The 256,513-nt window shown below is 38.5% G+C and overlaps 4 protein-coding genes and 1 long non-coding RNA gene across 18 annotated transcripts; 2 read left to right on the top strand and 3 right to left on the bottom strand.

Moving 5' to 3' along the window:
* Nucleotides 1–12,965: 12,965 nt before the first annotated feature.
* Nucleotides 12,966–16,185, bottom strand: RWDD2A (RWD domain containing 2A). Its single transcript, XM_036896958.2, is given in 3 exon segments — nucleotides 12,966–13,877; nucleotides 13,879–13,907; nucleotides 14,882–16,185. Coding segments are annotated over 3 exon segments (861 nt in total). The 5' UTR covers nucleotides 15,083–16,185; the 3' UTR covers nucleotides 12,966–13,246.
* A 72-nt stretch (nucleotides 16,186–16,257) lies between these two features.
* PGM3 (phosphoglucomutase 3) lies at nucleotides 16,258–47,553 on the top strand. Its single transcript, XM_036896957.2, has 13 exons — nucleotides 16,258–16,336; nucleotides 17,839–18,044; nucleotides 21,162–21,346; nucleotides 23,333–23,400; nucleotides 34,855–34,988; nucleotides 35,862–36,057; nucleotides 37,186–37,343; nucleotides 39,246–39,329; nucleotides 41,715–41,813; nucleotides 43,234–43,347; nucleotides 44,125–44,247; nucleotides 45,279–45,452; nucleotides 46,479–47,553. The coding sequence occupies exons 2-13, from the start codon at nucleotides 17,841–17,843 to the stop codon at nucleotides 46,566–46,568; spliced, it is 1,629 nt and encodes a 542-aa protein (XP_036752852.1). The 5' UTR covers nucleotides 16,258–16,336; nucleotides 17,839–17,840; the 3' UTR covers nucleotides 46,569–47,553.
* LOC118918296 (uncharacterized) lies at nucleotides 41,768–45,331 on the bottom strand. The gene is made up of 2 exons (XR_005027088.2): nucleotides 44,582–45,331; nucleotides 41,768–44,278 (listed from the first exon to the last, which is right to left on the bottom strand). It is a non-coding gene; the product is annotated as an uncharacterized LOC118918296 (long non-coding RNA).
* Nucleotides 47,554–47,566: 13 nt separating the features above from the next.
* On the bottom strand, nucleotides 47,567–182,426 carry DOP1A (DOP1 leucine zipper like protein A). Of its 9 annotated transcripts, none has more exons than XM_036896946.2 (39): nucleotides 182,296–182,425; nucleotides 144,118–144,308; nucleotides 141,237–141,418; nucleotides 130,279–130,449; nucleotides 128,068–128,257; nucleotides 124,524–124,622; nucleotides 119,624–119,723; nucleotides 118,729–118,838; nucleotides 117,811–117,919; nucleotides 116,511–116,631; nucleotides 114,218–114,337; nucleotides 112,387–112,501; nucleotides 111,968–111,997; nucleotides 111,426–111,659; nucleotides 106,490–107,111; nucleotides 105,555–105,829; nucleotides 98,362–98,514; nucleotides 96,462–96,562; nucleotides 94,794–95,053; nucleotides 91,179–93,168; nucleotides 90,253–90,364; nucleotides 89,964–90,146; nucleotides 88,338–88,463; nucleotides 72,957–73,091; nucleotides 71,261–71,316; nucleotides 69,829–69,933; nucleotides 60,015–60,081; nucleotides 59,721–59,865; nucleotides 59,473–59,552; nucleotides 58,524–58,633; nucleotides 58,134–58,283; nucleotides 57,924–57,985; nucleotides 56,464–56,616; nucleotides 55,561–55,697; nucleotides 54,671–54,726; nucleotides 53,419–53,583; nucleotides 50,547–50,676; nucleotides 49,669–49,728; nucleotides 47,567–47,872 (listed from the first exon to the last, which is right to left on the bottom strand). In XM_036896946.2, the coding sequence occupies exons 2-39, from the start codon at nucleotides 144,253–144,255 to the stop codon at nucleotides 47,567–47,569; spliced, it is 7,458 nt and encodes a 2,485-aa protein (XP_036752841.2). In that variant the 5' UTR covers nucleotides 144,256–144,308; nucleotides 182,296–182,425. The 9 variants fall into 9 exon arrangements, with proteins under 9 accessions (XP_036752841.2, XP_036752845.2, XP_036752842.2 ...); XM_036896950.2 differs by having other exon boundaries at nucleotides 94,794–95,002; XM_036896947.2 differs by having other exon boundaries at nucleotides 116,520–116,631.
* Nucleotides 182,427–183,636: 1,210 nt separating this feature from the next.
* On the top strand, nucleotides 183,637–230,566 carry LOC118918299 (E3 ubiquitin-protein ligase E3D-like). 6 transcript variants are annotated; one of them, XM_057489326.1, is made up of 4 exons: nucleotides 183,637–184,249; nucleotides 209,894–210,090; nucleotides 213,577–213,671; nucleotides 214,288–214,941. In XM_057489326.1, exons 1-4 carry the CDS (start codon nucleotides 184,173–184,175, stop codon nucleotides 214,624–214,626), a joined length of 708 nt encoding a protein of 235 aa, XP_057345309.1. In that variant the 5' UTR covers nucleotides 183,637–184,172; the 3' UTR covers nucleotides 214,627–214,941. The 6 variants fall into 6 exon arrangements, with proteins under 6 accessions (XP_057345309.1, XP_057345314.1, XP_057345315.1 ...); XM_057489327.1 differs by lacking the exon at nucleotides 214,288–214,941 and adding an exon at nucleotides 230,340–230,566 and having other exon boundaries at nucleotides 183,734–184,249; XM_057489330.1 differs by lacking the exon at nucleotides 214,288–214,941 and adding an exon at nucleotides 230,318–230,566 and having other exon boundaries at nucleotides 183,738–184,249.
* The last annotated feature ends 25,947 nt before the right edge of the window (nucleotides 230,567–256,513 follow it).

Genomic DNA, 256,513 nt, shown 5'->3' with positions numbered 1-256,513 from the left:
AAAGAAGGACACTACATAATGATAAAGGGCTCAGTCCAACAAGAGGATATGACCATTCTAAATATATATACACCTAACACAGGAGCACCAGCATATGTGAAACGAATACTAACAGAACTAAAGGGGGAAATAGACTGCAATGCACTCATTCTAGGAGACTTCAACACACCACTCACCCCAAAGGATAGACCCACTGGGCAGAAAATCAGTAAGGACACGGAAGCACTGAACAACACAGTAGAGCAGATGGACCTAATAGACATCTATAGAACTCTACATCCAAAAGCAACAGGATATACATTCTTCTCAAGTGCACATGGAACATTCACCAGAATAGACCACATACTAGGCCACAAAAAACAGCCTCAGAAAATTCCAAAAGATTGAAATCCTACCAACCAACTTTTCAGACCACAAAGGCATTAAACTAGAAATAAACTGTACAAAGAAAGCAAAGAGGCTCACAAACACATGGAGGCTTAACAACATGCTCCTAAATAATCAATGGATCAATGACCAAATCAAAATGGAGATCCAGCAATATATGGAAACAAATGACAACAACAACAGTAAGCCCCAACTTCTGTGGAACACAGCAAAAGCAGTCTTAAGAGGAAAGTATATAGCAATCCAAGCATATTTAAAAAAGGAAGAACAATCCCAAATGAATGATCTAATGTCACAATTACCGAAATTGGAAAAAGAAGAACAAATGAGGCCTAAAGTCAGCAGAAGGAGGGACATAATAAAGATCAGAGAAGAAATAAATAAAATTGAGAAGAATAAAACAATAGAAAAAATCAATGAAACCAAGAGCTGGCTCTTCGAGAAAATAAATAAAATAGATAAGCCTCTAGCCAGACTTATTAAGATGAAAAGAGAGTCAACACAAATCAACAGTATCAGAAACGAGAAAGGAAAAATCATGACGGACCCCACAGAAATACAAAGAATTATTAGAGAATACTATGAAAACCTATATGCTAACAAGCTGGGAAACCTAGGAGAAATGGACAACTTCCTAGAAAATACAACCTTCCATGATTGACCCAAAAAGAAACAGAAAATCTAAACAGACCAATTACCAGCAACGAAATTGAAGCAGTAATCAAAAAACTACCAAAGAACAAAACCCCCGGGCCAGATGGATTTACCTCGGAATTTTATCAGACATACAGGGAAGACATAATACCCATTCTCCTTAGAGTTTTCCAAAATATAGAGGAGGAGGGGATACTCCCAAACTCATTCTATGAAGCTAACATCACCCTAATACCAAAACCAGGCAAAGACCCCACCAAAAAAGAAAACTACAGACCAATATCCCTGATGAACGTAGATGCAAAAATACAAAACAAAATATTAGCAAACCGAATTCAAAAAGACATCAAAAGGATCGTACACCATGACCAAGTGGGATTCATCCCAGGGATGCAAGGATGGCACAACATTCGAAAGTCCATCAACATCATCCACCATATCAACAAAAAAAAGACAAAAACCACATGATCATCTCCATAGATGCTGAAAAAGCATTTGACAAAGTTGAACATCCATTCATGATAAAAACTCTCAGCAAAATGGGAATAGAGGGCAAGTACCTCAACATAATAAAGGCCATCTATGAAATCCCACAGCCAACATTATATTGAACAGCAAGAAGCTGAAAGCATTTCCTCTGAGATCGGGAACTAGACAGGGATGCCCACTCTCCCCACTGTTATTTAACATAGTACTGGAGGTCCTAGCCACGGCAATCAGACAAAACAAAGAAATACAAGGAATCCAGATTGGTAAAGAAGAAGTTAAACTGTCACTATTTTCAGATGACATGATACTGTACATAAAAAACCCTAAAGACTCCACCCCAAAACTACTAGAACTGATATTGGAATACAGCAAAGTTGCAGGATACAAAATCTACACACAGAAATCTGTGGCTTTCCTATGCACTAGCAATGAACCAACAGAAAGAGAAAACAGGAAAACAACTCCATTCACAATTGCATCAAAAAAAATAAAATACCTAGGAATAAACCTAACCAAGGAAGTGAAAGACTTATACTCTGAAAACTACAAGTCACTCTTAAGAGAAATTAAAGGGGACACTAACAGATGGAAACTCATCCCATGCTCGTGGCTAGGAAGAATTAATATTGTCAAAATGGCCATCCTGCCCAAAGCAATATACAGATTTGATGCAATCCCCATGAAACTACCAGCAACATTCTTCAATGAACTGGAACAAATAATTCAAAAATTCATATGGAAGCACCAAAGACCCCGAATAGCCAAAGCAATCCTGAGAATGAAGAATAAAGTAGGGGGGATCTCACTCCCCAACTTCAAGCTCTACTATAAAGCCATAGTAATCAAGACAATTTGGTACTGGTACAAGAGCAGAGCCACAGACCAATGGAACAGACTAGAGAATCCAGACATTAACCCAGACATATATGGTCAATTAATATTTGATAAAGGAGCCATGGACATACAATGGCGAAATGACAGTCCCTTCAACAGATGGTGCTGGCAAAACTGGACAGCTACATGTAGGAGAATGAAACTGGACCATTGTCTAACCCCATGTACAAAAGTAAACTCAAAATGGATCAAAGACCTGAACATAAGTCATGCAACCATTAAAATCTTGGAAGAAAACATAGGCAAAAACCTCTTAGACATAAACATGAGTGACCTCTTCTTGAACATATCTCCCCGGGCAAGGAAAACAACAGCAAAAATGAATAAGTGGGACTATATTAAGCTGAAAAGCTTCTGTACAGCAAAAGAAACCATCAATAGAACAAAAAGGAACCCCACAGTATGGGAGAATATATTTGAAAATGACACATCCGATAAAGGCTTGACGTCCAGAATATATAAAGAGCTCACATGCCTCAACAAACAAAAAACAAATAACCCAATTAAAAAATGGGCAGAGGAACTGAACAGACAGTTCTCCAAAAAAGAAATACAGGTGGCCAACAGACACATGAAAAGATGCTCCACATCGCTAATTATCAGAGAAATGCAAATTAAAACTACAATGAGGTATCACCTCACACCAGTAAGGATGGCTGCCATCCAAAAGACAGAGAACAACAAATGTTGGCGAGGCTGTGGAGAAAGGGGAACCCTCCTACACTGCTGGTGGGAATGTAAGTTAGTTCAACCATTGTGGAAAGCAGTATGGAGGTACATCCAAATGCTCAAAACAGACCTACCATTTGACCCAGGAATTGCACTCCTAGGAATTTACCCTAAGAATGCAGCAATCAAGTATGAGAAAGATCAGTGCACCCCTATGTTTATCGCAGCACTATTTACAATAGCCAAGATTTGGAAGCAACCTAAATGTCCACCGATAGATGAATGGATAAAGAAATGTGGTACATTTACACAATGGAATACTACTCAGCCATCAGAAAAGGGTAAATCCAACCATTTGCAGCAACATGGATGGAGCTGGAGGGTATTATGCTCAGTGAAACAAGCCAAGTGGAGAAAGAGAAATACCAAATGATTTCACTTATCTGTGGAATATAAGAACAAAGGAAAAACTGAAGGAACAAAACAGCGGCAGAATCACAGAACTCAAGAATGGACTAACAGGTACCAAAGGGAAAGGGACTGGGGAGGATGGGTGGGTAGGGAGGGATAAGGGGGGGGAGAAGTAGGGAGGTATTAAGATTAGCATGCATGGGGGGGTAGGAGAAAAGGGAGGGCTGTACAACACAGAGAAGGCAAGTAGGGATTCTACAACATTTTGCTATGCTGATGGACAGTGACTGTAAAGGGGTTTATAGGGGGGACCTGGTATAGGGGAGAGCCTAGTAAACATAATATTCATCATGTAAGTGTAGATTAGTGATACCAAAAAAAAAAAAAAAGGGCAGTTCCTGTGTGGTAACCTCCAATGAGTTCTACACAAGAGTATAAAGGGCATATAAAAGTGTAGGCAAAGGGTCTGTTTGTGTTTATACAGAGGATCAAAGCCTAATTGGGCTACCCCGAAAATGAACTGAGATACGGTATGAAAAAGAACTTCCAACATCAGCACTCTCTGGAAGACTCATGCCAGAAGATGATCATCAAAAAACCCCAACAAAGATCCACGCACTGCTACAGCTGTAGATGCACTCATCCCACCAGTTCCTGGACTTGCCATGGGAATGAGGAAGGAGATATCTAAGCTGGCCTGTGCATACAGTAAAACAACAAATTTTACTGGATCTATACTGTTGGAACTCAATCAAGAATTAGGAGAAGTGCAAATTGTAGCGCTCCAAAATCTTACAACTACAGACTATTTACTGTTAAAAGAACATAAGGGATGTGAACATTCCCCAGGAATGGGTTGTTTTAATTTGTCTGATTTCTCTCAGACTGTTCAAGTTCAGTTGGACAATATCCACCATATCATAGGTAAGTTTTCACAAATGCCTAAGGTGCCTAACTGGTTTTCTTGGTTTCACTGGAGATGGCTGGTAATTACAGGTATGCTTTGGTTATGTAACTATACTCCTATTATGTTAATGTGTGTGTGCAATTTAAGTAGTAGCTTAAAACCTATACATGCTGAAGTTACTCTACAAGAAGATATGTCAAAGAAATAATCAATCTTCCCAGGTTTTCTTCCGCCTGCTACTTCTATAGCTTTTCTTCTTCCTTCCTAATTACAACCCTTAAATAGAATTCGTGCCTCATATCAAATTTACCAAGTATCATAATTCTTCCAAGTGCTAAAGATACCTCAAGACAAATGCTGGGCATAGAAGCTACAGGGCATAAATATGCAAAGAAATGAAAAGCTAACCATTTCAAACAATAAGGCTTCTCTCTCACTTACCAACTTTACATTTCCCTGTATGGCCCTGGAAGATGACTGGTTAGCCAGAGACGGGTAAGATTCCTCAAGGGAGGAACAACCTAAGACAGGCACAGTCACAGGGGGGTCATCAGGTGAGAAATTGGGGATCAAGAGAGGTGAGGCTTAGAACCTCACCCCCCAGTTCTGAGAGAAATCTTCTGCATACGTGGATGTTTTATTGCCCTTGTCTAGCTTGGATTAACACTTAGTCTACAGGCACACACTTGATCATCTACATTTGCTCTCTTACAACACTAAACTATGTTTTCTACCTTTGTCTTGTATCTACCTACCACTTCAGCATTTTATTAAAAATAATAATAATAAAGAGAGAAATGTGGTATCCACATATAAATCAAGTATAAAAATCAAATGAGTATTCATATTTGAACTGACTGTTTATAGTTCATAATGCATGAGCAAAACCGAAGGTTTCTGTGATGGCTGCCCTTGCACTGTTCACCATATAAGAACTTATTCACTATGTAAGAATTTGTTCTCCATGTAAGAACTTGTTTGTTATGCCTCAGAAGATTGGAGACTGACGAAAATTAGGCTTGGGGTGGATTAATGATTGTGCATTGAGGATTGACTCCCCTATACAGAATTTTATTGTTGTTAACAACCATTTGATCAATAAATATGAGAGATGCCCTCACCAAAAAAAAAAAGTATACACTTCCAATGGTAAAATAATAAGTAACCGGGATGTAATGAATATAGTCAAGATATTGTAACAGCTTGGTATGGTGATAGCTGGTACCTAGAATTGTCATGTATATAAATGTTGAATCACTATGTTGTACACCTGAAACTAATGTAATGTAATACTCTATGTCAACTACCCTTCAATAAAAAAATAATTATCTACAAAAAAAAAAAAATGTTAGTGCTTGGTCTTGGCAGTCAGATGACTTTGTTCATTTATATTTGCAAAACCTGAGGACAAATGCATGGGATTCTGAAAATATTGCACTGAGGAAGCAGAAGTATAATTTTGGATTGGGCAGAACTGATTGATAGGGGTGCACTTGGCCGCAGATTCTGCATTCACGTGTTGCCTGGAGCAGCTGGAAGTGTCCTACTTGTTGGTTCAGTTAACTGAAATGTAGACTTCATGATGGCCCACTTTAAATGAAATTAATGTAAACACTCCTTGGAATAATATAAGGGAATTCAAAGATTTTCAAAGATAGGAGAGTGGAAATGGATTTGTTGTCAATCAGATGTTGGAGTGGATGTGATGGTGTCAGACCATCCTAATCCCAATGACCCCCTAAGCCTCCCAAGAGGATCTGTCAGTGTCCCTCCTTTTACTAAGGCTTTGAGAAGGTAACAGCATCATCCATGAACACCATTTCTTAAAAATTGAGTTATAATTAACATATATTAGTTTCAGGGTACAACAGATTTGATATTTGATATTTGTCTATATTGAAAAATGATCATCACAATAAGTCTAGTTAATATCTGTCCCCATACAGAGATATATGCAGTTCTTTTTCTTGTGATAAGAACTTTTAAGATTTACTCTCTAGGCAACTTTCAAATATACAGTACAGTATTATTAACTTTAGTCTCCATGCAGTTCATTATATCCCCATTGTTTATTTTATAACTGGAAATTTGTACCATTTGCCCCTTCACCTATTTTGCCCATCCCCGACCCCCAACCTCTGGCAACCACCAATCTATCTGTTCTCTGTTATCAACATGAGCTGACTCTGATATATACATAAATATAAATATAAATATATATATATTTTAGATTCTACATATAAGAGAAATCATACAGTATTTGTCTTTCTCTGTCTGACTTATTTCACTTAGCATAATGCCTCCAACACAAGGTCCATCCATGTTGCCACAAATGGCAAGATTTTTATTCCTTTTTTATGACTGAGTAGCATTGCATTTGGTGTACACCTTATCTGTTGTTACCATGTCTTGGCTGTGTAAATAATGCTGCAGTGAACATGGGGGTGCATATCTCTTTTCCAATTAAGTGTTTTCATTTTCTTCAGATAAATACCCAGAAAGGAAATTGCTGGATCATATGATAGTTTTATTTTTAATTTAATTTTTATTTTGAATTCTATTTTGAGGAACCTCTGTACCATTTTCCATTGTAGTTGTACCAATTTAATTCCCACCAACAGTTCCCTTTTCTCCACATCCCTGCCAAAGCTTTTTTTTTGTCTTCTTGATAATAGCCTTTCTAATAGGTGTGAGGTGATCTCTCACGTGGTTCTGATTTGCATTTCCCTGGTGATTAGGGACATGGAGCATCTTCATGTACTTGCTGGCTATCTGTTTGTCAAAATATCTGTTCATGTCCTTGGCCTATTATTTAATCAGATTTTTTTTTGCTATTGTGTTGTATGAGTTCTTTATATATTTTGGATATTAGCTCCTTATCAGATATATGATTTACAAATAATTTTTTCCATTTGTAAAATAGGTTGCCTTTTCATTTTGCTGATTGTTTCCTTAGCTGTGCACATGCTTTGTACTTTAACTTACTTGTTTAGTTTTACTTTTGTTGCCTTTGCTTTTGGTGTCAAATCCAGAAAATCATCATCGAGACTAGCCTCAAAGAGCTTATTACTGCCTATGTTTTCTTCTAGGAGTTTTACTGTTTCAGGTCTTTTGTTTAAGTCTTTAGTCCATTTTGAGTTAGTTTTATGTATGGTGTAAGATAATGGTCCAGTTTCATCATTTTGTATGTGGCAGTCCAGTTTTCCAAGCATCATTTATTGAAGAGACTGTCCTTTCCCCATTGTATGTTTTTGTCTCCTTCATCATAAATTAATTGATGATATATGCATGAGTTAATTTCTGGGCTCTATTCTGTTCCATTGATATATTTGTCTGTTTTTATATCAATGTGATACTGCTTTGATTACTCTAGCTTTGTGATATAGTTTGAAATCAGGGAGCTGATGTGTCCAGCTTTGTTCTTCTTTCTCAAGATTGCTTTGGCTATTTGGCATCTTTTGTGGTTCCATACAATTTTAGGTTGGTTTGTTCTATTGCTGTGAAAAAATGCGATTGGAATTTTGATAGGGATTGCACTGAATCTGTAGATTGCTGTAGATAGTATGGGCATTTTAACAATATCAATTCTTCCAATCCATGAGCATGAAATATCTTTCCATTTACTTGTATCCTCTTAAATTCTTTCACCAATGTCTTATAGTTTCCAGAGTACAGGTCTTTCACCTCCTTCCTTGGTTAAACTTATTCCTAGGTAGTTTGTTCTTTTAGATGCAACTGTAAATGAGTTTTTTTCTTAATTTCTCTGATAGTTCATTAGTGTATAGCAATGCAACATATTTCTCTATATTGATTTTGTATCCTACAACTTTACTGAATTCATTTATTTTAACAGTTTTTTTGTGGAGTCCTTAAGATGTTATATAAATAATGTCATGCCATTTGCAATTAAAGACAGTTTTAAATCTTCCTTACCAATTAAGGTGCCTTTTATTTCCTTTCCTTATCTGATTGTTGTGGCTGGGACTCCCTGCACTGTGTTGAATAAAAGTTGTAGGAGTGAGCGTCCTTGTCCTGTTTCTGATCTTAGAGGAAAAGCTTTTTAGTTTTCACCACTGAGTATGATATTAGCTGTGGGCTTGTCATATATGCCCTTTATTACATTGAGGTATGTTCTCTCTATATATATGTTGAAGTATGTTCCACACTTTATTGAGAGTTTTCATCATAAATGTATGGTGAATTCTGTCAAATGCTTTTTCTGCATTTATTGATATAATCATATGATTTTTGTCCTTCATTTTATTAATGTGCTATATCACATTTATTTGTTAATGTTGAACCACCCCTGCATTCCTGGAATAAATCTTACTTGATCATGGTGTATGATCCTTTTAATGTATTGTTGGATTCGGTTTGCTAATATATTGTTGAGGAAATGAAAAACATTTTAATGACTTTTCTGTAAGCTGGAGAAGTTGTGGGAAATGCTGTGTTTAAAATGGGCACCCTGTTTCAATGGAGACCTCAGAATTTTGGGGTTAATAGAGGCTCAGTAGCACTTTGCAGTGATTAACATCTGGATACAAGGGGTAAACATTTATGGTAATAGTAAGCAGGTCTAGTGTGATTGGAATCATTGGCCTACAGAAATCTTTGGCGGTGTTCAGTAAACCACAGGGCCCTATTGCTGAAATGATGTTGAAAAATTTAATAACTAGGATAAAAAATATTTAACAACAGGTACTGACCAAGGAAAATAAGTGCCAGTGTATACAGCTGTTACAGCTATACTGGTGTGTATCAGTTGAATATTAGCTTGGCTTAGAACCAAATATGTGGGCAGCCCATGTAGGTCCTACTTGATATGTGTAACAGTATCAACAGGAAACCTTGAGCAGAGCCGCAAAGATAGTGCCAAGGCCCTCATCAGCTTGCCGTGCACAGTGGGAATGAAAGACCCCTAAGGTGAAGAACTCTAATAAAACTGTTTCCAAAGTCTTCCTTTCAGGCTCTAATTACTAGGATAACAATGCACTGCAGAAAGGAAGCCACTATGTCTTTTGGAAATCATCTGGCGTCAACTCTGATCAAAGACACATTTCTGGGATCTCAGAAACCATTGTGATCTATGGGATTAAGTGTATGCTACAGAAATAATCCATTCTCTAGTTATTTTCCAAAGGGAGAGCTAGAACTGATTTGTTCATCATCTATGGAAATATCTCTACATTGGTTCCCTGATGCTTTAAAAAGGTCATTCTGGAAGTACCAAATGCCAAGATTAAGACCCACCATCAAAAGTTTTAAAAGAAGCAGGGGTTTGAGTCTTACCACATCCTGAATTAAGGTGTTCTTTGGCATGTGCAGGAGACCTGTGCAGAAGACTGCACTTAAGAAGTGAAGCATATTATTCACTAAATTAATGAGAAGTGATGCCATCAGTAGCTACTGTGAGACAAGTTCTATTGGAGCAAATCTGTAGGTGGCTTTTGATTTGGCCAATGCTTTTTTGCTAATTTTTCTTTTATTCTAGTAAGTAGAGGGTCCCTGATGCAGTTTGTGCTATCAGTAAGGAACATTACAGATTGTCTTTTTTCAATGTTTCATTAACTTTCTGAGTCTGTTACAGAATATAGCTCTTGATACAAGACCTTAATCATCTCACCATTGTTCAGGGTACTGCACTGGTCTCACACAGTGATAATGATATGCTCAGAGGCCCTGGAGTACACACAGGTGTCATTAGGTTCCCTGAATACCTGCTAAGATCCCATGAAAATATAAAAGTCTGCCACCTCAGCAAATCTGTGGAGGTGCAGTCTGATGCATGCTGGGATGTGCCCTCCATTGCAGTGAACAAATCGTGTGCTTTGTTTTACCTGTGGCTCAGGAGGGCCCTCAGGGATTGATTGGTAGTCTTTGAATTTTGTGTCTCCTGCTCAAACCAATTTATGAGTTGATCCAAATGCTTTTTTAGCTGGGCTCAAAAAAGAAAGGCCTTTCCAGCTGGTCCATGCCACAGTGAGAGCAGTTTACCATGTGGGCCTTATAAGGGAGATTTAATGGGCTCAGAGTTTTGAGGCAAACAGGATTCTCTGTAAAACAAGGATTTTTGAGCAAACCATGCCTTTTTTGGAAAATAGCTATTCTTTTCAACTTATTACTGGGCTACTTGAGATAAAAGCAAATGGAAGAAAATTGTCCTGTTCAAAAGGGTTCCTTGGAGACCACAGACAGGCTCCTTCAGGGCCTTCTCACGTTCTCAGAAGAGATAGATGGTGTATAAACAGCCATATATAGCAAAATACGATTTGATGTAGGGATTTTTTAGAAGTTACAGTGTTATGGTCCATAAACTCATCTGGCTCACTGCTCAATCCATTAGGCAAGTAACCTCAGCCCTTAGCCTGACACATAATAGACCAATAAGGAGTGAAAAGCAAAAAACATACTTGAAGAAATGCTGATTTAATTCAGTAAACTTTAAAAAGACACTGCAACATTTATAATGAGCATTCTTTCAAAATAACCACTTAAAAAATAACTGTGTACAGTAACAGGACTCTTAAGTTACAAGCAATAGAGACTGATTCTGGTTGTCTAGACAAAAAAGCAGATGTTGAGTAGCTCAAAAGAGGTGTTGAAAACTGAGTATTTAATAGGCCAGAAATGCCAAACCACAGGGAAAGGACAGGTGGTTGTAGTGCTGTGTGTGGGGGGGTGTTGTGGGCTGTGGGGGGGCTGGGAGGGAGGAGGGTGGGATGTGTTCCTATTCGGCCGAGCAAACAAATCCCAGCAGTCTACCGTACTTACAAAGCTGAGCTTTGATGGTCATACAGAGTTTCTACAAAACCTATACTTTTCCCATAATTAATGTGTATTATTAGTGCTCCTGATAGGAAAAAAAAGTATTGCCACATGTTAATATTAAATTACTGTGGGCTTGTAAAAAGAAATTCTGAAAATTTTTCATCAGAAATAGCTCCCGAAGCAGTAACGAGCCCATAAACTGTAATTTATTCATTTATTATGTAAATAATCTATTTTTTGTTCCATATTGTTGTTCTTTATCTGTCAACTCCTTTTGCTAATTTAATCATAGAAAAACCCCATAAGAGTGGTTTAGGCACATAATAGGTGGATGGCACTTAACACAGAAAAAAATTCTAATGGAGTTAATCTCTTTAGGGCCTAAAAACTTGTTGCTATTAAACTTACTGATGGTCTTACAGAGATTCACTCCTATACTGTGTTAAGTCCTGGTAAAGATCAAGAAATGAATCTCTGGCAATGTTAGTCCTATTTCTTCCCTTGGTATATTGGTTATGGTTAAAGTGCGAGGCCCTCGCTTGACTCCCAGCCACAATCGAGGCTAGCATTAAAACACAGATGGGCAAACTGGATGATCTCGCAAGGCAGGCCAACAAGGTCTTGGCTTCAAGGTCTGAGTTGTGCCCTGAAGGGAAAATGCTTCTGAGCTATATTAAAGCATAGGCAGGACAGAGTGGACCTGATTTCAGGGCCTTAAGGTCAGGAGAGTCAGCTTAGTGCAGGGTCTGCTGTTACATTACATATTCACCCTAGCCCGAGGATGCATGTCTGCATCCTAGACACAGAGAGCAAGACCAGAATGTGCTTGCATCAAAAATTCTTTGAGCTCCCGCAGCATGTGCAGCAGTGTTCGCACCTGACAGAAAGTACGACAAAATGGAGCAAGGCATTCACCGTCAGGTCACCAATCTCAGCATCCAGCTCTGGCATCCTGTGGGGACCAGGACATAGTTGGGTGCCAGGGACTCCGCTGGGTCAGGGACTAACTACCAGGGCAGCAGTAGTTAACCAGAGACTGTGAAACCAGAGGAAGCTGCAGAGAGGCAGCTCAGGACATCTCTCAACACAGGTGAGCCTCCCAGGGTCTGGGGAAGAGTAGATACTTTGAAATGAAAAGGTTTGTCAAGTGCTACTTAAATAGGGCTTATATACTCATTTTGTAAAAAAACTGCTGAAGTGCGTGGAGCTTGGGCTTTTCCAATGAGATGGCAGTGACTTAACTAACACCAAAATGCAGCACTTGATAAGGAGATAGTGCAGAGCCACCTGCCCTGGTCCTCCCAACGTTCTTGCCTTCAGAGCAACGTGCCTGGGCACACAGGCGAAGGAGGCCGGAATGCATTACACCTGGGGCACTTTGTAGATGAGAAACCATATCTTTTTTTGTGCATAAGAATTCAACTAAGAATGTTGGCATGATTATTCTTAGTATCATTAATCAACTGATGTAAACAGTCAGACAAAACACATAACATTATATGTCATCTTCATTGCACTAGGGACTTCATGACTCTGATAACTCTGCTGTTACAGTTCGGATCTGGTTTTACTAAAAGAAAAAACTTAAAAATGGGGGTTTAACTTAAAGAAATGTAGTAAACCTGTTTTTGTCATGCTTCCTTTGTTCTTAGTTTAAACTTAGAATTCACCTCCAATAAAGAAAGAAAGAAAATGTGTGTCTTCTGTATGCTTGCATCATGAAAGGGAAAAATGTTATTCATATTTGAGTTCAGAGCTACAACTTGAGTACTAATATTAACTATAGGCTATGGACTCCTCTTTAATTAAATCAACATCAGTAATTACATTGACTGTATTTTATTACTTTACAATTAAGTAGTCTTCAGTTAACATAAGAACAGAGATAACATCACAGTTGCACCATTATGAAGTTAAAAGGCCTATGTGCTTCATTACCAGGTAAAAATTCTGAAGCTAGGTTTCTCACAGAGGACACCAAATAGCCACTGGTCCTATATTTTGGTCTTATTAACAGGAATACTGACTTGGTGAAATTATAAGCAGAGGGCTCTTAATAGCTTCCTAAGAGTCTGAACTTTTGCTCTCAATACCAAATAATACCTGGAAAACATGCTCACTTCTGTGTTTTTTTAGAAATTCTAAGAACTGGCCCAGATTCATGTGATAGTCATTCCTTAATCCATAGTCACCGTGGGCCTCAAGGAGTAATTCTTCAAAAGAATGGAAAAGGTGCAGATCCTCCCCATCTCCTTCAGTTTCAATACTTTCAGCATGCTTACAGGAAATGTGTTTCCAATTGGGGTACTTGATCGTGTGCCAGAATTCCTCACAGTGCTCTTTAAAGCCCTCCACACAGATTATACCGGGCTTTCCTGTTATGCAAAATCCAGTCACATCTAACCTTTTCCCAATATCCAAAATCTTTTCCCTTAGGTCCTGCTGATATATATGGTGACTGTAGAACCACATTCGGAGGAATGTATTCTTAACTGGCTTTGCTTGTGTAGATGGTTCATAAACGATCTTTCTGTTCAGGAAATAGGAGGCACTATTGTCCTGTAACCACTGGATTGCTGCGCACACACAGAGCTCACCTGGATCAAAAGTCAGACCTTTATTGAGAAGTAGCTGCTGTTGTCTGTCAAGTTCAGATGACCGTCCAAACAGCTGCAATTCTGCATAGGGGTAACTGAGGCATGGTTACTTGCAAACCAATTTTCACCTTAAAAAGAAAATCAATTAAATTTAAGCACCATAAAATCACCTAAGCTAGTTTGTCAATGACAACTACATGATTTTGATAAGTGCAATAGTTACTGCTACTATTCTCAGCTATGTGCCAGACACTGTAATTAAGCACTTTACATACACTATTCATCCATTCCAGGATTTATTGAACACCTACCATGTGCCAGGTACTATTATGCTAGGATAATGTGAAGAAGCTAGACACTGTTTTTTGCTCTTCATGAAGTCTAGAGCCTAGTGAAGAGACAGACATAATTACACATAGCAAGTATTTAATTTCAATGGTGAGAAGCATTACCAGGGAAAAGTACAGGCATCCACTGAAATGTGTAAGCAAGGAGACTGAATCCAGCCCAGGGAACCAGGAAGTCCCCTGTGAGGGAATGTCAGTTGAAGGGATGAGCAGGAAATAGCTAGAAAAGTAGTTCTCAAATGCCTAGTCAGTCCACTTACCACCTAGGCTAATGTTGCTGGAGACAAATGGATCAGAAGATGACAGTGAATTCATTTTTAGTATTTAGCTTTTCTATCTGTATTTGCTTTCTGTTATAGTGCCCCCAAAGAAACATTCATTTACTCCTTAAAAGCCAGTTTTGCTAAAGGCAATATATAGATTTGTGAAAATCATGATATATGTACAAGATAGTCCATTCACAATAGTTGGATTGGTAAAAAAACTGGATAATTGAACAGAATAATGTTAGTATAAAATTGCAAGATATTTTTAATAAAAACACTAGGCATATTTGTTAAATAGGTGTGCATATTTAAGTAAAATTCAGGTATTTATTGAAGGCAGTTTACAGAGCATCCCATGTTTCAATATATTTTGTTTTCAAACAAACATGCATTTGGAGTATTTATTTGTTTCATGGACAGAAAGCTTATGTTCCAAGTATTTCCAATAAAAACTGGGTACCTGGCAACAAAACAACTCAGGGCACTTACCTTGGGTCCCTCAATATGGAGTGTAATCACAAATTCGATTTTTGGTGGCAGTGCCTCCCTGGTGCCTTCCAAATATCTCTTTATATTCGTCAAGGCATTTACATCTTTAAGTTTTATTTCTCCTTGGTTAGGAAACATAGAAAAGAGCATTCCCATTTCCAGCAGCTGAAGCTGCAGACATACTTCCAGTGAAGTGGACATGTTGCCTCAAAATCAACCTGCCAGGAAAACTGCGAAGGCCCGCGGACACTGGGTTCGTCAGTGTCAATGGTGTCCCGCGGTATTTCCCGAAGGCCCCTTTCCGAGGAAGCAGTTCTGCAGGAACTCCATGCACTGAGTGCTAGGGACACAGACCGGGATATTTACACTCGCCTGTTTTATGTGCTGACCCCAAAATCTAGTAGTATGCACATCCCCAAGATACTTGGTTATAATTAAGATTCCCAGTCCTTTCCAACCTCCCCACGCCCTGATACCCCCGCTTGCGATCTAGATCCGGGAATCTGTATTTTCAACAAGTGATCCCAGCTATTCCGTTGCAGGTGGTTGTCAGACAGCACCTGCCGATGCTCTGCAAGCCTCAATTCTGGGAAAGGCAAGGGGGCCTAGCCTCCGAAACCCAGCCACGTCTCAGGTTTGGGCGGAGCTGAACGTTGCGGCACGAGTGCCCCCTGCAGCGCGTGCGCGGCGGGGCGCAGATTTCCTGGCACCGGGGTCTCGAGGGCCCCGCAGCCCCAAACGCAAACTGCCGCCCTTCAGTCCCGGAGCAAGGACTCCTTCCGGGTGGGACTTTGCCCCTCTCCCGGGAGTCACACCGGTCCGGGGAGGCATACTGGGAGCTCCCGCCTGTTTGGATCCGCTTGGCCTCTGCTCCCAAGGGCTAGGCTTAGGGGTTATTACAGGAACATAAATAAATGTTTAGTGCGAGCCTGGTGCCAGGAGATGGGGAGCGGGCAGTGGCCGGAGAAGGCTTCCCGGAGTCTAAAGTTTGGGAGATGAACCTCGATAATCAAGAAGGGGATGCAGGAAAAGGGGATGTGGCCGAGACTACTGTGTCAGAGGCCCCAAATCAGGGCTTGTTTCCCCATCCGTGACCGATGGGAACCCCGCTTCCGGGAACGCGGGGCCCACCACGCGCTAAGACAGAGGCGGGGGCTGCGTACCTGCGGTCGCAGCGCCCCAACGGCCTATTACCCTCGGCCCCACCCTTCGGGCCACCGCGGGGGCCCCGCCCTTCCCAGTCACGCAGTGGGCGGAGCCCCGAGTCCGCGCAGAGCCCGGAGCTGTAGTTCCGCAGACGTGAGCCGCGCACGGCTCGCGAGGGGCGGGGCCCAGGACCACTGCCCTCCGCGATTGGCCGGGGGCGTGGCCGCGAGCGGAAGTCACGCCGGGCCACGTCCGCGGGTTCTGAGGGCGCCGGGGCGCTGACAGCGGGGGGTTTTCCGCGCGGCGCAGGTGAGGGCGGTCTCCGACTCGGGGAACGGGGTCTCGAGCGCCTGGCCCGAGGAGGAGACGCCCCGGTCTGCAGGGGCTCGGCCGACTGACGGCTGGCCGGCAGGCTGGCGGGCTGTTCCCGGACGTGCGACCTGGGGCCGGGCTGGCCTCTCCCACCGGGGGTCTCGTCCGCCCGTCTGCGGTGGCGCTCCGGGGGTTCGGTTCCGGGAAACGGGCCGCGGGTCCGGGACCGGGAGGAGGGGAGGGGAGCAAACGACGTGTCGGCATTTGAATGGACGGAATACTTTATTAGAGTGCAAGCTGTTGGGATTGGAAATACTTCTGATAAAAGCATTGGCATACTCACTGAAAGTAGTTTTAGGACCTAAACTGCATTAAAAAATGGCAGCATTTTATCATAACTTTTTATTTTTTTAAAGGACTTTTGGAATTGAAACTGGTTTACGCCCTTATGAACCGTCATGATACATAACCGACTGGTCACTTTTTAACAGAATGTGTTCATGTTTGTTAAAGAGATTTGATCACTTTGGCCTGAACTAAAATCAGCCTGCTCTTGCCAGCTAGTTCCAGCTGGATAAAAACAGATATTTTTCACTGTTTTCTTTAACTTTTTGTTCACTGAAGCAATGAAGGACAATAAAACAAGGGAGTGAGAGGTGGCAGTTGTAGGACTGCTGCTAACCTCCAGGTTAACTGGGAATGGGCCTGACCCCTGAAGTGAACAGTGCATACAGCTGAGGTTGGACACCCACCGTCTGGCTTGAAATTTGAGTATTCTAGAGAAGGAAGTATTCGTGGGCTAACGGTTGATGTTTGGTTTTTAAAATTAAAGGTACAAGTAAGATGTCGCTAATTAGCTTGAATTAAAAGAATGTTCTGATCCTCCCTTATGAAAGTAGGAAAATCCTCTCAAGGGAAATTAGGAGACCTGGGCAGTCTTGCAGAGGCTACTGACCTTTGTTTTTCTTTTGAGAATATGTCTCTGTAGCCTGGGAGGAATAGCAGAACTACACAGATTTCCCAGATACTTGGAATGTGTAGTCCCAATCCTCTTGAGTATGACCTTTGGCATCAGTCTGTCACCAGATGCCCCCGTAAATTTGGGTTATTGAACTGAGGCCCAGACTTAAATTTTCCCATTTGTGAAATGAGGTGGTCTTTGATCTCGTAGGATTCTCTGAATCTATGTGTAGAATCCTCATTTTAGTTGAGAGTGCACCATTTTAAATTTGCCCTGGGCCCAGGAATAGCCTTAGACCCCACATGGGGGGCAATCTGATTTCTGCCCAGAATCTGCCCTGGAGTGGATAAGTTGTACAGGATCTTCTATGTAACGCTTACCCTCAGGGCTTATCCTGCCATTCTTTTCTCTCTCAAACATCATTTTTTGGGGAGGTTCACAATGAGGCAGACCTATTAGTTTGGGGTAGAAGTTTTTGAAGTAAATGGTCTGTGAAAGATTTCTTATTATGCCTGAAAAATACTCCTTAATTTTGTAGACATGGATTTGGATGCTGTTATAGAACACTCAGCATTGCATGCCAAGCCCAGTGGACTCATTCTTCAATATGGGACTGCTGGCTTCCGAACAAAAGCACAACATCTTGATCACGTCATGTTTCGCATGGGGTTATTAGCTGTCCTGAGGTCAAAACATACAAAATCTACAATAGGAGTCATGGTAACAGCATCACACAACCCTGAGGTAATAATTTAGTGCTCTAATAAAGAAAAACTTTATTTTCAAAAATTCATCCTAGAGTCTGGGCAGTTGGACCCAAAGTACAAATTCCGATTCTAGGAACGTACTTTCTCCTTGTTATGTGTCTTTGGATTTGAAAGCTTGTTCTGAATGAATGGTCATTTAGCTCATGACTCTTGGGAGGGTGTGGGGAGAATGAAATGAGACTGTCATTTTTTGGAACGTGTCCATATTAGAGAAATAACAAGTCCTTCTAAGTTAGTTGCATTGGAACAGAATCAGTAGTAAAAAGTGTTATCTTATTAACTTAGAAGAGATTAAAGAGACTGGAGTCAAGGTGCGGGAAAGGGAAAACATTTGTGAAGACATCACATTTTGAAAATTTCCACACAAGTTTTCTATAGTTTGGGAATAGTTTCCTGTTCTGAATGAAGAGACAAACAGGTGGCCCTAGGAACCTAAAAATGAGCTTTGGACAGACTATTGATGCAGCCAATAGTTCTAGTATTTATTACAGTTAAGTTTTTTATCAAAGTATTCCTTTGACACAATTTAACTCTTTTTTTTTTTTTTTTGAGAGGGCATCTCTCATATTTATTGATCAAATGGTTGTTAACAACAATAAAATTCTGTATAGGGGACTCAATGCACAATCATTAATCAACCCCAAGCCTAATTTTCAACAGCCTCCAATCTTCTGAAGCATAACAAGTTCTTACATGGTGAACAAGTTCTTACATAGTGAATAAGTTCTTACATGGTGAACAGTGCAAGGGCAGTCATATCACAGAAACTTTCGGTTTTGATCACGCTTCATGAACTAAAAACAATCAAGTCAGATATGATTATTCATTTGATTTTTATACTTGATTTATATGTGAATCCCACGTTTCTCCCTTATTTATTTTTTTTAATAAAATGCTGAAGTGGTAGGTAGATGCAAGATAAAGGTAGAAAACATAATTTAGTGCTGTAAGAGGGCAAATGTAGATGATCAGGTCTGTGCCTATAGACTAAGTATTAATCCAAGGTAGACAAGGGCAACAAAACATCCACGGATGCAGAAGATTTCTGTCAAAACGGGGGGTGAGGTTCTAAGCCTCACCTCTGTTGATCCCCAATTTCTCACCTGATGGTCCCCCTGCGACTGTGCCTGTCTTAGGTTGTTCCTCCCTTGAGGAATCTTACCCATCTCTGGCTAACCAGGGCCATACAGGGAAATGTAAAGTTGGTAAGTGAGAGAGAAGCAATATTCTTTGAAAAGGTTAGCTTTTTACTTCTTTGCAGATTTATGCCCTGTGGCTTCTATGCCCAGCATTTGTCTTGAGGTATCTTTACCACTTGGAAGAATTATGATACTCTGTAATTTTCTATATGAGGCACGAATTTTACTAAAGGGCTGTAATTAGGAAGGAAGAAGAAAAGCTATAGAAGTAGCAGATGGAAGAAAACATTGGAAGATTGATTATTTCTTTGACATATCTTCTTGTAGAGTAACATAAGCATGTATAGGTTTTAACAAACTACTAATTAAATTGCATACACACATTAACAGAATAGGAATACAGGTACATGACAAAAGCAGACCTACACTTACCAGCCATATCCAGTGAAACCAAGAAAACCAGTTAGGTACCCTAGGCATTTGAAACTTATCAATAATATGATGGATATTGTCTAACTGAATTTGAATAGTTTGAGAAAAATCAGACAAATTAAAACAACACATTCCTGGGAACTGTTCACATCCCATATGTTCCTTTAACAATAGATAGTCTATAGTCACACGATTTTGGAGCACTGCAACTTGCACTTCTCCTAATTCTTGGTTGAGTTCCAACAGTATAGATCCAGTCAAATTTGTTGTTTTACTGTATGCACAGGCCAGCTTAGATATCTCCTTCTTCATTCCAATGGCAAGTCCAGGAACTGGTGGGATGAATGCAGCTACAACTGCAACAGTGCCAGGATCTTTGTTGAAGTTTTTGATGATCATCTTCTGGAATGACTCTTCCAGAGGATGTTGATGTTGGAAGTTCTTCATATCGTATCTTATTTCATTTTCTGGGTAGCCAAATTAGGCTTTGATCCTCTATAAACACAAACAAACCCTTTGCCCACACTTTGATATGACCTTTATACCATTGTGAAGAACCTATTGGAGACCACCACACAGGAACTGCTTTTTTTTTTTAAGAGAAACAAATATCAGAAAAATGTACTTCCATAGCTGATCATCCGACAATTTAACTCTTTTATATCCGGTACTGTTTACAGCTCACTAGAACATGGTTTGCATAATATGCTTCTGTTTGATTACTTGAGAGATTTTTGCCCTTGTAGCAAATTCAGGAGCAATTTAAAGCTGTGTAAGTTAGTGAAGGATTGTGACCACCTCTTTCCCTTCAAATAAGAAGTCATTGCTTATCCATCTTCTAAATGTGGATCGCTATAAATGTGTATCTAAATCACAATAATCCATCAATGACTTATAGGCATAAAACCACATTTATTGCTAGTTCCATAAATACTTCTTGAAATAATTCTGAGCTGTTTCCTTCTGTTGACATTCACACTGAACTACATTATTTTTTTTCCAGAAATTTGAGCAGAATAGAATTGGGAGGCAGTTTTCAGCCTCTCTGCCACCCACTGGTTGGCACACTGGCTGGTATGTTCTTGGAGTCCAGGGCCACTGTGAGAAGGATCTCCAGGAGCTTCGTGCTGCCCCGTTTGGGCCCTGGCCAGCTAACTGATGGTGGATGCATCGGCGGCAGCCTTTTTAAAAAGCTAGGGTAGTAGAGTGGCCATTGTGTTTAACTAAGAGTCATATAGACTTGATGTTTTAATATCAGCACTAACATTTATTGGCTGTATGACCATAAACAAATTACTTCTCAGAATCTGAATAGGATTATTAGCTAGGCTGATATGTGCGTCGTAAGGATTTACTGATGTAATGTGTCTAAGCCACCTGCCCAGTACCTGGGAGTCTCTGGTGGTCCCAGTGAAGCCACCTGCCCATCGCCGTCTCCCTCTAGGGGGGAACAGGTTGGGTCTCCTGCCTCAGCTCACCCTGTGAATATGCACACATGGCTTATGGTTTGTTTTTCTTTTAAGGAAGACAATGGTGTAAAATTGGTTGATCCTTCGGGTGAAATGTTGGCACCATCCTGGGAGGAACATGCTACCTGTTTAGCAAATGCTGAGCAGCAAGATCTGCAGAGAGTGCTGGTGGCCATCATGGAGAAAGCAGCCGTGGACCTGCAGTGTGATGCCTTCATAGTGATGGGGAGAGATACCAGGTGATGGTCACAGTTTCTGATGGCAGCAGCTGTGGGGGCCCAGTAGAAGTGCTCGCCTCCACTTTAGTAGCTGTGACAAGTGAAAGGCAGTAAAGCAGAGCTGTCCTGCTTGGCTCCTCCGCCTACCAGGCCTTTTTAGTTGGATGTGGGAGCAAAGTCACTACTGCCACTTGGGTTTTAGATTCTGAATTCTATCTCTAGCACTTACTGTGTGATCTGAGCAGGTTACTTTGCTTGTCAGTACCAGGCATTCCTGCTGGCCAATCGCATGTGCAATGCCTGTGTAACCGATACCTAAGCTCTTACCTATCGAATAGTCGTGGGAGACAGTTACGACAAATCGTGTAGTCAAAAGAAAAATTTAATTTGGCAAAACAGAGGCTTCTCTGGCAAAATAGAATCCTCTTCTTGTATCGGTTATACCCTTTGTGACTGCAGTCACTCCACTGTGCTTCCATTATGGTCATCTATAAAATATTGCTAAGCTTAGCACAGGGATTTTGTGAGGTTTTTACATTCATGAAATCATTTATGTAAAATGCCTATTTCTTGGCATGAGAGAAACACTTAACAAATGTCTGCCATCCCTTTACTTCTGTAGGTTTAGTATTTTCCCCTATACAGTAACAACACATGATTTTAAATCATTATTTTAAGAGATTTTCTTTGTAATATGTGTTACTGTTGCTTCATATATTTATATCATTTTCCCATGTTCCAGTGCACTGGAAAACATTATCTACCTTATTTCAACACACAGTAGTCCCCTCTTATCTGTAGGGGACACAGTCCATGAACCCAGTGGGTGCCTGAGACTGCATAGTACCAAACCCTATATATTCCATTTTTTTTGCTATAAATACATACCTATGATAAAGTTTAACTTATAAATAAGGCACATTAAGAGATTTAACAACAATAATTAATAAGATAGAACCATTTATACTGTAGTACAAGTTATGTGAATGTGGTCTCTGTATCAAAATATCTTACTGTGCTGTACCCACCCTTGATAATGTGAGGTGATAAGATGTTTACACGGCGAGCTGAAGTGAGGTGAATGATGTAGGCACTGTGATGTAGAGTTTGGTTACTGCTGATCTTCTGAGGATATGTCAGGAGGATCTGCTTCCAGAGTTGTTGACTGTGGATAACTGACTGAAAAGTGAAACCATGGATAAAGGCGGCTACTTTGTCATTTTTCGGTTTTTGCCTTCCTTTACAGAAAGATATTTTCGTGAAATGTTAGATTAAAAGTTTACTTTGAAATAGAATCAGTCTTTTTTGTTTAAGATCTGATTTTAGCCAGAAATTCTTTGTAAATGAAATTTCTACTCAATCTACTGGTGTTTTACCCTCAGGGTGTTACCAGAGGGACTTCCAGACACCACTGATTGTGGATTTATAGGTAGCAGAAATAGCCAAGTGACTTAAATTCTGAAGCAAATTACTGTCCCACAATAAAGCCATCCCACATGTTTTTTAGTCTTACTTTAACTAGTTTAAAGGATATACAGCATCTTTTTCTACAAGGCAGTTACATAATGATTTGCTTTATTTCTAAATAGATGAATACTTTTTCTGACTTTTTACAATGAAATATAAGTTCTGTAACCTTAGAGGTTTAATAGCCAGTACTGAATTAAGCACCCTGTGTACATTAAATACTATTACCATTCTTAGGCAATGTGTATGTTGTTATAGTCAAACTTGAAAAGGTATTTGGGTATGGTATAATTATATCCTTTATATCTATTTGCTAAATTCATTTAAAAGCCAAAGTCTTCCCAAGAAATGTGTTGTGAAAGACTACTAGAAAATGCATAATTTTACTCATATTATGTTTTCAGAGTTGACAGGTTTCAGTGCAAATAGAATGAACTTACTCTGAAATTTGTAGCATGTAGTTTCTGCATTTGCTTTCAGAACTAGCAACTCTGTTAATTTCAGGATGCAGTGTAGTATTTTCTTTCTTTTCTTTCCTAGGTCCAGCAGTGAGAAACTTTCACAGTCCGTGATAGATGGCGTGACTGTTTTAGGAGCTCAGTTCTATGGTATGTAGTTATCCGAGTTGTCAATTACATTTATCTTTTTAAAAATTACAAAAGTAATACATATTTATTCCAGAAGAGTTTGAAAATACAGGTAAACAAAAAAGGTTTTTAAAAACTGAACTCCTAGATATATAATACTAGCTTTTAACATTTGAAAAAATTAAAAAAAATTTTGTTCAGGGCACACGTATTTTCTTTTACCTATGAGAGATTGTGTATAAGCAACACTGATCTTAAACAACTCCCTTTACTGTAGTAAGGCTGAATTTCCTGATAGGAGACCCCTTGAAGTTACTGGAAGATGTTCGTTCTGGGGGGCTGCTGTCAGTACCAGGCATTCCCGCTGGCCGATCGCATGTGCAATGCCTGTGTAACCGATACCTAAGCTCTTACCTATCGAATAGTCGTGGGAGACAGTTACGACAAATCGTGTAGTCAAAAGAAAAATTTAATTTGGCAAAACAGAGGCTTCTCTGGCAAAACAGAATCCTCTTCTTGTATCGGTTATACCCTTTGTGACTGCAGTCACTCCACTATGCTTGGAAGTGAACTTTCTTAGTGTCGGATTTTAAGAATACCTTCTCCGGACACCTTCTCAGGTTCCCCGCTCCTGTGTGTTCCTTTCCTTCCAAGAGCTCACCCGGCTCACCTCTCCATTTGCTCTTCTTGTGGCTACTCAGCCTAGTGTGAGGGGCGCCCTCCTCCTCGCCCCTCCGTTGAAATCTCTCTCCTGACACTCATCTGAATTCTAATTCCAAATCCTGTGGCTGTTGTAAAGCGGGGACGCTTAGCCTGTGGCCTCAGGCCCTCCAGCGAGTGTTTGGGTCAGGACAGGGACCCAGAGAGCCCCCTGACACAGCGCAGGGTCACGGCACAGGTGCCTCTCCAGGCGGGGTCTGTGGGCTTGGTCAGATACTCAGAGGGGCCTGTGACCCAGAAATCACTGAGGCTTGGTATTTTGGAGTTTTTATTTCAGTGGCATCTTGGTAGCTTTTCATACTGTATCCTCCCCATTTCTCTGTCTCTTCTTCTGTGGGCTCCTCTCTTAATACAGACATTGCTCACTTCCCTCTTCTGCGTGATCTCTGAGGGATCGTCATCACTGCTGTAGCTCCAGCTACATATATTCTTTTATTCATTCATTAGCTCATCAAACATTTTTCTGACTACGTGCCATGTACAGCCCTCCAGTAGTCTCTTTTCACTGAGTGTCACACACATAGCAAGAAACCATTTTGTATTATGATGTGTATATATAATTGAAACAAAAGTTTCATTAAATAATACTAAACCATACTACATGACATGCATTCCTCTTTTCTGTTAAAGAAAAGATGCAGAAATGCTAGTTTTGTGTTACTCAGTAGATTCTCTGACCCACTTACAGGCTTGGGCCTATGACCTGTGAGGCACCAATCTGAGTGATGTCTCCCCTTGGGTGGTGTGCATGCCCCTACCCCAGATTCTCCCTGCCCCAAACTACTCTTTCTAACATCCCCTGTGTGATTGGTCTTTTCAGCACTGTCATTCTGTCTCTAGAGCCATTATTTTTCTAGTGTTTTAGTTTAGAAAACTGATTTTTTTTTTAAACCTTTCCCTCATTTCTCTCTTCAGCTTAGTGTACTTCAGGAAATGAAAGATGGTTAATGCAGCATTGGGGCAAGGTAGGAGGAAGACAGGGTTAGGGAGGTAGGCAGGGCTCAGATCATTTTACAGGGTGTGGCAAGGATTGGGGTTGTATTTCACCTGCACGTGACTCCATTGAAGGATTTCATGCATGGGAATATGATAAGTTCTCATTTTAAGCCATCTGGTCTCAGTGTTGTGTAGAGAGACAGGAAGGTTGTAAGAAGGAAAAGAGACCAGCCAGGAGACTGTGCAGTACTTCATGTAAAAGTGATAATAGCAAAAGAAATTGAAAAATCTGAAATTAGTGTTGAATTCAAAGGATTTTGTGATACGTGCTGAGGATAGAGCTGTGAAGAATTGTTCCAGGTGTCTGAGTTGAGCAGTGGAATAGATGGGTGGTGCTTTTTTGTTAACTGTATATGACAGTTATTTAGTAAATTTTTTTGGGAAACTTGATATTGGTCACAAAATCCTTTTGTTTTATTCTTTAGTATGTCTTCTGGAATATTGTTTTACCCTCCTTGTATACTTCCGTTCATCTAGTCCGAGCATTCATCTGCTTTTTTGAGCTCTGCCATCTCCTGCCGTCTGATTCTTACACTGGAGTCGAAGTTGCCTTCATAAAACACCATTTCCACTGCGTCACTGCAGGGCTCGCAAACATAAAGCAATTTCTTGCCTCCAGTCCAAACCCTTGTGCTTGCCTTCAAAGACCGTTGACCATTTTAGTCACTGAATATTTATTGGAGGCTGGTCCATCTCTGTTATCTGTTTCTCCTGTTTCTTGCTCATGGTGCTTTTCTGTGTGTTTAACTATTTTTGACTGTATGCTCCTAGTTTTTCTTAGAAAATTACTTGTGGGACATTTTTGAGGTTTATGATGAAGGTGTATTTCTCTGGCAGAGTTTAGTGTTTGCTTCTGCTGGGTGCCTGGGGGCGCTGCCTGGCAGGTGGGCAACAGAGTTTTGCGATGACGAGGTCTATCCTATGGGCCCCTGCAGCTCCGGGAGTCTGGGCTGGAGACCCATGGGGGGCTGTGCCTGTGGCAACGGCCCCTCGGCGGTCAGGTCCCCCCATCCGCTGCGCCCCACGCCGAGGCGGCTTCCCCTGGCAGGGGCGCTCGGGGCGGACTTGCTCCCGGCCCACCCTCACCCTGAGGCGTGGCCTCCTGGGTCCTAGCTCCCCGAGGGCCTGGTCTGCAGGACCTCCAGTCTCCCAGCAGCCTGGGATTGTTGGCAGTGAAAACCACAGCTCGATTTCTAGCTTGGAGGATGCCTTTGGAGCAAAACTGGCTTCACTCAGTTCAGACCTTGGAGTTCCACTCCTCACATGTATTTTGGCTTAATTCCTCCAGTGTTTTGGCATGGCATTTCTTTTTAAAAAAGAGCGATAGACAAAAGCACTAACACTGAGTTGTGTTTCCAGTAACATTGTAAACTACTTAATTCAGACGAACCTTCCTCCTGAAAATAACCAAAAATGCTAGATAAAAGAGAAAAATCTTTTATTTTTACACCTGTCTATGCTGAATTATTGTTTCTTGCTGTCAAGTAGTTCGTACTTTTAAGACTGAGTATGCGTTCAAGGTGTGTTTTTTTCCATTACCACCAACTGGTTAACTCAGTTCTGACTCTGTCTCCCTGTAGGTAGGGTCAGATTCTGCAGGTTAAGGGATCAGTGCCCACATGACTTGCCCTCACCGCCTCAGGTGCCAGCCCCTGGGCTTCAGACGACCCCCTCCACGCTCTCCTGGCACACTGAAGTCCACACGTTCACTGACCCAGAGCCCTGTCCTTCTAAAGGGTATTTATGGAGGCCTCATTACATAGGCGTGATTGATGAAATCATTGGCCATTGGTCTGTAAGCTCAGTGTCTAGGCTCTCTTCTCCCCATGCCCTGGCTTCAGGGAGGACAGGAGAAGGTAGGAGAGGACCGAAAGCTTGACGGTCTCATCGTGTGGTTGGTTCCCCTGGCGAAGGACTTCATCCTAAGGCTTCCCTGCGAGCTTTTCAAAAGTTACCTTGTTAACAACAGAAGACACTTTCCTTGCTTGTATCACTTAGGAAAGTCCAAGAATGCAGAGGCTCTGGCAGAAACAGGGACAAAGACAGAGTGTATGTCTGAATCCATTTGAACTTTTTGAGATCTGGTAAATTGCTTTAAAAATTTTTTTAAATTTTTAATTGAAGAAGAGTTAACAAAATATTAGTTTCTGTTGTACAACAGTGATTGGATATTTATATATGTTACAAGATGCTCACTGAAAAGTGTAGTCACCATCTGTCACCATAAAAGTTATCACAGTATTATTGACTATATTTCCTATGCTGTACTTTCATTCCCCATGACTTACTCATTTTACAACTGTAACTTTGTGCCCCTTGATCTGAGTGCCTTGTTTTGCCTATTGTTCCATTTCTTTCTCCTCTGGCAAACACCAGTTTGTTCTCTGTATTTATGAGTGCTGCTTTTATTTGTTGTGCTTTTGGATTCCACATACAAGTGAAACCATGTGGTGTTTGTCTTCTCTAACTCATTTCAGTCAGCATAAATATCTTCATGGCCCGCCCATGTCATTGCAAAATGACAGGTTTGTCCTTTCTTATATCTGAGTGATATTCTATTGTATGTACATTCCCCCACATCTTTACCCATTCAGCTATCAGTGGATACTTAAGTTGCTTCCATAGCTGTTTATTATAAATAATGTTGCAGTAAGTATAGGGGTGCATGTATCTTTTCAAATTAGTGGTTTCATTTTCTTCAGGTAAATACCCAGAAGTGGAAATCAGGAGGTATTTCTATTTTGAATTTTTTGAGGAACCTCCATAATGTTGTCCATAGTGGCTGTACCAATTTGTATTCCTACCAATAGTGTATGAGGGTTCCCTTTTCTCCACATCCTCACCAACACTTAACTATTTCTTGTTGCTTTTGATACTAGCCATTCTGACTGGTGTGAGGTGGTATCTCATTATGATTTTGATTTGCATTTCCCTGATTAGTGATGTTGATCACCTTTTCATGTGTCTGTTGGCTTGCTGTGTGTCTTTGGAAAAATATCTATTCAGGTTCTCTGCCCATTTTTTTAATTAGATTGTTTTTTTGATGCTGAGTTGTATGAGTTCTTTGAGTTGTTTTGAATATTAGCCTCTTGTTGAATATATCATTTGCAAATATATTCTCCCATATAGTAGGCTACCTTTTGTTTTGTTGATGGTTTCCTTTGCTGTGCAGAAGCCTTTTTTTTAGTTTGATATAGTCCCACTTGTTTATTTTTGCTTTTGCCCTTTCCTAAGGGGACAGTTCCAAAAAAATACTGCTAAGACTATTTCTAAGAGTTTCTTGCTTATCTTTTCTTTTAGGAATTTTATGGTTTCAGTTCTTACATTTAGGTCTTTAATACATTTTGAGTTTAGTTTTGTATCTGGTGTAAGAAAGTGGTCCAGTTTCATTCTTTCATGTGCAGCTGTCCAGTTTTTCCAGCACCATTTACTGAAGAGATTCTCTTTTCCCCACTGTATATTCTTGCCTCCTTAGTTGTAGATTGATTGACTTCATAAGTGTGGATTTATTTCTGGGCTCTCTGTTCTGTTCCATCAGTCTTTGTGTCTGTTTTTATGCCAGTATCATACTGTTTTGATTACTATAACTTTGTAGTATAGTTGGAAATAAGGGAGTGTGATACCTTCAGCTTTGTTCTTGGGAGTGTCATACCTTCAGCTTTATTCTTTCTTTTTTTTTTTAAATTTTATTTTGGTATCATTAATCTACAATTACATGAAGGACATTATGTTTACTAGGCTCCCCCCTTCACCAAGTCCCCCCCACATCCCCGTTCACAGTCACTGTCCATCAACATAGTAAGATGCTGTAAAATCACTACTTGTCTTCTCCGTGTTGCACAGCCCTCCTTGTGCCCCCCCCCACTATACATGCTAATCGTAATGCCCCCTTTCTTTTTTTCCCACCCTTATCCCTCCCTTCCCACCCGTCCTCCCCAGTCCCTTTCCCTTTGGTAACTATTAGTCCATTCTTGGGTTCTGTGCTTCTGCTGCTGTTTTGTTCCTTCAGTTTTCTTTTGTTCTTATACTCCACATATGAATGAAATCAATTGGTACTTGTCTTTCTCCGCCTGGCTTATTTCACTGAGCATAATACCCTCTAGCTCCATCCAGCTTTATTCTTTCTTAAGATTGCTTTGGGATATTTGGATTCTTTTGTGGTTCCATCCAAATTTTAGGATTTTTTGCTCTAGTTCTATGGAAAATATTATTGATATTTTGATAGGGATTGCCTTGAATCTGTAGATTGCTTTGGGTGGTAGGCACAATTTAACAATACTGATTCTTCCTGTCCATGAGCATAAATCTTTCCATTTATTTGTGTTGTCTTCAGTTTCTTTCATCAGTGCTTTACCGCTTTCAGAGCGCAGATCTTTCATGTCCTTGGTTAAATTTGTTCCTGAGTATTTTACTCTTTTTGATGCAATTGTAAAGGGGATTGTTTTCTTAATTTCTGTTTCTTCTAGTCATTATTAGTGTATATAACTCAACAGATTTATGCAATTGATTTCTTATCCAGCAACTGTACTGATTTCATTTTTTAGTTCTAATAGTATTTTGGTGGAGTCTTTAGGATTTCCTGTATGTAGTGTCATGTTATCTGCAAATAGCTACAGCTTTATGACTTCCTAACCAGTTTGGATGCCTTTTATTTCTTTTTCTTGTCTGATTGCTGTGGCCAGGCCTTCCAGGGCTGTGTTGAATAAGAGTGGTGAGAATGGGTATCCTTGTGCTGTTCTGATCTTAGAAGGAAAACTTTCAGCTTTTCACCACACAGTATGATGTTAACTGTGGGTTTGTCATACATGGTCTGTATTATGTTGTGTTCCCTCCATACCTACTTTGTTGAGAGTGTTTATCATGAATGATGTTAAATTTTATAAAATGCTTCTTAAGCATCTATTGAGATGATCATATGATTTTTATCCTTTTGATAATGTGGTATGTATTGATCGATTTGCAGATACTAAACAATTCTTGCATCCCTGGAATAAATCCCACTTGATTTTGAGGAATGAATTTATTTGGTTTGATAACATTTTGTTCAGGGTTTCTAAATCTATTTTCATCAGGGATATTAGTCAGTATTTTTTTTTTTTTTCCTGTACTGTCTTTCTCTGGTTTTGGTATCAGAATGCTGTTGGATTCATAGAAGGAATTTGGGAGGATTCCTTTCTCTTGAACTTTTTGGAATAGTTTGAGGATAGATGTCTCTTTAAGTGTTTGATAGAATTCAACTGTGTAATCTGGTCCTGGACTTCCGTTTGTTAGGGGTTTTTTGATTACTGATTCAATTTCATTACTACTAATTGGTGTGCTCAAACAGATTATCTGTTTCTTCCTGATTCAGTCTTGGAAGATAGTATTTTTAGAGGAATTTGAACATTTCTTCTAGGTTGTCCAATTTGTTGGTGTATAACTTTTCATAGTAGTTTCTTATAATCTTTTGTGTTTCTGTAATTTCAGTTGTAACTTCTCTTTCAATTCTGATTTTATTTTTTGAGGCTTTCTTTTTTCTCTTGATGAATGTGGCTAAAGGTTTATCTATTTTGTTTAGGTTTTCAAAAACCTAGTTTAGTTTCATTGTTGTTTTCTATTGTTTTTAAAGTTTCTATTTTGTTTATTTCTGCTCTGTTCTTTATTATTTTCTTTCTTATACTAACTTTGGGCTTTGTTCTTCTTTTTCTAGTTCCTTTAGGTGTAAAGTTAAGTTGTTTATTTGAGATTATTCTTGTTTCTTGAGGTAGGCCTGTATTGCCATAAAGTACCCTCTTAAAACTGCTTTTGCTATGTAGCAAAGATTTTAAACTGTTGTGTTTCCATTTTCAATTGTCTCCAGGTATTTTTAAATTTCCTCTTTGATTTCTTTGTTGATCCATTTGGTATTTAGTAGCATATTGTTTAGCTTCCATGTGTTTTTTTTCCTTTTTTTTCTAGTAATTAATTTCTAGCTTCATACATTCTGCTATAATTATTGCTTTCCCCACTTTCTTTTTTCACTTCCATCTGCATGGAATATATTCTTCCATCTCTTCATTTTCTGTGTCTTTAGGTCTGAAGTGAGTCTCTTGTTGGCAGCATATAGATGGATCTTGTTTTTTTATCCATTCAGTCTCCCTTTGTCTTTTGATTGGAGCATTTAGTCCATTTATACTTAAAGTACTTATTGATAGGTATGTACCTATTACTTTTTTATTGTTTTCTGGTTGTTTTTGTTAGTATTCTCCGGTCCTTCCCTCTTCTCTTGCTCTCTTCCCTTAGGGTTTGATGACTCTCTTTAGTGTTATGCTTGGAATTTCTTTCTTCTTATTTTTTGTGTATTGATTATAGGTTTTGGTTTGTGGTCATCATGAGGTTCACATACAATGTCCTATGTATATAAAAGTCTATTTTAAGTTAATGATAAGTTTGAATACATTCTAAAAGTGCTACATTTTTATGCTCCCCTCCATGTTTTATGTATGTGCTGTCGTAGGTTTCTTTTTATTTTGTGTATCCGCTAATTATTGTAGATAGAATTGATTTTACTACTCTTTTCTTAAACTTCATACTAGCTTTATAAGTGAATGATCTACTACCTTTACTATGATTTTGCTTTTCCACTGAAATCTTTTCCTTTCATAATTTTCTTATTTCTAAATGTGGCCTTTTCTCTTCCACTTAAAGAAGTCTCTTTAACCTTTCTTGTAAAGCTTCTTCAGTGGTGATGAACTTTTGTTTTGGTTGGCCTTGGAAACCCCTCACTGAATTCCAAGTGATAATCTTACAAGGTGGAGTAGTCTTGGTTGTAGGTTTTTTTTTCCTTTCCACACTTCGACTATATCATGCCTCTGTCTTCTGGCCTGCAAAGTTTCTGCTGAAAAATCAGTGGGCAGCCTTATGGAGTCTCCATTGTACATAAATCATTGCTTTTCTCTTGCTTCTTTTAAGGTTGTCTCTTTATCTTTAATCATTGACATTTTAACTATCATGTGTCTTGATGTGGACCTCCTTGGTCTCATCTTGTTTGGGGCTCTCTGTGTGTTCCTTGGACCTGGATGTCTCTATCCTTCCCCAGGTTAGAGAAATTTTCAGGTGTTATTTATTTCTTCAAATAAGTTTTTTTCAACTCTCTTCCCTCTATAATGCAAATGTTAGTGCACTTGATATTGTCCTGGAGGTCCCTTAACCTGTCCTCTTTTTTTAAAATTCTTTTGTCTTTCTGCTGTTCAGCATAGGTGATTTCCACTACCCTGTCTTCCAGATCACTGATCCATTCTACATCTTGTAATCTGCTGTTGATTTTTCTCTAGCGTATTTTTCATTTCAGTTATTGTGATCTTCAACTCTGATTGAACTCTGATTGATTCTTTTGTGTTTTTTCTATTTCTTTTTGAAGTTATCACTGAGTTCACCCACTCTTCTCTCAAGTCCAGTGAGCACCTTTATGACCAGCATTTTGAACTTTTTATTAGGGAAATTGCTTATTTCTGTTTTCTTTAGTTCTTTTTCTGAAGTTTATTTTGTTCTTTCATTTGGAACATATTTCTCCATTTCCTCATTTTGTTTGACTCTGGATTTCTACCTACTACAAGGTAGAAAGATATCTCTGGGTCTTTTAAGCAATGGTCTTGTGTAGCCGGTGTTCTGTGGGCCTAGTAGTGCGCCCCCACTGGTGACTGGAGCCAGGCCCTCCACGGGGGTCCCCTGTGTGGGCTGTGTGTGCCCTCTTATTGTGGCTGGGCTGCAGGCATGTCAGGCGCACTATGGGGAGAGGGCTAGCCTCTGGTGTGGTCAGTGAGGGGCCTGGCTGCAGCTCTTACAGGCAGGTGACCCTTCCTCTAGTTATTTTTCATTTCAGATATTGAATTATTCAGCTCTGGTTGATTATTCTGTGTATTTTCTTTTTCTTTTTTCATTCAGTCACCTGGGGTTTTTTGTTTTTTTTTGTTTTTGGTATCATTAATATACAATTACATGAGCAACATTGTAGTTACTAGACTCCCCCCATTATCAAGTCCCCACCACATACCCCATTACAGTCACTGTCCATCAGCGTAAGATGCCATAGAATCACTACTTGTCTTCTGTGTTATACTGCCTTTCCCATGCCCCCCTCCCCTACATTATACATGCTAATCTTAATGCCCCTATTCCCCTTCTCCCTCCCTTCCCACCCATCCTCCCCAGTCCCTTTCCCTTTGGTAACTGTTAGTCCATTCTTGGGTTCTGTGAGTCTGCTGCTGTTTTGTTCCTTCAGTTTTTCTTTGTTCTTATACTCCACAGATGAGTGAAATCATTTGGCACTTGTCTTTCTCCACCTGGCTTATTTCACTGAGCATAATACCCTCTAGCTCCATCCATGTTGTTGCAAATGGTAGGATTTGTTTTCTTCTTATGACTGAATAATATGCCATTGTGCATATGTACCACATCTTCTTTATCCATTCATTTACCAATGGACACTTAGGTTGCTTCTATATCTTGGCTATTGTAAATAGTGCTGCGATAAACATAGGGGTGCATATGTCTTTTTCAAACTGGGCTGCTGCATTCTTGGGTAAATTCCTAGGAGTGGAATTCCTGGGTCAAATGGTATTTCTATTTTTAGTTTTCTGAGGAACCTCCATATTGCAAAGAATGGTTGAACTAGTTTACATTTCCACCAGCAGTGTGGGAAGATTCCCCTTTCTCCACATCCTCTCCAGCATTTGTTGTTCCTAGTCTTTTCTATGTTGGCCATCTTAACTGGAGTGAGGTGATATCTCATTGTGGTTTTAATTTGCATTTCCCTGATAATTAGTGATGTGGAGCATCTTTTCATGTGCCTGTTGGTCATCTGAATTTCTTCTTTGGAGAATTGTCTGTACATATCCTCCACCCATTTTTTAATAGGGTTATTTGCTTTTTGGGTGTTGAGGCATATGATTTCTCTATATATTCTGGATGTTAGCTCCTTGTCAGATATGTCATTTACAAATATATTCTCCCATATTGCTGATAGTGTCCTTTGTCTTCTGTGTATTTTCTATCCCTTTGTTGACATAGACACACTGAGTAGGGGTTGCTTTGGGTGGAGGCCCCTGTTGGGGCATGTGGATTGGGTGTGGCCAGGCAGTCATTGCTGGCAAGGTAGATGGGAGTTTGTCAGAACTGGCACCTGCCAGTGTCAGGCCAGCTGGGTTGAAGGAGAACAAGAAAAGTGGTGTCCATGGCTTTCCATTCCCAGAGAAAGTTTCTACAGATCCTTGCCCCTCCAGCCCATGCCCTAAAATTAGTCAGTAAATCTTCCTGTATAACCCAGGCTCTTTTCAAAGTGCACCTCTGTGCTGAGTTGCAGTGAGTGATATAGTGTGCTGGCCCTTTAAGAGCTGAGTCTCAGTTCCCTATAGCCCTGTGGCTCCTGGAGGTAAGTCCTACTGATTTTCAAAGCCAGATGTAGTGTGGGCTGGTTTTCCTGACTTAGATCCCAGGGCAGGGTTCCCACTTAGGGTTCAGTTCAGTTGCTTCTCGGGGGCACCGCTGTGGCTGGGATGCCCTCCTGTGCATCGCCATCCGGGTTGGGGAGGGTATGTTTGGTACTCAGCCGCAGCTCTGCCCTTCCTGCCTTTCTCACTGTGGCATTTTCTTTATGTTGTTAGCGGTCCAGCTGTTTTCACAGTAAGGCACTGTATGTAGGTGTAGCCTAGATGTGTCTGTGAGAGGTAGTGAGGTCGGGAGCCTCCTACTCTGCCGTCTGCACACGTAAGTTGGTAAATTGTTTTCGTACTTCTGTGACAGATTATGGCCTATTAACCACGCCCCAGCTGCACTACATGGTGTACTGCCGGAATACCAGCGGCCAGTATGGAGAGGCAACCATAGACGGTTACTACCAGAAACTCTCCAGGGCCTTTGTGGAACTTACCAAACAGGTAAAGAATCTCTTGAACATGGTTAAAGTTTAAGCAAATGAATAAAATGACATCATTTGAACAATTTATCTTAATTAGGTCATTTGTCACTCCTTTTTCCAAAAGTACAGCACATCTCCTTTCCCTTTCTCGGGCTCCACGAGGTCTGGGCCGTGTGTCTTGCTGCCTGTGTGTCGGTGGCTCCTGGGCAGGGGCGTCACCAGGGGAAAAGCCGTGGGATTCATGAGGCTGTCATGACTATTTGTTTGGATGAGTTTGCTCTTAATGTGAGTGCTGCCAGTGTGCTTGGGGCAGCTGCTGTTGAAGGACTTCGTTTAGTCTCGGTGTATTAGCTTCTTGATCCTGGAGATTTGAGGAGTATGATTCATTTGATCAGTAGGTACTGACAGTAGGTTTTTGTCAGGCATGGTTAACCAAAGCAAAGCCCTTGCTCTCATAGAACTTAGTCTGAAGTGAGGATGAATGGGAGACTGACAACTAGGGAAAAACACCAAACACGGGGGTGTTATATCCCATGAAGAGAATGGCAGATGCTATTACTGCTCATTCACGCTTATACACATCCTCACATTTGAATGACTGTCAGGTAATATAAATTGTGTTAAGGGGCCCGTTTGAAGCTAACTTATAATTAGGATCCATTTCCCTAACTTAGTCAGTGAAACTGTTCTAGTGTCAAACAGTATGTAAAAAGGTGTTTTAAAATTTTACTTTTGTGTTTTTCAATTTTCATCTGAATCTGTGTACCCTTTTGTTTTCTGGGTTAAAAATAGTTAACTTAAGTAATGGAAGATAATACACATATATATGCTTTATGCTTCACTTTTACTTTGATAACTTAAATTTTTCTTTAATTTGTTTTTTATATTTAAGGCTTTCTACAGTGGAAATGAATATAGATCCCTTAAGGTCGACTGTGCAAATGGCATAGGGGCCCTGAAGCTAAGAGAAATGGAACACTACTTCTCCCAGGGGCTGTCAGTCCACCTGTTCAATGATGGAACCAAAGGGAAACTCAATCATTTATGTGGAGCTGACTTCGTAAAAAGTCATCAAAAACCTCCACAGGGTATGTGAACATTTGGTGTTAGAGCTTTCTGAAGCCAACCTCATTTACACTCTGCGTTGCCCGGGTAGGTTGAGAGCCGTTACTCCTCCTGGCTCTGCCACTCACAGACTCTGGCAGTTTCCCACCCGTCAGCGCCGCTTGAAACATGACTGGCTCCTTTTGCCTGTAAGTTATAGGACTCTTCACAACGTGTAGGAAATCTGGCAGGGAAGGCAAAATCAGAAAGTGGTATTCTACAGCAGTGGTTCTCAAACTGTAGCAGGTCTCAGAGTACCTAGGTGAACCGCCTGTCGGTCCCACACCCACCCACTCCCCGGATGCTGAGCTCCTCCTGCTCTGACGCCGGGACTGCAGCGCGGATGAAACCACACGCCTTTGTCCTGAAGCTCTTGCTATGCCCTGTAGGCGACCTTATATTCATATTCCAGACAAAAACTATACTTCTTAGCTGCCTTTTGTTGGCTTTGTCAGTCTGCTGCTGTCATGGCTAAGGAATACCAAAATCTCAAATAAATTTCACGTGATAGTTGCAGAGGTTTCAGTAACTTTCTGCAAGTTACATAAGCCATTTCTCTCTCACAGGTAATTCTTAGCTCTTAATTACCAGTGTTTCTTCTTGTTGATGGTGTGAACAAATAAAAATCACTTCTTTGAGAATTAAATCAAAGCACATACCTTATCTATTGCTGCTATTTCTTATGTGTAAGGAACCTTCTAGTACTAGGTGTATTGCACTCAGAAATACTGTAACTGACAGCAAACTAGATGGGAACTTGTCTTACCAAACTGACTGGCTTATAAAATAGAATTTTATTTTAGTATTTTATCAAGTTTCAGCAGAGATGGATTTTAAATTCTCCTTTTTCGGTTAGCTATGAAGGAATTTACCCTAGAAAATCTACCAGTAAACCTGTATATTTAAAGATTAAGACATTGGTTTTATTTGAAAGAATAATTTAAATACCTCTTGAAAAATTATAGTGGGTACACTTACATGTAACCTATGATGCCAATTATATTTTGGTGAAAAAAATTTCCCTAGTATAAGAGAAAACCCTAAATTTTTTAATATTGTTTTATTCCCATATCTCATAGACTAAAATGCATTTTGACTATTCTGTGTGCTAGGAATGGAAATGAAGCCCTGTGAAAGATGCTGTTCCTTTGACGGCGATGCAGACAGAATAGTGTATCACTACCGTGACACGGACGGCCGCTTCTGCCTCGTGGACGGAGACAAGGTGGCGGCGCTCATCAGCGGCTTCCTCAAGGAGCTCCTGCTGGAGGTCTGCGCTGGGGGGCTGATCACCCTTTGAGATAAGACTTACCGATGAAATGATTGTGTGTCAGACAGTCATTTGAATGTCTCAAAGCAACAGTTTATGGGAAATTCCTTACATTGTGGCCAGAAAATACAAAAAGGTGATGATTTCAATAATTTCAACATTGGGGCACTTGGACCCTAAAATATTATTTTCTTCCTTATACTGGCAGACTGTTAGGAGTTGAAGCTTTATGAAGCTTTGGTTTCTTCATAATGTTGGGGAGGAATTCAGTTCAGAGATGCAGGGAAGTCAGAGTATAAAGTGAGGAAGGAATTGATTAAAGTGAGAGTAGCAGGGAGTGGCAGCCGCCAGCAGGCAGCAGAGAGCAAGGGAGAGAAGAGGCAGGAAAGAGAAGCTTGTTGAACTCCTGCTCGGCACAGGGCACATCCCCTGCCAGCTCCTGAAGCCAGGTCACCTGGTGTCTGGTGTCTGCTGGAATCTGCGTGGCATGGGAACTGAGTCCCTACCACCCCAGGATTTGAGGGAGCTGCAGCGCACTGGATGAGGGAGATTATGTTCTGGTAGCTTCCCAAGGCAAACGGAGGGGAGTTCCAGGCAGGCTACCGAGGAGCATGGTGGTGCAGCTGCAGTCCCGTCCGGGTCCCCCTGGCTGCCGGAACGTGCAAGCCCAAAGCAGAGGTCCCAGAAGCCCCTCCCTGTTTGTCTGAAGTAGGACAGAGACAGAGCAAAGATCTGTGCTTACGTCTGGAGAACAGAATGAAATAGCAAAGTAACAAAGACAATCACTGGAAGAGCACAGAGACAAAATGTAGTAAGTTGAGCAGTGGGAAGTTTTTATTTAAGGCAAAGTACACACTTGAAGAAAGGGGAGTGCAGACAACCTTAGAGAAGAGGTGCCCCTAAGGGTTTGGGTAGGAGTCAGCATAAAGCATGGTGTATACAGGTGATTCATAATTCCTTTGAAGTTTTGTCTTAAGAATAGGGTTATTTAGGTGACTGTTGATTCAGATCTCAGCATTCTTTATCCACATAAGTTTATTTACACTTTGGAGTTCGGTATCCTGTCCTGGTTACAGAGTTACTTAATTAAGGGGCTGAAAGAATTGGAAAAAACACCATATAGGTTAAGTTAAAGAATAAGCTGGGCCTTTTTGCTGGCTAAGTAGATTTTACAATGGCATGATCTAGTTGGTACAATGAAGACGGGCTGTGCTTGGATACTTTTCATTAATCTGAGGAATATCCGGACGTTCCAAGTTGCTCTTGACCCTTGAAACTTTAACTAATTAACTAATTAACTGTGAGTCCCTTCTGGCCCTCTGGTTTTATCTGGTTAAGTCTTTGAGTCCCGTTTAGTGGCTCTACTAGCATTATTCTCCCTCCACCTGCTCATATCTTGTCTTGCTGTCTAACAATAACTGATACTTTAATGAGTTACATCATCACTCCCCAAAGTCTCAAAGTTTACACAGAAAAAACCTCATCCTCTGAGAGATTTATTTACTGTGATTATGATAGACTTGAGAGAGATCAGATTCGCTCTTTTGGAAATCTCAGGCTAGCCTTAAGTACAGGATGTGAAGGGAGGTAATCATTATTACATGGAAAAGGTATGCTTTAAGAATTCAGTAAATACTTTTGTTAAAAAAGTAGAGAGATAGAGATGAAGAATCCTCAGGCTTGCTTTATAGAAGAATCCTTGTAGAATTGATTTAAATAATACTCAAAAATATTTTAGCTTTTTTTCTGGCACACATGTAAATTTCCAGTCATTTGTTGCATGAACCAAGGCACAGCCGACCCGGTTGGTCACGTTGTCATCCTTTAGTGCTCTCGGTGTGTGCTTGCTTTTGTGGCATCTTCACCTGGGCTAGCAAGGTAATTACCACTGTTTTTGTCTAGATCGGAGAAAGTTTGAATATTGGTGTTGTACAAACTGCATATGCAAATGGAAGTTCAACAAGGTATCTTGAAGACGTTATTAAGGTACTGAACCACTTCTGTTTTCTGGTTACTTCTTAGTAATTATATTCTATCATTAGGGTATTCCTGTGAGGAAAATAATGCCCTCGTAAAAGTGAGTAGGCTGCAGTGCCAGAGGCTGAGCTAGTGTCCATTTAATAGAAATCAAAAGTAAGAAAAATTAAATTCTCCCTGATACAAAAAGGAAAAGAGACTTTTCTCTCCCCCTTTTCATAAACATTTTTTAGAAAACTAGTAAATTCTTTCTCTGTCCCATTGTAATGAATGTAAATCTTTTTAAAGGCTAAAAAAGCCAGATTTACAGCTCCAGAACGCTTCACTGTAGGGCTGGAAGTCACCTCTGTAATGTAAACGTCAAGGAGGACAGCACCCTATCTCCCTGTCTGCTGAGAGCTTAATGTAGTTACGGCTCAGAGCCAGCCAGCACATCAGTTTGTTGTAGAGAGAGAAGAATTCTATTATTCCTTTGGATAAATAAGGACTATTAGCTAACAGGATGGTGCCACCCCAATTATTTAAGGTAAATTTAAGTTAAACTGTATGTGTGACAAATGGTGCTGTGAAGTCTTCTGGAGAGGCAGGCCTATGTAATAGATACAGGGACACTTCCCAGGGAGGTTTCAGTGGGGGAGAGACTGGGCTGGACTCTTAAGACAACAAGAAAAGTGGGGATTTTATGACCTCAGAGCAAGGCTGTCTGCAGAGAGGATGGTGGTTGGTGTCTGGAAAATTGCTAAGAGGAAACACCAGGGGTCAGGAAGGATTCTAGCTGAATCGAACAGGATTTTTGCTGTAGGCAGGCCTGGGTGATCATATATTTATTATCTGGGGGATGGTTTAAGATAAGGACTGTGATCAGATATTGAGGGTAAGAGATTCTAGCTAAACTGATCTAGCAAGATTCTTGCTGAAATTGGGCTCAGTCTGGTTTTTAGTATGCTAGTTAGCTTTTTAGTATGGAATTGTTTTCTCACTCTTAGTCTAAAGTTTACTGGGTTGGTAGATTTTGTTTCTAATTATTTCCTCAACATCCACCAGATAACCATCCTCTCTATACCATACTGCCTGCTCTAAGAGTTTGAGGGTTTACGGCCAAAATTAGGTTAGTTTGCCTTTACTCTTTTTCTCATTAGCTAGTGTATTATTCTCCAACTTTTGAGTATCCCTTTTCAAATTCTTGCATCTTACTAGTTTTTGTTGCTGTTCTGTTCTTTTTAAAGCAGGAATGGCAAAGTCAGATTCCTGTAGGATCTCCAGAGATGAAGTGGGTGCATACGGCAGGTGGATAAAGACTAGGAAGAGTGTGTGCAGGCCAGCTGCTGTTACCTTTAGTCAGATTGTTCAAGAGCAGCTAAAAATCTGAATTTTCATATGAATTACTTACTTTGTAAGTCTTGGCAACTGATTCAAAATTCAAAAGGAATACTGGGTAGGCAAAATAAAACAGATCTAGAGGGTACTAGTCTATGACCTGACAATAATACACTCAAGGGACTTCATCTGGGGTCCAGGTGCCTGTGTTTCACAGGGATTCTCAGTCTTTGGGTTATTTTTTAAATATTTTCTGTGTTAAGATTTTCTTATGGGTAAAATATTCTGTTTAACAAACTAAATACATCAGCAACTGTCACTCACAACCCATTATCTTATGGATTAAAATTTTCAGTTGTAGCACTTCTTGAGGACTAAAGTCAGTCAAATGCCAATTTTTTTTATCTTGATCTCTTTCACAGCTTTGCCACTATCAGTCTTTCTTGAGCCATTCTTACCTCTCAGATCCACCCAAGATTTTCACTACCCACTTGTTGCTAGTCCAACCATCATAATTTCTTAACTGGGAGTAGTTCTAAAAACCGATTCCCTGTATTTTAACCTTCTAAGACAGGGTTTAGCAACAAGAGGCCCATGGGCCAAATCTAGCCTGGTACCCCTTTGTGAGTAAAGGTTTACTGGAATACAGCCATGCTTGTCTGTTTTTGTATTGTCTGTGGCCGCTTTTGCACTACAGTAACAATTGAACAATCATGACAGAGAACATGTGGCCTGCAACATCTAAAATATTTATTATCTGGGACTTTATAGAGCCATTCTCCGCACTGCAGTTAAACTGAGCTTTTAAACAATCCGGTCCTGCCACCGCAGCGTGTGACCTTTCATCCTCTGCGGGGGCCCATCCCCCGCCCGTCCCTCCCCTTGGCTGCGGCTCCCGCCTTCCGGACGCCCTTTGCGCCGCCCTGGTGATAAGCTCCCCTTTTATGTTTTGCTCGATTGTCTTCCTCACTAGACTGACCTCCAGATTTTGCTCCCTGTTGAATCTAGGATAGTAGGTTCACAATAAGTGTTTGCTGATTGAATAACTGCTCTTGTATGTACTTAAATATGTTATAGGTGCCTGTCTATTGCACTAAAACTGGAGTAAAACATCTGCACCACAAGGCGCAGGAATTTGACATTGGAGTTTATTTTGAAGCAAACGGACATGGCACAGTAAGTTCTTGTTAACAATTACAACTGGCTTTAGTTGGCACTTAATTTTTTTATGAGAATTTGATATATAGGAAGTAATATTGCAGTTTGTTGAAATGCCTGGGATGGTGATAGAATAAGACTATTTGGTTAACTTAATATATTCTGTGTGTTGAAACTATGGTTGTCTTTTAGATTGTTAATCTTTGTGAAGTGATAATATTGTCAGTTTCTTAAAAAATACGCACTTCTTAACCTTCTCATAAGCAGATTATACATCATTTAAAATGTTTTCCTTCAAGTGGCTACACAGGTGGTAAGAGGTGATCAACAAGTGTTAGAAAGCTTGAGAATTAAGACATGAACAACTGGAAATGAGTTTAAATCTTTGAACATAGAATGTCTAAAAATTTTTGAGATAAAATTCACATACCATGAAATTCTAAATTTTAAAGTATATTAAATGGTTTTAGGGTATTCATAGGTTTTGGAATTTTTTAGATGTTTCTATACTTCACCTGGCCTTGTGGTGGACAAAAAAAAGTACGTTATCTAGGTCATTTTCCTCATTAATTCAAAATTGGCTTCTAGAAGGGGACATGAATATAAGAAAAATAATACTCTTAGGAAATGTAATTAAAATATAACTTCAGTGATCTAATTAATGCAGGGCTTGATAAATGATTTTAAAGGGCAGATAGTAACTATTTTAGGCCATGGGCCATGAAGTCTCTTTTGAGGCCCCTCCACTCTGCTGGTGTAGGTAGATGAGTGGGTACGGCTGTGCTCTAGAGAAACAAGGGGCCAGCCTGCACCTCAGTTTACCAGCAAACCTGTATTTCATCAAGTGGCTGAGTGTAGTACGCTATTCCTCTTTAGTACAGGGCCCCTGAAGGTACTGAAATCATGGGCAAGGCATTTCAAAGTGATAATCTTGAAGAACATAATGTACAGAATAAATATCCACAGCACTCTTTATCACAATGTGATAAATATGACGAACCCTCTTTCTGCTTTTGCAGAGCTTATATCCTTAAAAATTTTAGGACAAGAAAATTGTACTGGTTGCAGTGAATTATATTTTGCAAAGTAAAAAGCTTAAGGAACCTGTTTGGCCCAGAGCTGAGGTAGGTGGCCGTAGGTCAAACACAATGAAGACCAGTGATCACGCGCATTTGCTTTTGCGGGGGTGGGGGGGGTGGGAGGGAGGCATTGTCTTTGTACTGTTGATAACCACTTTTATAATCCACAAAGGACCTATTTTTCTCTAGAGTATCTTTACGGTTCTGATGTGATCTTACTAATTTCATACATTCTAAGGCCATTATTTTCCCCCTCAGTATCTTCAGATTCGCTGAGTTTGAGAAGTGGTTCAGCGAGATGATAGTACTTATGACTGGGCACCGAGAGTACCTTGTGATTTTGTGCACTCTCTTTGCAGGTGCTGTTTAGTAAAGCTGCTGAAATGAAGATAAAACAACTAGCAAAAGAATTAGAAGATAAGAAACAGAAAGCTGCTAAGATGCTTGAAAATATTATGGACTTGTTTAACCAGGTCAGAACTGATGGGGTGGCAGGCTTCGGGTCACTTTTACATTACCAGAAGGTGGCTAGGGCAGTGTGCTGTGTAAAAAAGTGAAAGTGATGAGTCCTGGCAGCTTCCTTCTAGCAGTGGCGTGTAAACGCTCAGGTCTAACAAATGCTGTGAGAGCATTCGTATGCTTCCCTCCCACTGCAGTTTGTGATGAAAATTTTCAAGTACAATGAGTAGCTAACACACAGAGTCAAAAGATTCAGCTACTGAGTATATCTATGTGGGTCAAATCCTTGAGATTGGGGTGTAGAATGTGGCAGTGGAAAAGCAAGCGAAGTACAGGACACAGGGAATAGCAAAGCAACAATTGTTTGAGCAGTTTGCAGGTATTGGTCACTTTACACACCGCATCGGTGATCCAGTAGCACAGGGCAAGGAGTTATTATAATTCCCATTTCATAAATGAAGAAACAAAAGGCTTCAACTACTAAGTGGCAGAGTATGGGTCCAATTTTAGGTTTGTCTTATACCAAACCTTGTGTTTGTTCCCTTTACCATGCACGATGCCTTCCATCACGGTACGGTATCTCTAAAGGGATGCAGTTAGAAAGAAAAATTTGAGTCACAGAATTTTGATGCTAGAACCTTAACACTTACCCAGTCTAATCTCATTTTATAGATGAGGAAGATTAGGGCAGGAGGAAGCACGGGACCAGGATTGGTTTTCGAAGCCCACTTTAATTGCTGAGGTTTGCTTGTGTGGGAGTGGTTTCTTCCGTTGTGTCTCCCATCTTGCAGGCAGCTGGTGACGCTATTTCCGACATGCTGGTGGTTGAGGCGATCCTGACTCTGAAGGGCTTCACTGTAGAACAATGGGATGCTCTCTATACAGATCTTCCAAACAGACAGCTCAAAGTTAAGGTCTGAGCAAGATTTTAAAATTACTTCTTTTCTGAAAATTAAAGTAAAACCAATGATCTCTAATCTCTGTATGAAAATGTTTTCCCATATGCATTGTCATTCTGTATGTACATAATGCACACAAATAATGCCTTCTATCATGTTTTCTTACATCTTTAAAAATTATGGATGCCCTCAGCCTTTCTATTGTTTGAGAAGTATTTAGTTGCTAACTTTATTATAAATAATGATACTGTGTATCACTTTAAAAAATATTTTATTAAGGAAAATTTAAAACAGCCATAAAGAGAACAAATTAACAAACTGCTGTGTATGCTGCTTCAGCAGGTCTCACCTGCTGCTCTGTGCAGTCTCCACATCTCCCATGTTGTTCTGAAGCAGTTCTGGATCATTCGCATGAAAACATCCTCTGTATTCTTCGTGGTTCACAGAGTACTTCCTGCGGCTAGATGCTGAGAAGTTGAATCTGTGGGCTCAAAGGGAGGGAGGTTTTTAAAGGCATTTCAGATAAATGCTGATTTCTGTACAGATTTATACTAGTTTTCATGTTCAATAACAGAATTTATGAAAAACTGATAGTAAAGCTGAGTTAACAGATTGTTGAGATTAGTGTTTGGCATATTTAGTAGATTCTTACCATGACTCTCTTAATATAATAGGTTGGCATGTATCCTCTTTTTTTAAATGCCTAAGATTATTTGATCAATGACTAAGTCATATAGTACTTAGTGGTCATTATTTTTGTGGAAACTGTAAAACAATCTGGAAATAAATGTTCTCTTTTTTTGCTAATGGTCATTCTTTGAAGAAACAGAGAAGCTGTACATATGAAGTTAGTAACCCTGATTTTGGAAGAAATAAAAATTGTAAAATCTTAGTGTACTTTCATCCTATGCTTAGTCTAGTACCTCCTGTTTCAGTGTTCTTTTGGTATAATAAGCTGAAATTTAGGTCTGTTACTGTTAAAATGAAATGGCCATAATCTTTGGTTGGAATGATGTTGATAAGGTTACGCTTTTGCTTGTGCATAGGTTGCAGACAGGCAAGTGATCAGTACCACCGATGCTGAAAGACGAGCAGTTACTCCTCCAGGACTACAGGAGGCAATCGATGAGCTGGTGAAGAAGTACAAGCTTTCCCGAGCTTTTGTCCGGCCCTCTGGTACAGAAGATATAGTTCGAGTATATGCAGAAGCAGACTCGCAAGTAAGCTGGGGCAGTTTTATTGAAAAAATATGAAGTGAGAGTCTGATAAAACATGGGTAAATGGGGAGTGGTGATAGGAGTGAAAACTATTTCAGTAGTGTGCAGCCTTACTATGTAAGGATTTAAAGTGTTAGAGATTTGTTTATAGAGTCATATTAAGACTACAAAACTATTTTCATCAATTAGGTAGTTGAACAAAATTAGAACCACTTGATTTATTTCCCCAAATACGTTTCTCTTGATTTATCCCAGAATTTCTAAAACTGTCTTATTTCTTATTCTGACATAAGTGACTGATAGATACCTAGTCTGACACATGTTGAAGATAACCCACTTGAGGTTGCATAAGCTTTTTTTTCCTCCTTTAAATAAACAACCAGCTTTGAGGCCCATTCCTAAATCATCTGGTACCATCATCCATTGAAATTAGTCGTCGTCTCTAGATTCTAAATTTGTTTTTCAAAATTCTCCTTTTCACCGCCAGCAGTGGGCCTCTGCTGCTTTCCCATTGGGTCAGGGGCGACCTGGGGCACTGTGCTTTTCCCTCTTCATGTGCTCATCTGTCACCATGAACCTTTGAAAAAACTGCTTGCGCGCTGAGGCCGAACAGAGTGGGCTGCGTAGGGACTCCGAAGGCCTTTACCATTCACCCAGTAGCTGGCAGCCTTTTTTCACAGAAGTGTCGGCCACCCCAGAATATAGTGAGTGAATATCTCTGGTGAACAAGGACAGGACGATCTGTGGCCTTAAGATCTAAGTTACCTTCTCCTAGGCTGATTGTGGCCTTTTGCCTTCAAGGACGAGGTTTTACTGAATTCATTCAGAATTAATCTGATTTTAAGAACTTACCTGACTTCTTTTCCATTTATTTAAGAGTCTTGAAACTTGTTACTGAAAGATGAAAAATGAAGTTTGCACTTGAATATGGTAGTGAAACACCATCAGGACACTTTCTCGTTCCCTGAGTTCAAGTAGCTGGTAGACGCTGAGTCTTTCTCATCTGACCCCCTTTACTGTGATTGGCAGGACAGCGCGGATGCCCTTGCATATGAAGTGAGTTTGGCAGTATTTCAGCTGGCTGGAGGAGTGGGAGAAACACCCCGACCAGGTTTCTGAAGACAGTTTTTATATTTTTGAGAAGCTGGGTCTTAAAAGTTTTTACAAAATGTTGGTATTGCCATTATTGTGACAGGTCCAAACACATTTATGATTATGTTCACAGTGCACCTTATCAGATTGTTACCATTTTTCTTACACACTACCAGAATAATTCTTTTGGATTAGGGAACGCTTGCTATACTTGTTAAATTCAGTTTTTAAAAAATGAAGCTTGTGTAAAACATTGGGGCTTAAGCATATGATTGAATCATTAACTTTATAATATATACAGGGAAAAATTCATGAGGGGTCCTGGGAAATTAAACCTCACTACCAACTCCTTGGGATGTCTTTCCCATTGCCAATCCCTAACCAAGATGTCATTTTGCAGTATTCAACACAGTTGATACAGATGGAGAGGGTGGGAAAGTATATAACCAATTTTTCCACAGCAAAGTGTTCAGAATGATTTTTAAATGACTTACCTCTTTGATTAACATCACCAGGAAATCAGAGGTGTACTAAGGAGACTGTACATCCCTACTCTGTACTGAAGTTGAGAGGGCTAGGTTTCAGTTCTTTAATCCTCTTAGTTAAAGTATGTGGCAGAAAACTAATTCTAATACATTACCAAGCCTCTGACAGAGAACTGACACCATTGTGATAGTTCAGATGTTGTTAATAATGGAAAGAAAAAACCCCAATTTTTAAAACTGGAAACTAAGAGAAAAAAATGTGCAGTGTGTATTTTGCATGTTAAAGACAACTCAGGACAATAAAACAACGGACCATGTATATGTATAGAGATCTCTCTTAGGCACCATAATTGATATGAGCCAACAATATTTTAACTTGACTCAGGCCACATTTTGACATTTGCTCTTATTTACAAGTATGTAAATTAAATACATCTTGACATGTGTTTTGTTACATACAAAAGAAAACCCCAAAAACTGTACAATTCAGAGCATGTTTGTTTTAAATACATTTAAACTAAACGGGACCACTTGTGGTACTCAAGTTTTTATCACCCCGTCCAGAAAATCTTTTTCTACCATCTCTTCTATTTTTTGCCTGGCTTTGCTAGAAAATGGTTTGTGGTTTCCCAGCTCCATGTCCTTGTTAGGGAAGGTGTTTGCGCAGAGCGTGGGGCTCCCTGAGTGCCCTGCACGCCGGCTGGTGACTTTGCTGTTGAAGACCTGGCTGAGGACGCTGAAGAACGGCAGCAGCTGCTCCATGTTGCGCACGGTACCAACGGTGAGCAGCAAGTGCCCCGGCTCCCAACCCAGCATTCTCCCTGAGTTGTCTTCCTCTGGATTCTTCTGCAGAAAACAAAAAGGGAATTGTTATTAACAGATGATGTAGTACATGAGAAAACTTAAAAGGGTATAAACATCAGCAAACATAGTTATGAATGCAAATGATGGCATTAGGTTTCCATTCCAGACTTGATTAAAATCTTTGCTTCTAAGCATATGTAGAGGAGTCTAACACTGGAGTGACGTTTTCCAACTCGACTGCATGAAGTAAGCTTGCTTAGTAGCAGAATTGGTTTTGAATAGGGAGAGTCAAATATTGTAAGTTTATTTTGTGCTTTGCATATACTCAAAAAGCTTCCAGATTTCTGGATGCCCACAAATATCCAAAGGACTAAGTCACAAAATGAGACTATAGCAGTTTGGAAGGGACAGAGTCTTTATACATTTCACCATTAGTAAATCAGTTAATTCCCCTTCCACCCAAATGGCTTCAACTTGCCAAAAAAGGTGGTAGGGTCCAAAGTGAGTAATTACTTTAAGAACAGAGAAAGGGAAAGGAATGCTTAGGAGAGACACATATACTTCCATGTTGTGCTAAGCAACGTGAGGAGTCAAAATAATGGTTAGTATCCTGGCTCTGCTGTTTCCTTACTGTGCGGCATTCCCAGGCAAAACGCAGAAAGGTCTCTCACAAATGCAGTAATATGAGCTACCTTGCAACAGACAAGTCAGATGAGAATGTATGTGAAAACACTGGCAAATATAAGCATAGAAGTGAAATAATTTATATTGAGGCTAGTTTGAGAAGCCAACTAAAATATACAAACAGTTGTAGCCACCATTCTATCTAGGGAAAGTTATATGAGAATTGAAGGTGTTTGAACTTGAGCAAATCATGAATATGAAAACACATTGAAGAGATAATGAAAACAATAAGCTGGGTAAAAAAAGGAAAAAAATCAAGTGGGATGTAGAAAGCAGAATTAAATCTGTCATATTTGTAAACATATGTAGTTAGCCTTCTTAAATCAGATGTACACAAGAGTTTCCCTATATTCTAATATCACTACTTTCCTAAGTGGAGAGAAGTAGATGTAAAGTCCAGCTTGTTTTCTTGTGTGTGTGCACCACAAGGTTTGTCTACTTAAACATGAAATCCTGAGAAAGGAAAATAGATTTAAGTCAAAATATGAGCAAACAAGAAAAGTGTCCTGTTCGTCATGGCCAGAAAAAAAGAAAAAAATAGCCATCACTTTTTTTCTTAGCACTTAACCTCAAACCTAAATTAAAGGATGTAGAAAACCATTTGCCTTTAACTGTAACACTGGCTTTACCAAGAGTCTAGGGACTAACTCTCACATTCCTGACGACCATTAACCAACCCCCTGACCGGGCTCCCTGCAGTCCCTCCAAGTCACACTGTAACTCAGCCGTATTTAAAATGTGTCCAGAGAGATGAGTTTAACCTGAAGGCAAATGAATAATGTGCTTGAATTCTCTACACAGCGAGTTTCCAAATGGAAGAGAACTTATTTGAGTTATAGTTATAGTGAAAGAGGTATATATTCCTGTCAAAATGCACCTTAAGACAGGGACTCCTGGTAAGCTCTTGACCAAGAGGAGGGCACCTGCTCTAGGGGGCTGCTCCTCATGATCAGAGTCACACCCCCTCCTCAGAAATAAATAGGCGAACATGTATGCATAGGATTTCTCCCTTCACTTCACCAGTCTAACTTGAAAACTTCCTTCCTATTGACCTCTCTCTTGTTGAGAACCAGACCTGGATTTGTGTCCCCATGTTTGATCCAGATGTGGCAATTTCTGCTGCTATACCACAAGCATGAAAAAGCCACCCTCACCTGATGCTTGGCCATCTCCAATCCCTCCAAAATCACTGTCTTAAAGTCCTCCTCCTTGTCCTGTGGAAGGAAAGAGGAGAACTCACAGCCTTTGTTTTAGTGAAAAGTATGTTTGGCCATGAAGACCTTGTTTAAAATGTTCTGAATGAGAAAATGCTTTCTAATCAAAACTGTCTTCTCACTCTGTGGGAAAAGTTGGGCAAAAGACTGTCATGTTTATTCCTTAGTTAAGGGAGGGGATCTTATGGAAACCTCTGTTATTAAGGAGATGCAGGGATGACAGAAAGTTCATGTTCCTGGGGTCGTGGGTAATTACGTTACTTCTGGATTTGTTGTTGGGATTATTTTTTCAAACCCTGTGATCTTAAAGTAGAAAGCACCCATGTCCTATCCTACTCTCTGGACCCAACTTTCATCTTCATCTTTGTCCTTTGCTTAGTCCCTAAAGACACAACTTGATTTTAAATAGAGTTCCTCTATCCTTCAAGTACAGCCTCATTTTTAATCACTTTCCTCTATTACATTTCTGTAGCTTGTGGAATGCAGTTTAGGAGCTCCTGTCTGAATAGGTGACCCCAGAAGACTGGAAAATTTCTGAACACTCAAAGCACATACTACAAACTAAGACTCACAGAACAACCCAGATATCCCAAACTGTACATTTTATTTTTGAAATTTTCTGAATGCAAAAGAAAAAAGAGCAAAAAGATTTGCAGCAAAGGCCCACTGATGAGCTTGCCAAATTCCTTTCTATTTTCTTGAGCAGAGACCTCTAATTAGCCTGAAAGATACAAAGTATATAAAACAATATAAATATATTTTACAAATTCATCTTCTTATACTCAACAAAAATGAAACAGAAAAAGAAGATGCAATACCTTTGCCCTTTTCCGAAGAAGTTTTGCTAGTCGTACAACATAAGGTTTAAATTCTCGTTGGTGTATGCCCTGCCTTCTGACTTCCAAACCTGAATCATCTGAGGCTTCTGGAATAAAGGCCCATCGGTACCTATGAACAGAAGGATCATACAACATTAGTGAGACAGACTTTGCACCACCTACGCAAGGCCATGTAACTACAGTAGAAAGAGCCTGGCCCCACCACTTACACAGATTGAAATGCTAGCTGGGTTGCTCACAGCCCTGCCACCTGGGCATGCTTCTTAACTGGGGCCTTTTCTTCATTACTATTAACTGCCTCACAGGGTTGCAATGAATAAATGAATATGTAAACTATGAAGTGCTCATTGCTATTTTTTTTTCATGCATACAAAGCAAGTAACTCCACAGATATTTCTGTCATTATTAATAGGCAAAATCTCCACTGTATACTTGCCAAGATGGTCTCTAACTGTACAGGTAAGGGGGCAAAGAAATAAAAGAATTTAAGAGAAGTTTAAGTAGGACTTCTTTCATAGTTCCCTTGTATTTTTGTATCTTATCAGTAAAATTAATATTTGTGACAAAATTTAAGCAGTATAGATTTATATAGAAAAAATTTCAGCAGAATCTCCCTCCTACTATAGGACCCATCAATATCTACAGTTTCTTGTATATCCATCCACAGTGTTTATGTATGAAAGAGCATATATTCATACATCCAACCCCTTTCTCTCAAAATAAATTTTTAAAAACATAATTGCTGCTTGTTTCTATTTACATAATTTGGAGTGAGATAATAGACCTCCATCCTTCTTTAACAGCTACATACTCCAGTGTTGGAAGGTACTGATTTAATGAGTTTCCTTAGATTGCCCAGTTTCTTGCTAGTGCAGATAGTGCCATGACAGATACTCTTATATGGTGCTGCTTTTTGCACATATCTAAGAATATAGTGGTAGGATAAATCTTTTGGGTGTAGAATTACTGGCTTAAAGAGGAAATGTAGTTTGGTAAATATAACCTCTCTGGAAAACAACTGGTCAGTATCAATCTGCACTTCCAACAAGCATAAGAATGCTGCTTTCTGTTGGTAAGAGGAAAGGGAAATACGCTTTCAGATCTTTACCATTGTGATGATTATAACTTAAATGGGGATTCCTCTTAATATTGCTGGGCACCTTTTTGTATGTTTATAAGCCATTCCTTCTGCATGAACTATTTAGTAGCTCTGTCACTGGTCCATTTTCCTATTGGGATTTTTACATATTAAGTCAGACTTCTGTGACACACTGCAAATACCTTTCCCAACTCACTGCTGCTTTTTAAACTTTATGGTCCTTTTTAGTCACCCACAAACTTGAAAATTTTATTATCAAGTATTTTGAACTTTAGAAAAAAATCATGCTTAGAAAGATTACTCTTTCAAGATTAAAGTCTCCATGTTGTCTTCTACTATTTTTTAGATTTGTTTAAAAAAACAAATTTCTTTGAAACTGTAGTCAGTATTACAGCATATTTCATCCCTTTTCTATTAACTATATCTTGACAAGTAAAGAGGATAAGCTCACTTTGGTTCTCATCATGGAAGTGACCACGCCAGTCCCAAGAGCGCACTACTTAGTGTTCTTCCTAGAGCACCGAAGACTACAGTGACCACCTTTTTGAAGATTAGTTAATTTTGGCCACTTCCTACAATTCTGCTTAGTATCCTTTTTTGAGGTTTTTCAGGAGTAGTATCAGTGATACAGATACCCAACCACTGATCATCAAGAAGAACATGTTTATGCTTTCCAAATGGAAAAAATAATGTAAAGGATGTAGAATTAATCTAAAACAACTTCTAGTTCTTATCATTAAAGAAAAGTAAGCTTGTGGAACAGAAGTTTTTGGAGTTTTAAGCATGTCCAAATATAAAAAGAAAGATTGTAGTATCTTACTCTTTATTAATATTCCATTCTAAAAGAATAACGTGATATAATACATTATGTAAATACATATTTGATCATGTGGACAAATTCTTAAATTATCTTTGCTACATTTTGATAAAACAACCCTATTTGGTTCATCCATTAAAAAATTTAAATATGGAAAACCATAATTCAATATTCTGAGCATTTGTGAACAAAGTACTTAAGAGAATTTACTTATATTTTTTCCCTAATCCCCTCTGCCATCTCTTTAGTTCAATTCACTGTCATCTGAAAAGCCTCCATTATTCCAGTCTTGCCCATCTCCAGTCTTTTCTCCAAACCATACAAAATAAAATTTCTAAAACAAACTTTCACTTCATTTCTTAGAGTGATAAACATCATTCCTTAAAGTGCCTCAGTGGCTTCCCACCGTCATTAGGTTAAAGTTCAGATTCTCTACGATAGGTCTAAAAAACCTTGCACGAATCAGTCCCTTTCCAGCCGCATCTTCCAACCTTCTTACTCCACAATATTGATCTTTCAATACATCAGACACCAGGACCATTCCCACCTCTTGAGTCCCACCTCAGTATAAAAGCCCTCAGGGTCTGCTCTGACCCTCAAAGCTAAAGCTTTGTGGCCTCACAGTGTCCTGCATACGAGCCATGCGAACATTCATCACCTGTTTGACTGTGTGTCTCCTACACTGGAACTGAAGCTGGTGAGTCACTGCCTCACATCAGTGGGCACTCAGACTGAATGGTCTGTTAATCTTAATACAACCCCAGCAACCATTTACTTCCAGTAACTCTGTCACCGCCCCCCCAAAGAATTACATTTTAATAAAAATTATGAATATTTTAATTTACATAAAAAACTTTTAAATTAGTCTTAGATTTCATTAGCTAAAGCAAATGCATTTTCAAAAATACCCATTTAACATCCTTGGTTTTACTTACATCTGAAACTGAGGAAGACTTTCAGAGGGCAATGCCAGAGCCAAATCCAAAAATTTGCAAGCAGAGAGATACAGGTTTAACCACCGCTGGCTGTTATATGAAGTGGAAAAGCCATTGCCTCCTGTGTAGGTTGTCTCCAGACCAGCCACAGAGGGGCCTGAAGTCCTGTACGCAGGAGACATTTGAAACTGTAGTCAGTATTACAGCATATTTCTGTAAGAGTTGTACCAGTTGCTAATGCTAATAGGTAGTTTCTGGAAAATCTCAAAGTGCCAGGTATTAGTTTCATAATTATCCTGATAGGTGGGCCAGTAATTGCTAGACAAGGTAATGATTAATTTTGCTGTTCTCAAATCAAATACTTTTTTTTTGTTTGTTTTTTTTTTGTTTTTGAGAGGGCATCTCTCATATTTATTGATCATATGGTTGTTAACAACAATAAAATTCTGTATAGGGGACTCAATGCACAATCATTAATCAATCCCAAGCCGAATTCTCAACAGTCTCCAATCTTCTGAAGCATAACGAACATCAAATCAAATACTTTTGTTCTTTAAATTTTAAGAATGGAAAAATATTACAGAATTACTTGTGTTATACTCAAGAAATACAAAAATAGAAGTTGTAAAACCAAGAAACCTGCCTACTATTTAACGTGCTGCAACAATGGGGCAGGGAGAACTTTCTATAGTAATAAACAGTACTAGGGACTCTTATAAACCAAGCACTGAAGAATAAAATATTCAGTACAGGTGGTTTTAAAAGAACTTCAATTTATGAACATATTTGTATAAAAATTTCCACATAAATGAAACATTATATTTAACTGCATATTAATAAACTGCCTCTAGTAAAAATAATAAATTATAGTACATTAAATTGAGATTATTATGGAAGATTCGTACATGATGGATACCTACGGACAGGCAAACTCTTAAAAGACTTTGCTACATGTTTCAGGGGCAAGATCTGACCTACTGCAACCCACACGACTCTCGAGGCTGAAGCAATACTGCTGTGAGCTAAATGTGCCTAGAGGCCAAAGGTCATGAATGCTTCAGTTTAATCCAGCCTAAGATCCTTAAGGAATATATGAAACTATATTATGGCCAAATATGATCAGATAACAATAAACCATATAAAATACTCGGATAAAACAATATCTATACTCTCCTACTTGTAAAGTAACACTATGGATGACTTTAAGGTACTAAATGCTGACAAGAATATACTGAAATAAATTATGTATTACCGTGAAATATCTTCATCAGCAGTGAGTTCCTGCTCCATCAGTAAAAATACCTGCACCTAAAGACCGTGAAATAAGTGTTTATTTAAATTTGATACTTATCTTTTTCAAGTTGTCTTCAGGCTATATTTTCATTAATCCAAACAACTTCAGGATCTTTAAGTCATACTTAATTCCCAAAAGTAAAACAGAATTTAGTACAGAACCTTGCCAATAATTTGGCAAAGCTGAGAGGAAAGCATGCTTTTATTTGATTATGGAATAGCTTTATAGTTATTTAAAAAAGGAAAAATATTAAAGCCAATTTCTTTGTGGGGAAGTTCTAAATGTTTGTATCTTCAGAATCATTAGATTCCTTTCCTTTTCTTCACTCACCTCCCTTTCCCCAACTCCACAAATCATTCAGATGAAGGTGATGGTATAATTCAGGGAGGGAAAAGGGATTATTGGCATAATGGGACTCAGGAAGGTTTTATCATTGTTGGGAGTTTATAAAATCTTTGTGAAAGTCTCTCTGAAGCAGGCCTCACTGGGGTAGGTGCTGCGTGTCAGGAGGGAGTCCATGCATTATGCCAGCCCACGGAATCCAGCTAACCCCTCTGTAGTCATCTATAAGTACTGCTGCACACGTGGGAACCAGGCCTGATAAAGTTAAAAATCTGGTGTAGAAGAGACAAGCTAATATTGGGAATGTTGCATATTTGGAAATCCAAGCCAACTGGAGATGGAGTCTGACTTGTTTTACTATTTCAAATGTAAAAACTTGTTAATGACAGGCTTAACTAAAGATCAGTTCTCTTCCAGAATTAGTTTTTATCCAGTCAGCATGTTGACGCTAATCACATTACTGTATAATATAGATTTCTAACTTGATTGAATTAAAATTAACTCACAAGTTCTGTAATCATGGTGGGCCAGAGTGAGGTAAGGTGTTGTGGAGACATTCTCAAAAGTAACACTCTGAAAAACAGGAACACCTGGGAGTGAAGAGTCGGCACTTGGGGCAGACGGAGACTCTCGACCAGTCTCTCTGGAAGAAATGCAGTGTATCTGAATAATCAGCATCATTTTCATATAACTTCTATATAATCTAGTCTAGTACTCCTCAAACTATTTGTGAAGGAACAACTTTTAAAAAGATTTCTCATCTGTTGTTGCAGATTGATATTTTAATATAATACAAGTGAATTACTAGAAAAAAATTAAAGATGTAAAATACAAATGCCATTTTCTTATTACTAGCTTCAACAGTTTCTGTCAAATTGCTATAAAAAATTTAAACGCTTAGTCTAAATTTCTGTATTTATATGCTCATGGATGGTACTGGTCCATGATCTAGTCAACTCTAAAACGATAATCACAGGACAAATGATGTACATGTAGTGTATCTGACATTAGGTATAAAAGGTTAGGAGAGGAGGAGTCACTTATCTTCTGAGACAGAGTAATAATCTCACTAAAGAGACACAACAGTCATTCCCAGCCCAGTCCTTCATGGCTGTTGAGGCTGGTGGCTGACTCAGCAGTGAAGAGTACACCCCTCCTGGTGGCACAGGGTGATGGTGAGTTCTCTGACATCCTTCAGGACACAGAGCCACCAAACACAGCTGATGACGGTTATCAAAAACCTTATACAACACCCAACCCCAGCCCCAGGATGCTCTGATTCTATACCATTCTCCATCTATCTACACTTGGTACAGTTCACCCCTAGCTTACAATTTAGGGAAAGTATTTTTTAAGGAAAAAAACCCCTATAGTTTAGAAAACAGAGAAAATAGTTTTTCACTATTTACCTTGTATATCAGGAAGATATTTCTGGTACTGGTCAATTTCACTGCTAAAAATAGCAAATGCTAATCTCTTGAGAAGCATGGCTCTCTGCTCTAGCTCAGCATCTCGGTTTGCAAAGAGATTAAGTGAACTGCTTTGAGCCACAGCTACACGAGCTGAAAAAAGAAGTGAGAGTACTTGTGATATTATCATTCAGTCATTTAAAAAAGAATTATTCTGCTATTTGTTTAAAAAATGCTAGATACCCTATCATGTCCAAGAGTGAGAGGAGGCTTCGGGCAGAGGACTCAGGGCTCCTCTCCAGGACAGAAGGGCTGGCAGACAGACCCAGAACACACGAGCCAGAAGCTAAAGCATGAGGGTGGTGATGTGGGGAGAGCAAACTTCAGAAAACTAGTTTTCAGAAGGTGAAATTGCCAACAATGCCATTTTATAAAACCCCTTAATATTTTATGCCATCTGCCTAAATCCTTCTCATGGCTTTAAAAATGATCTCTGGCCTTATCTGGCCGACCTGGCTCTCCTCTCGCCTTGTCACTAGGCCCAGCTCACTCTTCTGTAGCCACAGGGTCTGGCTTGCTGTCCCTTGAATGGAGCCAGCTTGTTCCTACCCCAAGACCTGCTTGATTTTTGTTTCCTATGTCTGGAATACTTTGTCCCAAGGCCTTCTCATGGTTGGCTTCTTTAGTTTCATCTCAAATATGAGCTCTTCAGTTGTTATTTAAAATCTATTGCATTGCCCTATTTCCTTCACGACTGCTTCCTGAAATAATCTTACTCGTTTGGTTAAGGTTAGCATAATGGCCTGGCCCACTACTGCCTTTTAATAAATATTTGTTGAATGGGTAAATCTGAACCTTTAAAGCAACTCTGAGAAGATAAGAGAGAATATGCTGCCCCTTTTCCAGATGGGGAAGCTGCAGCTTGTTCTGAAGACTTTATATGAAATCATACAGACTCATTCAACTTTACTGCTATTTAAGGGTATTAGTTTAATAACTTCCAACCTTAAGTAAAAATCAAGAAAACCTTTTTTAAAAATGAAATACTAGCATATAAAGCCAATCAAGATAGAATAGAAGGGAGTTAAAGAGTGATTCTGACCTTTGACCCCTCCCTTCCTTCAGAGGAGATAAACAGAGCCCTAGGATTTAGAGTGACTTATCTAATAGATTGGATTCAATTGCCTGCCTTTCCCTGCCCCCCACCACCTATCAGTCTTTCATTCTTCAATAATTACTTCTTGAGTGCTTATGTGTGCTGGGAAACAATTAGACATGGCCGAATAGTTCTACTTATTATTTATCACTATGTTGTTCTCTTTAAGTTTTAACATTTTTCTATAAGGTACTAAATATAACTTGACAAAGAGTTCAGTAGTTTCTAGAAAAAAGCAAAATAAGAAGAAGAATGGGCAATGTACAGGAGAGATACTGCCTCTGTTGTAATCCCATGTACTCACTCATCAAATCTCTAAATGTTGTTTTGTCATGTGTCATCAGATTGTCCATAATTGCTCTCCAACTGCAAGAGACAAAGATTATGATATGTAATTAAGATTTTGTTATTGTTAGTATTAAAAAACAGTGTTCTACTCTGCAGGATAGCATTTGATTTAAACAGATTTTGTAAGATACATTACATGTCGAATAAAAGCAAGACAGTGACTTACTGACTGACACAAGAGGCATCCATCTGAAAGAAGCTGGGATCCATAAAGAGGTCAAAGGCTTCTTTTTTCCAGGCTCTCCGTGTGTACTGATACCCACTCAGACTGCTAAGCAGCTGGACACAGGCTCGGTAACTAGGGGCATTATGTGCACTAGGAGGAAGGAGAACCACCTTAATCTGTATGTTGTAACTATAAATAAATTATTCATAAGTGCTCAATTTACCTGAAACGATGTGAAACAGCACATAAGAGAAATAATGTTTTTTTAATCATTCAATTCAAGGTAAAAATAATGCCATTTTGTCATAATTCCATAAATAGCAATACAGGAACACAATTTTTTTCTAGCAGGCTATGAATTAATTAAGAGATCCACTTTAATAACAGTACCTGTGATTTCGGAGGTAGGGCACAACATAATGCATAATATTCACAAGTAAAGGAATAACCCGTTCCTTTTCATCACTGTAGAAAACCATATCTAAAAGATGTGCCAAAACCTAAAAAACATAAGAAATGTATGGAGTTAATCTAAGAACTGAAACTGACAGTATTCAGAGGTGGCTTTCAGTCTAAGAAAACCTAGAATACCTTAATATTAGAGAAATCTAAAATCAGATCCCCTTAAGCCATTTTTATATTTATGGTTCCTGCCCTTATTTGCTTTATTGTCCATTATAATTATACAACATAAGTATGGGCATATATTACTATTTCCAACTGAGATAGGGAAGTATAGAAGAAGAGGGGTCAAGAACCATCTAATGTGACAGTGAGTAGATGGCAAATTTAAGATTAGAAACTCAGAATTCTCTTTCCCTGACCTGATTAAAAGAAGGTTTGGGGGAAAAAAAGCCAAACGAACTGAACTGCTCAAATTCCAACTCTTGTCAATTAATAGCTATTAGTGGCTTTAATTAATTAATGGCTTTAGTCTTACTATAAAAATGACCTATAAGGTGATATATATTTAAAAAGCACATTTCAGAGGATGTAGATACGTAAATGTTAGGTGAACTGTAAGATCCTTTACAGTGGCAAGCATCATTATACCACCTTCACACCCCTCCCAATCTTAATGTGAAACAAGTACTTTTCTTTTTAAAAAGTACCCTTTTACAAAGTAGTGCATGGGAAGGGGAGCAATAACTGAAGTTATAATCACTAATATTTAACAAACTAAATAATCCAAATACAAAGTCAAAACTGTTTATTCTATACAGCAATTTCTAAAAGTACAAAATGGTTTTTCCAAATTCAAAACTCGTCTGTAAGAATTACTTGCTAATATTTAATTGTGACACCGAAAGTTCATGTGAAAAAACTTGGTAGTATTTACCTCAGAGAGTAATGTCAATGCATGGACACTATAAACTGAAGGAGTTATGTTTGAGGTTTCCGTTGCAGGTGATAACATATCTAAATAAGAGAAAAGACAGATAAACAGTTAGGTCTTTTCTCACTGAGAAAAGCTACCCAGTAACCATGAGAAAAGGGATGATTTTATAGTACTATCCCCACTACCTGAAATGATTTCTTAGTGAATATATGCCTACAAATATGAACCTAAATGTTTGGGATCAATACCTTCAACATCAGATTCCAAATTGGTTCCATCCACCATTATTTTGGGAGAAGGCTTAACTTCAAGATTTCGTCGCAGCCATGTTGTCTGTTCCAAAGAAGAACCAGCAATTGCACCAATTGCATCCACTATTTTATGAGTTACATCCTAAAGAAAAAGGAAAAGCCATTAACACACCCAGATACATCCATCCATACATAAAACTTCACAGATGATCTTGTTTCACCTCCCCACTGGAGAGCTGAGGGCACTGAGAAACACAGTCTGAGCAACTACCCACAACCAGAATGCCTTACCTGAAGGTCTCTCTGATCTTTCTTGTTTTCCAAACTAGGGTTTTTCATAATAAACTCATTCAAAACCCTAAAAGGGCCAAAGAGAAAAACGAACAGGAAATATCAGTGTAAAGAATATGATGCAATCTAATTTCTCACAGTGAGCTACTGGTTTTGTGGCCTCTATTTACATGTTTAGTGACTATACATGTGGTATCCTATGACTCATCTGAAATGCATGCACATATGCATGAAAACACATGTACAAGGGTGGGCTTCATAAAAGCACTATTTGTAAAAGCCAAAAGCTGGAAAGAACAACAACAGAAGAGAGAAATTGTACCATACTCATAACATGAAATACTAAACAGTGATGGAAATAAATTACAGCTTTGTGAAATTACATGGATGAATTAACATGTTGCATGAAAAAAGCAGAAATGAAATAAAAAGATATATATATATATAGTTCAAAAAAGGGCAACATTTATATGTGGTGTTAGACATCAGAACAGTGGTTATCTTTGGGGCAGCAATTGGGAAGGGACCTGAGCAGACATACAATGATTTATTTCTTAATTAGATTTGTGATCATACATTTGGTATGTTCACTTTGTAGTAACTGGAGTTGTGTAATTATTTGTATGTTTTTCTGTATGTGTTTTATATACCAACAAGAAAGTAAAAACAAAAACAAAACCTGAACCCCACTAATTTTAATTTGTAACAGAAATGGTATCTTACCCTTTGTGCATGTGTGTGTGTGTGAATATGTAGATTGAAAATACTTCATGAAAAAATTTTTCCCGTTTCCATTGTTTGCTAAAATTCCACTTACTTTGACTTAAGATAAATTATATGCATGATTATTTTTAAGCTAATATTAGAGTGATATTAAAGAGCAATCTTCATATCAATTTGTTTTGTAATTAGGAATTTTTAGAGGATCAGTAAAATGGTTGGGGAGAAAAAATAAGCTGCCAGAAAATTTAAAAGGGAATTAAAAATGTAAGTTTCCAGTATAACTGAAAATATCCAACTTTTTGTTTAAATACTGAACCGGAGTACACACACTTGAAGAAGGAGGTAGGATCTTTCTTTTTCTGAGAAATGAGAAAAGAAAAAGGTGAGAAAACAGCAAAATCCTATGGGGGTGAAGTTTTACAAGTCACATTAGATAGCCTTAATTTTTAATGAAATTAGCTATACGGGTTCTTTGGTGGCAATTCAAAGAGCTGCACATACATTCCCTCTTTAGTCTTTAATCAGAGGTATAGGTAGGGCACATACTGTGTTTCTTGCTTGACATGACAAAACAGTCTTAGAGAAGTTTATTGAAGTATCCAGAGTATCAGAGATTAGTATCAGAGAGTATCAAAGATTAGAAGAACCAGAAATCTTCATGAGAATGTTGTTTGATTTCCAGTATTTACATTTATCTCTCAAAAATCATATACCAGTTACCTTAATCTTTGATCAAGAAATTATAGACATTGAGTAAGTACACTGCTTTCATTTTTTATACCTTCAATGTCTAAAACTCCTTCAGCTTTTATTTTATTTTTATTAAGGTATCATTGATATACATGCTTATGAAGGTTTCACATGAAAAACAATATGGTGATTACATTAACTCATATTATCAAGTTCCCCCCATACCCCGTGACCCCCAGACACCATGTGTACTAATCATAATACCCCTTCATCCCCTTCTCCCTCCCTCCCTCCCCACTAGCCATCCCCCATCCCTCCCCTTTGGTAACTGCTAGTCCCTTCCTGGAGTCTGAGTCTGCTGCTGTTTCGTTCCTTCAGTTCTGTTGCTATACTCCACAAATAAGGGAAATCATTTGGCACTTCTCTTTCTCGGCCTGGCTTATTTCACTGAGCATGGTACCCTCTAGCTCCATCCATGTTGTTGCAAATGGTAGGATTTGTTTATTTCTTATGGCTGAATAATATTCCATTGTGTATATATACCACCTCTTCTTTATCCATTCATCTACTAATGGACACTTAGGTTGCTTCCGTATCTTGGCTATTGTACATAGTGCTGTGATAGACATAGGGGTGCATATGTCTTTTTGAATCTGAGAACTTGTTTTCTTTGGGTAAATTCCTAGGAGTGGAATTCCTGGGTCAAATGGTATTTCTATTTTGAGTTTTTTGAGGAACCTCCATACTGCTTTCCACAATGGTTGAACCAGCAGTGTAGGAGGGTTCCCCTTACTCCACATTGTCGCCAGCATTTGGGTTCTTAGTCTTTTCGATACTGGCCATCCTGACTGGTGTGAGGTGATATTTCACTGTGGTTTTTATTTGCATTTCCCTGATCATTAGTGATGTAGAGCATCTTTTCATGTGCCTGTTTGCCATCTGAATTTCTTCTTTGGAGAAGTGTCTGTTCATATCCTCTGCCCATTTTTTAATCAGATTATTTGCTTTTGGGTGTTGAGGCATGTGAGTTCTTTATATATTTTGGATGTTAACCACTTCTCAGGTATGTCATTTACAAATATATTCTCCCATACTACAGGATGCCTTTTTGTTCTGCTGATGGTGTCCTTTGCTGTACAGAAACTTTTTAGCTTGATGTAGTCCCATTTGTTCATTTTTGCTTTTGTTTCCCTTGCCCTAGGAGATGCTTTCAGGAAAAAGTTGCTCATGTTTATATTCTAGAGATTTTTGCCTATGTTTTCTTCTGAAAGTTTTATGGTTGCATGACTTATACTCTGGTCTTTGACCCATTTCGAGTTTACTTTTGTGTATGGGATTAGACAGTAATCCAATTTCATTCTCTTACATGAAGCTGTCCAGTTTTGCCAACACCATTTGTTGAAGAGGCTGTCATTTCTCCATGGTATGTCCATGGTTCCTTTATTGTATTATTAAGTGACACTATATGCTTGGGTTTGTAGCTGGGCTCTCTATTCTATTCCATTGATCTATGGGTCTGTTTTTTCTGCCAGCACCAAATTATCTTGATTACTATGGCTTTGTAGTAAAGCTTGAAATTGGGGAGCATAATTCCCCCAGCTTTACTCTTCCTTCTTAGGATTGCTTTGGCTATTTGGGGTCTTTTGTGATTCCATATGAATTTTAGAACTATTAGCTCTAGTTCATTGAAGAATGCTGTTGGTATTTTGATAGGGATTGCACTGAATCTGTAGATTGCTTTAGGCAGGATGCCATTTTGATGATATTAATTCTTCCTATCCATGAGCATGGGATGTATTTCCATTTTTTGGTGTTTTCTTTAATTTCTCTCATGAGTGTCCTGTAGTTTTCAGAATATAGGTCTTTCACTTCTTCCATTAGGTTTATTCCTAGGTGTTCTATTTTTTTTATGCAATTGTAAAAGGAACTGCTTTCCTGAGTTATCTGTTAGTTCATCGTTAGTGGTATAGGATGCAACAGATTTCTGCATATTAATTTTGTACCCTGCAAATTTGCTGAATTCAGGAATTAGTTTTAGTAGTTTTGGAGTGAATTCTTTAGGGTTTTTTATGGAAAATCTCATGTCATCTGCAAACAGTGACATTTAACTTGCTCCTTATCAATCTTGATGCCCTTTATTTCTTTGTGTTGTCTGATTGCCATGGCTATGACCTCCAGAACTATGTTGAATAAAAGTGGGGAGAATGGGCATCCTTGTCTTGTTCCTGATTTAAAGGAAAAGCTTTCAGCTTCTTGCTATTAAGTATGATGTTGGCTGTGGGTTTGTCATATATGGCCTTTATTATGTTGAAGTATTTGCCTTCTATACCCATTTTGTTTAGAGTTTTTATCATTAATGGATGTTAAATTTTTTCAAACGTTTTTTCAGCATGCATGGGGAAGATCATGTGGTTTTTGTCCTCCTTTTGTTGATGTGGTGGATGATGTTGATGGATTTTTGAGTATTTTACCTTGCATCCCTGGAATAAATCCTACTTGATCATGATGGATGATCTTTTTGATGTATTTTTTAATTCGATTTGCTAATATTTTGTTGTCTATTTTGTTGAGTATTTTTGCATCTATGTTCATCAGGTATATTGGTCTATAATTTTCTTTTTTTGTGGTGTCTTTGCCTGGTTTTGGTTTGAGTGATGCTGGCCTCATAAAATGAGTTTGGAAGTATTCCCTCCTTTTCTACTTTTTGGAAAACCTTACAGAAGATGGATATTATGTCTTCACAAAATGTTTGATAAAATTCAGTGGTGAAGCCATCCGGTCCAGGAGTTTTGTTCTTAGGTAGTTTTTTGATTACCAGTTCAATTTTGTTGCTGGTAATTGGTCTGTTCAGATTTCGTTTCTTCCTGGGTCTGCCTTGGAAGGTTGTATTTTTCTAGAAAGTTATCCTTTTTTTCTAGGTTATCCAGTTTGTTATCATAAAATTTTTTATAGTATTCTCTCACAATTCCTTGTATTTATGTGATGTCCATACTGATTATTCATTTCTCACTTCTGATTCTAATTATGCGTGTAGATTCTCTTTTTTCTTGATAAGTCTTGCTAGGGGTTTATCTATTTAGTTTATTTTCACAACGACCTCCTGCTTTCATTGATTCTATTGTTTTATTCTTCTCAAGTTTATTTATTTCTTCTCTGGTCTTAATTATGTCCCTTCTTCTACTGACTTTGGGCCTCATCTGTTCTTCTTTTTTTAGTTTAATTAATTGTGAACTTAGACTGTTCATATGGTATTGTTCTTCTTTTATGAAGTAAGCCTGTATTGCAATACACTTCCCTCTTAGTACGGCCTTCGCTGTGTCCCACAGATTTTGCGATGTTGAATTCTTTGGCTTATTTGTCTCCATATATTCCTTGATCTCTTTTTTCTTTGGTCTTTGATCCATTGATTATTTAGGAGCATTCTGTTAAGCCTCCATGTGTTTGTGGGCTTCTTTTCTTTTCTTTGTGTAATTTATTTCTAGTTTCATACTTTTGTGGTCTGAGAAGCTGGTTGGTACAATTTTAATCTTTGTGAATTTACTGAGGCTCTTTTTGTGGCCTAGTATATGATCTATTCTTGAAAATGTTTGATGTGCACTTGAGAAGAATATGTATCCTGCTGCTTTTGGGTGGAGTGTTCTGTAGCTGTCTGTCAGGTCCAACAGTTCTAATGTGTTGTTCAGTGCCTCTGCCTCCTTATTTTTTGTCTGGTTGATCTGTTCTTTGGAGTGAGTGGTGTGTTAAAGTCTCCTAAATGACTGCATTGCACTCCATTTCCCCTTTTAATTTTGTTAGTATTTGTTTCACATATGTAGGTGCTTCTGTGTTGGGTGCATAGGTATTTATTATGGTTATGTCCTCTTGTTGGACTGACCCCTTTATCACTATGTAATGTCGTTCTTTGTCTCTTGTTACTTTCTTTCTTTGAAGTCTATTTTGTCTGATACAAGTACTGTGACTCCTGCTTTTTCTCCCTATGAGTTGGATGTAATATCTTTTTCCATTCCGTCACTTTAGTCTGGTAATGTCTTTGGGTTTGAAGTTAATCTCTTGCAGGCAGCATATAGACAGGTCTTGTTTTTTTATCCATTCAGTGACTCTATGTCTTTTGATTCATGCATTCAGACCATTTGCATTTAGGGTGATTATCAATAGATATATACTTATTGCCATTTCATGCTTCAGATTTGTGGTTACCAAAGGTTCAAGGATAACTCCTTACTATCTAACAGTCTAATTTAACTCACTTAGTATGCTTTTACAAAGACAATCTAAAAGTTCTTTTCTTTTCCTCCTCCATTTTCATATATTAGGTATCATATGCTGTACTCTTTGTCTATCCACTGACTGACTTTGGGGGCAGTTGATTTGCTTTTGCATCTGCTTAGTAATTAGTTGTTCTACTTAGTTTACTGTGGTTTTATTACCTCTGGTGACAGCTATTTAGTCTTAGAAACACTTCCATCTATAGCAGTCCCTCCAAAATATACTGTAGAGATGGTAGTGGGAGGTAAATTCTGTTAGCTTTTGCTTATCCAGAAAATTTTTAACCCCTCCTTCAACTTTAAATAATAATCTTGCTGGTTAGAGTATTCCTGTTTCGAGGCCCTTCTGCTTCATTTTATAAAATACATCATGCCACTCCCTTCTGGCCTGTAAGGTTTCTGCTGAGAAGTCTGATGTTAGCCTGATGGGCTTTCCTTTGTTTGTGATCTTATTTCTCTCTCTGGCTGCTTTTAATAGTTTGTCCTTATCCTTGATCTTTGCCATTTTAATTATTATATGTCTAGGTGTTGTATTCTTTGGGTCCTTGTGTTGGGAGATCTGTGTACCTCTATGGCCTGGGAGGCTCTGTCCTTCCCCAGACTGGGGAAGTTTTCAGCAATTACCTCCTCAAAGACACTTTCTATCCCTTTTTCTCTCTTCTTCTTCTTCTGGTACCCGTATAATGAGAATATTGTTCTCTTTGGATTAGTCACACAGTTCTCTCAATATTCTTTAATTCCTAGAGATCTTTTTTCTCTCTGTGCCTCAGCTTCTTTGTATGCCTCTTCTCTAATCTGTATTACATTTGCAGTCTCCTCTACTTCATCTAATCTGCTTTTCAATCCCTCCATTGTATGTTTCATTTCAGATACTGTATTCTTCGATGTTTGTATCTCATTCTTGAATTCCTCACTGGTTTCTTGGATATATATTTGTAGCTCTGTGAGCACATTTATGATTTTTATTTTGAAATCTCTTTCAGGAAGATTGATGAGTTCAGTTTCACTTGGCCCTTTTTCTGATGGTTGTGGGATTTTGGTTTGAACCATGTTCCTTTGACATTTCATATTTGTACGTGGTGCCCTCTAGCGCCCAGAAGCTCCACTCTCTGGAGCTGCTCAGCCCCTGGAGTGATGTTGGGGGTTGCAGGGGAGCAGCCTGGGAGGAGAAAGAGCTTTTTCCTGCTGCTCGGCTGCTTTGCCTGTCTCCACTGTCAGAACCAGTGGGTTGAGCCACAAGTGTAAGCTCCTATTCTTTGCATTTGAGGCTGCTTTAAGTGGGGCCTCCCTCTGGCTGGCCTGATGCCAGGGCAGGGGCTACCGGTTTGCAAACTGGTGCCGGCCAGCTGGTAGGAAGGCGCAGAACGCTGCATATCAAGGTGGGGGGCCTTGGAGCTGCGTAGCCAGCCAGGCGGATGGAGTGTCTGAAGCTCCTGAAACTTCCCAATCTGCTGCGCAGCGTGTCCCCAATTTTGTCCACCTGTCCTTTCTCCGGAGCAGTAAGCTCCATGCAATCTTTGCCCCTTTAGCAGCTCTCTTGCTGTTAAAAAGTCTCTCAGAGTGCCCACCTTTCTTGTTTCCTAGAGCAGCTGGATGTGTATCCCTGTTTTCCACAAGCGGCTGAATGCTCAGTCTCTCCATTTTTCTGCCTGTCTTAGCTTTCCAACACCATTAATCTCCAGATCACCATGCAATGTAGGTTTGTACTCCCAGAGCAGATCTTCAGAGCGCGTGTTCAGCAGTCCTAGGCCTCCACTCCCTCCCGGCTCCATTTCTCTTTCTCTTGCCAGTGAGTTGGGGTGGGGGAAGAGCTTGGGTCCCGTCAGATCACAGCCTTGGTACATTACCCTGTTTCATGAGGTTTTTCTCTTTTCTCAGGTGTATGCAGTCTGGCACAGCCTCCTTTCTTGTTGCTCTTTTAGGATTAGTTGTATTAATTATATTTTCATATTATATGGTTTTGGGAGGAGGTCTGTGTCTCTCCTCTCACGTCGCCATCTTTAATCTCATCTCGATCTCTATAATTCTTGAGCAGGATCTCTAGCTCACTTTGGTTGACTGGGTCTTCAGTGTTACTACAGCTGATCTGCTTTCCTCAAGTTCTTACCACTGCCCCTTCCTGCCAGGAGACTAAACTCCCACATTTATCAGAAAGCTTTGAGGCCATCTTACTGAACAGTCCTCAACTTCTCTCTTCTTTATTTCAGAATTTTCTAGACTACTGATTGCCAAACCAGAATTGCTTGTTCCCTTAAGGACAGTAGGGTAGCAGCTAAGTCTGTATATATAGAATCACATCTCTACTTATGTAAAACCATCACTGGAGCTATAGAAGTTGACTACAAGTTCGAAGTTCTTTGCACTTAGTTGAATTTATATCCATTCAACATGAGAACATGTTACTGTCACTGGCTTTAATGACATCACTGAACTTTCTTAGATAATGTAAAAATTTTTGGGAAAAGTTTCTACCCTTTCCTTCCCCACTGAAGTCTTAAGAAGTCCTTCTCAAACTTTAGTGTGTACTTAAATCACTTTGGACTCTTGTTAATAAGCAGGTTCTGATTTGGGTGGCCCGGGGTGGGGCCTGAGATGCTCCCATTCTAACAAGCTCCCCAGGGATTCCTGTGCCACTGACTGAAGGATCAGCCTTCACGTGGCCAAGCCTTAGAGAAAATGCATACTTTTTCTCTCTTAAACCTGCCATTGTGTTCTCCATCTCCTCCTAGCTGTTTCTGGAATCTCTTGCTATCAACGAGCCCTCTTCTCTCTAGAATCGTGTAGCAGTCTCCATTTACATAAAACCTATTATTTTCCAGGCACTGTTTTAAGAGTTCAACAAATATCAACTCATTTAATCCTTATAACAACTATTATGAGGTAGACACTATTCTCCCCATTTTATGGATGGAAAGATTAAATAACCTGCCCAAGGCCAAACAGCTGAGAAATAAAGGACCTGAGATTTGAACTTGGGCAGTATACAACTTTAAAGTCTTTGTTGTTAACTACTCAACATCATCAGGTCTTCCTTACCATTAATGATAACTTCCAAATCTTATTTCCTCCTGCTACCTTGTAACTTCTTTTCATGATCAAACATCTTCAAAGAGGAATTTCTCCTGAAATCTCTCCTAAATCAGTCTTCTCCAAATCATCAATAAATACAGACACCCTGTTGTTATTCCTCATTTTCCTTAACCTCTCTGAAGGTACTATCTATGCCCCCTTAACTTCACTTTACTTCTAGAACACTGAATATAAATGGTTTTCTTCCTTCTGATATTTCCTTTTCTAACTTATTTGCTGGCTCCGTTTTCTTCTTCTTTGTCCTGTTTTTTCAATCTCATCAACAGATCACACACTTCCTATCTTCCACTTGCAAAAGAATTCCTAGCCTACCTCTTTCCCCTTAGAACTATCCAACCACTAACTTGCCAGTCATGTCCCCCCTCAAAACCTGCAATCACTCTCACTTCCTGTCCAAGACCAAATTTAAACTAAAATGCAAAGTCCTTCCCTATATAGCTCCCATCTCCTTTTCATCTACCCATTGTCCCACTGTGCCCTTCCCCTTTCTGTCTCCACAAAGGCTTTCTGCTTCTGCCGCCTCCATTTACTGAGCAAGTATATTTTGGAGACCTATTATAAGCCTAGAATACTGGCAAGCCAAAAAAAACAGACTGTCTGTGATATCATGGTGCTTGCAGTTAAGGGTAACTGGAATTCATCAAATCATCAGATATATTATTAACATAGATCAGGAAACTCCAAAACAGAGAGAAAATGACTTTTCCAAGACTGTCTGTGTTCAAGGCCCTAATTTCAAATGACCATCCTCTATGAAGTTCCCCATCAGCCATCCTGCATGCCCCCAAACTAACTACTATTTTAACAGTTTTATGTCAGTGCATTTACATTTTGTATACATATAAATACACATTCCCTTCCCAAACCCCTCTTTTTTCTTTTTTTACATGCCTAGCCTCATATCATATATCTGGTTAAAATACCTTGAGAATTCTATGAGAAGGTGAAGAGATCACATCATCACCCAAAACATCTGTTATTCAGCCATTAGAACAATGAACATTATTATTTTATTCAAAATAATATTTTTAAGTGAAACTGCTTACCCAAGTATAAGAAACTGCCCTGGGGCTGGAAGACTCAGTTGTATAGAATCTTTCAAAAGTATCAACAATGATGCCCAGCTATCCACCAAATTGGGCACTGGAATTCTGCAAGATAAAGATAATACATATATACATATAGAAAGCTACAGCAAATTTTTCTTTATATTTTCCCACAGTCTTTAATATATTTTCCTACTAGATTCTTTGAGAAATTTCCCCCAACTTTTTTCAGTTATCTATATTATTAAATGCTCACACCAGTAAGTGTAGTTGCTATATGTCAACTAGAAAGATACAGTATTACTGACTATATTCTGTATGCAGAACTTTCATCCCTGTGAATAATGTATAATTAAAATTTTGTGCCTCTATTGCCTTCCCTAAAATTTTATAGACTGTACAGAACAAAATTCCTACAAGCTTTGTTTCCTACTACTATTACATAAAAAGAAGACCAAACACATTTAAAATACCAGTCTGATTTATTAGTCTAGAAATCCCAATATTTAATCAGATGGACTCCCAAAAGTAAACTACAATCACAACAAATCTCAGTTTATAAATGACATCACAGTCACCAGTTCCCTATCTTGATCTCTCCAATTTTCTTGTATATTAGCTCATTTTCCTTCACCTGAGTCTCTATGTCATCTACAGGAGAGCTGTCAATCTTTTCTGAACATCAGTCTCTCATTGCTAGAGAAATTAAGGTTATCTTTGTTTCAGTCTGACCTTAACCCTAACACCTCTGTGTATCTAAGTTCAGATTGTAGGCAGTCCTTGCTCTGAGTCACAACCAATTTAAATACACTACATAATATAACTATAAATTTCAGTCATAGGTCTCAAATTGATACCAAGTTTGGCAGTTAACAACAGTATTACCAGGGGAGGGTTAAGATTCAGGTTCTTCAGCCAAAAGTTAATCAAAACTCAAATCAACTAATTTCTGTTCAGGGGTCAGCAAAACATAAAACTGGAATACCATAACAAGAAGATATTTCCATATCATTATTCCTAATGTATTTTCATATCATTCCTGGCATTAAAAACAAAAAATCAGATTACCACACGTTCACCAGTATCAAAATAATAATGGATTCAGTGGCAATAGGCATAGTTTCAGGAACAGGATTCAGCTTTTCACTTACATTTAAGTGACTTTCTTACAGTTCAGTGTTTTAATGTCCATTTTATCTTTAATACACTGAGGTCTTTAGGTTTATAGGATTTGCATGGCTGGGTCATTACAATACCCAGTGACTTGTATTAATATATCCATAAACAGTGTTTCTATGTTTCTTGCATTTGTTCTTTCAGTTTTAGGGGGGAAAATAGCAATGTCTTGAAAGAATTCAGGTGCTTTTCTCCTATATTTGGTAACATTTTTACAGTGCTAATGCAGTAAGGAGAGCCACATCAGGTATCTTACCTTTGAATGTAAGCATAGAAAAACTGAAGCATGCAGACTTCCAAAGAAAGATGTTTCTATAAACAAAAGAAATCAATTTTGCAGTGAAGAAAAATGCTGTTTTTACTTTTTCATTGTTAAAACTACTCTGTATTTTACTGCCAAGTTTTAATATAAAATATTAAAACAAAATCAAACACTTGTCATAAAAAAAACATGTGACTCTCTTCCACTTAGTAGCGAAAGCTCAACACAAGAGCTATTTAAAAAGTTGAAAATGGATGGAAGGAATGGAAAGATTTTTAGTTCTTGTCTCCCAATATATCAAAAATTGATACTCTGGCTATTACTTTGAAATTATCCATTTATTCTATAAGCAACAAAACTAGTTTTTTTCATCATCTTATACGTGGTGTTATCAGAATTAGGTTGAGATCTTTTACGAGATGTCAATTTAAATATTTTACCACACATTTCTGTTAAATTAGTGTACTTTGTTCAAATTTGGGTCCAACTCCTAATGACCTAAAATGCAGTCTTCAAAGATAGTGCTGAGTGTAACACAATAAACAGAAAATACCTGCCCTTAGAAATTAGTAATGAGCAAGAAAATGATACCGATGTCCATTGACATTTATCAATTTGTTCCTGTTTAGTATCAACTATTCCCTTGAAAGTTTCCCCTTTTGCCACACATTGAAAAATCATAGATTATCTAACAGACTCAGTACTTAGTAGACTGAGAGCAGGGCCAGCGGTTGGTGGTGGTCATGGTGGGATTTGCTCTTACTGTTTTTATAGCCTTCATGCTTAGCCCAATGTCTGGAACAATAGATGGTTAAAACATCGTGCTGAATTGAATTTTCACATGCAATTAAAAATTCTATCACAAATGCCCCAGGGGTGACTTGAGAATAGTAAAGAAATTATTAAAAAGCTAGTAAGGACACTGGTTATTCACACACACACGTATACTCTTCTCATTGGCAATTCAAGAAAAAGATAAATATTTTCATATACATGTGTAATAATTCTTTTAAGGATGTGATCCTGTCTTTTGGCTTAGCTTAAAGTCTAATATTTGCAGTTGGTAAATATTTTCTAAGAAAATACAACCCCAGCACCGCTAGAACAAAGAGCAGAAAAAGCAAAGAAGTCCATAATTTACTGATCTGTAGACTTTTATGTGTACCCAGAGGCAATGCACTGTGAGTACAGAGACCACATTCTCATCTTCTGTAGCCCTTGCAAAGCACAGTTTTCTGTGTGGTCTAGAAATGACACTGACTAGAACTAAGGTTATACAGCAAGACATGGGGAATTTATAGGCATTCATTCTGAAGGGAAAGCAACAAAGAAGCTGTGAAAAAGGCAACCCCTGAGGTAGGAGAACCTGGGCTCTGGCTTCCATGTTCTTCCTTTAAATGATCAGAAAAACCTCCTTAAGAATCTGGTCACACAGCTCCTGCCTGCCTGGGATGTACCTACAGAGATCTGAGCAGTTCAGTGCTCTTCCCTGGCTACAGGAATGACCACAACAGCAAGTCACTGCATATACGGGTGATTTTTATACTTTGTGTATGTGTGAGGGCCACAGGACTCATTTCTGCAATCTATGCTATAGTTAAAAGGACATTATTGTACAAAAAATATCTTGCTTACTAGCATCATTTCTGAAACAGAATTGTAAACAAAAACAAAGAAAATCTCTTCTTACCTTGTCCTTGGCTATTGCTGGGGGCTGCTTTAAAACTTCTTTCACAGTCTGTATAACAGTTTCTGCTCTCATGACACTGATTGAGCGAACCAGTTCTACTAGTAAAAGCTGTTCTTCACTGGCTGCAGGAATGACCTGGACAAATATCATTGTACTTATGTATGTATGTGTGCACTTACGTCTTTAAAGAGAAATCACAGAAAGGAAATTTTTTTTGAGAATTTTTTATGGCCTCTTCTTAATATAAAGTCCTTTTCAAGTCCCCTTCCAGTCCCTTTTCTTTTCAAGACTACTTTAGGTAAAATTCATTTATTTATTTTTAACAATATGTGTATATTATTTTAAAATGTCAAACAGGACAATAAGCCTTATAAGAAAAAATAGCAGTGCCCTATCCGTTCTGAGGCACCAAAGTGACTATGTTCACCTCTTCGTTCTTTTATATTATTTCTGAAAAATACACACTGCTTTTTTTTTAAATAAAATATTGAGTCTCCAGTATCACTCCCCTAATTTTACCTTCTTTCCCCTATTTCATGATTTTTTTTTCAATTTTGGACATTACTTACTGACTTTCTACTTTTAGAAGACAAAGATTTAGCTCTCTTACACTTTTTTCTATTTTCCCAACAGTTACAATTTTATTTAAATCAACATCCAGAATTCACATGACTCTTATGGTTATGTTATGTATTATACTATCATTGCATTTATTTTCTTGTACAACTTTTTATTTCTCCTGGAGTTAACAGACTGGCTTTATTTTTGTGTGCTTTCCTCAATCACAAATTCATCCCCAAATGCTATAACTGTACATCTTTTCTAATTACATATTCAAATACATCAGGTAATTAATATTCTATTTTTCCTCCTCTTTTTCTCTTTCTTTCTTTTCCTTGAGACCTCTCTGGTAGATGCCTTTCTTTTCCACCCCAGGTTGGTACATGCTAGGATTGCCTACACAATGTCATCTCCACCTCTCTTCTGCGACCATCAGCCTAGAGGTTCCCTTTCCCCTCCATGCTGGAATGCCTATTTCTTGGATATGATGTCTTCTTCCTTCTTGGTTTATTCCTCCACTGGTGAAGATGCATCTTCCAGTAGCTCAGGAAGGGTGAATTGATGGCATATATTTTTTTGAGACATTGCATGATTCAAAATGCCTTGAGTGACAGCTTAAGTGGATATAGAATTACAGGTTGAAATGAATTTTCCCATCACAATTTCCAGTGCTGCTACTGCCAAGTCTTATTATTCCATTGACTAGAACTAGTATTTTCTCTTAACAAGATTTTCTTTCATTTCTGGGGAACTTTCTTTTATTATTTCTTTGACTTTTTTTCCACTGTGTTTTTTTCTGTTCTTTCTGCAAAAAAAAAAATTCAATCTCTGGTATCACTCTCCTCATTTTCTTACCTCCTTTCCCCTATTTTCTATATTTCTAAGTTTATATTCTATTTCTGGTATTTATCTACTTTCTCTTCCAATGCTTATTCTGATTTTGTTTTGCTTCTGCTGCAAAAATTTTAATGTCCAAGAAAAACTTCAACTTTTGTAGGGGTCTTTCTTATAATCTCATTTTATTTCATGCATGCAATATGGTTTCACTCTTGAACAACTGTTGTTATTTATATTTTCTTCTGTTACTTGCACTGTTTCTTTTGACTTAATCTAGTTATTTTGGTCTTTGACTATATTAGAGGCTTTCTTCATATGACTGGTGATCCTTGGCTCTCTATTCATATTGAAATGTGATGAATGACAATAATATGAGTAACAATAATATTTAGAGTGCTTATTAAGCCCCAAGCTTTGCTCTAAGTGCCTATCTATATCTTCTTCTAATTCTCACTATTTCTTGAAGTAGTATTTCCAACCTGGGGTCATATAGTTAGTAAACAAAATTGGGATTTGAACCCCAGGGACCTAGTTTTAAAGCCTGTGCTCTTAACAACTATGTTATTATTACTGCTTTTCAAAAAGAAATTGAAAAGTGATGGGAAGTCAAGCATTTGTGTGCAAGACTAATAGGTGGGTCTCCCTGTGTGGTGACTGCAGCCTAGCTTTTTGTTAGCAGTCTCAAAAACTTCAAGAGATACATCTTTTTTCTTGGTTAGGTCATTTTCCTAGAGCAGAATCGTCAAAACTCCTATGGAGGGACATTCCTGTCATCTCACTAGGGTGAGGTTGATTTCCATTTTTCAGTATGTACTTTTCCAGAATGCTCCTGTTTTCAGCATTAAGTTTAACTTCTACCTGTGTGAACCTTGTGCCCTTGGGTCCAGAGCCTTTCTTGAGAAACTCTTCACAGAGGAAACTGGACTCCAGTCTCCTGCTGAGGTAGGGTAAGAGAAGTGGGTGGTTGCTTGAGTTGGGGAGAAGGGATCTAGAAGAGGTCTAACTGCTCCATATATAAACTGTCACTCAATCCTCCAATTTCAGCCCCACCTTAAACCTCTGACTTTAGAAGTACTGGCTACTCTTACTTACAGAGATCATCTGTGATTTTACAGTGGGATTTGGTTCCCCTCTTGTAGCAACTTAGATATCAGCTTTCTCTACGCTACTTAGTTACAACTTAGAGATGTTTTCCTATTGGAAAATTTTGATACTTATTTTTCTATGGTTATCTCTCCCAGCTTTTTGTCACTGTGGGTTTAAACCTAAAATCCTTTTTTAAAAAGTATCATTGATATACAATCTTATGATGGTTTCACATACACAACACAGTGGTTCAACATTCACCCATATTACCAAGACCTCACCCCCTTCCACTGCGATCACCGTCTATCAACATAGCTGTTATAGTCATTAGTTGTACTAATTGTATCTCTGAGCTTTACTACCATCCCAGTAACCTACATATATTGTGATTATGAATTGTAGTGCCCCTTAATCCCCTTCTCCCTCACACCCACCCTCCCTCCCCAACCCCTTCCCTTAGTAATCACAAGTCTACTGCTTTTTTGTTCCTTCTGTTTTGCTTTGCTTTTATTCTTCACAAATGAGTGAAATTATTTGGTATCTGACTTTTTCCACCTGACTTATTTCACTGAGCATACTACCCTCTAGATCCATCCATGTTGTTGCAAATGGCAGGATTTCTTTTCTTTTTACAGCTTAATAATATTTCACTGTGCATATGAACCACATCTTCTTTATCCATTCATCTATTGATGGATATTTAGGTTGCTTACATATCTCAGTTATTGTAAATAGTGCAGCAATAAACATGGGGGTGCATATGTCATTACAAATCAGGGATATTGTTTTCTTTGGGTAAATTCCTAGGAATGGAATTACTAAATCAAATGGTATTTCTATTTTTATTTTTTGAGGAACCTCCATATTGCTTTCCACAGCGGTTGAACCAATCGTGTAAGGAGGGTACCTCTTGCTCAGCATTCTTGCCAGCATTTGTTGTTCCTTGTCTTTTGGATGTTGGCCATCTTAACTGGTGTGAGGTGACACCTCATTGTGATTTTAATTTGCATTTCCCTGATGATTAGTGATGTGGAGCATCTTTTCAGGTGCCTGTTGGCCATGCATATTTCTTCTTGGGAGAAGTGACTATTCAAGTCCTCCACCCATTTCTTAATAGGGTTATTCGTTTTTTGGGTGTTGAGGCATATGAGTTCTTTGCAATTTTGGATGTTAGCCCCTTATTGGATAAATCATTGATGAATATATTCTCGCATATTGTAGGATGCCTTTTTGCTCTGCCGATAGTGTCCTTTGCTGTACAGAAGCTTTTTAGTTTGATGTAGTCTGACTTGTTTATTTTTTTATTTTGTTGCCATTGCCTGAGGAGATGTGGTCAGGAAAAAGTCACTCATGTTTATATTCAAGAGATTTTTGCCTATGTATTCTTCTAAGAGTTTTTATGGTTTCAAGACTCACATTCAGGTCTTTGATCTATTTCAAGTTTACTTTTGTTTATGGAGTTAGACAGTAATAGTTTCATTCTCTTTCATGTAGCTGTCCAGTTTTGCAAACACCAGTTGTTGAAGAAGTTGTCTTTTCCCCTCTGTATATTCATGGCTCCTTTACCATATACTAATTGACCATATATGCTTGGGTTTATATCTGGGCTCTTTATTCTGTTCCACTGATCTATGAGACAGTTCTTGTGCCAGTACCAAATTGTCTTGATTTCTGTGGCTTTATAGTAGAGCTTGAAGTCAGGGAGCATAATTCCCCCCTGCTTTATTCCTCCTTCTCAGGATTGCTTTGGATATTTGGGGTCTTTCGTGCTTCCATATGAATTTTAGAACTGTCTGCTCCAGTTCATTGAATTTTGTATTTTGATAGGGATTGCACTGAATCTGTAGATTGCTTTAGGCAGGATGGCCATTTTGACAATATTAATTCTTCCTATCCATGAGCATGGGATGTGTTTCCATTCATTGGTGTCTTCTTTAATTTCTCTCATGAGTGTCTTGTGGTTTTCAGAGTATAGGTCTTCCACCTCCTTGGTTAGGCATTTTATTCTTTTGGATGCAATTGTAAATGGAGTTTTCCCGATTTCTCTTTCTGCTAATTTGTTGTTATTATATAGGAATGCAACAGATTTCTATGTATTAATTTGTATCCTGAGCCCTTGCTGAATTCAGTTATTAGTTCTAATAGTTTTGGGATGGTGTCTTCTGGATTTTTTATTTATAACATCATGTCATCAGCAGTGACAGTTTAACTTCTTCCTTACCAATGTGGATGTCTTTTATCTCTTTGTGTTATCTGATTGCCGTAGCTGGGACCTCCAGTACTACGTTGAATAAAAGTGGTGAGAGTGGGCATCCTTGTCTTATTCCTGATCTTAGAGAAAAAGCTTTCAGCTCTTTGTTGTTAAGTATGTTGTTGGCTGTGAGTTTGTCACATAGGGCCTTTATTATGTTGAGGTATGTACCCTCTATACACATTTTGTTAAGAGCTTTTATCATGAATGGAAGTTCAATTTTATCAAATGCTTTTTCAGCATCTATGGAGATGATCATGTGGTTTTTGTTCTTCTGTTGATGTTATGTATGATATTGATTGATTTACAAATATTGTACCATCTTTGCATCCCTGGAATAAATCCCACTTGGTCATGATAATCTTTTTTTTTATGTACTTTTTAACTCAGTTTGCTAGTATTTTGTTGAGGATTCCTGCTCCTATGCTCATCAGGAATATTGATCTATAATTTTTTTTTGTGGTGTCTTTGTCTGGTTTTGGTATTAGAGTAATGCTGGCCTCATGGAATGAGTTTGGAAGTATTCCCTCCTCTTCTACTTTTTGGAATACTTTAAGGATGGCCATTAGGTCTTCTTTAAATGTTTGATAAAATTCAACTGTTAAATCATCTGGTCCAGGCTCTTCTTCTTTAGACTTTTGACTGCCAATTCAACTTCATTGCTGGTAATTGGTCTGTTCAGATTTTCTCTTTTCCTGGGTCAGTTTTGGAAGGTTGTATTTTTCTAGAAAGTTGTCCATTTCTTCTAGGTTGTCCAATTTATTAGCTTATAATTTTTCTTTGTATTTCTGTGGTGTCCATTGTGATTACTCCTTTTTCATTTCTGATTCTGTTTATGTGTGTAGACTCTCTTTTTTTCTTGTTAAGTCTGGCTAGGAGTTTATCTATTTTGTTAATTATCTCAAAGAACCAGCTTCTGCTTTCATTGATTCTTTTTATTGTTTTATTCTCAATTATATTTATTTCTGCTCTGATCTTTACGATGTCTCTCATAAAGTCAGTTCTACTGACTTTGGGCCTCATTTGTTCTTTTTCGAGTTTCAGGAATTGTGAGTTTAGACTGTTCATTTGGGATTGCTTTTCTTTCTTGAGGTAGGCCTGTATTGCAATATACTTTACTCTTAGAACTTCCTTCACTGCATCCCATAGGTTTTGGGCTGCTGAGTTGTTTTCATTTGTCTCCATATATTGCTTGATCTCTGTTTTAATTTGGTCATTAACCCACTGATTACTTAGGAACATTTTGTTAATCCTCCATGTGTTTGTAGGCTTTTTTGTTTTCTTTGTGCAATTTATTTCTAGTTTCATCTCTCTGTGGTCTGAAAAGGTGCTTGATACAATTTCAATCTTTGTGAATTTATTGAGGCTCTTTTGTGGCCTAGTATGGATCTATTCTTGAAAATGTTCCTTGTACACTTGAAAAGAATGTGTATCCTGCTGCTTTTAGTGGTTGGAAGCCCTTCTGTTTCATTACATTAAATATATCATGCAATTTCCTTCAGGCCTGTAAGGTTTCTGCTGAGAAGTCTGCTGGTAGCCTGATGAGATTTCCTTTATAAGTAATCTTTTTTCTCTGCTTTCAGTATTCTCTTCTTGTCCTTGATCTTTGCCATTTTAATTATTATATGTATTGTTGTCTTCCTAGGGTTCCTTTTGTTAGGAGATCTCTGCACTTCCATGACCTGAGTGTCTGTTTCCTTCCCCTGATTGGGGAAGTTTTCAACGACTACTTCCTCAAAGAGGCTTTCTATCCCTTTGTGTCTTCTTCTTCTGGTACCCCTATCATGCAAAGATTGTTCCATTTGGGTTGGTCACACAGCTCTCTTACTATTCTTTCATTGCTAGAGATGTTTTTTTTCTGTTTTTTGGCTTCATTGTTTTCTTGCTCCCTAATTTCCAGATCACATATAATTTCTTCAACTTGTGTAAGCCTGCTATTAATTCCCTCCATTATATTTTTCATTTCAGATACTGTATTCTTCATCTCTGAGTTACTTTTTTTGGAGGTCTTCTATTTTTTTGTTGAGGTCCGTCCTGAGATCTTGAATATTTTGCTGTAGATCTGTGAGCATATTTATGACTTTCATTTTGAAATCTTTATCAAGAAGATGGGTGATTTCAGTTTCACTCAGCCCTCTTACTGGTGGTTTGTCTTGTAGTGTTTTGTTTTTGTTTTTTTTTGCTCTCATTAATGGACAATTACATGAATGACATTATGGTTACTAGACTCCCTCTATTATCAAGTCCCACCACATACCCCATTACAGTTACCGTGTCTTGTAGTTTTGTTTCGAACAGATTCCTCTGCTCTTTTTTTTTTCCCTAGTGTTTCCTATGGAAAATTCCTATGTGTAGGAGACACCCTCTAGTACCTAGAAGCTCAATTTCCTGTGTTGAAGCCCCAGATGTGGGTGTGCAGTGGGCAGGGGACTTTTCTGTCTGGCCTGTAGTGATCTGATTTCAGGTGGGCTGTGTGGGCCATCAACTGATGACGTGAGCAGGGAGGTACTCAGTGTTGTGCCACCGCAGTTGTGGGTGGAGACAATCCCACCTAGCCAGTAGCGATGACAGGGGCCACTGACGAATGAGACAAGCCTCTGCTGGGAGGAAGGAACTCCTGGGACTGGCTCCCACAGTACTTATGTGGCTGAGAGAAAACAGGGCCGAGAAATCTCCCTCTGCCTCCTGGCTGTAGTGCCTGCCTCCACTGTCGTCGCATAAGTGGGCTCATGAGCAGGGAGGAGCCTTGGAGCCACACTGCTGCAGCTGCTATGGGCAGTGCTGCCCTTTGTCAGGCCTCTGCGATGGTGGCAGCAGTGCGACGGTGGCAGCAGCTGGTGAGCAGGACCTGTACCTGATGGGAGGAAAGAGCCCCCAGCGCGGGCTTCCACACATAGGTCCCTGGTTGGCCTGACATAGGGCTAAAAAAGCTTGGAGGGTCTCTCTTTGCCTACATGGGAACAAAGTTTCATTTCACTGCTGGCCGACAGGCCACACGCCACAGGGAGGAGCCTCGGGGCTGTGTTGCCAGCTAGGGGGATGGAGCATCTGGGCCTCCTGAGAGTTAATGACATGTTGGGATGAGGGGAGGGCGAGGAGGTATTGTCCACCTAACCTTTCTCCTAAGCAAAGAGCACTGTGTACTGCTTGCCCCTCTGGTGCCCCTCTTGCAGCTGAGAAGTCTTTCAAATTGCCCATGGGGGCCAGTAGAGAGTGCCTGTCCTCCACAAGCAGCTAGGATCCCAGCCTCCCCAAGTGTTCCACCTGTCTTTTGTCCAACCCAACCTATCACCAGAGCACCATGTAATGTGGGTTCATGTTTCTGAAGCAGATCTCCAGGGCCAGGTGTTCAGTGGCCCTGGGCTCCTACTGCCTTCCTGTTCAGTTCCTCTTCCTCCTGCCTGGAGGCTGGGGTGGAGGGAAGGCTTGGGTCCCACCAGATCATGGCTTTTCCACTTCACCTTTTTCTGTAGGGTCTTCTCTTTTTCCCCAGATGTAGGTAGTCAGTTCTGCAGTCTTCAGGTAATTTTCAGGTTTAGTTGTATTTGCTATATTTTCGTGTTCTATTTGATTTGGGTAGGAGGTTTCCGCCTTGCCTTCTTTTTTTAAATTTTATTTTCACATGACATTTATTAATGTCTCTTCAAACACTCACAGTTTGTGGAACAAATCTAAATACATCCATCATTGCAGGAGGCTTCAGCTTACTTTTTTTTTTTTTTGGTATCTTTAATCTACAATTACATGAGGAACATTATGTTTACTAGACTCCCCCGTTCACCAAGTCGCACACACAAACCCCATTACAGTCACTGTCCATCAGTGTAGTAAGATGCTGAAGAATCACTACTTGTCTTCTCTGTGTTGTGCAGCAGTCCCCGTGGCCCCCCAAGCTATCATAATGCACCCTTTCTTTTTACCCCCCTTACCCCACCCTTCCCACCCATCCTCCCCAGTCCCTTTCCCTTTGGTAACTGTTAGACCATTCTTCGGTTCTGTGATTCTGCAGCTGTTTTGTTCCTTCAGTTTTTCTTGGATCTTATATTCCACATATGACTGAAATCATTTGATACTTGTCTTTCTCTGCCTGGCTTATTTCACTGAGCATAATATCCTCTAGCTCCATCCATCTTCTTGCAAATGGTAGGATTTGTTTTCTTCTTATGGCTGAATAATATTCCATTGTGTATATGTACCACATCTTCTGTATCCATTCATCTACTGATGGACACTTAGATTGCTTCCATTTCTTGGCTATTGTAAATAGTGCTGTGATAAACATAGGCGTGCATCTGTCTTTTTCAAACTGGGCTGCTGCATTCTTAGGGTAAATTCCTAGAAGTGGAATTCCTGGGTCAAATGGTATTTCTGTTTTGAGCTTTTTGATGAACCTCCATACTGCTTTCCACAATGGTTGAACTAATTTATATTTCCACTAGCATTGTAGGAGGGCTCCCCTTTCTCAACAACCTCACCAACATTTGTTGTTGTTTGTCTTTTGGATGGTGGCGATCCTTACTGGTGTGAGGTAATATCTCATTGTGGTTTTAATTTGCATTTATCTGATGACTAGCGATGTGGAGCATCTTTTCATGTGCCTGTTGGCTATCTGAATTTTTTCTTTGGAGAACTGTCTGTTCAGCTCCTCTGCCCATTTTTTAATTGGATTATTTCCTTTTTGTTTGTTGAGGTGCATGAGCTCTTTATATATTTTGGATGTCAACCCTTTATTGGATCTGTCATTTATGAACACATTCTCCCATACTCTATGATACCTTTTTGTTCTATTGGTGGTGTCCTTTGCTGTACAGAAGCATTTCAGCTTGATATAGTCCCACTTGTTCATTTTTGATTTTGTTTCCCTTGCCCAGGGAGATATGTTCATGAAGAAGTCACTCGTGTTTATGTCCAAGAGATTTTTGCCGATGTTTTTCTCTAAGAGTTATATGGTTTCATGACTTACATTCAGGTCTTTGATCCATTTCCAGTTTACTTTGTGTATGGGGTTAGACAATCATCCAGATTCATTCTCTTACATGTAGCTGTCCAGTTTTGCCAACACTAGCTGTTGAAGAGGCTGTCATTTCCCTATTGTATGTCCATGGCTCCTTTATTGTATGTTAATTGACAATATATGTTTGGGTTAATGTCTGGAGTCTCTATTCTGTTCCACTGGTCTGTGGGTCTGTTCTTGTGTGAGTACCATATTGCCTTGATTACTGTGGCTTTGTAGTAGAGTTTGAAGTTGGGGAGTGAAATCCCCCCGACTTTATTCTTCCTTCTCCAGATTGCTTTGGCTATTCGGGATCTTTGGTGTTTCCATATGAATTTTAGAACTACTCATTCCAGTTCGTTGAAGAATGCTGTTGGTATTTTGATAGGGACTGCATTGAATCTGTTGATTGCTTTAGGCAGGATGGCCATTTTGACAACATTAATTCTTCCTAGCCAAGAGCATGAGATGAGTTTCCATTTGTTAGTGTCCTCTTTAATTTCTCTCATGAGTGTCTTGTAGTTTTCAGGGTATAGGTCTTTCACTTCCTTGGTTAGGTTTATTCCTAGGTATTTTATTCATTTTGACGCCATTGTGAATGGAATTGTTTTCCTGATATCTCTTTCTATTAGTTCATTGTTAAAGTATAGGAAAGTCACAGATTTCTATGTGTTAATTTTGTATCCTACAACTTTGCTGAATTCCAATATTAGTTCTAGTAGTTTTGGAGTGGAGTCTTTAGGGTTTTTATGTACAATATCATGTCATCTGCAAATAGTGACAGTTTCATTTCTTCTTTACTGATCTGGATTCCTTGTATTTCTTTGTTTGGTCTGATTGCCATGGCTAGGACCTCCAGTACTATGTTAAATAACAGTGGGGAGAGTGGGCATCCTTGTCTTGTTCCCGATCTCAGAGGAAAAGCTTTCAGCTTCTCACTGTTCAGTATGATGTTAGCTGTGGGTTTGTCATATACGGCCTTTATTAAGTTGAGGTACTTGCCCTCTGTACCCATTTTGTTGAGAGTTTTTGTCATGAATGGATGTTAAATTTTGTCAAATGCTTTTTCGGCATCTATGGAGATGATCATGTGGTTTTTGTCCTTCTTTTTGTTTATGTGGTGGATGATGTTGATGGATTTTTGAATGTTGTACCATCCTTGCATCCCTGGGAGGACTCCCAGTTGGTCATGGTGTATGATCCTCTTGATGTATTTTTGAATTCAGTTTGCTAACATTTTGCTGAATATTTTTGCATTATGTTCATCAGGGATACTGGTCTCTAATTTGCTTTTTTTGTGTGATCTTTGCCTGGTTTTGGTATTAGAGTGATGCTGGCTTTATATAATGAGTCTGGAAGTATTCCCTCCTCTTCTATTGTTTGGAAAATTTTAAGGAGAATGGGTATTATGTCTACTCTGTACGTCTGATAAAATTCCACGGTAAATCCGTCTGGCCCGGGGGGTTTTGCTCTTGGTTAGTTTTTTGATTACTGACTCAATTTTGTTGCTGGTAATTGGTCTGTTTAGATTTTGTTTCTTCATTGGTCAGTCTTGGGAAGGTTGTATTTTTCTAGGAAGTTGTCCATTTCTTGTAGGTTTTCCAGCTTATTAGCCTATAGATTCCCATAGTATTCTATAATAATTCTTTGTATTTCTGTGGGGTCTGTCGTGATTTTTCCTTTCTCGTTTCTGATTTTGTTGATGTGTGTAGATTCTCTTTTTCTCTTAATAAGTCTGGCTAGGGGTTTATCTATTTTGTTTATATTCTCAAAGAACCAGGTCTTGGTTTCACTGATTTTTTCTATTGTTCTATTCTTCTCAATTTTATTTATTTCTTCTCTGATCTTTATTATGTCCTTCCTTCTGCTGACTTTAGGCCTCATTTGTTCTTCTTTCTCCAATTTTAATAATTATGACTTTGGACTATTCATTTGGGATTATTCCTCCTTCTTTAAATAGGCGTGGATTGGTATATACTTTCCTCTTAGACGTGCCTTCATTGCATCCCACAGAAGTTGGGGCTTTGTGCTGTTGTTGTCATTTGTCTCCATATATTGCTTGATCTCTATTTTAATTTTGTCATTGATCCACTGATGATTTAAGAGCATGTTGTTAAGCCTCCATGTGTTTGTGAGCCTTTTTGTTTTCTTTGTACAATTTATTTCTAGTTTTATACCTTTGTGGTCTGAAAAGTTGGTTGGTAGGATTTCAATCTGTTGGAATTTACCGAGGCTTTTTTTGTGGCCTAGTATGTGGTCTATTCTGGAGAATGTTCCATGTGCACTTGAGAAGACTGTGTATCCTGCTCCTTTTGGGTGTTGGGTTCTGTAGATGTCTGTTAAGTCCATCTGTTCTACTGTGTTGTTCAGTGCCTCTGTGTCCTTACTTATTTTCTGTCTGGTGGATCTGTCCTTTGGAGTGAGTGGTGTGTTGAAGTCTCCTAGAACAAATGCATTGCATTCTGTTTCCTCCTTTAATTCTGTATTTGTTTCACATGTTGGTGCTCCTGTATTGGTTGCATATTTATTTATAATGGTTATATCCTCTTGTTGGACTGAGCCTTTTATCATTATGTAATGTCCTTCTTTATCTCTTGTTACTTTCTTTGTTTTGAAGTCTATTTTGTCTGATACCAGTACTGCTACACCTGATTTTTTCTCCCTATTGTTTGTATGAAATATCTTTTTCAATCCCTTAACTTTTAGTTTGTGTATGTCTTTGGGTTTGAGGTGGGTCTCTTGTAACAGTTTATAGAGGGATCTTGCTTTTTTATCCATTATATTACTCTGTGTCTTTTGATTAGTGCATTCAGTCCATTTACATTTAGGGTGATTATTGAAAGATACGTACTTATTGCCATTGCAGGCTTTAGATTCGTGGTTACCAAAGGTTCAAGGGTAGCTTCTTTACACTCTAACCGTCTAACTTAAGTAGCCTATTAAGCTATTATAAACACAGTCTTATGATTCTTTATTTCTCTCCCTTCTTATTCTTCCTCCTCCATTCTTTATGTTAGGTGCTTTATTCTGTGCTCTATTGTGTTTCCTTTGACTGCTTTTGTGAGTAGTTGATTTTATTTTTTGCCTTTAGTTAGTATTTGGTTCATCTGCCCTCTTCGCTGTGATTTTATTTTCTCTGGTGACATCTATTTAGCCTTAGGAGTGCTTCCATCTAGAGCAGTCCCTTTAAAATGTCCTGGTTTGTGGGAGGCAAATTCCCTCAACTTTTGCTTGTCTGGGAATTGTTTAATCCGTCCTTCATATTTAAATGATAATCATGCTGGATACAGTATTCTTGGTTCAAGGCCCTTCTGTTTCATTGCATTAAATATGTCATGCCATTCTCTTCTGGCCTGTGAGATTTCTGTTGAGAAGTCTGATGATAGCCTGATGGGTTTTCCTTTGTAGGTGACCTTTTTTCTCTCTCTGGATGCCTTTAATACTCTATCCTTGTCCTTGATCTTTGCCATTTTAATTATTATGTGTCTTGGTTTTGTCCTCCTTGGGTCCCTTGTGTTGGGAGATCTGTGGACTTCCATGGTCTGAGAGACTATTTCCTTCCCCAGCTTGGGGAAGTTTTCAGCAATTATTTTTTCAAAGACACTTTCTATCCCTTTTTCTCTCTCTTCTTCTTCTGGTACCCCTATAATGCAAATACTGTTGTATTTGAATTAGTCACACTGTTCTCTTAATATTCTTTCATTCCTGGAGATCCTTTTATCTCTCTCTGCCTCATCATCTCTGTACTCCTGTTCTCTGATTTCTAGTCCATTAAAGGCCACTTGCACCTCATCCACTCTGTTCTTAAGTCCTTCCAGAGATTGTTTTATTTCTGTATTCTCCCTCCCAACTTCACCTTTTAGCTCTTGCATATTTCTCTGCAGGTGCATGAGTATGGTTATGACCTTTATTTTGAATTCTTTTTCAGGAAGATTGGTTAAATCTATCTCCCCAGGATCCCTCTCGGGGGTTGTCTGGGTTATTCTTGACTGGATCAAATTCTTCTGCCTTTTCATGGCAATTGAGGTAGCTGTAGGCAGTTGGCGCATGTGTCAGGTGGGAGAACAAAGTATCTTCCTGCTTGCTGGTCGCCTTCCTCCCCTGTGAGAACAGTGACCCCTAGCACCTTGTCTCAGGCAGCTGCATGCCAAAGGGGCTTCGAGCCTGGCCCAGGCGGCTGCAGAGGAGGCTCTGGGTGGTTGCTGGGGGTGCGGCTGTTCTCACGCAGCTCCCCTGCTATGGCAGGGCAGGGCTGCACCGGAGGGGTAATGGACTCGGAGGGTGTTTATCTCCATGAGGGGCTTCAGAGCTGCGCTGCCGCCCAGGGGGTTTGGGCGCCCAGAGTTCCCTGGGATTCCCAGCTGCTGAGCTGAGTGTGCTGGGACGCTTCCATCCAGCTGTGAGGGCCCTGTCCCTTTAAGACTTTCAAAAAGCACTCACTTTTCTTTTGTCCCAGGGGCGCCGGCTGCAGTGACCCACTTGCAGGTTTTACTGTCCCGTTTCCCTAGTATCCAGCACAACACGCACTGTGTGTCTGCGCCCCCAGTGCAGATCACTAGGGCTGGGTATTTAGCAGTCCTGGGCTTCCACTCCCTCCCACCTCCAACTCCTCTCCTCCCGCTGGTGGGGTGGGATGGGGGCTGCAGTCAGGTCCCACCAGGCCCGGCTTGTATCTTAACCCCTTTGTGAGGCGCTGGGTTCTCGCAGGTGTAGATGTAGCCTGGCTGTTGTCCTGTATCTTCTCTTCTCTCTTTTAGGAATAGTTGTATTTGTTGTATTTTCAAAAATATATATGGTTTGGGGAGGAGATTTCCTCTGCTCTACTCATGCTGCCATCTTGGCTCCTCTCTCCTGCCTTGCCTTCTTACAACGCCATTTTTTTTTTTCTAAAATTCTTTTACTTTCATTTATGGTCAAAGAGCATGGAAAAATGGCTATGTTCAATATGTCATGTTAAACCACATATCCTTGACTGATTTTAAATAGTTCAAGATTTCAGTTCTGTCTAATGTAATATCTGTTACTGAATCCTCACATGTGAAACAGTGTCATAAGTGGGAATACATATTTTTATTGATTTTGAAATGTCACCATTTAAATAATGTGAAACCAGCACAATAATAACAGATGAGAAACCTTTAACTAGAAAAAAATATCTTATGTGAATGTAATTTAATAGCCTTAAAATTTAATGAGTCAGTATTATTTCCAATATAGAACTTGAGTTTGAGCTTTCAAATTCACAAAGCAACATTTTTACATCTATAATCCAGTAAAACCTATATATGAATTACCTTTAGAAACAGACTATTTAGGCTATCATGTCATAATAAAAACTAGCTAAGATGAAAACCTCTCCACATTCTTGCTTTGTACTCTAAAATATGTGCTTATAAAATATGCTGTAGTATATTACCATTTCTATTTAAAATACAGCTACAGTTTTAATATCATAGTCATTTCTTGTTTCACATAATGTCTTTTATACTTATTTAAGAATTTAGGCAGCATGTTATTATCTAAACCTGTAGACAAACTGTTGCTTTTCCACCACCCACCTAATCCCAACTCCACTGCAACTAATAGAGTTGAAAGTTAACATGTAGTCACTTTTCAAAAAAAAAAAAAAAGTACCAAAGAGTTAAATACATACCTTGGTCCTGGCAGTGATTTTGTTCTGTCTTCTTTCATTCCATACAAATGCAATTGCAGCCATAAAGTGAACACCATGGTTCATTGAAATGGGGCCCAATAATTCAAGGATCTGCTGTCTCAAGTTCTAAAACAATTAAGCAAATGACAAAATTAAAAATTATGAAAGTATTAAAAATGACTGCCCTTTTCATATTTTTTGAAATAATATATAGTACTTAGGTATTTTGCCACCTACGTAACAGTAAAGGAAGCTTTAATAGTGTTAAGAGATGAACCACAGTCATTTTAACTTGAAAGGGATTAAAAAACATTTAAAAAATGACAACTACCAGTCTGCCAAATGCAAGTCTATTCACTGTGATGAGATAATATAAAAATATATGAAATTCAATTATGTTTGATGTGGAATCTTTAAAAAATTCGGGTATTTTATATCTAAATGAAATTAAACAAACAAAAAGCATAGTTTGATCCAAACATTAGCACTTAAGACAACATTCTCTAATGGTTCCCTCCCCTTTCCTTCCCCCCAGTTCAGGTGTGTTTCCATGACCCCAGGATCGGGAAGTCAGGTCTACAAGGAAGATTAGGTAATTACAGGATGTCAGTTTGACAACTTGACACAACCATAACATGCTTTTAAATTCATGTAATTTCCTTCTAACTATAAACTAGAAAATTTGAAAAATGCCTTATAAGAAAGAAAAACATTTTAAACCATTAATTCCATCATCCTGAGATAATCACTATTTACACATGAACTTTCTTTACTCCTTTTTCTGTGGATAAGTCTTTTAACAGTAATCAGAAATACAGTATTTATTCAAGTATGTATCACCCCTGTTTTACTAAACTTTTAAGCTCTTTTCCATTCACTAAGAATTCTTTAAAATCACAATTATCAGTGGCTACATAATGTAACCCTAAAAGGATAATTTATTTAACCATTTCTTTATTTATTATTATCTCTGTCATTGAATAAGGCTATGATGAGTATATATATGACTTATATATTTATGTATATCTGCATAATTTTGCTTACTAAAGTAGATTACTAAGTTAAAGACTATGAAACTTTCAAAACTCTATGTACATATTGCTAAACTGTTTTCCAGGAGAGCTTTGCATATTAAAATGTCAACTTAAAATATCCAAAAACAAGATTATAACACATATGAATGAATCTCAAAAACACTGTCACATGAAAGAAGCTAAATGCAGAAGACTAAATAATGTATGATTCCATTTATAAGAAATGACCAGAAAAAGCAAATTTCTATATACAGAAAAAAGAAGATTAGTAGTTGATTGGGGTTAGGGATGGAACCAGGGAGATTCCATATGGGCAGGAGGAATCTTTTTGTGGTGACGGACATGCTCAAAAACAGACTGAAGTGATAGTTTCACTCTGTAAATTTACTTAAAAAAAAAACTATTTTATATACTTAAGGTGGGTGAATTTTGTTATGTCTTATCTTATAATAAAATGGTTAAAAATTGATTAATTACTCAGACCATGAAGAGTGCCATAAATACCACTTAAATTATTCACAAATTCTGAATATAATCTTTGGGAAAGTCCTCATAGACTCTTGAGCTCAAGATGAAGTGTGAAGTGTCTGACCTTTATGGCTCCAAGGTTAATGGTGGTCACACATGCAGATGCAGCAAGAGCCATCTTTTCGGAAGAATCGGCCTGATGCAGTATACTCCAAAGCAGGGTCACGGAAGACAGGATCATATGAAGGATTGAGAGGATTCCACTGCGGGCTTCAAATAAGTGTTTTTGGTCTACACTAACCAAAAGCTATTAAAGTTGGGAAGAAAAACATATCACTTACTGAAGTTTACAAATGGAGACTTATTAGGACTCATAGTCTTTAAAAAGTAGTCAAATATTTGTGCTGTCTTACTTGGTGATATTGTGTGGTAGGATCCAACAAACAGTAATGGATAATGGCTGTGATTCCCTCCAAAAGAGTAAGAATCATATCTGGTGGAATAATTGATGCCATCCATAGAGGCCTGAAATAAAATGCATTCATTTGAACACAAGTTCTGTGAAAGAAAAGTTCATGTTTTGTCAACAGTAATGTCCAGCATATGTTAGGCACGCAGTAGGTGCTCAATATAATTAAATGAATAAGTGACTAAAAGAATAAATTAGGAGCTTTTGTATACTAATTTCTGAAACAAGTGAGTTGAATTAAATGTTCTAAAGTTCTTTCTGGCTAAAAAATTCTACACAAACTAGACAAATATAGCCAGTAAATCTCACAACTACATAATGGCAGGCATATCAATATTAAATGATACAGGCAGTTTTCTTATATTACACATGTAGCAACTGAGGTTATAAAGAGATAAACCAGATACTAGTATATTAAACATCTGGCTAGTTTCTGACAGACTTAATTTTGAACATGGCATAGGGATACAGATGGAATTTGCCACAAACCATGGAGATCCAAAATAAGAAATAAAATCAGATGGGAAAAGAATTACTTGTAATTTAGTGTGAAATTCATTTGCACTTAGATAACTCATCAGATAAAACTAGGGAAACCCTTGGCTGCACTTTCTATTACCTTTGGCAGCTCAGTCAGCTAAGAAAAGCACCAAAATTAATTTCAGCTTTTAGGAGAGCAAAGGCTTGTTTATGTATTTCTTCTCCTTTCCATTCCTGATTCTTGTATTGATACTCTACCTCAACCTGAATATTCTTCTTTGTAACCTTCTGATCACCACTAGTTTATTTACTCAAATTGTGACTTTCTGGACATTTAAGCAGTCATATATGTGAAAAATGTCAATAACACAGTTAAAAATCAGTCCTTACCTACTATCAGATAATCCTGTTTCATATTTGTACTGCTGAATTAGATTATCTAAATTTCTGCAAAGTTGTAGTGTCACAGAAACAACCACTCTCTGTAGAACTTTTCCCATGTAAGGCAGAGTAGATGTGATTAAATCAATCCATTGTGGGTGCATCTTACAAGCACAGTGTTGATTTAAAGCTCGTATCACTGCACAGAGGAACATGCCTTGACATGTGATTGGTTGAGCATGCAAATACTGAAGAGAAGTCATGGGCTGATGGGGACTAATGTGTTCTAGATCAGATACAACAAAATCAAAACTTGTTTCATTCTCTTCGGGGATAGTCATTACCCGGTGCTCTAGAACAATGAGCCTCTGAAGCACTTTAAGAAGTTGTGACTGAAGTGTACTGCCATTGTCAAATTCATCCTCTGAGAAATTGATAAGGCTGTCCTCTGAGAAACCTTCTTCCACGGCAACCATATTCTTACCTGCCATTTTTTCACTATGCCATTTCTGTGCACTAAAGATAGATGACAGTAAACAGTGAAGAATCACTTTCTGAACTTTGCACTTAGATAACATATCAGAGATAAAACTAGGGAAACCCTTTGCTGAGCTTTCTATTACTTTTGCCAGCTCAGTAAAGAGGAGTGTCAAAATTTCTATGCTCATCATTTGCATATTTCGATTTCCTAATAAATCTTGTGCAGTGACCTTAACATGAGTTGGGTAATGGCTACGCATGTAATACAAGCAGAGGGATATAAGAATTTCTATGTACATAGAACTCCGGAAGTTATGATTTGAGTCCACTGGAATGTGACTATAAAAGTCTTTGCCCATAACTGATATCCGATGTCTGGCCAGTAGATTCTGAAGCAGAGACAATTGAGGGGTATATGCATTATTTACACTGGTGGTTGAAATGGCATTTACAAAAGTAGCAGGGTTAGTTTTTAAGACGGCTTTGATGGCAGAAAAAGCATACAAAGTCCTAGATGAATCATACACTTGGAGATACAGAAGCACATGTTGATAGAGAGGATGGATGTTGAAACTGGGAGATTTCCGTGATCCTGGAGAACCCACGTCACTCTCAATTTCAGAAATTTCTCCCTCTCCACAGCTATACCAGTTTTCTAAATCCAGACCATCACTAAAGAATACACTGGTTTGTTTGAGTTTTTCACTTGAAAGTTTTTTCTTTTCATCATCCTTTTTTCTTGCAAGTTTTACTTTAGGTTTTGCTCCTGGTTGTTTACCTGACTCCTTAACAATTGTTTCCTTCTCTGAGACTTTTTCTGATAATTTTTCTTTGAAGCTGAACTGAATACTACTGTGACTCCTCTGTCTAGACTTGGTTTCTGTAGAAGTAACAGCAGAGTCTTGGACAGTCTGTGCAGTTCCTGAAATACACGGCGAGGAGCTATTTCTGGAGATTCCATTTGGCACATACTCACAGTCTCCCTCCACAGATACAGACAGAAACTGAGAACTTTCGTTATTCGACAAAGCACTCTGACTCTGCTGGGCTGACTGATCTTCAGCTTTAATTATTTCCTTGCCTGGATCTACATCACTGTGCATCACAGGCATAGCTTCAGTTTCTAACTGAGATGTAACTGATGCAGATTCTGCTTCGAGACCACTTACAACTTTACATATCAGGTCAAACACTACCTGCTGAACATCATCATCTGGAGAGCTTGCATTTGGCATTTGAGAATCCTCTTGAGCATTCACATTTTCAGGGTCAACTTCATAACTCAAGTTGTCCCCAGCAGAGGACTGTGAACACCCAGAGTCAGAACTCTGAAGTATTTCTATCTGCTGGTCTGGGAGATCAAAATCAGATACAACGATTGGAATTGTCTCACTGCTGGTACTTAGAAGGGAAAGTCTGTCACTTAATGGATTAACAGTGAGGCTAAAGTTCTCTATTTCATCCATGGTAAGTGGCTTTTCACCATTTCCTTTAGATGCAATGACTTGTATTTGGCTTACTGGCATGTGAGAAAAATAGTAAAGAAGGAAAAATATATTAAAATGACTGAAATGTAGACTGAACTCAAGATTTTTAATAATCAGTTTCATCACTTTATATTTTCCTATTAAAATTATATTTCTATATTTTTACTATATCAGATCTTTTAGAAAATTATGTAGATGACTATTAACTAGAATTTATAAAAACAATTCAACAACAGAAAGCCTACTTAATTGAATTAAACAGAACAGCACATTTAACACAAATAAAATGTAAAACTTTGCCCTTATCTCCAAATAAGACATCCTTTTAACACTGTACAAACTTTTAGCTTTTTTTCCTTTGTGGTATTTCCCTTTAGTTATAATATTTCTTAAGAATTCAAGTAGTTTAGTAGAGAGTTGATGTAGAAATACATAACCTCCTTAATTTTAATAAAATTCAACAAACATAGTTATGAATTACCTTATACAAGTAAGGCCTTTGACCAGGAGACACAGGGTGAAAGAAGGAAAAGACATCATTTTTCTCTCTAATAAGTTTAAAATCAGTAGGGGATCATACATTCATCCACTTATATATACTTTTTGGAGGGCATATTATTCTGGTGGTGATCTTTTAAAAAGGGCAGGACCAGAGGTGAGGTCTGAGATTGATCTCAGAGGGAAGGTGAGAATTCAGCCGACAGAAAGGAACTAGAGCAGGGGAAGTGCTGACACAAAGGAGTTCTGGCTGGAAGCAGGGCAGGGCGCGTTCTTAGAAGATTCGGGGGGAGCAGTGGAAGGAAGCTAGAGAAAGGAACCACGCCTCTGAGGAAACACATTAAAGATAAAGTAGGAGTGTGACATCTGGTTCCTGCTGCATCACTGACCAGCCATAGGACTTTGAGAAAGCCACAGCCTTCTAAGCATCAGCTCCCTGCTTGACCTTCTCATTACTAACCTCACAGGGTTATTTGTCAAGGGATAGAAATAAGATATGTGAGAGTCTTTTGTCCATAAATTACAATAAATTAATCTAAGGGCCATTATTACTGTATTATATAGGGTATCACTCAGCTTATGAAATGTGGATCTCACAGTAGTGATAGTATAAATATATAATGTAAATATGAATAAATAGCAGAAATATAAGTAATAGTGAATATTTATCAAACATTAGCCAGTCACTGTACTAAACATATCATAAACATGACTATATCTAAGGTTCACAACAAAGCCTTGAGATATGGGTAACATTCCTATTTTATAGATGAGGAAAATGACTGATTAAATATAAATGTGCATTGTAAGCTTACTATACATTTTTAGTAAGGTGTCTACAGAGCATTACAGGACCAGGATTGCTCAATAAACTCTTAAAATTTCCATCAAAACTGAAGAATGTCTCTGACCAGAGCTGCTGATTCCACCCCTGAATAAGTCAACTGACCGGAGACAGTCAAGTTCTCCAAGATGGTATCTGATGAAGTACCTGCTGACCTAGCCCACATGCGAGTACATGCATAAGGGAGAAAGTAAGCCCATTGAGAAAAGAAAGTCTCACATACAATTCTCTTGCCAGTCACTACTGTGTTCACCTCTCATTTGATTTTAATAACTTAATAATTCTAAATCTGTTCTACTTCCATGTGATATTCACCATTGCTGCAGGCAAAATTTTGCATGAAATGCTTGTCACTCTCTTCTCCGGGATAACAGGGAGTCTTATTCCAATAACGTTCTGCTTGTACACGCTGTACAGAAACTCTCTGAGTTTTGGGATGAAGCAGGAGCAATAGTAATGGTTCCAAAACTCTCGCAATATCATGTCTTTGTAGGACTTGGTTCAGCCAGGCTTGTCCCATAGAGCTAGTAGAACCATCGAGACTGTTAAGGCTATCTAACATGATGAACAGTGACCTACAGTAAACACCAATAATCAAGACAAAGAAAAAAAACCTGCTTTAGTTGTAACACTCCAGATTTTCTAAAATTAACTATTATAAAGTGTGTTTCTTATTTTGAATTAACTATTTTAAATTAATCACACTGTCAGGGTAAACATTTGATCACAGCATTTTAATAATCTTAATCCTTACTCAGTAGATTCGATGAGAAAGGAGAAAATAGTATTTTCCCTTTTCTTATTAAACTTATGTTGTTTGAAATTTCACAAGCATACATTACTTTTATATGATGAATACTAAATAGAAAAAAACTTAGATTACTAGTCTTGTTTTAGCAACATACTCCCATTCATATCACCAACTACTGAGCCTCCTGCTTGTCAACACTACTTCCTGCCAGCCTGTCCTGCTCCGCTCCCATTCTCTTTAAGAAGTCAAGCTATGTGCTTAATTCAAGGGAAGACCTTTTGTGAAAGGCATGGAGGTGTGTTTTGGAATCAAATAATCCAAGATGCAAATCTGGGCCATCATCTACTTTATTTGTGGTTTTGGGCAGGTCACTTCATTTCTCTAGGCCTTCATTGTCTCACTTGTATGATGAGGAAAGTGATGATCAAATAAGAGATGGTATTTGTAAAGAACCTAAGGCCAAGGCTAGTTCATTGTAGGGGCACAACAGGGGTACAATAGTTCATTGTAGTGGTTCAGTCTCCTATTAAACCATTTAAAAATGGTGATGCCATTGAAAAGGACCCTTGAAATAATGTCCAGGAGAGCACACATCTCAGCCTGAGCTAGGTTTTAAGTATAATTAGATTTGTGGCCACCTCTATGAGACCTGCTGGTGAGACTGCTGTTATGCTAATATATGAAACTACCTATAAATGGCATCTTCTTGGAAGTTAATGCAAATCTCATTTGGGGTCTGAATCATCTAAGTAGTCTAGACAAACAGCAAAACCACTCTCAGACAGCTATAGGTTCTTTGAATCCAACAAAGGGATTTGTTAGTATCTGAGCTGTATATTTTGTAAGTCTAGTTAAGGAAGAAGATTGAGAAAAAATTGCTAGAGAACAGTTATACAATCTATTGCTCATATGAAATTTCACTGAATGTGAATATAACTCAAGAAAGTTGTATCTACTGCTGTATCCCTGACATCCAGAATGGTGGCTGGCACACAGGTGGTACTTGATGAATAGTCTCATCCAATGGAAGGAAGGGGTATTCACTGGGTACTCCAGAGCTAGAAAGGAAAAATCTGGCAGACAAATGAAATGGTATGCATTGCTTTAAAAAAATTTGTAAATTCTCTTTATAAAATCCATAAATCGCTGTCTCCTTCCCCTGCCAAACTAGCCAGATGATTCAAGAGACATTAAAATCTCTGACTGAAATCTGAATACAAAATGTAACCAACCTGTCAAAAGAACGTGCAAGAGATGATGACTTATTTATATGAAGGTCCCTTGTTAGATGCCAAAGAACTGCAAACATGGTATGAGCTTCCATCCTTATTTTCTGAGGAGGAATATGAGAGATTAAATTATTTTATTCCTTGATGATATTAAGTGATTTTAGTAAAATCAAAGTAGTCATTTAAGAGAGTATTATGTTCAATGTCTACAATATTCCAATATACAATGCAATAAACTTTGTATTTTTCATAGAAATAGAAATGTAGGAAATACTTAAATATATACAGGAATAGTAAACCTAAAGATCATTTAATGCTACCTTATAATAGAATTACTATTTAGACTAGTTAATTTACCAGTAAATCTGTTTACTAGTTATATAACAGGGCGGAGACAGCTAATGTACATGTTGTGATATCTTGAGTAGAGGAAGCACTTTCCTCCTCATTTTAATATAAATACTTAGTAATCAAAATTGATTTGATTGTACTATATAATTATCTTTTGCTCCCAGAAATTAAATATTAATCCAGAGGAATTTATCATTACTTATAAAGCTGGTTTATAAGATTAAATTTAAAAAACTTAAACACCTAAAAAAGATATTTCTGTAAGAAAAATATATCACTTTGGGGATTATTTGGAAAAGATTAAGTATTAAGATAACAATGGGTAGAACAATGTAAAAATTAGTTATTTAGAAAGATGAGCATTTCATATAGATAATGAACATATATTATTAACCTAATGGAAATTATCAAAATTTTTATAGTCTTCCTCTAGTATTTGTGGAATCCTTCAAGTAAAAGCCTCCATATATCAGGGATTGCAACTATCTAAATTGCTTGTGATAGGTTAGAGGAGTGCTTGTTTTTTCTATGGGCCTAATAAATGTTTTTCCTCTGAAACCTGTGTTTGTATGTCAACCAATACAAAAATGTAAAGAAAAAAAAAAGGAAGCATTAAAGGTATTTTAATTTTTTTCTTGGATGTATACCTTTATTCAGAATTTAGTATTTCTTTAAAAATGAAATGTTATGCAAGTAAATAGGTATATAATTTGTCCTAGATTTATACTTAAAGTAAAACAAATTGTTAAATTAAATGGCTTCATTTAAAATTTTACTTCTGAAGTATTTTGAATGAATGTGTTGAAGGAGAAACAGAATTTTAACATTTTTCTAAGAATAAAATTTTCATTCTTCTCATTTACTCCTTTATTTGCTGCTTCCTTACACCCCCACACTTCATTTACTCAAAGCCTTTTTAAGTGACCAATTCAAACTCAGTATTTAGAGTTTTTTAGAATTAGGGAAATCCATTTCTAAAAGCTGTTTAATAAAATCTTGTTTATATTACAAAACAGCCACAGGAGACTGCAAATTTCATTAAGTTGCCCCCAAGAGGTCAATCAGAATGATTGTTCCAGCTTCTCCTCATGCCCATTTGTAACTCAGCTATCTTTACTCTGACTGACTTGTATATCCCTTCATATACATTAAGATAAAAAATCCTTATTTTAGATATTTATTTCACATACAGAATCTATCAGTTCCAAAACTGAGGCCACTGACACCTCTTCCCATGAACTAAGAACCTGGACCAGCAACCATCTTAATCATCACTACCCACAGCTGATGACCTAAACCAAGAAATAAACCCAGTATTTGATTTTGGGTTACATCATTTTCATATTACTAACACTTTTGTAAAGAACTTTCCTCTAAAAAATGAGAACATCTTTATCTTAAAGAGACCAAGATTCCTCTGAATGAAGTTACATTACCTCATATTCATATGTTAACTGCAATAATTTCCCTAGAGTTTCCTTAATTTACCCTTTAGTATAATGAGAGTGGGAAGTGGGGAGGGTAGACACAGAATGAGAAGAGAAAAGGTTACCTTATCTTTATGGGTCAGCTGCTGACTTATAACATCCTCACAGATGCTAGAAGAAGGGACCAAGTTATGTAATTGATAAAACAATTCCACACTCTTCTGGTGGTGCTGAGGTGTTCCATCTCCCAGCTGGTCCCACAGTGTTAAAGCCACATGCTACAGAAAAAGATGTAAAAGTGACAAGGTTATAAAACATAAATAAAAACAAACATTTCCTATTAGGTACAAGCAAGCCTCTGACTGCTAGACCTGAAGGTCTTTAATACTCATTATGCCACTGGGATGAGATTTAAACAGGTAGCTCTCCATCTGCCCACTTACAGGTCATCCAGGCCTTTATAACCTCTTATGATGGTCCTCTGATATTTTAGACATCAGACATGTATGTACTTTCTGCAGGGCTCAGATAAGATCCCTTTTCACTATTTTAGTGACATTCAATAAAGTAATGCTAAAATACATTATTCTTAAGAGGATACAAATCCCACATTGAATGCAATTTAATATTTACGGTTATAGGTTGCAAAACGAAATATAATTCATAGTCCAAATATCCAAACTAAAGACATATAAAATAGGTCATATGTATTTCAGAGCTACATGTGTTAACACAGCAGTTGATGATGTATGAGAGCATCAGTAAAAATTCAACAGTCTTCAGGGTACCACCATAACATCATAGAAAACAACTAAAAACTAGCAGAAGGAACTATCTAGAGGGGCACAATGACTTGAAATCAGATTTTAAAATTTTAATTTTTTATATATGAAGAATCAACCTGCTTAAGATGCAACACGGGGGACGGAGCCAAGATGGCAGCGTGAGAAGGACAGTGGGAATCTCCTCCCAAAAACATACATATTTTTGAAAATACAACAAATATAACTATCCCTAAAAGAGAGACCAGAGGACACAGGACAACATCCAGACCACATCCACACCCACGAGAACCCAGTGCCTCGCGAAGGGGGTAAGATACAAGCTATGGCCCGGCTGCCCCTCAGCCCAGCTCCCAGTGGGAGGAGAGGAGTCGGAGCGGGGAGGGAGAGGGAGCCCAGGACTGCTAAATAGCCAACCTTAGTGATCTGCACCAGAGCACAGACACAGTGCATGGGGTGCTGGATACTAGGGAAACAGGACAGTAAGACCAGTGAGTGGGTCCCCGCAGCCAGTGCTCCTGGACACAGAAAAGCAAGTGCTTTTTGAAAGTCTTAAAGGGACAGGGACCCCCTCAGCTGGATGGAAGCATCCTGGGACACTAAGCCCAGCGGCTGGGAAGCCTGGGGAACTCCAGGAGCCCGAACCCCCTGGGCAGCAGCTCTGAGACCCCACACGGCAATAAACAGACCCCCCCGTCCGTTCCCCCTCAGGCTTGGCCCCGCCATAGCAGAGCAGCAGCCTGAGGCTGGCCACGCTCACAGCAAGGGAGCTTCCTCCCTAGCAGCCAGACAAGAAACAGAGACCCAGTCTATGCGCAACTGCCCAACACAAGGTGCTAGGGATCACCATTGTCCTAGTAAAGAAAGGCCAGAAGCAAGTGGAAAGGGTCTTAGATCTCCCAGCTGATAGACGAGTCAACAGCATACCACTGTATCTATCAACATGAAAAGGCAAAAAAATTTGATCCAGACCAGGCAAACCCAGACAACTTGCACATACTCTCCTGAGAAGGAATCTGGGGAGATAGGTTTAACCAATCTTTCTGAAAAGGGATTCAAAACAAAAGCCATAACCATACTGATGGACTTGCAGAGAAATATGCAAGAACTAAGGAGGGAGAATACAGAAATAAAACAATCTCTGGAAGGACTTCAAAGCAGAATGGACGAGATGCAAGAGACCATTAATGGACTAGAAATCAGAGAACAGGAATGCAGAGGAGCTGACACAGAGAGAGATAAAAGGATCTCCAGGAATGAAAGAATATTAAAAGAATAGTGTGACTAATGAAATGGAACAATATTCACATCATAGGAGTACCAGAAGAAGAAGAGAGAGAAAAAGGGATAGAAAGTGTCTTTGAAGAAATAATTGCTGAAAACTTCCCCAAACTAGGCGAGGAAATGGCCTCTCAGACCACAGAAGCACACAGAACTCCCATGACAAGGGACCCAAGGAGGGCAACACCAAGACACATAATAATTAAAATGGCAAAGATCAAGGACAAGGACAGAGTAGTAAAGGCAGCCAGAGAGAGAAAAAAGGTCACCTACAAATGAAAACCCATCAGGCTATCATCAGACTTCTCAACAGAAACCTTTCAGGCCAGAAGAGAATGGCATGATATATTTAATGCAAGGAAACAGAAGGGCCTTGAACCAAGAATACTGTATCCAGCACGATTATCATTTAAATATAAAGGAGGGATTAAACAATTCCCAGACAAGCAAAAGTTGAGGGAATTTGCCTCCCACAAACCACCTCTACAGGGTATCTTAGAGGGACTGCTCTAGATGGGAACACTTCTAAACAGAGCACAGAACAAAACACCCAACATATGAAGAATGGAGGAGGAGGAATAAGAAGGGAGAGAAATAAAGAATCATCAGACAGTATTTATAGTAGCTCAATAAGCGAGTTAAGTTAGACAGTAAGATAGTAAAGAAGCTAACCTTGAACCTTTGGTAACCACAAACTTAAAGCCTGCAATGGCAATGAGTACATATCTTTGAATAATCATCCTAAATGTAAATGGACTGAATGCACCAATCAAAAGACACAGAGTAATAGAATGGATAAAAAAGCAAGACCCATCTATATGCTGCTTACAAGAGACTCACCTCAAACCCAAACACATGCACAGATTAAAGTCAAGGGATGGAAAAAGATATTTCATGCAAACAACAGCAAGAAAAAAGCAGGTGTTGTAATACTAGTATCAGACAAAATAGATTTCAAAACAAAGAAAGTAACAAGAGATAAAGAAGGACATTACATAATGATAAAGGGCTCAGTCCAACAAGAGGATATAACTATTATAAATATATATGCACCCAATACAGGAGCACCAACATATGTGAAACAAATACTAACAGAATTAAAGGAGGAAATAGAATGCAATGCTTTCATTTTGGGAGACTCCAACACACCACTCACTCCAAATGACAGATGCACCAGACAGAAAATAAGTAAGGACACAGAAGCACTGAACAACACACTAGAACAGATAGACCTAACAGACATCAATAGAACTCAACATCCAAAAGCAACAGGATACACAGTCTTCTCAAGTGCACATGGAACATTCTCCAGAATAGACCACATACTAGGCCACAAAAAAAGCCTCGGTAAATTCCAACAGATTGAAATCCTACCAACCAACTTTTCAGACCACAAAGGTATAAAACTAGAAATAAATTGTACAAAGAAAGCAAAAAGGCTCACAAACACATGGAGGCTTAACAACATGCTCCTAAATAATCAATGGATCAATGACTAAATTAAAATGGAGATCCAGCAATATATGGAAACAAATGACAACAACAACACAAAGCCCCAACTTCTGTGGGACGCAGCGAAAGCAGTCTTAAGAGGAAAGTATATAGCAATCCAGGCATATTTAAAGAAGGAAGAACAATGCCAAATGAATAGTCTAATGTCACAATTATCGAAATTGGAAAAAGAAGGACATATGAGACCTAAGGTCAGCAGAAGGAGGGACATAATAAGGTCAGAGAAGAAATAAATAAAATTGAGAAGAATAAAACAATAGAAAAAATCAATGAAACCAAGAGCTGGTTCTTCGAGAGAATAAACAAAATAGATAAGCCTCTAGTCAGACTTATTAAGAGAAAAAGAGAAACAATACACATCAAAAGAATCAGAAATGAGAAAGGCAAAATCACAACGGACCCCACAGAAATACAAAGAATTATTAGAGAATACTATGAAAACCTATATGCTAACAAGGTGGAAAACCTAGGAGAAATGGGCAACTTCCTAGAAAAATACAACCTTCCAAGACTGACCCACAAAGAAACAGAAAATCTAAACAGACCAATAACCAACAACAAAATTGAAGTGGTAATCAAAAAACTACCAAAGAACGAAACCCCCAGGCCAGATGGATTTACCTCGGAATTTTATCAGACATACAGAGAAGACATAATACCCATTCTCCTTAAAGTTTTCCAAAAAACAGAAGAGGAGGGAATACTCCCAAATTCATTTTATGAAGCCAATATCACCCTAATACAACGTAGATGCAAAAATACTCAACAAAATATTAGCAAACCGAATTCAAAAATACATCAAAAGGATCATACACCATGACCAAGTGGGAATCCTCCCAGGGATGCAAGGATGGTACAAGATTCAAAAATCCATCAACGTCATCCACCACATCAACAAAAAGAAGGACAAAAACCACATGATTATCTCCATAGATGCTAAAAGAGCATTTGACAAAATTCAACATCCATTCATGATAAAAACTCTCAAATAAATGGGTATTGAGGACAAGTACCTCAACATAATAAAGGCCAAATATGATAAACCCACAGCCAACATCATACTGAACAGCAAGAAGCTGAAAGCTTTTCCTCTGAGATTGGGAACAAGACAGGGATGCCCACTCTCCCCACTGTTATTCAACATAGTACTGGAGGTCCCAGCCATGGCAATTAGACAAAACAAAGAAATACAAGGAATCCAGATTGGTAAAGAAGAAGTGAAACTGTCACTATTTGCAGATGACATGATATTGTACATAAAAAACCCTAAAGACTCCACTCCAAAACTACTAGAACTAACATCGGAATTCAGCAAAGTTGCAGGATACAAAATTAACACACAGAAATCTGTGGCTTTCCTATAAACCAACAATGAACTAATAGAAAGAGAAATCAGGAAAACAATTCCATTCACAATTGCATCAAAAAGAATAAAATACCTAGGAATAAACCTAACCAAGGAAGTGAAAGACCTATACCCTGAAAACTATAAGACACTCTTAAGAGAAATTAAAGAGATCACTAACAAATGGAAACTCATCCCATGCTCTTGGCTAGGAAGAATAATATTGTCAAAATGGCCATCCTGCCCAAAACAATATACAGATTCAATGCAATCCCTATCAAATTACTCACAGCATTCTTCAATGAACTGGAACAAATAGTTAAAAAATTCATATGGAAACACCAAAGACCCCGAATAGCTAAAGCAATCCTGAGAAGGAAGAATAAAGTGGGGGGGATCTCACTCCCTAACTTCAAGCTCTACTACAAAGACACAGTAATCAAGACAATTTGGTACTGGCACAAGAACAGAGCCACAGACCAATGGAACAGAATAGAGACTCCAAACATTAACCCAAACATATATGGTCAATTAATATATGATAAAGGAGCCATGGACATACAATGGTGAAATGACAGTCTCTTCAACAGATGGTGCTGGCAAAACTGGACAGCATCATGTAAGAGAATGAAACTGGATCACTGTCTAACCCCATACACAAAAGTAAATTTGAAATGGATCAAAGACTTGAACGTAAGTCACGACACCATAAAACTCTTAGAAAAAAAACATAGGCAAAGAACATATCTCCCCGGGCAAGGGAAACAAAAGCAAAAATGAACAAGTGGGACTTTATCAAGCTGAAAAGCTTCTGTACAGCAAAGGACACCATCCATAGAACAAAAACGTATCCTACAGTATGGGAGAATATATTCATAAATGACATATTCGATAAAGGGTTGACATCCAAAATATATAAAGAGCTCACGCACCTCAACAAACAAAAAGTAAATAATCTAATTAAAAAATGGGCAGAGGAGCTGAATAGACAGTTCTCTAAAGAAGAAATTCAGATGGCCAACAGACACATGAAACGATGCTCCACATCACTTGTCATCAGAGAAATGCAAATTAAAACCACAATGAGATATCACCTCACACCAGTAAAGATGGCTACCATTCAAAAGACAAACAACAACAAATGTTGGTGAGGTTGTGGAGAAAGGGGAATCCTCCTACACTGCTGGTGGGAATGTAAATTAGTTCAACCATTGTGGAAAGCAGTATGAAGGTTCCTCAAAATGCTCAAAATAGAAATATCATTAGACCCAGGAATTCCACTTCTAGGAATTTACCGTAAGAATGCAGCACTCCAGTTTGAAAAAGACAGATGCACCCCTATGTTTATCACAGCACTATTTACAATAGCCAAGATATGGAAGCAACCTAAATGTCCATCAGTAGATGAATGGATAAAGAAGATGTGGTACATATACACAATGGAATATTACTCAGCCATAAGAGAAAAACAGATCCTACCATTTGCAAGAACATGGATGGAGCTAGAGGGTATTATGCTTAGTGAAACAAGCCAGGTGGAGAAAGACAAGTACCAAATGATTTCACTCATATGTGGAGTATAAGAACAAAGGAAAACTGAAGGAACAAAACAGCAGCAGACTCACAGAACCCAAGAATGGACTAATAGTTACCAAAGGAAAGGGACTGGGGAGGATGGGTGGGAAGGGAGGGATAAGGGCGGGGAAAAAGTAAGGGTGCATTATGATTAGCATGTACAGTGTCGGGGGGGCATGGGGAGGGCTGTGCAACACAGAGAAGACAAGTAGTGATTTTACAGCATCTTACTACGCTGATGGACAGTGACTGTGAAGGGGTATGTGGGGGGGACTTTGTGAAGGGGGGAGCCTAGTAAACGTAATGTCCTTCATGTAATTGTAAATTAATGATACAAAAAAAAAAAGTAAAAAAAAAGATGCAGTACAATCCAAATACACTTGATGTTCTTTCTACATAGAGGATATCTGTACTGTTGTGATAGGAATCAAAGACAGCACATTTTTTTTTGAGTGACATCATACACCACATCCATTTTCCTGGGAGTTTTGGAGATCTGAGGTTATACTCTATGAAAAGCAAGTATCATGAGTTCATCTAGAAATTAGTTTTACTATATAAATAAGCTTTCCTCTTTTTATCTGGAATATTTTCTTCTCTAATACTTCCTTTTCTTTACCCAGATACTCTCTTCATCCTTATCTTTTTTCTCCTCCCAGAACTGGGGACAACATTGGTACAGCAGTACAGATCAAGTGTGTTATCTTTTTCTATACAGTATATGAAAAGATGTTCAATTAAGTCTGATTACCATCCTTAAAATCTCTTCTAGCAAAGCAGGTTACATATAATCTTAGTTCTGCATGCACTTCCTAGAATTTACCTTGAAAAATTCAGTCTTTTCAGCTATGTATCTCAGGTTGCCTGGAGTGAGGGGAGGCCGTATAACCACAGCGACTCTTCCCTGGTTTGGACTTAAGGGTTGTGCAGGCTCCACACTGCTGACGTGTTCCCCAGTGACCATGGCCACAGACTGAGTCAACCCTACTAGGTCCATGACGAGAGAAATGGCAATGCTCTGCACACTGAAATCGCTTCCTTGGTTGCAAGCAGCCATCAGAGTCTGGAGCCACAATGGAGGCTGCACGTGCTCCCAGTCTGAAACAGAAGACGGGAGCTGCCAGAGTCCATCACACTGACCCTGCAGACATACTCTGACTTCCATGCTTATTTAAAAAATCAAAGCATTTCAGCTTAATATCTTTAGGCCTTGATCTGTTAACAAAACCATGGTTTTGTTATGCTAGAGCTTTAAGAAAATAAAATAGCAACAAGAATTTCATAAAGTTCTTAATATGTGTTTTTCTTAAGCTAAGACATAAGAACATGAATATAATCTATGTTCCTGTCCTGAAAAACAGCATATTTATCAATAAACATTATGTACTACTTACTATACTATGTGTGTATATATATAAAAATTTAAATAACAATAAACAGATGCTAGTCATAATAAAGGAAACCAGCAGATCTAAATTTTACATTACTTCTTCCAGAGAAAGGAGTTAGTTTCCTTCGTAGTTTCTACTCACTTGCAAGCAAACTGAAAGACAGCAAAATCACAAAATTTTCCAACATTTCAATCTCACCATAATGACAGTTTTAGTTAAAAAAGAATCTACAAATTAAAGTAAGACTTAAAAAAAAAACAACTGGCTAAAAAAAAACTCCCAGTTTTAGTATCTGAGTGCTCCTTTAAGAACAACGAGAAGTGTGCCATGGTAAGTATTCAAAGTAAGTAAAACAGAGATGACTTACCGCTCTCTGGGCTCTCAGGACACAGCTCTGAGGCCCGGCTCCCCTCGGCAATGTAAACCGGGAAGCTCGAGCATTCCAGGAACAGCTGACAGGCAGCCAGGAAGGCAGGAAGGTATTCTTCTGAAGCTTTCTGTTTGTTCATATTTCTACCTTTTACATCTCTGTGTGAATCCCTGTCCCATTTTGAAGCCTCTCCTTGCTCTCCACCGAGTTCTCCTTTATGCTCTGTAGCCAGAGTCTGAGAAAAAGCATTCCTCTGAATGATGTAGAGGTTGATAAGTCTGGTGAGAAACTGCTGGACATACTCCAAGCAGCACTGCATTGCAGTTTTTTGGGCTGTCTTCCCAGGGCAGGGAGCTGTCCCCTGAGTGACTATGGAGTGGAGCTGGACAATGGTTTCTTCAGATCCCACAGTGGAGGCTGTTTCCGTCTCAGAGGACGTGCTGCCGATTAGGATGGCAGCTGCCCCCTGCCCTTCACTCAGTTCTCTGTCAGTGTCATCACTTCGGTCTGCTTGGTACTGTATGAACTCAGTGAACCCACTCTCTGATGATCGACTACTTGGTGGATTTTCTCCATCTTCAAACACTTCAGTAGGATTTTCAAGAGCAACTGATGGTACCTGGTAGAGATTTTAAAAAGTAAAAGGCCGAGTAGCTAAATGTGTCCATTAGGAATTAAAAATTAGAAATGGCCATGTTTTGAGAGAAGTCAGTTTTCAATTAGACTATTCACAATTTAATCTATACATTCAGTTGAATTTTAAGTTTCTACAACTGATCTGTATATTTATCACAGTAGGAAATATTGACATGGTTCTAAAGAGCATATTGATATAAAGTTTCTCACTAAGTATTATTCACTACATGCATAGTTAAAGTTAGGTTCTTGAGGGCAAAATATGTGCATGTACAAATCTCTAGGATCTATATCCTTGTTTTCATATAACTAACAATTTGTTCAATCTACTCCATGAAATCATTTTCCTAGTGTTCAAACAATGCAAAGAATGAGAAATGTAAGGTTAAAAGAAATGTCATTTTAAAAACTAGAATAAAATCTAACTGGTCATCTCTTCAGGACTCACATGAATGTGAAATTTCTGTTTGAAATGTGTAAAATATTATTTAAGTGTGTAACAAACAGTTACTGAACCCACATTATATGACAAACACTGCATTAGGTATTGGAAATAAAATAAAGTTTGTAATCTAGAGAGGATAAGAGACAATTAATTAGAATATATACAAAAAAAGAACCAGCTATTGGAGTGGAGCTGGAAAGGGTTAAACATTCTCTCCCTGTAGATAGGATGAGTACTATCATCAAGCATATTTTGTGTTTGTTCAAGTAAACAGAAGTTGTCCAAATGAAGAATTCCTTGGGTGATTGTCCCAGAGCATAATTTGAATTTGAATAAGATGACTAAAAATGATCTTACTGAGAATCACTGAAGATACTCACTAATGCTCTGCTGCCAGAAATCCGGGCCTCACCCCACGTTCTTTGCTTCAGTAAATGACACCACCATTCATCAAACCAGGAAGACAGAAACTTGGGGGTGATTCTTGGAACCTTCTCCACCTTTCCCCTCCATCCACTTCAGATTAGTGGTTAAGGGTGCTGGCCATGAGTCAACTAAGGCTCTGCCACTTACTAGCTTGGCAAGTTACTTAACCTCTCCCAACCTCGATTTCCTAATCTGTATAATTGAGATGATGATAATTCCTACATTTTACAGTTGCTATGAGGTTTAAGATATCGCATATAGTGTATATAAAGCAACTGGCATAGTACCTGTCACTTAGTAAACATTCAACAAATGTTAATCAACCTTACCATTACCCTCACCAATCCATTACTATATCTTACTCATCTTTCCTCTTAAATAATATGGCTAATCCATCCATTTCTCTCTGTCTTCACTCTCCCATCTTGTAGGACATGTCACCGCCACCTCTCACCTGCACTACTGCAGGTCTCCCCACATCCATTTTTGTTTCTCAGATCCATACTCCATACTGCAGCCAGAGTAATTTTTCTAATACAAAAATCTGAGTATATCACTTGTCTTTTTTAACCTTCAGTGTCTTCCCATTGCTCCTAAGATAAAGAATAAAAGCCTTAGTATAGTGAAAAGGCTCTGTAAGATCTACCTACTGCGCAGCCACATCATCCCCTCACTGTCTGCACTGTGCTCCTTTCTGCCTATAAGCCTTTGCAAATGCTCCTTCCTCTGTCAGTGTTCTCGTCTACCTCACCCCACCCCAATTCCTCGAGGGCTTCACTCAATTGTTCCTCAAACAAGCCTTCCTTGGCCCCCACTCTTACCACTCTGTATTTTCCTTCATACATTTATCACAACTGTAATTCAATATGCATTTATTTAAAGCGTATCTCCCAAACAGAAAGAAAGGGTCGAAAATGGCAAAGACTATGCCTAGTTCACCACTGGATATGGTGCTGAATGAAAAAAGGTTGTTTCTCTATTTCAAAGGTAAGAAAACTGAGGCTCAGGGAAGCTAAAAACAAAACTTGCCTAAGGTCATACAGCGAATAGGCTTACTGGTCAGCAGAAGAGCTCAGATCAGGTGACCCCAGACCTCACGCTCTTTTCACTTTAGCATGTTGCCGCATCCTGTCACAGATGGGAGCTTCTCCTATTGCAATGCCAAGTTTAGAGGTAGCTATCAGAATTTAAATTCACTGCCAACTTTTCTCCTTTGAAAGGTTAACAACCATTTCAAATGTTGTATTATTTAAAAAAATAAGTCTTATTTAAATGGTAATGTTGTCATCAGTTTATTAATATAAGGTTATTTCTGTATTAATCATTTTTATACAAGGATCATAAATCAGGAGATGATACACTAATAGAATTCAAGCTATAAATTTAGTTAATATAATTTGGATGCATTTATAATACTTCATTTTATGGTCTGTATTACATAATTATGTTTCAAATTATTTTATAATAAAATGTCTTTCTGAAAATAGAAAGGAATGACATGTTTGGACATTTGGGTATAGCAATGCAATATACTGATTTTATAAAAATAAACTAAATGCACAGACAAAATTAGATATATATTTTTAAAGAATCAGTCCTTTGCTTACACTTTCAAAAAAAGGAATAGAGACAATACCCTCAGCCTTCAAATACATCAGTTTTAGACATCTTAGTGAAGCTGCTACCATTGTCCTTCAGTTAAAAAATAGGAAAGACTATATATATATATATATGCGCCCTGGGGATATACAAGAAAACCAAACAGAAAGAGAAGGGAAAAAGCATACTCTTAAGGTTAATGAACCACTATATTTAAAACAAGTATATTATTTAGCTGTCCTTCATTCAATATAAATGAGTGTTCTCATTTACCTTATCTGTAAACATAAAAAAAATGCCTTCAAGATGTACCTAATAAATATTGACAGATTTGACTAGTTACTGAGAGAATACTAAGGTCCTTTCCCTATTCTCTCATTAACCTCATTCTTATAAAAAGCAAAGCAGTTAATACCTATTTTAGTTTTATTTTTAAAAAAGATCCTAGAAGTATAAATTAAGGAAAAATAGAACAAAATGAATTTTCCAAGAATAGAATCAATATATATCCACATATAAATAATAAATAGGAAGGATGGAAAATAAGTGACTAGTTTTAGTTTATGTAAAATAATCCTGGGATATATTTAAATCAACAGATGATCAGTAATTTTCATTTTGTACATGAAGAACAATATATTTAGAAAGTCCAAGAAAAAAGTTTAGGATTAATATTTGATGTGAAAGGTTGTATGAAATCAGCCTTATATTTTGCCTGGCTGAAAAAAATAAAAAGCAACTGAAAAAATATTAAGGGCAACCATACAAACCCAGGATTTAGGTAATGAACCTTACATAAAATTATAGAAGTTTTAAAATCCCTGTTTTAACATAATGCCACTATTCCTAAATTCAATGGAATTGTTTAATTCCACTGTATGTCTTAGTATTTCCTATAAAATATTTTAATAATATAAACCTGAAAGCTTTTAAACACCTGTTTTTTTCCACTGGTGTTTCATAGATGTTTAAGTACGTTACTAGTGCCAAACATTAAAATTATTTAATTCTATTAAACACCATAAAGTAAGCATTAAGAATCTGGGAAGACCGAGGAGAGTAAAAGGATTCTGGATTTCAAGAAAAACATGTCAAAAATTTAGTATGTATATGAAAAGGACAAGTAAAATTTAGACTATAAACCTGCTGTCTGATATGGTAGCTACTAGCCACATTTGGTACTGAGCTCTTGAGATGTGGCTGATCTGAGAGAGGAGCTAAATTCTTTTTTCAATTAATTTAAATTAAAATTTTAAAAGTGATACTTAGTTATGAGAAAACTTCTAAGAATATTTAGAACAGCTTGGGTATGTGAATCTAATTTTTCAAATATAAGTTTTATAAAATGTAAATGAAGATCAAGTATTTCTGATAAAAATTTAGCATTTGAATGAAGATGTGCTGTGTAAGTATAAAATACACACTGGAATTTTGAAGACAGTACAAAAAAAGAATGTAAAATATCTAATTTTTTCATATTATATCAATTATATACTGTTCAACTTATATGCTAAATGATAATATATTAACTATACTGGGCTAAATAAAATAAAATTAAAATTATTTTCACCTATTTCTTTCTATAGTCTAATGTGAGTACCAGGACATTAAAAATCAGGTATTATATTTCTGTTGGAAAGTGCTGATACAGACAGTTAAATTACTCTAGTACCAGAAGCCTACAGGATGGTCTACTGCCCCAACATTTAGATCTAGCAAAGACTCACTAATATGTAAATTATTATGTATTAAGTGATTTTATTCAGAAGCTGTTCTACTTTGAAGAAATATAACTGGTCTAATATAAAAAACAATAGCAAACATTACCTTTTTGTCTTCCCATTCTTTGACTGAGTTGTTCTGCCCACTTGGAAACTGCAACACACCTCCAGTGCTGGCAGGTAAGAGTGGAGGTTGAACCTTACTGAGGATCTTTGAGCAGAGCCTGAGTGAATCTGTGAGTTGAGACAAATGCAATGTCTGGAGATGGCTTGTCAGGGCAGAAATCATCCTGAGGAGCAAATGGGGCAAATGTTCTGTCTGGATTTCAATATAAGTCTCCTGAAAATAAAAGTGAAATGAAGAAAGTATACGATGCATAACCCAAAAGTTATGTTATTTCATTTATTTTTAATCTATATAAAATGGGAATAACTTTACTCATCTGTAATATCTTATATGTATCATGCTCTTAATAAATATTGTATGGTCACCCTTTATTAATGATTTATAAAATTTCTATTCCCAAATTCTCAATTTAAGTACTTCAAAGCATATCTTATAAAATAACCCGGGTATCATCAGCTACATTACTGAATAAATCAGAAGTGAATACAATCAGTTAAAGACAAACAGGCTGAATGTCATACCTGACACAGCACCCTCATACTTCTAGTAGGCTTCAAAATGAGAAAGCAAAGAATTGAAGAGAGAAAAGATAAGGGGAAAAGATTTGCAACAGTGTTCATTTAATAGAAAGAAGCAATAATAAATATAAATGCACCATTAGACCGCTATACACTAAACATTTAAGATTTCAATAACATGCATTTATGAAGTACATTCCATGTATTATGTAAGACTTATATATATATATATTATATAAAATATATATCAGAAGACAAAATACTTGAAAAATTTTATGAAAAAAGGCTATGTCAAATGGGAAAAAAATCAATTTAACTTTAAAGATGAAATTTATTTGAAGATGAGGTTTGTCTACAACATGAAAGTATTTGAACTATGTTATTACATTCTCTCAGTATTTTTTTTACCAAAGTGGTCTTACCAAAGAAACTATGTCCAACAAAAAATCCACCAGTAAGCAGAAATTGGTCAGCTGTAACTCAGATGACTCACTACTATCTCCAGGCCTAATCTGAAGTCGGGTGTGCAGTGTCCTCCTAAAAGGACAAAATTCACTTTATCAAAGTGTACTCTCAAGGGACAGTAATACATATAACATCATTGTCATTTTAATGAGAAGCAAGTCAACACTGAGACACATACAGTAATGTTGTTGTGATGAAATACCTTCCCCTTCCCCCAAGACACTACTGTAGAGGGAAAACTCCCAAGGCAGGTTTTCTCTTGTTCTCCTTAACCTCTCCCTGTAACTCCCATCCTGCATGTCCAAGTGTTCTGGATGGATCTCACTTTTTTGGAACTTTTTTCCATTGTTCCCACTACAGATATCATCTCCTAGCTGAAATTATCTTGATGCTGCCTGATCTCTAAACCTTTGGGCCTTTATTTATACCAATTTGTCCTCTTGGATGGCTATTGTCCCCAGTCTCATTCTCTCATATCCAGAATGCATCTATCCTTCAAAGTTTGAGATCAAATGTTCTCTCCTCCAGGAAGCCTTTTCTGATCCTAGCAGTAGAGGTCATTCCTCCAACATTTACAATAAACTGTATTAATACTATATGACCATATATTGCCCTACACGCTGGACACAATCTAAGAATATGATATAGTCCCTAACCAGCAAGAAATATAAATATATGGACAAATAAATGTAACAATGTCAGTATGGGAGAAGCTGATTCTGACAGGAGATTTGAGAGAGCCATGGAAGGCTACTGAAAGGCAGATGAGCTCTTTATAGGACCTTGGCAGATGGGCTAGAGGGAAGAATATTTTAGAAGAAAAAGCACCAGTGAAGGCTTGGCAATGTGAGTGAAGGCTCACTTAATGTGTGTTCAGGGAATAATCCTGGTTAGCTAAAGAAGGGTGTGTGTGTGTGTGTTTGTGGACACAGAAATGAAAGCGGAAATCCAGGCCAGGCATAGGTGGTGAAAAGATACTCCTAATTCCTCTGCATTCCTACATTTTAATTAATGTATTTGTGACTTTAAATTTAACACTAGGAATATGCATCTGCATGGCTTACTTTTTCCTACTACAAGATCTTTGAAGACAGGGACTATTTATATGCCAAGCATGGTGCTTCTCCACTGGATGCTCAGTATCTACTGAATGAGTAAACAAGTAGCTTTCTGAATCATTAAAGGGATTAATGTTTTATGTTTTTAAAAAACTTCTAATTCTGAGATTGCACATGTTTATTTTTTGACTATATTCCCAAGGCTTGAGAGGTTAACCTGGTTTTGAGAGGATATGGTCTAGAATCCAGACAGATTCCACTCAGGTTCAAAAGTGCTGTGTCCTAAGTGATGGAGGGCTTGCATCACTCACCAGTGACAATATGGTTTGATTCTATGGTTCTAAGAAACACAGCATGCCTGAGAAAGTTCTGGTTACTCAAAGTGGAATCATTTTGGGAAAGTGGGTTAGGCAGCAGCAACAAATTTGCTACTTTCACTATAACAAAGAACTGGATTACTATTGATTGGAGAGGGGAATCTTTCATCTCTCTCGTGACTGAGTAACTAAACTTATCAATTATCAGATTATGTGATCAATGACTATGTAATTGAGATTGAAGGGTAGAGTCAGATTAGAGCTATTAAATAACAGTTGTCAGTAGTAGTAGGAGAATATATAAAAGAACATCTTTTCATTATACTCAAAAACTTAAAAAAAAACTCCAGGTTGGCTTTGGGTGCTAATAAAATGAAAAGAAACTGTAAAATAAAAATGAAAGTTTAACATACCTACAACATTCTTCAAACCAACGTGCAACATAATCCCACATATAATAAGGCTCAAAGGAATTAAAGAGAAGGTTGGCAGTTTTAATCAGCTCTGCTGTTTTCTTATTTTCCCTTAATTTACTAAAAAAAAGGAAAAAACAAAAACATTCATTTTTTTCACATTTAAATTTGAGTGGAATATTGTTGGGGCAGTACATATTCCTAGATAGCTGCTAGAAAACTAGCTGGTGAGAAAACTGCAACATAATTTTTATTTACAGCTACAGTATTACTTTACATGGTTATTTGTACAAAGTAGAGTTTTTATAACTCAAATGTATGATCAAAACCAAAAATTAGCCTTGCATAAAAAAACAGCTGTGCTTATAGCAAAATAACAATTAAGTTCTTTTGAACTATTTTGAATGTCTGACTGCTAATTTGGCATTAAATGCTGTTGTTTCCCTTGGCACACATAAACTGAGTAATGATTTGATTCTGACAGCCTTGATGCTGAACGAATTTTGCCTCTTTTCCTGCACTGTTCAGGATTTGCTTAAGAAGGTTAAGGCTTTTTTTTGGTGAGTTTCAGTCAAATTATTCTTAGCTTGAGAAACAATAACCAAAAAAATTAATACTGTAAACAGCCATCAGAGAAAAACAACTTATTTAAAGTAGGAACCATTCAGCCTATTAATTACACACTGATAAGGAAAAATTCTGAAATGTCCCAAAATTAAGTGACATAAGGGCTGGAGAATGAGACAAAGTGACATGGAAAGATAATCAGTCAATAGCCACAGGCCAAAGCTAAGTAGAAACTCCACGTTCCTGAACAAAGTCATTTCAACGACTATCCGGAAGGTCCCCAGAACCACCACATCTCTCTCACATGTAAAGAGACCCTGACCATCAACAGCCAGTCCATGAGCCTTCTCTACGGACTGTTCCTGGACTTTCCCTGCTTCGCATTAGCTTACCTTCCTTATCTATAGTCAGTGTGAATTTGAACAACTTTATTGTCTTTAAGACCCCTTATAAATATCCTGTTTCTTGAATCTGGCAGACAGTTGTTTCTGTTAACTGGCCTTGTCGCTGGTGAAGCAGAAGTGTCCTGTCCCAGGACTCAGTCCTTTTACTGGCTGGCATGTATAAAGACGCAATAAACCTTTTTATTTCAGAGACCTCTCAGTTTCTAGAGCTTTTGATTTGTCACCACCTACCCACCATCTCCTGCCACCCTTCTGAACCACCCTTCTGAACAATTAATGCAATTGTTTTTATACATAGTGAGATACTGTCAAAACAGCTAGCATGTAACAGAAAAAAAGATTAGTTAAACACTCTGTGGGGTAATAGAAATTTTAGGAGTACAGAATGAAACAGAGTACCAGGTTAATCAACACTAACTTCTCAAACAAAAATTAGAGGGATCATATTAATCAGAAATAAAAAACTGTCTTAAAATGTTTTAATATATAAAAAGAAGTGTGTTTTAGGAAAGCCCAAATTATCTCTGAAGTCTCATCAAGGAGACACTAATGAAATGCAAACTATGTAAAAGAAATTGTAATCATGGAACCTTTGTGATATTAGGATGACAGGTGGGACTGGAAAGCAAGCTGCTTAAGGTAGAGAAGAAGTGAAGAAGTAAAAATCAACATTTATCTTCCACTGACTTAGAGAATAGGATACACTAATGTTATATGACTTATCCCAGGCATTAAAAAAAAAAAATATATATATATATCTATATATATATATATACATACCTGAAAGAAGAAATAACCATGACTTTAAAAACAGAACCAAAACTCTTTAAAGAACACCCGGTGCCCTTTGATTCATTTAACTCTGTGTATCAAGTCTTTTTCGATCTATGATTTGGTTTCCTGAGTTTGTCAAGTCACCAAGAGGCACTACCTCATGCAAAAAACAGGCCTGTTACCAAGCAAAGTACAACTCCCATTATTCACTGACATGTGGCAGTTAATCTCTTGTGAGTTTGTTAAGAGTGAATAAATTCCCTGGACTCTACATCTTCACATTAACTGCTAGAATTTAGTTTTCTAAATTGGGGAGATTGAGAACCAACCCTGGAATGTGGTGGTTCTACTATACAGCAGTCATGCTGTAAGTAAATGCCTGTTTGAAAGATCAGAGCAGTTAATTATGAGAGCTAATTTACAAAATTACAGTAATATTTAAATCAAAATTACTCATTCAGAACACAAACTTCAGAGAGCAGTGTCTACTTTATGAATATTAATAAATGAAGACATCTTTATATCATGCTTAACTTTTGGTAATCCACCTGCTTAACTGAGCATGATCCTTGCTGAAAGGTGGTTCCAGCTGAAAATCCAATTCTGCTTTGCACTGAGAATATAATGTTCTAAACACTTCAATCAGGACATCTTCCAGAATTACAGGTCCTAAAATTAATATATGTATTAAAGACAATAATTAATTAGCATTGACAAATCATGACTATCTACAAATTGGCTCAATTTAAGGATGTTTTAAAACAAGTATTTGAAAAAAAAGTTAATTTTCCCAGAAGGTAAACTAAATTTTACATTTTGAGAAGCTAATAATAAAACAGGTTGATATAACAGAAATTACAGAATCAGCAAAATTAGTTGTACCAATTCATAGCTCTGTTACCCTGGACAAGTCATTTAATATATTGGAGTTTTAATTTCCTCATCTAGAATGAGGATAATAACACCAAACTTACAGGACTGTTGTAAGGATTAGGAAAAATATTTATAATGTGGATAGCATTGTTCCCAAAATATAATGAGTATTTAATAAATGCTACTTATATTGCTACTATTGTTAATTAATTAAAATACAAAAACACACAAAGCTAACCTTTGCTATAAGGGATGCCAATCTCCTTTAAAATAATTCCTGAGCTTTATCTACTGCCACATAATAGCTATAAATTAACTCTCAAATCCATTGATACAACTCAAGTTATTTTTATATTAAATAATATAAATTATATTATTATGAGAGGGCTTGTTAAAACATCTGCATATAATAAAATGACAGACTTTATTATTTCATTTTATTGTAGCTAATATTTGTTTTTCCTTAATTTCTTAAGTTAGAAATAAGTTAATACCATAACTAACCTTCCAAGAGATCAAATATATAGTAAAAATTAATTAATTAATTAATTAATAATATACAATGAAGAAAGGGAAAAAACACAAAACAAAGGGGCTGTGTGGAATGAATTTGTGGGAAATAATCCAAATATGGCTCAAGTTCTATTTAATGAACTATAGTTACTACTGACCACACATGTATCAATCAGTAATTTAGGATTAGGAAAAGCTTAGATAGCACCTTTAAACTGATTCCTCCACTACACACATAATACAGGGTAGATACATGATAACATACCAGTTGGAAATATATACATCTGTATCTTAAATGTCCTAGAGTGAATTTCAGGTAAGAAATTGTTGAGAACCTGTATTTAAAGACCACCTCAAAATACAGCAATTTTTCTAAGTAATGACTTTGCTTCATTTTTATTATGAAACAATACAAAACAACTATATATGATCTTATTTCCTAGGAAAGACAGTATATATTACCTAACTCAGGTTTGTCGAGTAAACTGATTAAAATACGAAAAGGTTTTAGATCCTGCATTAAAGTGTTTTCCTCTCCAAATCCATTCACTTGTAAGATCCCCACCATTGCCTTTAAAAAATAAAAAGTATATTATATTAGTCATATATTTTTAAATATAGCCATATGAAATAGAGATTTATATCTCCTATTCCTTTTCTGAAGCTCTTTCACTGGCTTTTTTTCCCTCTGCTAAAGGAGAAAAGTTATATTCCTTTGTCTTGAAAGAAGGAAAAAGTGGTTATATTCTCTAGAAAAAATGTGGAAAAAATAAAGAAAATTAAAAAAAATAAATTAATGGGTTGACTCCCCAAAAGATAAAAATGTTTCTACTTAAGATCATCAACATGACCCAAACTATGATACATTATCCTAGCAGTATCTACTATCATGTAATTATTTCCCATTAGTAACTCAACACTACTATATTCTTTTAACCCCACTCACTGTAAGATGCTTCAGATACCATGTATTTTCAAAGTTTATTTTGACATATCTTAAATATAACTGTAAGAAATAACCTGTGGGTCACTTTAACTTTTCCTTACAACAGTAGTTTTATCCCATTTAGAGTTTTGTGGCAACCCAAATTTCCCTGGGGCTTCAGAGGAAATAACACAGGTCTTGGTCTATTTTTAGAAGAGCTCCAACTTTCATAGCTGAAACTAATAAAGTCATGAAAAGAGAGTTAAAGAAAAAAAGTCTCTGGACTTACACAGAAGTGAGTCTAGCTTACGATTACTTATTAATTTTATTGACAGTCATTTCTTGTCACAGTCATTCTTAGTTTGTGAGTGTTGTCTCTACCCTGTCAACTGTTGTCTAATACTTGAATAAGTTTAGTCAGAGTAACTAAAAAATAAAAGGAAAACATTCATTACCTGGACCAACAATTCTTTTGAAAAGGTAGAGAAATAGTAAGTGGCATGTTCTTCAGGATTACTGTGTCTTGTGCTTCTGGGTCCTATGATAGCACCGTTGTTATCAAAACCTCCACGGAAACAAATTGCAAAATAAATTAAAATGGAATTCTCCAAACTTTGTTCACTAAACACCAAACAGCAAATATCTCAAAACAGCACTAAACACTTACCAATTAGTAGCCCAATCAATGTCAGCAAGAGAGATCATTTTAGATAGTTTAATAAAGGGAAACCAATTAAATATGTGAGTATCATAGTATTCTTCCAGAATCATCTTGTTTGTTGTTTTTCCCGATCTTATGAACAGTGAAATAACTGAAGATTCAGAAAATCCAAGATAAGTTATATTACACCTTTTCACTCTAGGCAGTAAGGAGTTGTGAAGACAGGCCAAATACTGACAAAAAATATGGAAGAGCAAGTAAGTATATACAATGCTTTACTGCCTGAGTGGGAGATGGTAGGCTACCATGTGTGGATAACATGTAGCAGTACTAGTCCTGATTCCTTTGATGACTTCAAAGTTCTGGAAATTATTTCACTATTTTGATTATTAATTTATCTTTCTTTGTCTACATATAGTGTAACAGCTTCAGTTTATAAAGGGAAAAAATATGTCAAAGGAAATAGGACCTATGGATTAAGATAGGTCAGATATAAACTAGCTTTGACTACAAAGCTTTTTAAGTTTCTTCATACAAAACACAATTAATACAGCATATTTTTACTGTCCTTTAAAGCAAATGTTTAGTTTCTTCATTTAGGGCATATGCACACTTGACAGTATATACCTATGTATGGCAAATTTCCCTCCATCTTATCCCAGCGAAGACCACACATATCAAACACCTACCGAGAAGCCATGCATAAAGTCTTCGGTTCAGGGACATATCCCTCCTTAGCACTACATGAAGGGCTGCTGACAAGATCCTGATCATATCTGGTCGAGTGGCCTGAAAAAGTTAGGAACGTGGTTGTACTTAATCACATACAAAAACATTACTTTTTTTCTTCTTTAAACAAAAAAATGCCTGACAATATGTTCAGAATCAGGGTTTCTAAGGTAGTTTCATATAACACCTTACTTGATCTTTCAAACACAGGAATTATTACTGCCACTTTGGAGATTAGGAAACAGTAAAGAAGAGTTAGGTAACAAAGTTATTTAGCTGCATAGGTGAAACTAAGTGCATTATTTTAACCTCCAGTTTAAAGTTCTCTATCCTATACAAATGAGCAAAATCTGAAAAAAAACAAAGAAAATGGAGCAAGAGGGGACAGAAACAAAAAAACATAAACTTTTAGTCTTACACATTCACAGTAGTTTCAACTAATTATAAACTCTATAAATTCATGATCTTCCATCAATTCCATCTTTCATTTCTTGTTTTTTTAACTTTTTTGTATTTCAAACATACATTGAAATACAGAAAATAAAATGAATGCTTTTTGTACCTATAACTTAAGCTTTAACAAATGTTAATTTTTTTCATTTTACTCCAAGTCTTTTAAAGAGAAATAATTCATTTTTCATTTTTTCTTTGCCTCTTTCCTATAGTTTTAACAGATATTTAAAAAATGATTTTACAAAAGGAGATCTAGTTTTAGCTAAAAAAGGTAAAGTTAAAAGAAGGATAAAAGAAGGGTGGCTAATTAAATTGCTGTTAATTTTAAGAATATTAGTAGATAATTACTTCAGAATAGACTCTTGAAATCCAAACATTAGAAAGTAATATGGAAATCACCTAGTCCAATGACCACTCTAGAATAAAGGACTGAGCCTCACATGGCCTAAGCATTAGCCAAATTCAAATGTCTGGTTAGTGGCCCAGATGGATGGAGAACTGACATCTCCTTAATCATAGACTTGTCAACTCTTTACTACACCATGCTTCTTGATAGTATTAGAAAGGATTCACCCAGCTTACTTGTTTTGAAGGAATCTTACAGAAATAACTGAGATGTTGCAGAACCCAGATCATCAACAGCAAACACATCATGGTCACTTATCTGGATATAAATATTTCCTACTAATCTGAGCAATTCTCAAAGTGTGGTTCCTGGATTACTGAGGATCTCTTCATCCTTTTAAGAGGTCCACAAGGCATAGTAGAAACTATACTCATAACAATACTAAGATGTTAATTTGCCTTTTTTGATGTGTTGACATTTGTTCTGATCATGCAATAATAAGTGAAACTGCTGGCATCTCAGCTCACAAAAAAGCAAAGCAACAGTGGCACTCACTCTGCTTATAGTCATTGCAACTTCTACAGCCACATATTCACAGTAAAATAAAAAAGGAAACAAAACAAAAAAGACTAGTTCAATATTGATGAAACAGCAAAAATTAATTTTATTAAATATTGACTCTGGAGTACCTGTGTTTTAATACTCTGTGTCATGAAAAGGCACTCTGATTTATACTGAGGTATAACAAACAGTAGCAAAAACAGTAGCATGACTGTTGAATTGTGAGCTGAACTATCAGGGTTTTTTTTCCATACAATACCACTTTTACCTGAAAGAATGACTGATAACAAAATATGATTACTCAAGCTTAGACAGTTGGCAAACATTTTCTCAAAAGTAATCAAAATAAGCCTGTCACTGGGAGGAAAACAATTAATATTCATTGTTAAAACTAAAATAATTTGAGCTTCCAAGAGAAAATTAGGATTTTGGAAAATTTGTGTTTGGCTTGAAGTTGTATTATATTGATTGTCTTGAAAGCTTCCCAATAGCTAAAACATTTTATTGATGAGATCAGTAGTGATAGTAATAAATGTGTTTCTTATTGTGTTAACATTAGGAAGATCTGCATAATTCAGTAAACCAACATTTACTCATATTTTTCATTTTCCCAATAACCAACCATGATGCTACAAAAGCATGTATACAACTGCAAGAAAGACTGGTGGATTTTAATGAAACAGAACATGAAAAGTTCATTGATATGATTTTAGATTCCATACTGCAGTTATAGCTTACAGAGCTCTGCATATCAGTGTGAGATTAGATTATGATCAAATACTCCAATCAAAAGAACAAATCACAACAGATTGAATAAAGAAGCATTCTGCTTTCTCTTAGACATTAAAGAGATTTGTAAAATGATAAAACAATGCTATTCTTTTTGTTTCCTCTAATTTTTTAGTATTAACTTTTTTACTGATTACTGTCACTTTTAAATGAATTAGTAAATATTTAAACATTTGTCTAATATGATAAATATAAATAGATCTAACCTACATAAGCAAAAGATTTTTTTAGGATTCTTAGTATTTTAAAGAGTGTAATGGGGTCCTGAAACCAAAGCATTTGAGAAATGCTGATCTTTCTATTTAACATCAGATATGTAGGTTATAGATATTGTCACAAAATCCTGAGAAGTACTAATGTCTCCCAATTTATTTTGAGAGAAAAACTACGCTTAAGAAAATAACAAGTCACTTCTTTACTACTATTGACATCACCACACATTTCTAATATGGGAAAAACTCCAGTAAAGTCTCATTTAAAAGTATAAGTATTAGAGACTAGGATCAACTTTCCATAAAACACATAGAGTCTAATACTTGTCAACTGTTGAAGCCTAACAGCAATCATCCTTTTGGGATAATATAATTAAGACTCTCTTAAGTTATAATTACAATCAATATTTGCTAAGTTTATTATAGGCAAGACATGTGAAGAGGGAAAATAGGGAACAAAGATGACTTTGTCTTGATCTCTATTTTCAGATAATCTAATAATTTGGTACAGTGGGTAGGGTATGAACTTTTAAAAAATGCACTCAACATAGCTATTGTTTTCCTAATATAAATTAGTACTAATATAAATTTTGTCAAGACTTTGACAAAATCTTGACCGGTAGGAGTACTGAGGTGGTGGAGTAAGAAAGTAATAATGGAGGAAGCTCAGGCTGGAAAACTGTTAAAAAACACTGGTCTAATGAGATTACAAATTAAGTTCTTCCCAAATTAAGTCTACCATAACTTAATTACTAAGATCTTTTTGGGTTACATATCAGTATACTAAAGGGCTAATAACACTGAATGTCTGGAAGGGAAGAAACAATGGGAAAGTTTAAGAGTAAAAGTTCAATAAATTTTTCAATAATGGGCCACATAATAAATATTTTAAGCTTTTGAGTAACACATATTTCATTGGCACATTTTCATTTTCTTTTATGAGCCTTTAAAAAAGTAAAAATCATTCTTACCTCGTGAGCTATTTGCCCACACCTATACTGATAAGTTTAGACTACAGTGATATGTCCCAGCAGGTGTTTTTGCAGAATAAATGTCCCTGGTTTAAGGACGGAAAGTCTCAAAATAAAAATGGGGTGGTTTCTATGTCCCAGTTAGGGACAGTAATAGGCAATGAAATATAAAATCCTTCAATTATTAATAATTCAAATTCAAGCTGAATAAACTAATTAAGAAAGATTTGATCATGGCCAATCATAATGAAAATTCACTAGTTATCTACTAACCACAGGTCTTAAAAAAATACCCAAATAATAGTCTTTTCTGCTAATGGCTTTTTAGCAATAAACTTACTTTTTTTCCAAGGTAGAAATTCTCTGTATCTTATTTTGTTAGGTATATAGTTCCACCACTCTGAATGCTCACATGTTGGTGGTTCTAAATCAGTCCTCACAATTAGTCCTCAACTCAAAATAATTTAGATCACTTCTTTAAAATGAGGATATGATTAAATTAAGTTGCAGCAATAAAATGCTTCTTTCATTATTTGTTAGGTTAGCTGCTCTCATTTGTAATTAAAAGTACTAGAGAATGCCACAGTGACTAAATACTTGTCTTTCGAATTACAGTAAACTCTGCTAAGGGTCCAACAGACATCCTGAAATCATCATATCAAGAAAAGATAACATCAGGACAGAGATAACAGCTGGGTGGAAGGCCAGGGCCTCAGAGTCTTGGCTCACTCAGAGCTAGCAATGAGGATCTCCTGTATTTATAGGTTATAATCTTTTTTTAAGGTATAAAATAATCTATTTCAATGTCCATATACTTACCCAAATCAATAAACTTTTTTTCAAAAATTTCACAAATTCCACTACAGAAAGAAACTTATTTTCTATGTATGCATTTATTGGCTTATAAAACCAAAGAATCCAAATTAAATCCAATTTAATAAATAACAGGTACCTCAGAAAACTAAAAATGGAAATACCATTTGACCCAGTAATTCCACTCCTAGGAATTTACCCAAAGAAAACAAAATTCCTAACTCAAAAAGATATATGAACCCCTATGTTTATCGCTGCACTGTTTGCAATAGCCAAGATATGGAAGTAACGTAAGTGTCCATCAAATGGTGAATGGATAAAGAAGATGCAGTACATATACACAATGTAATATCATTAAGCCATAAAAAGAGAAGAAATCCTGCCATTTGTAATACCATGGATGGATCTAGAGGGTAGTATGCTCAGTGAAATAAGCCAGGCAAAGAAAGACAAATACCTTATGATTTCACTTATTTGCAGAATATAAAAACAAAGCAAAACAGCATTAGACTCAGACACTGAGAAGTGACTAATGGTTACCAAGGGGGAGGGAGCAGGAGTAGGGGTGCGTGGAAAGGAGAGGGGGATTGTTGAACCACTCTGATTTTCTTATTTGATAATAAAAAAAAAAAGGAAAGAAAAAAGAAACACTACACATCAGGAATCTATTAATTTCCAAAGTATGCCTTATATAATATTGGCATCAATGTTTTACCTGACTCATGTGGAATGGGAAACAGAAGAGTATGAGGTCCAGTGTGCTTCTCTGTACAAGAACACTTGAGTCCTGCACCGAAGTACTTACTGCTTCTACCTGAAATAAGAGAGCCTTTAATATCTATTGTCTATTGTACTGAAAATATTTACCATGAAAATGTAACAATGCTTCATTTTCTCCAATAAATAAAAGTATGCTTCTGATTTTATCATTAATTAAATGTATTTACATTATTTTGAATTGGTAAATATATTATGAAGGTTTACAAATTAAGGAGCACACGAATATACAGCAAAAAGGTTCTCTTTCATCTCCTGTCTCCCAACCACCCAGTTTCCTTTTTGCAAGTAACTAGTATTACCAGTGAATATTTTCTGTAAATATAAGTAAATCAAATACATGCATCTCTATATCCCAAATTCTGCTTTTTTCATTTAACAATGTACTTCAGAGATCTTTCCTTAGAGCTTCGTGGGTTTTTTATGACCAAATAAATACTTTATTTCACAGATGAATCCTAATTTATTTACTAGGCTCTTAATGATGGACATTTATACTGTTTGCAAACATTTACATTTGCAAATAATGCTGCAATATACTTATGTGATGAACAAATACACCTGTAGGATAAATCCTTCAAAGTAGAACTGCCAGGTCTCAAGGTATGTGCACTTGCAATTTAAATAGTGCAATGTTTTCTATTAAGGTTTTATACTTATTTATATTCCTACTAGCCATGTGTGACACTTCTATCTTTCCATGTTTATTCATACATTTAAAAATTTTTGCCAATCTGATATATTAAAACTGGTATCTTGGTATAGTTTAAATTTTAATATATATTATAAATAATGTTTAGCATCTTTTCATGTGTTAGAATTATTTTTATTTCCTTCAGGTTATCTGTTCAAATCCATTTTTCTACTTGATTGTTCATAGTTACTTATTTCTCCTGGCTCTGAATAATAGGGAGGTTAGTCCTTTGACTGTTATGTATTGCAAATAGTTTTCCAATTATGGCACTTAGTTTTTAAAGAAATTTTTAAAAATGACTTGTTTAAACTTCTACTAGGTCATTAAAAGGAAATTAACACTACACTTAAAAATCAGCATAAAAGTGGTACATCATTTTGGAAAATAGTTTCTTATAAACATACACTAGAAGAAAACATAAGAGTAAATGATTGTGACCTTGGATTAGATACAATTTGTTAGATAATATTTAACACCAAAAGCACAAAAAACAAAAGAGAAAACAGGTAAATTGGACTCGATCAAAATTAAAATTTTTGTACTTCAAAGGACTCTACCAAGAATGTGAGAAGACAATTCACATAATGGCAGAAAATATTTTTAAATCATGTACATAAGATTTTAATATCCAGAATATATAAAGAACTACAAATCAATAAAAAGGATATAACCCAATTTAAATAATGGACAGAGAATTTGAATAGAATTTTCCAAAGAAAATATTTAAAATGGCCAATAACCACAAAAACATATATTCAACATCATTAGTCATTAGAGAAATGCAAATTAAACCACAATGAGATAACACTTTATACCTACTAAGGTGATTATAATAAAAAAGACAACCAATAACAAATGTTGAAAAGGACGTGGAGAAATGGGAATTCCAGTATACTGTTGGTGGAAATGCAAATTGGTAAAGTCAGTTTGGAAACAGTTTGCCAGTTCATCAAACAGTTAAACACAGTCACCATATGACTCAGTAATTCCACTACTAGGTTTATACCTAAATGAAATGAAAACCTAGTGTACATAAAAACTTATACATCAATATTCATAGAACATTATTCAAATAGCCAAAAAAGAAGTAACTATCAACTAATAGTTGGGATAATTAAACTAATGGTTGGGATAATTAAAACATCTATCAACTAATGGTTGGGATAATTAAAATGTGATATTATCCATACAATGGACTTATTATTCAGCCATAAAAAGGAATGACGTATTGATACATGCTTCATTCAACATGGATGAATCTTGAAAATACCATGGCAAGTGAAAGAAGCCATTCATAAAAGGCTACTTATTCTATAAGTGCATTTATATGAAAAGTCTAGAATAGGCAAATCTATAGAAATAGAAAGTAGATTAGAAATGGCCAGGGACAGCAGTGAGGGGGAAATGTGATGTGATTAACAAATACAGGGTATCTTTTTGAGGTGATAAAAAATGTTCTGAAATTAGTGGTGGCAGTTGCACAATTTGTGAATATACTAAAAACCACTCAATTGTACAATTCAAAAGGGTAAATTTTATGGTATGTGAATTATATCTCAATAAAGGTGTTATCTAAAAAAGCTAAAAGAACATTTACTACATGAATCAGGAATCCTATTCCTAGGCATTTTTCCAAGAAATAAAAACATATGTCTATGCAAACTGTGTGCAAAGGTTTACAGTAGCTTTATTCATAATTGCAAAAACTAGAGACAAAATGTTCATTAATCAGCAAATCAATGAACTGTGGTACATTTCATACAATAAAACACTACACAGCAAAATAAAGGAACTACGATATATGCAAAAACATGGCTAAATCTCAAATGTGTTATACGAAGTGAGAGAAACTAGACTTAATGGCTGATACTGTATGATTCCATTTATATAACATTCTGGAAAAGCACAACTACTGGAACAGAAAACAGACCAGTGATTGCAAGAGCCTGTGAGTACAGGGGAACAGGAATTACTACAAAGGGGCACAAAAGAACTTTCTGGGGTGATACAGTGTTCTGTATCCTGACTGTAGTATTGGTTACTTGACTACATGCATTTGTCAAAATTCATACGACTGTATAAGTAAGACGAATTTCAGTGTATGCTAATTATACTTCAATAAATGTAACCAAAAATCCACATAAAAATCTCAATCATTTCATAATCATATGGGGAAAAAGCAAAGGATGATTAGTCATCATTTTTTTAAGCTTCCCAAAATGACCCTTGAAGATTTCTTTGTTTTAAATTCATGTCTCATTTTAAAAGTATAGTACTCTATAAAGAGAAAAAGTTTCCTTCTGTTCCTAATCTTAAAATTTTTAAGTATAAGCAAGCAATCAATGCGATTTTTTTCTACTACCTTTCCCTTCTACTTTAGTATGATATCCTCTTACACAAATCCCACATAGAATCTGGCTGTAACTTTGTCTAAAATCCATCTTCCCTAAAAGGAAGCCATGATCAAAGCAAAGGTCCCATTTGGAGTAATATAATGAATGTGGCTATGTTAACAGTGGTCTGATCAGTTAGCAAGGTAGTAATAAAGACCACTTATTTGCTAGAATAACAGATAATGGAGATAGCATAAATAACAATTCATTTTCCATAAAAAAAATTGAAGCTTTTAAAAAAACAATAATTAGCAATATTTTGTTTTTTTTAAGTTACCTTGAGGAAAATGTAAGCCCCATGAAAATAGGAACTTTGCTCATGACACAATTCTTACTACTGGTTTGGAATAGTGTGCCTGGCTGTAAGTTAAATGAGCAACTATACAGAGACCTACCATTAGCTCAATGTCACTGCCAATTATATAAAGCTGATCTTCCATGGAAAGCTTCCTGTTCAAGTGGGCGAGAACATACGTGATTCCAGGTAAACGCACAGCAGGACTGGTGAGAAGACTACCCCAGAGGGCACTGTAGAATGCTGACTGGTCCACTGCAGCAGCAACCTTTTCCAACAATGTGTTTGTTCTGAGGTACAAAATAAAGTGATTTAAGAAGGGTAACAATTTGGGGAAATGTCTTAATCCTTTTTCAGTTCAGTTTCCTTATCTGTAAAATGAAAACCACAAGTCCGTCCAATGGGTTGTTAAACATCACATACATTCTACTTAATAGTAATCTTATAAGCAGAATATATCTTCTGTTGATTTTCTACAAAATTTTAAAGGACATTTCCAATGTTTCTTTCTCTTTAAAATCACATTAAATTATTCATAACAACCTTAGTGAATTAGACCTATGACAAGAATCAAAGATGCATCATTACTTTATTAGGGACTTCATTTAAAGATTACTCACTTTTGATTTGTTTTAAACATAAGATAGACAATGTGATACATGGAAATCTATTACACTGTAGTACAGGAGAGTCAGAACCAAGAGAAGCTGGTGAAGAGTTCTCCTGTTTACTTCCTTTATGATTTAATACTAACTGTCCCTTTGGCCTCAATTTATCTATGCATTGAAAGAACATGTTTACAAATACCTTTGTAGAACCTGTGTAAAATAACTGGCAAAATCTGAATGTTTGTGTCCCCTCAAAATTCATATGTTAAAACCCTAGCCCCCAAAGGTGATGGTATTAGAAGGTGGAGCCTTTGGGGGTGCTTAAATCATGAGTGTAGAGCCCTCATGAATGAGACTAATGTCCTTATCAAAGAAATCCCACAGAGCTCCAAGCCCCTTCTGTGTGAGGACCCGGGGAGAAGGCTCCAACTGTGCTCCAGGAAGAGTGCTCTCAACACAACACAACCACGTGGATACACTGGTCTTGGACGCCCAGCCTCCAGAACTGTGAGAAATAAATTCCTGTTTTTTATAAGCCAACCAGTCTGTGGTATTTTCTTACAGCAGCCAAAACAGACTAAGACACGTAACAAGATAAATCATAGATACCACAGTTATAAAGATAATTCACCTTTTATGTAAAATTTTAATTGTAACTAGTAGAGTTATAAAGTGGTATTGATTTTATGTTTCCCTTAGAAGAATTAATGTAATGAAATTATAAAGTAAATGAAATAATCTCCTTGTGTTTCTAAAATTGTAAGCAAGTAAGAAACTTAATAAAAGCAAATGGTATGTTTTGAGGACAAAATTATTTTTTCTCCAAGTAGTTCATAAAGGTAATCCAACATTTTCAGAATTAGACTCTTAGTGCATTATGGGAGAATATGAAATACAATAAAATACAGTAGAATGCCCTAGAATAAATTGTTTAAATTTAAATCATCAAGTACAGTCATAAACTAAGTTTGGCATTTTCTATTTTTGCCACCCCAGCTCATAATTTCCTTTTTAGTAAGAACATCAGTAATGAGATACTTAATGTCATCATGCATTGTCTACAACTATTAACCTCAAAAGAAATAGACTCCAAAACGATGTTAATTATTTTTTGAAAAGTTAAAATATCAAGAATATCATGTGAAAAGTTAGTTGATACAGCACAGCACTTAGTGCTAGGGTGTTTTCCACCATTAACAATTCAAAGACGATTGGCACACGGCCCAATTTCTCATTTTATAAATTTAGAAGTCCTATCTGTTGTTTTATTATTTTGAATTATGCGTTAAAATTTTTTGGTTGACTTATAATGTGCTAAGCTAAGTCACTTACTGGTCTAAATGACTTTATTATTATAATAACACAATGAAATAGGTATTATGCTTGGTTTATAAATGAGGAAACTGACTAAAGATCAGAAACATTGAAAAAGCTCTCCTAAGCTCAGTGTCTGTCAAGCCAGGATTTGAACCTAGTCGTCTATGTCCCATGTCTGTGCTCTTGATACCTAGTTGTATTTTCACGGTGACACACAGACTAGATACACTGTAATACATTTTCTGCTATGAAAAGTCTTCAGGTGATATATCGAAGTGGCTAGAATAATTAGTGATGTTAAAATATCACAAAATGTTTCTAAGGATATTTACTGACAAATCCCCAACTTTGATTACTTAGCTGCATCAAACACAGCACCATCCTACCTCTCATAGTACTCTGATCCTTCCTCTAATCCAGGAAGAATACCAGTCAGCAATCCTTGTAGACCAGGCTTCAGTGTTTTACCCAAAGGCAGGTAATATACCTCATATAAACTGAGCAATGTTGGTTTCACAGACATGGCAGCATTTGCAAGAAGAGGAAATAATCCAGAACTGTTTTAAAAAAGTAAAAACAAAAGGGGTTGGGTAAAAGCAAAATAACTACAAAATATTAATTCATATGTACCTACATGTGTATATAAATCTTTTACTTTCTAATGAAATAGTAAGTTATACTGATCAGCTTAAAATGATACTCTGTATATTGATAACTTCTACACCCATTTAACCAACCCAGGTCTGTCACTGGAACTTCATATTCATAAACACAATGGCTAACTAGTTATTTCACAAGGTCTTCAAATTTCAAGATTCCTAAACAGAATTCCCCCCTATCCCTACAAATCTGTTCCTTCTCCTGTAACTTTCATTTCAAAATATGGCATTATCATCCATCTGGCTGACCAAAAGCTATAAATCTAGGGATGATTCTTGGCCTTTAAAAAAAAAATCTACTCTAACTTGCAATCACCAAGTTTTCTCTCCAAGTCTCTCCTATATATTTTCTGAATATAATAAATTATTTCCATCTCCACCATGTATTTCCTTAGAAGAAACTACCATCATATTTCAATCATTCTGTTTTACCAGGGACTGCTTCAGTATTGCTCTGAAGCAGCTGTCCTCAGTAAAACCCCTCACTGGTTTCCTGTCCCCTTTCAGATACAATCGTAAAGTGCTTAGTGGCATTTTAACATCTTGCTACTCCACACCTCTGTACTGCCCACATATGCTTACCAATTTTATTCCTGAACCTTCTGTTCCAGCTATATATAAAAATTTCTTTCAGGTTTGTTTTAGAACTTGTCACACTCTCTTTAATGTCCAAGCCTTTGCACAAGCTGCTCTGGAAGTTACAGTTTCTGCTCCTTCCTTAAATCATCTTTGTTGTCTAGGTGACTCCTAGACTTTCAGGACTCATCTGAACCAGTTTCCTGGAGGAAACTGTCTCCTAATTAGACTAGGTTAGGTTCCCATTCGGTGTTCCTATAAAACTAAATACTTAATAATTCTAATAAGTAATTCTATACTTACTAACAACAATAAGTAATTCTAATAGGTAATCTGTAAATATAAGAAAGCAAGAGACCATGACTATCTTTCTATTCTGTATCCTAAGTCCCAAGCACCAAGTCCCACACTTAGAAAGTACTTAATAAATGAATTAAGAATCTCTCTTGCTCCTCATTTGTAATGAAAATACAGCTTATCAAGAGAGAATCCCCCTCATCTTCCAACTTTTCTGCCTCCAGTTACAGATACAGTTTGACCTAAAGGTACAGTTACAGTCTCTTCAAAGATATCTTCCTCCATGTGTCTCAATATCTGCCACTGCCAGGGCCCTGCTTCACCCATAATCCTTTTTCTTCCCCACAACTTCTACCTTTCGTCTTCCACTGACCTTTGTCTTTCAACATAATTGTGCTTAAATCTTTCCCCATGATTCTAAAAGGAGAACAAACTGCAACAACAAATCCAAAAATCCCTTTAACTTACCTACCCCCTGGCTTCAAGGCACCTTCCTATTTCAACTTTTGAAGAAAAAAATAATAATTTTCCCCAATTTATCACCTTCCATCTGATCTCCAGTCGTGATACTTCTACATCCTCCACTCAAAACTGTTCTCGTTTATGGTCACCAATATTTACTAATGCCAGAGCCAATGGTCTATTTTCCAGCCCTGACTCTGTCTCACTGGCCTGTAATATCTGATGCTACTAACCACAACGTCCTTTTGAAACTCTCTTCCCTTCTGTCTCACAGGTTAGCTCTGTCTCCTGGTACAATTTCTATTTATGACTCTTCTTGTTCCTTTTTACTGACTACTTTACACCACCTGCCCTGTAAATAACATGACTCCTAAATATTCGCAGAGTAGTCTCATTCCTTTTTCCTCATTATGATGCACAATGTACCTGGGTGCTCTCACTTATTCTCTTGGCTTCAAATGCCACCTAAATGCTGACACTCTAAAATCTCTTTCTTGCTGGATGTACAGATTTTTATTATGAAAAGCTTACTTTACCTACCCATTTAATATTTCAAGATGTTCAAACTGCACATCAAGCCTTCTTAGTAACACTTTTGTGTGCTCTATTTAAAAATAAAGCTTGAAGGAGCAATATGGTATTATCATATATTAGGTTACAGAGCTTTAAAAATGTATACAACTATGTTAAACCATAAGCCATAAGATTAAGGGAATTACATAATAAAAAATAAAGTCTAGCATTAATATGAACTTTAGTTTCTAAATTAGCTATATTTCTAAAATATATAGATAACCAATATAATTTTACTCCATAATGTTTGTATGTGTAAGGATGTCATATTTAGAAATGGTATTCAGAAATGGTATCCTAGAATTTATTATTCATATATAACATAATACTGATAAAATCAGATATACTACAAGTTTGTAAAACAACTGTTAAGGTAAAATCAATGCTATTTAAGAGCTTAAAAAGTAGAAGGAAGAGGGTGGAACCAAGATGGGAGGATGAGTAGAGCAGCGGAAATCTCCTCCCAAAACCACATATATTTTTGAAAATACAACAAATACAACTATCCCTAAAAGAGAGACCAGAAGATACAGGACAACAGCCAGACTACATCCACACCTGCGAGAACCCAGTGCCTCACAAAGGGGGTAAGATACAAGCCGTGGCCCAGCGGGACCCGAGCGCCCCTCACCCCAGCTCCTGGTGGGAGGAGAGGAGTCGGAGCAGGGAGGGAGATGGAGCCCAAGCCTGCTAAACACCCAGCCCCAGCCATCCGCACTGGAGCACAGACACCCAGCGCGTGGGGTGCTGGATACTAGGGAAACGGGACAGTAAGACCTCTGAGTGGGTCCCCGCAGCTGGCACCCCTAGGGCAAAGAAAAGCAAAGTCTTTTGAAAGTCTTAAAGGAACAGGGACCCCAAAGCTGGACGGAAGCGTCCTGGGACACTTAGCCTAGCAGCTGGGAATCCCAGGGAACTCTGGGTGCCCTAACCCCCTGGACGGCAGCACAGCTTGGAGGCCCCTCACAGCAATAAACAGCCTCCTGCCTGTTTCCCCTCTGACGCGGCTCCACCATATTGGAGCAGCAGCCTGAGGCCAGCCATGCCCACAGCAACTGCGGAACTTAACTCCACAGTGGCCGGGCAAGAATCAGAGGCCCTGTCTGCACGCAGCTGCCTAGCACAAGCCGTGAGAGGTCGCTGTTATCCCAAGAGAGGAAGGCCACAAACCAGCAAGAAGGGACGTTCTCCCACCCAAAACACGCGCCAGCCCTGCACAACTACCTCTATTGCCATGAAAAGGCAGACGAATTTGATACAGACCAAAATCACAGAGTCAACCCCTGAGAATGAGATAGAGCTAACCAATCTTCCTGAAAAAGAATTCAAAATAAAGGTCATAACTATGCTGACGGAGCTGCAGAGAAATATGCAAGAGCTAAGGGATGATGTCCGGAAGGAGATTACAGAAATGAAACAATCTCTGGAAGGATTTATAAGCAGAATGGATAAGATGCAAGAGGCCATTGATGGAATAGAAACCAGAGAACAGGAACGCATAGAAGCTGACACAGCAAGAGATAAAAGGATCTCAAGGAACGAAACAATATTAAGAGAACGGTGTGACCAAACCAAAATGAACAATATCCGCACTATAGGGGTACCAGAAGAAGAAGAGAGAGAAAAAGGGATAGAAAGTGTCTTTGAAGAAATAATTGCTGAAAACTTCCCCAAACTGGGGGAGGAAATAATTAATCAGACCACAGAAGTACACAGAACTCCCAACAGAAGGGGCCGAAGGAGGACACCACCAAGACAAATAATAATTAAAATGGCAAAGATCAAGGACAAGGACAGAGTTTTAAAGGCAGCTAGACAGAGGAAAAAGGTCACCTACAAAGGAAAACCCATCAGGCTATCATCAGACTTCTTAAAAGAAACCTTACAGGCCAGAAGAGAATGGCATGATATATTTAATGCAAGGAAACAGAAGGGCCTTGAACCAAGAATACTGTATCCAGCATGATTATCATTTAAATATGAAGGATGGATTAAACAATTCCCAGACAAGCAAAAGTTGAGGGAATTTGCCTCTCACTAACCACCTCTACAGCGTATCTTAGAGGGACTGCTCTAGATGGGAACACTGCTAAAAGGAGCACAGAACAAAACACCCAACATATGAAGAATGGAGGAGGAGGAATAAGAAGGGAGAGAAATAAAGAATCATCAGACTGTGTTTATAATAGCTTAATAAGAGAGTTAAGTTAGATGGCTAGATAGTAAAGAAGCTAACATTGAACTTGTGGTAACCACAAACTTAAAGCCTGCAAAGGCAATAAGTACATATCTTTGAATAATCACCCTAAATGTAAATGGACTGAATGCACCAATCAAAAGACACAGAGTAATAGAATGGATAAAAAAGCAAGACCCATCTATATGCTGCTTACAAGAGACTCACCTCAAACCCAAAGACATGCACAGATTAAAAGTCAAGGGATGGAAAAAAATATTTCATGCAAAACAACAGGGAGAAAAAAGCAGGTGTTGCAATACTAGTATCAGACAAAATAGACTTCAAAAGAAAGAAAGTAACAAGAGATAAAGAAGGACATTACATAATGATAGAGGGCTCAGTCCAACAAGAGGATATAACCATTATAAATATATATGCACCCAATACAGGAGCACCAACATATGTGAAACAAATACTAACAGAATTAAATGAGAAAATAGAATTCAATGCATTCATTTTAGGAGACTTCAACACACCACTCACTCCAAAGGACAGATGCACCAGACAGAAAATAAGTAAGGACACAGAGGCACTGAACAACACACTAGAATTTAAACACACCAATTACCAGCAAAGAAATTGAAGCGGTAATCAAAAAACTACCCAAGAACAAAACCCCTGGGCCAGATGGATTTACCTCGGAATTTTATCAGACATCCAGAGAAGACATAATATCCATTCTCCTTAAACTTTTCCAAAAAACAGAAGAGGAGGGAATACTCCCAAACTCATTCTATGAAGCCAACATCACCCTAATACCAAAACCAGCAAAGACCCCACCAAAAAAGAAAATTACAGACCAATATCCCTGATGAACGTACATACAAAAATACTCAACAAAATATTAGCAAACTGAATTCAAAAATACATCAAAAGGATCATACACCATGACCAAGTGGGATTCATCCCAGGGTTGCAAGGATAGTATGACATTTGAAAATCCATCAAAATCATCCACCACATAAACAAAAAGGACAAAAAACCATATGATCATCTCCATAGATGCTGAAAAAGCATTTGACAAAATTCAACATCTATTCATGATAAAAACTCTCAGCAAAATGGGTATAGAGAGCAAGTACCTCAACATAATAAAGGCCAAATATGATAAACCCACAGCCAACATCATACTGAACAGCTAGAGGCTGAAAGCTTTTCCTCTGAGATGGGGTACAAGACAGGGATCCCCCCTCTCCCCACTGTTATTCAACATAGTACTGGAGGTCCTAGCCATGGCAATCAGACAAAACAAAGAAATACAAGGAATCCAGATCAGTAAAAAAGAAGTCAAACTGTCACTATTTGCAGATGACATGATATTGTACATAAAAATCCTAAAGACTCCACTCCAAACCTACTAGAACTAATATCGGAATTCAGCAAAGATGCAGGATACAAAAATAACACACACAAATCTGTGGCTTTCCTATACACTAACAATGAACTAATGGAAAGAGAAATCAGGAAAGCAATTCCATTCACAATGGCATCAAAAAGAATAAAATACCTAGGAATAAACCTAACTAAAGAAGTGAAAGACCTATACCCTGAAAACTATAAGATACTCTTAAGAGAAATTAAAGAGGACACTAACAAATGGAAACTCATCCCATGCTCTTGGCTAGGAAAAATTAATATCATCAAAATGGCCATCCTGCCCAAAGCAATATACAGATTTGATGCAATCCCTATCAAATTACCAACAACATTCTTCAACGAACTGGAACAAATAGTTCAAAAATTCACATGGAAACACCAAAGACCCCGAATAGCCAAAGCAATCCTGAGAAGGAAGAATAAAGTACGAGGGATCTCACTCCCCAACTTCAAGCTCTACTACAAAGCCATAGTAATCAAGACCATTTGGTACTGGCACAAGAACAGAGCCACAGACCAGTGGAACATAATAAAGATTCCAGACATTAACCGAAACATATATGGTCAATTAATATTCAATAAAAGAGCCATGGACATACAATAGGGAAATGACAGTCTCTTCAACAGATGGTGCTGGCAAAACTGGACAGCTACATGCAAGAGAATGAAACTGGATCACTGTCTAACCCCATATACAAAAGTAAATTTGAAATGGATCAAAGAACTGAATGTAAGTCATAAAACCATAAAATTCTTAGAAAAAAACATAGGCAAAAATCTCTTGGACATAAACATAAGCCACTTCTTCATGAACATATCTCCCCAGCAAGGAAAACAAAAGCAAAAATGAACAAGTGGGACTACATCAAGCTGAAAAGCTTCTGTACAGCAAAGGACACCATCAATAGAACAAAATGGTATCCTACAGTATGGGAGAATATAATCGTAAGTGACAGATCCGATAAAGGCTTTACATCCAAAATATATAAAGAGCTCACGCACCTCAACAAACAAAAAGCAAATAATCCAATTAAAAATGGGCAGAGGAGATGAACAGACAGTTCTCCAAAGAAGAAATTCAGATGACCAACAGACACATGAAAAGATGCTCCACATCACTTGTCATCAGAGAAATGCAAATTAAAACCACAATGAGGTATTACTTCATACCCATAAGGACCGCCATCATCGAAAAGACCAAAAACAACAAATGTTGGCGAGGTTGTGGAGAAAGAGAAACCCTCCTATACTGCTGGTGGGAATGTAAATTAGTTCAACCATTGTGGAAAGCAGTATGAAGGTTCCTCAAAATGCTCAAAATAGAAATACCATTTGACCCAGGAATTCCACTTCTAGGAATTTACCCTAAAAATGCAGCACTCCAGTTTGAAAAAGACAGATGCACCCCTATGTTTATCGCTGCACTATTTATAATAGCCAAGAGATGGAAGCAACCTAAGTGTCCATCAGTAGATGAATGGATAAAGAAGATATGGTACATATACACAATGGAATATTACTCAGCCATAAGAAAAAAACAAATCCTACCATTTGCAACAACATGGATAGAGCTAGAGGGTATTATGCTCAGTGAAATAAGCCAGGCAGAGAAAGACACGTACCAAATGATTTCACTCATATGTGGAGTATAAGAACAAAGGGAAACTGAAGGAACAAAACAGCAGCAGACTCACAGAACCCAAGAATGGACTAATAGTTACCAAAGGAAAGGGACTGGGGAGGATGGGTGGGAAGGGAGGGATAAGGGCGGGGAAGAAGAAAGGGGGTATTACCATTAGCATGTATAATATGGGGGCAGGGAATGGGGAGGGCTGTGCAACACAGAGAAGACAAGTAGTGATTCTACAACATCTTACTATGCTGATGGACAGTGACTGTGAAGGGGTATGTTGGGGGGACTTGGTGAAGGGTGGACCCTAGTAAACATAATGTTCTTCATGTAATTGTAGATTAATGGTAACAAAAAAATGTTTTAAAAAGACAAAAAAAAGTAGACGGCATGAATTATATGTCTTGCCTTAAAGAAAGGAAAATCTATCAGCTATCAGAAAATTATATGCAACAATAACTCAGCAATCCTCAACTTTTTTAAAGTGCTATCTTTGGAATGTAGTATATATTACTATTAAAAAATACCTGTTACTGATGTTAGATACTATTTTAAGACATGCACACAGAATTTAGAGAGAAAATAACAGACACAGTAAAGTAAATCAGCAAGGTTAAGTTTATTTTTTAAAAAGACTAACAAAATTGATAAACTTTTGACAAGAATGAACAAAGTGAAAAAAAGGATATCTAGTCACCAATGTCAAGAGAAAAGGAGGAAAACTGGATAAACACATGCAAAGCAAACTTGACCCCTATCTTATGCCACTCATGAGACTTAACTTGAAATGGATTTAAGACTTACATATAAGGCTTGAAAAGCACAAAACTCTTAGAAGAAAACAGGGAAAAAGCTCCTTGACACTGGTCTTAGCAATGATTTTTTTGTATATGGCATCTAAAGCACAAGAAACAAAATCAAAAATAAATAAGTGGAGCTATATCAAACCAGAAAACTACAGCATTGCACAAGACAATCAGGAAAATGAAAATGCAATCTATGGAATCATAGGAAATATTTGCAAACCACATACCCGATAAGGGGTTAATATCCAAAATATATAAGGGACTCATACAACTCAACTGTAAAAAAAAACCAAAATAATCCAATTGAAAAATTTGGGGCAAAAGACCTGAATAGACATTTTTTTCCAAACAAAATATTCAAATGGTGAACAGGTGCATGAAAAGGTGCTCACCATCATTAATCATCAGAGAATTATAAGTCAAAACCACAGTGAAGTATCACCTCACATCTGCTAGGATGGCTATTACCAAAAAGATAAGAGGTATGTACTGATGCGGAAGTGGAGAAAAGAGAACCCCTGTACACTGTTGGTGGGAATGCAGATTGGTACAGCCACTACAGAAAACAGTATGGAGTGGCCTCACAAAGTTAAAAATTAACCTACCATATAATCTATAAACCCCACTGCTGGATATATATCCAAAGGAAATGAAATCACTATCCTGAACAGATACCTGTACTCCCATGTTCACTGGAGCATTATTTACAATAGACAAGACAGAAGTAACCTAAGTGTCCATCAATGGATGAATGAATAAAGAAACTGTGACACACACAGGAATATTTTTCAGCCATAAAAAAGGAAAGAAATCTTGCCATTTGTGATAACATGGATGGACCTTGAGGGCATTATGTTAAGTGAAATAAGTTAGAGAATGACAGATACTGATTGTATGATCTCACTTAAATGTGGAACCTAAAAAACCCCAAATTCTTAGAGAAGAGACTGGTAGCTGCCAGTGGTGGGGAAGTGGAGGAAATGTGTGAAGGTGGTCAAAAGGTACCCAGTTATAAGATAAGTTCTGGGGAACTTATTAAATGTACAGCTGGTGACTATAGTTAACAGTACTGTATTGCACACAGGCATACTTCATTTTACAGCACTTTGCAAATACTGAATTTTTTATAAATTGAAGGTTTGTGGCAACTCTATGTCATGCAAACCTACTGGCATCATTTTTCCAACAGCATTTGCTCAGTTCATGTCACCGTGTCACATCTTGGTAAATCTCAGTTTTTCAAACATTTTCAATATTATGATATTTGTTATGCTGATCTGTGATTAGTGATAATGACTCGGAAGCTGATGGTTAGTATTTTTTAGCAATAAAGTATTTTTTAAAATTAAGATATATACTTTTTTTTAGAAATAATGCTATTGTACACTTAACAGACTAGAGTATAGTATAAACATTACTTTTATATGCACTATGAAAACAAACTATTCATTTGACTCACTTTATTGCAATATTCTCTTTACTGTGCTGGTCTGGAACTGAACCTGCAATTATCTCTGAGGTATGCCTGTATCTGAAAGTTGCTAAGTGAGTAGATCTTAAATGTTCTTGGCACAGGAAAAAAAAAATTTAACTGTGAGATGATGGATGTATTAACTAAACTTACTCTGGTAATCATTTTATAATATATACATATATCAAATACTTATCGAACACTTAACTATATGCTGCACATTGTTCTAAGCTCTTCACATATATTACATCTTTTAATTATATTAACAATCCTATGAAACTTGTAATCTTATTCCCATTTTACAGATGAGAATACACACATAGAGAGATGAAGAAAATGGCCCAAGAACATAGAACTATTTAGTGGTAAAGACAAACTGTTTGACTCCACTGCTTCTGCTCTTAACTAGTATGAAACAGAACTCTTAGTGATAAATGTGTATGGGGGGAAGGAGAAATGGGCAAAGAAAAAAGATATCAAATGTAATTCAGACTTCAGGTTTGTGTAAATGGATGGATGGTGGTGTTATTTATTGAGCTTTAGTGCACTGTAGGTGGCCCAGTGTACAGGAGTAGATGAGTTCAGTTTGCAACACGTTGAGTTTCAGTTACCTTTAGATCCACACAGAGATGATAAGCAAGCCAGGAGTTTAAAGCAGAAGTCAACACTGGTGATAGAAATTGAGAGCACAAAAAAGATAAATCATGAGGGTAGATAAGCTTGCCCAAGAAGAGATGATAAAGTGAAAACAAAAGGCGCAGGACTAAGCAAGCCTTAAAAATTCCAAATGTAAAGTTCAGGGAAAAGGGAAAAACTGGTAAAGGAGATTGAGAAAGTAAACCGGAGAACGTGGTATCACAGAAGCCAAGAGAAAAAGACTATTTAAGTAGAGAATGGTCAACTATGTTGTAAGAGATATCAAGATATCATACTTTTTCTCAGGGTAGTTCTCAAGGTTAAAAAGGTACAGTGTATTGTAGTCTTAACAATTTTTAATGAAAACTTCATAAATGACATCTAAGGAAAAAAATCCTACACTAAGGAATATTCTATATTTCTTAAAAGCACTTAACTATCAAAATATTTAAGATATCTGAACACCTCCAACATTAAGGAGTTCTCAATTTAGCTTTTGATGCAAAAAGCTAAATTTAATATATACATATATATACATACATACATAATATATACACCAGCATTTAATAAAAGTAAAAATGTATTTTATTTATATGTAAATAGTAAAATTAATCTTACCTATATAAAAAAAGATCTTTGGCAAGTCGCTTAGGTCCAATGATTTTGAAGATAATTTCATATGTTTCAAGTGCCTTCCGATGAACTCCACCTGGTAATGCTGGATGTAGACACTGAGCTAGGCGTTTGCCTATGGTCAGCTTTTTGGGTACTACCTGGTACTTTGCATTGTTTTGTAAAACCTTGAAGGAAATACTTTAATTCAGTTGAGAAAAACAAAAAGATTACATTTCAATTTATTTCCATTTTCTAGCACAGTATTATCTAATATCCTTATAGGACTTCTTTACATACCAAAAAAAAAAAAAAACAAAAACTAGAGGATGCCAAAGAACTTTTTCTTTTTGTCAGTTTCATCTATCAACATACACATTTAATATTAAAACATACACATTTAAAATTAAAAACACATTAAAAATAAAAATTTATTAAAATTTTTAATTTTAATAAAAATTTTTTAAAAATTTAAAGATATATTCATCAATTAAAAATAAATAAGCCCACTACATCTTAATAGAAATAACATTTTATGAAAAATATTTTCCAAACAAATTTATTCACAAGAGGCATTATTTTAGATTTTTGCAAATCTTTAATATCAGTCATCCTTCAATCTATTTTGGTAGATTCTTTGAAATATTTGAAGAAAATCAGACCTCAACATAGATGTGTATTTGGAAGAGGGACAACCACAACTTTAGTATATCATAGTATAACAAGTAATTCTAACGCTTACAAGAATCTACATGAGATTCTAATTGCCCATTTGTTTTTACTAACTTAAATTCCCAACTGAACCAAATACATCTTGCTGTATATACTCAACTATACAACTTTATAGATAATGGTCACAATAGAATTTATAGAAGATCTTATCTTACAAACCACCCAAAGGAGTTATTTAAATAACAAAAAGAACTTACAAATGTAGTTCTTCAAACTATTATGGTAAAGTGCCAATAGAATGTTACAAATAAATACTCTTAATGAATACAGTATAATATACTATAACTAGAATTTAGAAGACATACAAAATTTTTATTTTGTAAAATAAACATTTCTAAAGTTAAAATATATAAAATGACCTGCCAAAGAGCACATAACAAGAGTTAGCACTAGATCTCCTAGTTCATTAAGAAAAGTGAAGGCGCTAAATGATGTCCACTTACATATAACATTTTCAATGTTGTTTCCACTATAAGCCTTTAATTCAGTTTTAAATCGGATGTAAAGAATGTAAATAATTGATATCTATAAGTGAAAAGCAAATTAAGGGCAAAACACCAATATGAACACAGCTATGAAAAACATTTTAGTCTCTCAAACTAGCTGCCTTGCATTTCTAGAATATTAATTTGAATTTTGGACACAAGAGCAAAGAGCCAATATTAACACATACTTTAAAGAAAACTACATTACCAGAAGTACATCTGTTGAAGGAAATTTAATGATCTATAAAAAAATATGCTTCAATAAAGAAATTATATTAATACCAAATAATTTTTTTTAAAAAAGGAAAATATAGCACCATTTCCTAAAAGGATTTCTGAGTTGGAAAACTTGTATGGATGAGATGAAAATTTAGTATATTAGTAAACAAATTGTTATAGTAAAACATATTTAGACTATCTTCTCTCTTTCTCTCTATACATATGTATATATAATCCCTGTCTTGTTTCACCAAAAATGTTTCATGTTTTTAAGTATGTTTCATAAATGACTTACATACTTCCCGTTGTGTTATCTGGATACAGTGAAATCTATTTTCATGAATATTGGTTAACTACACAAAACTAATTAGGTACTTAATTAGGCATAATGAATTGCTTTTAAACAAAGTTCCTAGTAAATCTTCAGAAAGCAACTTTTCAGAACAAAAAAGAATCTAACTACCTTTAAGCAAACTTGTATTTTTAGATTCAATTTCTTGGGGATGTTGTAAAAAAATTGAGAATTTATTAAATTCAAATGATAAATGTTATAAGCTAACATGTCAAACAGACATTTGTTTATCTAATTTTAAGATAAATCCTTGGTACATTGAGAAATGGAAGATTTGAAGATAAGAGTCAATTATCTATAGTAAGTATGAGGTTGAAAACTAATGTCCTTGGTATATATTTTAAAACATTTTTTTCCCAATATTCATATCCCAAACTGTTTGGTGTTAGTGGAAGAGCTCTCCTTCCCTGTCTGCTCCCCAAGTCCACTTATTATTTAGAAGCGTCTCTATTTAATAACAACTATTTAAAAAACCCAAAATCGAAACTACAGGTGTAAAGTAAGAAAATTCAGATCTAAGTTAAAAAAAATAAAAGGAAGTCAAAATTTAAAGCTATGAATTGATGCCGCCACCATAACCATAGTGGACAAAACCAAAATATGTCAAGAAGGTTCATTCAAGGCCACCTTTCAAGGTCTAAGCGAGTACTTGTCAGTTTTGCAAAAAGTACTTAACATAATTAAGGACTGCCTAGATATAAAATAGTTCCTTACCGCTACATACTATTTGGAAAGAACATAACATTTACCACTTTCCATATGCAGTTTTTCATTTTGCTTCCAGGCACTCAAGAACCATATCTGATGCTCAATTACAGAAGCTGATTAGCCCTCAAAGTTAGCATATTTGCTTCCTAATCTTGTGTTTTTACAGGTAATGATGGAATAACTATATTTTTCAAGTAGTATACTTGTTTTGGCCTCAAAAATATGCCTGAATAGATAGGTATAAATTGTGAAGTAAAATAGCAGTACCAAGAGTAATTATGAGATCTAGATATGTTTTTAAGTCTTTACTTCAAGGTTTAGAGAAACCTAGTAAGTACAGATGCAGATTTCTGACTTTTACTTTTTTATGAAATGGATAAGACAGACATACCTTATTAAGTTTTCCAAGCGCTGATATCAAATCTGCCCATTCACTGGAGTATTCAAAATTCTTCAGTGCTTTGTCAATTGCAGCTACATAGTTTCGGTATTTGGAGTCACTCAATAATTCCAGCTCTTCTGTGTTCATCCTCCCACAAGGTCCCACTAGAGACCAGTTCCAAAGTCATGTAAAATCATTACCTACAAAAAAGTTTTCAGGAGGAACCAAAGTTACAAAGTAAAGTATGAAAGTGGGTTCATATGCTCTTGCTACAGAATTAATGGCTCATTTTTAAATGTTTCTTGAGTTAGAGGTGGTCAAAACTCTGGTCAGCTATTATGCAGGGTCACAGAAATATTCAAAGACAGCTTCAAAAATAACTAGTCATGTATGCCTTTCTAAGAACTGGAAAAATAACTGTGAGAACTTAGGGATATAAAAGAATAGGAAATATTTTGACACTTGTTCCAATTTAGAAATCATATTATTTCTGTCACACTTGCGATGTAACATTCTGATATACATACTCCTCCATTTTGTTTTGATCCTAAAATATACCAAGACAGGTTAGGTTGGAAACATCAAGGACATGCAACAAACACCAAAAACAAAACAGGAAAAAGAAAAAGAAATGAATGACTTGGAGATCATCTTCTTTTAGTAAGCTATAAATGGGTATGCAGTATGAAGGAACATCAGCTGTTTGGAATTGGACCTTACTTTTTAATAAAAGAGACAACTATATGTGGTGTCATAAAACATCCACAAATTCTTTGATAATAATTCCAAAATCCTCCCGCTCCTTGGGATGAATTTTGTGACTCACTACTAATGAAATAGTAAGGCAGAAGTGAGAATGTAATGGCCAAGACTAGGTCATAAAAGCACTTGAGCTTCCTCTTTACTCTCTCTTTTAGGTCACTAGCTCTAGGGAAAGCTAGGTCCATGTCACGAGAACACTTGAAGAAGCCCTAAGGAGGCTCCTGTGCTAAGGGACAGAGGCTTTCTGCCGACAGCCAGTGGGTGAGCCACCTCAGGAGCAGACCCTCCACCCCCAGGGCAAGCCTTGATCTGACCGCCGCAGCAACAGACATCTCCACTGTAACTCAGTGAGGAACTCTGAACCAGAGCTACACCACTATGTCTCTTGGTTCATGAGCTTTAGAAATTTTGCTGTTTTAGGCCACTGAGTTAGTGGATAATTTGCTATGCAGCAATAGATAACTAATACAGAGTAGTTACAAAGATTTAACTGAGGCTCAACTTAAAAAGTAATGTAGCCTCTTCCCCACTTTTTTGGTATGCTGACTTTTCACTAACTCTACACCTTTCCTTAGAACTGGGTTCATGGATCTGCACGATGGTCTAAGAATGGGCCTCAAGGGATACCAGTACAATTAAATGGGGGTAAAAATGATCTTTTCAACAAATGGTTTGGGGACAACTGGATATGCACAAGTAAAACAATGAGGTTGACACCTTCCTCACACCTACATACAAATCCACTCAAAATGGATCATATATCCAAGTTAGATCTATACAGCTAGAACTATAAAACTCTTAGAAGAAAATACAGGAGTAAATCTTTGTGACCTAGGGCTAAGCAGTCATCTTGGATATAACTCTAAAAGCACTACAAGCAATGACATAAAAACAAAAAGATAAATTGGACTTCATCAAAATTAAAAACCTTTGTGTTTCAAAGGATATCATCAAGAAAGTGAATAGACAACTAACAGAATGGAAAAAAATATATCCCCCATATTTCTGATAGGGGACTTGAACTAGTTACATAAAGATCTCTTATAAGTCAATAATAAAAGGACAAATTTAAAAATGGTCAAAGGATGTGAACAGAAATTTCTCCAAAGAAGATATACAAATGGTCAATAATGATACTCAACATCATTAACCATCAGAGAAATGCAAATCCAAACCACAATAAGATACTTCATATCTACTAGGGATGGCTATAAATAAAAAACACAGTAACAAGAATTGGCAAAGACATGGAGAAACTGGAACCCTTGTACACTGCTGGTGGGAATGTATATTGGTACAGCTGCTTTGGAAAATAGGCAGTTTTCAAAAGGTTAAACAGAATTACCATACAAATCAGCAATTCTATTTAGGATTATAACTGAGTATATATGGTATATACCCAAGAGAAATGAACACATATCCACACAAAAACCTGTAAGTGAATGTACAAAGAAGTATAATTCATAACAGCTGAAAAGGGGAAACAACCGAAATGTCCATCAACTGATGTGTGGATAAATAAAATACAATGAATTCAGTCACAAAAAGGAATGAAATACTGATATATACTGTAACATGGAGAAACTTTGAAAACATGCCAAGTGAAACAAATGATTCACAAGACACCAGAAACTTATGATTCCATTTTTATGAAATGTCCAGAACAGATAAGTTTATAGAGACAGAAAGTAAATTAGTTTTTGGTTAAGGTTGAGGTAAGGGGAGGAAGGAATTGCAGGTTAAAGAAGAGGGACTCCTATTGAGAAAGGGGGTTCTTTTGGGGATGACAAAATGCTCTGAAATTGATTTTAAGGATGGTTACACAACACTATGAATGTATTGAAAGCCACTAAAATATACACTTTAAATAGATTAATTGTATGGTATGTGAATAATATCTTACTAAAGATATATATTTATATATGTGTCTGTATCTATATAAAATGGTCCTCCAGGATCTGTGAACTACCTCAAATTACATACACATGTTATGTCTTACATTTCATTGACAGATAATATACTACTTTTACAATATTCTCAAAAAAATAGCATCTTATATCATCTTCAGAAAAAGTAAGTTCATTACTCTGACACTATAAACTATATTTGTAAAACCTGTTTGCATTGAAAAAAGCTAAAAATTTACTAATTTATTAAATCAAAATTTCCTTGTTTAAGGTAGTGCTGAAGAGAAGCAGTACAAACTTCCCAATTATCTACTTCAATCTTTTTATCCATAAAAATGAGAACAGACAAATCCCAAATCCTGCCTTTGGAGAGAACAATCACCTTAAATATTGAGCCACTTGACATATGAAATTATTCACTTCAGTGCACTATGTGCCAAATACTATGTTTGGGAACTGACTAAAGAGAATATTCCTGACCTCAAGATACTTCCATTCCCTATTGGGTGGGATGGAAGTGAAGAACAAAGTCTAAGATACATTGTGCAATACAACCAATCTAGTTCTCTCTTTACAATTGTGATATTTGACCCTAGGGACTTGAAATAATACAAAATTTATGAAGAAAAAACCCACTTTACCTTATCATTATACCTTCATAATCTGAACTCTCAGAGTGGCAAACCAAACATAAAGCAGTATTTTGAAGCACTATTAGAAATCCAAGATGAATGTGAACTTAAATAAGTGAATCAAATATAATCTTAGCAACCTTCCATTTCAAACTGCTTTTGTTTTATAGAAGAACTACAAGAAGTCTTTGAGAGCAAGAATTATGTTTTATACATATCTGTATGTTGCACAGCACATAACTTACAAAACTTGAGGCTCGAGCTGGATTCAGACATAGTGGTTACTGGGAATAAATTAAAAATCCTACAAGCTGTTTTATCATCAATCTATGGTTTCTAAATTTTTATAAAATTATATTTGAACATAAATATAAACACACATATATCAATATATGCTTCAGATACAAAGGACTGACATATTAATACAAAGCTATAAACATAAAATAAATACTAATATACAATGAAATATGGAATAAAGCTTAGAATAAATACAAACTAAAACACTTCTAGTTTTGTTTCTGAAAAACCAAAGAAGAAAGAACTGCAAAACCAAATTAAACTCAGGGAAAATCCTGATTTTCTGAAGGTGTATAAAATAGTATAAAATAACTGAATTCTAATCAATAAACCTAGGAATGTACTAGTGGTAGACAGAGTATAAAGCACATGTATAAACTTCACTGAACAGGGACATGATTTTTTCTTAGCAATATTTCCAATACAACATGTACAACTGAAAATAAGATATACAGTATTTATGAATGGGGAAGACTAACCTGAAAATCAATTTAGCAGTAATTTCTATCAATGAAAATATGTTTACTGTAATCTTATAATAACTGTGAAGCAATATTACCTCAATTGACATATTCCTCAGGTACACTTTTCTTCTTTGGTATTAAAAAAACTAATTAATAATGAGTAAGTCAGTTTGTGGGGTTTACAACTCTTTTATGTATTCACAGCTAAAAATTCTGTGTAACAAAAGAAATGTGGATTTTCTTACCTAAAAATTTTCTAAATATTTAAGTAGGATTAAGAAGAAGGGCATTCTGTAGAAGTTCATCAGCAGGGAGCAATAGTATTTTCTTTTGTGTGAAACGATGGTCAGATATTGGGACTAAATGTATGCTTCCTCAATGATTTTAATGCAAATAAAATCACTCATTATATATCAGAAAGAAGTGTAGGGATGCACCATTTAAAAATTTTTACCCAATATATAATAATCATGAATTCCAGTTCTTGGATATTTTTTTCTATATTTTAAGATGGATTAGATTAGTACCTCTCAAACTAACTATAGTGAAGAGCCAGTTTTACCCCCAATCAACTATTGACTGATACTTTTTTAAAATGTAAAATTAGTTGTTGCACCAACATGAAATTGTTATAGATGTTTTTAAATGCTTGCTTTGGTTCTGTATTTGTTTCCTTAAGAATTTGTGAATGACCCACATATCACATTTTTAACACCACTGGCTTAGATCACAATGCAAGCATAACATATTCATATGGTTTCTCAAGGAAACTTTATTATGCTGCCTCTTCTCCAGAAAGGTGGTGGCACATCCCAAAACATACACATATTCAAACAATAAAAAATGTTTTATAGAAACCCCAGCTCATGATAAGATAGGCAGTAAGGGCCTCCAAACACAGGAGTTAAAGTCAAGATAGCTAGGAATCCCAAATCCTACTTCTAATACTGAACTCTACAACCTGGGCAAGATGCCCAAGCTTCAGTTTCTACATCTATAATAATAGATGATAGATGAGATTAAAGATGCCAGCGTGCGAGGTGAGACAAAGGCTTCCTCTTAAAACCTAATATAATACGAAAATATAATTAATACAACTAATAATGAAAGAGCAACAGGAAAGAGGATGGCGCCAGACTGCATACACTTGGAGGAAAGAGCAGACCTCATGGAACAGGGTAACGCACGAAAGCTGTGGCCTGGTGGGACCTAAGTCCTTCCCCCACCCCAGCTCATTTTCTTAGCTAAAAATTTTCTAAGGTGGAAGGAAAAGAAAAGGAGCAGGGAGGGAGTGGAGGCCTGGAACTGCTGAATATCTAACTCCGGAGGTCTGCTCTGGGAGCACAGACCTACATTTCATGGTGCTTGCATGGTACTCTCATAAATTAGGGAGTTGGAAAGCTAAGACAGGCAGAATTCCTGGAGAGACTGAGATTCCAGCTGCTTGTGGAAAGCAGGGATCCATATCTGGCTACTCTACGACAAAAGAAAGGTGGACAGTTTGAGGGACTTCCTAACAAGGAAGCGCTTAGCAAGATGGCTGCTAAAGGGGCAAGGACTGTACAAAGCTTACTGCTCAGGAGATAGGACAGGAACTGTCTGGATGCGCTCTGCCCAGCAGGTTGGGAGCTTTCACGATCGTCAGGTGCTCCAGCTCCCTGGCTGGCTACACAACTCCAAGGACCCCCTCCGTGATATGCAGCCTACTGTGCCTTTCCCCCGGCCAGTCCCACCTGACTCGCAAACCAGCAAACCTTACCCTGGCATTAGGCCAGCCAGAGGGAACAACTGTCTACAGCAACTACAAACGCAAAGCATAGAGGCTTATACCTATGTGCTTGGCCCACTGGTTCAGGCAGTGGAGACAGGCATAGCAGATGGGAAGCAGGAAACAGCTCTTTTCTTCCCCCCAGGCACCAATCCCAATCCCCTGTGACCCCTGACATTGCTTGAGCGGCTGAGCAGCTCCAGACAGTAGAGCTTCTGAACACTAGAGGGCACCATACACAAATATGAAATGCAAAAGGAAGCTGGTTCAAAGAAAAATCATTAATACAACTCCTGAGAAAGATTTAAATGACATCAACCTCATGAATCTTCCTGAAAGGGAGGTCAAAATAAAAATCATTAACATGCTCATGGAGGTGCAGAAAGATATTCAAGAACTCATGAATGAATTCTGGTCAGAGATGCAATCGTTGAACAGCACAATGAATGGTATTAAAAGCAGATTAGTATGGGAGAATATATTCATAAATGACAGATCTGATAAAGGGTAGACATAAAAAATACATAAAGAGCTCACACACCTTAACAAACAAAAAGTGAACAATCCAATTAAAAAATGGGTAAAGGTGCTGAACAGACAGTTCTCCAAAGAAGAAATTCAGATGGCCAACAGACACATGAAAAGATGCTCCACATCGCTAGTCATTAGAGAAATGCAAATTAAAACCACAGTGAGATAGCACCTCACACCAGTAAGAATCGCCACCATCCAAAAGACAAACAACAACAAATGTTGGCAAGGTTGTGGAGAAAGGGGAACCCTCCAACACTGCTGGTGGGAATGTAAATTAGTTCAACCATTGTGGAAAGCAGTATGGAGGTTCCTCAAAAAACTCAAAATAGAAATACCATTTGACCCAGGAATCCCACTCCTAGGAATTTACCCTAAGAATGCAGCAGCCCAATTTGAAAAAGACAGATGCACCCCTCTGCTTATCGCAGCACTATTTACAATAGCCAAGAAATGGAAGCAACTGAAGCATCCATCAGTAGATGAATGGATAAAGAAGATGTGGTACATATACACAATGGAATATTATTCAGCCATAAGAAGAAAACAAATCCTACCATTTGCAACAACATGGATGGAGCTAGAGGGTATTATGCTCAGTGAAATAAGCCACACGGAGAAAGACAAGTACCAAATGATTTCACTCATATGTGGAATATAAGAACAAAGGCAAAACCGAAGGAACAAAACAGCAGCAGAATCACAGAACCCAAGAAAGGACTAACAGTTACCAAAGGAAAAGGGACTGGGGAGGATGGGTGGGAAGGGAGAGAGAAGGCAGGGGAGAATAAAGGGTGCCTTACGATTAGTATGTATAATGTGGCAGGGGGGCACGGGGAGGGCTGTGCAACACAGAGAAGACAAGTAGTGATTTTACAGCATCTTACTACACCTATGGACAGTGACTAATGGGGTATGTGGGGGGGACTTGGTGAAGGGGGGAGTCTAGTAAACATAAATGTTCCTCATGTAATTGTAGATAAATGATATAAAAAAAAGCAGATTAGATACAGTGGAGGAGACGATAAATGAAATAGAAACTAGAGAAGAGGAATAAAAACAAGCTGAGGCGCAGAGAGAAAAAAGGATCTCTAACAATGAAAGAATATTGAGAGAACTGTGTGACCAATCTGAATGGAAAAATATTCACATAATAGGGGTACTAGAAGAAGAAGAGAGAGAAAAAGGGATAGAAAGTGTCTTTGAGGAGGTAATTGCTGAAAACTTCCCCAATTTGGGAAAGGAGATAGTCTCTCAGGCCATGGTGATGCACAGATGTCCCAACACAAGGGATCCAAGGCAGACAACACCAAGACATATAGTAATTAAAATGGCAAAGATCAAGGATAAGGACAGACTATTAAAAGCAGCCAGAGAGAGAAATAAGATCATATACAAAGGAAAGCCCATCAGACTATCATGAGAAACCTTATAGGCCAGAAGATAGTGGCATTATGTATTTAATGCAATGAAGTAGAAGGGCCATGAGCCAAGATTACTTTACCCAGCAAGATTATCATTTAAATTTGAAGGAGGGATTAAACAATTCCCAGATAAGCAAAAGCTGAGAGAATTTACCTCCCACAAACCATCTCTACAATGTATATAGGACTGCTATATATGGAGGGACTGCTATAGATGGAAGTGTTCCTGAGGTTTAACAGCTGTAACCAGAGGTAATAAAACCACAGTGAAGAAAGTAGAACAGCTAATTACTAAGCAAATGTAAAATTAAATTAACTATCCCCAAAGTCAATCAAGGGATAGACAAAGAGTTCAGAATATGATACCTAATATATAAAGAAAGAAGGAGGAAGAAAAAGGAGGAGAAAAAAAAAGAACCTTTAGATTGTGTTTGTAACAGCATACTAAGTGAGTTAAGTAAGACTCAGAGATAGTAAGGAAGTTAACCTTGAACCTTTGGTTAACCATGAATCTGAAGCCTGCAATGGCAATAGGTACATACCTATCGATAATCACCCTAAATGTAAATGGACTGAATGTACCAATCAAAAGACATAGAGTCACTGAATGGATAAAGAAACAAGGCCCATCTATATGTTGCATACAAGAGACTCACTTTAAACCCAAAGACATACACAGAGTAAAAGTGAAGGGATGGAAAAAGATATTTCATGCAACTAATAGGGAGAAAAAGCAGGAGTTGCAGTACTTGCATCAGACAAAACAGAGTTCAAAAGTCACAACAGACAAAGGACATTACATAATGATAAAAGGATCAATCCAACAAGAAGATATAACTGTTATAAACATCTATGCGCCCAACACAGGAGCAATCTACATATGTGAAACAAATACTAAAAGAATTAAAAGGGGAAACAGAATGCAATGCATTCATTCTAGGAGACTTCAACACACCATTCACTCTGAAGGACAGATCAACAAGAGAGAAAATAGTGAGACAGAGGCATTGAACAACACATTAGAACAGATGAACCTAATTGACATCTACAGAACTCTACACCCAAAAGCAGCAGAATACACATTCTTCTCAAGTGCACATGGAACATTTTCAAGAATAGATCATACGCTAGGCCACAAAAAGAGCCTCACTAAATTCAAAAAGATCGAAATTGTACGAACCAGTTTCTCAGACCACAAAGGTATGAAACTAGAAATAAATTATGCAAAGAAAATGAAAAATCCCAGAAACACATGGAGGCTTCACAACATGCTCTTAAATAACCAATGGATCAATGACCCAATAAAAATAGAGATCAAGCAATATATGGAGACAAATGACAACAGTAATACAACACCGCAAAAATCTGTGGATGCAGCGAAGGCCATGCTAAGAGGAAAGTATATTGTAATACAGGCCTACATCAGGAAAGAACAATCCCATATGAGCAGTGGAAATTCACAATTAACAAAATTAGAAAAAGAAGAACAAATGAGGCCCAAAGTTAGTAGAAGGAGGGACATAATAAAGATTAGAGCAGAAATAAATAAAATCAAGAAGAATAAAACAATAGACTCAATGAAAGCAGGAGCTGGTTTTTTGAGAAAATAAACAAAATAGATAAATCCCTAGTCAGGCTTATCAAGAAAAAAAGAGAGTACTCGCATAAACAGAATCAGAAATGAGAAAGGAAAAATCACTACAGACACCACAGAAATACAAAGAATTATTAGAGAATACTATGAAAAATTATATGCTAACAACCTGGACAACCTAGAAGAAATGGACAACTTTCTAGAAAAATACAACCTTTCAAGGCTAACCAAGGAAGAAACAGAAAATCTGAACAGACCGAATACCAGCAATGAAATTGAACTGGTGATCAAAAACCTACCTAAGAACAAAATCCCTGGACCAGATGGCTTCACCACTGAATTTTATCAAACATTTATTAAAGACCTAATACTCATCCTCCTTAAAGTTTCCCAAAGAGTAGAAGAAGGGAGAATACTTCCAAACTCATTCTATGAGGCCAGCATCACTCTAATACCAAAACCAGGCAAAGACACCACCAAAAAAGAAAATTACAGACCAATATCCCTGATGAACATAGATGCAAAAATACTCAACAAAATATTAGCAAATTGAATTCAAAAATACATCAAGAGGATCATACACCATGACCAAGTGGGGTTCATCCCAGGGATGCAAGGATGGTACAACATTCGAAAATCCATTAACATCATCCACCACATCAACAAAAAGGAGGACAAAAACCACATTATCATCTCCATAGATCCTGAAAAGGCATTCAACAAAATTCAACATCTATTCATGATAAAAACTCTCAACAAAATGGGTATAGAGGGCAAGTACCTCAAAATAATAAAGGTCATATATGACAAACCCACAGCCAATATCATACTTAAAAGCGAGAAGCTGAAAGCTTTTCCTTTAAGATCGGGAACAAGACAAGGATGCCCACTCTCCCCACTTCTATTCAACATAGTACTGCAGGTCCTTGCCACAGCAATCAGACAAAAGAAAGAAAAGGCATCCAGATTGGAAAGGAAGAAGTTAAACTGTCCTTGTTGGCAGATGACATGATATTGCACATAAAAAACCTAAAGAATTCACTTCTAAACTACTAGATCTAATATCTGAATTCAGCTAAGTTGCAGGATACAAAATTAATACACTGAAATCTGTGGCATTCTTATCACTAACAATGAACTAGCAGAGAGAGAAATCAGGAAAACAATTCCATTCACAGTTGCATCAAAGAGAATAAAATACCTAGGAATAAACCTAACCAAGGAAATGAAAGACCTATACTCTGAAAACTACAAGACACTCAGGACAGAAATTAAAGAAGATACCAATAAATGGAAACACATTCCGTGCTCATGGATAGGAAGAATTAATATTGTCAAAATGGCCAGCCTGCCTAAATCAATCTACAGATTCAATGCAATCCCAAACAAAATACCAACACCATTCTTCAACAAACTAGAGAAAATCATCCTAAAATTCATATGGAACCACAAAAGACCCCGAATAGCCAAAGCAATCCTGAGAAGGAAGAATATAGCTTGGGGGTATTATGCTCCCCAACTTCAAGCTCTACTACAAAGCCACAGTAAGCAAGACAATTTGGTATTGGCACAAGAACAGACCCATAGACCAATGGAACAGACTAGAGAGCCCTGATATAAACCCAATCGTATATGGTCAATTAATATACGATAAAGGAGCCATGGACATACAATGGGGAAATGACAGCCTCTTCAACAGCTGGTGTTCACAAAACTGGACAGCTACATGCAAGAGAATGAAACTGGATTATTGTTTAACCCCATACACAAAAGTAAACTTGAAATGGATTAAAGACTTGCATGTAAGTCATGAAACCATAAATCTCTTAGAAGACAACATAGGCAAATATCTCCTGAATATAAGCATGAGCAACTTCTTCCTGAACCCATCTCCTCAAGAAAGGGAAAGAAAACCAAAAATGAACTCATGGGACTACATAAAACTAAAAAGTTTCTGTACAGCAAAGGACACCATCACCAAAAGAAAAAGGCATCCTACAGTATGGGAGAATATATTTGTAAATAACATATCCGACAAGGGGTTAACGTCCAAAATATATAAAGAACTTACATGCCTCAATACCCAAAAAGTAAATAACCCAATAAAAAAATGGGCAGAGGATATGAAGAGACAGTTCTCCAAAGAAGAAATCCAGATGGCCAACAAACGCATGAAAAGATGCTCCACATCACTAATCATCAGGGAAATGCAAATTAAAATCACAATGAGATATCACCTCAAACCAGTAAGGATGGCCAGCATCGAAAAGACTAAGAACAACAAATGCTGGCAAGAATGCAGAGAAAGGGGAACCCTCCTACACTGCTGGTGGGAATGTAAGCTAGTTCAACCATTGTGGAAAGCAATATGGAGGTTCCTCAAAAAACTAAAAATAGAAATACCATTTGACCTGGGAATCCCACTCCTTGGAATTTACCCGAAGAATACAACTTCTCAGATTCAAAAAGACATATGCACCCCTATGTTTATCGCAGCACTTTTTACAATAGCCAAGAAATGGAAGCAACCTAAGTATCCATCAGTAGATGAATAGATAAAGAAGAGGTGGTACATATACACAATGGAATACTATTCAGCCATAAGAAAGAAACAAATTCTACCATTTGCAACAACATGGATGGAGCTAGAGGACACGATGCTCAGTGAAATAAGCCAGGCAGAGAAAGACAAGTGCCAAATGATTTCCCTCATTTGTGGAGTATAACAATGAAGCAAAACTGAAGGAACAAAATGACAGCAGACTCAGAGACTCCAAGAAGGAACTAGTGGTTACCAAAGGGGAGGGGTGTGGGAGGGCGGATGGGGAGGGAGGGAGAAGGGGATTGAGGGGTATTATGTTTAGTACATATGGTGTGAGGGATCACTGGGAAAACAGTGTAGCACAGAGAAGGCAAATAGTGAATCTGTGACATCTTACTAGACTGATGGACAGTGACTGCATTGGGGTATGGGTGGGGGCTTGGTAATATGGGTAAATGTAGTAACCACATTGTTTTTTCATGTGAAACCTTCATAAGAGAGTATACCAATAATACTGTAATAAAAAAAAAGACGATAACCAGTTCAATGGTTGTCAAAACTAAGTAAAGAACATATTAAAGTTAACAAAGTGTCTGGCCTATAGAAAATGCTCTAAAAAGTCACTCTCATCATTCTTACCAATAAAAACAATATATTGCACTAGGAAGCAAGTTGTAATTAAATATGACCGGATATGGCTCTGAACTTATTGACAGCAAGATGGAAAACGGAAGACTCTCACTAACCTATCTCTAGCTGTCTTGTGAATGTAAATAAACCAGTGTCATTGTCATTGGCCTGCAGACAAGCCCTGGAATCTCCTGCAGTGGAAAACTAACTAGCCTCCTCTTGACCCCCGCAAGCTCTGTGGCTACCAGCCCATTTCTCAGTTCTCTCTTACTACAAAGTTTTTTGAAAGATCTTTCTAATACTATTTCATTTCCTTACCTCCTATTCAGTCTTTGACCCTCCACAAAATCACTTTTTGACACCATCCTGCCAAGGGAAGCACATACAGACAGGCTGGCAGTAAAGGGCGCCAGCCGATGCCAGGGGCTGCTTCTCTCGCCTCACACCTTAGCCGCCCCATCAGCAGTGCGTGGTCCTCTGTTCTCGGCTTCCAGGACTCCTCACTCTCAAGCTATGTTCTGACTTTTCTAACCAATCTTTTTTCAGTCTATGTTGGCTCTTCTTCTCTATTCAAATTTTATTTTATTATTATTGTGTAAGTGCTGAAGTGTTTCAAGACTCAACCAGGAACTCTCCTCTCTCCTCTCCAAGAGTTATACCCACCAGTCCTATGGCTTCCAATGCCATTTGTTAAAGATATGTCCTAAATGTGCATATAGGTCAATTAATATTTGACAAAGTAGCCATGGACATACAATGGCGAAATGACAGTCTCTTCAAGAGATGGTGCTGGCAAAACTGGACAGCTACATGTAGGAGAATGAAACTGGACCATTGTCTAACCCCATATACAAAAGTAAACTCAAAATGGATCAAAGACCTGAATGTAAGTCATGAAACCATTAAACTCTTGGAAGAAAACATAGGCAAAAACCTCTTAGACATAAACATGAGTGACCTCTTCTTGAACATATCTCCCCGGGCAAGGAAAACAACAGCAAAAATGAACAAGTGGGACTATATTAAGCTGAAAAGCTTCTGTACAGCAAAAGACACCATCAATAGAACAAAAAGGAACCCTACAGTACGGGAGAATATATTTGAAAATGACACATCCGATAAAGGCTTGACGTCCAGAATATATAAAGAGCTCACATGTCTCAACAAACAAAAAACAAATAACCCAATTAAAAAATGGACAGAGGAACTGAACAGACGGTTCTCCAAAAAAGAAATACAGATGGCCAACAGACACATGAAAAGATGCTCCACATCGCTAATTATCAGAGAAATGCAAATTAAAACTACAATGAGGTACCACCTCACACCAGTAAGGATGGCTGCCATCCAAAAGACAAACAACAACAAATGTTGGCGAGGCTGTGGAGAAAGGGGAACCCTCCTACACTGCTGGTGGGAATGTAAATTAGTTCAACCATTGTGGAAAGCAGTATGGAGGTACATCAAAATGCTCAAAACAAACATACCATTTGACCCAGGAATTGCACTCCTAGGAATTTACCCTAAGAATTAAGCAATCAAGTATGAGAAAGACCAATGCACCCCTATGTTTATCGCAGCACTATTTACAATAGCCAAGAATTGGAAGCAACCTAAATGTCCATCGATAGATGAATGGATAAAGAAGATGTGGTACATATACACACAATGGAATACTACTTAGCCATAAGAAAAGGGCAAATTCTACCATTTGCAGCAACATGGATGGAGCTGGAGGGTATTATGCTCAGTGAAACAAGCCAAGCAGAGAAAGAGAAATACCAAATGATCTCACTCATCTGTGGAGTATAAGAACAAAGGAAAAACTGAAGGAACAAAACAGCAGCAGAATCACAGAACTCAAGAATGGACTAACAGGTACCAAAGGGAAAGGGACTGGGGAGGATGTGTGGGTAGGGAGGGATAAGAGGGTGGGAGAAAAAGGGGGGTATTAAGATTAGCATCCATAGGGGGGTGGGAGAAAGGGGAGGGCTGTACAACACAGAGAAGACAAGTAGTGATTCTGCAACATTTTGCTACGCTGATGGACAGTTACTGTAAAGGGGTATATAGGGGGACCTGGTATAGGGGTGAGCCTAGTAAACAAAGTATTCGTCATGTAAGTGCAGATTAATGTTAAAAAAAAAAAAGCAGTTCCTGTGTGGTGACCTCCAATGAGCTCTACACAAAGATATAAAGGGCATATAAAAGTGTAGGCAAAGGGTCTGTCTGTGTTTATACAGAGGATCAAAGCCTAATTTGGCTACCCCGAAAATGAACTAAGATACGATATGAAAAAGAACTTTCAACATCAGCACTCTCGGGAGGACTCATGCCAGAAGATGATCATCAAAAAAACCCCAACAAAGATCCACGCACTGCTACAGGTGTAGATGCACTCATCCCACCAATTCCTGGACTTGCCATGGGAATGAAGGAGGAGATATCTAAGCTGGCCTGTGCATACAGTAAAACAACAAATTTGACTGGATCTATACGGTTGGAACTCAACCAAGAATTAGGAGAAGTGCAAATTGTAGCACTCCAAAATCTTACAACTACAGACTATTTACTGTTAAAAGAACATATGGGATGTGAATAGTCCCCAGGAATGGGTTGTTTTAATTTATCTGAATTCTCTCATACTGTTCAAGTTCAGTTGGACATTATCCACCATATCATAGATAAGTTTTCACAAATGCCTAAGGTGCCTAACTGGTTTTCTTGGTTTCACTGGAGATGGCTGGTAATTACAGGTATGCTTTGGTTACGTAACTGTACTCCTATTATGTTAATGTGTGTGCACAATTTACTTAGCAGTTTAAAAACTATACATGCTGAAGTTACTCTACAAGAAGATATGTCAAAGAAATAATCAATCTCCCCAGGTTTTCTTCCGCCTCCTACTTCTATAGCTTTTCTTCTTCCTTCCTAATTACAACCCTTAAATAGAATTTGTGCCATATATCGAATTTACCGAGTATCATAATTCTTCCAAGGGGTAAAGACACCTCAAGACAAATACTGGGCATAGAAGCCACAGGGCATAAATATGCAAAGAAGTAAAAAGCTAACCTTTTCAAACAATAAGGCTTCTCCCTCACTGATCAACTTTACATTTCCCTGTATGGCCCCGGAAGATGACTGGTTAGCCAGAGACGGGTAAGATTCCTCAAGGGAGGAACAACCTAAGACAGGCACAGTCGCAGGGGGGCCATCAGGTGAGAAAATGGGGATCAACAGAGGTGAGGCTTAGAACCTCCCCCGCCCGTTCTGAGAGAAATCTTCTGCATACGTGGATGTTTTATTGCCCTTGTCTAGCTTGGATTAACACATAGTCTACAGGCACACACCTGATCATCTACATTTGCTCTCTTACAACACTAAACTATGTTTTCTACCTTTATCTTGTATCTACCTACCACTTCAGCATTTTATTAAAAATAATAATAATAAAGAGAGAAATGTGGTATCCACATATAAATCAAGTATAAAAATCAAATGAATATTCATATTTGAACTGACTGTTTATAGTTCATAATGCATGAGCAAAACCGAAAGCTTCTGTGATGACTGCCCCTGTAATGTTCACCATGTAACTTATTCACTAGGTAAGAATTTGTACTCCATGTAAGAACTTGTTCGTTAAGCTTCAAAAGATTGGAGACTGGTGAAAATTAGGCTTGGGATGGATTAATGATTGTGCATTGAGCATTGACCCCCCTATAGAGAATTTTATTGTTGTCAACAACCATTTGATCAATAAATATGAGAGATGCCCTCACACACACACACACAAAATATATATATATATATACACGCACTTCCAATTGTAAAATAAATAAGTAACCAGGATGTAATGTATAGCATAAGGAATTGTCAAAATATTGTAACAACTTGGTATGGTGATAGCTGGTACCTAGAATTATCATGTATATAAATGTTGAATCACTGTGTTGTACACCTGAAACTAATGTAATACTGTGTGTCAACTACCCTTCAATAAAATAAATAAATAAATAAATAAATAAATAAATAAATGTGCATATGACCACTTTTCCTCTCCTATGACTCTAACTAGTTAGACTCCAGCACACCACTGAATCCTGCTTCTATTCTTGAGCCCTATAACCCATCCTCCATAGAAAAGCCAAAGATCTTTTAAAATCACATTATGTCATTTTAAGAATACCAAACTCAAATACACCAACATTTTTTTGCACTGCAGGGCATTTTGTATTTGCTATTCTCTGTATCAGAATGCTCTTAGGACAACTCTTTCTGCGGCAAATTCCTTCCCATCCTCCAAGTAACATCAAATGCTCAGAGAAGCCTTTTCTTATCAATCTACCTCAAAGCCTATACCAGGCTCACAATCTTAACATCTACTCTAGAATATCACATTATTTCCTTCCTAGCACTTATTACAGTCTGAAATTGTCCTATTTATTTGTTTGTTTCCCATCTACCTCCGCCCACCAGACTGCAAATGAGGTTAGGAGCCTTACTGGACTTGTTCCGCCCTGTATCAGGAGGCTCATAAAAATGGTTGACACATAGTAGGCCCCCAAATATATTTTGAATAAGTGAATTAATTTATCAATGTGAACACAGTGCATACACCCTTTTGCTTTGTTTTCTCTAACAAAAGCTTTGTAGAAAAGAGCAGAACTACAGTTCTATTCTTTAACCAGTGTAGCCACAGTTGACCTCACTCCCTTCAAATAGACTATATTCATGTGGTTATTAAGTGCTTTAAAAAATTGAAAGATTCTAAGAACACTATAAAAAATGTGCTATGTCCAGTTACATTTTTTAAAAATTAGCTCAGTTTAAGCATCTTTCTTAAGTATAACTACTTAAATGTGGAGGATATCTAGCCCCTGTGAAAGGCAATCTATTAAGTATGATACTCCCAGAGGTCAAATCTTTTAAAATTAACTAGATGCAAATCTCTAGTTGGTAAAAATTCTGATGGAATTTTATTGCATTTTATGTACATATTTGGTATGAACACGAATAGAAACTATAAAAACCTAAATATGGAAAATCAAAATCAAGGTGACAAATAGCAAACAATTTAACCATCTTTTTTTTCAAGTAAGTATACATATATAAAGCTATACATCTGTGAAAGTACCCTCTGAATTCTATGAAAGTGATAACTTAAGATTCCTTCTAGCTTAAAATTCTGTGACTTTTGTGATACATAAGCAATATAGAAAATAGGAAAACTAGAGAATACATTGTAACCTAAAATTATCCACTACTGGGAAAGTTGGAATTCTACTTTACGCATCAAATAGTAAATAGCTGTAATAATGCACACTAAACATTAGCCCTTGAGTTAAAGATTGTTATCCTGCCCTCAAAGCATACCAGCCAAATAAACATTGTCCATACATTATTCATGATGATGATGATTAATAATTGCAGCTGACAACAACCTCATCATTACTCTGTACCAGGCACTATACTAAGCTCTTTTACTTGAATTATCTCATGTAATCTCCATAACAAGTCCATAAGGTAGGTATGTGCATGGGGCCATGTGCACATGAACACTTTGGTGTCTAAGGTTCCACAGAGAGTAAAAGGAAGAATCAAGAACTCTGGCAGGCTAACTCTGAGGCCTGGTCCTTAATCACTGTTTTCTGAACTTTTTACTATACCTCTTAATTCTTATGCCTAGAATATCCTACCTCTCCCCTATTATTCATTTCTCAAAAACCTGCTCAGACTATATAGCCTTTGTTGATTCTGTAATGCCTCATTTTTCCGACATTGTACTTTCTTTCCCTATTGCACTTATGTTTTTAAAAACACTATAATAATGTAAGTACATACATTTCTGCATTCCTTCTAGACTTTGACTTAAGCACAGGGAACAAAGCTCAACAAATGAATACCCCAAACCTAGCTTACTGCTAAATACTGAAAGTGTTTAGGTTAAAGTTGGAATGACTGTAAATTCTGATATAAAAGAATTTTGTTTCACTTTGGTTGTATCTGCAAAACAATAATCCTAATTCAATAAATGACCATGGTGGAAGACCTATATACAGTACTACAAGGCGATAATCTACCCACCTGAGAAACAATCCAAAGAGGGAAAAATATCCTCTAAAGTGGGATTAAATCCTAGAGAGATGCTTCAGGTTGAAGAATTATAGGGGTGGCTGTCCCCAAATTAAGGATTCCCAGGGTTGATGTGAAAATTCCTATTGGATTAGGGGTACTTTCTAGCTTATAAATATTCTCTTATTCAGCACCCAAGGAATGCTTTACAAGATCCAATAAAGATAAGCTTTGTTTTGCTTTTCTTTTGCAAAAGGGAGATATAATTCATGAGGGCTGTTAATTATGAGGGCATAAAATAAGATTCAGAAAACAAATTTTTCAAAGAAGTTTCTGACATTTTCATGAAACCTGTGGACATCACCCATGGTTCAATTACACACTCTGGTTTGATCATATCATATTTGTATTAGCCATATCTGTAGAAAGAAGTAGCATGGATAATCTAAAACCAAGAATCATAAACAACTAAATTTTGGCTTTGGGATTTACCATGCTTTTTTCAAGCATCCCTTTTTAATGTTTAGTACTTGCTAATATTATAATCTGTTTAATTTCCCTATGTATACCTTGACTTGCCCCTGCTTTACACCTCTTGCAATGTTGATCCGTTCTCACATTTTAAGTTTAGGTGAAATGGAACAGTATTAAAAACACAAATCAGGAAAGAACAAAAGAATCTTGCTGAGGTGTTACCTTGCAAAAGAGAGATTTTACTCTGGATATTTTGGTAGACTCTAAAGTGCCTAACAGAATCAGTACCAAAATAAGTCATTGCTTCATTATTTTAAAATCTTTATTCAGTCTCTCTATAAATACTGAGTTTCCTCCAAAATGCTGATAAACAATGAACTTGGTTATGATCACAACTCTCTTATTTTCTGTTTCACGGGCACTCTGCTCTCTCAAACTTTTCTTAGGATATCACTCCAATACCAAAAATATAACATATCAAGTGCTGCTATTATCCTCTGAATTTCTTTTTCTTTTTTTTTTACTTGGTTACAGAAGTAAACACCATCATCATCTTCTCAATCACACAAGCTTGCACTGCAGCTTTATTTCCTATTCTCAAATCCAATCTATCAACAAATTCAGATGTTTTGTTTTGTTTTCTTCAGCTGAAGTTGACTGTGGTTGACAGTATCTTTCAAAAGGGTCTTTAAACCACAGCGCCTGAATAGTTTCCACCTGGACTGTTTCAACAGCCTCCTTTTCACTACCTTCAGCTTTCTAAGAGCCAATTAATTTTTCACAGTAAAAAATATTTGGAGCATGTTACTTCATGCTGAAGCTCAGAAAAGTAATTATAAAATCTATGAAACACACGTTAGCCTAGTGCTTACTTAGCCTTACTTAACATTGCTATCATTGTGAAAATTACTTAGAAATGAAATACAAGCTCTTAATCATATGATTAAAGTCTTCTCATAAACTAGGCCCATTCTTTCAATCTTACAATTCATATTTCTGTCCGAGCTAAGCAAACCTAGTGAGAGATCCTTCACTTGCCCCAGCTTTTAGTCAGACTTCTGAACCTTCTCCTAAGCCCATCTGTGAACTTTCTTACAAAATGTAGTGTTTGCATGAACAGTACCAAGTCAGTTTAATCAGAGCCCCCCACTCTCACTATCCTTATCACCCTCAATATCTGATAAGGCTCCTCATCCTGATCATTCTAGCCTGTCTTCAGCAAAAATCCTGTTATAACAGTTTGGCCAAAAATCCACCCTTATCCATGATATTTCCTCTTATGGTAATTTTAAAATTTTCTGACCCCCACCCTGCTCCTAACAATAAAGTCCCATTTGTTGTTAAAGGAGGTCATCAGGATGTGGCTTCTAGCTGACCCTTGGACACGACCCAGGCAACTGGAAGCTTCCCAGCCTCTGTCCTATCCTTGGAATATGTGTTCAAAGCTCTCAGTAGCTGCTCCAAGGATACAGCCTTGAGACAGAAATGTGGTGTTGACTGGAGATGTGAATAAACCCAGTTAAAGCCTCTATATAAACTTTTCTCTGGTGGGCAGGTGCAGAGAGCTACTACTCATCTTGCAACCACCCAAAACCAGCCTCCTATGTAAATCCCCTGATAGCTCCCAATCAGGAGTGACCTGCCTCCTTGCGGGTTCGGGGATAGGGGTGGTTTCAGGTTATACCAGCAAAGCTTCTGCAAACCAATCCTTGCCCATCCTGTATTCATAGTTGAGGCCAATCTCTGTCCTCCACTGTACAATCACACTGCAGTGGTCTCTGTACTTATCATCCCTAATAACACTGGCCTTACCATCTTTGAAAAGTGTCACTGAATATTTCTTAACATTAATCACTGTCCACTGTTAAGACTTACTGACTCCCTTCAATGTCTTTACATATGCTGTTTTTTATTTTCTGGATATACCCTATGCTACTTCTGATCGCTTGAAAATTTTCTGTTAAGCTATATTCAAAATGCTCTGACTGCACAGTATCTTCTGATTCAATCCCTCTGATTTAAGTCATTCTTTATTCGGTACCTTTTTCAATATTGAGAAATACTACAGGATAGTAGTTAAAAATGCATATTTGCTTTATGCTTCTAAAAGTTTAATGTCATTTATTTCTTTTTAATTGTGGTAAAAACACATTCATAAAAATTTACCATCTTAACCATTTTTAAGTGTACAGTTCGGTAGTATTAAGTATATTCCAATTGTGCAATTCCTTTCCAGTACCTTTTCATCTTGAAAAACTGAAACTCCATGCCCATTACACAACTCTCCTTTCCCTATTCTCTCAGCCCCTGACAACCACCATTTTACTTTCTAATGAATTTGACTACTTCAGATACCTCATATACGTGGAACCATATGGTATTTTTTTGTGACTGGCTTATTTCACTTAGCATAATGGACTCAAGGTTCATCCATATTGTATAATGTTACAGGATTCCTTAAAAAGGCCTATTTAAGGCTAAATAATATTCTATTGTATATATACCCTATTTTCTTTATCCATTCATCCATTTATTATAGACATTTAGGTTGTTTCTACCTCTTGGCAATTATGAATAGTGCAGCTATGAACTTGTATATGTAAATATCTTCTTGAGTTACTATTTTCAAATTCTTGTGGATGTATACCCAGAAGAGGGATTATTAAATTATATGCTGGTTCTTTTTTAATTTTTTGAGGAATCACTATATTTTTTTCCATAGTAGATATACCATTTTAGATTCCCACCAACAGAGCACAAGGATTCTAATTTCTTCACATCCTCGCCAACACTTTTTTTTGGATAGTAGCCGTCTAACTGGGTGTGAGGTGGCTATCTCCCTTTGATTTGTATAATGATATAAAGTCTTTTCATATGTTTATTGACCATCTGTATATCATCTGGAGAAATGTCTATTCAAGTCCTTTGCCCATTTTTTAATTAGGTTATTTGTGCTTTTGCTGCTGAGTTGTTGGAATTCTTTCTATATTCAGGATATTAGCCCCTTAAATATATGACTTGTGAATATTTTCTCCAATTCTGTAGGCTGTCTTTTTTCTCTTTTGATTATATCCTATGATGCACATTAATTTTTAAGTTTGATGTAGTCCCATTTGTCCACTTTTGCTTTGGTTGCCTGTACTTTTGTGTCATATCTAAGAAATTGTTACCAAACCCAATGTCATGAAGGTTTTTGCCTATGTTTTTTCCTAGGGATTTTATAGTTTCAGGTATAATGTTTAGGTCTTTGACCAATTTTGAGTTAATTTTTATATATGGCATAAAGTAAGTTTCCGACTTCTTTCTTTTGCATGAAGGTATCCAGTTTCCCAGTATCATTTGTTGAAGATGCTGCCTTTACCTGATTGACTGGTCTTGACACACTTAGTCAAAGATCATTTGGCCATGTATACAGGTTTTATTTCAGTGCCTTCTATCTACTCCATCAGTCTACATGCCTCTGCTTATACACACTTTTCATCACTTCTGCTTTGTAGTATGTTTTCAAGTCTGCTTAAAAACTTCCTTCTAACTTGTTCACCATGTAAGAACTTGTTCGTTATGCTTCAGAAGATTGGAGACTGTTGAGAATTAGGCCTGGGGTTGATTAATGATTGTGCATTGAGTCCCCTATACAGAATTTTATTGTTGTTAACAACCTTTTGATCAATAAATATGAAAGATAACCTCTCAAAAAAAAAAACCAAAAAAAAACCTTCCTTCTGCCTAAAACACTAGATCACAACTTAACTTGGCTAGTAACTGCTCAGGGCTTAGATTTTACCCCTTTTCGGAAGGCTTCCCTGACCACTCCATCTCAACACTCACATATACACCTCCTTCCTGTGAACTCCCACTACACACTGTACTTCCTCTATCATAGAACTTACTTTGCTTTATTGTGATTGAACTGTGACTCCCAGTGGTGTTAAACTCTGTGATAGAGCCCTGATCAATCATTTTTAGTTCCCACATCCCCAGCTCCTAGCAAAGTGGCTGACCCACAGTAAATGACAAATAAATATTATGAAAACTACATGACAATAGAATATACTCAGCTGGTAAAAAGAATGAATAAAATCTATGTATTGATTTAGAAAATTCTCTCCAAGAGATATAAAGTAAAAAAATCAAGGTGCAGAACAGTGTTTTTAGTATGCTACCATTTATACAAAAGGGAAAATATTCATATAAGTTGCATATGTATAACACAGCTGTGAGAGAACATACAAGAAAATAATAAAACTGATTACTTCCTGGGGGTCAGGTGGGATTTAGGCAGATGGGGGCCAGGGAGGAGACTTTTCATTGTACACTTTTTAATACTTTTTTTTTTTTTTTTTTTTATAATAATTATTTTTTATTGAAGGATAGTTGACACACACTATTACATTACATGAGTTTCAAGTGTACAACACAGTGGTAGAACATTTATATACATAATTCTAGGTTCCAGCTATCACCCTACCAAGCTGTTACAATATCTTGACTATATTCCTTATGCTATACATTACGTCCCGGTTACTTATTTATTTTACCATTGGAAGTCTGTCCTTTTTTTTTTTTTTTTTTTTTGTGAGGGCATCTCTCATATTTATTGATCAAATGGTTGTTAACGACAATAAAATTCTGTATAGGGGAGTCAATGCTCAATGCACAATCATTATTCCACCCCAAGCCTAATTTTTGTCAGTCTCCAATCTTCTGAGGCATAACAAACAAGTTTTTACATGTAGAACAAATTCTTACATAATGAATAAGTTACATAGTGAACAGTACAAGGGCAGTCATCACAGAAACTTTCGGTTTTGCTCATGCATTATGAACTATAAACAGTCAGTTCAAATATGAATACTCATTTGATTTTTATACTTGATTTATATGTGGATACCACATTTCTCTCTTTATTATTATTATTTTTAATAAAATGCTGAAGTGGTAGGTAGATACAAGATAAAGGTAGAAAACATAGTTTAGTGTTGTAAGAGAGCACATGTAGATGATCAGGTGTGTGCCTGTAGACTATGTGTTAATCCAAGCTAGACCAGGGCAATAAAACATCCACGTATGCAGAAGATTTCTCTCAGAACGGGGGGGTGAGGTTCTAAGCCTCACCTCTGTTGATCCCCAATTTCTCACCTGATGGCCCCCCTGCGACTGTGCCTGTCTTAGGTTGTTCCTCCCTTGAGGAATCTTACCCGTCTCTGGCTAACCAGTCATCTTCCGGGGCCATACAGGGAAATGTGAAGTTGGTAAGTGAGAGAGAAGCCTTATTGTTTGAAAAAGTTAGCTTTTTACTTCTTTGCATATTTATGCCCTGTGGCTTCTATGCCCAGCATTTGTCTTGAGGTATCTTTACCACTTGGAAGAATTATGATACTCGGTAAATTTGATATGAGGCACGAATTCTATTTAAGGGTTGTAATTAGGAAGGAAGAAGAAAAGCTATAGAAGTAGCAGGCGGAAGAAAACATGGGAAGATTGATTATTTCTTTGATATATCTTCTTGTAGAGTAACTTCAGCATGTATAGGTTTTAAGCTACTACTTAAATTGCACACACACATTAACATAATAGGAGTATAGTTACATAACCAAAGCATACCTGTAATTACCAGCCATCTGCAGTGAAACCAAGAAAACCAGTTAGGCACCTTAGGCATTTGTGAAAACTTATCTATGATATGGTGGATATTGTCCAAATGAACTTGAACAGTCTGAGAGAAATCAGACAAATTAAAACAACCCATTCCTGGGGACTGTTCACATGCCATATGTTCTTTTAACAATAAATAGTTTGTAGTTGTAAGACTTTGGAGCGCTACAATTTGCACTTCTCCAAATTCTTGGTTGAGTTCCAACAGTATAGATCCAGTCCAATTTTGTTGTTTTACTGTATGCACAGGCCAGCTTAGATATCTCCTTCCTCATTCCCATGGCAAGTCCAGGAACTGGTGGGATGAGTGCATCTACAGCTGTAGCAGTGCGTGGATCTTTGTTGGGGTTTTTCGATGATCATCTTCTGGCATGAGTCTTCCAGAGAGTGCAGATGTTGGAAGTTCTTTTTCATATCGTATCTTAGTTCATTTTCGGGGTAGCCCAATTAGGCTTTGATCCTCTGTGTAAACACAAACAGACCCTTTGCCTACACTTTTATATGCCCTTTATACCCTTGTGTAGAACTCGTTGGAGGTTACCACACAGGAACTGCCCTTTTTTTTTTTTTTTTTTTTTTTGCTATCACTAATCTACACTTACATGACGAATATTATGTTTACTAGGCTCTCCCCTATACCAGCTCTCCCCTATAAACCCCTTTACAGTCACTGTCCATCAGCATAGCAAAATGTTGTAGAATCACTACTTGCCTTCTCTGTGTTGTACAGCCCTCCCTTTTCTCCTACCCCCCCATGCATGTTAATCTTAATACCCCCCTATTTCTCCCCCCCTTATCCCTCCCTACCCACCCATCCTCCCCAGTCCCTTTCCCTTTGGTACCTGTTAGTCCATTCTTGAGTTCTGTGATTCTGCTGCTGTTTTGTTCCTTCAGTTTTTCCTTTGTTCTTATATTCCACAGATAAGTGAAATCATTTGGTATTTCTCTTTCTCCGCTTGGCTTGTTTCACTGAGCATAATACCCTCCAGCTCCATCCATGTTGCTGCAAATGATTGGATTTGCCCTTTTCTTATAGCTGAGTAGTATTCCATTGTGTATATGTACCACATCTTCTTTATCCATTCATCTATTGATGGACATTTAGGTTGCTTCCAATTCTTGGCTATTGTAAATAGTGCTGCAATAAACATAGGGGTGCATCTGTCTTTCTCAAACTTGATTGCTGCATTCTTAGGGTAAATTCCTAGGAGTGGAATTCCTGGGTCAAATGGTAAGTCTGTTTTAAGCATTTTGATGTACCTCCATACTGCTTTCCACAATGGTTGAACTAACTTACATTCCCACCAGCAGTGTAGGAGGGTTCCCCTTTCTCCACAGCCTCGCCAACATTTGTTGTTGTTTGTCTTTTGGATGGCAGCCATCCTTACTGGTGTGAGGTGATACCTCATTGTAGTTTTAATTTGCATTTCTCTGATAATTAGCCATGTGGAGCATCTTTTCATGTGTCTGTTGGCCATCTGTATTTCTTTTTTGGAGAACTGTCTGTTCAGTTCCTCTGCCCATTTTTTAATTGGGTTATTTGTTTTTTGTTTGTTGAGGCGTGAGAGCTCCTTATATATTCTGGACGTCAAGCCTTTATCGGATGTGTCATTTTCAAATATATTCTCCCATACTGTAGGGATCCTTCTTGTTCTATTGATGGTGTCTTTTGCTGTACAGAAGCTTTTCAGCTTAATATAGTCCCACTTACTCATTTTTGATGTTGTTTTCCTTGCCCGGGGAGATATGTTCAAGAAGAGGTCACTCATGTTTATGTCTAAGAGGTTTTCGCCTATGTTTTCTTCCAAGAGTTTAATGGTTTCATGGCTTACATTCAGGTCTTTGATCCATTTTGAGTTTACTTTTGTATATGGGGTTAGACAATGGTCCAGTTTCATTCTCCTACATGTAGCTGTCCAGTTTTGCCAGCACCACCTGTTGAAGAGACTGTCATTTCGCCATTGTATGTCCATGGCTCCTTTATCAAATATTAATTGACCATATATGTCTGGGTTAATGTCTGGATTCTCTAGTCTGTTCCATTGGTCTGTGGCTCTGTTCTTGTGCCAGTACCAAATTGTCTTGATTAGTATGGCTTTATAGTAGAGCTTGAAGTTGGGGAGTGAGATCCCCCCTACTTTATTCTTCTTTCTCAGGATTGCTTTGGCTATTCGGGGTCTTTGGTGTTTCCATATGAATTTTTGAATTGTTTGTTCCAGTTCATTGAAGAATGTTGCTGGTAGTTTCATAGGGATTGCATCAAATCTGTATATTGCTTTGGGCAGGATGGCCATTTTAACGATATTAATTCTTCCTAGCCACGAGCATGGGATGAGTTTCCATCTGTTAGTGTCCCCTTTAATTTCTCTTAAGAGTGACTTGTAGTTTTCAGAGTATAAGTCTTTCACTTCTTTGGTTAGGTTTATTCCTAGGTATTTTATTTTTTTTGATGCAATTGTGAATGGAGTTGTTTTCCTGATTTCTCTTTCTGTTGGTTCATTGTTAGTATATAGGAAAGCCACAGATTTCTGTGGGTTGATTTTGGATCCTGCAACTTTGCTGTATTCCGATATCAGTTCTAGTAGTTTTGGGGTGGAGTCTTTGGGGTTTTTTATGTACAGTATCATGTCATCTGCAAATAGTGACAGTTTAACTTCTTCTTTACCAATCTGGATTCCTTGTATTTCTTTATTTTGTCTGATTGCCGTGGCTAGGACCTCCAGTACTATGTTAAATAACAGTGGAGAGAGTGGGCATCCCTGTCTAGTTCCCGATCTCAGAGGAAATGCTTTCAGCTTCTCGCTGTTCAATATAATGTTGGCTGTGGGTTTATCATAGATGGCCTTTATTATGTTGAGGTACTTGCCCTCTATTCCCATTTTGCTGAGAGTTTTTATCATGAATGGATGTTGAACTTTGTCAAATGCTTTTTCAGCATCTATGGAGATGATCATGTGGTTTTTGTCTTTCTTTTTGTTGATGTGGTCGATGATGTTGATGGACTTTCGAATGTTGTACCATCCTTGCATCCCTGGGATGAATCCCACTTGGTCATGGTGTATGATCCTTTTGATGTATTTTTGAATTCGGTTTGCTAATATTTTGTTGAGTATTTTTGCATCTACGTTCATCAGGGATATTGGTCTGTAGTTTTCTTTTTTGGTGGGGTCTTTGCCTGGTTTTGGTATTAGGGTGATGTTAGCTTCATAGAATGAGTTTGGGAGTATCCCCTCCTCCTCTATTTTTTGGAAAACTTTAAGGAGAATGGGTATTATGTCTTCCCTGTATGTCTGATAAAATTCCGAGGTAAATCCATCTGGCCCGGGGGTTTTGTTCTTTGGTAGTTTTTTGATTACCTCTTCAATTTCGTTGCTGGTAATTGGTCTGTTTAGATTTTCTGTTTCTTCCTGGGTCAATCTTGGAAGGTTATATTTTTCTAGGAAGTTGTCCATTTCTCCTAGGTTTCCCAGCTTGTTAGCATATAGGTTTTCATAGTATTCTCCAATAATTCTTTGCATTTCCGTGGGGTCCGTCGTGATTTTTCCTTTCTCGTTTCTGATACTGTTGATTTGTGTTGACTCTCTTTTCTTCTTAATAAGTCTGGCTAGAGGCTTATCTATTTTGTTTATTTTCTCCAAGAACCAGCTCTTGGTTTCATTGATTTTTGCTATTGTTTTATTCTTCTCAATTTTATTTATTTCTTCTCTGATCTTTATTATGTCCCTCCTTCTGCTGACCTTAGGCCTCATTTGTTCTTCTTTTTCCAATTTCGATAATTGTGACATTAGACCATTCATTTGGGATTGCTCTTCCTTTTTTAAATATGCTTGGATTGCTATATACTTTCCTCTTAAGACTGCTTTTGCTGTGTCCCACAGAAGTTGGGGCTTAGTGTTGTTGTTGTCATTTGTTTCCATATATTGCTGGATCTCCATTTTGATTTGGTCATTGATCCATTGATTATTTAGGAGCGTGTTGTTAAGCCTCCATGTGTTTGTGAGCCTCTTTGCTTTCTTTGTACAGTTTATTTCTAGTTTTATGCCTTTGTGGTCTGAAAAGTTGGTTGGTAGGATTTCAATCTTTTGGAATTTTCTGAGGCTCTTTTTGTGGCCTAGTATGTGGTCTATTCTGGAGAATGTTCCATGTGCACTTGAGAAGAATGTATATCCCGCTGCTTTTGGATGTAGAGTTCTATAGATGTCTATTAGGTCCATCTGCTCTACTGTGTTGTTCAGTGCTTCCGTGTCCTTACTTATTTTCTGCCCAGTGGATCTATCCTTTGGGGTGAGTGGTGTGTTGAAGTCTCCTAGAATGAATGCATTGCAGTCTATATCCCCCTTTAGTTCTGTTAGTATTTGTGTGACATATGCTGGTGCTCCTGTGTTGGGTGCATATATATTTAGAATGGTTATATCCTCTTGTTTGACTGAGCCCTTTATCATTATGTAGTGTCCTTCTTTATCTCTTGTTACTTTCTTTGTTTTGAAGTCTATTTTGTCTGATATTAGTACTGCAACCCCTGCTTTCTTCTCACTGTTGTTTGCTTGAAATATGTTTTTCCATCCCTTGACTTTTAGTCTGTACATGTCTTTGGGTTTGAGGTGAGTTTCTTATAAGCAGCATATAGATGGGTCTTGCTTTTTTATCCATTCTGTTACTCTGTGTCTTTTGATTGGTGCATTCAGTCCATTAACATTTAGGGTGACTATTGAAAGATATGTACTTATTGCCATTGCAGGCTTTAAATTCGTGGTTACCAAAGGTTCAAGGTTAGCCTCTTTAGTATCTTACTGCCTAACTTAGCTCGCTTATTGAGCTGTTATATACACTGTCTGGAGATTCTTTTCTTCTCTCCCTTCTTGTTCCTCCTCCTCAATTCTTCATATGTTGGGTGTTTTGTGCTGTGCTCTTTCTAGGAGTGCTCCCATCTAGAGCAGTCCCTGTAAGATGTTCTGTAGAGGTGGTTTGTGGAAAGCAAATTCCCTCAGCTTTTGTTTGTCTGGGAATTGTTTAATCCCACCGTCATATTTGAATGATAGTCGTGCTGGATACAGTATCCTTGGTTCAAGGCCCTTCTGTTTCATTGTATTAAATATATCATGCCATTCTCTTCTGGCCTTTAGGGTTTCTGTTGAGAAATCTGACGTTAGCCTGATGGGTTTCCCTTTATAGGTGACCTTTTTCTCTCTAGCTGCCTTTAACACTCTTTCCTTGTCCTTGATCTTTGCCATTTTAATTATTATGTGTCTTGGTGTTGCCCTTCTTGGATCCTTTCTGTTGGGGGTTCTGTGTATTTCCGTGGTCTGTTTGATTACTTCCTCCCCCAGTGTGGGGAAGTTTTCAGCAATTATTTCTTCTAAGATACTTTCCATCTCTTTGCCTCTCTCTTCTTCTTCTGGGACCCCTATAATACGGATATTGCTCCTTTTAGATTGGTCACACAGTTCTCTTAATATTGTTTCATTCCTGGAGATCCTTTTGTCTCTCTCTATGTCAGCTTCTATGCGTTCCTGTTCTCTGATTTCAATTCCATCAATGGCCTCTTGCATTCTATCCATTCTGCTTATAAACCCTTCCAGAGTTTGTTTCATTTCTGTGATCTCCTTTCTGGCATCTGTGATCTCCCTCCGGACTTCATCCCATTTCTCTTGCGTATTTCTCTGCATCTCTGTCAGCATGTTTATGATTCTTATTTTGAATTCTTTGTCAGGAAGACTGGTTAGGTCTGTCTCCTTCTCTGGTGTTGTCTCTGTGATCTTTGTCTGCCTGTAGCTTTGCCTTTTCATGGTGATAGGAATAGTCTGCAGAACTGGGACGAGTGACGGCTGGAAGGACTTCCTTTCCTGTTGGTTTGTGGCCCTCCTCTCCTGGGAGAACAGCGGCCTCTAGTGGCTTGTGCTGCGCAGCTGCGCGCAGACAGGGTTTCTGCTTCCTGCCCTGCTGCTATGGAGTTAATCTCCGCTGTTGCTGTGGGCGTGGCCTGGCTCGGGCAGCTACTCCAAAATGGTGGAGTCGCGTTGGAGCAGGAGCTGCTGGGAGGCTATTTATCTCCGTAAGGGGCCTCCCTGCTCCCTGCAGCCCAGGGGTTAGGGTGCCCAGAGATCCCGGATTCCCTACCTCTGGATTAAGTGACCCGCCCTGCCCCTTTAAGACTTCCAAAAAGCACCCGCCAAAACAAAACAACGACCACAAAAAAAAACAAGAAAAAAAATTTTTTTAATTAAAAAAAAAAAAAATTTTTAATTAAAAAAAAAAAAAAGTGGTCGTTCGTTTTTCTTTATTCTCCAGTGCCAGCCTCAGGCCTCTGCTCACCGGTCTTTCTGCCCTGTTTCCCTAATATTGGGGTCCCTGTCCCTTTAAGACTTCCAAAAAGCGCTCGCCAAAACAAAGCAGCAAAAAAGCAAAAAAAAAAAAAAAAAAATGGTCGCGCGCTTTTCTTATGTCCTCTGTCGCCCAGCCTCCAGTGCCTGCTCACTGTTCTTGCTGCCCTGTTTTCCCAGTATCGAGGGCCCTGCACTCTGGCCCGGATGGCTGGGGCTGGGTGTTCGGCAGCCCTGGGCTCCGTCTCCCTCCCGCTCTGCCTGCTCTTCTCCCGCCGGGAGCTGGGGGGAGGGGCGCTCGGCTCCCGCGGGGCCGGGGCTTGTATCTTACCCCCTTCGCGAGGCGCTGGGTTCTCTCAGGTGTGGATGTGGTCTGGATATTGTCCTGTGTCTTCTGGTCTTTATTCTAGGAAGGGTTGTCTTTGTTATATTTTCATAGATATATGTTGTTTTGGGAGGAGATTTCCGCTGCTCTACTCACGCCGCCATCTTCCGGGAATCCACTTTTTTAATACTTTTAAAATCTTGTGAATTATTCCTTCTTCATGGTATTAAAGAAGTTTAATTTTTTTAAAGCAAATTAATGAATAATGTCCTTAAAGAATATGAAGCAGCAGCTTTAGCTTTATAATATGTGGCAAATCCTCTCTCCTTCATTTCATAAGAAATAACAGACAGAAAATCAAAATGAATAAAATCTGTATCTTCAGTGTTATATTTGGGGCCAGAATCATCCCACATCCCCAAAGAACCACAAAGACTAAGAATATCGTAGAAAAAGTGCTTGTTTTGTTCAGTAATCTTCAAATGACATTTCAGTTAATCTCTGAATATTCTTTCTAAAGATATGAGCTATGTATAAACTGCATACTGGGTAAATATATGTAGTGCTCATTATTTTGATGACATGTTCACATACTAGCTTTACAAGATATGGTAGCTAGCTTCCAAGATGGCTTCCAATGATCCTCAACGTCTGGTTTTCCTGTATAGTATCCCCAACACAAAATAACTACTGGCCTATGTGAACAATAAATAGAATGCTGCAGAAGTGAAAATTAGGTCATAGAAGACATTGCAGCTTCCACCTTGATGTCTCTTGGATCACTCTAGAATAAGATAACCCGTATGTCACAAAGACACCCAACCAACTCTGTGGGGAGGCGCATATGGAGCAGAACTGAGGCCTGCCGTTCTGTGAGTGAGCCACTTTGGAAGGAGGTTCTCAAACCCCAGTGAAACTTTTAAATGACCGCAGCCCAGATGACTGCTCCTCACAAAAAACTCAAGCCAGAACCTCATAGCCAAATCGATCCCCAGTCCCTTCTGACAGAAACTGTGACAGATATTTACTACTGTTTTAGATCAGTACATTTTAAGATCATTTATTATGCAGAAATAAATAACTAAAGAGTTTATTCTCAAATATTATTGTCCTTTTTAAAACCACAACCTCTATAATATAAAAGACATAATAAAAACAGTTGTCATCAGATCACATAAAAGTAACAGGCAGCCTCAAATGATAGAATCAGGTAGACTTGGGGTAAGACAGTTTTCCAATAAATTGCCAGATGCCATGAAAAAATCATGTTGCTGTAACCCCTCATTCAGGCTCGTGGGTAAATTCCTTACTAAATGGCAGTAACATTATGGAACTGGTGGTATATGATATGGAAGTCACTGAATTATTTTCCTTCAAAATAACAGGCACTAACTTTAAAGCAAGTACTATGTTCTATTTTTTTTCTCTACAGAAAAAACTCCTCTCCAGGAAATTTTTAAATTTAGGCACACTGCAAGGCATTTGTAAGAGTATGGAAAGTGCTCATGCTGAAGACAAGCAAAAAGTATGATCACACACTGGGATGGCATTTGTGGTACATTACATACAAAAGTTCCAGCTATCTGGAAAAATTGATTGATCATAAAAATACATTTCCTAAATGTTTCAGGTAGCTGATATAGTATCTTTCCATAATAGCACAAAAATCAAGAAAGAGCGCAAAGAAAAATGTAGGCCTATCTACCTGTATAATTTAAAGAATTAAAACCGTTGTGCTTTCATAGTTTTTCTGATTACAGTCAGTTGTCACTTTTAATTGATAACAGTTAATCTGCACTGCTTCTATACTGATGATTTTATAGTAGAAACACAGGAAAGAAACTATTTGTTTGGGGGAAGGCCCTCTTATGAAACAGACTGTTATCTAAAAGGCTCTTTTCTTACTTCCAAATTGAAGTTGCATCCCAGAACCTTAGGTTGATAGCAGTCTGATTTCTGGTTGAGTAGCAAATTACTGTGTATACTGATAAACCTAGTATTAACACTCAGGTAAATTATTTTTTGTGAAACAGTAACACAAAACTATATTTTGTTACTTAGTTACCTGAACTCTTTGTTCATGAACACAAAATGGCAATTCAAACATTAAGCTCATAATACAGATATATGCTTGAAAATAACCACAGCAAGCTGAAATACAGGATGTATTATACAGAACAAGAATAGGGAATTTATTTTCCTGACTGTTCATATAAAACTCTTTCCACAAGCATAACAACAAAGCAAAACTCAAGGAACAAAACAGCAGCAGATTCTGTCTCCAAGAAGGGCTAGAGGTTACCAAAGGGGAGGAGTGGGGGAGGGGATTGAAGATCATTATGATTGGCACACATGTTGTGGGGGAGGTCACAGGGAAGATAGTGTAGCACAGAGAAGACAGGTAGTGATTCTGTGGTATCTTACTACGCTGATGGACAGTGACTGCAATGGGGTGTGGAGGGGACTTGATAATATGGGTGAATGTAGTGAACCACAATGATACCTTAATAAAAAAAAATTCTTTCCAAAGAGGGAATTTTTCATTACTTCTGAAGAAAAGACTGGAAATACTGGAAATGTTTCTGTCAGGATGGAAATATCAAAATATAGCTCAAACTTAAGAAGATGAGAGGAAGAAGTAAAAGATAACAGATTCTTTTAAGTTTGTTATCTCATCTACTCTTTGGGAGATTTGCCAGATAAACATTATATTAACATTCATTTCAACACTCCTGAATCAACATTAATCACTGTCATATAAAAGGCTCCCACTGGTTTTTAGATTTAGATGTATTTTTTTAGATTCAATGGTTTATCTTAAAGCCAATGTACCCTAATAACAAAATGGTGGGTTTTATTTGTAAAATTAACATTAAAACATTTTTGAAAAAAATAGACACTTTTATGATTCAATAACAATATTAACTTTCCACCTTCATATTGTATTTTTTAAGTTAAATCTGGTAAATCTTTTAACTTGCAATGAAGGTTTTATTTCCCAGTTCTTTCACAGATGGAATTCTAAGGAATTTTCAGGCTCTGATTAACCCACTATTTCCCCCAATTTTTGCCACCAGTCAGATGTGAGATGATTTTATGGGGCCCAAGAACCCGGGCTAAGTGACACTGAATCAAGTAAAGAAGTTATTCCCACCTCATTCTCTTTCAATTCCTCTGACTGCATCAGGAACAGATTGGCGCCAGAATGTTATCAACACCTCTGCAGTTTTTGCTTATCTCTCTTTTAAACAAAGAACAAGTCTCAGGCTTAGAGTCTTCAGTAGGCAATAGTATCTAGAATTTAACATTGTTTTGTTTCCATTATTTTTATCTGTATGTCTACTTATATTTGTGGCAAGTGTTATCTACTTTTTATTTATGGTGGTTATTTCAAGTATCCTTTAAAATTTTTCTTAATAATCATATTGATATAAAGAAATAGGAAGAAAATGAGTATACAGGAAGTATGCAAATATGGCCAAAATTTTAAGATGACAGAAGAATGACTCAAGTTGAGAATACTACATTTGTTCATTGGTCAGCCAATAAATATAATGCCTCCTGAAAGCACGCCATTGGTTTACCATCACAAGGGCAGAGAAGAATGTTCAAAGAAATGTAAACATGAAAGTCAGAAGAGAAGGAAAATTACTTCAAAATGAGGTAACCAAAAAAGGATTCACAGACAAGGTGGCATTTGAGCTAGGATTTAATACGTATGATTTAGATGTGCAGAGACAGGGAGAGCAAGCATTCAAAGAGAGCAAGAGCATGACAGTACAGGCAGAGCGGTGGTGGCATGTTCCAGATCTTGACTGTGGTGGTGGTTACATGGGTGTATATGTAATGTACACATAAAATGTATACACATTATTCTATAAATTTTTTCTTGATAAATTTGATACCATACCCTTAACCTATACAAAGAAAGTCATTGAGGGCTTTGATAGCTTGGGGAGGGCGAAGTTAATAGGTAAATATAATAAAGAAAAAAGAAAAATCACAATGTAAAGACAAGGGGACCAAAAGTACTTGTTTTTATATAATACAATTTCAACAAAAATGTTAGCTATTACATGAAAATAGCAGCTCTTACCTTCTACTTAATAGTTTCATTTCAGGGAAAGAACTTAACTGAATTGAAGCTTACCTATTAAAATTATGTGTACTGTTCCCCACACCCAATCCTGCCCACTCAAAGGAGCACTTTAACAGCACTCACCCCTAACAAAGTAACAAAGAATAGACAGAAGTAGCCATGCTGGTTGTGTATTAGTGACCACAGACAGAATTCAGCAAGATAATTTAAGATTGTATTCAATACTTAGATCTTGTTTGTAAATGATTTAGACATAACTGTCTTAGAATTTGTTTTAACCTTTAATTCTTCAATGATCTAAACTCTTAAAAGTATTTAGTTATGAATTAAGTGCATTTCAAGTGACTATTATCATATTTCATAGTTGAAGAATTCATGACTGAAAAAGGAAATCAATCATTCATAGCAAAAAATAAGGCCATTATGAGCAAGTCTTAACTTGTTGGAACTTTATAATGCCATTCTTAATAAAATCAATAACTTGACCGTAAAATCAAATTCAAAACATGAATTCTGGTTATAGAAAAGCATCAAGAGACCAGACAAAGGCTCACAGAAACCTATGTGCATCCTTAATATTAATATTTTACTAAAGAAAATACAAGCTTTTTGTTATACCACTAAACCTTCATGCTCTAAAAGCTCTGAAAGTCAAAAAAGCATAGTGTAGGGAATTTTAAAGGACAGGGTACTCAGCTCAACAACAGACCATCACCATGGTTCTACTTCATTTTTTGACTTCATGTGTGTGCGTATGTAAAATGTATTCAGTAGAAACCACACTTGGAATTTTGATATTTTCCTGGGCTAACAATACATGCAGTACTATACTCTCTGGTGATGCCCAGCAGTGGCAGAAAGTCCCAGTCAGCCATGTGATCACAAAGGTAAGCAACCAACACAACCACATTGTTTTTCACTTTCAGTAAGGTACAATATTCAATAACTTACATGAAATGTTCAACACCTTATTATAATATAGGTTTTGTGTTAGATTATTTTGCCCAACTGTAGGCTAAAGAAGTGTTCTGAGCATGTTTAAGGTAGGCTGGGCTAAGCTATGTTTGGTAGGTGTATTAAATGCATTCTTAACAATATGTTCAACTTATAATGAGGTTACTGCAACATAACCCCGTTGTAAGTCAAGGAAGACCTGTACAGTAATGTTCACATTGGTATTCTATTCTAATTATATTCTAGGAGGTGTTAACAGGTTGGCTGTGAGAAAATAGGCTCGCTGGCAAGGCAAACTTAGGAAACTCTTCAATAAGCTTAGCCTGGACATTTATATACATACAGCATATAGTGAAGGTTTTGAGAAGTCCTGCAGTTAAAAACAAATCAAGCTAAACCTGACTAACTTAATGTGCTCCCAAATTATTTGCCATGGAATATTGTTTTGGACAGAAGGCCTATTAACGGATTCAGAAAACTATTCAGGGGAAACGTTAGTTTGGAAAACTCTGATCTTATGAAATTCCCTTAAACAGATGACAAAACTGAAATTTACAGATCACACCTAGTTAGACGAATGAAATCTCTCATTCCCAGGCCAGAGCTCTTTCCACCAATTTAACGACAAATAGGACTCCTTTGACTGTATATTGTCTAACATTTAATTTACACTTCACATTTTGGTTATGGTGTCACAATTTCTGGTTTCTTCCTTCAAGACTTGGGTTTCTAAGGATGAGGTACAACTGGAGATTTGCTATTCAGCAATTCTGGGGAATGATTTAGTTGAGTAGCAGCTGCAAGGAGTCACTAAAACTATTTGCAGTACCAGTGTTTTTAACTTCCTCCTGTTACAACTTCTATCAGCTCAACTAAATCCCTGTAGTGTGGCAAGTTACTTAGCACATTAATGCTGACACATTATCCATAGTAAAAAGTGCAAGATCTTGTATCTGCAAAGTAGACAACAACATAGAGATTGGGGGATTTTGGTCCTTCTATACAGTTCAGTCTGTCAGGCAATTTCCTATCTTTTTCGTAACTATAAGAAAGGTTTTGATTGTTTTAACTAGTCTCTAAATCAGATTTTTCTAATCTTTATATTTCTCATAGATCGCTAAGCTAATTTATGACTAATCAATACAAAATTTATTTCGCTTCTAAGAAGTATACTGCGTGCCACTCCCCCTCTGCCTCCCCACCCCACCCCATGGGTAAGAGAGAATAGAGGGTACCGAGCAAGTAACTACTGTTATGTTGCAACTTTAAAAGGCTCGGGAATCAAAGGTGATATTGTTGACTTCTTTATGACCAATCCGACTTCCTCTAGTAAACTCCGGACCTGCTTTCCACCCCAGGCCCCCGGCGCGTAGCATGAACCACGGCCAGCATTCGCGGCGCCTCAGGCTTAAAAGAACCCACCAGACGACTTGAGAGGCACGACGCCGTAATTCCGCTCCCAAAGGGGTCGCTCCGCGTGCCTCCGGCGCACCAGGCGACCCCCACGCCGCCCTCGAGCACCGCTCGGACCCGCCGCCCTACCGGGGCCGCCCCCGCGCCTCCGCCAGTCCCGGCGCGCATCGCCCGCCTTCCCGGAAACCAGCGGGCTGCCGGCCGGCTTCGCGGTTCCAGGCGGGGCTCGGGCGGCAGCAGCCTCGGAGCCACAGCAGCCTGGCCCCCGGGGCGCGCCCACGGCGCGGGAACAAGGCGGGCGGAGGCGGCCGCTGTTACCTGCCGTGGGCTCGGCCGCTCCCCGCCGGCGCCGCTCTCCTGGCAACCGCGGCAGCTATACGGAGGCCCGGAACCGAAGGGCACACTGACAGCTCCCAGCGTACACCGCGCCGGCGTCGACGTCTACGGCCCTCGAACCCCACCCCCGGTTCGTGCCTCGCCGCCCGCTCTAGCTGTCGCCACAGCGCCCTCCAGCGGACTGTCGGGGAAGCGTCCCGTGACCACAGACCCTGGGATTGGGCTTGGAAAGGCGAGTAGCCGGACGTTTTCAATTTGCCAACGCCAGCCGCCCTTGAAGGAGAGTTTGAAGGGATAGGAATATGAAAACCGCTTTTAAATATTATTTAAATAATTATTTAAGTAGTTCTTCATTGTTTCCTATGAGTAACTTGAGGCCCAGAGAGGTTAGAAAACTTATGAGGTTAGGAGGCATATAGTTAACAGACTTGGAACTATTTTGAGTCTAGAACTTCCTAAATTATGTAGTTACTACAAGGAGGGTCGCACCACTTTGCATAAACCATAGGGTCAAAAACTGAAAATTTTTATGAATGTTTGACCGTATATGAAACATAACAATCTTTTAAAATAATCGAACACTAATATGAAGAGCATGCTGTGCAAAGACTGTTACGTATTTCATGTAATGTGTCAGTATTTAAGTACTTAATAGCCTTGAGAATTAAAAGTAGAAGATGTGAAGAGTTGAAATCATCATCCTTCATCACCACTATTTGAGGTGGAATAGTAGTCAACTTAATTCTTTTAACTGCTTTGTTACTCCATCCATGATCTTGAAGTATTGTCACAGATACAGGAAGTTTTGAAGCAACATGATAAAATTTAAAAATTACAAATAACGATTTTAGAAAAATTGGTTTAAACTAGTATGCTGAGGGAAATGGATTATTTGGAAAATAGTCAAATTAATGCTTGTGTGTGGTAATTATGACCTTGAAATGATAAAGTAGAACATCAATAATTTTCTGCAAAGCCCTCACTGTTTAAAAAACTAACAGCTTCTTGTATTTGAAAATTTCTTGTAATTCTACCATAGCCTTGTATTTTAATATTTTGCCATTATAAGTATTTACATTTTACTAGATTATTTTCTCTACTGGGTCAAACTTTCCAAAATTATCTTTTAGTGGTAAAGAGATTATGACTTCTCTGAGTCGGGTTTTATCTCCGCAAAAGTGAATAGTGGAAATGCACATATGGAATCATTCTCATCTTCCTTTTTCCGAAGGTTATATGGTACTGGTTAATCCTGTGATTCATGATACTGGCTTTAACCACAGAACTTCTTGCATTTTGGCATCAGTTTCCATCCTGGAGCTATCCTAAATTGAGAAGCAATGCTAACTCAATCCCTGACATCTGTTGCCTCAGAGGACAGCTACCAAATGACCAATCTTAGTTCATAAAAAAAGAGACTGTAGCTCATTATAAACACATACAAACCAAAAAACAAGGTAAAGTGTATTTTGGGGGTGGAATTCTGCTCTTGGGCCTTCTGGGGACAGTGCCAGCCCACATCGCTCCTTCCATCATCTCCCACCCCCACAGCCTCCTCCCTACCCACTGTAGCAAAGGAGTCAACTAATCATTAAGGTCATGTCCGGGGAGACTAACGCACCAGGCCCCTGGGAGGCGTGGGAGCACACTTGGCTCTTGCCGCCCTGGTCGCGCTCAGACCCAGAGCCCGCGTCCAAGAGCTCTCGCGCCAGGTCCAGCCTTCGGGCGGCGTGCTCTCCGCCCGACAGGAGGCGCTGTGGGCCGGCAGCTCTGCCCGCCGAGCCCTCCGGCGCCGGAGGCGGGGGCCGCCGCCGCTTCTGTCCGTGCCGAAAGTGTCGTCCCTCGGTCTGGGCGCCGCCATGGCGGCGGCGGCAGCCGAGGTGCGTGTGTTCGTGGAGGTTCGCAGGCGGCTGCGGAGCGCGCTGCTGATCCTGGGGTAAGGCAGCGGGGTGCGGGGGCGGCCGCGGGGCGCCGTGCCGAGCCCGTTTTCCCGCTGTCCGGAGCGGGTTCGCCTCCCGGGAAGGGCGGTTCTTCACGTTTCTTCTCTGCAGCTGCCTAGAGCGGCTCCTACAGCGGAAGCCTCCCGCCTCCGGCGTGGTAACGCGGGCACTCGCAGCACCACCCGGGGGCGCAGACACGCGGGGCTCAGCCCCACACAGAGCCGCCGACCCGGAACTGACGTTAACGCGCTTTCCACGATTCAAACGCACACGGAGGTTTAAGGAGCACCGTTTGAAAACCCGTGACAGTGCCCGGCGTTTCCAGCAAAACAGTGCAAAAAGTGCCTTCTGTACGTCTTTTCGGGATCCTTGTTGTAAGATCGGTTCCAGTGAGAGCTTCCTGTTTTGTGAATAAACCCGTTTTTTTCCCCTCTCCAAACTGTTCTGTGCAAAGAAACTTAACACAGTCTTTGAATAGGCGTGTGTTCAGTGAGTGACGACAAAGGTTGCCGACTGGAGCTCATTTGTATTCATATTCTGAGTTCCAATAAGAAGTATGCAAACGTTTGTTATTCATTCCATGAAAAAGAAACTTATAGGAAAAGTGTTCTCGTTTTGTCTCTCCTTTTTCTTTTTGGTGACGTGGTTCCTTCGACTATTTCTTTGTGACCGCTGTTTCAAAGAGTAAATTAGACGTTAAAATCCTGAAACTGTATTACACAGCGCCACTCTGAGGAAGATGGATGATTACCTTTCTCTTTTCCTTAAACCTTCCAGGCGTTTGGTGTGGCAGTTTTGGATTTGGCATGAGAACGAAATTCAAATCCTGCCTTCTTCATAAGGGTAGAGACATTTAATCTGAACTTTTTCAGTTGTAAAATGGGGATGATATTGACTTCTCTTTCTCTCTCAGATCATGAGCTCAGATAAGCATCTCCAATTCCTGTCTACATTGTAGGGTTACTAGGAGCCCAAACTTAATACAAAACAAAACAAGACAACCTCCCTCCTTACTTGGGCCCCTTCAGAGCTCCCCGGATTATTCTCCCTTGGTTATAAAGCAAGATAAGAAGCCTGGCTTTGCTGGACTCCTGGTTTGTCCCTGGTGGCCTTTGGCTGTTGAGCTTTATCCCCTGTCAGTTCCCCTACCCTAGAAGCAACTGCTGTTCTGATATCATTCAACAAAGATTAGTTTTGCCATTTCTTGAACTATGTATAAGTAGGGCTGGATGTAGTTACTTTTCCTAGGAGTGCTGTTTTGTTTTTTGTTCATTTGTTTTTAAGTGGACCTTTAGAAACCAAGATCTGGGCACAGAGTACCTTCATTACTCTTGGGTGTCACTTCTCAGGCCCACTAGTGGACAGAAGTAGCATGTATGCCTGACATATATGATGTTTATGTATATATGAATGCGTGTGGGCATGTTTTATATGTATGTCATACATATACATTTCTGTTTATTACTGTATCTGTTTATGTACGTTGAAAACCATGACTTCACACAGGTATTTCCAATTCTAGTCTACCACTCTCAAGATCACTCTAGTTTCTTCCGTTTCTCTCTGTAACTGTCCTCCCACAGTGGAAATCCTTGTGTCCGTTACCCCCACAACCTATTCGCTTGGTCAGCTCCTCTCTGTCTAACTGAGGCACTGCCATGCTTTGCCGCCTCTCTTCCCCCTCTCAGTGTTGACACCCTCCTCATCAGCTGAGGCTCTGTCGTGGACTGAATGTATGTGTCCTGTGCCCCCACGAAAGCTTATGTAGAAGCCCCAGCTCCCAACACGCTGGTATTAGGAGATGGGGCCTTTGGGAGGTAATTGAGCTCAGATGAGGTGGTGAAGGTGAAGCTACCATGTAGAATTAATGCCCTTCAAGAAGAGACACCAAAGCTTCCTCTCTTCCGCCGTAGGGGCAGGGGGCCATCAGTGGCAGGAAGGGACCCTCAACATGAACCACATCTTCTGACACCTTGATTTTGTACTTCTCAACCTCCAAAGCTATGAGAAATTGCTATCAGTTTAAGCCGCTCAGTCTATGACGTTTTGTTACACAGCAGGCTCTGAAACCCCAGACTGGGTTGCCCACCCTGATCCTGCAGCTTTTGCCCAGATTGCCTCCTCACTCCTCTGGGGATCTGCGTCCGGTGGGTGGCCTTCCTGGGGAGGTGCTGCCCTCACCCTGACGGGCCTCTCAACATGGACCTCAGGCCACTATGGCTCTCCTACCCCTGCATAGTTGCCTGTTTTACTCAGACCTTTGTAATTGGCTGAATTTTTCAGGAAGAGGAAGAAAAGTGGTAAACCAGCGATGTGGCGGGGATAGGGGCTTAGGAACCAGCGGTATCCCTCGAGGCACTTCCAAGTGCCAATTGCACAGTCCAGTTTCAAAGTCACTGAAGTAGCAAAATGGACAAACTGTTGAACTTTAGGGCAGAGGTTGTCAAACTAGGTCCATGGGCCAAAACTAACTTGTGACCAGTGACCTAAGAATGGATTTTACATTTTTTAAGGATTTTTGTTTTGTTTTTTGTTTTTTTAAGATCAGATATGGCCTTCAAAACCTGAAATTTATACCATCTGGCCTTTTGTATGAAAAGTTTTCTGACCTCTGCTTTAAAGGATTATTATTTCTTAAACATTTCTTAAAACTAGACAAGCCTCAGGAGTTTGAATCTGTCTTCCTGCAAATGACTCAGATTCTAGATATTCTGTATTGCCAAGAAAGTGCAGATCTATATGCTTTAAGAAGGAACTGGCTAGAAAGTAGTCTTTAGGATTTTCTAAGGCAAGTTAAAAGGTATAACCAGGATTCACACCAAGCCCATGATACGACTCCTGTATTTATGACACTCAGGTGGATGGTCTGTTCTGCTGTCTACTTATAAGAAACAGGGTGCTTTGCAGCTGTTACAATGTTAAACATATTTCAGCTTCATATGAGGATCATTTCTATGTCTCTTCATCCCCTTCTGTACTCTTGCTGACTGGTGGACAGGGACTGTGTTTTCCTTTTTATTGCCCACAAGAGACTATTGTTTGTAGTGAATTAGATTAGTAACTCCTTTCCCCTGGTATTGATACATCACTAGGTTGTCTTCATTAGTTCTTTATATTTTTGAATTGACTTGAACATTTTTTTCTCCTATACTTTTTTTTTAGGTATCGTTAATCGACAATTATATGAGGAACATTATGTTTACTAGACTCCCCCTATCAACAAGTTCCCCCCACATACGCATTATAGTCACTGTCCATCAGCATAGTAAGATGTTGTAGAATCACTGCTTCTCTGTGTTGTACAGCCCTCCCTGTGCCCACACACACACATTATACATGCTAATCATAATGCCCCCTTACTTCCCACCCCCTTATCCATCCCTTCCCACCCATCCTCCCCAGTCCCTTTCCCTTTGGTAACTGTTAGTCCATTCTTGGGTTCTGTGAGTCTTCTGCTTTTTCACTCCTTCAGTTTTTTCTTTGTTCTTAAACTCCAAAGATGGGTGAAATCATTTGATACTGTCTTTGTCCACCTGGCTTATTTCACTGAGCATAATTCTCTCTCACTCCATCCATGTTGTTGCAAATGGTAAGATTTGTTTTCTTCTTATGGCTGAACAATATTCCATTGTGTATATGTACCACATCTTTATTCATCTACTGATGGACACTTAGGTTGCTTCCATTTCTTGGCTGTTGTGAATAGTGCTGCGATAAACATAGGGGTGCATATATCTTTTTCAAACTGGGCTGCTGCATTCTTAGGGTAAACTCTGAGAAGTGGAATTCTTGGGTCAAATGGTAAGTCTATATTGAGCTTTTTGAGAAACCTCCATACTGCTTTCCACAATGGTTAAACTAATTTACATTCCCACCAGCAGTGTAGGAGGATTCCTTTTTCTCCACATCGACGCCAACATCTGTTGCTGTTTCACTTTTGGATTGTGGCGAGCCTTACTGGTGTGAGGTGATATCTCATTGTTGTTTTAATTTGCATTTCTCTGATGACAAGCGATGCGGAGCATCTTTTCATGTGTCTGTTGGCCATCTGAATTTCTTCTTTGGATAAATGTCTGTTCAGTTCCTCTGACCATTTTTTGATTGGATTATTTGCTTTTTGTTTGTTGAGGTATGCGAGCTCTTTATATATTTTGGATGTCAACCCTTTATCAGATCTGTCATTTATGAATATGTTCTGCCATACTGTAGGATGCCTTTTTGTTCTATTGATGGAGTCCTTTGCTGTACAGAAGTTTGATGTAGTCCCGCTTGTTCATTTTTGCTTTTGGTTCCCTTGCCTGAGGAGAGATGTTCATGAAGAAGTCACTCATGTTTATGTCCAAGAGCTTTTTGCCTATATTTTTTTCTAAGAGTTTTATGGTTTCATGACTTACATTCAGGTCTTAGATCCATTTCGAATTTACTTTCGTGTATGGGGTTAGACAGTGATCCAGTTTCATTCTCTAACATGTAGCTGTCCACTTTTGCCAACACCAGCTGTTGAAGAGGCTGTCGTTTCCCCATTGTATGTCCATGGCTCTTTTATCATATATTAATTGATCATATATGTTTGGGTTAATATCTGGACGCTCTATTCTGTTCCACTGGTTGTGGGTCTGTTCTTGTGCCAGTACCAAATTGTCTTGATTACTATGGCTTTGTAGTAGAGCTTGAAGTTGGGGAGCGAGATCCCCCCTGCTTTATTCTTCCTTCTCAGGATTGCTTTGGCTATTCGGGGTCTTTTGTGGTTCCATATGAATTTTAAAACTCTTTGTTCCAGTTCGTTGAAGAATGCTCTTGGTATTTTGATAGGCATTGCATTGAATCTGTAGATTGCTTTAGGCAGGATGGCCATTTTGACAATATTAATTCTTCCTACCCAAGAGCATGGGATAAGTTTCCATTTGTTAGTGTCCTCTTTAATTTCTCTTAAGAGTGTCTTGTAGTTTTCAAGGTATAGGTCTTTCACTTCCTTGGTTAGGTATACTCCTAGGTATTTTATTCTTTTTGATGCAATTGTGAATGGAATTGTTTTCCTGGTTTCTCTTTCTGCTAGTTCATTGTTAGTGTATAGGAAAGCAAAAGATTTCTGTGTATTAATTTTGTATCCTGCAACTTTGTTGAATTCAGATATTACTTCTAGTAGTTTTGGAGTAGAGTCTTTAGGGTTTTTTATGTACAATATCATGTCATCTGCAAATAGTGACAGTTTGACTTCTTTATTAATCTGGATGCCTTGTATTTCTTTGTTTTGTCTGATTGCCGTGGCCTTGACCTCCAGTACTATGTTGAATAACAGTGCAGAGAGAGGGCATCCCTGTCTTGTTCCCAATCTTAAAGGAAAAGCTTTCAGTTTCTCAATGGTAAGTAAGATGTTGACTGTGGGTTTGTCATATATGGCCTTTATTATGTTAAGGTACTTGCCCTGTATACTCATTTTGTTGAGAGTTTTTATCATGAATGGATGTTGAATTTTGTCAAATGCCTTTTCAGCATCTATGGAGATGATCATGTGGTTTTTGTCTTTCTTTTTGTTGATGTGGTGGATGATGTTGATGGACTTTCGAATGTTGTATGATCCTTGTATCCCTGAGATAAATCCCACTTGACCATGGTGTGTGATCCTCTTCATGTGTTTTTTAATTTGGTTTGCTAATATTTTGTTGAGTATTTTTGCATCTATGTTCATCAGGGATATTGGTCTGTAATTTTCTTTTTTTGTGGGGTCTTTGCTTGGTTTTGGTATTAGAGTGATGCTGGCCTCATAGAATGAGTTTGGAAGTATACCCTCCTCTTCTATTTTTTGGAAAACGTTAAGGAGAATGGGTATTATGTCTTCTCTGTATGTCGGATAAAATTCAGCAGTGAATCCGTCTGGACCAGGGTTTTTGTTCTTGGGTAGTTTTTGATTACTGATTCAATTTCTTTGCTGGTAATTGGTCTGTTTAGATTTTCTGTTTCTTCTTTGGTCAGTCTTGGGATTTTCTAGGAAGTTGTCCATTTCTCCTAGGTTTTCCAGCTTGTTAGCATGTAGATTTTCATAGTATTCTCTAATAATTCTTTGTATTTCTGTGGGGTCCATAGTGATTTTTTCTTTCCCATTTCTGATTCTGTTTATGTGTGTAGATTCTCTTTTTCTCTTAATAAGTTTCTTATCTATTTTGTTTATTTTCTAAAAGAACGAGCTCTTGGTTTGATTAATTTTTTTCTATTGTTTTATTCTCCTCAATTTTATTTATTTCTTCTCTGATCTTTGTTATGTCCCTCCTTCTACTGACTTTGGGCCTCATTTGTTATTCTTTTTCCAGATTCAATAATTGTGACTTCAGACTATTCATTTGGGATTGTTGTTCCTTTAAATAGGCCCGGATTGCTGTATACTTTCCTCTTAGAACTGCCTTCGCTACATCCCACAGAAGTTGTGGCTTTGTGCTATTGTTGTCATTTTCTCCATATATTGCTTGATCTCTGTTTTAATTTGGTCATTGATCCATTGATTACTTAGGAGCATGTTGTTAAGCCTCCATGTGTTTGTGAGCCTTTTTGTTTCCTTTGTACAATTTATTTCTAGTTTTATGTCTTTGTGGTCTGAGAAGTTGGTTGGTAGAATTTCGATCTTTTTGAGTTTACTGAGGCTCTTTTTGTGGCCTAGTATGTGGTCTATTCTGGAAAATGTTTCATGTGCACTTGAGAAGAATGTGTATCCTGTTGTTTTGGGTGTAGAGTTCTGTAGATATCTGTTAAATCTATCTGTTCTAGTGTGTTGTTCAGTGCCTCTTTGTCCTTACTTATTTTGTGTATGGTGGATCTGTCCTTTGGAGTGAGTGGTGTGTTGAAGTCTCCTAGAATGAATGCATTGCATTCTGTTTCCTCCTTTAGTTCTGTTAGTATTTGTTTCACATATGTTTGTGCTCCTGTATTGGGTGCATATATATTTATAATGGTTATATCTTCTTGTTGGACTGAGCCCTTTATCATTATGTAATATCCTTCTTTATCTCTTGTTACTTTCTTTGTTTTGAAGTCTGTTTTGTCTGATACTAGTACTGCAACACCTGCTTTTTTCTCCCTGTTGTATGCATGAAATATCTTTTTCCATCCCTTGACTTTTAGTGTGTGTATGTCTTTGGGTTTGAGGTATGTGTCTTGTAAGCAGCTTATAGATGGGTCTTGCTTTTTTATCCATTCTGTTACTCTGTGTCTTTTGATTGGTGCATTCATTCCATTTCCATTTAGGTTGATTATTGAAAGGTATGTACTTACTGCCATTGCAGGGTTTAGATTTGTGGTTACCAAAGGTTCAAGGGTAGCTTCTTTACTATCTAGCCGTCTAACTTAACTCTCTTGTTAAGCTATTATAAACACAGTCTGATGATTCTTTATTTCTCTCCCTTCTTATTCCTCCTCCTCCATTCTTTATATGTTAAGTGTTTTATTCTGTACTCCTTTGTGTTTCCTTTGAGTGCTTTTGTGAGTAGTTGATTTTATATTTTGCCTTTACTTAGTATTTGGTTGGTCTGCTTTCTTTGTTGTGATTTTATTTTCTCTGTTGACATCTATTTAGCCTTAGGAGTGCTTCTATCTAGAGCAGTCCCTTTAAAATATCCTGTAGATGTGGTTTGTGGGAGGCAAATTCCCTCAGCTTTTGCTTGTCTGGGAATTGTTTATCCCTCCTTCATATTTGAATGATAATTGTGCTGGATACATTATTCTTGATTCAAGGCCCTTCTGTTTCATTGCTTTAAATATATCATGCCATTCTCTTCTGGCCTGTAAGGTTTCTGTTGAGAAGTCTGATGATAGCCTGATGGGTTTTCCTTTGTAGGTGACCTTTTTTTCTCTCTCTGGATGCCTTTAATACTCTGTCCTTGTCTTAGATCTTCGCCATTTTAATTATTATATGTCTTGGTGTTGTCCTCCTTGGGTCCCTTGTATTGGGAGATCTGTGGGCTTCGATGGTCTGAGAGACTATTTCCTCCCTCAGTTTGGGGAAGTTTTCATCAATTGTTTCTTCAAAGACACTTTCTATCCCTTTTTCTCTCTCTTCTTTTTCTGGTACCTGTATAATGCGAATATTTTTCCGTTTGGATGGTCACAGAGTTCTCTTAATATTCTTTCATTCCTGGAGATCCTTTTATCTCTCTCTGCTTCAGCTTCTCTGTGTTCCTGTTCTCTAATTTCTATTCCATTAACAGCCTCTTGCACCTCATCCAGTCTGCTTTTAAGTCCTTCCAGAGATTGTTTTATTTCTATATTCTCCCTCCCTACTTGCTCCTTTAGCTCTTGCATATTTCTCTGCAGGTCCACCAGCATGGTTATGACCTTTATTTTGAATTCTTTTTCAGGAAGATTGGTTAAATCTATCTCCCCAGGCCCTCTCTCAGGGGTTGCCTGGGTAATTCTGTACTGGACCAAATTCTTCTGCCTTTTTATGGTGATAGAGGTAGCTGTAGGCAGCTGGCGTGTGTGTCTGCTGGGAGAGCAAAGTCTTTTCCTGCTTATTGGTCCCCTTGCCCTTCTGTGCTGCCTGTGTTGGTTACCTGCACACCTGGAGGAGCCTCCGGATTAATCCTCTAAGCTGCCTATATGCAGGGTCACCGTCAGGGTAGCCCATAGCCCTGCAGGAAGCAGCAGACATGCCAGGTGTGCTCTCCTATGAGAACGGCACCTCTTCACGCCTTGCCTCAGTTTCCTCTGCCTGTGCCAGGCAGCTGCGTGCTGGCCTCTGGGTCTCACCTGGGCAGCTGTGTGCTGGCAGGAGATTCTGCGTGGTTGCTATGGGTGTGGCCGCTCTCTGGCTGCTCCACTTCTGCAGGTCGGCAGGGCTGCTCTCCAGCTCCTCCACCGCCGCGGGTGCACACGGCCGCTCTCCAGCTGCTTGGCCCATGTCAGGGCCACACCGGCCGGGGGAACAACTGGCAGACTGCCTATTGCCATGAGGGGTACAGGGGTGCATTGCCACCCAGGGGCCTGGGGCACCCGAAGTTCCTCAGGATTCCCAGCCTGCTGGGCTGAGTGTGCCGGGACGATTCCATCCAGCTGTGAAGGCCCTCTCCCTTTAAGACTTTCAAAAAGCACTCTCTTTTCTTTTGTCCCAGGGGCGCCGGTTGCTGGGACCCACTCACAGGTTTTGCTTTTCTGTTTCTCTGATATCCAGCACACCATGCACTGTGTGTCTGTGCTCCTGGTGCAGATTACTAGAGCTGGTTGTTTAGCAGTCCTGGGCTTTCACTCCCTCCCTGCTCTGACTCCTCTTCTCCTGCCAGGGAGCTGGCATGGGGGGAGCGCTCGGGTCCCACCGGGCCGTGGCTTGTATCTTACCCCTTTCGTGAGATGCTGAGTTCTTGCAGATGTAGATGTAGCCTGGCTGTTGTACTGTGTCCACTGGTCTCTCTTTTAGGAATAGTTGTATTTGTTGTATTTTCAAAAATATGTATGGTTTTGGGAGGAGATTTCCGCTGCCTTACTCACACCGCTATCTTTGCTCCTCCTCTTCTCCTATACTTGTTGTTCCATGTAATCCTGGTCTCCTTTATCAAAATCCTATATATCAAGTAACAATACTCCAGTTTACTGTTAGTAAAAAAACATCATAATGCTGGTCTCAGAAGCAAGACTATTTCAGGCATTCAACCATTAATTATTCAAGGAACATTTCCTTAGGGCTTGACCTGTGATAGTTCCTGCACCGCTTCATGTGCTTCCTTAGTACCTTATTTTTATCATGAATAAGTACAGTTACTTTTGTTAATCCCTTGATCATTGCTCAATACTTGCCAGTCCCCTTCCTGCTGGCGGGGGTTCAGGAGGAGGGAGGAGCAGAGAAATTTCTTTTATTTTTATTGAAGTATACTTGATGTACAAACTTATATTGGTTTCAAGTATGTAGCACAATGGTTCAGTGGTTACCCACATTAAATCCACACCACAACTAGTGCAGTTACTGTCTGTCAACATAGGAAGATGTTACAGAGTCATTGGCTATATTCTCCATGCTGTACTACTATCCCTGTGACCAACTTATATTATGATTGGGAATTTTAGTGCTCCTTTATTCCCCCTCCCTCTCCTTACCCTACTGCTTCCCTCTGGTAACCACCAGTCACTTCTCAGTGTCTATGACTCTACTGGTATTTTCTTCATTTTGTTTTGTTAGTTTTATATTCCATAAAAAAGTGAAATCATATGGTAATTTTCTTTCTCTGCCTGGCTTATTTCACTTGGCACAATACCCTCTAGGTCCATCCATGTTGTTTCAAATGTCAGAATTTCTATTGTTTTTATGGCTGAATAATTGTGGGTAAAATTGCAATATTTCCAGAATCTCTCACCTGACTTTAGTGCATCTGCATATCAATATGTGTTTCCAAGGTGTGGAAAGAAGTAGTCCATCTCCTTATCAATAGGTAATTATAAGAAAATAGTAATTTATCCTCCATTTACCCCATGGTCCCAAGCACATAAGCCAGTGAGAATCATGCCTGGACTTGCTGCACCTTATCTCTAAACATCCCAACCCTCTGCCAAGGCAACAGGCCAAGCAGATTCGCCACAATAAAAGGCACAACTCTCTGCACCACGCTGCTGCTCCCTCTCTCTCTCTCCCTCTGGGGAAGCCACTTTCTCTTTCAGACAATAAAATCTCTTGAGTGGGCCCGTGTCTCCTGAGTCATTCTGGGTAAGGAGGGTCGTGATGAGATACCCTTTCAGTAATTCCGTGGGTGAGCAAGGGTTTATCTGGACCAGAGAGGTTGCGTGGAGCTCTCTTCTGCACGTGGTCAAGAGAGATGTGGGTTGACTGCTTGTAACAAATAAACAGGTTTCTTAAACTTTATTTCTCCCTTTGACTGATTTTGGTTTCAAAGGTATTTTGCCCCTGGAGTTACATCTGGCACTAGTCGGCAGGACCTTTGAATCCAAAATCTGTCTACATGGGTGCGACCCTTGGGCGAGATGTCTCTAGGGATGGTGTGAGGCACCAGTGGCTGCAGTGGTGGGGTAGAAGGTACAGCTTCACTTGGGAACCTCCTATCTGTGGGGCTTCCAACTGGGGAGCCCACAGTGGGGAATTGGTCTAGGGTAAAGCACCTCCTAGAGAGGTGGGGCCTTCCCCAGAATTGGGGAAGGGTGGAGACAGTGGGAGTTACAGAATTAGCCCTCCGTCAGAGAGAAGACTGCTTAGAGGCCCTGAATGGCCGTGTAGGGGCTGGGATTGTTGAATCGCTTTTAGTTGAGATAGTGGAAAGTATTGATGAGAGAGAGAGAGGGTTATCGAGGAGAGAGAGAGTTCAGCATTGCTTGGAGAAGCTGGGTGATGATCTATGGGATGCCCTTAAGGAAGAGAGTTATTGAGAAGATGGTCATGCTCCTGGAAGATTGCTTAGCAGCAGCAAGGGGCAAGGCAGCAGGAGAGTCTGTCGTGGAGGAGGGGCTGGAAAAAGCAGTGCCTTCAGCCCCAGAGATAGTGGAGGAGGTGTTGGGAGACATGAGGGGTGGGGCCAAGGGCTGATCTGTTGCTGAGGCCCCCACCTGAGGCACCAGACCCTCCTGTATTAAAGGCCCACCTGGTTGTAATTAAGAAAGTCAAAACACAACACCACAGGCTCCTCAGGGAGGAGCACCCCCCAGGTTGTGGACCACTCCATGCTTTGCCCCTATACCTAGGATGAGCTGGTGGTCATGAGCATCCGGTATTGGCAGAAGCCATCAGAACCTCTGCTTAAGTAGCTTTTGCGTCTCTGGTATATGGGGGTGGAAAACATTGTTATGTTGGGTTCTGAAATGAATAGACTGGCTTCTCTGACAATTCACCCTTCTCTCTGGCAGCGGTTGCAAAGTGCCCATTACACCTCAGGGAATTGGGTGCTTCTAGATTGGCTGACAGGCCTCAAGGCAGTTTGGCCTAATCAGAGTGTTTTACTATACTTACTCACTAGCTGGAAAACGTATGCAGAGCTCCAGCAGGTGTTACAGGAGCTGGGCATGAAAAATATCATCAGTAATATGGACCCCCAGGGCCCCAATGAGGACTTGTTCATTGGATGAGAAATCTAGGAATGAGAAATCTGGTGCTCCATACAGCTCTCCTGTCTCTCTTTGGGTTCCTAGTGACTGTTCTTGCCCTCCACATAGGGCAGCCCATAAGTGAGGCTACTCATACTTTAGCAGATCTGTGGGAGGTTGAAAAAAGAGCACGAAAGAAAGTACAGGCTACAACTGAAAGGAGAGGTGCAAAGAGCCCCGTGAAGGTCTCAAGGACCCATATGTGGGTTGATTTGATAAAGGCCAGGGTAGTGAAAGAAAAACTTGATGGCAGCCCAGTAGGATCTTGTTAGAACTGTGGCACCAATTAAAGCCAGAGCAGCAGCTCCAGCTGCTGAGGTCCAGGACACAGAAGTTGGAGGCAAAGCCCCATGTCTGGCCTGTGTCCCTGCAAGACTTCCTGGAGGACAGTTCTCAGGCTCTGCCTGGGTCCTCACCCCCACAGGATGACAGTTTGGCATCGCGGTTTGACTGAGGGGAGGGTCAAGGCCCCCACCTTGGGGGATGCAGTGGGGACCAGAGGCCACATGTAGAATTAGCAATTCATTGGTCCCCTGTGAATGTACAATGTTTCCTGGTGCTGGTGGACACAGGAGCTGAGTGTTGTCTGATTTATGGCTTCCCTGAGCGTTCTCCTGAGATCCCTCCTATGATAGATGGCTATGGGGGTAAGGCAATTAGAGTGAAGAAAGCCCAAATTCCATTGGGGATGTTTACCCCCAAAGGAGTATACTGTGTATATTTCACCCATCCCTGAATATATTTTGGGGGTCAATATCCTGCAGGGCCTGGATTACAGACCACTGCGAGTTCAGACTGAGGGTGTGTGGGGTAAAGACAGTATTGAGGGGGCATGCTAAACACCCATCTGTACCTCTGGCTGTACCTAGGCAAGTGACAAATACTAAGCAGTATGAGTAACCTGTGGGACACAAGGAAATTGGAGAAACTCTGCAGGAGTTGGAGAAGGTGGGCATCATAAAGCCCACTCGTAGTCCTTTTAATTCCCCAATGTGGCCAGTGAAAAAGCCCGATGGCTCCTCACATATGACTGTGGACTGTAGGGAATTGAATAAAGTTACACCCCCTTTGCACACTGCTGTGCCCTCAGTAGCAGCCCTTATGGACACACTAAGTCGTGAACTGGGGACGTATCATTATGTTGTGGACCTTGCTAATGCTTTCTTCTCTATTGACGTAGCACAGGAAAGTCAGGAACAGTTTGCCTTTATGTGGGAAGGCCGGCAGTGGACATCCACTGTCCTTCCACAGGGATACCTCCATAGTTATACCATTTTTCACAGACTTGTACCCAGGACTTGGCCACATGAACGAAACTGCAAATGGTGCAGCTGTATCACTGCATTGATGATATGCTCACGTCTGATTCTCTTGCAGATTTAAAAGGGGCAGTTCCTAGACTGCTGCAACATCTACAGGAGAAAGGATTCGCTGTGAACAGCACCAAAGTTCAGGGACCTGGTTTATCTGTAAAACTCATGGAGGTTGTCTGGTCTGGTAAAACTGAAGTTATTACTGATGCAGTCATTGACAATGTCCAGACTTTCCCTACCTCTACCTCTGTGGCAGTATTAACAAGAGTTTGGGGATCTTTCGGGCTACTGGAGACTGTTTATCTCACACTTGGCACAAATTCTGAAGCCCTTATACCACTTGGTATGAAAGGACATCAGGTGGAAAGATGGTGGCATGAGAGTAGAGACAGAGGCTTCCTCCTAAAACTGTATACAATTAGAAAATATAGTTGGCACAACTAATCCTGAGAGAGCAACAGGAAAGAGGATGGCGACAGACTGCATACACCTGGAGAAAAGAGCAGACCTCACGGAACAGGGTAATGTACCAGGCAGGACCCAAGCCCTTCCCCCACCCCACCTCACCAGCAGAAGGAAGAGAAATGGAGCAGGGAGGGAGTGGAAGGCCTGGGACTGCTGAATACCTAGCTCTGGAGATCTGCTCTGGGAGCACAAACCTACATTTCATAGTGCTTTCATGATACTCACATAACTACTGGGTTGGAAAGTTAATAGAGGTAGAATTCCTGGAGAGACTGAGATTCCAGCCACTTGTGGAAAGCAGGGATCCATATCTGGCTACTCTGGGACAAAAGCTTATACTTGTGTGCTCGGCCCACTGGTTAAGGCAGTGGAGACAGGCACAGCAGCTGTAAATGGGGAACAGCTCTTTCCTCCTCCCAGGCACCAATACCGCTCCCCTGAAACCCCTGACATTGCTTCAGGGGCTAAACAGCTACAGTGTAGAGCTTCTAGACACTAGAGGGTGCCATATACAAATATGAAATGCCAAAGGAACCTGGTCCAGAGTAAAATTAATGTAACTCTGGAGAAAGATTTAAATGACATGGACCTTATGACTCTTCCTGAAAGGGAGTTCAAAATAAAAATCATCAACATGCTAATGGAGGTACGGAAAGATATCCAAGAACTCAGGAATGAATTCAGATCGGATATCCAATCACTGAAGAGCATGATGGAGGGTAGTAAAATCAGGTTGGATATAGTGGAGGAGATGATAAATGAAATAGAAACTAGAGAAGAGGAATACAAAGAAGCTGAGGCACAGAGAGAAAAAAGGATCTCTAAGAATGAAAGAATATTGAGAGAACTGTGACCAATCCAAGCAGAACAATATTCGCATTATAGGGATACCAGAAGAAGAAGAGGGAGAAAGGGATAGAAAGTGTCTTTAAGGAGGTAGTTGCTGAAAACTTCCCCAGTATGGGGAAAGAGATAGTCTCTGAGGCCATGGAGATGCACAGATCTCCCAACACAAGGGACCCAAAGAAGACAACACCAAGACATATAGTAATAAAATTGGCAAAGATCAAGGATAAGGACAGACTACTAAAAGCAGCCAGAGAAAGAGGTAAGATCAAATACAAAGGAAAGCCCATCAGGCTAACATCAGACTTCTCAGCAGAAGGGAGTGGCATGATGTATTTAATGCAATGAAGCAGAAGGGCCTGGAACCAAGATTACTTTATCTGGCAAGATTATTATTTAAATTTGAAGGAAGGATTAAACAATTTCCAGATAATCAAAAGCTGAGAGAATTTACCTCCCACAAACCATCTCTACAGTCTATTTTGGAGGGACTGCTACAGATGGAAGTGTTCCTAAGGTTTAATAGCTGTCACCAGAGGGAATAAAACCACAGTAAAGAAAGTAGAACAGCTAATTACTAAGTAAATGCAAAATTAAATTAACTATCCCCAAAGTCAATCAAGGGATAGACAAAGAATACAGGATATGATACCTAATATATAAAGAATGGAGGAGGAAGAAAAAGGAGGAGAAAAAGAAAAGAACCTTCTCATTGTGTTTGTAACAGCATATTAAGTGAGTTAAGTTAGACTCTTAGATAGTAAGGAAATTAACCTTGAACCTTTGGTAACCACAAATCTAAAGCCTGCAATGGCAATAAGTACATACCTATTGATAATCATCCTAAATGTAAATGGAGGGAATGCACCAATCAAAAGACATAGAGTCACTGAATGGATAAAAAAACAAGACACATCTATATCCTGCCTACAAGAGACTCACTTTAAGCCCAAAGACATACACAGACTAAAAGTGAAGGGATGGAAAAAGATATTTCATGCAACTAACAGAGAGAAAAAAGCAGGAGTTGCAATACTTGTGTCAGACAAAATAGATTTTGAAACACAGAAAGCAACAAGAGACAAAGAAGGACATTACATAATGATAAAGGGGTCAATCCAACAAGAAGATGTAACCGTTATAAATATCTATGCTCCCAATACAAGAGCACCCACATATCTGAAACAAATACTAACAGAATTAAAAGAGGAAATAGAATGCAATGCATTCATTCTAGGAGACTTCAACACTCCACTCACTCTGAAAGACAGATGAACCAAACAGAAAATAAGTAAGGACACAGAGGCACTGAACAACACAATAGAACAGATGGACCTAACAGACATCTACAGAACTCTACACCCAAAAGCAACAGAATACACATTCTTCTGAAGTGCACATGGAACATTTTCAAGAATAGATCATATACTAGACCACAAAAAGAGCTTCAGTAAATTCAAAATATTGAAATTGTACCAACCAGTTTCTCAGATCACAAAGCTATGAAACTAGAAATAAATTACACAAAGAAAACAAAAAATCCCACAAACACAAGGAGGCTTCACAACATGCTCCTAAATAACCAATGGATCAATGACCAAATAAAAGAAGAAATCAAGCAATATATGGAGACAAATGACAACAGTAATTGAACAATGCAAAATCTGTGGGACGCAGCCAAGGCTGTGCTAAGAGGAAAGTATATTGCAATACAGTCCTACCTGAAGAAAGAAGAACAATCCCATATAAGCAGTCTAAACTCACAATTAATGAAACTAGAAAAAGAACAACAAATGAAGCCCAAAGTCAGTAGAAGGAGGGACATAACAAAGATTAGAGCAGAAATAAATAAAATTGAGAAGAATAAAACAATAGAAAGAATCAATGAAAGCAAGAGCTGGTTCTTTGAGAAAATAAACCAAATAGATAAACCCCTAGCCAGACTTATCAAGACAAAAAGAGTCTACACACATAAACACAATCAGAAATGAGAAAGGAAAAATCACTACAGACACCACAGAAGTAGAAAGAATTATTAGAGAATACTATGAAAAATTATATACTAACAAACTGGATAACCTAGAAAAAATGGACAACTTTCTAGAAAAATACAACCTTCCAAGGCTGACCAAGGAAGAAACAGAAAATCTGAACAGACCAATTACCAGCAACGAAATTGAACTGGTAATCAAAAACCTACCTAAGAACAAAATCCCTGGACCAGATGGCTTCACCGTTGAATTTTATCAAACATTTAGTGAAGACCTAATACCCATTCTCCTTAAACTTTTACAAAAAATAGAAGAGGAAGGAACACTTCCAAACTCATTCTGTGAGGCCAGCATCACTCTAATACCAAAACCAGGCAAAGACACCACCAGAAAAGAAAATTACAGACCAATATCCCTGATGAACATAGATGCAAAAATATTCAACAAAATATTAGCAAACCAAATTCAAAAATACATCAAAAAGATCATCCATCATGATCAAGTTGGATTTATGCGAGGGATGCAAGGATGGTACAACATTCAAAAACCCATCAACACCATCCACCACATAAACAAAAAGGACAAAAACCACATAATCTTCTCCGTAGATGCTGAAAAAGCATTTGACAAAATTCAACATCCATTCATAATAAAAAAAACTCTCAACAAAATGGGTGTAGAGGGCGAGTACCTCAATATAATAAAGGCCATATATGACAAACCCAAAGCTAACATCATACTTAACAGTGAGAAGATGAAAGCTTTTCCTTTAAGATCAGGAACAAGACAAGGATGCCCACTCTCCCCACATCTATTCACCATAATACTGGAGGTCCTAGCCATGGCAATCAGACAACACAAAGAAATAAAAGGCATCCAGATTGGCAAGGAAGAATTAAACTGTCCCTGTTTGCAGATAACATGATATTGTACATAAAAACCCTAAAGAATCCACTCCAAAACTACTAGATCTAATATCTGAATTCAGCAAAGTTGCAGGATACAAAATACACAGAAATCTGTGGCATTCCTATACACTAACAATGAACTAGCAGAGAGAGAAATCAGGAAAACAATTCCATTCACAGTTGCATCAAAGAGAATAAAATATCTAGGAATAAACCTAACCAAGGAAATGAAAGACCTATACTCTGAAAACTATAAGACACTCAGGAGAGAAATTAAAGAAGATACCAGTAAATGGAAACACATCCCATGCTCATGGATAGAAAGAATTAATATTGTCAAAATGGCCATCCTGCCTAAAGCAATCTATAGATTCAATGCAATTCCTATCAAAATACCAACACCTTTCTTCAACCAACTAGAGAAAATCATCCTAAAATTCATATGGAATCACAAAAGACCTCGAATAGCCAAAGCAATCCTGAGAAGGAAGAGTAAAGCAGGGTGAATTATGCTCCCCAACTTCAAGCTCTACTACAAAGCCACAGTGATCAAGACAATTTGGTACTGGCACAAATGGAACAGACTAGAGAGCCCTGATAGAAACCCAACTGTATCTGGTCAATTAATATACGATAAAGGAGCCATGGACATACAATAGAGAAATGACAACCTCTTCAACAGCTGGTGTTGGCAAAACTGGACAGCTACATGCAAGAGAATGAAACTGGATTATTGTTTAACCCCATAAACAAAAGCAAACTCAAAATGCATTAAAGACTTGCATGTAAGTCATGAAACCATAAATCTCTTAGAAGACAACATAGGCAAATATCTCCTGAATATAAGCATGAGTAACTTCTTCCTGAACCCATCTCCTCGAGAAAGGGAAAGAAAACCAAAAATGAACTCATGGGACTACATCAAACTAAAAAGTTTTTGTACAGCAAAGGATATCATCAACAAAACAAAAATGCATCCTACAGTATGGGAGAATATATTTGTAAATGACATCCGACAAGGGGTTAACATCCAAAATATATAAAGAACTTACACACCTCAATACCCAAAAAGCAAATAACCTGATTAACAAATGGGCAGAGGATATGAAGAGATGGTTCTCCAAGGAAGAAATTCAGATGGCCAACAGGCATATGAAAAGATGCTCCACATCACTAATCATCAGGGAAATGCAAATTAAAACCACAAAGAGATATCACCTCACACCAGTAAGGATGGCCAGCATCGAAAAGACTAAGAACAACAAATGTTGGCGAGGATGCAGAGAAACAGGAACCCTCCTACACTGCTGGTAGGATTGTAAGCTAGTTCAACCATTATGGAAAACAATATGGAGGTTTCTCAAAAAACTAAAAATAGAAATACCATGTGACCCCGGAATCCCACTTCTTGGAATATACCCAAAGAATACAACTTCTCAGATTCAAAAAGAGATATGCACCCCTATGTTCATCACAGCACTTTTTACAATAGCCAAGATATGGAAGCAACCTGAGTGTCCATCTGTAGATGAATGGGTAAAGAAGATGTGGTACACATATACAATGGAATATTATTCAGCCATAAGAAACAAATCCTGCCATTTGCAACAACATGGATGGAGCTGGAGGACATTATTCTCAGTGAAATAAGCCAGGCGGAGAAAGACAAATGCCAAATGATTTCCCTCATTTGTGGAGTATAACAATGAAGCAAAACTGAAAGAACAAAATGGCAGCAGACTCAGAGACTCCAAGAATGAACTAGTGGTTACCAAAGGGGAGGGTTGTGGGAGGGCGGGTGGGGTTGGAGGGAGAAGGGGACTGAGGGGTATTATGTTTAGTACACATGGTGTGGGGGATCATGCGGAGAACAGTGTATGAGAGAAGGGACATAGTGGATCTCTGGCAACTTGCTGCCCTGATGGACAGTGACTGCATTGGGGTATGGGTGGGACTTGATAATATGGGTAAATGTAGTAACCACATTGTTTTTTCATGTGAAACCTTCATAAGAGTGTAAATCAATCATACCTTAATAAAAAATAAAAAATAAAAAAAATAAAGGACATCAGGTGGGACTGGGATGAGACATGTGCAGCTGTTTTTATTGCTGCCCAGTGGGCAGTCAAGGCTGTACAGGCCTTGAAATGGACTCATCAAGGCCCTGTGAGCTAAATGTTCATGTAACCAAAGATGGTTACTGATGCCCCATCAATCTTTGACAGTGGCTTGAACTGACAGGCCAACCCATTGGATTCTTGTCACAACTATGGAAAGGAGCAGAGGTCCGGTACACCTTCATAGAGAATCAGCTGGCTGCTGTGTACCATGCCTAGCTGGCTATGGAGCCCATTGCTGGAACAGCTCTGATCAAGGTAATAACCACCTATCTCATCGTGCGGTGGGTGCAAGACTAGACCTAAAGACCTTGCAGTGGCGCAGCACAGACACCTGCACTGGCCAAGTGGGGTGCATATTTACAGCAGCGTAGAGCCTCTCTTTGAGCCCCTTAAGTGGAGAACTCCAAGGCTTAATGGTGTCAGTGACCTATACCAGTAGAAAGCAGGAAGAACTTGCTTATGAGCCATTGATAGCTGAGAGTCCTTATAAGGAGGGAAAAGCCCCTATACCTGAAGATGCTTGGTACACAGAGAGCTCCTATTGTGGATAGCCCCCACAGTGGAGGGCTGTGGCTTTCCGTTCTAAGACTGAGGTAATATGGATGGGGGATGGAGAGGGGAAGAGCCCCCAAGTGGACTGAGTTGTGGGTAGCATGGCTCATGATCACTCAGGTATCTTGGGGAAAAGACCTGGAAGCTGGCCTCATGTGTATTCCTGGAGTAATGGCAGAGTGGCCCCCAAAGGTCACGGTAGTGTACCCAAAAATTCTGGGAGGTAAGAGCATATTACAGGAAGTTTTATTTTGTATGGCCAGTGCATGTACCTCCCGCAGTCCTATATATTGACCTATCTGTAACTCCCACAGGGAGGGGGGTGAGGTCTGGTATACTAGACCAGGATGAGAACCCATTCCTGCCAGTGTCCTATACAGGACCACTCTCATGCATCCTACCTGATGGACAAGCTTTGCCTGTGCTGGTGTCATTAAAACATGTATCTTATTGCCTTGAAGGTTATTTTCCTGTACAGTCCTTGTGGCTTGGATGCATCCCCTGGCTTCAGCTGCCATGTGATGATTGCTATGAACTCCCTACCTGTTCAGCTACTGACTGCCTGTGGAATGGGCGAGCTGTGGACTTAATTTGCATAGGGCTTTGAACCTAGCTGAATCCTCCATCTTGAAGATTATCATGACTTTATGTTATTAGTCTGGTTACAGTGCTCCAGTTTTCTCACACAGGGGCCATTGTGGAAGATGGGGAACATGTAGATTGTGAGATGAGATTTCTGAAGGGGTGGTCTGTGGGTAAAATCGCAATATTTTCAGAATCTCTCACCTAACTTGAGTGCATCTGCATATCAATAGGTGTTTCCAAGGGGTGGAGAGTAGTAGTCCACCTCCATATCAGTAGGTAATTACATGTATGAGCAAGGGTTTATCTGGACTGGAGAGGTTGCACGGAGCTCTCTTCTACTGCAGTCTGGTTGAAAGAGATGCAGGATCACTGCTTGTAAGAAATAAATGGGTTTCTTAAACTTTATTTCTCCCTTTGACTTATTTTGGTTTCAAAGGTATTTTGCCCCCAGATTTACCCCCCTGGAGTTACAATAATACTGTGTTTTGTATATGTACCACATTTTCTTTATCCATTCATCTATTGATGAACACTTAGGTTGCTTCCATATCTTAGCTATTGTAAATAATGTGGGTGCACATATCTTTTTGAATCAGGGACTTTGTTTTCTTCAGGTAAATTCCTAGAAATGGAATTACTGGATCATATGGTATTTCTATTTTTAGTTGTTTGAGAAACCCTCACATGCTTTCGACAGTGTGGCTGCACCAACTTACACTCCCATCAACAGTGTAGGAAGACTCTCTTTTCTCCACCTCCTCACCAACACCTGTTAGTTCTTGTCTTCTGGAAGTGACCATTCTAACTGATATGTGGTGGCATCTCATTGTGGTTTTGATTTATATTTCCTTGATGATTAGTGATATGGAGCATCTTTTCATGTGCCTTTATTTAGAATTTCTTTAGAAAAAAGTCTGTTCAGGTTCAGGTTCTTCACCCATTTTTTTAATCAAGGTGTAACTCCAGGGAGAAAATCCCGGGGCAAAATACCTTTGAAAACGAAATCAGTCAGAGGGAGAAATAAAGTTTAAGAAAACCATTTGTTTCTTACAAGCAGTCACCCTGTCTCTCTCCAGACCCGGCTGCAGCAGAAGAGAGCTCCACCCAACCTCTCTGGTCCAGACAAGCCCTTGCTCGCTCATGTAATTTCCTGTTGGTATGGAGATAGACTGCTTCTCCACGCCTATTAATATGGAGATGCACTAGAGCCAGGGGAGAGATTCTGGAAATATATCGATCTTACCCACACAGGGCATTTGTTTTCTTGGTGGTGAGGTGTATGAGCTCTTTATATAGTTTGGATGTTAACCCCTTGCCAAATAAATCATTCACAAATTTATTCTCCCATACTGTAGGTTGCCTTTTTGTTCTGTTGGTGATGTCCTTTGCTGTACAGAAGCTTTTTAGTTTGATATAGTCCCACTGTTAATTTTTTATTGTCATTTTATTAATTGTCTTCTGGTTGTTTTTGTAGTTCTTCTCTGATCCTTTCTTCCTCTCTTATACTCTTCTCCCATTATTTGATGGTTTTCTTTAGTGTTCTGATTGGATTTCTTCAATTTTTTGTGTGTCTATTATAGGCTTTAGACTTGTGGTTACCATAAGTCATAGATAGGTTCCTAAATATATTACAGTCTACACTCATTCATATATATTTCAAACCGTGTAAAAAAGTACTTGTTCTTAATTCGCTTTCCTTCTCCACACTAATGTATTAGATGTGTAACTCCAGGAGGTAGTGGGGGATCTTTCTCCCAGCCTGGGGCAAATTACCTTTGAAACTGAAATCAAAGGGAGGAAACCATTTATTGCCTACAAGCAGTTGTCCACTTCTGCTCACCCATGTCTGTCACCACCCAGCCACAAAAAAGGGACCCCACCAAACTTCTCCAGTCCAATTATATATATTCTTGCCACCCCACCCTTGTAATCACCTACTGATATGGAGATGGATTGCTTCTCTCCACCCTTGGAAACACTTATTGATAGGAAGATGCATTAGGCCAGGGGAGAGATTCTGGAAATAATGAAATTTTACCCACACATGTCATAATATGCATTTTTTGTACCCCTTGATTGATTTTGTATACAGTTAATTTTACTACTTTTGTTCTTAACTTCATACTTGCTTTATAAGTAATTGGTCTTCTACCTTTACTGTGGGTTTATTTTCACTGATGATAAATATTTAGGCTTGACATTTCCATCTACAGAAGTCCCTTTAACATGCTGTAATTCCAGTTTAGTGTCAGTGAATTATTTTAACTTCTGTTTGTCAGGTAAACTTTTACTCTTTCCTTCAATTCTGAATGATAATCTTGCTGGGTAGAGGATTATGGTTGAAGTTCCTTCTGTATCAATACATTAACTATTTCATGCTACTCCCTTCTGACCTGTAAAGTTTCTGGTGAGAAATGTGGTGATAGCCTTATGGGATTACCCTTATAACTAAATTTGTGACACTGGCTACTTTCAGTACCCTCTCTTTATCCTTAATCTGTCATTTTATTGATCATATGTCTAGGTGTTGTCTTCCTGGGTTCCTTTTGCTGGGGTTGGTCTGTACTTCCAGGACTCGGATGTCTTTTTCCTTCCCCATATTGGGATGTTTTCAACAATTACTTCTTCAAAGAGACTTTCTACCCCTTCGTCTTGCTCTTTTCCTTCTGGGTTCCCTATTCTGTGAATACTGTCCTGTTTGGAGTTGTCACACAGCTTTCCTGGCATCCTCTTATCTGGAGAGATTCCTTTTGCTCCCTTCCTCAGCTTCACTGTGTTCCTGTTCTCTAACTTCCATCTCACTGATTATCTCCTCTACTTGCAGCAATCTCCATTGTATTTTTCCTTTCTGATACTGTATTCTCCAGCTCTGAGTGGCTTCTTTTCAGATCTTCTCTTTGTTGACTTTCTCTGAGATCATCAGTTCTTTTCCACAGGTCAGTGGGCATATTTGTGACTCTTACTTTGAAATTTTTATCAATAAGATAGGTTATCTCCCTTCCCTTTAGTCCTCTTTCTGGTGTCTTGTTCTGTTTTTTTTTTTGTTTGGAACGTATTCCTCTGCCTCCTCGTCTTGTCTGAGGTCCTGTGTTTCTTCCTTTGTGTCAGATGGATCCACTGTGCCTTGTGGTCTAGAGAGTAATGGCTTTATGAGGACCGCACCCTGTGGTGCCCCGAAGCTCAAGACTCTTTGTTCCCCAGTGGCTGGTTCTCCTTTGCAGTGTATCCACTGTTGCTGTTGCCGGGCTATGGACGGAGCCATCTTTCTGCCTGTCTGCTGGCAGGGGCTCATCTCCATCTGCAGAGGCCTGTTGTGGCCGTGCAGTGGTGCTTCTGCAGGATAGTTCTTGGCAGGTGCCCTCTTCCTGCTTTGCAGAGCTGGTGGCCTTGCTGGGCCAGCAGAGCGGGTGGGCACACAGGGTATCACTGTGAGGGCCTGGGCCTCAAGCGAGGGGGAAGAGGTGTCTGGAGCTGTCTCCCACAGGCGCCTCCCCATTCGGGATGAGAGAGGACCGGGAATGCTGGCAAAGCTTCCCTTTACCTGCCAGGCAGCAAAGTCTGACTGCTGCAGAGGGGAGTGGGCTGGGCACGCAAGCAGGGGTGTGGGCAGGTGGGTCTGCAGGGAAGTGCCTTGGGGTTGAGCCACCAGCTACCTGTCCTTTCTCATCCTGAGAGAGCTCCTTCAAGTCCCCACCCCCTGGCACCCCTGCCACTGATAAGTCTTCAAACTGTCACCTCTGTGTTGGGTCTGGTGCATGCCTGCTACTCCGCAAGTGGCAGGAGTCTCAGCCTCCCAGGGTGCTCCGGTTCTCCCTGGTACCCAGCCCTGCTAATCAGCAGAGCCCAATGCACCATGGACTCGTATTCCCAGAGCAGGCCTCCAGGGCAGGCGGGCAGGGTTCTGAGCACGTATCCCTTTCCTGCTCTATTCCTCTCCCTTCCACTGTGGGCTGGGATGGGGGAACAGCCTGGATCCTGCCACTTTACCCTTCTCTGTGTGGTGCTCTCTCTTCCCCAGGGGCCGACGGTCTGTTCTGCATGCTCATTCGTTTTCAGGGTCAGTTGTTCTGCTGTAGTTGCTTGTTTGGTGTGTATGTGGGAGGAGGTTTCCGCCTTGCCTTCCTACTTCACCACCTTTTCTCCTCCTTTCCTCAAAAATGTCTTGTTAATTGCTGTATTCCCAGTACCTGGCACATTATAGATGTATTGAGCAAGTGGATGAATGTACAAACCATGCTGATGTCAAGAGATGCAAAGATGAGTAAGCTGATGTGTAATGCTGCCTTGTTGAATTGTCTTGCCAAAAAATATTTTGAAGAACAAGTACATCAAGTATGACAGACCAGCATTAGATTAGGAAATGTGTTAGTTTAAGAAGCTAAAATTGGTGGGAGGAAATTAGGGGCATTAAGAAATGGAATGGCTGCCTGAGCGAGAAGAATGGCTTCAGGAGCAACCCTGAGAAAGTCCAGGATGGGGTGTAGGAAGGAAGCATGTGGACAGAGAAGAGAGGATCAGAATTATTAGTAATGGAAAAAAGTACACTTTTAAAAATTCTTCATTACCATTAAAATAAAAAATATATGTCACTGTAACATGAAAAGTACTCTCTGGCCTGACCTAAGTGTAGTATAGATCGGTTTTCGTCATGATCAGTTTACTGCTGTTTTGTGCGGGACAGTGACTTTAAGGCCCTTCTGGGAAAGGAATAGAGAAACCTGGCCATTCTTGTTTTTCTCACCACATGGTTTTCATCAATGACAAATAACTTTTGTGTGTTTTATTTTTAATTGCCAGAGAGCCGAAAGCGGGAGGTATGCCCATGGATATCTCTGTGATGCCGTCCTCACTGCAGGTGAAAACCCCTGAGGGCTGCACAGAGACCCGGCTTCCAGCAGAGGTCAGGCTTGCCCCTTCCACCTGCCGGGGGCTGCGGTATGTGGCCGGGGATGGGCTGCACCTCAGGCTGCAGGCTCAGGCAGGACTCTGCACAGGTGAGTACTGCTGCCACTCCTGTTTTGCAGTTACTTTTTCATTATAAATCAAAGGTGGTTTTCCCTTTGAAAAGTTGAACTTTTCCAGGTGAAAATAACTGCTTGTCAGTGGCATGTTAAGAGCTGGGGGTCGAGAAGATTTAGGTTGTCAGCTCTGCCAGTTATTAGCTGTGTGCAGCTGAACATGTCATTTAACCTGTCTGAAACTTTGTTTCTTTTGGAGTTTTTTTAGTGTTTTTTCCCCCTAATGCACTTTAATTTTTTGAGCAGTTTTAGGTTCACAGCAACAATGAGCAGAAGATACAGAGGTTTTCAATATACCCCCTGCTTTGTTTCTTTAATTGCTAAATTACCTGGCTCACAGAGTTGATGTGAAGATCAGATCAGATAGCAATTGTGCAAGAACTTATTGATTTTAAAGCCTTACCTAGCCATTCATTCAACAGGTATTACCTTGTACTATGTGCCCAGCATTGATCAAGGCACTAGGGATACATACATGAACAAGCTAGAAAGGTCCTTGTCTTATGGAGCTTACATTCTAATGGCTAGGGACAGATAATGAACAAGTAAGTTACTTGGGTACAGAGAAAAGTGTGATGGGCAAAGTAAAACAGAATAATGGGGTGGGGAGTGACCAGGGTCAGGTGAAGTGTGATCAGGGAAGGCCACTCAGGGAGGTGATATCAGAGAACTGAATGATGGAAATGATCCCATCCGTAAGAGACATTTCCAAATAGATCAGTGTAAATAAAGATTCTGAAAATGAGTCTGATACATAGCTTGACTGTGATTGTTGCTATGCCTGTTATATTTCCAATATTTTGTTATTGGCACACTGATTCAGTAAGATGATAGGAATGTTTCTCAGAATAATTTATTGAATAAAATTACTGGTTCATTACATCCATTACCATTTAAATTTTGTGCTGGAGGATTAAAATGATATAAAAAAGGGAACAGGCTGTACGAGACCGATGGGATGTTCATTATCAGAGAAGGATTATAATTCTTCCAGCTGCACGGTGAGAGTGCCCTGCTGTGTCATCTGCACCAGGCCTTTCATCTGAGTGGCACGGAGCCTGGAGGTGGGGTCAGGATTATTCTGAGGAGCCATTTATGAGGGTGGAGCATTCCTCTGAGTCTATCCTGGCTTTTGAAAGGAAAGAGAAGATAGAGGGAGTTTTGCTCCTTTTTTGTGGGAGAATAGTTTTTGCTCAGGTCCTGAATTAGTGAATAATTACTTTGAATTGGGCAAAGTTGGCTCAGGAGCAAGGGGTAGGGAAAAGAAATGTCGTGGAGCTTGAATAACACAGGATAAACAGAAAGAGGCTGTTGGGATGACTATGGAAAGAAAAATGAGGTCACCAAGATAGGAGATAGACTAACTCCTTGAGTGTACCTAATAATGGGCATAGGAGGAGCTTGGGGTGGAAACCCTGGGAGTCTGGCTCTCTTGAAGTCATCACCATCTCTTTAGCAGTGGTGAACAGCAATAACCACAGCAGGAATTTTGTGTTGTATCTGAAAACAGGAAAGGCAGGTGTGAAGTGGGGTGTTTTCAGATCTTCTGCTAGTTTTTTGGGACTATGATTTTAGGCCTCATACTGAAGACATATGGGGACCTTCCAGAGACAGAATTGGTATGCCACCTACTCATCTTCCGTAACAGTTAATATACAAATAGCAAAACTCGAGCTATTTAAAAAGATCAGTAAACATATTATTTTGTTGTAACTAAGGGGCAAAATTAATTGCTGTGTATTAGTTTGCATATTGTTTGCATTCATTGGTCTCCTATTTCTTACATTTTTAAAACATTTTACTGAAATATCTGGTAAGGAAAACTTTCGAAGGTCTGTTCTGTAGTGCATGATGGGATATGCAAAATAGATTCCTCAGTACTTAATTGCTTCAGTGCTTTCCACATAACAGGTGGTTAATTAGTATATGCTGAATAGAGGTAGATGCATACTGATGTGAACTTGAATCTAAATGTATTGTAGCAAATGATTTTGAGAAAAGCAAATTTGAGAAGTAATTTTGGAATTTGTAGCATTCATTTGTTTTGAAGTTTTTAAAAAGTTTATATTTCAATCATAAGAACATTTTTTATGTATAGCATAAGGAATATAGTCAAAATATTGTAACAACTTGGTATGGTGATAGCTGGTACCTAGAATTATCATGTATATAAATGTTGAATCACTGTGTTGTAAAAAAAAAAAAAAGAACATTTTTTAAAGGACTATAGTAAGCATATTGTTAATACTGTTTTCAGTGTAAGATAGGTCAGATAATGACCCTTGACATGGAAGAGCTATAGTTAATTAAGTCTGATTCAGCACAAGCATTGGATTCCTCCCCAGGTGGCAGTGCTCCCCTAGGCTGTAGCTGTATCAAAACAGTTCTCACTTGAACCTGAACCCATTGGTTGTGCTGGGTGACCAGCAGGGGGGAGTGTTTCACTGAAAATGTGTTTATTGGTTCTGAAAAGAATATTTTGGATGACTTATTCAGGTCTACCAGTTATATCCTCGAAGTTAAAGAATACTGTTTACCTCACCATAGTGCTGTAAAGATTGGTGGGCACCCCTAGAAATTAAGTGGTTGAATTTTTAATGGCTACGGCTTCAACTTTCTAGCATCAGTTTTTTAAATCTTAAAATATGTACAGAGTAACGTAAACCACATTCAAATCGCTTGATTCTATTGGATAAGAACTCATTTCCTTAGTTTTTTTTAAATAGAGACATGTTTTTGAGGATTGTTTTTTGTTTGTTTTTGTTTTTATGGAAATGAAACTTTCCATTCTTCAAGAATAAAATAATGGAAGCTAAGGGTACACAATGTCTTATTGTTGCGCTTGACATCATGCAGGAAATATACATTTTTCCACAGCTTTAATCAGAAATTGAGTTTTGCTCTTGGAAGATCCAGTTCTTCTTCAGAGCCTTTCCTTTCCCAGGGACTTGTCCAGTAAAGAACAGCTTCAAGATTCATTTTGTTCGTATGTACTGGTAATATGCCAGAGTGGACATAAACCTTGTTTAAATCAAATTAAACTTAAATTTTTAGTGCTCTGCTTACCAGGAGTCACAGTGATGAAAACCTGTATATAAGACATCGCAGAGGAAGACCGAGGATGGTAAAGTTCTGTGAATCAGCTTGTGTGTAAGAAATAGCTCCTGTTTTTCCTCTTCCTTAATGTTGGTATTTATGGATCAAGAGAAATAACTCTGGTATGTTACATGGATAATCTTGGACAATATGTAGATCCAAAACAGAGCAAAATCTGTTGTTTTTGAAAACACTTCACTATTTGCTTCTGATAGAGTCATCAGATAATACTAATTAAATGTGTACTTCTGGGTAGATGATAAACAGTATTTTTGGATGGTAACTTATTGTGGCTATTAAACTCTTTAAGTGTGTTAATATATTTGACCCAAACCTCTGAGTTGCTATTTCATTGATTTCCTTTAGAACTGATTTCAGTGTTTAATCGAAGTTTACAATCCCAAGAATGCTGCACATTTTATTGTCTGTCAGTCCTGTGGAGAAGTCATAATAAGAGACAGGTAAGGAATGTATTTAACGCTGATCAATTTGTGCCTGGCAATGGTTTTCTCTATTTCTATCAAAATTTTTTAAGTGATTGCCAAGGGAGCAGTATATGGCCTTAAAATGAGAGCCAGGTTAATGTCACTTTGAACAAAATGAACGACAGACTGTCCAGCGGTCACAGAGCAGGTAGATCTCCTCAAGGGGTGGAAGGGGCGCAGCGGGGGGCTGGCCTGGGGGGGCTTGTCTGGGGGAGGAGCCGGGGCTGCCCCCGAAGCACCTCTCTTTGGTGGGGACATGCGATCTATTTTATGTTTTATCCATCATGCTGGTGAAGGTTTTCCACATGAGGTGAATTTTCTAAATAACAGAAACCTTTCTAGCACAGTGTTTTATTTGAGCATTTCAGTTAGTGTCTTCCTGAAATCTGTTTCCTATTTCCCTGCTTAGTAAAACAGAGCATATAAAGGGAGGATTAACCTTTTCTTGCTGATCAGGTTAATCTTGTAACCCGTTCTTAGTGATGTGCTGCGATCACCCGATTAGATGGAAAGGGCTCTTTGCTGTATTCTTTGAATTCCCGAGTTGTCTCTTTCATTTCACTTTTTCCATCTTCTCCCTTCCTCCTGTCAGCTTCCCTGTTTCCCAGACACAGACCTCTGTCAGCTTCTAATCACACTCACAGGCTGGGAGACCGATGAAAACCTTATCATTGTCAACAACATTCAAAGAAAAAAGTCAGCACTCTTTGTCAGATGCCTTACCTGGGAGGCCAGAGCCTGGGCGCCTGAGGGCGGGCCCTCCTGCAGACCGAGGCCGCCCTCCCGCCGGGTCCCCTGTCCCGGGGGGTGCCAGACCCCCCCCCCCCCCGCCTCAGCGCGGACCCCGTTGCCTCCGTGGGCTCCTCCCCGGCCCCTGCGTCAGCTGATCGCTGGCACTTCGGCTGCTTCCTTCCCCGCATGTCTCCTGTAAGGCCCCTTTGGCCCGCTGCCAGCACCACCCCCTCGGTCAAGGCCACCACCTTCTCACCTGAAAGCGCTAGTGGGCAGCCCCTTGGCATTGTCTCGCTCTAGGTTCATCCTGTCTCATAACTTATTTCTGCAGTACTGGGGGATTGTTCTCAAATGCAGCCGGCTCCCCTGTTCAAACCCTCCCGTGGCCTCCGATTTCTTTCCTGATAAATTCCATAAGATCTTAGTATACTGTACCGGGTCCTTTATGAGTTTCCCTTATTAATCTCTCCACCCTCATGTTTTAGCCCTTCTTCCCAAACCTAACGCCCACCAAAAAAGAAACCAAAACAACAACAAAAAAACTACCCACCTTCATTTGCATACATTCTGTGCACAGCTCCAGTGATCAGCCTGCACTCCCACAGTCTCTCCATGCTTTTCTGCACCAGAGCTTAATGAAAGCTGCTCCTTCCTGGAATGCACCCCATATCCCTTCTCCCTCTGGTTAGCTCCCACCTAAATTCAGCTGACAGGGCATCTACTGCTGGGAGCCCTCCCCAAACACTGGGTTGGTTGATGTGCTCCTCTAAGGTTTATTTGCCTGTCTTCCTGATCAACAGTAGGCTCTGAGGGAGGAGACAGCCTTATTGAGCCCTGTATCCCTTATCCCCACTCATATTTAAAGTGTACTATATAGTGTAGTAGCTAGTAGTACAGACAGAAGCCAGACAGTCTGGATTTGCATCCACTGTTTAATAGCCATGACCATGGGTTACTTAACTGCTCTCTGCTTCAATTTCCTTAGAACAAAAATAAAGGTAACAATAAGAGCTACCTTATAGGGTTGCTGGGAGAATCAGATGAGTTTGAGTTTATAACAGTGCCTAGCACATGGTGAGCGATGTGATAGCCACTGCTACGATTATTATTCTTATCATCATCACTATCACCATCTTCATCATCTCCAGCGTTGGGCAGAGCCCCGTGAACAGCGCGCTCACAATGGGTTATTGCTGGATTGAACTGAGTAAATGTGAGGGTGTTTATTTTGGCCTTCCACCAACCTCTTATGCTTGCTTTCTAATTCCTGGCAATATCCCAGGTAGGTGAGATCACGGAAAGTTACCCCGATGGGGCGTTGTGAACAGCATGTCCTCTGAATGGTTATCTTGGATGGGAAATGAGGGAACAGCAGCTGTAAAGGAGAGGAGAACATCCTTGCTCAGATTACCTGAGGGTGGAAGTTGCTGTAGAGTATGTTCTCTGTCGTACGCCCACCATAGCCTGAAATGTCCAAGGGATCCCAATTTACATAGTAATTTAACCAGGAGATTTCTCCTTTTTCCAGTCCCCTTCAGGGTTTAACTCTCATATAAAGTTTCTGAAACATGCACGTCTATACTACAAATAAGGTGACCTAAGAGATACAGTAAGAACAAGTTATATTCAACATAACAGTATTTCCTGGTGCTTCTTACAGTAAATGATATGCTCATTCATGAAATTTGTGTTTCTTTGGAAAAGGGTGATGTGAAGTCATTATGCATAGCCCCCATTTTCCCTATTCGGGAACTGTATCTTCTGTTTTGTTGACACAAAAATCCTTCTTATGATTATGGATTTGATAACTAGTAGGGCTCTTAGAGGCCAACACAAAGGACAGTTTCCCTCTCCCTGACCCAGGCCATCAGGAGGCCATGTGGTGTAGAGGCAAGAATGGGGAGTGACCTCCAGCTTTACACTTAGTAGCTGGGGAGCCTCATCCATACTGCTCAGCTTCTTAAGCACAGTAAGTAAGGCCTGTTTTCCAAACTTGCCAGAGAGTTAAAGTCTGTAACACGTGTAATAGTAAATGCTTAACAAGCTCTTAATTGGTTTTAGAGATCCTTCCAATCCCTTTTCCAAATTGGTTTTATTAGCAGACTAACAAATTATCTTGTTTATTAGTATTTAAAATCTTATGATTTTTCAAGTATGTCAGGGAAATGACCTACCTTTCCCCTTTTTTCTTACTGAGAAGACAAATTGTAGAGTTGACTTAGCCCTTGCCTCAGTTAGACAAGGCTTACCCACACGCCTTTTCCTGTCACACCTGTGTGTCTGGCATGTGAATGCCTCTTGAACAATGCAGAAAAACCCTTAGTAAGTGATCCGAGGCTTTGCTTATGTTTCCCTCTTAGGCAGCATACCCCGTGACTATTTTATGGAAAAATAAGCATCCTGCAGTGTCTGCACAAGGATTTTATCTTGACTGTTTTCATTAGCCTAGTGGTCTTCTCACTCCTCCCTCAGTTATCTGTTTTATGCGGGTGGTAAGGACATCTGTGCTTACTGAATAGAAAACAAAACAAAGCTATTTCAGAAGAGGCTTGTAGGTGCTATAGCAAAATCAACTAATTGTAAACCATTTTTCCAGGAGGTTACCTAGGAATATGTTGATTTATCTGTACTGGGAGCTCCTCAAATAGCAGCCATGGAGCAGAGTTAGTATCTACTTGCTGACTAGCATTGTTATCTGGGAACAAGTCACTTTAATTCTTTAAGCTTCAGTTTTTTTCATCTGTAAAGTGAGGAGGATAGATTAGGTAAGCCTATGAGCCCTACTAGCATGAAAATTCTGTGATTATTGAATCTCATAAAGTTGTACCTTAGGTTCTGTGATTCATGATTATTTGGGTAATGCAAAACTAATCCTTGTTCCTCTTTTTTTTAACAAAATATAATTTGTCAGGCAAATTATAGAAATAAGGTGCGGGGGACTGTTTATTAAGACTCATTAGTGGCTTTTAATACTTACTAGCACCAGGGTGTAAGAAATCTAATTGCAACAGTCTTTTTTTGCTAATTTAGGACCACATGCTGATGGCTATTTGTTTTGGTTATTTGAAAATAAATAATGCTTCTTTAATACAAAACTCTCCAGTTTACATTTTTACCAGTTTAGCAGAGTTTTTCTGTAAAAATCTGAACATATGTAGTTTATGATTATGCTGTTATTGAGACTAACAGGCCCTAATATTAAGCAACAATAATAACAAAATCTACTTCTTTGTGAATAGTCTCAGAAACATTTAAATAGTCACTGTGTTGGAATTTGTTATGTCTCCTAGGAATAAATTCATCTCGGATTTGAATTACATCAGTTGCCAGACTTTGAAGCAAGGCTTTTGATTTTCACTCCACCTGAGAGGTTTCCTGAGGTCTCTGGACAGGCCTCCCCATTCTGCGTACACCAGCTGAGCTAGGTATCAGCCCAGAAGCTCGTGAGGGCATTGAAACTCTAGAAGGAAATGAGCAGAATGGACTTTCTGGAAACATAGGACATGTCAGAATATATCCACTTGACAGACCAGCTGTAATTATAGTCTCTGGAAGTAACTATTCCCCTGAATATAATCTTTTCTGTGAAAGAGAACAAAGAGGTGAAAAAGTGTAAGGATTGTTGGCAACACTGTACAAACTTTTGGAATAAAATTATTGTACTTTTATGGGTCTAATGATACTATGTACACAATGTTAATAAAATGCAAAGCCAAGTTCATAGGATTTGTAGCTCACCAGTTGGATAATGTCAGCTCAATTTATCTAAATTCCAGCAGCCATATTTTGAGCTATAGATATTTGATATCCTTAAAATTCTTAATGTCCAGTAGGTTATTATCCAATCTATAAAAAATTAATGTTATTATCACTATTTTCAATAATTGATTTTAAAGTTAAGGGGCATTTCATTTTCTTATCTCTACCTTTAAGTTTTAAATAAGCATCATTAATAGCACTGATTAAAATTGCATTTTACATTATTTTTCTCAAAAGCTTATGCTTAACATGCATTAAAAATAATTAGCAAATTTCAATTTATTATAAACATATGTTGCTGTCTATCATAGAATCCTAAGCTGAAAGAAAATTCAAGAAATCATTTGACTCTTTTTTATGAACTTTTTACCTAAAAACTACCTTGTAAAAAATGTTTTCTATTTTGAAAGCTCTCTTGGGAAGTAGATTATATCAAAGTTTTAGCATTTTCAGTAGTTACTTTCAGTAGAGCTGTGATTAAAATAATCTTTTGTTCTTAAAGATTTTATGTTTTTTCAAATCATCAGAAACATTTCTTTCTGCTAAAAAGATACTTTGATCTTTGCAGTGATTTGTGAATTAGGCACTTTCTTGCTCCTGATGTCTTATGTCGATAGTTATGGGATATGTTAAAAGTTATTCACTGTGATACAGGCTCAAGTTAAGTTTGAAATAACACATTTTGTGCTAATGTGCATCAAGTCTCCCAGATCTCTGTAAATTTTGATGCAGTTTCATATCTCTGATCATGTATGAGATTTTGGCATTACTGTCTTTTGCACTGTATTGAGAATCTATTGGCACTACATGCAAAATGTCACAAGACAGAATCTTAGTAGTGGAGAAGATCTAAGAGCCTTTTAAGGCCTACCTCCCACTCTAAACAGGCACTTTTCTTTTCCTTCTTCCTCTTCTTTGTAAAAATTCAAATGTGACCCATAACTTCCTGCTTAAAGTTCTGTAATGCTTCCCACCCACCTGTAGAACCACATACCTGCACCTTAGGTTGACACATGTAATACCCCTCACAGTTTGCCACCACCCAGGCCTCTTTACTGGCATTCTGTGTTGCCCGGGGAGGGAATATATTCCAAATGAGAGTTTATAGTTTTGGAGCCAGGAACACCTGGGTGAAGATCTGCCTTCACTCATCCCCTCTGGCTCTGTGAACTTGTGTAGATCATTTCACATTCTGAGCCTATCTTTCTTCCTCTGTAACAGGGGAATGGAAACTCTTACCTCACACAGCTGTAGTGAGCATACATGGAATCAGGTGTGTGTGGTGCCCACCAGAGGTCTGCTTGAGCAACCAAAGGTATGGGTGTGCGACTCTAACACAGGTCGCATGTCTTGCCGCTTGCCAGTCAGACAGCATCGGGAATTCCTCTCGGTAGGAGTCCTATCGCACTTCCAGCCATGACAGCTCATATCTGCGGACTCTTGTCTCACTGTGTGACACGGTTCCAGGTACAAAGCTCTAGATCCGCATCAGGCTGGTGCAAGAGCTACGCTGAGAAGCAGTCCCGTGCCCTGACCAGCCAGTGTCCTTGTGGTAGTTCTTTGGCATAGTTCCTAGAGTTCTCCACACAGGCCTGCATGCAGGGAAGTCCCAAACATGGATCCTTATCTAGTATTTACAGCTTATTCATACTTCCTCCCAGTCCAGATGCAATTTACCTGTCAGGATCATTTTTACCATAAGCAATGTTGCCTAGCAATATAATTGACACCTGCCATCTACCTGGTTTCCAGGGTAACAGAGCTAGGTGGTTAAACCAAAGGTCACATTCTAAAGCAGCAGTGGAAAAGGCTTGCTAACTCTTTCATGTCATTATGCAACAGACCCGACTAGGGGCCTTGTATGTTACAGTTGTCAGAACATGCTTGTTCGGTCCTTGAACAAATATTTAAGAGCTTACATTATGAGTCCAGCTCTGTGCCAGACACAAGGAGTACAGTGGCAGCTTAGATATGGTGCCCACTTCATATGGTTTCCTCCACCCAGGAGCCCTTTAGTTCATTTCATTGCCTAGAGAACTCCTCCAGAGGTCAGCTGAGATGTTACTGCCTCTCTGAAGTCCGTGAACACTTTACCCCCCTAACAATGTTTATATTGCTGTGAATTCATGGATTGGTATTGCTAATCCATGAATTCCTTTAAGTACTATGCAGGGTTTATGTGGGAATATATGTTTGATGAAAAGGGTTAAAGCTTTCATCAAATTTTCAAAGGGGTCTGAGATGCCCACCCCACTCTCTAAGAATTTATAACCACTACTCTGTTATGAGCATTTGTAATATTACGGGTTTTTTTATTTGTTTGTAGGTCTGTGTCTCCTACTGGAATGTGAGTATTTGAGAGAAGGAACTATATTAATATTTTGTGCCAATGCAATGCCTGATTCATAGCAGACTCTTAGAAAATGTATGTTGAAAGAATCAGTTCTTAATATCCTTAACAGGCTCAGCAGCTCAAATGATGCTAATCGTGCAGCATTTCTTTATTAGAAAGGGAAAGTCCTGTCTTGTATTAAACTAAAATCATTCTTGCTCCTAGCTTTAGCCCCTGGAGTTATAAATTACTCTCTTCCATATTGTATTTTCCCTTTTATGAAATTCACAGTTGAGTTCAGGAATCAAAGAAAACAGGATAACATGGGGGGAATCATTAAAAAGTGATATAGTTGCATCTTAAATATTTTAATTTAAAGCATGAAGATGTACATTATGTTACTGGTATTTGAGTATGAAACCAACATCTTTTTTTTTAATTAAGGTATCATTGATATGCAATCTTATGAAGGTTTCACATGAGCAATACTGTGGTTTCAATATTCACCCATATTGTCAACTCCCCCACCGATCCCATTGCAGTCACTGTCCATCAACATAGTAAGATGCTATAGAGTCAGTATTTGTCTTCGCCATGCTATATTGCCTTCCCTACAACCTACCTATATTGTGTGTGCTGATGATAATGCCCTTTAATCCCCTTCTCCTTCCCTCCCCACCTACCCTTTAAACCCCTCCCCTTTGTTAACTGGTAGTCCCTTCTTGGAGTCTGTGAGTCTGCTGCTGTTTTGTTCCTTCAGTTTTGCTTTGTTGTTATACTCCACAAATGAATGAAATCATTTGGTACTTGTCTTTCTCCACCTGGCTTATTTCATTGAACATAATACCCTCAAGCTCCATCCATGTTCTTGCATATGGTAGGATTTGTTTCTTTTTATGGCTGAATAATATTCCATTGTGTATATGTACCACATCTTTATCCATTTATCTATTGATGGACACTTAGGTTGCTTCCATTTCTTGGCTATTGTACATAGTGTTGTGATAAACATAAGGGTGCATTTGTTTTTTTCAAACTGGGCTCCTGCATTCTTAGGGTAAATTCCTAGGAGTGGAATTCCCAGGTCAAATTGTATTTCTATTTTGAGTTTTTTGAGGAACCTCCATATTGCTTTCCACAATGGTTGAACTAATTTACATTCCCACCCGCAGTGTAGGAGGGTTCCCCGTTTTCCACATCCTCGCCAACGTATGTTGTTCCTAGTCTTTTGGATGTTGGCCATCCTAACTGGTGTGAGGTGATATCTCATTGTGGTTTTAATTTGCATTTCCCTGTTGATTAGCGATTTGGAGCATCTTTTCATTTGCCTTTTGGCCATTTGAATTTCTTCCTCCGAGAAGTGCCTGTTCAGATCCTCTGCCCATTTTTTAATCGGATTATTTGTTTTTTTGGGTTTTGAGGATTGTGAGCTCTTTATATACTTTGGATGTTAACCCTATATTGGATAAGCTGTTTACAAATATATTCTCCCATGCTGTAGGATATCTTTTTGTTTTAATGATGGTGTCCTTTGCTGTACAGAAGCTTTTTAGTTTGATGTAGTCCCATTTGTTCATTTTTGCTTTTGTTTCCCTTGCCTGAGGAGATGTGTTCAGGAAAAAGTTGCTCATGCTTATGTCCAAGAAATTTTTGCCTATGTTTTCTTCTGTGAGTTTTATGGTTTCAAGACTTTTATTCAGGTCTTTGATACATTTCAAGTTTACTTTTGTGTATGGAGTTAGCCAATAAATCAGTTTCATTCTCTTACATGTACCTGTCCAGTTTTGCCAACACCAGCTGTTGAAGAGGCTGTCATTTCCCCATTGTATATCCATGGCTCCTTTATGGTATATTAATTGGCTGTGTATGTGTGAGTTTGTATCTGGGCTATCTGTTCTCTTCCATTGATCTATGGGTCTATTCTTGTGCCAGTACCAAATTGTTTTGAATACTATGGCTTTGTAGTAGAGCTTAAAGTTAGGGAGCATAATCCCCCAGCTTTGTTCTTCCTTCTGAGGATTGCTATGGCTGTTTGGGGTCTTTTGTCTTTCCATATGAATTTTAGAACTATTTGTTCTAGTTTGTTGAAGAATGCTGTTTGTATTTTGATAGGGGTTGAATTGAATCTATAGACTGCTTTAGGCAGTATGGCCATTTTGACAATATTAATTCTTCCTATTCATGAGCATGGGATGTATTTCCATTTATTGGTGTGTTTAATTTCTCTCATGAGTTTCTTATAATTTTCAGGGTATAGGTCTTTCTCCTCCTTGGTTAGGTTTATTCCTAGGTATTTTATTCTTTTGGTTGTAATTGTAAATGGAATTGTTTTCCTGATTTCTCTTTTTACTAGTTCCTTAATAATATATAGGAATGCAACAGATTTCTGTGTATTAATTTTGTATCCTACAACTTTGCTTAATTATTAGTTTTAGTAGTTTTGGGGTAAATTCTTTAATTTAGGGTTTTTTGTGTATAATATCATGTCATCTGCAAATAGTGACAGTTTAACTTCTTCCTTACCTACCTAGATGCCTTTTATTTCTTTGTGTTGTCTGATTGCCATAGCTAGGACCTCCAGTACTATGTTGAATAAAAGTCGGGAGAGTGGACATCCTTGTCTTGTTCCTGATCCTAAAGGAAAAGCTTTCAACTTTTCACTGTTAAGTATGATGTTGGCCGTGGGTTTGTTGTAAATGACCTCTGTTGTGTTGAGTTACTTGCCCTCTATACCCATTTTGTTGAGAGGTTTTATCATGAATGAATGTTAAATATTGTCAAATGCTTTTTCAGCATCTATGGAGATTATCATGTGATTTTTCTCCTTTAATTTGATGTTATGTATAATGTTGATGGATCTTCGAATATTTACCATCCTTCCCTCCCAGGAGTAAATCCCACTTGGTCATGATGGATGATCTTTTTTATGTATTTTTGAATTCAGTTTGCTAATATTTTGTTGAGTATTTTTGCATCTCTGTTCATCAGGGATATTGGTCTGTAATTTTTTTTTTTCTGGTGTCTTTGCCTGGTTTTGGTATTAGAGTGAAGTTTGGAAGTATTCCCTTCTCTTCTACTTTTTGGAAAACTTTAAGGAGTATTAGGTCTTCTCTAAATGTTTGATAAAATTCAGCAGTAAAGCCATCTGGTCCACGAGTTTTGTTCTTAGGTAGTTTTTTGATTACCAATTCTATTTCATTGCTGGTAATTCATCTGTTGAAATTCTCTTGTTTCTTCCTGGGTCAGCTTTGGCAGGTTGTATTTTTCTAGGAAGTTGTCCATTTCTTCTAGGTTATCCAGTTTGTTAGCATATAAATTTTTATAGTATTCTCTAATAATTCTTTGTGTTTCTGTGGTGTCCATAGTGATTTTTCCTTTCTCATTTCTGATTCTGTTAATGTGTGTAGACTCTTTTTTTCTTGATAAGTCTGGCTAGGGGTTTATCTATTTTGTTTATCTTCTCAAAGAACTAACTCTTGGTTTCACTGATTTTTTTCTATTGTTTTATTCTTCTCAATTTTATTTATTTCTGCTCTGATGTTTATTATGTCCCTTCTACTTTGGGCCTCATTTGTTCTTCTTTTTCTAGTTTCGTTAATTATGAGTTTAGACTGTTCTTTTGGGATTGTTTTTCTTTCTTGAGGTAAGCCTGTATTGCAATATACTTTCCTTTTAGAACTGCCTTCACTGCATCCCACAGGTTTGGGGCTGTTGAGTTGTTTTCATTTGTCCCCATATATTGCTTGATATTGTTTTAATTTGGTCACTGATCCACTGATTGTTTCGGAGCATGTTGTTAAGCCTCCATGTGTTTGTGCTGTTTTTTGTTTTCTTTGCAGAATTTATTTCTATTTTGATACCTTTGTGGTCTAAGAAGCTGATTGGCACAATTTCAGTCTTTCTGAATTTACTGAGGCTCTTTTTGTGGCCTAGTATGTGATCTACTCTGGAAAACATTTAATGTACTCTTGAGAATAATTTGTGTTCCGCAGATTTTGGGTGGAGTGTTTCATAGATGTCTGTTAAAAACACTGAACAGCACAATAGAACAGATAGATCTGTCTCCTTATTTATTTTCTGTTCGGTTGATCTGTCTTTTGGAGTGAGTGGTGTGTTGAAGTCTCTAGAATGAATGCATTGCATTCTATTTCCCCCTTTAATTCTGTTAGTATTTGTTGTACATATTTGGGTGCTCCTATATTGGGTGAAAGATACTTACAATGGTAGTATCCTCTTGTTGGACTGACCCCTTTATCATTATGTAATGTCGTTCTTTGTCTCTTGTTACTTTCTTTGTTTTGAAATCAATTTTGTCTGATACAAGTACTGCAACTCCTGTTTTTTTCTCCCTGTTATTTGCATGAAATATCTTTTCCATCCCTTCACTTTTAGTTTGTGTCTATCTTTGGGTTTGAAGTGAGTCTCTTGTAGGCAACATATAGATGGGTCTTGTTTTTTTATCCATTCTGTATGTCTTTTGATGGTGCATTCAGTCTATTTACATTTAGGATGATTATTGATAGGTATGTACTTATTGCCATTGCAGGCTTTAGATTCGTGGTTACCAAAGGTTCAAGGTCAGCTTCTTTACCATCTAACAGTCTAACTTAACTCGTTTATTATGCTATTGCAAACACAATCTAAAGGGTTTTTTTTTTGTCCCTTCTTTTTCTTCCTCTTCCACTCTTTATATATTAGATAGCATTCTATACTCTTTGTGTATCCATTGACTGACTTTTTGGGTAGCTGATTTAGTTTTGTATTTGCTTAGTAATTAATTGGTCTACTTCTTTTACTGTGATTTCATTTCCTCTCATGACAGCTATTTAGCCTTAGGAGCACTTCCATCTGTAGCAGTCTCTTTAAAATACTTTGTAGAGTTGGATTGTAAGAGGTAAGTTCTGTCAACTTTTGCTTATTTAGAAATTGTTTAATCCCTGCTTCAAGTTAAATGATAATCTTGCATTTTAATTATTACATGTCTTGGTGTTGTCTTCCTAGGGTTCCTTGTGTTGGGAGATTTGTGCACTTCCATGACATGATATACTATTTTCTTTCCCAGATTGGGGAATTTTTCAGCAGTTATTTCCTCAGAGAGACTTTCTATCCCTTTTTCTCTCTCTTCTTCTTCTGGTACCCCTATAATGTGAATATTATTCCATTTGGATTAGTCATACAGTTTTCTCAGTATTCTTTCATTTCTAGAAATCCTTTCCTCTCTGTCCCTCAGCTTCTTTGTTCCTGTTCTCTAATTTCTATTTCATTTACCATCTCCTCTGCCTTACCTAATCTACTTTTAAATCCCTCCATTGTATGTTTCACTTCAGATACTGTATATTTTGAAGTTTCTATCTCTTTCTTGATGTCCTCCCTGAGATCTTGAATATTTTTTTTTGTATCTCCATGAGCATGTTTTTGATTTTTATTTTGAAATATTTATCAAAAGATTAGAGATTTCAGTTTCATTTAGCCCTCTTTCTGGCTTCTTCTTATTCTTTCTTTGTACAAAGTTTTTTTGCCGTTTGATTTTTCTAGTGATTCCTGTGGAATAATAACTGTGTGTAGATGGTGCCTTCTAGTGCCCAGAAGCTCTACTCTCTGAGCTTCCCTGAACCTGCATTGATGGCAGGGGTTGCAGGCAAGTGGTACCAGCACCTGCTGGGAGGGAAGAGCTCTCTCCTGCTTCCTGGCTGCAGTGCCTGCCTCCACTGCCGGGGCCACTGGGCCAAGCATGCTGGTAGGAGCTTCTGTGTTACACACCTGTATCTGCTATAGGTAGGGCCACCCTCTAGGTGGCCTGGCATGTTACATGGGGTAGCAGGTGTGCGGATCAGTGTCTGCCTGGAGGAAGGAGCAGCCGGCTGCATATCGCAGTTGGGGGGCCTCAGGACTGCATTGCCAGCCAGAGGGATGGAGCATCTGAAGCTCCTGAAAGTTTCCAACATGCTGAGCTGAGTGTGCCGGGATGATTTTGTCCACCTGTCCTTTCAGCAAGTTCTGTGTATCCTTTGCCCCTTTAGCACCCCTCTCACTGTTGGGAAGTCATTCCAAATTCCCACCTTTCTTTTGTCCTGGAGCTGCCGCTTGTGCATACCTGTTCTTCACAAGTGGCCAGAATCTCAGTCTCTGAGATTTGCTTTCCAACACCCCTAATCTCCAGAGGACCATGTAGTGGATTCGTGCTGCCAGAGCAGATATCCAGGGCTGGGTGTTTAGCAGTCATGGGCTTCTACTCTCTCCCTGCTCTGTTTTTCTTCCTCCTGCCAGTGAGCTGGGGTGGGGAAAGGGCTTGGGTCCCTCTGGATCATGGCTTTGCTACTTTACCCTTTTCTGTGAGATTTTCTCTTTTCCCCAGATGTAAGCAGTTTGTTCTGCCATCTTCGTGTCACTCTGTCAGGATTAGTTGTATTTGCTGTATTTTCATCTTAAATGTCATTTTGGAAGTAGGTTACTGCCTCATTTCTCTCACTGACATCTTTGAACCATTTCAAAGCCAATATCTTTTTTTATTGGTGTCATTAATCTACAATTACATGAGGAACATTATGTTTATTAGACTCCCCCTATCACCAAGATCCCCCCACATACCCCATTACAGTCACTGTCCATCAGCGTAGTAAGATGTTTTAGAATCACTACTTGTCTTCTCTGTGTTGTACAGCCCTCCCCATGCACCCCCCCCACATTATACATGCTAATCATAATGCCCCCTTTCTTCCCCCACCCCTTATCCCTCCCTTCCCACCCATCCTCTCCAGTCCCTTTCCCTTTGGTAACTGTTAGTCCATTCTTGGGTTCTGTGAGTCTTCTGCTGTTTTGCTCCTTCAGTTTTTTTCTTTGCTCTTATACTCCACAGATGGGTGAAATCATTTGATACTTGTCTTTCTCCACTTGGGATATTTCACTGAGCATAAAACCCTCTAGCTCCATCCATGTTGTTGCAAATGGTAGGATTTGTTTTCTTCTTATGGCTGAATAATATTCCATTATGTATATGTACCACATCTTCTTTATCCATTCATCTACTGATGGACACTTAGGTTGCTTCCATTTCTTGCTTATTGTAAATAGTGCTGCGATTAACATAGGGGTGCATATGTCTTTTTCAAACTGGGCTGCTGCATTCTTAGGGTAAATTCCTAGAAGTGGAATTCCTGGCTCAAATGGTATTTCTGTTTTGAGCATTTTGAGGAACCTCCATACTGCCTTCCACAATGGTTGAACTAATTTGCATTCCCACCAGCAGTGTAGGAGGGTTCCCCTTTCTCCACAACCTCGCCAGCATTTGTTGTTGTTTGTCTTTTGGATGGTGGTGATCCTTACTGGTGTGAGGTGATATCTCATTGTGGTTTTAATTTGCATTTCTCTGATGACTAGTGATGTGGAGCATCTTTTCATGTGTCTCTTGGCCATCTGAATTTCTTCTTTGAAGTACTGTCTGTTCAGCGCCTCTGACCATATTTTGATTGGATTATTTGCAACGCCAGTATCTTTTTGTTGAATATGAGTCCCTTGTTTTGCAGGTTTGTTCACTTAAGCCATACTAAATTTAATACCTGCTTTTTCCAATTTGTGTTTCTTTTTAGTGGCATGCAAAGTTAGACACTGTTGGAGCAATCTTGAGTGTAGGATTCTTTTAGGTTTTTACTTTCCTCACTCTCCCCAGTGTTCTGTAGTTATCTCTCACCTCCCACCAGTGATTTATTGGTTTAAACAACTGGTTTTCATCTAATCTGTCAACTTTACTTTTAGTAACTAAATAGTTACTAAATAGTAACTCATATTTCCTTGGGTTACATACTGTTTAATTAAGGTATATAGCTAAAATAACATGTTTAAATAGCATAAACAGATCTGTGATTGAATTGAGCTTACTCTTAGTAAACACATGGTTCAGCTGAGAGCACAAGTGTGGACGTACTCAGTGCTTTAGGTACTCCCAGTGCTTTAGGGCATTTGGAAGACCATAAGCATGTTTCCTGAATATGCATGAACATGTTTCTATTCTGTTTTCCTCAGGATAAATTACTTTGAAATTTCTTTATCATCCTACCCACATTTCTTCTCCCCTTAGACTACTGATCTTCCTAATTTAGAATGGGATAGGAGTAAACCATGTTTAGCTGTCTTCCTGGTAAAGTTCAGGTGTCTATTATTGTCCAGATAAAAAAATGAAATAATTGGAAAAAAAAAACAGGTAGTAAATATAAGGGGTCACTTAATTATAAGGATGTTCTAAGCATAAAATAATGGCAGTGTGTAGCTTAATTTCTCTCCCCTTGAGTATGATCTGGACTTAATGATTCACTTCCAATGGATCGAGTATGCAGAGGGAAATAATAGTTTTGTTAGTGGAGAAACCTAGCAGATACCACCTACCAAGTGATCAAGGTTTCTATCACCCGTGTTAGTAGAGTTAATCGCATTGATAGCGTATCCCCTCAGTTATGATGTGATGAGGAGGGCCCTTCACTTCTTAGGGTCTTCTTCTCCCAACCCCATAACCACAGCGTAATCTTCAGAAAATGTCAGACAAACTTAAATTGAGGGATATTCTGACGAGTGCTCTTCAAAAATCTCAATGTTCTGAAAAATAAGGAAAGACTGAGAAACTGACAGAGAGACCAGAGGAGACTAGGGAAGCATGACTCAGTGCGGTGTGTTATCATGAATTGGGTCTTGGAATAGAAAAAAGAGGCATGAGTGAAAAACTAGGGAAATCCAGATAAAGTCTCTCGTTTTGACAAATCTTCCACAGTTGTGTAAGATGTTAACATTAGGGAAAATGGGTGAAGTGTATGTGAGAGCTAGGTACTATTTTTGTAACTTTTCTGTAAATCTAAAATTACTTCCAAATAAAATATTTATTAAAAAATAGTAATGTGAAAAATCACTGGAGAAAGGATTAGATGATTTAAAATTTAAGACATGTAAACCAAATTAAAAGGCAGTAACACTGAGAAAATATTTATTGAGGATGGTAGACAAAGGACTAATAATGTAGGATATACTTTTACAGAATAATAAGAAAATACTAATATGTCACCTCATTGGAAAATAATCATTGATCATGATTCACAGAAGAAGCACAGTGATTAATAAATATGAAAACCAGTCCAATCTCACCGGTAATTTAAAAATTGCTTATTAAAGTAGTATTGAGAAAATTGTCACCCATTACATGGAAAAGTGATATTCAATTCTGAAGAAGGTAAGTGGAAGAATTATAGATTGGTTTAACCCTTCCAGAAAGCAGGTCGCCAATATGGGTGTTGGGTTTAAAAATATGCATATCATTTGTGCTTGTAATCTCACACAAAAATTTTTTCCCAAGGTAATAGATATGTTCACAAGTTTTCTAGTAGGAGCGTTCATCTCTGGGTTCCTAATAATGAAAGACTCAAGACCCAAATACCTAACCAGTGAGGGAGTGATCTGAATAGTTTTGGCCTACTTACAGAATAGAATGGAATTGTTGAATGAAATGACGAGAGCAAGAGGCAGTTTGTGTATATCCTCTGATCCAGACTTCTGAGCATGTGTACAACTGTGTCTCTTGAAAGGATGCCAAGGAAATACATTTGCAAAGTAGTTACTTGTCCTTGGGTAGTAAGGAAAGAAGGATTTTTGTTTTCTTTATCTCTCTCTTCATTTTCAAAACTGTGTGTACTAAGTGTATATTACTTTTGTAATCTGGGGGAAAACTAATATGCAAGTAATGCAGTTGAACAGTTTCTTTCATTTCTTCATTCTGATTTAATTTAAAAATTGCTACATTTCCATTTTTTTCTGTAAACAGTAGATGTTCCTGTTTCCACTAGGAAGCTCCTCCGGGTGCTCCCATTGCCAAGTGAGAACTGGGGAGCTCTAGTTGGAGAATGATGTTGTCATCCTCTTTGCTAATAAGCCACTTCATCCGCAAGAGAATGACTGTTTTCTTGGAGACACTTTCTTCTTGGTGAATTTAAGAAGTGACTTGTGGCATCCAAGACCTGAACTAGCCCCAGCGGAGATGCACTGTCTTTCTTCTGAGAACCATTTTAAATTGGTAAAATATGTTTTCAAAATAAATGCTAATTTAGAGGTTGGGTTAGAAACTGCCAAACTCCATTATTTTCAGTTGCCTCTATTCCCCAGCTCTACCCTACTGATAGAGGGAAAGCATGTGGCCTTTAAACCAGAACAGCTCACAGATGCTGAGGGAAGAGGAGGAAGAGGATTTCTTCACGCATAGAATTGGGAATATTACCATTTTACAAGTCAAAATGCCCTACTTTCTTGTTTTTAGGACAATATTCCATGATCCATGTATATTTTATCCTCATAGTCTGATTGAACTTAAAAGTGTTCTCTTGCTCCAGGATATCTACAATACACTTAGGCCAAGTTATTTTCCTGTGTCTGGCTGTAGTCTAGACTTATGCTGTTGTCATAAAAGCAGATGCCATCAAGGAAAAAGAAGAAACGTAGGAGGCCAAGCGTGGAAATAAAGGTCATGCTGCCTGCCCTAAGTTGGTGGTTAGCAACAGGCGGTCATGTGGCTATTACTATCAAAGTTGCTTTAGGGAGAAGGCAATTTCCTCTCACTGCAGAGAACAAGTGGTTTACCTTATCTGAAAAGAAAATCAATAACACTGATTTGGCTCTTGTAAGAAATCATTCTCCTGATGGCAAGTCAATAGAGATATGATTTTTAAAAGTAAAGAAAATCGTTGCCAGAGAATTTTCATGTTAACATCTGATTATTGGTAGTAACAAAAGTATTGTTTGTTAAATTTCATTTAAAACTCATTTAATTTTTGTAATGAGAGCTAAGCTACTTCAGGAAATCCATGGCAGTTGAGTAGCTGTTTGGTTGTAAGTTAGTTTATATTATTATTTTCTATTTTGAGGAAGATTAAGGAAGTTCATCAAATATTAACATTAAATTGTTATCAGAATTATTTAAGTGCCTTATTTCTCACCATAAACACAAATTCCTTTATCTAAGTATGGTTCATTTAAAATAATATTACTTTAGCCTTATATATTTTTAAAGGATAAGTGGTAGAAAGTTAACATATTTAATATAGTTATATGGTAAAATCAAATTTTAATCTAAATATATATACTAATACTTTACTGTTTTGTGTGTTTTAAGTTTCATTCTTACCAGTAAGTTATACATTTTAAAAATATTTAGAAGGTATAAGTGGAAGAAGAGGGGAGAAAAATAAAAAAAGAACACATATTTCCCTTTTTAGATAAACTTTGCACTCTGGAAATACATTCTTCATATTTCTGTCTTTATCAGTTATGTGATGCCATTTACAAGAAGTTTTCTTAATTGTGAACAATCGTCCAATGTGTTAAAGGAAGGCCCTTCATATTAAGACATTATGGTTTGTAATATCAAGGACACTATGGGAAATTACTGTTATGACAAGATGCTGTTGACAAGATTCTTTTCAAGTTAGCCTAGACGGAAGCATCACTTTAATTACATATTGCAGCAAGCAGGTGGAAAGAGTATGCCTGTGACCAAAATAGTAACATAAATTTGGAGGGACTGCTTAAACAGTGTTCTCAAGGCTCCTGTGGGAACAAGACTGCTCTGTGCTGTTGAAAACCTATTTCTCCTGTCACCCAGTCCAGCCACCTAGCAGGGTTTGAATGTCACATTGTGACACAGCATCCCAACGGTATCTCTTGGGAAATATTTTTTTGTCAAGACAATATCAAGGGTCCATAGAAATTGAAACAACACAAAGGAAAATAAAACCAAGGACAGGAGGCTAATCCACCTCTCTGGGCAGCAGTGCCGTCTCTCAGATACATTTATGCAATAGACCACAGCAGTGTCTTTCTTTGATATTTGCTCCACAGAGTTCCCACATCAAGCTGCTTCACTGCACAGCTTGCTTTATTATTTCTTTCAAACAAAGGTCAAGAGAAATGCATTACAAAGCAGTTTCTCTTTAAACAAAATTAGGAGTGTTATATATTAATTTTTAAAATACCTGATCTTAGGAACAGTGTACACAAGCAGAAAGCCCGACTCTTACTTCTTTCCTTCAGTCCCCTAGAGTGTACGGTATGTTCTTTGTGCCTCTGTTAGGGTGCCAGTACATACCTGTTGCTTTTGAAAGATATATACTGAAGATTTCCCTGTTGCATTTGCCAGTTATCTCTTGTGCTATTTTTTTGTGCCTATCAACATTATAAAAATTGTTAATCTTATAATAGGATGACGATGGCACCTCAGTCTTTTATAAGATTGATAATATTGTTCTAGACTTAGAATTATAGCCATATTATGACTTTATCCTGTTTTTTAAAGAACAAATCAAATTGAACTTTGATTATATTATACCTGGCAAGTATGACTATGTTTTTTTTCTTTCCTGGGGTACTTAGCAATAATTTTAATCTTAGTAATTGTTACTTAGTTTTGTTAAATTCTTAAGTTTATCTTTTTTATTTTCTCAGAATAATGTGTTGAACTTTATAAATATTCACAAATATAAAAAGAATAGAATTATGAACTTCAGTATACCAACCATATTGATTCATAAAGTATGCTTTATCTGTCCCTTTTACTTTTATTTTTTTGCTGAAGTGCTTTAAAGCAAATCCCAGATACTATGTCAGTTCATCCCTATGTAGATTTTTCTTTTTTAAATAACCACAGTGTCATTTTTATACCTGGCAAATTTAACAATTTCTTGATGATAAAATATCAGGCCATATACAGATTTTGCCAGTTGTATTAGAAGTGCCTTCTACTGCCAGCTTGTCTGAATCAAAATTCACACATTTGGTTGTTGGAAGTAATTTGCTTTTATTGATCAGATTTTTTAAATCCTTATTATCCATGTCTTGAGAGAGTAGAATCTTACTTCAAAACCAAAACAACAAAAACCACTTTTCCTGCTTTATTGAAAGACAAAGCAAAATGTGCTGTAAGAACTATTATAAAAGAAATACATAACAGAGCACCTGATGAAAAACTTTCTCCTTCAAATAGAAAAATTCCTTCTCAAGCATTGCCACTCCAATACCCTATATTAGTTTTTGGTAAGATTTAATGAAGATGGTCTGATTTAACTTGTATAAAATAGGATCCTTTAAAAAGTGTCTTTAATACCAATTTAGAGCCATACAGATAGATTTTATTGTAAGAAAGCATGAAGTGGCTAAAATGTCAAACATTATAGTTGAACGTCCCTGGTTTCTGAGCTGTCTTCCTAACCTTGCCTGGACCTAAAAAAATTGATACCTGTCGTGGTTTCTCTGTCTGTGGCTTTAGATGTTTTTTTTTTTTATCTCTAATTAAAGTAACAAATGTATTTTTTAATCGGGATCTGATAATACACACACAAACACACCTCAACTAAAAGTTTCTTGAAGCTGTTTACCCTGTAAATAGCACTGTGATATTTTCTATTCTGTTGTATTTATTTCTTCTTTTTTAAATGTAGGCTATAACTCACTGAGTTGATTTTATGAATTGGTTGGAAAACATGGTCATAGTGGTTAGAAGCACATTTTTAGCATCTAAGGGACCTGGATTTAAATACCACGTCTGCCAGTTACTAGCAGCACCTTCATGGATCTCAGTTTAAATATGCTTCTCATGCAGGTTTTCTGGAAATAAGTTATTTGTGCTAAGAGAAGTATGATTATCCTCAAACTTATACCAGTATAATTAGTATAACTAATGAGTCACTCCTTAGATTAATACATACATCACCCCACATCAGTGTTTTTCCTCTCTTAGACTAGCACTGCTCTGCCTTTGCTAGGAGAGGTTACCTGAGCTGTCCAGAGATGCAGACCTTCTCAGTGTCCACTATTTTTTTTGTATCATTAATCCACAGTTACATGAGGAACATTATGTTTACTAGACTCCCCCCATCACCAAGTCCCCCCCACAAACCCCATCAGCGTAGTGAGATGCTATAGAATCACTACCTGTCTTCTCTGTGTTGCACAGCCCTCCCCGTGCCCCCCCCCCACATTATACATGCTAATCGTAATGCCCCCTTTCCATGTCCACTTTTATATGACTTCTGCCATGTTGCAGTGTATCTGGGTGAGAGGAATGTTGTGTGGCTTTAACCATAGTGTTACTGTGGAACTAAAAAGAGCATTTAAAAATTTTTGGTAAATTCTAAGTATGTAATGATTATCCATTAAAAGGCAAAAAATTGGTCTCTGTGAGAAGGTGTGAGTTTTCTGCCCATTTCTTGAATGATATGTGCCAAGTATATATTTTATTTAATATCCACCTAGCAGTTACCATGCACCTGGGACAGTGCTTTATAACACTCCTTTTTAAGTCCTAATGAATAATTCTCTGGGTTAAACATTGCTTTTAACTCCATTTTACAGATGAGAAGACCAAAACAAGTTAATTAACTTGCCTAAGGTCACATGTCTGGTAAATAACAGAGCTGGGATTTGAGCTTAGGAAACCTGGTCCCAGACTCTGGGTTCTTAACCACTGTGCAATTGTTTTATTACATACTTCATATAACAAACTATAGATCAGTAAGATTTTTAAAAATAGAGGTCTAATTGACATGTAACATTATATTAATTTCAAATGTACAACATAGTGACTGGATATTTACATATATTCCAAAATGATCACAATAAGTCTAATTAACACCTGTCACTATACATAGTTACAAAAATTTTTTTCTTATAATGAGAACATTTCAGATATACTCTTTTGGCAGCTTTCAAATTTGCAGTACGGTATCATTAACTGTTGTCACCATGCTGCGGATCACATCCTCATGGCTTCCTTACTGTATAACCGGAAATCTGCACCTTTTGGCCACCTTCCCCACTTGGGCATCCCCACCCCGACCCCGCCTCTAATGACCATGATCTGTTTGCTGTATGTAAAATGATGTTCATTTGCTTTATGATTAGGTGGGTGCTATTTTAATCTGTTTTCCAATGATGAATTTGGATTTTCAAAGTTTAGAGTGTTTCAGCAATTTGTCCCAGAACACTGTCCATCTTTCCAGTTACAATGCATATCTTAAATGGAAAAATAGAATTATATGAATGTGTTAGATATATTTACTTCTAATGGGTAGTTATGTATTACAGATTGCTTTTACATAAGTTACACTAGACTAGGAGTCAGAATAATATGAATTCAAGTACTAATTCTTCTGTTTTCTACATGTATGAATTAGGTGAAGTCACCTACCCTTTCTGCCTTTGCTGCCCACTGAATCTGCTGCTTCTAAATAATAGAAGGGTGAAGTGCTTTTTAGAAATGTAAAGTGCTTTAGTTCAAATTATTTAGCAACACTTAGATTATCAAGAAGCAGCTAGGTTTGGAAAAATAAGTCTGTTGATTATTCTGTCTTTAGACCTGAAAAATGATCTCTGTGCATGTGAATTATGCATACAAGCTAAATGTATTCCCTGTATTTAGTAGAGGGCAAAATAAAATGTAAAGTTCAATGTATACTCTAGAGACTATGTTAAAATTATTTATTCCTTTTAAGAAAGGCTGAGTGACATTTGAATGACATTTTTCTGTTCTACAGAAACCAAAGGCAAATACCAAAGTAATTTGTAAGCATTGCAAGGTAATGTTGGGAGAGACCATGTCATCAGGTAAGCATTTCATAATAAAAAAGCCAAAATGATTGCCTTCTTGTTAAGAAACCAGCAGAAGGAGACTTTATAGGAAATATATATGAAAGACTGATGACTAATATATTTATAGAATTGATGCTTTTTAAAGTAGAAATCAACTAACATATCATCCAATATGCCAAAAGTTTGTGTATTTTGACCTTTATAACTACATAGTATTGAGTTTTAAGCATTAAGAAGTTGGCTCATTTTCAGTATTTCATTTCCTCTTTGTAAATATAAAGCAATAGTATAAAGTTTGCTTGGTCTGTCTTAAGGAAAATTGGAGACCTTTTCTTAATATAAATCCTCCTCAGAAGAGGTGATTGCCAGAGATGATGGAGCAGGTGCCTTTCCTGTTCCTGGCTGCCATCTGCCTCCAGGCAGTATTTTGGAGCTAGGGGTAAGACAAAACCTGTTGAAGTGGAAGAAAATATATTCTGAGTTTTGTACTCTGATCCTTGTTCTTTTTCCCAGTAGTTTAATTATATTTTATGCAGTCTATGTTATACACCACTTTAAAATATAATAATGAAAATCCTGATAATTAAAATACATCACTATTTAAAGATGTGGCTTAAATATGTCTAGGGAGCTATAACATGCTGTGTTAGCTTTGTGGGTAATGAATAAGTGTTTTTAATATAATTAACCAGAAGATGTGATTTAGTGAAGCTGTTGTACTTAAGGGAAGGCACGTAGTGGAATGTTCTGTTTTTAAGAGTCATCAGAATCCTCTAAGTAGTTACTTGCCCAGAGTGAACAGAAAAGGAAAAAGGCATAGTGCTGAAGGACGCCACACTCAGTGCCATTTTTGGAGAATGAAAATAAGCCCCATAAGCCATGAATTAGAACATGTTAAGGCTTCCAGTTAAATAAGGTGAACTGATTTTTCAAAAATTCTTTTCTGTTCTTCCTGAAGTCCAATTAAAGTGTCATTTAAGGGATAAAAGAAGGTATACATCCACAGAGACAGCCAGGTAGAGATAGGTGACAGTGATGTAAAAGGTGTAAGCAAACTTATTTTTGGAAACTGTAAACCTGAGAGAGGTTGTGGGAACATACTTAGCAGTGTGGAGGAGGCTTCAATCTCAGTGTCTACAGAACTTCATTTGGATGAGGAATGATCTAATGCTCAGAACCCCAGAATGGATCAGAATTTGGAGGCAGCAGGTAACAGGTAAGGCAGTCTGAGATAAGGGGCTGGAAACAGGATGATTAATTCGAAGTTTACATATGGAACTATAAGACTCCTCCTTCACTTGCAACTTGCTTATTGTCTCAAGGTAGGAGATTGAAGGACCCTTCCTTGGAATAATGGAAGAGTGCCAACCAGAAAAATGGTTTAAAGACCTGATTGGTAGTGGTCATTCCATAACAACAAAAACATGAGCTACATTCAGCCATCCTACAGTCAGCTAGATTTGTACCTACACCCAGGTGCTTCCTCTCAGCATCTTATTACCTTACACTTAAATATGAATGGATTACTGAGAATAATGAATATTAGAGGAAATTCAAACTACAAAAGTGACCAAAGTAAATAGTCAAGTAAAAAGAATAAAGTTACTGAGAAGAAAGAAATAATGTACACAACATAAGAAAATCTTTTCATAAAAAAATATAGTAAATGTCCTTGGAGAAATGAAATAATAGAAAGAAAGGAAATTCGGATCCCCATGCAAGTTTCCTCAGGATAGGGATATTGTCTCTCATTTATCACTATACTTAGCACTAAAACACTGTCTGGTACATAATGGTACCCTGTAAATATTTGTTGAATGAATGAATAAATTGAGCCTTTTAAGACACCCAACATCTAGCTAACAGAAATTATGGAATAGAGACAACAGGATGCAGGAAATTATCAAACAAAATATCAAAGAAAAATACCAAAATAAATTATAAGGCTATTTTCTAGGGCTTGAATTTCTCAAGTGAAAGGGCCTACCAAGTATCTAATATAATTATTGGAGGGATGGCTGGGAAGCTACTCAAAGCTACATCATTAAGTGACTTCAGAACACCAAGCATGAAGTATCTGGAGCGAAAAAAGCAGATAATATACGAAGGACTAGGAATTAGGATGACATTGAACTTCTTCACAGCAGTGTTGAGAGCTAGAACACAGTGAAGCAATGACTTTATAATTTGGAAAGAAGCAGATTTTTAACTCAGAATTCTATACAGTCAAACCATTACTCAAATGTGAAGATAATACATTTTTAGAAGTACAAAGTCTCAAAACAAACCTCAAAGATTTATTTTCCTGAGAACTCTGCCATAGGATATACTCACCAAAAGTAGGGATTTAACCTGAAAAGAAGGCATGTATTTGGGTAACAGATTATCAAACAGAGAAGAGCAAGATTAGGAAGTCCCAGGGTTGGGGATGTATGGCAGGCCCAGAGAAAACAACTGAATTGAAGTGAGGGAGAGAAGATTGCAATACTTTCAGTTATAAAATGAAACTAAAAAATTATTTGATTTGTTTAACACATGTAACAAATAATCTTGAGGGAAGCCATTTCATCATATGGGAAGAATTAGCTAAAGTTGCTTGGGAAACTAAATAAATGAGAAAGAAAGCAATTATACACTGCAGGAAAACAGAAGGCTGAACAAAAAGGAAACATTTTCGTGGGATTATTATGGTCATAGTAATGTAAACACTGAATATTACTTTAACCAAAAATCTTTTGATGTGAAATGTAAGTAAATTAAGAGGTCAGTGTGTGTATGTGTGGAGAACTATAGCCACATTTACTCTAAAATAAATCAGTAGGTCTCAATTCCAAAAACCTTGGTATAAATAAAGTGGGCAATTCCCTTGTGTAGAAAACAAGTATAAAACTATACACGTCAAAAAATTATTAAGAACAACTACTGGAAAATGACCAAACTGAAGCAATGTTTTGAGAAGTGTTTAGTTATGAAAAACAGCTACTGTGTTGGGTTAGAATGACAAATTTTGACCTTTTTTGCTTGGGGGTATTGCCATTTCCTTGCCCTCCCAACTTGGATAGAAAATCCTCCACACCTTTATCGTCTAGAGGAGTAGATTTGGTTCAGTATCGGCAAAGGAGAAACTAGAAATTCAATAGGGAGATTTTGGAAGCAAGGGGCTATAGAAGGACTGGGATGAGTTCTTCATGCAACTCTGTTCAACTGCTAACCTATAATGCACAAATAGATGTCAGGGAGTCCAAAGAGAACTGATAATTTAGAGAAACATGCAACCATGTCTTTGATTACATTTCTCAGTCCGCACCCAGCCAGGCAGGAGAAGGTGGAAGCCTTAATGGCTTGAGGTGTCTGGACAAGACCTCTCCTCAAATTTGGTGACAACACATGTCGGTATATTAAATACTCTCTAGGGAGCGGAGCTAAACAGAATGAGACTGAGCAGAGACAGTAGTGGCTATAGGTGTGGTCACTATACCAGTAAACCAGCAACGCATAAGAACAAAACAAGATCCATCATGGCTACAGTTTACTGCAGTGTTCTCCCTTCCTCCAAAGCTTGCTAGATATGCAACAAAACAGAAAAGAGTGATTCATGCTCACGGTAAAAATAGGACTCAATAAACAGATGCTGAGTAAGCACAAATATTAGATTTAGCAGACAAAAATGTTGTAGCTGTTATAAATATGGCAAAGAATGAAAAGAGAAAAACCTTTTGAGTGAACACAGCAAATCACAAATTGGAAACGTCAAAAAAGAACTGTTCATATTTACAGAGCTGAAAGGTATAGTAACTAAAGAAAAATTTACTTCATTAGCTAAACAACCATTTGAGAGAACAGAAAGGGAAAAAAAATCATTAAACTTGGAAATACATTAATAGAAACTAACCAACCCAAAGAACAGAGAGAAAAAAGTCTGAAACAAAATGAAAAGAACCTCAGATTTTTGGAACAACATTAAGTGTTCCGGTATATGTGTAAGTGAAGTCTCAGAAGGGGAGGAGAAAAAGAAAGGGTCAGGGAAAATAAATATAGAAAAAAATGGCTGAAATCTTGGCAAATTTGATGAAAATATGAACTTTCAGATTGAAGAACTGCAATGAGTCTCAACCTGAACACAACATTTCATTCAGGTGCAGTGTGGTCAACCTGATAAAACCAGAGATGAAGAGAGAATCTTGAAAGTTGCAGGAGGAAAAACAAAACATTATATAAATGGATTTCATGACACAAGGCACACTTGTTAGTGAAACAATGGCAGCCAGAAGACACTAAAATGAGATAATCGAAATGATTGGGGTAGGGGCCAGTGGCAGGCACCAGAAACACCTGTCAGCTAGCAGCTCTGGCCTGCAAAACTACCCTTCAAAAATGAAGGCAAAAACAAGGATATTTTCATATAAGTAGGTGGATATAGTGCATTCCTAGAAGAACTTCTCTACAAAAAATGCTAAAGAAAATTCTTCAGGCTGAAAGAAAGGTACCAGGTGGTAATCGGAATCCACAGGAAGGAATCAAAAGCAAAGTAAATGCAAAGTGTATGAAAATTACCACAAAAGGAAACCCAAATACAAAATTGAAGCTCCGTTTCCCTGCAGATTGCTAATTCTCTTAAAACCACAATTTTTTTTCATTGCTTTAAGAAGTAAGGACAGAAAGACTGCACAAAATGAGAACTTAAAGGGCCATACCTTTACAGTGAAGGTGAATCAGAAGTGAACAGACCCGTGGAATTACAGACAAGTATCAGCCCTTTGAGGCATCAGGGAATTTCAAATCTTGAACTTGGTTAGCTTGTCTTAGATGAGACATAATACCATTTCCTTGCAAAATCAAATTCAAATCACTTTTTGAAGAAAATATCTTCATTATAAAACTCATTCCCACAAGTTAATTTCTCAACTACAGTGTTCACCATAAACCCAAAGATAAATAAGCACACAAATAAACTAGACCCCCATCAATAAGAACTAACAAATACAGCAAACAATAGAAGCAGAGGTCTGTTATTGGGATTATCAAATTTTAACAGTAAAACCACCAAGTTTACTATACTTAACAATATAAAAGACAGGTTTGAAGATACCAAAAGGAAACTGTAATAGTAAGCATATTTGGACTAGGTCCACTATAGAAGTTACAAAAAATAAAATTGAAATTTAAAAGTAAGATGGTATTTTTAACAGCAGATTAGGTACAATTTGTAGGAAAAATTAATGAGCAGAAGATAGATGAAAAGGAAAATTATAATCCAGCACAGACAGACCAGAAGGCAAAAAGTTTAAAAGAGAGAGTAAGAAACATAAAACATACACTGAGAAGATCTAACATACTTTTAATCAGACTAGTGGACGGAAAAGGAATGGAGAATGGAGCATAGGCAATATCTGGCTAGATAATTGCTGAGAATTTTACACAAGTGAAGAACAACACTCTACAGATTGAGGAGGTGCAATGAATTCCAATCAAATGATATCCAAGTTGGATAAATTAAAAAAATCTATAGCTAGACACATCAGAATGATACTGCAGAAAAATAAATACAAAGAGAAAATCTTAAAAGTGATGAAAGAAAAATTACAGATTACCTTCAAAGCAGTTTGAAGACAGTAGAATGATAGTATAGATGTACTCAAAAGTTAAAAATTGCTAACCTAGGATTTTATATCAGGTGAAAAATGTGCAGATATGAAAGAATCAAGGCAAAGATAAATATATTTTGACAAACAAAACTAAGATAATCTACCTCTAATGGTTTGATTTCTTATTAAAAGAAATTCCAAACTATTCGATATAGTGATGAAATTAATATTCAGTAAAACTTTCCTAAAAATGACTTAGTTTAAGAAGACAAAGCATTCTTGATTGCAGGGAGACAGTCCTGAGACTTCAGAGAGTTTGGTGTCTGTTCAGAAGAGTACGTCCCAGGTGAATCTGGTGCAAGCCTCTACTCACATATGAAAGGTTGCAAAAACTAGGCACTGTAAGATAAATTCCAACCAAAATAAGCAGGTGAAGAGAGGCAACAAAGGGCCAGGTAGTTTATTTGAACGCAATTCCTGGGCGAGGTTCACCACTCTACAGAAATGGAGGCTGGGGAAGTCGCCCCCAGCAGGGCAGGCAGCAAGTTTTTAAAGAAGACAGGGGGAGGGAGAGCAAAGGTATACAGTGGCATGGGGATCGGCTCACCTAGGGTACATGGGGGTCTCTCATTAACCTTTAGCCAGGTATTGGAAAGTTACCACTAATCTTCTAGCTTGGGGGAGGGCTCCAGTTAGGAATGTTGTCTGATCAGACTCTGGAATGTTGTCAGACTGGAACCTGTTGGTCTCCCCACCCTGTTTGGTGAGGCCTGAGCTTCTCCAGCAGGCTCACCCCCTTCCCTGGTGCCTCCAGCCTTACATTCCAGCCTTTTGGTCATAATGGGTGCTGACTTGATCTGGCTACTTCTGGCTGACAAGGGGCATCATGGGGGTGGGTTTAAGGCTGGTTGACGGCTGGAGGAGGCTCAGTCGCTAGGGGCGAGTACTTGTGCAGCAACAATTGATTGACCTTTATGTGTGATATTTCTGCCATGCGCTGTTGAAGGAACTTGAAAACACATGGGGCAATTAAGAGTAAACCACAAAATATTGTGAAGGGGCCCAGCAGAGACATTAGCCAGGCCATCAAGGGGGACTGAAGCCACCCATAAGGGCTGCCTTCAGGTACTCGTGTTTTGTGGAGGTCTTTTTGTAGTTCTTATAGTTTTTTTACACTTCATTCTACAACCCCACACTCATTGATATAGTAGCAGCATTCTTCCTGCAAGAAAAAAAAAAGATTCCACCCTTTTCTGCAGTAAGCAGATCTAGAGCCCGCCTATTTTGAAGGGTGACTTGGGCAAGGGAAGTAAGCTGCCACTGGAGGGAAATAAGAGAGGTTGAGGTTTCTCCCAGGGTCAGGCTCACTCTATCATCTAATGCTGCCAGTTGATTTGCGAGACTTTGAGAGCTGACTAGGCTATAACCTAACGCTCCTGCCCCTGTGGTGGCCGCGGCTACTGCGGTGACCAGACTTACTCCTACTAGTATGGGTAGGAAGACAGCCCTCTTTTGCCTAGCTCCCGGATACATAGACCATCCGTCTAGCACCTGCTTTTACCTCAGGTTTGTTGTATAACATCAGTTGAGGAACTAGCATCACTGAAAAGCAGGGCCCTACCATGGTGCTGCTGATACACTGGGTAAGGGTATTGTTGCACCAGAAAAACCCACCCCCTTGAAGGGAGATTGGAGTGTTTACAGTTACCCATCATTGGCATTGGCTTTCCATTGACAATTCTGAGATGGTAGAACACTGGGTCAGGTAGCAGGTCAGTGGGGACGATGGTTCCTCGCACTGTTTTCTGGTGGCCCTGGACTTATGTCGAGCCTCAGGCTTAAGGATCGTTTTCTACATCAGTACCTCGCTTAAAGGGAGGCTGCAGTCTTTTTCAGAGTAGTTTACTGGTTCAGCCTGGAAAAAACTAATGGGAACTGCCACCACCGGGGGGCGTTGGAGGGAGGCGCAGAGGAAACAATCGGACACATTGCTGAGGATATGTGAAGCATTAAGAAACCACACTGTTTCTCTACTGACTCTGGCCTAGGAAAGGGGTGCTCCTGCTGGTCGTAGGGAGTGGGGGTAGGGGTCCGACTGAATCTTCTGTTTTAGTGCATGTTCTGTTTGTAGAATATTACTTGATACCTGTGCCTGGGTGTTTAGAACCTCTGTGAGAGTGGGATTTATAGTGGTCCATTCTCTCAATGTATACTGTGCACTGTGGGGAGGCTTGGTAACTATCGTATAGCTTGCCTTGTACTCCTTTTTCCCAGCGTGGATCCCATGGGTCACTAATGGTAATGTATAGCTTATCTTGTATTCCAAACAACATGTTGTCAGAGACTCCTCTTGCGGTTTTTTCTACCGCATGAACTCTTCATGTGTCTAGTTCAGGATGACATCCCCCATACATGTCAGACTGGACAATACACGTATGAGAGATCTGGTCATACGGAAAGCACAGCGTAGGGTTTGAGAAAGTGTTTAAGATGTCTGTGTGTACCGGTATCTGAATCAGTGCCTGACAACCTACGCGTGGGCAACTTTGGGTGCCTACTTCTCAGTTGATTCCACAAAGACTTAGTTGGAGCTTAAACTTCCATGCAGAAACTCTGCCTGGAGACTACTGGGCTATTCATCTGGCTGGTTGTACTTGATATGACTAACCCACAGCTTAAGAGGACCCACCTCACAAGACACCCAATCATCATGTCTGGGTGCCTGTTTGAGCCTAGAAAGGTGATAACAGGAGGAATGCCTGTGTAGTTTAACTGCTGAGGGCATAGTGAGGATTACTGTATAAGGCCCTGTCCAGTGGGGTTGGAGAGATTTTGGCTAGAGTTCTCTTAGGAGTACCTTGTCTCCTGGCTGAAGGATCGCTTCGTCTCTTGGGTTGTTGGATGATGTAGGTTGGGGTAGAAGCTGGTCTGCGTGTTCCCTAAGATGTCTCAACAGTGTAAAGTAAGGAAGGTAGGAGGCTAAAGGAGGAGAGGTAGTGGGCAGGCCTGTGTTTAGTAAGAAGGGCCTGCCATACATCAGCTCAAATGTGCTTAGTCCAGCCGGTCCCCAGGGGGCAGCATGCAGTCGAGCGAGAGCAATGGGGAGGAGGTCGGGCCACAAGAGCTGTACTTCTAGAGACAGCTTAGTTAGTTGGTCTTTTAGGAGACCATTAGCCTTTTCAACCTTACCCAATGATTGGGGGTGATAGGGTATATGAAGGTTCCAGGTGATGTTGAGAGCCTCGGCTGTTAGCTGAGTGACCCGAGAGATGAAAGCAGGCCCGTTGTCCGACTGTAGTGAGGCAGGCAGGCCAAAGTGGGGCATGATATGCACTACCAATGTCTGTGCCACTACTGAAGCTGTTTCCTGGCTGGTGGGGAAGGCTCCAATCCACCCTGAAAAGGTATCAACCAGAACTAGTAAATACCGGAGCTTTTTATGCTTAGGCATGTGGGTGAAATCGACCTGCCAGTCCTGTCTGGTGATTGTTCCTCTCATCTGGTGGAGGGCCATCCGGATCTTCAGAGCACCTTGAGATGGGATGCAATGACAGGTAGTGCAGGTTTGGTGTACCTGATCTATGGCCTTGTGGAGACCATAAGGGGCAAATATGGGGGAGAGAAACCAGTGCATGGCCTCCGGCCCAATGTGTAGAAACTGATGAATTTTGGATATGATATCTCTGCCTTGGTTTGGGGAAGGGCAATTCATCCCCCGAGGTATATCCATCCCTGGTCTCCCAATGTTCCCCCTTGATGTAGAAGCAGTCACAGTTCATCGTCAGGGTATTGGGGCAGTAGAAAGGGGGAAAGAAACAGCACAGAGGGTTGGCTAGACCCGGATGTTAACTGTCGGGCAGTGGCATCTGCCAATGCATTACCTCTGGTTACTGGACATCCAGTCTGATGTCCCTTACAATGCACAGTGGCCACTTCTTTGGGGTCTTGTAGGGCTTGTAGCAGGCAGCTGATAGCCCTGCCATTGATGATTGGGGTTCCCTTGGTGGTAAGGAAGCTCCTTTTGTTTCAAATCGCAGCATGAGTGTAATTAGGAAGGCATATTTAGAGTCAGTATAAATTGTGGCTCTCTTCCCGGCTGCCAGCTGTAATGCCCGGGTAAGAGCTACTAATTTGGCTTTTTGGGAGGTGGTCCCAGATGGGAGTAGGTTTGCTTCTATCACTTGTGACAGAGTCACCACTGCATAGGCTACCCTTCGCACACTGTCACTCCCCTTCACCGAGCTTCCATCTACGAAAAAGGTCAAGTCAGGGTCTTCAAGGGGCACGTCTTGTAGGCCCTCTCTAGGTTTTCTAAGAGCCTCTACAATCTCCACACAGGAATGAGTGGGCTGATCCACCTGATCGCTGATGGGAAGCAAGGAGGCTAGGTTAAGGGGTGAAGAGACTTCTAGGGTTACCTGTGGATGTTCAATAAACAGAAGGTGGAATTCCTGTACTCTTGAAGGACTCAAGGAGGCCAGGGATTTATGACTCAAAAGATCTTGTAACTGGTGTGGGGAATACACAGTAATGGGCTGTTGGAGCGTTAATTTCAGGGCTTCTTGGGCCAGACTTCCCGCAGCTGCCAGGGTTCGGAGGCAAGGCTGCCACCCTCTGGTGGTGGTATCCAACTGTTTGGAGAGAAAGGCAACAGGATGGCACCCTGGCCCCACTGGCTGTACCAGCACTCTGGTGGCCACTCCTGCCCTCTCTGCTGTATATAGGGTAAAGGGCTTAGTTAAGTCAGGGAGCATTAATGGGGGGGGGGATGAGAGCAACACATCTCGCAATTTATTGAAAGCAGAAGCTACCTCGGTGGGTGAAGTTAGCAGCCCAGTAGGAGTATCTGTTGCAGCCGCATAGAGCGGTCTGGCCAGAAGGGCAAATTTAGGCACCCAGTGTCTGAAAAACCCCACCAATCCTAGAAAGGATAATATCTCGGCTCCTGAAGTAGGTGGCAGGAGAGCTTTAATCGCAGCCACTCAGTCTGCCATTAGGGCTTTAGTGGTGGGAGTTAGAGCCAGCCCAAGGTATGTAACCTGAGATAGAGACAGCTGTGCTTTGGCAGAGGATACCTTGTATCCCATGTCTGCCAGGAAATTAAGAAGGGATGTGGTGTCCAGAACCTAGGCTTCTTTTGAGGGGCTGCAAAGTAAAAGGTCATCCACATATTGGAGGAGAGTACTCTCACCCATTGAATGTCACAAGAGGTCCTCTGCCAGGTCCTGTCCAAAAAGATGGGGCTATCTCTAAAACCTTGAGGTAGAACTGTCTAGGTCAGTTATCTAGATTGACAGGTGTCAGGGTCTTCCCATGTAAAGGCAAATAGCGGCTGCAAGTCTGAGTGGAGAGGTATAGTGAAAAAGGCACCTTTAAGATCCAGTATGGTAAAATGAGAGGTACTGGAGGGTACCTGAGACAGAAGAGTATATGGGTTAAGCACTACTGGGTGTAAGGGAATAACAGCCTCGTTAATTATTCGGAGTTCTTGAATGAGGCGATATGCTCCAGAAGGCTTTTTTACCAGCAAGATGGGAGTATTGCATGGAGAGTTAGTCGGTACTAAAAGCCCCTGCGAGAGCAGATGGTTAACAATAGGCTGTAGTCCCCTTCGGTGAGCCTGTGAAATAGGAAATGGAGGCCGAGAAGGGAAGTGGAATGGGTCTTTAAGGTGTATTAAAACTGTGGTGTGGTGGGTTGCCACCATAGGGGTGGAGACGTTCCACACTACTGGATTGAGAGCAGTCCAGGAGGTTGGGAGAGTCAGGTCCCCATCATCTAACTCCCCTTCGCTGACCAAAGCAATGAGGGAGTCTCGGGTGTCCTGTAAGCATTTAAAAGGTGGGAGGGAAATAGAGGTTCCTAACTTATAGAGCAAATCTCGTCCTAACAGAGGGGTAGGACAGGAAGGCATGACCAGAAAGGAATGGGTAAATGGGATGCCTTGGAAGGTGCAGGCTACCGGGCCCATCTCTAAAGGCTTGGAGAGGGTTCACATGACCCCAACTATGGAGACCTTGGCAGGGTTTAAAGGCCCTTTAAAGGAGGGGAGAAGAACAGAGTAGGTAGCCCCCATGTCCACCAAGAAGGAGATGGGCTTACCCGCTACCCACAGCTTGGCCCTGGGCTTGGTGAGGGTGATCAGGGTGTCTGAGTCCAGGCGTCTTCAATCTTCAAGGATGCCCAGCAGGTCTGAAGGGTAGTCCTTCGAGGGCATCCGCCCCCCATGGGGCTCTGCCGCTGGAGGAGGACCACCCCCTAGTGGACAGTCTACTTTCCAATGACCTCACTTACCGCAGCTGGGGCACCGTCTGGTCTGTCTGTGTGGTTGGTTGGTGCACTTCTGTGCCCAGTGCCCTTCTTCACTGCACCAAAAGCACGGGTCCAGAGGTTCAAGTCGATCTTCAGGGACACCCCAACGATCTCCACGAGCTGGCTGCAGAGCAGCTGTTATGGCACGAGTCTGTTCTGCCATTCAGGCAGCTGACCGCCTCTCGGGCATGAAAAACTTTAAATGCCATATCTACCAGGTCTCCTAGAGGGGTCTGTGGACCATCCTCAGCCTTTTTAATCTTGCACCTGATGTCGGGACCTGACTGAGTTATAAAATGCATGGCCAGGAGAGAGGAACCTAACGCTGAGGCCGGGTCAATCTTAGTAAAAGCCCCTAAGGTTTCCTTGAGGTGCTTGAGGAATTCTGATGGGTTTTCATCAGATTTCTGGGTAATTTCTCTAAGCTTATCATAATTGATAGCCTTTTGGGCAGTTGAGTTCATACCTGCCAATAAGTAGCAAACCATGTGATCCCAGCATGCTTCACCCTCGGGAGAATTATAATCCCACAGGGGTTCTTATAGAGGAATAGCTTCTCTGCCCATAGGTTCCCACTCATCTGTGGCATGGGCCTCATTGGCAAAGTGCTGTGCTGCTGCTGTGACATGGTCGTATTCCTCTGGTGTTAGAGTGAATTGGAGGACTACATGTACATCATGCCAGGTGAGCTTGTAAGCTCAAGTGAGATATTTAAACTGTTTAGTGAACATTATGGGGTTGGAGGTAAAGTACCCCAATCGCTCTTCTACTTGGGACCAGTCTGCCAGGGAAAAGGGAACATGAAACTGCACTACCCCCTCAGCCCCCGCTACCTCCCTCAGAGGAGTGATCACATGAGCTTGAGACTGCTGTGACTTAGAGTGTGTTACAGGAGGGCTAGACCATTTGGGCACCAGCCACAGTGAGTAAGATGGCGGGTTTGAAGGAGGGGATGGAGGAGGCAACCTTGGTAGCAGGGGATACAACCTGGGAATTGGTGCAGAACATGAAGGCAGGGGACTAGGATATGGGGGAGTTTTATCTGTTTTATCAGAAGTGGAGTCGGCTCCTGTGGAGCAAGATGGTGGCACGACTGGAAGAGATGGGGAACAAGGTGGAGGCGAAACCAGAAGAGAAGAGGAACAAGATGGTGGAGAGACCGGAAGATAAGGGGAACAAGATGGTGGAGAGACCGGAAGAGAAGGGGAATAAGATGGAGGAGAGACCAGAAGAGAAGGGGAACAAGATGGAGGAGAGACTGGAATAGAAGGGGAACAAGGTAGAGGAGAGACCGGAAGAGAAGGGGAACAAGGTGGAGGACATGAACATTGAGGAAGGGAGCTGGCCCCTGCAGTGGGCCTAGAGGAGCACGAAGGGGGGTAGCTGAGATCTTCTGCCAAGTCTGTCAAAGAGCCTCCCAGTAATAGTAGTAGAGATCGGCGGTCCTTGGCAGAGGCCTGGACTAACAAAACTTGGGAAGGAGTACACTTAACACACAAATCTGGGTGGGTGCGCAGAGTCCAAAAAGTCTGCACATATGGGATTTCATCCCACTTTCCACTCCGGTAGCAATAATTAGTTAAGTCAGTGAGGAGGCCAGCATCAAAAGTTCCCTCAGGGGGCCAGCGAGATTGGTTGTCCAAGGGATACTGAGGCCTGGCCTGAGAGCAAAGGAAAACCAGCTTCCATTTGTGAACTTCCTGGGACAAACATACAGTAGCCAAATTAGAAATGAGACACTGCAGTGGGGTCTGAGCCTCTGCTTTTGAGGGCTGGTTCCCCATGTCTGCGCCACCTCCCAACTAATACCGCTGAGAGGAGCGTCCAGCATCCCAAGTGCACCAAGTCAGGGGAGACGTCCTGGGAGCCTGGGTGAGGGACGTCTCCCCCACCACAGGTCCAGGGGCGGGCCGGATGCCCGCAGTTGTCCTGGGGCCTGGTGTAGGGATGTCTTCCATACAGCAGGGCCAGGCGCAGGCCGGATGCCCACAGAGGGTGGTCTGGATGCCCAAGGGGCTGAATGCCCCAACCTGGACATAGCTATGATTTTGAATGGACCAGGTGAAATGGAGTTAGGAAGAGAAACAGACTGGGAGAAACTGAGGGACTCACTGGAAAATAGTCCAGGCAACAGAGAGCAGACTGAGGTTCCGGGTTGGGGAAGGAGGGGGCAGGGCTGCCAGTGGTCAGTTGGGGCCCGCGCTCATGCTCCTTCCCGGGTTTCTGCACCAAATGTAAGATAAATTCCAACGGAAATATGCAGGCAAAGAGAGGCAACAAAGGGCCAGGTAGTTTATTTGAACACAATTCCTGGGCGAGGTTCACCACTCTACTGAAATGGAGGCTGGGGAAGTCACGCCCAGCAGGGCAGGCAGCAAGTTTTTAAAGAACGCAGCGGGCGGGAGAGCAAAGGTATACAGTGGTGCGGGGATCAGCACACTTAAGGTACGTGGAGGTCTCTCATTGACCTTTAACCAGGTATTGGAGAGTTACCACTACTCTTCTAGCTTGGGAGAGGGCTCTAGTTAGGGATGTTGTCTGATCAGACTCTGGAATGTTGTCACACTGGAACCTGTTGGTCTCCCCACCCTGTTTGGTGAGGCCTGAGCTTCTCCAGCAGGCTCACCCCTTCCCCTGGTGCCTCCAGCCTTACAGGCACATCACAGCCATGGCCCACTTACCAAGAAACTAGCCATTTGTTTTCCTCTTTTCTATAAAGTAGCCACAATCTAGGAGCCACTGAGAAAGACTTTTTAATCATAGTATCCCAAAGTCTATGCACAGATGCCATGCACTTCACATTAACATTTACTCAGATCCTCATGGAATCTATTAATGTATAATTCCCAACAAATCCAGCTATCTTGTTACTTAGTTTATAGAAAAATTTAAGCAGTAAACTAAATATCTACTGAAATGAGCATAAATACAAGCATTTTGGTTTTTTTTTTAATTCCATGAAAAATGTTTACTCTCAGTAGTTTGGAATGTCATAATTTGGGACCAACATGCCCACAATAAAAATATTAGTGTATTGGGGAGATTTGTAATTTTCCTCATTTTTTGTTTCTAGAAACTGCTAAGTTTTATATGACAGAGATAATTATTCAGCCATCTGAGAGAAATTTTCCTGTCATACCAAGGTACAAATAGCAAATTAAGGTTATTTTGTAATTTCACATGTAGGGAAAGGTATGTACAGTTGATTATTTGGGAATTCATTTTATTTATACCTTGATTATTTGGGAATTCATTTTCTGTATACCTTTCTTTATTTGGGAAAGGAAAAATAACCTTTGAGAATAAAAAAGCAGTTCCTGTGTGGTGACCTCCAATAAGTTCTTCACAATGGTATAAAGGGCATATCAAAGTGTGGGCAAAGGGTCTGTCTGTGTTTATACAGAGGATCAAAGCCTAATTTGGCTTCCCAGAAAACGAACTAAGATACGATATGAAGAAGAAGTTCCAACATCAACATACTCTGGAAGAGTCATTCCAGAAGATGATCATCAAAAAACTTCAACAAAGATCCTGGCTCTGTTGCAGTTGTAGCTGCATTCATCCCACTGGTTCCTGGAATTGCCATTGGAATGAAGAAGGAGATATCTTAGCTGACCTGTGCATACAGTAAAATAACAAATTTGACTGGATCTATACTGTTGGAACTCAACCAAGAATTAGGAGAAGTGCAAGTTGCAGCGCTCCAAAATCTTGAGAATACAGACTATCTACTGTTAAAAGAACATATGGGATGTGAACAGTTCCCAGGAATGTGTTGTTTTAAATTGTCTGGTTTTTCTCAAACTATTCAAATTCAGTTAGACAATATTCATCATATCATAGATAAGTTTTCACAAATGCTTAGGGTGCCTAACTGGTTATCTTGATTTCACTGGATATGGCTGGTAATTGTAGGTCTGCTTTGGTTATGTAACTGTATTCCTATTATGTTAATGTGTGTGTGCAATTTAATTAGTAGTTTAAAACCTATACATGCTTATGTTACTCTACAAGAAGATATGTCAAAAAATAACCAATATTCCCATGTTTTCTTCTGTCTGCTACTTCTATAGCTTTTCTTCTTCCTTCCTAATTACAACCCTTAAATAGAATTCGTGCCCCATATCGAATTTACAAAGTATCATAATTCTTCCAAGTGGTAAAGTTACCTCAAGACAAATGCTGGGAATAAAACCCACAGGGCATAAATCTGCAAAGTAAAAAGCTAACCTTTTCAAAGAATATTGCTTCTCTTTCACTTACCAACTTTACATTTCCCTGTATGGCCCCGGAAGACAACTGGTTAGCCAGAGATGTGTAAGGTTCCTCAAGGGAGGAACAACCTAAGACAGGCACAGTCGCAGGGGGGCCATCAGGTGAGAAATTGGGGATCAACAGAGGTGAGGCTTAGAACCTCACCACCCCTGTTCTGAGAGAAATCTTCTGCATCCGTGGATGTTTTGTTGCCCTTGTCTAGCTTAGAGTAATACTTAGCCTATAGGCACACACCTGAAAATCTACATTTGCTTTCTTACAGCACTAAACTATGTTTTCTACCTTTATCTTGCATCTACCTACCACTTCAGCATTTTATTTAAAATAATAATAATAATAATAATAATAATAATAGAGAAATGTGGGATTCACATATAAATCAAGTATAAAATCAAACAAATATTCATATCTGACCTGATTATTTATAGTTCATAATGCGTGATCAAAACCGAAAGTTTCTGTGAAGACTGCCCTTGTACTGTTCACCATGTAAGATCTTATTCACTATGTAAGAATTTGTCTACCATGTAAGAACTTGTTCGTTGTGCTTCAGAAGATCGGAGACTGATGAGAATTAGGCTTGGGGTGGATTAATGATTGTGCATTGAGTCCCCTGTACAGAATTTTGTTGTTGTTAACTGTTAACAACCATTTGATCAATAAAGATGAGAGATGCTCTCTCAAAAAAAAGTAATATTAATGCTTAGCAAAAAAGAACTGGGCTGCTCCACATCACTAGTCATCAGAAAAATGCAAAGTAAAACCACCATGAGATATCACCTCACACAAGTAAGGATCACCACCATCCAAAAGACAAACAACAACAAATGTTGGCGAGGTTGTGGAGAAAGGGGAACCCTCCTACACTGCTGGTGGGAATGTAAATCAGTTCAACCATTGTGGAAAGCAATATGGAGGTTCCTCAAAAAGCTCAAAATAGAAATGCCATTTGACCCAGGAATTCCACTTCTAGGAATTTACCCTAATTTGAAGAAGATTGAAGCAGGAGCCCAATTTGAAAAAGACAGATGCACCCCTTTATTTATCACAGCACTATTTACAATAGCCAAGAAATGGAAGCAACCTAAGTGTACATCAGTAGATGAATGGATAAAGAAGATGTACATATACACAATGGAAATTATTCAGCCATAAGAAGAAAACAAATCCTACCATTTGCAACAACATGGATGGAGCTAGAGGGTATTATGCTCAGTGAAATAAGCCAGGCAGATAAAGACAAATACCAAATTATTTCACTCATCTGTGGAATATAACAACAGGAAAAACTGAAGGAACAAAACAACAGCAGAATCACAGAACCCAAGAAAGGACTAACAGTTACCAAAGGGAAAGGGACTGGGGAGGATGGGTGGGAAGGGAGGGAGAAGAGGGGGAAGAAGAATGTGGGTATTACAGTTAGCATGTATAATGTGGGGGCAGGGAATGGGGAGGGCTGTGCAACAGAGAAGACAAGTAGTGAGTTTACAGCATCTCACTACACTGCTGGACAGTGACTAATGGGGTATGTGGAGGGGACTTGGTGAAGGGGGGAGTCTAGTAAACATAATGTTCCTCATGTGATTATAGATTAATGACTCTAAAAGTAAAAAAGAACTGGGCACATTTATGTATGTAAAAATCCAAAAATCAGGGCCCAAGTCTCTTCTCTGCCTCCACATCTGTTTTATTCAACCAGTAAACATATATTGAGCATTTTTTATTTGAAAGACACTGTTTTGGTGCTCAAAGTAGTATAAAAATGCCTTAAAAAACTCACAAGCTAATAGGGAAATCTGTTAGCTAAAAGGACAAAAGGGATTGAGGTTGTTTTAGGTGTGGCTTTTCTAGTTGGCCACACATTACAGTGGCTCCTGCTTCTCAAATCACAGATAAATCCATCCTAAGCTGAAATATTTTCTGACTGAGGTTGATACTATGTACTCCTAATAGTCATACCTGAAATCAGTTCTAATTTCCTTTTATTGCAAGGTTTTTAAGTTAAAAATTGGGAGTAGGAGTTTAAAATCTAATATGTATTTAAATTAAAACTTTTTTCTTTTTTATAATAGTAGTACGTTCTTGAAATACTGAATAACATGAATAACATAATGGAAGTGGCGGTTCCCCCATCCTCTCCCCTGCTGCCCTGCTATGTTGTACTAAGTGCAGGTTGGTAGACACTTTGATTGCTTCTATATCTTGGCTGATATAAATAATGCAGTGATAAACATAGGAGTGTATATCTTTTCAAATTAGGGATTTTGTTTCTTTTGAAATTCCTAGAAGTTGAGTTACTGGGTAGAATGTTATTTCTATTTTTAGTTTTTTGAGGAACCTCCAGTATACTTCTTTCCAGTGGCTGCACCAATTTCCATTCCTACCAACAGTGTAGGAGGTTTCCCTTTTCTCCACATCTTCACCAACACTTGTTATTTATTTTCATTTGGGTGGTGGCCATTCTGACTGCTGTGAGGTGGTATCCCATTATGGTTTTGATTTGCATTTCCCTGATGATTAGCAATGTGGGGCATGTTTTCATGTGCCTGTTGCCTATTTGTATTTCTTCTTTGGAAAAATGCCTGTTCAGGTCCTCCACCCATTTTTTAACTGGTTTATTTGTTTTTTGGTATTTACCCCTTATCTGATAAGTCATTTACAAATATATTCTCCTCTACTGTAGGATGCCTTTCTGTTCTGTTCTGCTGTACAGAAGTTTTTTAGTTTGATGTAGTCCCACTTGTTCATTTTTTATTTCAGCTCTGCATCCCCACTTTTTGCTTCTGGTCCAAGGAAATGCTTAACTTGTTCTTTTTTTTTAAAGTATGGCAACAATTTGGAATTTTCTGTTTGTACTTCATCTGTCATTGCCATATACTTGACAAACTTAGGATAAGACTTTTAATGCCATCTTTGGTTCTCTGTGATTTCACATCTATAGAAGGAGATTAACAGTTACCCTTCCTGTCCCAAGGACTATGTAAATGATAAAGTCATTTTCATAATTAATATAATTAGTATCACATTTGACCACTACTTTCGATCCTTTAAGTCATATTGGTTCAGGATTGATGGTTGGCATGATGAGGAAATTAAATTAGGTCACAATAGAATTAAACATTCTCAGATTTTGAATTTTCTGCTAAATGTCATTAGCAGTTCAGGTCACAGATCGCAGGGTGGTTTCTAGAGGCAAATGGATCGTGGCTTTGTTTTTACTTTTAGAGTTGTGTGAAATGGAAAGGAAATTGTGTTTAATGACAGTAGAGTTAGTAGCTCAATCATTAACTGGTATTTTCAGTTTTTCTTAACTGTATTGTTTCTTTTTTAACCCAGGGATGCTGTACAGAGAATAACTAAATATTTAATATTTGGTGCTTTTAAAAATCCATATAAAGTAAACTTGCTCTGGGTACACAAGAGTTGGTTAAATTTTCCCTTTCGATTGGTAATTTTCATTTCATAATTTTGAGGGCTTGGAGAGTCTCACTAAATATGACGGTTTTTATCAGTTTTATAAACCTTCCTTTAATAAAAAGTATCCTTCCCTCCCCAATCAAAAAAACCTTAAGCAGTGCATTATTAGGCGTTGAAAATCAGTGAGATAAGTTCCAGCCTGAGTTTGACCCAGATATGTGAAAGGATTTCTCCTCTCAAACTAACTGTGGGGTTCATATATAAATCAAGTATTAAAATCAAATAAATAATCACATCTGACTTGATTGTTTATAGTTCATGATGCGTGATCAAAACAGGAAGTTTCTGTGATATGACTGCCCTTGCATTGTTCGCCATGTAAGAACTTGTTCGTTATGCTTCAGGAGATCGGAGACTGTTGAGAGTTAGGCCTGGGGTTGATTAATGATTGTGTATTGAGTCCCCTATACAGAATTTTATTGTTAACCATTTGATCAATAAATATGAGGGGTGCCCTCTCAGCACCAGTCTTGCGCAGTTAAGTCCCCTTGCTGGTCCTCTCAGGTCTTGAATGTCTCATTGCATCTCCCCCCTCGTCTGTGGGTCAGAGGCAGGGAGGGACTGACACTAACACATTCAAGGCAATCATCAGCTGCAGCCCTGCTTTTCTCCTTAAACTGGCCATTTATTTTTTACTTGAAAAATTTGCATCCCTTTCCTTCTCCACCCTCTGGCACATCAACTGGAGAAAAAAAAATGCCATATAACATTTCCAGATAGCAGAAAACAGTGAGAAC

Source organism: Manis pentadactyla, chromosome 12 (assembly GCF_030020395.1).
Source record: "Manis pentadactyla isolate mManPen7 chromosome 12, mManPen7.hap1, whole genome shotgun sequence".
Taxonomy (NCBI): domain Eukaryota; kingdom Metazoa; phylum Chordata; class Mammalia; order Pholidota; family Manidae; genus Manis; species Manis pentadactyla.
The sequence above is the reverse complement of the archived record's forward strand: the minus strand, read 5'-3'. Positions and strand labels throughout refer to the sequence as shown.

Coding starts and splice junctions, on each gene's coding strand:
- PGM3 (XM_036896957.2), top strand. CDS start 17,841: ATGGATTTGGATGCTGTTATAGAACACTCAGCATTGCATGCCAAGCCC. Junction 18,045..21,161: donor CAGCATCACACAACCCTGAG/GTAATAATTTAG, acceptor TTTTCTTTTAAG/GAAGACAATGGTGTAAAATT. Junction 43,348..44,124: donor TTATGGACTTGTTTAACCAG/GTCAGAACTGAT, acceptor CCCATCTTGCAG/GCAGCTGGTGACGCTATTTC.
- DOP1A (XM_036896946.2), bottom strand. CDS start 144,255: ATGAACACAGAAGAGCTGGAATTATTGAGTGACTCCAAATACCGAAAC. Junction 58,634..59,472: donor CATTGACATTACTCTCTGAG/GTAAATACTACC, acceptor TATGTTTTTTAG/GTTTTGGCACATCTTTTAGA. Junction 47,873..49,668: donor TGGAGATGGCCAAGCATCAG/GTGAGGGTGGCT, acceptor TGTTTTCTGCAG/AAGAATCCAGAGGAAGACAA.
- LOC118918299 (XM_057489326.1), top strand. CDS start 184,173: ATGGCGGCGGCGGCAGCCGAGGTGCGTGTGTTCGTGGAGGTTCGCAGG. Junction 184,250..209,893: donor AGCGCGCTGCTGATCCTGGG/GTAAGGCAGCGG, acceptor TTTAATTGCCAG/AGAGCCGAAAGCGGGAGGTA. Junction 213,672..214,287: donor GAAGTCATAATAAGAGACAG/GTAAGGAATGTA, acceptor TCCTCCTGTCAG/CTTCCCTGTTTCCCAGACAC.